The 288,358-nt window shown below is 31.8% G+C and overlaps 3 protein-coding genes across 10 annotated transcripts in view; 1 reads left to right on the top strand and 2 right to left on the bottom strand.

The window, feature by feature from the left end:
- Positions 1 to 83,659: 83,659 nt before the first annotated feature.
- On the bottom strand, positions 83,660 to 228,258 carry LOC148279122 (uncharacterized). 4 transcript variants are annotated; one of them, XM_088230417.1, is made up of 8 exons: positions 227,965 to 227,983; positions 218,872 to 218,895; positions 218,065 to 218,721; positions 163,818 to 164,023; positions 145,108 to 145,243; positions 98,248 to 98,381; positions 85,640 to 86,114; positions 83,660 to 84,889 (listed from the first exon to the last, which is right to left on the bottom strand). In XM_088230417.1, exons 3-8 carry the CDS (start codon positions 218,105 to 218,107, stop codon positions 84,822 to 84,824), a joined length of 1,062 nt encoding a protein of 353 aa, XP_088086543.1. In that variant the 5' UTR covers positions 218,108 to 218,721; positions 218,872 to 218,895; positions 227,965 to 227,983; the 3' UTR covers positions 83,660 to 84,821. The 4 variants fall into 4 exon arrangements, with proteins under 4 accessions (XP_088086543.1, XP_088086546.1, XP_088086544.1 ...); XM_088230420.1 differs by lacking the exons at positions 218,872 to 218,895; positions 227,965 to 227,983 and adding an exon at positions 228,121 to 228,258 and having other exon boundaries at positions 218,065 to 218,540; XM_088230418.1 differs by lacking the exon at positions 218,872 to 218,895 and having other exon boundaries at positions 218,065 to 218,710; positions 227,965 to 228,217.
- A 40,053-nt stretch (positions 228,259 to 268,311) lies between these two features.
- LOC148279121 (uncharacterized) lies at positions 268,312 to 275,241 on the top strand. 2 transcript variants are annotated; one of them, XM_088230427.1, is made up of 7 exons: positions 268,312 to 269,905; positions 270,730 to 270,942; positions 271,811 to 272,016; positions 273,020 to 273,512; positions 273,648 to 274,539; positions 274,628 to 274,768; positions 274,954 to 275,241. In XM_088230427.1, exons 1-7 carry the CDS (start codon positions 269,321 to 269,323, stop codon positions 275,043 to 275,045), a joined length of 2,622 nt encoding a protein of 873 aa, XP_088086553.1. In that variant the 5' UTR covers positions 268,312 to 269,320; the 3' UTR covers positions 275,046 to 275,241. The 2 variants fall into 2 exon arrangements, with proteins under 2 accessions (XP_088086553.1, XP_088086552.1); XM_088230426.1 differs by having other exon boundaries at positions 268,313 to 269,905; positions 273,648 to 274,551.
- A 2,704-nt stretch (positions 275,242 to 277,945) lies between these two features.
- The window catches only part of Ir40a (Ionotropic receptor 40a), a 10,908-nt gene continuing 495 nt past the window's right edge, over positions 277,946 to 288,358 (bottom strand). Inside the window, exons 2-9 of one of the 4 annotated variants that reach the window (XM_088230422.1) lie at positions 287,767 to 287,860; positions 285,836 to 285,994; positions 285,250 to 285,400; positions 284,625 to 284,854; positions 281,895 to 282,060; positions 281,132 to 281,228; positions 278,296 to 278,531; positions 277,946 to 278,208 (exon numbers count right to left, since the gene is read on the bottom strand). In XM_088230422.1, the coding sequence (XP_088086548.1) occupies positions 278,051 to 278,208; positions 278,296 to 278,531; positions 281,132 to 281,228; positions 281,895 to 282,060; positions 284,625 to 284,854; positions 285,250 to 285,400; positions 285,836 to 285,994; positions 287,767 to 287,781 (1,212 nt within the window). In that variant the 5' untranslated portion in view covers positions 287,782 to 287,860 and the 3' untranslated portion in view covers positions 277,946 to 278,050. Of the gene's footprint in view, positions 278,209 to 278,295; positions 278,532 to 281,131; positions 281,229 to 281,894; positions 282,061 to 284,624; positions 284,855 to 285,249; positions 285,401 to 285,835; positions 285,995 to 287,766; positions 287,861 to 288,358 lie in introns of those variants that run through there. The other 3 variants (XM_088230423.1, XM_088230424.1, XM_088230425.1) reach the window with 3 other exon arrangements.

Here is a 288,358-nt window from a genome sequence, read left to right as displayed (position 1 = left end):
ATAAAAAAAGTTAAAGTTAATGTTAGTTCAAAAATGTTTGATTATGTCCAAATACTAGCAGACTGGCTGGATTTCCTCCCTAGGGAGTTGTTCGTATTCAAATTTATTTCAACAGAGAGGGAAAAAGAATCTCACCCACATGATAAAGGTTTCAGCTCTTTTACTTCACAAAAGTCAACGGATGGAAGAGTTGAGGAAATGTGGATGTTCAAACATGGGCAGAATGGTGAATGTTACACAGTGTGTAAAGTGGCCACTTAAACCAGCCAATGACAGGTCATAAGCCCTGTTAATGCCTAGACTTCCATGTTCCCTTCTCAAAAACTTTTTCCCTCTCTGTTGAAATAAATTTAAAGTTAGTTCTTTATTTGATTACTTTGCAAAGCACTTTTAAGGTATTTTATAACGAAAATGTTGCCATATAAGTTATCTAAAATAATAATAAAAACAATCAGCTCGCCGAAATAGACCATTCAAGAACTCGGCCCTTTGGGCCTCATGTAATCGGCCCTACGGGCCTCAATTGATCGGTCTTAGGCCTTAGTTAGTTGGAATCTTGAGCATCTTAAAATATCGTCCACTTTGGTTTCAGAATTGTTTTTTTTCAGAACAATCTACATGCGATAAAGAACAATTTGTCACTCAAAATAATGCTACCGAAAACGCACAAAATTAATAGATATGATATATTCAATATCTCCACAAAAAAATTGGTAAGTAAGCGATTAACATTGAACAGCGAAGAATCTGTTATTTACATGTTAGTTAGTTTGGCCCGTCGGGCCTAGTATAAAGATGCTGATCAGGGTCAGGACAGAATTTGTTGTACATAATCTGAGTATTTTTGGTATTGACAGTATTAAGACCTGGACGAGTAGAGTTTTTTTCCTGAAAGTCACTAACAGACCTTTCAAGTAAAACCACATCGTCTGCATATTCCAAGTCACACAACTTTTTGACTAAGTATTTGTTTTTTATATTGTTGATTCCTCGTCGTACTGCTGCGGATACTCTAAACAATATTTTAAACACATCCTGTGATCTTGTCCTTTTCTCCCTTTCTATGATTACCAAATGGAGCTTCTTGCTACTATTCGCGGCCCTGTTATAAGTCCCGTCTACGAGAATATACAGATCTGTTTGTTTTCAGAAAGAATTTCAAGACTTTTAAAAAGTATTGTAATCATTTCGGCGAATTGAATCGATCCAATTAATTGTATCCCAGTGAGTTAAAAATTTAGTTCCCTCTTTTCTCAGTCCAATGAAGTGCATATTATTTACTTTTGAATAACTTTCTTTCAGCACAAAGATTCTAAGGCTACCAGATTTCATAAAACTCCTTTGGCCAGCTTTTCTCGTTCATCAACGAGTGGTGGGTACCGCCAAGGAGACTTACATCCTCAGATGCGGTATGTAGGGGGCAAGCTGTACTTTGTGAATTTGGACGACTATTATTATTTAATGCGTCCGTATCAAGAAGTCTTCCAAAAGACACCCGTTTCATTTACGGCTTAAACCTTGAGCTTTGCTTTACCAAAGCGACCCATGTTAACAATAAGTGTAATATATTGGCTATAATCACATCAGACCACGTCCTGTTTGCTGTCACCCCCACCCAATTTTAAGGAATGGAAACAACACACAGATGTTTTTAAATGTCGATGCATCATTAAACATTAATATCAGTTAAAACAATAGTGTCTTAATTATGTTCAAATCAAAATCTAAATAATAAAAAATGGGTTTCATAATGAAGTTTTTGAATTTCAATTCTAAAATTTTAGAGACTTGTTGAAATAGCAGAATTACAGTTTTTTATACAATATTTTAAACCTCCCGCCCCCTGGGAGCCTCAAAAAAAAAATTCCATACATATTATTTGAAATGCTTTTTTCATTCTAAAATAATATGTTTTCGTTAATGTTTATTTCACAATTAGCTGATAAATTTCATTAACTTTATAAAAACACAAATATTTATCTACGGGTTTTATGGTTTACTTAAACCCTCTGTTTTAACATTTTTTTAACACAATAATCGTAACTTTGCGCCCTTTAGCGCCTTCACACACAAATCTGTTCACGACAACTATATTAAACATATCCATACACGCATTGAGACTAGAAATAACTCTATGCTTCGTTATTATTGATAACTCAAATTACGGAAAGAATGCAATGCTTTTTTGAGTTTCATATGTAACTCTCGTCATAAATGAGTTGTTGTTGATATGACTGAAATTCATTTTGCATCAATATTTTTCACAAATTTATTTGAACACTATGACGGAGAAGTAGATGTTACGAAGTGTATTAATTATTGATCACCAAAATTAGACATGACATTCGCACTGCAAATGCGGAGACTTCCATGTTCACTCCTCAATATTGAAGAAAATTGAAATAAATTGATATTTATCTCGGAAGTGTGTCATAAGGGAGATCGGGGCTAGTAGTCGAAAGAACAAGTTGGCAAACGGCCATTTAACTGTAATTTATGAAGTCTCCGCTGGGCAACCAAGTTGTGATCGTCACCGTCGGTAACACATGTCCCTAATTGTAATCTTACCAGCTATCAGATCAGTCATGTGTGTGTCTTTCTGTATCCAAAAGAGGTTTTTTTACTATCGTTAGTTCATAATTGGTATTTTACTTTATTATCAGTATCTCAGTATGTATTTTTTGAATATCATTGTTGAAATGTGCATAGTATTACCTTTAAAAGTTCTCAGTTGTGTTTATGACCATCCAACTAACATTGGTCGATGAAATGAATAGAGATTTTAGTTCAAGGCTGGTTGGCGCTTACTAACCCCAAGAGTAGTTTTATATGTATTAAATCTCATGTTATTTTTAAGTTTTACTGTATAAAATTACATGAGAAAGGCGGACAAGGGGAAAACCAGGCAATATGACCTTATGAGAGGAGAGCTATTTAAGAATTTAAAGAGAACAAAAGATCGGTTGCTATGGAGTTCGGAAACTCTTAACGCATACACAATCAATATTGCACAGATGCCGTTGAACGTAATAAAAATGAGCTATTTAGTCTGGAGCTAGACATTCCTGCAGCACAAATACAAAATATTGTGAATGAGTCAAGCGACAACTGAAACTTATTTATCTAAATATTTTTTTTTATATTTGGTATCCAGCTCGTTATATACTGACATATTATTAAGACATGCTATTTGTTTTAATAAAAACTATTTTCTTACAATAAATTGTGCTCTCGCCTACCTGCCCCATGATGTTTTCCAACTGACCGCGGATGTGGGGTAAGCAAGCGAACTAGAAATACTTTACGAAAAAAAATCTACGCTATCACTTCTAATTGATTGGTCATGTGAAATGATACCATATTTTGCATCTCTATTAGTTTGTTAAGTTTTTTTTTGCAAAAACACTAAAAGTTTGCCAGCCAGCTCCAATCTCCCCAACTTCCTAGGCGATTACATAATTCTTTACAGCTATTTACCATATTTTCAAACTGATATTTTCATTTAGACATATTTACTTGATTTAAATATTAATATTTATTGTTTAATACTTATATCGTTTGATATTTGTGACGACGAAAGTAGTAACAATATCGAAAATAAATCTTATACGAGTAGGTGTATTCAGGGTGAATTTAGAAAATCTAACAAATTGTGGTTCAGATGCAAGGATGTGGCAATTAAAAACATGTTTAATACTTAGGATATTCACCCCAAGATGATGTTTGTGATTTTTTTGATCCAATTTAAATTCTTACATTTAATTTTTATATTGCATATTTCTAAAAATTACATTTTACTATTTAATTTTTTTTTAGTATGAGCCGAAACTTTGATTAATCCACCCTTTGGCATTCACAAATAGGTTCTTTCTCTCTTCAAATATATATTTATTTTGAATATAATGCAATACATTGTCATGACAATGTGATATATATTTAAGGGATAATACTGCCATTGTTTTACCGAACTAAACACATGTAAAAAATATTCATACGTTGCCAAAAAAAAGGTATGTCGCCAAAAAACGAGCAATTTAATTTTATGTCACTGAGCATTTTTAAGGCATATTGTTATATATGGATTCATCGCATACCTGTATACGTATGATAATATATGTATTTGTACATATCTCTGTGGTGCGGAATTATCAATGTAAAAGGTTTTAATTTTTGTCCCCACAATAGCGATTTAATTGTGCGGGGGAAGCAATGCGCGGTAAACCGGCAAATTAATTATTCACATATTCTTACTTTGCTTTAAAAGCGTTCTAACTTTTCTAGTCCAAAGTTGTTACATATTTGGGAAATTTCGGTTTCTGTTGAAAATCATAATACAACCTACATTCTACAACATACTTCAAATCTGCAAGCATTCTCCTTTAATCTAACAAAAATGTGTAAATCGATCAAAAATGTTTTTCTGGAATTAAATAATATTTCATTAATCTTCATTTTAACCATAATTATAGTCAGTCTGTGAACTGTTAAATCTTTGATGCGATAGAATTACCTTTTTTCACAAATGCTTGTAAAATTTAAACAGATTTATATTGAAATACTAATCACAAAAAAATATGGAAACAAAACTCAAAATAAATTCCATTAAAAGGCTTCTGTTTTTAAAACTGTTTTTTTAATGTAATATATATTCAAATATATGCCTACTGTACCCGTATTTACATAAATACGCGATTACCAGTGAGAAAATACTCATTTTAGAAGGATTTAAAATTATGCAATGAGTTACCTGAAGAAATAAATGAAAAACATAGAAAACCTTCGAATATTTCAAATATTTTTTTAAAAATAAATGTTATGTTCTTGATAATTAATGTGACCAAATTTAAAAAAAAACCCCAAATGGAACATTTTCATAGTAAGGTAACAATGTCTAGTTTTGCAGTATCCTCTACCGTCGACCTGTACCTAAAGTTCAATTTACTAATCAACGTCAAACGCACAAAGGGAAATCGCTTTTCAGCGCCCGAGCTTAAATTTACTCAAAGGATATATTGTTATCTCTTTGACAAAGTGGCCGTGACAATTTGACGCGTCCGGTTCCGCCTATTTGGTGAAGGGAGGAGGAAGGAATTTATTGTTTTTCTCGTGCGAAAAAGGTGTAAGTTGCGTAAATTTGAAAGGGGGAAATTTATGCTTTTTTCTTCCCACTCTACACAATTAGGGCGTTATTTGTTTCAATTTGCTGCGTTGCGTTAGCCAGAAAAAAAAATCCCGGGTCTATGTATTTTACACCGGTACCAGTATCATAAAAGAACGCGTAAAATGTTTATCTAAAAATTTAAGTAATTAGCTCAAAAAGCTTTTACTTTTGTTCAAAACAAAAATGGAAATATTTTTAAAACTATTGTTGTTATGTGATTGAAATACTGTATTTGTAGAAGTTATGCATTTATAACCCGTCTATGGCACCATCAGATATTTTTTTTCAAGTCGTTGATTCGCATAATGTCATAAAAAGCTGCTCCTTATCAACAAATATTGTAACGAGTGGGATTTAAATCTGCGCTAATCAAGTATTAATTTTTGTCGGGAATATCGAATAATGTTTCAATCACCCTAGCATAGATTATTTAAACCGACCAAGTCGGTATAACAGGGAATGATAATGGTGGAACAATCCAGTGAGTGGAAACGTGGAGAGGATCAATTTAAAAAGGAACAAATACGTAAACGCTGTAATAAACGTGAGACAACCGTTCTGATTGTTTACATTATGGCGAGTTACCAGGTTAGTTCATCTTGTAATTATTTGTGTTTTTATGTCGACTGGCTCCTATCCTTTGATTATTGGACCAGAATACCATATACACATATTTATATTATACTGAACGTGATTATCGAAAGGAAATCTATCACTTGAGATTATTCCATTTAAAATGTTTGATAATCATGGCGTACTACGCATAAATCTTTATTCATCGGCTCGATCTCATCTGACATAAGTGATTTATTGATGAAAATTCATTCTAAAACACCTGTTGGAGCATTCGGACGGAGGATTTGACTTATTTTTGCACTACGAAAAATGTTACATTAATTGTCGTCCATGGTTATAATATCTTGCGAGCTGCAATACCTTGATTTATTCGAATAGTTGCTTTATTTAGGATGTAGCATCAAAAAAATAAATAGCACAAAATTTACAAATTTTAATTTTGCTTTATTTACTATGAACAACCTCATAATTATGGAAAAAACACATTTAATTAACTGCATACAAAAAAATAGAGAAAATTTGAAAATAATGTGCTTGGTGAGAAAATGGAATTCATTTCGATTATTTGTTCAAGCTCTATTGAATGTCATCACATATCAGTACAAAATTTCTTTTTTTTTTTTTGCCATGTGTAAATTATTTTTAATATTCAGCGAATGTTAAATTCAATCCATTTATTATTTTAGTAATCTTAAACATAAATTGATGTATTAATTTGTCAAAGGATGACCATCTGTCTCGCTTGACTACTAATATCTGTACCTAAAAGGATAAACCACGGGATATTATTAACGAGATGATCAGGGAACAAGATTTTGTGATTGTGCGATTTTCAAAACATCATTACTTTTGAGCTAAATGAGATAATTTGAATCTTCAAAGAACTTTCAATAAAATAATGATTATTTATATTACAAGTTTTTTTTTGAAAACTTATTTATCAACGCTTACGGAAAAGTTAATAAAATAAGTTTGTTTCAAAGCAACACACTTATTTTATTAATTTTTTCATGATCAGAGAAAAAAACATGATTTAATATACATACAAGTAAATGGAGTCAAGTTCTAATTAAAATATAGAAATTAAGAATAAATTAATTCTTTCAGTACTAAAAATGTGAAAAGGGTTGATAGCGTAACAAAAATATTTATATAATATGGAAGTCTAGGCATTAACATGACTTGTCATTGGCTGGTTTAAGTGGCCACTTTACACACTGTAACATTTACCATTTCGCTTATGTGTGAACATCCATATTTCTTCTATTCTTCCATTTATTGATTTTAGTGAAGTTTAAGAGCTAAAACCTTTATTGTTGTGAAGAGATTCATCTGATCGAATTATTTCACACACTAGACAACGCCTAAAAACTTATTGTGTAAGAAAATGATATCGATGAATAAAACAACATATTGGTGCTGACAAGGCATAAAAACTAATTTATATGTTTTATGGACTTAATAAAACTGTTTTTTTATACTGTTTTTTATGAAAAACACATTCATGGTGGCCTCCGTGATGTGGTCAAGACACTTAAGTCACAAACGGGAGGTTTCGGGTTTGATTTCCGGCAAAAAAACACAAAAAAAAAAAATTAAAAATCATATAACACAAGTATTTTACAATTATAAGACGTTGAATTACATTACCAGGAGTTACAACAACTCAATTTGGGACATAAATAAATTAACAAATATTAACATTTAAAAAATAACTCATATTGAGAACAGCAAAGAAACGATGCAAGTTTAGCACCTTTATAACTAAATATAGCGCAACAATATATACGCCAAAAACCTTTTCTTACACAAGCAGAATAAATATATTAAAAAAACGCTTTTAAGAATTAAAAAAGTAGTGAATCTACTAAGGGAGATAAGGTCATTAACATCACATGCCATGCAGATGATGCAGCCATAGTGATGATGAGAACATATTCATCTCAGTTAGTAAACATCTGGATGCCTGATGCGATTTCTCAAGCCTGGGTGTTCTGTGCTGTAATTCACCACTGTAATTGGACCTCCGGGCTTGAAGTGGTGCAAAAAATGAATAAATCTAATAAATTGATTAAAATAAGTTTTATAGTAAAACTGATTATTAAATGCATTTTTATACTCGGTCTATTCCAAACAACCCGAACCGTAAGAACTCCCTCGCATATTCCGCGTATGCGTCCTTTTGTGGCTTCGTCGGTGAAGATAATATATCGTATCGAAAATTGTGGCACATCTTGTGAGCGGTAGCGGTACGGGAAACTCCCGAGACTGGATCGAGGGACTACGTACGTCACACGTGTGACGTAATTGATTGATGGCAAACCTCTATCTGCGTGACACTCGTGTTCCGGGGAATATCAAGATAGATATGACACCAAATCGACGAAAAACTCCATATTCTAAATATATCGAGAAGATCGTTACTTTAGTTCCCTGTTTTATTTTTTTTGTGTTATTTTGTTATTTTCATTTTAATTATTTATACATTTTATCATACATACAATTTTATGTACATTTCGCCCAGCTAACAAGGGTACATACTCCGTTACAAGCTAGGCAATTACATTTTAATACATGATAATAGTTTACAAGTTAATCGAAAGCACAGACTAATTAAATATAAACTTACTCGTATTCACATTTTGATACATATACATAGACACATACACATACACACATACACATGTATACACATATATATATATATATATATGTACACATATACATCAACATCTTTCCTCTTTCCACACTCAGTGGTGCATAGGCACTGTACACCTTTGGTAAAAAGCAATATAATGTAATTGCTCCAAAAATATTTAATGATTTATTGCCAAATATAAAAGACTCAAAATTTAAAACTAATTAAAAAATAAATATAACTGCACATATAAATAGTGTAGTAAGAGTTTTTTTTTTTGAAAAATATACGTAGATCAAAAAACGTAGAACCATATATAATTGCAACACATAATATTTATATTATTATGTATTTCATTACTTTATATTTGTTTTTTATTAAACATTATACTTAATTATTTATATGTAAGTAACATGTATTCTTGGCACATATATATACTTTATATTTGCATAAAAACGATTTTTAATTTCTTACATTTGATTAGCTAGGCATATATAATTCAGTAGTTTTAGTTTTTTTCATTTATTTTTGTTACATTAGTATAGAACTATGCTCTAAAAGATAAAAATCTCCATCTCTAAACAGGCTGAGCCATGTTAAATGAATACTCTCATAAACAGAGAACACTTCGTTTTCTATTTATTAGTTTTATATAGATTATCTGTTGCTAATTTTATGCAATAAATTTATAAAATAAAAAAAATAAAATTTGGTATCCAAATGTGGCGTATTTCAATAATCTGTTACAAGAAGGTAAGATAATCAGTCTTACGCTTCAGGAACCAGTCCATGAACAATTAAATATCGCAATTCGAACAATCTTTAAAATCAATATTTCAAGTCCATCCTGATAAGAATCGAAGCGAGAACCTCAATAATGGTAGAAGAACTTGACAATCACTACCTTCTCAACGAAGTGGACTTATCACAGCTCGATTTCCTTATTCGGCATATTTTCCTGACTTCAGCCGTTGAGTCGAAAATACTCTTCCAGGGTTCTGGTTTTGTTTCTCGCGCAGAATGTAAAATATGTCTTTAAGTCAACAAAAATAATATTTTCTCCAGTACCCAAATGGGCAATTATCATGGATTTTTTTAAGCCAATAAATTTTTCTAAAAAATCGCAAGCCGATTGGTATTATTCTCATTAAAATCTGTTAAGAAATAACAGAGATATAAAATATTAAATTCTAGTAATTTGAATGGTGTCACAAACAAACAATTCATGACGTCATCAAGTATGACGTCTTCGGATGTTTTATGATGACATCGGATTTTTTTTCATCAATGTCTAAGTATTTTATAGACAATTGTAGATTGCTTCCTTTTTCTATGTATCGTTTGTTTACACGTACGGCGTCCTATTACTTATCAAACGCTACGAGTTGTGATTTATAATTTTCATGATAAATTGATCATTCAATTTATCATTATCATAATAAATTAATATTTAGGAGAGGTTTAAAACCATAAAGTAATAAAATGAATTTGAGATGCAAGATGTAATACGTTTTCACTTTCATCTGTCAGTGCCTGGAACTGGAGTGAGTACGGGCTTAAGATAATATGCATAGGCAACTCTCCTTATATTTCTATCTGAGGACTGCGGTATTACCAACATTAAAACGAATGCATTACTCGTGAACTTCTGTGACAAAATTAATTACCTACTTACGAAACAATCGTTTTCGAAGGACCTTATTTTTGAAACGAAAATAATGAATAAAAATATTCATTATAAGGGTTTATATAAACACTAGGAGAATTTTTAAAAAACCTTTTATTTGTAGAGTAGGTTAAATCCGATATTCCTCCCAAGTAATAATACCCTATTGAAACAAAATACGTTTTGACCTAGCAAACAAATCACAACGCGGGATTCGCCATTTTCGATTAGAGCAGCGGTTTTCAACTTTTATGCTACTTCGCGTTTCCGAAAAAAAAAATCCGCGCCTCCCGATCTTTTATTTTTTTAATGGTTACAATTATAAATACACGTTTTTTTATTAAATATACATCATTATTACAAAAAAACTGTTAATTACAATCAACAAAATAATAACAAAGTTATGCTACAACATATGCGTTCATGTAAATAGAACCTGCAATAAGTGTAATCAGAAATTAAATTGTATTAATATTGAAACCATATCTTTAACTTCTTTAAAAATGAAATTTCTAAAAATAAAATCAAGTTATGATGTTGCGTCTTGAATCCGCAGCCTATATTTTGCAAGTGATGTGCAGTTCTGTATGTAAGCACATAATAAATATACACTGTATGGTCAACTATAAATGTATTTTATAATGAGCAACTATGTGACCAACATTCAAAAGTAGATTTATTATGTAAAAATGTATGTAGTATTTTGTGAAAGCCTCTAATTGGACTTTATGATATGTATTTATAGTATAATTGTATCTTATAAATTTATAAATGTCTGTTGGCTTTCCAATGAAGTAAAATAAAAATAAATGTAAATTTATGTTGGATGATGGTACACAATCTAAAAATTAAATGAGAGGATTGTTGTTGTTAACTGGCACAAAGTTGACCAAATCTTGGGAGCAATGTTGGGAGTGCCACTCTTATCTCCTATTTGACTACTAACCTGGATTGATATTTGATTTTTATTGCAACCAGTGCCGAATAGCCCGTTTCGCATAAATAAGACGTTACAAACATTAGAAGTGCCTGCATTTCTTTGCAATACAAACATTTATTCTCTCCGCTAAGTTTTATGCCGAATTGATTTAAGGTGTCATTTTGAAACGTTTGTTTTTGTGAGCTATCGCAGGATAATTCTATCATTTTTTTTAATTTTTGGCGCCTCCCTTGGCAAAAGTCCGCGCCTCTCCTAGATTGTGACTCTCTAATCGTAAATTAATAAAAGTCGTTTTTTTGCATACATCGGTCGATTTCGATCCAAGATGGTATTTTACTATGTTTTTTTTTAACTCAACGTTCTGTAAAACTGAGGAATACCTGGGCCGCAATAACAATGAGAAGTTAAGGACGTCATACTTTCACAATTACGTAATTAAAGATAAATTCTCCGGAGCTATGACGAAGATACACTACCAACCATCCTCCCACCCCCCCCCCCCCTTCAAGTTTTGGATAGGCACATCGATATGTAACAAGAGGACGCATACACTACGGACACTACGGTACACATATCTACGCACTAAAGTGACATATTTTCATTCTAAGGTCATAGTTGAAAACCAATTCTCCCTAACGAAGATACAGTACTGACCCCCCGCCCCTCCTAATTTTGAGGAAGTTACATCGGGTCAAGCAGCCAACGATACACCTACTCATTAAAAATGAAAATAATTTTGTTTTACGGAACAGTTTTCGCTTTTAATACAATTTGTTTAATTTTTTAAATCGTAATGAGGTGGCCAGTTTTTTCCTTAAAAGCCTTCTTAAAACATGAAAGCGAAATAAGTCAATATTGAAGTCGAATCGAATTCTAACATAACTGACAGTTTGGAATTCAAACGGCTTATTGCAGTGGCTAGACTGTCTAGATTCTGCCCTGTTAACTATATGAGAATCTAGCAGTAAAAACGGTGCCACCATAAAAAAAAAAAAATAGTTTCATATTTTTTCCATCTGTTTTACTAATTTCCCGAGAATACGTATCAAGATGTCGAAAAGCCGGCTTTGTAATGCCTGGGTAGATAAATAGAGACGAAAGTTAAGCATGCCGTCTTAGTTATTGTTAAAAGTCATATAGAAGTTCAAGCGGGATTTTTTTGCATAAATTGGGGTATATTGGAGTTTATAATCGCTTTGATTTCATCACTTTTTATCACAAAAGCCTATTTAAAATATAAATTAGAACTGTTTAAAATTGTAATTATGTAACGAACGCGAACTAAATTTTCAGCATCATTCATTGAATTCGATCATATGACGTCGAGATGACAAGTCAGTAAAACATATTGAGGTAGATAGAGATAGAACAGAAGTTAAAAATACCATCTTGGTATGTACGAATGAAGATAGCCTTTATAATCGCAACTCGAGAGCGGTGTGTATAAATATCAAACGGCTGATGAATTACGATCGATTTTCATTTGGCTCGGGTCTGTTTTGACCCATGTATATCCGTTAAGGGTTAAATGAAAATTATTTTTCTTATAGTGGTCACCATATCAAGAGAGCTAAAAGCTTTTTAGAAAAATCAAATTATATAGGTATGAGGACTTGCATAGTATAAAAACTTACTTGTCTTGGAATAATTTTTCGGTGACATTTATTTTTTATTGATTTATTAAATTCCGTTTGTAAATATTAATTCGAGCAAAACTCTACCTTTCAGGGGATTTATGTAAAAGTCGGAGTTGGTAGTCTGAAAAGATTTTTTTTTAATGATTGGAAAAATTCAAAGTTCTCAAAGTTTTATAATAAAATAAAACCGTTATTAAATTCACAAAGTCATCGCTTATACACAGATTAATAGTTTTGTTTTAAGAAACCTTAATATTGAATTGATATGTTATTTATAATCAGAATAATGTTTATAAAACGTCGAGAATCTGGATGATTTAAAACTGAGATTCCACCATCTGATAAATAATTAATTCGTTTTTTGTCTATAAACGACATATCGTCACCCTAAACAGTAAACCTCGTAACTCCGTAAACAGCAACTTTTCAAGAGAGAACCTCTTTTAGAACCAATAAAGGGAGTTCAGAGGTTTACACTTTAAGAAAACAAACATGACTTAAGAGCAAGGTTTTTGCTTTATTTAATTAAACAACATAAAATTCAGAAGAATCAATAAACACAATAAAAAAGTACGTACACAATACTAAATATAAAGAAAAATTATAATTTTAACATAAATTTAATATATTTGTTTATTAATTAGTATTCATACAAAATATTGGCAAAATAACATTCCTAAGTGTTCAGTGCTAGAGAGTGGATGTTTCGAGTGCTAAGGAATCATACAACAATATAATTCAGCTAAGATCTTTTCAATAATATTATTTTTTCTGTTTACTTAACTACTTACTTTTTCCTGACAAGGTTGCCACAAATATCTCTTCGTTTCCTTTCTGTTTATTTTCAAATATTTTTCTGATTATTTTATTAATAACTTAGGTATAGAGATTCGTTCTTTACAATTATTTGAATATAAAGGAGGATGTTAATTCTTCTTGTCCTCCGGAACCGATAGTTACGTTTATAATAAAAAGGAAATCGACCACGCCAAGGTTACTGATATTCGGCTTTTGTCTGAAAATAAGTCAAATCAAACTAGTTCTTCGCCAGGGCAATCTTCTAAGCCTCTGTCTTCCGGTCTTAAAGAATATTTTTATCCCCTTTGATCTTGCGGTCCTTTCAATGTGATTATACAACGTTGCTAACAGAGAAAATCTTTCTTCCCCATGGAGTTTGGAATTTTTTTATTTTCAAGAAAGGTTTGCAATATAATTAACGGGTTTATTAAGACCAAGTACAGAATAACGATGAAATTTAATTATGCATCTGCAGCAAACACTTTCATCAGAAATATTTTTGTAATGTTTTGTAGCCTATAAAGAGCCTCTATCCCATCACATAATGTTTCTCAAATGGGGCTAGTCATAAGAATTTTTTTTTCTGCGACATTTTTGACGAAGATCCTGTTTCTGCCATCAATGATGCCAACCTTCATTTTGGTCCTAACTATAAAGACAAAACCAGAGAAAACGTAGTGTGGGAGCCTTTAAAATCAGTGGTAGTAACATTTGAAAGTCAGGAACTTCCATTGAACGTTTACTTGTATTATAATTCTTTTAATGTTGAAACATATTTCTACCCAACTGTACAGTGCATTCGATGCTGTAAGTTCAGTCTCACAAAAAATGCTTGCCGGTCTTCCGAAAAATATTTTAACTGTGAGGGGAGTCATCCTTCTCAGGATTGTTCTTCTGAAATCTCTAAGTGCTTTAATTGCAACGGACCTCATAAGGCCATTAGCCTCAGTTATCCAGAATATAGAAGACAAAAATCGATAAAATTTACTATGGCATCTCAAATCACGTCCTACCTTAAAGCCCCCAAGCAGCATCAATCAAGTAGCATTTTTTTTTGCTTAAATTGCTTCCATGCAAAACTTCTCCAGCTTCCTGGTTACAACCAAGCCGAGCAAATTCCTTTCTTTTTCACCGCAACGGGTCTTCAAGTTCTCAAACTTCTAATAAACGTGCTCTTAATTCAATTCTTTTTCAAGCCAATTATTTAAAATCATCTGAAAACTAATGGTTTTTTTTCTTATGAATCTTTCATAAAATCCGTTGTCTATTTTACTTAACCTCTTACTTTCCCGAAAATCTTTATCGTCCAACGTTGCTTTGATTATTTCTGTCCTCTTATTTTTCATTAAAAATGGCTCGAATAACACATATTCATTATCTTTCGATCCTCCTATTGAACTGTCGAAGTGCAATATCCAACAAAGATGGCATTAGTCTTTTAATTTGTTCTCACAACATTGATATTGGTATTTTTTTAAAACCAGGCTCAGATATCTCATTCAATGGTTTTGTTTGTTTAAAAGACGATCACCCTGATGGAAAGGAAGATACCGCTATTTTAATGAATTAATAACTAATTAATATAGGAATCAATGGTAACGAGTTGGTGGACTAAATGGACAATGAGGCCCGTAATTGTTATGTCCTTGTTTATTCTCTTTGCCTATATCCAAGTATGTACATAAATGTAATAAAGGTAGGTGTGGGTGACGAATGGGCTCATACTACAAATCTATACAACCAGCAGTCCTAAAAATAGAAAAATATCCTGGTTCAGTAACCTCAAAGTATCCAAACTAAGTCCCTTATATGTAGTTTCGGAATTGGCCATACGGTGTTGGCATCACACCTCAAAAGATTTCAAGTAGTGACTTCTGCTTTATGTGAATGTTAAGTGGAAGATGAGATTGCAGATCATATTTTATTCAACTGCAGATTGTAACCTAATGACGAATTTTTTATAGACATTTGCTTATTGTGTCTATCTTTTCCGTTAAGTGTTCAGCGTCTTCTTTCCCCGGGTTGTCCTATAGTCAATAGTGTGATAGTCAAACATTTGAAAAAATATAGAAAAAATATTTAATACACGAAGGATATATTTTAACAAATTTATGACGAAATTCAATCTTTGTGTATTAAAAATTAATATATATTTCATTATTATTTTATTTTTCAGCCATTTTTTATAAGTTGTTTACTCATGATGTGCTTGTTGAATATTTTCAACCCTTTTGTTAATAATTACTACGTATTGCAACACTAATTTTAGTAAATTAAGGCATGTATCACTTAAAAATGGGTGCTTTTTAAAGTTCTCGCAGATCGTCGAAATTTCTTTTTTTTATATTAAGACGATATTTGTAAAGGCGTTGTAAATTTTCGAAAGATTGAGGCTCTACGGAAATATTTCTTCGTTGGGGTAAGGTAGTCCAGTTATCCAAAAACCTGCATTTATAATTGATATTGCCATCAGGGGGATACTGAAGAGCACAAATATTGGTAAACCCAAATTCACATTTTTCTCCTAGTGCGAATCGTTTTATAAAACTGTTTGTCTCAAAAGATTTTTAAAATTCATGTTTTAAATAGTGAACATCATAAAGTTGTGCATTTTTCCGATCTATCTTGTAGAAACCATAATAATCTGCTGGAACATTTTTGTAATTATTTTTTAAGCATATTTCTATCTCGTAGTATAAACTCGAGACATTCGATTAAGGACTCAACAATACCGCCCACAGGTATTCTGAAAACAATTTTCTCTTTACTTTCATCACATTGTTTTTCACTTTGAGTTCAAATTTTTTGTTGGTGTGTATTAAATTCCACATCAGATAAATTTCCCGTTTTATGTGCAACACTAATATAGTAACAATATTTTTTGAGGCGAAAAGAAAAATATAATTTTTTAAAGAGCATTTAAGCATTTTGATGAAGATAGTTGATTTGCACCAATCATTTACAATACATAAAAGTTATACAAAACTGCTTTAGACGCTCATTCTTGCGTAAGATATTTTTATTTGTAAAAATAAAAAATCGAATCTAAAATAGTAGCAATGAATAAGATGCGCGAAAATCGACAGATTTCAATACAAAAGGGCCGGAAACAAAGGAGTTACGAGTATTGCATTTTGACTTGTGAACGTGATGGAGTTAGGAGGTTTGTATTTTTTTGTTTTATCATCTCAACCTATTTTATGCATTTTCAAGGTTTTCACCGAAGACATAAAATAGTTAAAACTTTCAAATGGCATTCAAATCTCATTTCGTCGAGACTTACAGTCCAGGTTGACGATATATTGTAATGTACCAAGATGTTTTTCCCAATGTTTAGTATAATAACAAGCTTAATAACATTACTGATAGTATTAAGTGAACGAATGTCAAAAAAGAGTTTTCCCTTATACATTAAAAATCTTGTATTTTGATTTGCCCTTTTGACTAATAAACCTTTTATTTGTGAAAACATTACTTATTAAAGGTTTTCGATAAAACCTTTTTTATTTCCCAAATAATCTACACTTTCTTCTCTTTCTCAAACTATCAGACATCTCAACCCCATGACGCAAAGTCGAGCGTAGTACACATGTTCGCCAATCTTTTATCTAATGGTCTATTTTTTCAGTCAAATGGAATATGTGATCCTAAGCTGGAGATTTTCTATTGTTAGTTTATATTTCCTCCTCCAGCTCGTCCGCGTGTCTTTAGTGATGTGTTGTCATTCCATCGATCTTATATAAAGCCTCTTCTGCTATGCGACCCGATGCTGGCGGGATTCTAAGTTGATTTTGTCGTTTTAGGATTTTCATAGATGACGGCGTTTTGATTTTATGCTCGGTTATAAAATATTGAATGTGATCCTTCGAAGAGCCTCTCAGAAGTGCTCACACCATTAGGGGGACTCAATATCTCCTTCCCCTAACTCCATACCGATTACACAGCCCGAAAACATATTCATGTATATTTATTTTTCCTTACGGATAAGAAATGTAGGAGTCGTTTAACTTGAGACCTCGAAATGGGGAACTCGCATACACAAATATTATGCCATTCTCATACTTCAAAAATCAAAAGGAAAAAAAATATAAGAAAGTACCCTATGGTTTCACGTGCATTACATTTTGGATTTTTTAATTATACCTACTACGTGTTTTAACTTATTATTTTTTTCAAATAATATATTCAATCCAAAAAAAGGGCGCAACAAACTATTTTAAACAATCTTCAATACCTAGAATATGCAACCAATATAACAATATATTCACCGAGGCTGATATTTTTTGTGACAATGTATGTAAATTTAGGTCAGAAATTTTGAGAGAAGCATATATTAAACTTTATTATTATTATTTCACATACATATTTTTTCATTTCGTTTCTTTTACATTTATTATATTGAACATAATTTTAATTATTGTATTAACAATTTTTTTGGTGTGTGCATGAGTTTCTTGCGCTAATATACAAAGAAATTGCCAATATATGTGTACATATTGTTTGTTTACCTAATAAAATAAATAAGACAAAGTGGAAAAAAAATATCAAGATATCTTATTTTCTTCACTATAGATTTTTTCCGTAATAATAATGTTACCTTTTGATAGATAAATCGATTATTGCACTGTCAAGATTCTTTTAAAATGCGTTCTACTCTTAGAGTAATAATGCGCATTATTACATACTCTGAGGTTCTATTTTACTTGTGAGTTACTCGGTGAGCGGTGAGCTTATATGTGATTATTATTTTTCCTCCAATTAAGGTATTGCACGGTGCATTCGAATGTTTAAAAACTGTGTGAGTGACAACGTTTTAAAAAAATATATTCTAGTGATCTTACTGAAACGAACAAAATTTTTATGTTTACGTAGTTTACCGACAGGTTAACATAGGGATGACACATTAACATAGAGTTATTACTCATTCAAACGCACTATAGAAGATAACTCCTTCATGGTAATATAAGTAACACACGCCAAGACAAATATAATAGAGAAGATGCATTTAACATGAAAGCATTTGAATTCTATAGCAAATAGTAAACAGTGGGTTGGTATGTTTGCATTTTTCAATGTTAGTTTTGTGCAATTTGCTGTCAGTAAAATACGAATTACCAGCGTACTTTTCGTAAAAACGTTTTGGCATACTTCCAGCAGAGTCAGCCACTAAACCAACAGGTGTGGTCAGGAATCTGTTTAGAATGGGGTATTGCATTTGTTTAACAAGAGTCCGAAAATTGTTTGCTCTTGTATAATAGTACCGACCCATTAACAATCTCGTTCCGTGAAACAATGCGAGTCTAATTTGGAAATGACGTCATAATTTGACCTACTCGACAAAGGCAAAACGATTCTTGTCTTTAAAAATGATTAGATCAAATCCTCTTCTTTCCATCTTATATAACATTGTTCACAGCATTGTCTTACTTAGACTCCTTTCTGATTTTAGTCTTGAAATTACGATTTTATTTAGAGGGCCCATATTGAAATTATATCAATACAATTTCGAAACACAATCAACTTAAAATCCACGATAAAACCAATAAAATACGATATTTGAATGTAAAATAAAAAAAACCTTACGAGTTCTATTACATAAAACAATTCTGTAATATTAACAAATTACAACAGGGATGAAGAATACCTTAAATAAGGGAATATGGAGGTCAAGGCATTTACAAAGCTTATGACCTGTCATTGGCTGGTTAAAATGGCCACTTTACACACTGTGTAACATTCACCATTTTGCCTATGTTTGAACATCCATATTTCTTCAATTCTTCCATTTGTTGATTTGAAAAGAGATGAAATTTTTATTGTTGTGATGAAATTCATCTGATATCAATCAAACTTTTTCTTGGACCAGTTGATTTCACTAAAGTGGCCACTTAAACCAGTCAATGACAGGTCATATGTCCTATAAATGCCTAGACTTCTATATTTCCTAATTTAAGGTATTCTCTATCCCTGTTGTAATTTTTTAATCTTAATGACTCCCGAGTGGGTGAAATCAAGTCTACGAACATTTGGACAAACTCAAATATTGTAATAAACTAAATTACAATATTTAAAGATAAGATATGAAGATAATAAGCATTTAAGATCGATTAAATCTTATCTTAAATGCTTCAAACAACTTTATTAATTACATAATATAAAAACGTATGTATATTTACTTGCGTGGCTGTGATGTCACACTAGTCGACATACGATACAAGACTTGGTATATATCTCTTAATTTTTGAAAAATGAACACGTATTTTTTTAATTCTTTAAATGAACATTTTCACACCGGATTTGGAAAGATAAATTTGTGTTACTATGCTGGATCAAAAAATATTTATCTTTGCTACGCGAAGAATGAATGTCCTCTAATTCAGCAACACATATGTATAAGAGAGAGCACGAAGATAAAATTCACAACAAGGAAAACAGAGACGCAGTTCTATGGCGGGTGTTGTGTAAAACAAATCCAGTCTTCAGTCAGTTGATGACAGTAATGGGGGACGAATGTGCGTAGCACAAGGGGCATGTTTATGATTTTTAATTTATTTTGCTATAACTGAGCTAAATTTTATGTTTATTTGCATAAATGATGAAAAAGGAATTATTCAACAGTATGTCTCTATTATTTTTTTCAAAAGTCTGAACTTTGGAATATTCCGTCTTTTACTAGTGGTAACACGATGTTACATAACCACGCGTAAAGGAATTATTTACCACATTCTTTTGAGAGTTTAGAAAGGAAATCTTCAATTTTAATTTATTCTGGAAATTCTTCTATTTGACCTATTAACTTGTAAGATGAGATATTATACGTACCAAGTTTTTCAATAAAAACACAATCATTTCCCTTTATTTCAAAAATGCGAAGAAAAACATAGATTAATTATGTAAAATACTGTGGTTTTAATTTTATAAAAATTGAATTTATTAAATCGGGCAAAACAATTAAAAATTGTGTTTTTATGCCAGAGTGTATTATAAAATTCGACATATTCTTGATAAGGATTGGCATTGACGTGGGTAAGATCTGTTTAGAATTCCTAAAGGCTCCAGAATGATAAATAGGAAAATTTAGAAATATTTAATGATGTACTTTTATTTAATTTCAAGAACCGACCTTCCAAAAATTTTCTTCTCTACAAGAAATTATGTTTGCTTTTACGTCACAATGTATTATTTTATTCGATTACAAGCCTTCAAAATGGAATGTCAAGTAGACTTAAGTGAGCAATTTCGATACCCTTTGTTCGCATTCAATCGAGGGAATAAAAGAGACAACATGTAAAGACAATAAATTATTGAGTTATTTGTTTTAAAAATACTTTATTAATTAATTTTTTATTGTGTCCTCTTGTTCTCTTCATTTAAAAAAAAAGTATAAAAATTATGCCAACATCATAGAATTAAGAATAGTCCAGAAGGAGCGTAGAATCATATATGAATACATCGGACTGTGTCCAAAAATACCCCTACTATGCCCCATTTTTGCCACGCGCATTCACGATGTCGCCGCGTAATGTTGCACGATGGGAAAAAATATAATCATAACACAATTAGAAGGTAAAAAAAGCAATCGGTCAATTTCTCTCAAAATTTATTGTTCACGCGGAAATATTGATTGACTCAAGAGAGTAGATAAGTAAAGGGTCATTTAATAAGAGTAATTCAATTAATGAACTTTGACCTTAAAATACAAAAATAAAAAATATTTCACTTAAGACGGATAATTTTATAGCATGTAAAATACTCTTTGATATTTTATAGATAATGTCGGTCAAATGTCCACCACAGAGTTGTTTAATCCGAGGTCCAATTTTCATTAGTTCATCTTATGAGATGAGCAAAGTAGGGTAAAAAAATATACGACACTGGCAACACTAACGAAATGTCCATTTTCTTTTTTTACACAATCTGACAGATGGAAAAATAATTAAATTTTTATGTAATGTATTTGCTACTTACACATTCATTTGCTAATTACAATGAAATGTGATCCCATCATTTTTCTTTAAGGTTCCAGCAGTATTTCTAAACTTTAAAAGGACACAACACGGTATAGTTAAATTCAAATCAGGAGTTGCGTACTGAGCGACGTCTACAAAGAAACTAATGGGTCCAAACGTAAAATACTCATTTATGAGTAGTTTAGTCGCCTTCTGTTTGATGCTCGTATGCGGTTTCTGGACTCTTCTTAATTCTATGTCTAACACTTAATCTCTAAATCTATTTATAAAAGGCAAAAATAACTACTGGACCAATTTACCTGTTTTGTCGCAAAATGATGAGCTTTGCCAAAGAAAATTTTATAGCTCTTTTCTACGATAAAAAAAAGTTTGTATTTGAATGTATACTAACAATATAAGTTTTTGGATCCCAATCAAATTTTTCACTTAAATTCTGTTTAGTTTGACATTTACTTTAAGTTATTTTAAGTTTGAATATTTTATTATTTCAATTTATGGTATTTAATCATAAACAAGTACCTAGGTACATATTTACAAATGAAAAGTTACATAATCTTTTTTTAGTTTTTACACGCTTTCAGGACGCTTTCAGGACGCAATTAGGTTTTTTGGTTTCGAATTAAATGTCTAAAGGCTTTAAATATTAGGTAGTTCGTTTTTAAATCAACTAGATATTTATAATTTAATTTGATTTATTACTATGTGCACTCAATTACGAATATAGTTCTCGATTAGTCGTGATCGTTTCTAGTTTCAAAGCTGTTTGATTAGAGAACGTACGTTTAATGTAGCTAATGCATATTTGTCGAGTTGCAATATTTTAAAAATCAATTGGAATTTTTGAAAGTAATCTCTTTGGTAATCACCATAATTATTTTGTGACATAGAACATAACATACAGCTATAAATAATAAACAATTCGAATCAGTCCATATTGTGGCCCAAGTCCGTAAAATTTATGCGTTTTTTGGATTAATTAATTTTATTTTTCCGTATAATGGTCATGATTATATAACTTCTTGATGATTTTCCAAATGTTTGAGTTTATTTTTTACAATATTGATGTGTCATGTATATGTTTGAAAAAAATTTTTTTTCGTGTTTCTGATCCAATATTTGTGGTGATACACTCATGTGTCTGTGTTAACTAATTGCTCGTCCCGTTTCAACACAGAACTTTAAGTCCCATGGGGTTGGGACTAATGTCTCATATAATGTGTAATTAACTACATGTATGAAAATAAATAAATAAAATCTATTTCGCCAAAAATAAAGAAATTAGTCATTCAAAGAACCCTTAAACATTTTATAAACCAATATTTTGTTTTTTGCATTACAATTAACCAAAAATTGTATTAATCCGGCAAATATTTAGTGTTAGTGTACTAAGGTTTGAGAAAAAACCTATGTAATTATTTTGCTCTCATTGAGAATCAAACCTGAATGGACACCTGCATGAGGCAAGTATCTTAGTTATTACACAGAAGGGAGCTCTTAACAAATCGTTATTTAATTTAGTTTAAGTACTGTAATTATACACAACTATGGTCCAAAAGTACGTTACCTTTTAGAGATTTTCTTACAGCATTTAAAATAAAGCTTTTGATGCTTATTTTTGCTAAGCAAGAAGACCGGTAATTGGAATCAAAGAGTTTTGTTAATCTGTATGTACATAACTTACATATATATTAAAACTTTTGACCATAGTTGTGTTATGAAGCATGCAACTATAGTCCAAAGTATGTTTTTCTTAGTAAATCGATAAAAAAACAACAATTGGTGGACTGTTTTACAACTATATTATTGGGTAATCAATAATCTTTAAAGTAATCATCAGATATGATGAAATCTATAATAAAAAAAGTATTATCTTAAATGTTTACACTTATTTACAGCGCACAAAATTAATACTATTTAAATTATATGAAAGCTACATAAAAATTAAATTAAAATCAAGACAAACGTATTTTTTTAAAATCAAACACCTAAAATCTATTAAATAAATCACCAATTCTTATTAGGTTATATGCCCTCGAGCTTAGGCGCATGGCAAAGATCTCTTTTGGTGCTTTTCTGCTTTGGCTTACTTATGGATAGTTTAATATCCTCTTTAGAATATTAAATCAAATCCTTTTATCTGGACGATTCGATAAGTTACCAGATCTTACCATACATTTTATATAAGCCCTATTGTCCTCCACTTTTGTCACTTGTCCGGGTCAATATACTCCCTCGTATTTAATAAAATACATTATACGTATTATAAATAGACTACGAACATATCAAAGCAAATAGCGGAGGATTTACAAAGTATTGTGTTAAATATCCACTGAATAAAAAAATATTTAATCTTATGATAGTAATCGAAAAAAAATAGGAAAGGAAAGAAGGAGTGTGAATTTACTTGATACACGATAATTATTTCAATAAAACATCGTATAGCGGGCGATATTTGGCATTTAAAAAAATGTAATATATATATATATATATATATATAGTTGGATAATTTATGTAGCGCCATTTTTGTGAAAGTCACTTCAAGGGCGCTGTACAATTAATAAATATCCCAGTACGTCTTGCAGCTACAGAGCGCATGGACGGTAGGGATTCTAGTTCTTCGTTTTCAATTAAGATCAATCAAAAATTATAACAGATAGGAGCTAGATTACAGGACGTTTTGCAGTTACAGAGCGCATAGACAGTAAATTTAGTGTATTAATAATACTATTTTTTTTTAAATAATATGAATAATAAAAAGGAGTAAGATTACAACACGTCTTGCAGCTACTAAGCGCATAGACAATTGGAATTCTAGACCCCATTTACAAAATTAAGGTATTTTAAAGTTGATATATGAAAGCTAGATTACCAATCATCGTGCAGTTACAAAGCGAATGGACGAGTGGAATTCTAGCAAAGTTAGAATAATATCAATAAATTAACAAAAAATAGAGCATAGTAGTAAGTTTGTCAAGTGTTCATGCCAAGAAGTAAGAAATAAAAAACTAAATAAATAAAACACTGTATCAATGCACGTTGGTGTTAGCGTCTAGTATCATGTGTCCTATCAGCTCATTAGTTTTATATTTTTGGGCAACTACTATATGGTGAAGGCTTTTTTTGGATTTTTAAGTTTTTTTCATTTATTTATTTTTTATTAACATTGATAACATTACGGTTTTTTTTTCATAGAGTCTTTATTCAATAAAATACTCATATTATGACAATATTATTACGTAATCAAAAGAAAACAAAGTATTAAAACATATTTTGTCCCGATAAACTATTAAATAATAGTTTGTCATCGGGTGCTCAGACATAAGTTTTATTTAATTATCAAATAAAAGAGTACAGACATAATACAATATACATATAAAATAATGAATATATATTATTTTGTTTTTGATGCTTTTAAAATTATTTTTTTTAAAAACTCGACAAAACCAGATGAAACGATTTAATAAATTTATTTTTTTTAAGTTGGAAAATAGAGAAAAATAATACAATTAAAAGTAAAGAACAGGCATTTACTTGAATGTATTTTAAACATTGAAAAAAATATATATACATACACAAACAGTGTGTGCGCATAAATGTAATCAAAACAAGATTTAAAAAAAACTAATTATTGCCTTGACTACGAGACGGGTATGTCTCTAAACCAGAAGACATAAAAAAGTCGGTAACTGGTTATATACAAATATTTACCAAAGTTAATTATAAAAGTCAGTTTTTTTTTTACTAATACTTCATTGAATTATTTAGAAAGGAAACTTTTTTGCTTTTTGTAAAGTCGGTTTGGACTGAATTTCGTCTTAAATATTTTGTGTACAACTAAGCAGGAGTTGAAAAGCTCGGAGACGGCTAGAAATTGGCACTACCAATCGATCTTCCCGCGCTGTCTTGAATGGCGCGTTACTTTCTTCTCTAGAAGAGGATCAATCACCCGAGTGATGTGTAGGCTTTTCAGACCAAGGGCGGATAATCCTCGCCAGCCTCTTAAGAAGAGATGCGAAGTCGCCTAAGGAAACATCGATTCATCGATACGTCGATGTTTAATGTATCAACATCGAAAATAAAAAAAACATCTTGTGAACGTATAAATGCATTTTCATCAAGAAATTATAGGCAATTAAAAGTATAGAAATAATAAGTATTGTGTGTATTTATCAGAATGGATTCCAGTAAAAAAAGATTACTACGCTACTACTTTCTATATTTTCAAATAACCTAAACGATAAAAACATGTTTTATAGACTTTTCAAAAGCGTAAGATACGCTAAATCATGTAAATTCGTAAAATCTCTTGGCGTTTCAGGAACAAGGATAAGGTACGGAAAATTATTGACAATTACCTAAAAAATCAGAAAATGATTGTAAAATTTGAATAGTGAGGGTGTTGTGTCCATGGGAACGGTTCAAGGATCAATCTAAGAACCGATTCATAACTTAATATTGTAGCTTTCATTGTTGCATCAGTACACTCACATGTTTCATTACAGCACTGGATCCTGTTCAGGGTAGCTGCCAACAAAGTGAAAACTGCTGCGATGATTTTCAACCTCCATCGGGGAGAGGAAAGATAAAAAGAGAATTAAACTGTAATTCAATAAAATACTGCGAAAATTTTTCGAAATATTTCCAATTAGCAGATGATTCTCCCTTGGCTATTAAAATTTTAAAATTTGCCAAAAAATGCTTCAAAAAGATTTTTTAAATCTCGTTTACTGGGCGCATGAAAAAAGCTTAGTAATAAATTATAAAGAAACAAAAAAAAACATCAATCCTCACCATATATGAATAAATGCGTATTTGAAAATGATATATAAGCCCATATAAGTTATTGCCTTTATTCAAATCCAAGAATAGAATTAAAAAATGTAATTATTGTCGTATTGTAGATATTATAAATAATTATACACGTAAATATGTTAATTGTAAATATAGTTTGAGTATTCATATTGATGGAATCTGCAACAGATTAAGGTACTGGTTTGAAGTCATTAACGGTATTATATTTCAAAACATTCAGACATAGGTACATGTATAATGTATATATCTCACTCGAACAGATTATAATATTTTACGCAGTGCGTGTTTGGGGTCTCACCTTCCAGTAATTTGGGCCAAATGTAATATTCAGGTGAGACTGTTAAGGGGGATTGTACCGGATAGCGTAATTTATGAGGCAAAATATATGAGCAAAGGTGTTCATTTGAAATTCTATATCCTGCCGGTAAAACAGCTTTGTGACTATAAATTGATTGTAGTTTTCTTTGTTGATCTGATTGATATAAAAAAAAAAACAGTTTTCCTCACTCACATCTACAGATCAATAACTATTACAATATCAATAACAAATTACAAATTACTTCAGGAACGAATATTAAATTGCGTTATTTCAAGGTGTGTTAACATGAAAGATCTTCAAACGAAACAAAAAAAACTGAAAAAATACTTATAAATATAATAATAAATGTTTAAAGGTAATTAATAAATGTATTATTATGCTTGTGTATGTGTGTAAAATAAATATGTCTTGTCCCACCGATCTAGACTTAGTGGGTAATTAATTTGAACATGTAACTAAAAATACAGATCTGCAGCATTAAAGATGAATGCAAGAATTCAATGACTTACCTACAAAATAGTATATACGTGACATATATGTACATACACACTTCATCTACATAAAATGATAACATTTGTTCAGTCGATTGAAACATTTTTTTATGCGGGCGAGTGTGCATAGCAGACAGTTGTTAAGAAATAAATAAAAATGGTATGTTAACTTGGTTTCCGACAGGGACTTCTATATTAATATAGGCTATTAAACTTCGAACGCACCGTAGATGCATTTTTTTTGCACCACAATAAGTCAGGAGGCCTAATTTCTACTGCATTGAATGACCAAGCTTGAGTTAAATCACATTTAAATATTTGTGATCTCACCGGGAATCGATCCCGGAACCCTCCATGCGTAAATAAAGCGTCCAAGCCATTACACCACTATGGAGAGTAAATAAAAGTTCAGTACATAAACCTAAATTTTATCTAAACAAACATTAAATTAAAAAAACGGCGCTATATTTAGAGAATGATTTAGTCTTCGTGAATTTTATTCTCTGGGGATTTAAGCATAAGTGATTGATATCTCAACAGAAATTTCAAACGTAAACAAGTCCAGATATTTATTATGTCAACATATCATTAATATGTTTACTTTTCACAGTACTCACTGAATATTCATCACTACCTTTTTTAAATGAATATGATAATGTATTTAATTTGTTCGTCAGATTATGATATACTATTTTTTTTGTATGGCATCAACCGGGTTTGTTTAAGAAGTTTTGTGATGCCCATTGTTGAACTGTGAGTTATTTACAATTCGATGAAAATTCACCCCAAAATGAAATATTTAGTTGAATCATATAAACGTAAATATTTATATTTTTTTTTACAAGCGTTTTAAAAGCGTCGATGTATCTCATAACATCCCTAGTCGTAAGTCTCAGTTTCCTTTGAAGTCCCAAGTAACGGCTGCCCTTTCTGTTTGTCAATGTGTTTGTCCGACATTGAAATGAGCATCGTTCATTTCATTCCATTTAGGCGGATACGGTCGGAAACGTTTCTTCTCGGTGAATTAGCAAACACCGTTTTATTGACTTCTATTTTACCTGAGAAACGCCTCAGTCGATTTTGAGAAAAAAATAATCGAACGGTACGCGAGCTCTTCAGCGTAAAATTAACATCAATTAAAAATCTAAATAACAACTTTATCATTATTTAGCTATCCACAATTAGTGTTGCATAGATCACTCATATTCAACCAGGTAATGACATTTCATAAACCCTTTAATTGCCTAGACTTCCATGTTTTCTTCTCTAAACTCTCTCGCTGACTGTTTCATGCTAGAAAATTCCCCATGCAATCGGTGGTTCGGGCTTCGTTTTATCAGCTCTACATGCCACAGTCGGTCGGCTATATGGGCCTTGGCTAATTAAAATTTCGTATGCGCTACATGCGTTTTACAAAAAAAAAACAAAAAACAATATTAATGAATCAGTTTGTAAAGCATCCTTGAGGGATTATATTACTAAAATAAAGCTTTAATTGTTAAGCATAATAACCTAACAATGCATAATTATATTCATAAAAAACATGTACTACTAAATAGTACTACTCTACGCTTATACCGTGGTATGGCGATGGAACAAGCCCGCGATTTATCATCCATCACATTTTTCTCTTGTTTAATAGATTATTTAATATTTATCTCAAATTTAAACAGTTTAGAAAACATGTTATCTTTTCGGAGATTTTAAAGTGAAATGTCGTTGATTGGTCGAAAAATGATCGTCAAATTTTCATTACATCCGAACGTTGACGTTTTATAATATTTCAATGCATCCGGATAAATTTCTCATCATCCGGATCATTGTCATATTTTGCCCTATTTATACATAAAAGATTTATTGTTATACAAATAAAAATTTATGTTTGTCCAAACATTTTTATCATTAGCATATTTTGATTTGTAATTATTGTTTTTATGACCAATGCCAATTTGTGTGTGGTGAAATATCCATGACTTCTCTTTTTTTATTTACATGAAATATTCAAAAGTCTCATAACGCTCATAAAATATTGTTTATTTACAGTTTGTTATTTTATGACAAACTCCGAGCTTTAAATACCACAGTAATCAAATAATATATATGCCCAGAATTCAAATGATAAAATGATGTCAGGACGCCTATATGCGAGGGCTCTCAGGGCTTATATTAATACCCACTTATATAGATTTGGCTATTTTCATTTTTGAGTCGATTGAGTTTCTAGAAGATGATCGCAAACCGATGAAAGACATTCTCTTTTGTATCAATAGGTCGTCAGTTTTTCAGGAATAAAAGGAGGCGAAAGAATTTAAATTGTTGCATGGGGAATTGTAACTTTCAATCTTAATCTCCAATAAAGACAGAATGTTAGCTCTTAGCCCCGTCAACATGAGCATTTCAATTGAGGAATTTGTTACAGTCCCAACTGATTTACTCTTGCTTTTTCGAAGAATGAGTATCACCAAACAATGCAACGATAAACTTGAAGAAAATTTTCAATTTGGACATGCTCTATTCCCTTTATCATTATTTTCTGATGAGGCATGTGCAAAGGAACGAAGTCATCTTTGTACAAAGCCTTTACACCAATAACAAATGACATTCAATTTGGAGATAAATCTATTTATATAATAGATAGGGGTTATTTATTAAATAAAGTTGTCTGGCCTCGCAGAGAATCGTTTGATTATAATTGTACTAATAATATTCATTTTGTAAAAAACCAATACTGTCCAAATGTTATCATTGTGTTCGATGGGCACCCAGAAGACGCATAAAGCAGGGAAACCACATCTAACAAGCGGGTACTAAGAATAAAGAAATATACTCCAGCTGATTTGATTTTCGGCAATCACATGAAGCCTACCGTTTTGCAAGACTATTTTTGTCTAATGAATCAAACAAGAAGCAGTTTATCTTGATGCTGAAGAAAAAACTATAAAGTTTGAATATTGATGTGAAGCGGTCTATGGAGGATGCCAATAGATTAATTGTCACCCCAGTGTTTCAACATTCGTATTTTTTTTAGTCTGTGATTATTGTGTGGGAAGATGTTTACCTATTGGTATTTTTTACAGCATTAAGTACACCATTTTCAAATGTTTATTTTCTTAAGCCAGAAAAAAGAGGAATCGCCCTAAACATGTATTTCACTTAATGTCTGAATCGAGACAAAACCTTTAGAGAAAATATACTTTACACAACACTATTTTTTTACCATGGCGTATTGACAGTTTGTGAAATACTTGTTCAATAATTACCATATAAGCATTATATTATAAGAAAATTTATTTCAACTGAGAGGGAAAACATTTCTGAGAAGGGAATATGGAAGTCTAGGTATTTACAGGGCTTATGACCTGTCTTTGGCTGGTTTAAGTGGCCACTTTACACACTGTGTAACATTCACCATTCTGCCCATGCTCTTACTTCACAAAAGTCAACAGATGGAAGAGTTGAGGAAATGTGGATGTTCAAACATGAGCAGAATGGTGAATGTTACACAGTGTGTAAAGTGGCCACTTAAACCAGCCAATGACAGGTCAAAGGCCCTGTAAATGTCTAAACTTCCATATTCTTTTCTCAGAAATGTTTTCCTTCTCTGTTAAAATAAATTTGAATATGAACAACTCCCTAGGGAGGAAATCCAGCCAGTCTGCAAGCATTTGGACACAATCGAACATTGTTATCTTATAAGAGCTATTATAACACGCATTCAGTGGCTGGAACACCCTTTTTTGCAATAATTTTTAATTAAGGTAAACTTAAGTTTCTCCACGTACTTCAAAAATCGAAAAAAAACTAGCATTTGCAACAAATTGAATCGACAGCGTTGAATGATTAAAATACCAATCATGATGCTGTTGCCAAAGCTAGAAATAGCTTTTAACAATCATCGTTTGAAGCTTAATCAGCTAAAACTTTATACAATAAGCCAAAAACAAAGCCAGTGTTGCTTCATTCCCACCAAGTGAAGCAGCAGCACGGCAGCATTCATCGCGGGTATACCACCAAGTTCAACTCTGGCGTGGTAATAAAGAAGCGGCTACCGAATGGGGATGCAAAAAAACGAGTGTGAACTACTTGTACCAATTACCACAACGAAGGATTCCGCTGCCAAAAAATATGTTACAGTGAATTTCGTGTAAATGTTTACATTTTTTAAAAAGCTGTGGACCCGCTTGTGGGTACATGAAAGCAGGATACAAATGTTCTAACATATGCGGTTGTATTGATGGTGTATCTAGCAGTAACGAACCAGTGCTCTGGTATGAGAGTGACGAAGAAGATGTAGACGAAGACATCGAATTTTCTTCGCCTGAGAACGGTGAAACTTGTGTTTTAGAATGAAAAATCAACCATCACTCACCCCTATTATGTTAACGCTCCTCAATTGTATTATATTTTATACAAAAGTTGGGTAAAAATAAATGGCTTCAAATTCAATCTTTTTTTATTTACAATCTAATTTTATTTTTCTAAAATAATCTTAAATTGAGATATTTTGAAAAAAAATTCTCCGTCGCATTTTTTGTGTTATCCAAAAACTCAACTCTCATTGACATATTTTTTAAATTTTCACTTAGTTTTCAAGGTTGCAAATTTAATGCATGACTTACGACACATATAACTACCTAATGCATTAGGATTCAAAACTTCTCGAAATATTTCTAGCTAGAGTGTAATTCACCGACCTGGCGTCTGGGCTTGTGTGGATTGACACGGTATATGTAAATCGTGCCTGTATAGCACAGACGCAATTACTCAATTTAAGAGTATAACATTAAAGATTTCAATTTTATACAAAGCATGTCAGCTCATCACAAATTATTACGTAAAGAGCTGAAATTTATTCAACCTAATGTAAACGTTTTTTTTTTTGTTGAATAAATTAACAAATACCTACATTTTAATTTAATTTCAGCTATTTAAAAAATGGAATGATTGTAAGTAAAATAATTATTTTTTTGCGTGATGAAAAACAGCTCAGTTGAAAGTATAAACAGAAAAACAATAGCACGAATATTGCTTGTTCGTGATCTCCGTAAATTAATTTTGTACATAATAACGTTGTCTAAAATGACGTTAAAACGATCGAAGCCAGGAAGGCTTCATGGTTTAATTATTATCATTATTCAGAGTCCTTGGGTGCTAAACGTGGAAATTTCCCCGGGCCCGGGAAAGTAATCTCTTGTACATGTTAACGTTATGTCACTGAATACAAGAGTAAGTGAGGAAAACCTCAGTTGTCTTCTGAAATTTCCCGTAGTCAGGTGTTTGTTATAAATGAGCAAAGAATTGAATCAAAGCGCCCCGTTTCGCGAAATGATTTATGATGTAAATTAATTTATCACGCCTTCGGGTAGGATATTCAAATTATTTCAAAAGATAAGATGACATAATTTTGTATTAAGTAAACTGGTTAACACTAAGCCATTAATGTTAAGTATTATATCATTGAGTAATGCGCCAACCTCAAATCATCCGTAATTATCATAATCGCCAATAAACCTCGTTTTCTAAAACCACACAAGAACGAATATATTTTTTTAAAGTTCGAATTATGTATGCCGTGTACCCAAAACGTATTGTGATTTAAAAAACTCTAATGTATGGTCTCATGAAATAATATTTTAATTATGAACCATTTACACACAAACAAAAAATTTTTTTTAGACAAGGACTGGATTCAACTCCCTAGAAAGCTGTTATTTACATATTACAACACACATGAAGAACATTTTACAAAAGGGAATATAGAGGTCTAGTCGTCCACAGGACTTATGACCTGTCACTGGCTAGTTTATGTGGCCACATTGACATTCAGCATTCTGCCTATATTTAAACATCTATATTCCTTCGACTCTTCCATATATTGACGTTTGTGATGTTAAAGAGCTGAAACTTTTATTGTTGCAGTTACGGGTGTAAAATGGCCACTTAAACCAGCCAATGGCAGGTGGATGTCGAGACTTCTATATTCTTTTTTGAAAAATGTTTTTCATGTATGTTGTAATATATTAATATTAACCATTAATTTAACGACGTTAATCCATGAAGTAAACAGCGAAACTAAAGTAGGCAAATACCGTTGATGACTTTTAAGTCGGTAAAGTTATCTCCAGATAAGAATGCCTACATTAACACATCTTTTACACTGCGGTCACTACGTAAGCGTAGGAATTCTTATCTGGCGGGGTGCTTACCTTACCAATTATTGTTCTCTCAAACTCTTAAGTGCAATCGATAGTAAAGGAAAACATTGAAAAAAAAAAATTTTTTTAAAGCGTTCAAAACAAAATTACTTTAATTCAGTTTACTTCAATTATTTTTAAATATCTGCCAACCTTGAGAAAACTAATTGAAGTTTAAAGTCCACACTTCTGTTTACTTATTTCCACAAACAAAATATTTGTACAAAACTTTATATTCGCACAAACCGACTACAACTGAATATGGAAAATAGAATTATTTCACTAGTTAATTCATTAATTTCATTAGTATCTTTGTGGAATTTTCATCTATTAAACCTCTTTCTGACACGATTCGGACAGTAATCCCGTCTGTCCAGAGGTTTATTAATCACACAAATTTGCTTTTCAATTAAAATTTACATTAAATATTCCATATTTAATCTTACCTCGTCAAATATTTTATGAACCTACGTCAAACTTAAAAACTACTGTTTTGAGAAAGTTCTTTATTATTTTTTAATAAAAGTAATTAATACGCCAGCGCCCGCGCCCTCGATAGAAATAAACGCCTTTAGTGAGGGGAGGATAGAAGCCATTATGTGGCAGTTGTATAACGAGCGCCTGGGCTAATAAATTAGATATTTGATACGAGTATTATACGCCAGAACTGCTTTGAGAAAACCTCTTGATCAATGTGTAAATAAGGATCAACGGGGATTTTAACACATGTACTAGTATACTATTTTGCGTGCAAGAAGAGATTTATTATGATGAAAACAATATGACTTACGCTTGCTTGTAAGCAGAAAAACTATATTATTTTCATTCATTAATTAATAGTTTTTTAAGGATCATTACCATCTTTTTATTGTTTATCCGCCCCTAATGATTACAAAAATTGCAATTTACCCATGTGTCTTGATTGTTTTTTACAACATGACAACGAGAAAATAATTCTACTATTTAGATGCTGTCAAACCAAAGCGGTGATCGGGTTAAACACAATTACACAGAGAGTCAAACAATATGTAGTAGGGAAGAAGTTTTAATTTGTTTTATCAGGTTTTAGCTAGGGGTGTTTTGGTAAGATGATTTAAGATACTTAATTACTGTTTTTCTTCTTTTTCAATATACATTAATTATTATCCTTAATTCAATAATATACGAGTATTACGATAGCTTTTTAAAAATATTATTTCCCTACACCCTCTCAAATCAGTTCATAATGCATCAAACTGAGCGGGTGGCCGTCAGAATAGCATGCGCTGCTATTCTGACGGCCACTCTTAACGGCTGTTCCTGCTAAATAAATTACTATTATTTTGTTTGAATTGTGTGAGTCTATGTACTTGAACGAGTTTTGCAATATAGCGATATTAATAAAAGACATGGTTTGCCCCATATTCAGGTAAGGTTGTAAAATGTCACCTCATATGCTTTCTACGTGTAAAAGCGTAATCTGATACATATGTTGGCATTTAAACCAACCTACAACTTAAGGAAGATATTGCAGCAACGTGCAAAGAAATTGTTAAGAAGTTAGAAGATATGTAAAAACAAGCATTAATCTCAATAATTAAGCACAAATTCTTACTTAAAGACCTCACACCTGAAGTGACTAAATTTTCAGCTATAGCTAGAACATTAGTTAGGTTTTGAAATTTAACATACTTTTAAAAAATATAATTCATAACATTTCTTGATATAAATTTTAACAAAAAGGTTTCAAACTTTTTACCAAGCTCTTACTTGTGCCATTTTTAATATATTTACAAATTTTATACAATTATTTTTTTATACTTACGCATATATATTATGTGTCATTAGATTAACAGTGGATTTTTCTAATTGGCTTTGGTATTGTTAATATTTTTCTACTTATTTTGTTTATGTAATACCTGTAAAATTCCAAATAAAAAATAAAATAATAAAATAAAATAAAATAAAATGAAATAAAATGAAATAAAATGAAATAAAATGAAATAAAATGAAATAAAATGAAATAAAATGAAATAAAATGAAATAAAATGAAATAAAATGAAATAAGATGAAATAAGATGAAATAAGATGAAATAAGATGAAATAAGATGAAGTAAGATGAAATAAGATGAAATAAATTAAAATAAAATAAAATAAAATAAAATAAAATAAAATAAAATAAAATAAAATAAAATAAAATAAAATAAAATAAAATAAAATAAAATAAAATAAAATAAAATAAAATAAAATAAAATAAAATAAAATAAAATAAAATAAAATAAAATAAAATAAAATAAAATAAAATAAAATAAAATAAAATAAAATAAAATAAAATAAAATAAAATAAAATAAAATAAAATAAAATAAAATAAAATAAAATAAAATAAAATAAAATAAAATAAAATAAAATAAAATAAAATAAAATAAAATAAAATAAAATAAAATAAAATAAAATAAAATAAAATAAAATAAAATAAAATAAAATAAAATTAGATCAGTGTGGCTTTTTTGGTCATGCAGGAGCAGCTATTGTGTCAGCTACACTTCAAGATGTTGCCTTTATATCACGAAGCATTGATTGAATTTTATACTCGGCGTGAGAGAACAAAAACAAGAATCAATTAATCATCTCAGCCAGTTGTAGTAAATTCTGACCAGATTTTATATTTATATAGAATTACATTTTGACCAAAGACAAGAGAAGAATATTTTTGAAAAAAGCGCAAGAAAAATCAAAATAAAAAACCCACAGGTCTGGTAAAAAAATTCAGTGTAAGTATATTTGCCGCGTATCTGAAAATGTCAGAATTGTTAGAAAAATTAGAAAACGCATAATAAGATTGGATATTGATTTTACAAAGCTAGTTGTGATTGGATTCGACGGAACAGTGGTTTGTGTGCCAGTTACATCCCAATAAGCTTTCACATTGTCATATTGTTGCAAATTTAGATTGAATTACACTTGGGCTCAGAAGCTTCACGGTAAAAAAAGGAAAATGGTTATATAGCAAGAAAATGCCTATGGTTTTATTCACCTCAAAATAATACAAGCTACCTAACGTCACCATACGATCATCTATACTTAATGGACATTGTGAAGGTATCAACTTAGTTCATTGCAATTAAAGTCGAAGAGAACCCCTAGAAAAATTTTGCACTTAAGGTAGCCTTCAAACAGGATTCATAAACTGTTTGCATCTCATGTCAATAACTTTCATTAGAAAAATTCATACAGCTTTGTGGTTTGAATTAAAAACAAAAATTTATGATGAGCAGCATTTGTAAACCAATCACTCTATCTCGTTATTTGTCCAGTAAAATTAAATGTTTAATTATTATCACTCAGTTATTGAGAAAAAAACTGTCTTCATATTTTGGGAATCTTCATTTATCAGTGCTAGTTGACGAGAGAAGACGCATAAGAAAAAAACGGTTTTCAAGAAAATTGCAACACGTATCCGAATATTCTAATTACCAGAATGTGATATCTTTGCAATAGATTGTGTGGATTTGATTAAGAAAGACAATCTGACAGAGCCTCGAATTACTGAACAATTTACATAAAAGATGATTTCTAAAGCAATAGAAAAAACATCAATTATTCAGAAAGTCATACTACCTTCTATCATGGAGTTTTCCTGTCACTGTCGAGCCGCACGAGAACACTAGTCATTACCTTTAACTCTAATGTTGATGTTTGGTGAAATTAAAAAATAATACTGTGAAATTTCTCAATACATATAACTTAATTAAATTTTATCCATTTTGCTTGTGTTTTATCTTTGTAATAAATACTAAAACAAATTAAAAAATATTTGTTTACCTATAAAATAAATATTTCAATACTACCAGAAAAATGCTAAAATGCTTAAATACCTAAACTTCAAATTATCGTAAAAATATTTCTTTTCTTAAGTTTATTTTTTTCTTCATATGTAAGCGAAAGAATATCTTTTCCACATGGGGCCGTTTTGATTTTCCGAAAAATAAGAAATCAAACCGCCTAAGTGTGCATAAATGGCGATAACAATATGTGCACATAATATGTACCCATACCAAATTATTGGGTTACCTGCTTGAAACTCTGATAGTTAATTTTGTAAATCAAAATAAATAACATGTTTATCTCTCTTAATCTGAATTCAGACTTAACCGGTCCGTTAGCGGTGGCTCGTTTTTCATGGTCTCTTTCCGCTAGCAGGAACAAGTGTCCGGTGGATGGAGCAGGGAGGGGGGTGTAAGGTCGGGGGCTACATCCGCCGGCGGGGAATGGCGGCAGTCTCACTTCCGCAAGGTAATATAGGAAGCCTTAATGTGCCATTACAGCCATCTCACGACTAATCATCGTACCCCACGCATGAGGCTACATTGTCGTCTTGGTAGGGTAATTGTTATGAGGATCGTGAGGACGTGTCTCAACGCTCAAATCCTTAAAACGCACGATTCCTAGGGACGCGTATCCTCAAAGGTCTCGCAATTTAACGTCCGTTTACTTATACACCAATTCCGGTTGTTATTATGTCGAAAACAAATTATCAATATTAATATTTGATTAAGGATAACATCAAAATTAATTAGATGTATAAACCCTATAATTTCTTGATTTTACATCATATCCGAAGATTGAGAATATATATAAATTTTTTTACTATTGATTCTCAATCTTCGGAAATTTTTTAACTTTTAAAACTGTAAATACTTAATAAATTTAACTGGAGTTTTTTTGTATTTTATAAATACGTAAAGTTCTTTCAAAATGCTTGTGAAATTCACAATAAAATGACGATTCTCAGAAGAAATACCATATTATTTTTTTAGATAAGTAGTTAATTTATCAAAATATTTTATATACGACGAATATCAAAACATTTAGTTTTTTATGAATGTGTCGTCCAAATTTGCCCGTGTACATATATGTTTTTTTGAATTTTAATAAAGAAAAGAACAAATTTTATAATTTGATAAAGCAAATTGTAACTTATTTAAAAAAATTCAAACAGCTATGAAAAACTAGTGACTTGTAGAAAGCTTATTTTGCGTAATGCACCCATTTATTACGAGAGTTCCATATGGTACTCAAAAAAACATTGACGTTGTATCTGTCATTTTAAGTTGTTTTGTAATAATCAGGCCGTTAATAATTATTTCTAGTCCTCAATGTATGCATACGGTAAAATTGCCGAGAATTCATTTGTGTGTAACACGAGCAGAGTTATACGAAGTATTTTTTTTTTAGTAATGTATTTTATAAATTTCATGAAATCTACCAACGTTTTATGAAAAAAATAGTTACAGCAACATAAAAAAAACATTTCACTGACGCAAAAAATGTCTAGGGACCACCAGGGGGTGAAAAATTTTTTTTTTTTAATTCGGTAAAAAACGATAATTTTGTAACTTTAATGACAACTATTCACTAAAACTTGTAATTCGAAAAAAATAATCTTTGTCATGATTGGGTTACTGAGTGAAGCAGTATTTTCATCCATTCAAAGAAAACGGAAAACCACCCCTCGATGCCTTACGATCACGTGCAATACTTAAATTTACAGGGATGCGGTTTATGGCCTCCAAACTGTTTACTACCTTAAAAAGTTATTGGTCAAACGTTCAATATAAACTCCGTAGTTTTATGTTTATTATCTTTCAATATTCCTCCAGACACTCCTAGTATTTTTTCGATCCTGTTTATTTACTGACCACTCCTTTAACCGCCATAATTTAAAAATGCGACGTAGAGCCTAAAAAAAATAGCCTATTGTATTTATGAATTTAAGTTGTACTTTATTAAAAAATAATAATAACTGTCAATAGTATTTGTATTTGCTTTGTGCTTTGTTAACTCGAATAAAAATGTAAGTAGGAACTTGACACCTGACGCTGAGACAGTAACCTCCCTGGCCAACTGGAGCTTAGGATGTCACCGTTGTTCCTCCACTGCCATTCTCAACAAAACGTTCTGCCTGACGTCACTGTCTCCTAACAGCCCATAGCTGGAAGAATATCCGGGTAGACTGAGAGAAGGTGTGTGCCCCTTCCGTCTATTCCACCATACTGATGCACTTGATCTCTACCATCTCAGCCTTTGGGGTCTTCACCCGTAGTCCTGGGCAATAGGTAGCGTTATACCCCACAATACTGGGTTCTTATCCCAAACATAGCCTCCTAAACACTCCGGTCTACTTAAATGAAAGGTGCCCACCCCCCTGACGTGGACGCGCTGAATGAGAATTACTCCAAGAAGGTGACTCGGTCCCCTCATGAGTCATGTTAATGGTCTGGTTTTGCTATGACAGGCTATGACAGTTATATAATAAACAAAAGTTTAGAGAAAGGATCGTTTCCCACAATTTATAAAAAATCTATAGTTATACCAATATACAAATCTGGTGACTCAACAAACGTTACTAATTATCGACCAATATCCCTTACCTCTAATATAGCAAAAAAAATTGAAAAATCTGTTAAAAAACAACTTACAAATTTCCTTCAGAAAAACAATTTACTTAATTCACATCAGTATGGTTTTAAAGAAAATACAAGCACACAAGATGCTTTAGCTAAATTAACTTCGATCATTTATAAAGGTCTCGACGATGGTAAAAAGTGTTCAGGTATTTTTATTGACTTAAGAAAAGCTTTTGACAGTATATCTCATGATAAACTAATTAGTAAATTAATTTAAATTGGTATTTGCGGAAATATTTTATCTTGGTTTCAAAGTTACTTAAGAGAACGTCAACAGAATGTGAAACTTAATGACACTTTTAGTAATAAAATAATTTGTTCAGATTTTGGGATACCGCAAGAAACAGTAATTGAACCTATTTTATTTATTATATATGTTAATAATATTTTTAATATACAAAATATGAATGGTGATATTATTTCATATGCTGATGATACCGTACTCATTATAAGTGGATCTTCATGGGACGAAGTAAATTTAAAATCAAATATAGATATAAATAAATTAAAAGAATGGTTTGATGACAATATTTTGTCTCTGAATACTGAAACAACATAAAACATCACTTTTACATTGAAAAAACAAATTATACCTCCTTTAAATATTTGTATACACACAACAAAATGCAATGAAGGATATCAGTTTCATAATGATAATTGCCTTCAAATTACTGAAAAAAATAATATTAAATATTAAGGCATTATAATTGATAAAAATATAAAATGGAAGGAGCAAATAAATAATATTGTTAATAGAATGAGAAAACTTATATATGTATTTATTAGATTAAGGAATATATTAACCATCGAAAAATTAAAATCAATTTACTTTGCATTCGCCCAATCCATATTACAGTTCGGAATAATCAGATAGGGTGGTGCTTTTAAAACAAATATTTTACCCGTTGAAAAAATACAAAAATTAATTATAAAAGTTATTTTGAAAAAACCGTCTACTTTTCTCACTGTTCAATTATTTTTAAAAAACTAAGGTTTTAGATATAAAATTGCTATATAAAAAGAATTGTTTGCTTCAGAAACATAAAGATAAAATAAATAGTAGTATTTCTAGGTCTCAAAACATAAGTACGCGACCTAGAACAGGTGGTAATATCTTAATTTCTAAATTAAAAACAACTACTGCACAACATCATTATACTTACAGAGGAATATTTTTCTTTAATGGAATGAACAAAGATAATAAAAAGTACAGTCAGGAATACAATATATTTAAGAAAGAAGTAAAAAAATACATTTTTATTTCTTTTTTATGTAACACTGTTTGAAAACATCGTTAATATCTTTTTTTGTAATTTATATATTTTATTTAAAAAATATTATTAATTAAAATAAAATAAACTATTGTAAGACGTCACTCCCCATTATGTACACAAGAATTGTTTATTTCTTTTACGTAATGGGAAACGTTAATGTAAATATATATATTTGGTTATTGTAAAAATTGTATTTAGTTGTAATATTGTATTTTAATTTGTTATTAATAATAAAAAAAAAAAATACAAAAAACTTTTTTGAGCCATTGAAATGAGTATTGACGTAAAAAAAAAATATTTTTACTCGAGCAAATGGTATTTATATCGTGTTTGACGAGATAATTATTATTCCATACAATTTTCAATTATTTTGAAATTTTAAAAGTATTTTCAAATATTTATTGGATAACACTCACTAAGGTACAATGCGTAATAACGCATTGATTGACGTGTAATAAACAATAGCACGGTCAAAAACACAAAAGTTTTTTTTTCTTTTAATTAAATAAAATTATTTGCTTTCTTATTATGATTTACCAAAATATTTCATTTTGAAGGCCATTTTCAACGATTTGTAAATAACTCACTATTAGAAAATGGGAATCACGTTGCGGTAGAGTAGAATTTGAACCACGGACCTTTGGTCCGTGATTCCGAGACACTAGCTAAGGGAACGGTTATAAAGATATTTATTTACTGTTCAAATCAACCGTGTTCGGGTACCGCACAATGATGAAAAAAGTATATTAGAAAAAAGTTTACATAATTGTATACGTGCGACGTTTGTACTCATGTAGGTGTATGTGCGTGTGTGAATGAATGAGGGTGAGTGCATGTGTGTTGGTGCGTAAGTAAAAAAATATAATATAATAAGGTGATTCTATAACGAAGAGGAGAAAGAGATTTATTTGTATATTTTTAAAAAATTGCTTATACCTACATCCGAAAATTCACATTTTTATAAATATTTTAAGTGTAATGTAAAGGTGCTTTGATTGTTTTTTGAAGGAATAGTGAATTTAAAAAGTGTATTGTTAATAAAGCATTTCATTCCAAATTAAATTGGTACATATCGAATGAATAATTAATAATGTGCAACGAGTCCCATACGAGTCACTGACACTCACCGGCTCGGGATATATGGTACACTTTGCTTAAACCATTATTTGTATTACCAATACACAATTCAAATAAAAGAATTTGTTTTTCAACGCTTTTCGGAATTAATATATTTAAGAAGATTTACATAGTAAACACCAATTCAAAAATAGACATGTCAATCCGTACTTTCATAGTTTGTAATACAATTAGAGTGCAATTTTGATTTTAAACTGGTACAATCAATTTTTATTTGTAGGTTAAGATTTTAAAACGTGACACGTCTCCTCTATGAAAACAATAATAGAAAATAAATGAATTTTATTTAAATTGCGTGCTAACTTTTTAAATAAAAGCATTTGATAAGGTCTGTCGTCCACAACGTTTGCTTAAGTTGAACAAGATGGGTGTCAAGGGCTCTCTCAATGACTGGATAAAATATTATTTGACTAATCAGTCACTCTGCGTTAAAGCTAAATCAATTTCTTCCTACAAATTCATTGCAACAAGTGGTGTTCCTCGGGGATCACAATTGGGTCCGATTTCGTTTATTTTTTTCATTAAAGATATGGTCGATATTTTGAAAATGTCGAGATTTTTTTGTTTGCCGATGACGTAAAAATATTTTAAATAATCCATTTTGTAGTAGATAACGTTGTTTTAGCAAAAAATCTAGATATTTTCTCTTTTTGGTGTACAGAAAACATTTTCTTAAATGTTAGTAGGTGTCAAATAATTCGATTCGATCGTTCAAAAAAGACTAACACTTTTCCTTGTTCACTCGACAGTGGTATTCTAGCTTATGTCAAATAAATTTAAGCCCTCCTAATTATATTTGATGAAACACTTTTTTTAGTAGTCATATTGATTATACATCAAAGAGCAAACGCTTGGATTTGTATTGAGGTCAGCAAAAGATTTTAAACCAATATTATTAATCAAAAAATTATATTGTTTATTGGTTAGGAGTCATTTCAAGTCAGTCACCTCTCTAGAACCATCGTACCAAAATGGAAAAAATCCATCATAAATTTCTCCGGTTCATAAATTTTAAATTGCATTTGCCGCGAGAAAATGTAAACTATAATTTTCTCTTTTCTACATTGAATTTATTTAAAATTAGTGATAGAAGAATAATATCTAATCTGTATTTTTTTGTAAGGTTATAAATAATCCTTTAAATATTCCTGATTTGGTCAAACGTTTATATTTCAATGTGCCTAATTGGTCAATAAGGCATCATATATATTTTAGATATATTAATATATGTAAGTTAAATTCGCACATTAGGTAATTCTTTGTTTCCAAGAATGCACTCTCTCGAGAACAAACACACTGATGATCAAAACATTTGCTAAAACTTTATAAAGCTTCAAGAATCAATTATTCTTATTTTAAAAAAATAATAATCGAGTTTCTAATATTTTCATTTGTTTTTTTTATATGTAGATGTTTTTTATTTTAAATTGTATTTTTTATATGTAGATGTTTTTTATTTTAAATTGTATTTTTATATTTGTAAATTGTTTATAACCTCCATATATATGTAAAGGGCCCTTTGAGCGATAATAAATAAACTTTCATAAACTAGACTGCAATATATGTGTTCTTTATGTATAGTATACCCATATAGTTTATACTAATATGTGAAGATGATTTTTACCATATTTTTATTTTTATTTTTCTTCTTAAAATATTTTTTTTACTACTTTTGTGTAAAATACATGTCTGTCTTTATATGTATATATGTATGTAAAAGCCTAAAAGGTGTTTAAATAAATAAATGAACTATACTAATAATACGTTTTTTTTATGGTCATTTTAAGAATGATTCATCGCTCTACAAAATTTACCTTGAGATACGCGTACGTTAATTATTTCAAATTCAAAATTAAATGATCCGTAGATATTCAACCAGCCCAAAAAAAGAACGTTTAATGGTATCTGAATCTTATTATATTGTAACTGTTGTAAATCCCTCGTCAGCTTTATATTTTTACCAAGTTACAATCACGAGTTTATTTAATGACATCATTTCAGATCGAAAGCTTTCAAAGTCACTTTGACGCGATTTATTACTTAGTATTCAACCCAACGGAAAAAGATTACCTCTCCAATTCGGAATCTGAACTCGAATTATTATTCAGCAATCATTATTTTCAGCTTTGGGTTTCGGCTTTTGTACAATGTTATCAAGAGGTTGATAAGAGGTTCCACTAAGTGTACACAAAAGTAAGGGTTGTATAGGATTGCTTGCCATTTTGGTTTCATTGTGTCCTGAATCCTTACTGAGGTATTGGGCTTTCCTTATACTGCAATCCTTTCCATATTGTATACCCTACCAAGCATACATTTATCGCAGAGTGTAGTAATTTACTTACTCCATTTATGGTTTTTATGACAATTTTCTTTTATTGTGTTATAATATTACGAGATGAACCCGGCAATGCTTTACAATTGCTAGATTTGAGTATATACTCATATATAGATCAAACGAACACAATAAAAAAATTGAAATCAATTATTGAATCTACCTAGTTCAAATTAGATATCCAGAAATACGTGATTGTTTTTGTGTTTCGGATTACATAAATTGTGAGGATATAAAAACAGAATCAGTTTTATTAAATAAAACCAATGACCTATTAATACACATAGATGCACCCTGAGCCCTCTAAAATATTTTTTCTCAACTCATGCTTAAACACCCAGTCATGCCCAACACGTATTTAGTTATTGTTCAACCGCCAGCTGGATTTTGACGTGAACTTGACATTCAATTAGAAAATAAAATTCCTGATTGTGTCATAAAAGCATGTAAAAACGTTTCGGATAAACGTAAAAAGCATTGTGAAACTTTTCATCGGTAAGTACATACCTAGGTACTTGTTTGTGGTTAAATTCCAAAACTTTAAATAATATATTTTCAATTATAGAATTATTTTTGCAAAAGTCAAACTCTGCTCTGCTCACCAACAGGGGTGCATTTTATGTAAGAATACGATTTGAAAAATTTATTAAATGTCACTTATTTTTATTTTATCACTACCAAAAATACACTGTAAAAATTATACAGAAGTTTAGGAAAGAATCTGATTGGTATCCACAAAAAACAAATTTTGTTTGTAAACATTTTTTTGGATACTAAAAAATTACATCTTTACATTTTTTTTAAAAATATTTATTCGCATCAAATGCAACCCTGGTGACGGGTGAATTAAAAACTATAAAAATACGCAATGCAAAGCTCGTTATTTTGCAAAAAACCCGAATATAAATCGGTCCAGTAGTTTTTTTAGGCCCGTATTATATTGGTCAGTAAAAATTACAAGATTTTGTGCATAATTTGGTCCAAAATTGATTTTGTCGTAAATACACAAACTGTATATAATGTGTGGTCAAATTCAAAAAACATAAAATGCGTCCTATTTTTCAACTAGTATTGGAACCAAGGTCTGCGCGCACATCCCACTGTTATATTATTAACTGTCATCCGTCAACATAAATTTTCAGGGCGTATTAAATTATGAGTTGTCGCTTGTGTAATTTTATTTATTTGATTTGAGTGAAAACTTACAAAGATCATTATAAAATCAACGATGTAATAATTGAAAAAAGAAAATAAATACGTTGATATCTACAAGAACCTATATAAAGCTTTTTTATGTTTTCTTGAATTTAATTATTTTCTATTATTATTATTATTATTATGAATAACTTATGTAGCGCCATTTTCGTAATAAAATACCTCAAAGGCGCTTTACATAGTGATTCTATTATTAAATTAATTTAATTGAAGCTTTTAAATTTGTAATTAAATTAAAACAATTTATTTTGTTGTCACATGCTACGGATTTATTGAAATGATTTAGAGAACAAGTGGGATTTAAGTTTTTTCCTAAACATCACTTCATTTTCACAGCCTCGCACCTCTGCTGGGAGAGCATTCCATGTCATAGGGCCTGCGACCGCAAATGCGCGTTCACTGAATTTAGTGCGCTGTTTGCGTAGAGGTATAATAACTTTTCCTCTCGCCGTAGACGTAGCTGATCTAAGCGTGAGACGCCTGTCAGCTAGTTCATCTGGAATGTATAGTTCCCTTAGATATTCCGGAGCAGAGTTGTGCAGTGACTTATACATAAGCCAACAGAGTTTGTATTCGACCCTCTGTGGAAACTGCAGCCAGTGTAGTTCCCGAAGTAGTGGAGTGATATGACTGAACTTAGAGATTCCGAAAATAAGTCTCGCTGCGGCATTCAATACAGATTGTAGGCGAGTCATTTTGTTCATTGGTAGACCTGCATAGATACCATTACAATAATCGACTCTAGACACTACAAACGCATTTATTAATTGACGGGCGGCATCAACCGGCAAATTTTTGCGTATGCATTTAATTTGTCTCAGCTGGTAGAAGCATGAACTTATCGTTCTACTTATTCGAGCGTCAAGGGAAAGGTCAGAATTGAGTAAAATTCCCAGTAGTTTAACGGTGGGTCTAAAGCGGTACTCCCTACATTGGGTAGAGCCGTATCCTGGATCACATTCTGTCGTCTGTCTGAAGCCACCCACAGTTGTTTAGTTTTCGATGGGTTTAATGTTAGTCTGTTTTCAGCAATCCAGTTTCCTATTTTCTTGATGCATCCATCAATTAAATTGACAAGCACACTTCTCTCGCCTGGTTCGCAATAAAAATAAATCTGCGTATCATCTGCATAGCAGTGAGACCACAATCCACATCGTAACTGGTACCTGAAGCGTAAGACTGATCACCTTACCTTCATGTAACAGAATTAATCCAATGCTGTGCCCTATGCACCATTAGGTGCGGAAAGGGAATGATAATAATGATTTTTAAATTAATCGACTTCTATTAAAGAGACTGTCATAACAATTTTAATATGTGTGCCATTTTGGTTTTAAAAAAAATATAATACAAAATCAATCTGATAAACTCAAATATAAGAAAACTTAGTTGAAAAACTTCAAACGCTCCTATAAAATGTAATGTGTCAATTTATCTATTCCTCTTGCTCTACTTTTTAATAAAATAATAAGATTCCACCTCAGCAATAAAGTTATTTTAACATGTAAAATATTTCAATTTATTACGAATCGCCAAATATAAACATATTTCTCTTAAATGGTAACTAAATTTATTTATAATATTCCGAAGTTGCGTTTCTGAAATGCATTGTATTTATTAAACTTTTTTTTACAAATGTAGTGCACATCCTTTTTAAATATAAGAAAATGTATTTCGCAATGAGGCGTCGCGTCGTTTTCATAAAAAACCATTGATGTTTTTTTTAATTTAGATCATTTTAAATTAAACATTTATCAAAAATACATTTTAAAAAACATGTTTTTTTAAGATTCAAACAACTGAACTCCTTTAATCGAGGTGAATATTTATGTATTTTCTAAAATACGTACATAAATGTATCATAAAATTTAAAAGTTTTTTCTCACAAGACTGTATTACTATTTATTTTATATTTTGAACTTGTTTTTACAGGGAATATTAAATTACGTAATACTAACAAAAATACATATGCTAAAACAGGGAGCTTCAGATGTTATTTTTTTTATCACCTTTATCAAAAATCCGATTGTACGAAACTCTTCAGTAAATGACATTTAGTATCTACTCCTAACAAACATATTGTTTAAGGCAACATTGTTTAGTAAATAATTTTATACAATTCTACCTGGAAATGCCACTAGTCGATTAGTTCTTTATTTGGAAAGCATTAGAATATGAAACAGTTCTCCAATTCTCTGTTTCCGATAGGTTTTAGAAACCACATTGGTTCGAGCATTTTGATAATACAGCCGATCAATCGAAGGGAATCGATTACAAGTTAGACTAAATATTATCTTGAATTAATAGTTTTTACATGCTTTATTTGTACACTAAAGGATCTTGCTAAAAGAAACCCAAATTAATTAAGTATTTGTTCTGACCACGATAAATTTTACTCTGTATTTATTTCCTGTCATTAAAAAATAATATATAAAAATACTTACACCGCTGGCGCTAGACCAAAAAAACTACGAGTCGACCTGCTACCGCAAGCCGGGCACTACTGAGATATTACTGAGCCTTTTTTCTGAAAAATTCTTTTTCCATAAATGTATTTTTTGTATGTCATAATAGGGACACTATGTGTCAGCTTTTTTCAACATGTATTTGTTTAATTTATAAATTTAAAACTTAGTATACTACATTTCCAATACTCGTACATATACAATTTATTTACATATAAGGGCGGGCATATTGCTCTTAGGCTATTTCTTCCTCCCTACCCAAACCGTTCAGTTTTTACAAAATTCAAAACAAATATCAACAAAAAATTTACACTATTCTATGAGAAGAGGAGAAGAGATGAGAAATAAAGAAGAAAGGGAATGGAACAAATCAATTATTTTTATAGTGCCATTTCAATCTTCATTTAAATGTAAATAGAGAATGGGTAAGCGTCTCTAAAATTAGTGGGTAGATTATTCCATAATCGAGCAGCTACTACTGTGAAAGAGAAGGCAAGAAAATTAGAGCAGTAAAGGGGTATTAAAAGGATTTTATCGTCATTAGAACGAAGGAATAGTCCGTGCTGTGATAGTGGTTAGAAGAACTCTCTCAGATAAAGTCGGATTATTCGAAATATTGTGAAGAATTTGTAGAATGTGAATGTTTCTTCTATGCCTGATACTGAGCCAGTGTAGTTGCATGTGATATTCGGTCATGTGGTCAAATTTGCGAATATTAAAGATATACCGTATAAAAACATTCTTCAATCTTTCAATCAACTTATCTAGCAGTACAGAATTAGCATCTGGGTAACATACATCTACATAATCAAATAGTGGAATAAGTAAGCTGGACAAATGTACATTGAAAATATCACAACAGTCCTGCTTTACCGGCCTTACGAAGAAAATAGCATAAAAATAATGGAAAACGCGAAGCAAATAACGATTGCGATTTGATAAAAAAATCCGTTCCTAGAGTAAAGTGTTTTTTAGCGTTTATGTCCCATATTTAGGAATGATTATCTGTGTTCATGAAATCTATACTAAAGAAACCATTTGTTTAAAGTAAATTTTATTTTTCTTTCTTATAGTACTTAAAATTATATTGATACTTAACAATACATCAGTAGCTACGCTTATAGCATACTCATATTTCTATTAAGATAATTTTCTAGATTACATGATTACAAAGATCAGAAATCAGATATCTCTAAATTACAAGTTAAGGGATGATGAGAAAATGGCCCTCAAAATTATGTATTTGGGTAAATCATATAAACAAAGATATTTATTTTTTTAAAAAAATATTTTAATTATCAGGAAAATCTTATATTGCGGATTGAAATAGATATATTTAATACAACACATTTGAATTTTAAAAGGCAGTGTATTAATTTATTATTTCAAATTTTAAATACTCAAATAATACTATGTTTTATAATATTGTTTACCTTTTATTAACTTATATCTGTATTATTAATTATTATTTTTCTTCATTCTTCTAATTTTAAGATTATTCTAATATTACCGATGGGAAAAAATGAACTTCTGTTCTCTCTACTGGAATATATGTTTGTATGTACCATATGTAAGATTAGTTTTAATATATTTTTATTTTCTTATTCTTATTACTTCATTTTCAATTTTTGCTACTTTTGTGTAAAATATATGTCTGTTCTTTATACATAAATGTATGTAAAACATGTTAAAGCCTACAAGGCATTAAAATAAATAAAAGGTTTTAGCTATTTTACTTCGCAAAAGTCAACAGATGGAGGAGTTGAGGAAATGCAAATGTTTAGACTTAGGCAGAATGGTGAATGTTACACAGTGTGTAAATTGGCCACTTAAACCAGCCAAAGACAAGTCATTGGCTTTGTAAATGCCTAGACTTCTTTATTTCCTTCTCAAAAAGGTTTTCCATTTATTGCAACAAATTTAAATAAACTTCATACTAGTAATGGTCACTTGTGGCGTGCTCTTCATAATGATGATCAATTTACCCGCTGAAATAAATTCCTTTAACCCACACACAAATTAATTAGAGGGGAGTAATGGTGCATACTTTAGCCGCTAATGATGCTAACTTGGACAATTTTCTAATTATTTTTGTGCTAAATTGGTAGAGGTGAACCAGAAATATTTTCAAAATTTGCTTTAAAATAAAATACAGAAAAAAGTTTTAACCATTATTAAAGATAATTTTTAAAAAGCGCTTTACGTATTTTTAATATCAATAAAACAAGATAATACCTTCAAGTTTTGCGTTTAGTATTACAAAATGGGTTTTTTTCATTTTTAATAAAAATATCTACCTTAATTCCTTCAAAATAGCATTAAGTCAAATATGAGAGGATTTTTTTTTTTTTTAGATTTTTTTGTAAAAGTGAAAGTAAGATACTAAAGTTCTCATTATTTACACAAACTTTTCTTAAAAAAAAAAACCTGTGCTGGAAAAATGGAAATCGAGTTGTGGTAGAGGGGGATTTGAACCTCGAACCTTTGACCCGTGCGTCCACAATACTACCACGGGACCACAACCCGGTTCAATTCAATCGGTAGAAAATCGTTTAAAATGCATAGCGTAATAATTATGTAGAAAGATAACTTAGAAAGTTACAAGAAACAAATCAAAACAAATGCGTATATTAGAATATGTGAACAAAAAAAAAGAATTGTACAGTTGTAAAACACTACAGTCTTGCTTAAAAAAGGGTAAGCGGGACTTTTCACCGATTGGGGAGATTTTTTTTTAGTCCATGATCATCATCATTCCCTTTCCATATCTAATGGTGCATAGGGCACTACATTGGTACACCAATTGCAACGTATCTTGATCATTTTTGTTACATGAAGGTAAGATGATCAATATTACGCTTCAGGTACCAGTCCAGGGACTATGAAATATTCTAGTATACACATTAACATTTTCTTGTATAACCACGAACAGGCCATGCCTTTGCGGGATTTTTTGTTTATTATTTTTACTTTAAATATGTATTTCATTGCTATGTAATTATGCTTTATTTTTTTAATAATCTGTTTTACCTCTTAATAAAAAAACCACCCTTAAATAAATATTTCATGTCAACCATGTCGGGAATCGAACCCGAGACCTCTTGTATGGTAGGCAAACGCGCTGACCATTACACCACGACGTCAATAACATTCTTCAGTTACTTAGTTGATATTATTTTTTTTGCGTTTTAACCTTTTACATACTGTGTGAAAAAACTTCCTCGAGTAGGTAAGATAACCTTAGATAACCTGAGGTTAGGAAATGATTGCCAGATATTCACTTTCTCTTTTCATCTTATTAAAATTATATGTGTGCCTTGCATAGTTATCTAATTAGATTACAAGATACTCGATACTCGATATTTCTTCATTTACGGAGATCCTAATGGTCAAAATATTTCATTTTATATTATCTAATATATGTAACTATCGAATACATGTAAATATCTAATAAATAGGTTTTTTGTGTAGATTTCGTGGTAATATTCAAAGTAGTTGCCGAGATATTAATTAATTAAGGGCAATTTGCAACACCGCGCCAGTTACAACACAGGAACAGGCGGTAAACAATTATATAAATTACTATATACTAAAAATTTATTTTCACCTACATACTAGGCGTTACCTAGTATGTAGGTGAAATAATTCAATCACACGAATCTCATCCGCATAAATAAAGGTTTCAGCTCTTTAACTTCACAAACATCAACAGATGAAAGATGAAGGAATATAAATGTTCAAATAAGGGCAGAATGGTGAATGTTACACAGTGTGTAAAGTGGCCACTTAAACCAGCCATTGACAGGTCATAAGCCCTGTATATGCCTAGATTTATATATTACCTTTTCTTAAATGTTCTTCATCTCTGTTGTAATATGTTAATAATAATTTATACATTATTACAATAAACAAAATTTCTCTTTTGAAATCATTGATTTTTTTTTTCATTTTTCATCGTCTTATGTTTTATATAATTTTGTTGCAATAAAGTAAAGTAAAAAATAAAATAAACTTAGTACTACAAACCTAATTATTTAACTAAATGCTAGTCGCACAGAAAACAATTAAGCCAAACAAAATTTGTTAGCTTTACCAGGTTTCAGTCCAGTTAGATAAAGCTTCACGTTTTGTCCATGTTGACGACAGCATAACAACTATTTAATTTTACATTTTTTTAAAAACGTAAAATAGATAAAAACTTACTTCTTTGTTAAATATGTTGGTAATATAATGCGTCACAGAAAAAAAGAAAAGTGACATTTATTTCCAAATTATTTTATAAAAAAGCAGATGCTCCAAAGGCGATGAAACCGATCAATGATTAATATAAAAATATTAATATAATTATCAATAGTCTTTTATTTCTATAATAAACTAACGTAAAGAGTTTTTAGTGCGAAACTAGGTTCCTATGGCCACTTCTTAATTAACCAGCAATTAGTTGTAGGTAACAATGATTTCATTATCATTATGCCCTAGCTGCACCAAATAATGCAAAGGACTCTGCATTGTTACACAAATCGCAGCGAATCTACATCATTTTGGTTACATGGAGGTAAGATGATCCATCTTGCGTTTCAGGTACCAGATCGGGGACTTTGAAATATTTTACTGGAAAAACTCCTTTTTAAGTAAATAGTTTATGTCAACCATGTCGCGATTCAAATCTGAGACCTCTTGCGAGGTAGGTAAATGCGCCGACCACTACACCATGAGGCCGACAACAATGATTTACCGTAGAACTCGTCAATCTGTACTCTTCGGCATTCCTAACTCATTGACTAATTCTTTAAAAAATAGCACTCTACGAAGAATACAGATTACCTATAATGACAGTTTTAGTGACATCGACATACTACATTGTAAATACCATATTTATATCAGATCAGTTCAAGACATTTTAAATTTATCTCCTGCTTGACTTTTAACTTTAAATTTGATTCTTAATTTTGTCTTTCAATTTTAACTTTTTAATTTTAATTCTTAATTTTAACTTTTAATTTAAACTTTTAACTTAATTTCAATTTAAACTTTTCATTTTAATTTTAACTTTTACTTTTTAATCATTTGATTTCAACTCTTAATTTATACTTACCTACATCTACTACCTGCATCAAATAATTTATCGTTAGTTGTGATTTTTTTACAATTAAATTTACAATTCTTCTCAATGTCTTTACAATGTCTTCTCCTTTTTACGAACTTTTTATGTAATATTTTTATTTTTACTTTTTTAGAATTAAATTATTTTTCCCCTCTCCTCCTGCATTCATTAGTGTGAAATCTGAAATTGGTCTTACTTTTTAAAATTGTTCTTTTGTACCTTGTTTTATATAAAGACTGTATGATTTCATTAATAAATAAATAAATAAATACTTCCTAACTATTTGTTTAAAACATAAATAATTTCCTCCTACTAGATTCATGAGAATTTGCCGATACCCAGGACAAATTCAAGAAAGAATGATTTTTTCTATAGAGCATGTCATTATTACAATACCGTTCTCTCCGGTCACGCAGACATTTTCATCTTTCCTATACCAAATATAAAAGATTACTTATGGGCGTTGATAATACGCCTCTCATACGGACTGTATATTCATATTTATGTTTCGTACCTTCTTCAATATTTTTTTAAGTTTTTTTTTTAAGCAAATCTATAAATGCACTTATTTATCATATATATGTATTTTATTTATATATTTCATTATTTTTATTTTCACTTTTTCGTTATTATTTATTATATTTACATATTTAATTTGCAGTTTCTGAATTACATTTCTTAACTTTTGTTGGGTTATTTTAATGTGTATACTTATTAATAACTTTCATAGCCGCGGAAAATAATTCTTCTTTCAATTTCAGTTACAATGTACCTTTATTTTCACGAGAATTATATGTTCTAACTGTTGTTTTTTTCCAAAATAAATATCGATTACAATAAAACCTGGTCACTGAATAAAAAAGTGATTGAAGTACCAATAATATTAAATTCTTCCAAAAAAATATGTCAGTAGAATTTATTTTTATATTTATATGTGAAAAATTTGCTTTAGGTGAACCAAACGATTAAACAACTATTTTGATCAGTAAAGATGGCTTCTTTTACCCATTTAAACTAGAAATTACAAATATACTCATAAATATATTGATTAAATAATAATTATTAATAAATATTAAACTTGTAGTATATTAAATGCAAATGTAAATCCTTATGCCCCTTCTCAAAAATGTTTTCCTTACATATAAAATTCATGGTCCCTGGTCTGGCACCTAAAGCGTAAGACTGATCATTTTACCGTCATGTTACAGAAATGATCAAGATACGTTGCGGTTAGTGTACCAATGCAGTACCCTGTGCACCATCAGTTCCAAAAATGTAATAATGAATCGCTGAATATTTTACTAGCCAAAAATCATCAAATAGGAAAGTGGGCACTTGTAAAAAATAGGATGTGGCATTTCAAATTGGGGTAAATAAATCCCTTCAATACCAGAAGACAGAAATCCGACAAAGCAACCTTTCTGTATGAAAACGAGGAGAGTTTACAAGTCAATTAGGTACGTCAAAACTGTTTGCTCTTTATATTTGATGACTGATTTTCAGAAAAAGTTTGCCTACTTATCGAGGTCATATGTCACAGGTTAAAAAAGTCAAAATGTAAAAAAAAACATTTCGGTGCAGAAATGTAGTAAAAAGAAAGTTTAGTTTATTATCATCATCGTCGAACTCTAATCCGAACCTTATGGTGCATAGGGCACTGCATTGGAAAACAACATGCAGTGTTACTTGATCATGTGTTACAGGAAGATAAGATGATCAGTCTTACGCTTCAGATCCTAACCCAAGGACAGTGAAATTTTGCAGGGTAAAACCACATAAAAACAAATACTTATTCTTGATCCTCCCGGAAATCCAACCCAGGACCTCGAGCACGGTAGGCAAATACGCTAACCACTACACTACGATGCCGACTTATCTCCATTCGATTTCACGCTCACCCGAGATTCTGGTTTTATTTCATACACAAAACTGTATTCTTCATCCGTCCGGACACAAACGTGTTTAGGTATTATGAAGGATTCAATTTTTTTAAATGAATTTTACGTTGGTTGTTGGCATAACCACAGGACGCGAACTTGACTTGGAAGACAGGCAGCAGTTGGCAGCCGACAGAGAGCCGGTAGCTATTGTTCATAGACGCCATAAGCTTTAACTACGGAGCGGACACAGAATAATTATTATTACAGTGGGTAACTTTAATTTTTTTTCCGAAATAAAATACCTTTAATAAAAACGACGCTTTATGGAAGCTATTCTTTTCTATTTAAATTTAAGTTAGTAAAACTACAGTTTTGTTATCAGATGCTAAAGATTTGTTCAAATTATTTATAAAACGAACGTAGGTACGAGTATGTAAAGTTTTTTGGTAAAGCAAGACAAACTTTTTTCACTTGTGTTGGGAGAAGATTACATGCCAAAGAACCTGTGATCGCAAATGCTCGTTCACCGAATTAAGTGCGCCGGTGGCATAACAGCTCTATGTAATTAACTATTTCTGTTGCTGATGATAGAATCACTGTAGAAGATTTCATACAATATCTTTTTATGAATATTTTTTAATCTTTTAACTGATTTTAATATTAAAAATAAAATTTCTCTAAAATATTTTATTCCTCATAGGTTTTACATCAGATTTTTTAATTCATGGCACTTTGCGTCCGTTTTGAAAAAGGTAAGCTGAGATTAAAATTCCCTAATTTTATTTCGAATCCATTTTGCAGGTAATATGACGTACCCAATGACCTGCGTGACTGATCTTCAGAATTTTCTTACAACTGTTTATTTCTGAATTTCATTCTGAAAATAAAATTTCGGCTGAAAATTATTCAGTTTTCATATTATGAAATTAAAGAAAGCAGAATTTATAAATAGCCAGCAGTCATTCAGCTGTGGATAATTTTACTGTCATATGCTAAAAAAAGTCGGCCTTTCAGGCCCCGCAATGTATTTTTGTTGCATTAGACCCATTATTTCATTTTAAAGACCAGAAAACGTCGTGTTATGTTTTTTATTGTTATTAATAGTGTTTTTATTTCATTTGCGTAACAAGCCCTCTATTCGAATAACCATAATTATAATACAGATTGCCTCAAAATGAATACATTACAATTAATCCATAATCCTTTTTCGTAAATAAAATAATTTAAAGTTTTGTCTAATTATGTATTTACGATAAAACCTATGTATCATTTGAGTTACTTTTACTAAGCAATTTGAAACATTTTGTTAAAAAAAAAATATTATCGATTAAATTCCAAAATATTTTAATACTTTTTCGACCTAAATGTATTTATTTACTTCGACTTTATTTCGGGAGGTTCTGCGGCAGAGTCTCTAAATAACAAATCAAAGGTCTGAGATTTGAACCCTGATATAACTCGATTACCATTTTTAATTTAAATTACCGAAATTGAAATATTCTTGTTGATTATAAAAAATACATATTTTTTTGATTAACCAAAGTATTTGAAAAAACAATAAAAAAATTCGCTCTCATGATAATTATTCATATAAGTCAAAATTAGAAATCTAGACAGCAATATTAGATGTCACAACACAACAGAAAATTTAATTCAGTGTAACAATTCCAATCAATACCAACGAATAAAGTTACAAATCATATGTGTTCATTACAATGAAAGTTTACTGTGAAGTGGCGCCATATTATATAAGAGCTATTCGAAAGGTATTTGGGAATTTGTACATACCTAGGCGTTTATTAATAAGCCTTTGAAAAAGACTGCCAAAGTGGCATATTTTACATTTTTCACTTACAGGCTGATCAAACTTAATACAAAAATAAATCGTGGCGTAAGTATAGCCTGTGAGCTCGCCAATACATGACAGATGACATTAACATAACCATAGAAAAACATAGCAGTTGAGCTCTCAGAAGTAAAGCAACGTGAATGCAGCAATGCTTGAACTACATGTCAATAATATTCTAATAATAAATAATATTATTTGGCCATACGGAACTTTAAAGCACACCTTGGTTTAATTACTAATAGTATTTTATCGGTTAGGTAGGTGTATTTAAAAAAAATGTTGCGTACCTGAAAAAAGCACAAATAATTATGTTTTTGTAAATGATGTCAGTAGCGACACTCAGAGAGTGGCTTTGTGACGTTTTGACATTTTTTATAAGAAATTCATGGCGTAGCCGAAATACTGTTATAAAAACGAGGATGTTTTTGTTGATTGACGTTAGCAGGCGCTACCCAGGGGCGACTTTGTGACGTGAGAAATTATTTAAAAAAAGAGATTCATGGCGTAGCCGAAATATTGTAATTAAAACGAGGATGTTTTTGTTGATTGACGTTAGCAGGCACTACCCAGGGACGACTTTGTGACGTGAGAAATTATTTAAAAAAAGAGATTTATGGCGTAGCCGAAATATTGTAATTAAAACGAGGATGTTTTTGTTGATTGACGTTAGCAGGCGCTACCCAGGGGCGACTTCATGACGTGATGAAATTATTAATTTAAATATTTTTTTTCATTTTACATAGCGTAGCCGAGTTAAGAAATTGCGTGGTGTTTCGAAATTTAACCGTGTAGGTAGCCGCCTAGTTACAATATTATTTTTGTATTTGTATAACTCCTGTTTTATAATGTTTATGTATTTATCGCTATAAGAATTAAACTAAAGATAGTTTTTACTTTTAATCGCTATCCGTTTTTTTAATTATGTTTGTAACACTCAGTAATATTTATTTTTCAAGTATTCAATGTTATTTTTGCATTTTAATTAATATTGTTAATATAAAGCGTATTTTTATTTATTCGAATTTACTAGACTGTTTTTATTACAAAAAATAAAAATGCGCATTTCTCTATGTATTTTTCTGTTATAAACAATCTATTAAAATAATACACATCAAATTTCCATTGTCTGTTGATATTATTTGCAATCTTCTTTTTTTCGATGGTTAAAACTCTAGGAAATTCAAAGACAATAAAATTTTAACTGTCATATATTGGCGAGCTCACACGCTATACATAGCCCTAAATCGTAGAAAAAAAATGCTAAATTTTTTAAGTAAAACAATCTGTGAAGAGACAATTTAAATTAAGTCTGAGCCTACCCATATAGTTATCCGGAAGCACAGATCCAGGTGTAATAATTATTGAAGATGAAATAATTATTCAGTAAATTTAATCATTTGTTCCACAATGTTAAGACTTAATACCAATTGGCCAAATGGTATGATAATAGTTTTGTTTTTTTAATACAGTGGCTGCCAAAATAAACGTTGCAAATAAGAGAAATTTATACAAAAAAATACGTTATTCAATGTTTGCGTATTTATCAAATTGCGTTGTTTGAATAAGCTCTTGTTATAATATATAAAATAAATAATTACACTCGGAAAAAGTAAACATTTTTTTTATTATTTTAATCACCTTATTTTTATAACATTATTTTAAAATTTATAATCAATGTAAATATCCACGAAAATGTAAATAACGCTTGTAAAATCTTGCTCTCGTCTTTAAAAATTGTTCATTTATTTTCTCTATCGTAGACAAAGAAACATCATTACAGGAAAATGTGGATATTTTATAGAACAAGCGGACCCGACGTACGTTGTCCTGCCCAAACGTTGGCTTGCCTGCTATTAGCTGGTTGAACAAACGTTTTTTTTTCGTAAATTAAGACTCATGTTATTTATTTTGGACTTTTTTGAGGTATTTATATATTCGTAACAAGGGTTGGTTTTTCGTTTTATCTCCTCATGTGATTGGCTTAGAGTCCTTGTTGTGCTTAAGTCAAAATTGTGCAATAATCACTGCTCTAGTGCTATAATCCATGGAGAAAATACTGAGCATTCTAAAATTGTGACACTCAACTCATGTTCGGTGTTTTGACGTAACCTTGGCATTTCATTTGAAACCAAAAGAAAAGAAAAACACTTTTGTCGTAAAAGCGTGAAAAAAAGGCCCGGATAAAAGGAAAAACACTTTTTATTAATGAATAAGTACTTGGATACTTGTTTATTATTAAATGCCAAAACTAAAAATTATTATTATTCAAATATTTCATGTAATTAGGTACCCAGGTACTTGTTTATGATTGAATTTAATAATATAAAATGATACATTTTCAAATATATATTTTTTTTGCACATATATATAATTTTTTTGCACATATCGCTACTTACCAACAGTGGTGCATTTTCTGTAAGTAACTGATTTTCAAAAATATATGTAATGTCAGTTAGAATTATTTAAGCATTACTAAAAACCCATTGAAAATACGTTAATGTGTAGAAATTAAGATAAAGTAAGAAAAGTAAACAATTCAGTATCCATTAAAATAATTTATGTTTGTAAACGTTCAAATAATGTTTTTTTTTAATATACAAAAAAAACATGATCCGAATTTTTCGATATTTATGCATTGTAGTCGAAAAACATATACTCGCTCCTAACATTTTTTCTGATAAATATGTGGAAGATATTATTGTTAACAAACCTAATAACAAAAAAATGCATGTAAATTGGTCCAGTCTATTAAGGACAAACATACATACATTCATTTTTACATACATAGATAGATGATCAAACCGCATCAGAATTAAAAATTGTTTTTTTAACAACGTCTTTTTATTAAGTTAAATAAAAATATTTTTGTCACACACTGAAGAAATAAATATCAATCCCTTTATTATTATTGTGTCTTAAGGTGCTTATATACCCATATAAAATCTTATTTATCTAGGGAAGTGTCTCACAAATGACATATAAAAAGTAATATATTGTTTACGTTGTTTACAAAATTGATTTATCATTCGACCATTGCATATTATATCGTACTGTACAGCAAACTGCACAGTCCATCCATATTCGGGGATTGCGAATCGTCCTAATTGTAAACCTATTGTCTACACAGAATGTCATCTGATTTACGAGACTTGAATCGAATGCCGTGCTAGGCAAATACGAATTACGGCTTAACCATTTCACGAGCAGATTTAAGGCTTTAGTACTGAAACACTCTTAAGTTTTATCATCAGTAGCTAAATCACAAATAATTATCGACGTGCTTAAAAACCTGCTCAGCATTTGAGCGATCACAATGAACAATCATGAACACGCTTAAATTAACGCAGTCATAGATAAACGCGTGTATAATCTCTAAGTCAACGCTCGTGTCGGTTTGTTTTTTGATTTCCTCGTAAATTATTACAGTTCAATGGCGAAAAATCGGCGTTTAGTATCAAAAATAATACAATATATTGCATTTGCAAAATAGTAAGCAGTATTTTATACAAAAAAGTTAAAATTTAATTACAATTAAATTACAATATTTTCCATATTTACACCGATGAAATTCAAATATGTGATTGCGCAGCAGGATTGTACGTCGCAAAACTTTTTTGACATTTAATATTAGGTGTTATCGGATGTTCCATTGTGATCGCGAATACGATAAACAACCATGGTGAAAAAATGTTATCTCGTCGCTAATTAGCACGTCGATAGTTATTTGTGATTGAGCTACTGATATAACTATGTTCTAGTTCTACCATGTTCAATTTTACATATTACTATGTAATTGCGGTTTTGAAAAACACTTTCGAAATGAATATTTCTTTTCAGCTCTGTCAGAAATCAGACTCAAAACCTCGTACATAGAAGCCAAACACATACATTTCTTTGATATGTCTCATCATTATGAATATTTGAATGCAAAATTTAAAGGTATTTTCTTTTTTTTTACCTGAAGTAAATTACTTTACCTACATATAATTTCTATGGAAAGAAATCACATCAAGAGAAATTTTGAGAATTCATCATAATCGGGTTGTGGTCCTGTGGCCAGTGTCTCGGATTCACGGACCAAAGGTCTGTGGTTCGAATCCCACTCTTCCCCAACTCGACTCCATTTTCTAATAGTGAGCTATTTACAACTCGTTAAAAATGTCGCTCAAAATTAAATATTTGGGTAAATCATAAGAACGCAAATATTTCTTTAAAAAAAAAAATGACTATCATCATCATCACTATTCAATTTCCACACTTAATGGTGCATAGGGCACTTCATTAGTACACAAATCGCAGCATATTTTGATCGTTTTTGTTACAGTCTTACGTTTCAGGTTCCAGTCTAGGGACTTTTTTTGTGTTAAAACACTTTGAGCACCGGCCGAATACACATAGAATTTACCCTGTGCCCGGCTCATTTTTGTGAAATTTCATGCTTTGTGAAGGGCTTCTAAAAGTGTCATAATTATTAATATACTAGGTTAAATCAATTGAAACTTCTCATATTTATTTGAAATAATTAAATAAGTAATTTTTGTTCGATAATTTTGCCAACATTGGCTTTTATGGAGAGCCACATTGCGCATTGCAATGTTCGCACATATACAGGGCCTCACTCTTTTTTTTGTGCATTATATATCGGAACCCGTGTAAACACGTGATTATAATAACCATGCGCTGTGTCCCGGTCCCGTGTTTTCACGTGGTTTACCAGCAGCGAAAAAGTACTAATAAAAGTTACTAGATATCAATAAAATGGACTTTTTTAGACAGTTGGTAAACCACGTGAAAACACGGGACCGGGACACAACGCATGGTTACATAATAACGTGTTTACACGGCTCCGGGATTCAAAAAGTTAAATAAATATTTCGTGTCAACCATTTCGGGAATCGAACCCATGACCTCGTGTATGGTAGGCAAATGCGCTAACCACTACACCTCGAGACTGACTTTGAGAACTGGTATTACATATTTTAACCACTGGGCCGTTATCATTGAACTTTTTACTAGCTAATTGATTAAATTCATTTAAAAATCACAAGACAATCGGCACTATTCTAATTAAAATCTGTTTAGAAATAAGGGAGACATAAAATATTAAAATCTTGTAATTTTAATAAAGATAAAAACAAAAGATTCGTAACGTAACCAAGTATGACGTCAACGAATGCGTCGACAGTTTTTATGTATAAGTGTATGATTTAAGTAGAGTAAGTGGAATGGGGTGACTTAGATAAGTTTCGAACTTCAAACCTTCATAAAAGGGAAATTGAACTTGTTATTTTTTAAATGAGAAAATATTGTGTTGAGTGAGCGAGAAAAAAATAAAAACTTGGAGAGGGTCGCTTTGATACACCATGATTTTATGAATTTGTTCTGAAGATTTCCCAATTATAAATTACTAAAAAAAAAGGACACTCAAGAATTAGCAAATTATAAAAAGGCGTGTCTTAGATGGACGTTTAAGTCCATACACAATTCCTCTTTCTTCTCTAACTCGTATAGTGTCCATGCGGCTCGACTGTGGAATCATCTCCCATCCACCATCAAAGATGCTACTACATTATCTCTGTTTAAATCACGTCTGAAGAAACATCTCCTTTCTCTACCTTAATCTCTCCTCCTTTCCTTTTTCCTCTTTCCTCTTTCCTCTTTTTTCCTTTTTCCCATTGAGTAATAGTTTCGATTTAAGGTAATTTATAAACATATACGTTTATTTCTATTTTTATATATCTTTAAATTTTTAATCTTTTTTTTCTATTGAATATGTTCTGTAACTTGAATAATAAAAATAAAACTTTTATTTTATTGGTTGGTTGGAAGAAATTGCCATTTGGCAATAAGCCCGCCAATGTACAAATAACATTATGTACAAAAAGTTAAATAAATAAATTAAGTCGCATCTCATGAAATAATTAATTCAAAAGTAAGTAATATAAATAATGTACTTTAATTGCACATAAAGTAAAATTAATTTTTAAATTATTGTGAGCCAAAAAAGGGAATTTTATTATAAACAGAAAAATTTTAATTGAAATATAAATTAAGTTTAAAATTTATGGTGATTTAAAAAAATGTGTTTGTTAAATATTCCTTAAATTATTAACAAGGATAATGCTTTCTGATCAAATCAATCAATCAATATATTGTGTAAAAGAATTTGTTCATTAGCTGACATTATTATCGGATCAGAATGCGACGTTATTGTGTCCTTTTTATTTATGGTGGAAACTAATCTTTCACGGCTTTGAAAATTCTTATATCTAAATGATACCAATGTCGATATTCGCTAATAAGCGGAATGGGGAATGTTGTTAAAAACGTAAAGTGGCCACTCAACCCAGCCAATGACAGGTCATAAGCCCTGTAAACGCTCGAATATCGATAATCCTGAATTTGAAAAAATTCTACCTCATCTCTGTAGGAATATTGATAAAAAATATATTCTTATATCTGTTAATCTGTATCTTACGATGACGTCAAACGTACTTAGAAAATTAATATTGGCCGTATTTAACAGTGTCCGACAAGATTTCACAAGAAGTGCAATTGAAGTGTATCAGGATCTTCTGCAAGCATTTCGTTACAATATTATCTGATTTACTAAATTAAATACTTCACCGTTACCGTTCGAAGACGAGGCTTGACATTTACTTCGCTCATTTTCAAAAGAAAATATTTTAGTAGAAAATGTTTTTTAATGTATTTAAATATACTTGTCCATACGAGTCATAATATTTCTTATTTATATTCTGAAATTCTGTATGTTGAGGGGAAATCCCCAGTTCTCATATTTTAATGTCGCTTGTTAAAAAAATATTTCCATCTGTTCTAGAAATACTGGCTAAAATGCTTTTAAGTATTAATATATTATAAAAGAGATGAATAACATTTTAGAGAAGGTAATATGGAAGTCTAGGCATCTACAGGGCTTATAACCTGTCATTGGCTGATTTAAGTGGCCACTTTGACCCATATTTTTTAACAATTATGTTTGAAAATATTTCTCCACAATATCCATATTGATTTTGAAAATACAATTTATCTTTCTATATGCATTTTAGATGTGTTGTCGAAAGTTGAATTTTTCTATTACCTTTCTATTTATTGTAGTCAGTGCTTCGAATTTTTTAGATGTCAAATTATATATCTTCTTCTTCTTATTTATAAAAAAAATAAAAATATTAATAATTTCGTAATTTTCAATTAATTTCAAATGTTTGTTTTTATTGTTTAGATAAACAGAATACATCCAAATTCATTCTTTTGATTTTTGCCATCTTTTTGGTAGAGACCATAGCATTTCTGTGGTTTGTGGGATAAAACTAAGACTAGTGATTTTTACAGTCGATTCTCGAATTCAATTTTTTCTCCAGTAGAAAGTTTTGAAGAGACCAGAACAAATAAAAATCTGAAGGCGCAAGGTCAGAACTATACGGTGGGTGGGTCAAAACTTCCCAGCCAAGCTTCTCCAGTTTTTGTCGGGTAACCAAAGACGTATGTAGTCTCGCGTTGTCCTGCTAGAAGAAGGCGCAATGGAATTTTTCAAATTCTGGTGGCTCTTTCTTAATAGTTTTGCTTAGTCTCGTTAATTGTTGACAGGAGGGATCTAAATCAATAGAGCAGCTCATAGTGGATGATATCCTTGCAGTCCCACCACACGCATAGCATCACCTTCTTGATCGTCAATCCTGGCTTTGCGACTGTTTCTTGAGCTTCTGATTGCTTCTTCCAAGACCGTTTGCACTGCATATTGTTGTACGTGATTTATTTTTTTATTTTTAATGACCACTCGTTTCAACAGTTGTTTGTTTTTGAAATTTTTCAGCGTCTCATTACATGCGGAAATTTGGTCCATTACATTTTTTGAACTCAGTTCATGCGGCACCCACTTATTGAGCTTCTTGAATAATTAATTAACGTAATTCAAATGATTTCAAACAATAACATAACCAATGTTTAAATTTTGAGCAATCTCACAAGTGGTTGAATGTGGATTTTCATGGATTTTTTCCACTATTTCCTCGACTTTTTCCATGATGAGCCGCCCAGAGCGAGCCGCGTCATTGGAATTTCCCAAACGAAAGCGTTTGAATCATTGTTGTGCTACACGTGTTGTAAGAGCATTGTCATCATAAACTGCACATTTTTTTTCACGGTTGCCTGTCATGAAGCAAAACTTCAATATACCACAAACTTCCTAGCTCGACACATTAATTTTCATAATGGAATAACTTTCACATGATTGATTAAAACAAAACTTCATAAAATAAAAAATATTTTTTGAAATGTCACTTTTCCAACGCAAGCCTATTAGTCAAAATGGGTACAGTGTTGCTAGAGCAAATTAAGTTCAACCACAACTTGCAACAAAATACGAAACTACTTTTTGAACAACCTAATACATCTGTGTGTTTGTTTGTCTGTTAGTCTGTCTATTTGTTTGTTCATCACAGCATCTTCTCCAAAACGGTGAGTCGTAACAACGTAAAATTTGGCTTCGTCATTTAAGAGTAAAGAGAAAATTCTAGTTCAATTTGAATATTTTTCAGTCAAATTTTGACCTCTACTCGATGCGAACTTAGAATTATTTTCCGTTTTCAAGACGATTTTTCTCGGCCTTCCTCAGTATAAAACCAAACACACTAACAGTAAGTTATAGCATCGACGGCGTTAAATTTCAAAATAGACCTCCATTTTATTTGGGTTCTTATGATCAACACGAATATATTTTAATTTTTGCGGGCAATTTCAACGTGTTGAAAATAACTCACTATTCGAAAACGGAAATCACGTTTTAATAGAGCGGGTTGCGAACCTCGGACTTTTGATCCGTGAGTTCACGAAACTAGCTACGGGACCACAACCCGATTTAGTATGATGAAATTTTGACTCATGTAATGTAAGTAACAGCAAATGCGATCATTTTTTTTAACCAATGAAAATAGATTTAAACTCGATCTTGGCAAATATTCGAGTTTATTTATAAACATTTAGAAGTACCGACATATAGACAGGAATAACACTTAAAAGCTTAGAATAAATACCACAAACTCTAATGTTTTATTAGTAAATTAGAATTAATTCAAACGAGAAAACAATACGTTTAGTTGCCTTTGTAAATGTCTTGTTTCACACAATTCATTAGCTTGTACAACAAGTAATCAAGTTATTTCGCTTATGAGAAGTGGTCTCACGAGATATATCCAAATTCGCACCCACACGCGGGTGCCTCTCTATACTTTATCGACGCTTGCCAGACTCCGTTTCGAATATCGTATTTTACTTTTGACATTTACGCAGAAACTAAGTTTGGGTTTCATGCCATAGGAAGCGTTACGGTTTGCAAGGGCGGTAGAGTATTACACGTGACATTGAAATATTTCACAGCCACCTTGCTAATAAAATTCAAACTACAAAACGATGTATTAACATTACATCGACATGTGCAAAATACGAGTATACGCTTTAACTACAGTTAACTACGCCTTACAGGGCGTTCCGGATAATTTTAATTATTAAAGGAATTAAAAGAGAAGTTGGGAAAATTATAAGTACGTTCTATTGTAAAATATGTCTGAAAAACATTTTTCATATTCAAATAATATATTAGATTTATTAACGTGACTTAAAATAGTACAAACATTCAATCAATAAATCACAAAGTGAGTGTAAAGGTTAATAAAAAATAACTCCATCATTATAATTTCCCTATCCGCACCCAGTGGTGCATAGGGCAGTGCATTTGAGCTCAAATTGCAGCGTATGTAGATAACTACTGTTGGATAGAAGGTAAAGTGACCCAGTCTTTCGATTCAGGTTACTGTAGAGGTGCAATTAGATACTGTAGTATAGAACCACCTTTAAAACCAACATTTTACTTCCACTCTGCCAGGACTCAAACCCTAGACCTTAAGAAAGTAACCACTACACAACGAGGCAGACTTATTTCTAGTATATGTTCTTTTACAGATTTTTTATTTTACAAAGAGTAGTTATCGAGTCAAAACTATCGACCAGTATTCTCTTTACTCACAGAATTGTGTTCTTGATGTACCTGGACACTGACGTTTAATTAATACATTGATAAAAACAAAAATGGAAAGTTTACCAATGTGTCGCATGTTACGTTCGTAGAAAAAGAGTAATCCCAATATGTAATTGTCTTACACACTCTTTACGTCTCTTTCTCGATAATACCAAGTATATTCGGGAACGAGGGAGACAATTTCACGCGTTATGACGCGAACACCGCGAACACCAAAGTTTCTTGTACTTCTCCCGAACGCCCGTCGGTAGCTTTCCGACTATGGCGACTATGGTGACGCCCGCGCTGCGCGCACGAGCTTATGATTTTTTTCATGTTTTTAGCAATTAAATTTAAAGTCTTATCACTTTTTTTTATTATTTTTTTTATTATTATTAATAAAACATATAATACAAAAATTACATATTATACTCCCAGGAGTTATTAGAAACTCATTTGGGACCGTACTTAAAAAAAAACATTTTTTCGACAATACATAATATCATACAAATTAATACATCCAATATTAATACATACAATTAATCAACTGTAAATAAATTGCTTGAAAGCAATTGTAGGCAATTGCTCGAATGTTAAATTTTTCCGAATTAAAATCTCTCAATTGTTTACATGTGTAATGACTGCACGGCACTGTAACGCGCGAAATTTATGGAACAGTAAGGAAAAGGTGAAAAAAAAATGTCTTATGAAAGAGCAAATTTTTATTTTTTATTTTATAGGAATAACCCGCTAAACCTATATTTTTAAGACTTGTACTATAAAATATGAATGAAAAACAACACTCAGATCAATTAGAAAATAAACTTTTGTTGGATATTTTTCTTGCAACTTGCGGGAATCGAACCCGCGACGCCAGATTCATGGTTGGCAGTTAAGCGCCACGACGCCACAGTGTTTCGTTTATCGAAGCAAGATAAGTTTGTGGGAGTGGATAAAAGTGTATTGAATACATTTGAACTAAAAAATCTAAAATTTTATTCTTTAAACGCATGTTTATACGATGATTTCAATTTCTTGAGAATTCAATATATTTATTTCAATAAACCATCATAAAATGTTCAAATAAATAAATTTTGTACAATTACTTTATCTTGGCAGGATGAAATTGCACAAGTGGGTTTTCTGACCTTTTAGAGTTTTTAGCGTCTGGCTTGTAAGAAACAAAACACTTAGCGGTGCCTGACATAAAATTCAAACATTTTTTTTCTAACATGAATAAAATAAGTAGGTAAGTATCGATGTGACATAAATTTAAAACGTTTGCTTATTAATTTCAATGTTTCATTGTAAATTTATGTAAAATTAATAATTTTGTGATAATGATTTTGAAAATTTCATTTAAACTCTTCCTTGTCAACGAACGTGATTAATACGTCTCTTCACGATTAATCGATGTGAGCAGCGGAGGTGTAATAATATTTGGAAGGAAACATATTGGGAAAAAATACATTAAAAATTTCTTGAGACATGGTTTTCGTCATTTTGATCGATTATTACCACGGGAATACGAAATGCGCATCAGGTGATAAATTCACAGAAGGTTTAAAAGAGTGTGAAAATATGGACTTGAAAAACCTGGGACTGAAATCTTCATCAATTCGAATTGAACGAACATTTTTTTTTCCGTTGTACTATTTTGAATAAAATTTGTGCGCTTTATCAAGCCAACAAAATGAAATTTCGATGTTTTTTTTTCATTTGTCCATCAGTTTCTAAATATACTGTTTTTTTTCTTCTTGCGGTGCCTTGTCAGGTCCCCGCGTCGTTGGCGATTACTACAGCGAAAGCATTTTGGTCCTGCGCTACTCTTATATTCCGCAGCCAGGACAACTTCTTATTGTATGTACTCGCTATAGTGATTCCTGGGAAAAGATGACCAGAGTCGTTTCCTTTTGCCTTCTCTGGTGGATTTTTATGTCGGGGTTACCTTCCCTTAGCTAGATGGTTCTGGTTTGGAGGCGCCAGGAACTCGCTTTTCATCCTTTTGTTATCTGCTGTGATCACCCCATTATGCCTGTGATCCCATTGCCCGGGGTTCGCGACGTGGACGCTCACGAGTAGGACTAGTTAGTAAGACACACCCCTCAGTAAGATGTGACTCACTGTGACTCTACTGACAGTTTGAAGGACCCCTGATATATAATGTATTAAGTTGAAAATGTCGACTATCTATTAAAAACTTAGGACGGACGCAAACATTACTCTACAATAAAATTGATGTAACGATTGATTTAAATTCCGAACCTTGTAAAAAAGAAGTGAATCATTGAATTATTTTTAGTCACATCAAACATCAAACCATCATCGAATATTAGTAAAAAAAATATGTTTATTTAAAATTGTTAAATTTTACAATACTATCGAAAAGGAGAACGCAAAAAAACATTTAATTCCATTTTAAATTAATAAATAATTTGCGGGTCCCATACAGAAATCATTCATTTTTCCCTTTCTGCATCTAACGCTGCATAGGACATTAAATTACTACATCAACGCAGTGTATCTTTATCATTCTTTATTATATAAAAGTAAGACGATCAGTCTAACGCGTCAGATGCTAGTTCCAGGACTATGAAAATTCTTGTGTAAAAACACCTTTTTTATTCATGTCTTCCTTGTCACCTCTTCCAAAATAAACAAACGTGCTGACCATTACCTAAAACAGAAGCGGACAATAGACTTTCATGTTCTTACTTGTGCGTTAAACTGCAGGGATGATTTATATGTATTTAAAACCTCAACGTTGATAATCTCGCTAAGGAGTGAGCAAACATGAGTTATAAATAAATAAATTAAATTGATTCCTCACAACAATGACAGAGTCGGGGAATTTTACGCAACGAGGCACGAAGTAGCCAAGAAACTATGTAGTTTTTTTTCCCCTGAAGGATACAGCGTACATTGTGGATAAGATCCGAACATGACCTACCAGGTAGCAAACCTGCCTGGTTTTTCCTCAATAGTCGCATAATGTTTCCTCTTACTCTTCGCAGTATTATATATGCAAGTACTTTTCCCGTTTTATTACGTAGCGTGATGCCACGCCAGTTATCACAGCTTAATGGGTGATCACCCTTTTTGTGCGATGTGGTTATCTCCCCATTTACCCAGTCTATCGGACATATCTCTCGCTCCCGTACCTTTATCATTACTTGGTGTAAAAGGCCAACAGCGCCAGTGATGGTGCTTTTGAGAAATTTCGAGTGTATATCGTCAACTCCTGGTGCCGTTGCGTGTTTTAAGCTTGACACGGCCATTTCCCGACAGGAAATTGTTTCTTGAAAATGTAAGTAAAAAATAATCAAAAGTATTTTCATAAAAACGCACGACTTTGAACGACGTCACTGGTTCATATTTACCAACCAATGATATGAAAGCTGTGAAAAATATCCGGTTTGCTTACCGTTAATAAGCTAATTGGGAAAACTGACAGAGAAGAACCTCTGACGTCACACGCGGAGTTATTTTAGAAAAACAAAAATTTAAAAAATCACAGCGCTGATAATACGATGTATCAAAATAAAACATTTTTTGGGTTTAGTTTAATAGTCTATTAACAAATAAATTTCAAAAAAAAACTAAACTTCCTCGTTATAAAGTCTAAATGACGGCATTTATTCAGTTTTGCAGAACGTTTAACCAAACGATCCTGACGCCTATAATCATTCCTATGGGTGTCCACTTAGTTAGGGTCATCTTTACCATCTCTCAGTACTTTAAGTTTGGCGCGTTCACTATTTTATCCCATTCACTATCTGAAATCAAGAAAGTTCTTGTCCCTTGTTTTGGGCCGAGTATATCACTCGTCGAAGTATCAATATTACAGTCTTGACAAAATAAATTCAAGAAAGGAACATGCCGAATAGGTTCATGGAAATTCTCACATTTGGAGGTGCATAATTATAATCTAGAGAGCATAAATGCGAGTGGTCTTTATTCTCGCTGCCTATTACAACAAGAAAACGACGGGATTTTATGGACTGTTTGTTGTTGCTGTTTTACTTTATTTTATTTTTATTTTATTTTATTTTTCTTATAAAAACAAAACACATTACAGAATTCATACCATGGTTTCAATATGTCAATAGAAAAACATATATAAAATGTGTCTCATAGTCATTATGAGGATAACTTTTATGATAACATGATAATATTTATGCTAAATACTTGTTCTAGTGTATTAGTGTTCTTCTTGTACATGTTCGTGAGGGTGAATGTAAATATATTATGTGAGGATGTGTGTTATATGTGTATGGGTGTGTGAGTATTGTATGTATGTGACAATGTGAATATGTTACATTGATTTTCAACGTCATTACATTTGTGTCTTGGATCTAAAAGAGCCAATGACGGATTTAATTTTTTTCATGAAAATATTTTGTAGAGGGTTTATAAAAGTTTTTTAAAAGAATTTGAAAAAATTCTACCTCATCTCTGTAGGAATATTGATAAAAAAAAATATATACCTACTCCCCCTCGGGAGAAATCCAGATTTGTGTATGTACAAAAATACACATACCAAAAAGTAATGTTGTGTAATAAGATCTGGTCAAAATATAAGTATAAATAAATTGCAGAATCATCTGCAGGCGATTACTAGTACTTAATTTAACTCGGAAGAGTCGTAAATACATAAAATAAAGTAATATGCTAATTAAAAATACTTAACTTCAATATCAATACGTAGATGGTGCTCCAACACGCTAGTGAATGGTTTCTCATTTAATAAGATATATACAAGAATCAAAAATGGTACCTGTGTCGATATTCGCTAATAAGCGGAATGGGGAATGTTGTAAAAACGTAAAGTGGCCACTCAACCCAGCCAATGACAGGTCATAAGCCCTGTAAACGCTCAAATATCGATAATCCTGAATTTGAAAAAATTCTACCTCATCTCTGTAGGAATATTGATAAAAATTTTTTTTTATAAAAGTTGTAAAAATACACATATTTGAAAATATATATACACGATACATACATGGTAGTGTTTTATTATTAAAAATAATTTTAATCAACTCAAACAATTTATTATAATTTCAGAAAATAGCTGTCATATTGTGATTAACAGCACTGGCTCTTTTAGACTCAAGCCACAGATATCATTATTATGTGGCGTCCGTAGTGTAGTAATAAAGATACTTGACTAACTTTGTTCCGAGTTCTATTCTCAGTAAAAATGCGAAAATTTAATTGTGATATTTCTCAATCCTGGATGTGCTGTGCGGTAATTCACCATTGTTATTGGGCCTACTGGCCAGTTATTGTGCAAAAAAATATTGGTTAAATATATATTTTTTAACGACGCAGAAAGGCACATAGAGGATAAACGTAGAAATTTACAGGAAATAATCTATAAAATTGCATTTTGGATTAAAATAATAGTACCTCCTAAAAAATAAAACAAAATTAATAAATTTCTGAATTTAACAAACATTATGTACTTTCATATTATATTTATTTTATATTGATAAAAAAAATCCTTGGGTTACTTTGAGTGAATCCGTTGGCGAAAAGATTTTTAAGACCTATTTCTAAGGACTTTTTTCTTCTTGGGTTTTATTTTAATTTTATTCTTATTATAATATTTTTAAGGAGTGTTTAAGTGCAGTGGCCCTAGACAAGTATGCTTTTTTGGCATTGTGTTTGGCAATACATATTTAGAAAACTAAAATTTTGTTTTATGATAATTATTGTATTTTTTTGTTGTTTTCTTTGATTTTTGGAAAAAAAACACTTCACTGTGTGAAAAAACTCCCACGAGCCACGGTGTGGTAACCTGAGGTAAGGAAACGATCGCCTGATAATCACTGTCTCTTTTATTTAATTGAAATAATGTGGGAGTCTTTCTCAGTAATCTAATTATATAACATTGAGTTTTTCTACTGACATTTCTTGGTGGAACTGCATTTTAATTATAATGAAAAAAATATTTTATAGTTGCTTACTTTATAGTATGCTGCTTGCACTTGTATATAACATAGAAATTTGTTTAGTCTCCCACCAGTCTGACGATGTCGGTCACGATGAAACCCGGTAACTGGTAAAAAATTTATAAAATAATTATCAATAAAAGTGGAATAAGACTATAAAGTATTTTTATTATTATATTTATATAACATTTTTATCTCTCAAATGAATGTTTTAAAAATTTGTCTCAGGGTACTCGATATTTTGTCATTTTTGGAGATCATGATGGACAAAATATTTCATTTTAAGTTATCTTATACACTTAAGTATTATTGAGAAAAAAAATTGTGACAATATTCATAGTAGTTGGCGAGATAATAATGAATTAAATTCAATTTACAACGGTGGTTATATCACAGGAACGGGTGGGTTACATAAATAAATAAAATATTCATACCAGCGATTTTTTTCCAACTCGCTTTAAAGTCCATTTGAGTAGCACAAATCACGTTTTATTATTTAAAAGATCTCATTTCTCGTCTTCTAGCTTTCTTAATATCCTGATAAAATATGACAATCTGAGAATAGGCACCTGCATAAATTTGTTTCACATGTGTGGGAGGATTTTTTTATTGCGATCTCATTTCATCCCTGCGCATAAAATCACACGTCTTATAGGCGACATATACTTGTATTGTTATCTTCTCTTCTCTCTCCTTTCATAGTTTTTCCCAATCCCCTTGTTGTTGGCGGTGATTCCATCTATCCAAAAAGGGAAATGAGAAACGTAAAACTGGAATGGAAAATCTCACACATAAATGTTTTTTAATTAAAGGTGAAGATGGCATTCATCGTGTAATGTAAATAATAATATTTTCGATTGATATTTATTTATTTACGGCATTTCTGTCATTAGCGTTACATATCATTAAAGAGTTTTAATCAAATATTATTGATAGGAGAAAAAAATATTTGCATGTCATGATTACCAGTCCAAAATCGAATTATTTGCCAAATTTTCAGTGCCAAAACTGGCGCTTATCGGCAATAAATAGTTGATGTAATTTACTTGCCATACAAAAAAAAAGTTTGATCTGAAAGTTAGAGTATAAAACCGCAAAAAAATTCTAGCCGTTGTGATGTTTCGCTGGGTACAAAAATACTAGGATTTCATTTTTTAATGTTAGAACGTCCATAGTCTTACCAGCAGCTGGAAAGTGCGACCTACCAGTAGGACCCACATTTTTTCGTTCACTGGATTTCTAGACGGATGCATTTTTTTCATATGCAGTGTGCCTTTTTCTCAATGAATTTCTGCATTACGATTGTAGAATCAGTCTAGCCAAAATGACTGTGAATATAAAACTTGGCGTCCGCGTACCGCAAAAGCTACCCTTTTAATGAACAAAATGACGATAACACGTCCTGCTCGCAGTACCTATATGGAGGAATATAACATAAGTACTACGAGCAAGACAACCTTCATTTAGTCTTATAAATTGTATTATAAAATGAGTCTTGGACTTGTTTCCCCCGGGCTGTCCTTCCGGAAGCGCCTTCCAGAAGGACAATTAAACTTTATAACTTTATAAATGTCTCTTCACTTGAACTTAAAATGAAGAATGTAGATGTAATAAATTCCAATACAGTTTTTAAATATCTGTTAATCGCTCTATGATACTATTATCGTTTCTATAAACCGCAGAGTTAGTGCTTGAAATAATCGAAATGAAAATACTCCCATTGAGAAAATCCCTTGATTGATAATCACTAAACAATGTGTAATGAATACGTTCGCAAATGTTGTATCGCTGTTGGTATTTGGTTCTAGCAATTTCAGAGGCCACGTTGCTCTGCCTGGAGTAGAAAATGTATAATTTACAATGTAGAGATGCGAATATTACAAACAGCTAATAAATTTAATCATTCGGTTTAAAAAAATACTTAACACGCCGATGAGAAGTATTAATTTAATATGCAGCGCCAATTTATTTCAAAAATTTAATTTTCTTCTGAATAAAGTTGTTTTTTAATTTTATTAAACCTGTTTTTTTTAACCGAATAATTTTAATCAATCAATAATTTTACGCATGATCACTTTAATTTCATGTTTTTCCACTATAACAGGACAGGAGGCCCAATTACAGTACATAACACCCAGACCGCAAAAAAAATCGCAAACCTATGTAATGTTTACGATCTCACCGGGAACCCTTTGTATGTGAAGTAAGCATCCTAGCCATCACACTACAGAGGCAGCCTTAACAATTACTTCATTTTCAATTTTACATACGGTTTCCTAGAAACTTAACAAAATATATTGTTTACACACCTTAATGAAATTTATTAAAATTGTGAACACGTAACTTCTGATATGATTAACTCAAGAAGATGAAAATGTTATAGTTCGTTTGTTTTTAGTAAGATCGTCGCTTAATGATGGATGAATGATACAGAGCAAAATAATATTTCGGTTTTTTTCATTTATTTTTTATATACGCCTCCACTCGTTTGCGGGTGATTTTGGCTCTTAGAAACAAGAATAAGAATTTAAAAGAATATACGCTTCAGTGAACGACAAAAAAAAACCCATACCCACGAAATAATATAATATAATGTGAGGTAGTTAAAATCAATATGAAAGAGTTATGTGACAATAAAATATTATTACCGTCTAAATTAAACGTAAACATAACATAAAATTTTGGGCCAAAAGTAAAGAGGGACATTTAATTAAACTTAAATTAAATTTGGCAAATAATATTAAACAAATTCAAACATTTCGCAATATTTCACTTTGGTTTTATTTATTTGTTTATTATATTTACGGCCTACGCCAATTACAACAGTTACATGAAGAAATATATATACAAGAAACCGAACAAAAATAATATCAAATTATGTAGCACAGACAAATAAGGGCAATAAAATAATGGTATACAGTATATTCATAAACACGATAAACATATAAAACTTCGAACTAACCATGCCAATCCACCTTCATCCCACACCGTTTTAGCTAGCGGCGAAGAGATATATGAAAAACCGAATGATCCATATAATATATGTGACGAATTGACTAATCTACATATTCTGGACATTGGGGTATAAAAACGAATTTAGCTCTTAAAAGATTTAATAAATAGCAGATGTTGACTTTTGGTGACATTGTTGGGAACGTGAAAAAAATTGATTGCAACAGAGATGGGACATCACTTATAGCATAAAGTATTTTGAAAATGCATTAAAGTCCATCTCAGTTCTACGTTTCTCCAATGAAGACTGATTAAGACATTAAAAGATTACTCAATTTCAAAATTGAAATAATTACCCCTTGGAATTCCGAGCAACCATGCCACTTTTCTTAGATAACGGTGTTAGATAGTTTCAATAGAATAGAGACCAAATTGGAGAAGCATATTCCAGATAGGGTCGAATTAGTGAGCAATAAATTGATAATTTAATGAAATTATCAATCTACGGCGCCGTAAACTAATAAAACTTTATTGAATATCTATTTTCGTTCACGAGATAAACTAATTACTTGATCTCATAAACTTTTCTTTTTATTTTTCTGAATAATTAAAAATTTAATTGTTTTAAAACGTGGGATAGAAATAATGTAATACAATCCAAAACGACGCGCCGTCAAGGAATGCAAACGACACATGGCAAAATTACATATTAAACCTTATGTGCAATATCGTGTTTAAAATATAAACAAAAAATATTTTAACAAAATTCACACGCTTATTAAGGTTTTTCAATAATTGGATGTGCACATCACTAGTGTAGTGTGCAGAGAGCGGATTTGAGTAGTATAAAAGCGCTTCTCTCTACGGCCTTAATTCTAACCGCGATTCGTGGTGAACCTGCGGTGAATCTTCCACAATCTTCAGACAAGCTACATACGAACTTTAGTATTGAATTTGACAATAATTCTACCACAAGAATACTTGTAAATGCATTAAGTCGCAGACTGAATACAAGATTCACTTAGAAATGTATAATAAGGTGATTTATTTTATTTTATTATATTGATGTGACAGCATGCATACATGGCATTTTATAAATAAAAATTAACCCAATAACAGTATTCTATTATACTACAACATAGAAACATAAATCAATACTTTTTGAATAAAAAAATAGGTAGAAACAGGTACCTATAGTTATGTTTATAAATAATTATACATTTTTATTATAGTATACTTATTTTACCGTATATTTTACTTTTAATATTAAAAAAAAAATATAGGGTGAAAGTAAGTTACATTTTTCAAAAATCTTTTTTTTATGAATTGACTTATCTGATTTAAACAGAAGTCGAATTCATAAACGATTGATTTATTTGCAAGTTTATATTTAATTTGGCTCCTACAAAAAATGCAAATGCAACTTATACAATTCCCTAGACTATACAATAATGGAAAATTTAAATTGATATCATATTTTACTGCAGCAATATTTTTATACTAAACGACGCCTTTTCTCTAGTAGTCCTAACAAAAATTCAGACTTGTATCATCATTATCAGCCCATGTTGGTCAACTGCAGGACATGGGCCTCTCCGTCTCCTCCACTCCTCCCGGTTCTGTGCCGTTCTCATCCATTGCCTATCGGTAAACCTCTGATTGGTGGGCGTCTATAGGATCTCGTATTGCTCGATGTCCACTCGAAAACACGCTTTTCCTATTTATCCTCAGACATTCGAACGACTTAGCCTGCCCATTTCCGCGTCAACCAACCATCTTTTCCACCACATCACATACTTTGATTTGACGTTCAATCGTTTTTCTTTCTACCTCTAAATGTTATTCTAAATGTGACGCGTTCTATACTTCTCTGTGCAACTATCAATTTAAGAGAAGACTGCATGCTCAGAGTCGTAGTCTTTGCCCCGTATGTACGGACGAGTAGGGCACATTAGTTAAATTGCATAAATATGAAAGCAAAACATATACTTCTTCCTATTTCATTGGTTTGATCGTCCATACCGACAGTGATTTTGTAACCCAAGTATATATGTGGTCAACTTTGTCTACTGGTATTATTCTGCTATTTAAAATACTTGAAAAGATCCGGATTAATCAAATCAACTGGCATTTTCATCGGAAAGGCAAGTTAAGTCTGAAACAATGCAGATTTACACCCTAGAAATTGACAGAGGATGTTTTGAACGCATCAGTTAAGGTAATCAGGACTGCACTGAAAGATGATCATAGTTAATTCGCTCTACATAAGAGGAGTCATTGTTAATGTTTGGTGGCCATTTTCAATGTGCCAACTAAATACTAAAAAGGCCTCTCACAACCTGTTTATGCCAGTGAAAAGTTATCATACATAAAGAATAGTCATAAGGTCATATGCCACCCTCAAGAAGGTCACGACTAAAGGATGCGTTCGGGGATTCTCCTGTAGACCGAGCTTCTACATCTTAGAGGGAGTACTTCAGGGGAACTTGGGCGTAGGAGTCAAACTGAAAGCATTCGCGGATAACCTTCTCTTGACAGCCGTAGCCGTCAACACAACAGAATTTGGGGTAATGACGGATAATGCGCTGAAGATTATTACAACATCGGGTTTTAGAGCAGCCTAACTTTGTTTCGTAGAAAACAAAGCAATTTTCACCACCAGAAAAAAGAACCGCTAGCTAGCCGTTCACATAAATGAAGTCCATTTGAAATACGTAGATCATTTGAAGGTTTTGGGTCTAACCTAGATCGCGACCTTAACTGGTCCAAACACATTGACAGTGTTTGTAAAAAAGCTCCCCCTATTTCAAACAAACTCAAGACAGCCGCCAAACCTACAATTTGAGAACATTGCCGGAGGTTATGCATTGAATATACGTAGGTGCTTTAGAGACTTTAATCACATACGCTTCAAGTTTGTTGGTGGACGTGGTTAGGAAGAAATTCAACCGTAAGAAACTGGACTTACTATCAAGTTTTACAAAAGATACATAACAATCTCCCTACTGTGAGCTCAGGCTTTAAGTGGATTCATGTCACTCGACCTTAGGGTCAGAGAGCTTGCAGGGGTATTCAAGGTGAAAAAAGTCTCACCCTGCAGGATTTGCCGCAGGAAAGACTTTACCAGGGAGTCGGAGACTATTTCTTACCTTCCTCATTCAGCAAAACGCTACCCGATAGATCACGGCTACAATGATTATACTCTGCCTGCGTAGTGCAGGAGGAGTTGAAGGTCTTTACTGATGGCAGTCTCTTGAACTGCAAAGTAGGTGCAGTATTTGTACATTTATATGGCGTGAGAGAGTTGCCGCCGAAGAAGTTGAAACTCGACAATATCAAGTGAAACTCTTTGTGATCAGAAAAGTTCTGATTTACGTTTTGAAGAAACTACCAAACAGGTGGAAGCAAATGACAATCTTGACCGACTAAAAATCTGGCGTTTATGCAATAATGGATCTGAATCCGGCAAACCCAATTGTAATAGGCATAAAGACAGATATCTAAAAGCTACGATTTAGACATCAGAACGTGTACATCGGTTGGATAAGTGGACACTGCGGAATCCTTGGTGGTATCCGAGGTGGATAAAAAGGCTCGGGAGACTACTCTCAAGAAGACAGCCTTTGATTTTGCAAATTTTCCGCTCAGCTATGCCAAGAGTAAAATAAAAAGCAGGACTCTTCAAATTTGGAATGAGCGTTTTTTTAATGAAACCACCGAACATAATACTTAATTTTTTTTCCTTACGATTGACTATGCCTTTGATTTCAGGAGAATGCAGAAAACCGTTTTTTACATAACCCAAATCTTCTTGGGTCATGGTAGGTTTATGAGCTACCTACATTGCTTCAAGATCTCCGAGATAGACAGTTGTCTATGTGATGATGAAAGACTTCAAGATTTCCTCCACCTATTGATGCATTGCCCCTTTTTTAGCTTTCAGAAACAACAGCTGGAGGCACGATGCAGAAGTCTGGGCGAGGACCTATACGACATCGGATCGGTGATACTTCATAAAGAACTCACAAACCAAATACCTTTCTAATGGAACGGAAAACTTGTCGATAACTGTCAACATGCCGGCAACTTTTGATGAGTTTTAAGTGGCTTCCTCTTCATTAGAGTAAATGTTAGAGAAGTTCTTGATTGGTCCACTACAGAATATCTTTTGTGATTTCAACACTCAAAGATAAAATAGAAGCTTAATAAAAGCAGCAAAAAAACCGTTTTTAATTATAAACCTTGTACATAATAAGCATGGTAAATTTTAAATAAATCTCCCACTTTTAAAAAAGTAGTATCTCTCTATGGGATATTTGTAATTATTTTCGTTTTTCTGAAATCATTTTAAGTCAAATTTTAGCAGATTTCACTTTCAAATCATTGATCATCCCAGTCATCATCCACGCTCTCGGAAATCGAGACAATCTCATCTGCAAATCTGAGGTGGTGAAGTCTCTCACCGTCAATATTAAGGCCTCTATCTTCCCAGTTTAGCAACTTAAAGATATATTCCTTGCTTCATCAATTGTATTATACTTAAGACCAACTTGTAATTTATTATCAAGTAGCACACGAATAATGCAAAGGGTCAATTATTCGTTTGATTTCTTCCAGTATCAACCTGAATTAGCTGTTCATTCGGGGCACATTGCTATTTTTATAAATTATCCCCGTCACGTAAGAAAGTTTGTAATTCGACACAATTAGAGAAAAAAAATATAAACTCTTAAAATTTTGTGGGTATATGACCCTTTTTACTATTTCTCGCTTACGCATCTATTTCAACCCAATCTTTTAGCAAGACAAGATATTTATTTTTAGACTAGACTAGAATTTCAGAAACAAAATTTAAATGAGTCATATATAATTCTTAATATTAATACCAAACAAACACAGCTTTTGCGCAAAAAATCTTGTCCTGACCCTGATCAGCCTCTCTATAATAATGGGCAAAGGATCGAGAAAATTGACAGTTTAAAATACTTCGGAGTTTACATAATTGAGGATGGAAGCATGCACAAAGAGTTCACAACCGCTTAGGAATTGCTGGAGCAACTTTTAACATGATGCATGCTGTCTAAAACTCTAGTTTATATATGTGGGTCATGAAGTGCTGATTATTCAACACTTTTATAATGCTAATACCCCTATATGACTGCGAATCTTGGCACCTTACCAAAGTTCAAAACACTAAACCTCTGAGTTTTTGCTTGAAAATAATAATATAAAACTAAAGTCCGATAACAGACGCAGCAGTCTTCTATATCGAGTGCCTTAAAGTTGCGGCGGTAAACCTGGCTTAAACACATGCTGCGCATGCCGCAGGAGGGCATTAACCCATGTTGCATCTTTTTAACTCCTGTCGGCTACCGCCGTCTTGTAAGGCCGCTTAGGTCTCTTGAAAGCGCTGGTGATGTCCACATGCTCCGCTTAGGAGCATATGTAGAAAGAATAATATATGAAATCTCTTAAAATGTCATATTTATGTTTTTGATCATTGTATATTATAAACATTGTTATATATCCTCCTCTGCACTTTTTTACCTTGTTGAGGTGAAGAGGCTCGAGTATTTTTATGTTTCATCTAGCTATGCTGGCGGGAGTAACAACCAAAAGCGGCCCCTTTGCTAGACAAGCTGGTGTTGAGATATTAGACAAAAGCAAATCAAAATGTGGCTCATGCCTACGTGAGTGGGTTAAGCCGATTTTGGGGAAAACAAGGTATTTGCCCGCAGACCTCAGCTTTCAGAAGCGTAGGGCTCATCAGTTTACCTTCCAAAAATGATGTGATTACTAAACCTTCGCAAAATGCCTTTCGAGGTGTTCGCACCGGCAGCATAAAAAAAACAATAAATTTGAAAAAAGCACTCCTATCCAATAAATATTCTCTTCGCATCGGTAAATACAACGTGCGCACAATGTTGGTCCTCGAAATAATATCCACGCAACTCGTTTTACGGACAAATATAAATAAGATATTCTTGGTATGAACGAGGCGCGTTAGAAAGAATCTGGGAAGAGGTTTTTGGAAAAACACACTCTGGTCAACAGCAGTATCACCGCCAAGGTGTAGCAATTTTGTTTTCAAAGAGAGCGGCTAAATGCTTTATCAGATGGGAGTCTATCTCTGAGCGCCTTATCCGTGCCACCCTCAAAGCCGCTAACAGTTCGATCATTATCATTTAGTTCTATGCGCCCACAGAAGCTACCGATGCTAGTAAAGGATGCCTTCTATGACTCTCTTTGCGTGATTATCGCATTTCTACTACAAAGATACTGCGTGATAGTAATGGGATGACTTAAATGCAAGAGTCGGAAAAGACCCTTCACTTGGCACATTAACGATGGAAAGGCATAGCCTCGGGCAAGTCCATGGCAATGGTAGAAATCTGATACAGTGTGCCACCGTCGGCGATCTTGTCATTGGCGGAACCCTATTTCCCCATAAATATACCAGGACTTCTCCCGACGCCACTAACGAGTATTTCCGGTAAATAACTGGCCAAAATTCAAAAACACCAACATTATATAAATTTTATTACACTTTATTTTTCTAACCGCTTATGAACCATCCAATCATGAAGCACCCCTTTCGAAGTGCTCCCACAAATTTAGTCGGGGCCTAGAAGTTATTCACATCGCATTTTACTGGGCGATGGTTTGTTGGCATATATTCAGTCAGGAGGAAAAAGAAAAATAAGTATTTGTCTGATGATGAATGTTTTTACTTATGAAACAATGTTTTATCCGAAAAGGTATATAATTAGAATTTTAACTTGTTAAATTATTTTACACGGAAAGTGAATAAAATGTATGTTTTTTGTTCACATATGACTCCGTCTTTTGTTTTTACTGGACTGGTCTGGTCGGTTGATGAGAACTTGGGTAGGTGCTGCCCCCCGAATCTATAAATAAAAAGATTTATTTATTCACGGAAATCTGAAGCGTCACATAAAAATAACGTACTTTATTTTTCATTCTCATTTCAAGAAGAAAACGTAAAAATATAATGAATAAACCACTGCCATGTAAAACGAACTTGCCTTTATTCAAAAATAATGCAGATTATTACTGTTTCGACTTTCTCTATTGTTTTAATTATCAAATTACTCGAGCCGGCGTCAAGTTTGCAACATCATCCACGTGTTTTGTGTGAGCTAAAAAGATTGATAAATAATAATCGTTCTTTTTTATCACTTTCGCCACAATGCCAAGTTCGTGTTAATAATTATCATAGATTTTATAGTAGTCAGTCAAAACTTTAATTATGAAATAAATATACATAACAGACAAACGCTTTGATTATTAACTAAATATTCAAATTAAAATACATACAAATTTTATAAAAAGAATTAAAAAAAACATTTTTCTTATAAATGGATCAGAAAAGATCAATTTTAATAAGTACTAAGAAGATAAACCGTTTTTTTTAGTATAAATTTTTCTTCAGATATCAAATTTAGCTAAATCAATTTATTTTTCAATGCCTACATTCTTCGTTATTCTACTTTTAAATAGGTTGCTTTTTTAAATACGTAAATCTTGAAATCATCTGAAAATGGAATTGATTAACAGCGAGTACATTTTCCGGAGCGTTTCCTAGGAGTTTGGCAAAAGCGATATTTCAGATTTTCCGCATCATTCTGTTGATAAATGTTAACTGCCATATTGTGAAGGAAATATGAGACGTTTAATACAAGGAAATCTCGTAAAACGGCAAACAGATACTTTTTCATTTCCAAGCAAAATCATGTTTTGCCTTGTAATATTTCCATAAAATAATAAGGGACATCTAAAAATCAAAGACAGCACTTTTTGTATGAAATTTCTTTTATTGTGTTTTCGTAATAATGTCGCATGTCAACATTATTTTATCCTAACATTACACAAATTATTACAAATAATTTCATTATTTTATTTACATTTTGAGACAGTATTTACAGATGTTTTGGTATATTTTGATATTATTTATTAAGACTACAATAATTTATTTTATTTGCTAAAACTACTTGTTATTTCCTAAACACATAAGTATTTTTTTTTAAATGTAAAGGAATGTTAAGAAATAAATCTTTGTACATAATTAGTCGAAATAATGAATTAAAATTAAAAAATAGTAAACAACACCGAGATTAGACATAACAAAATATTTACATAATATAATATAACAACTTTGGAAAAAATGTTACTTAACAAACATCCACTTATAAGTTTTTAATGATTTACTTTGCAAACAGGGAGACTTTTAGCTTAAAAATACTTATGTACGTTGGTAAGCAAATTTAATTTATCAGAAAAACAAATACTTTTCAGATAATGTAAAGTAACTCAAAATCAGAACCCAAATGTTTTCTTTAAGCAAAAATTTTAAAAAAAACCTTATTCGTGAAGGTTTTATATATTTTGTTTGTGATAAAAATATAAATCTAACTACAGTACGTATATAAATGACAATTTCAAATTAAAAACGCTACATAAAACATTCATATTTATATAAAAAACCAATTCTTTTTACAATTAAATCGTATTTATAAATTATACAACCTTTTTAAATATTTTTAATCAACAATAATACTTGATAGAATTTGGCAACGGAAGTATTTAAAACACACTATGGATATCACATAGTAAATAAAAAGAAATCTTGAAATCTATACAAACGTTTTAACCGTAAACTTATTGATTCGTCGTTATTTGTTTTCATATAAAAATAGTAATAAATAAAAAGAAATCGATATTTCTTAAATATTTATAGAGATTTGATTAGTAATTTAAAACAAAATATACATTTTTCAATGCCCACGTTAGTATAGATTTTGTTCACCGAATTATTGTCAAGAATGTACTCGCAGCACATCGAATTAAGAATCATACATAAGGGACATCAACACACTGATTAACATCCGATTTCCTGTCCTGTAACGACGCGATGTAGCTTCCGGTCAGAAGGGTGAAAGGAATGTCTCTGGGTGGTTTACTGATTAAGGAAATGAAGAAGAAGAGGTAAAAACAGTAACTTTGTTACATTAACAGCAACGCATCCTGAAACAATAAAACGTGTATTTTAACATGTCATTCCATATATGAACGTGCAGGCGTATTTATAATAAAAACACTATTTCCTTATATAAATTGAGTAAAGAAAACAATCCATTGATATTTCGAAAATATGATTGATTACAATAGTTTCGTATATTTTTTCAATAATAATAACACTTAATGTAACTTTTTTGGATAATACAAATGTCATTCTTTTATCGTTCTTTTTTTATGATTTACCCAAATATTTAATTTTGAGGGCCATTTTCAACGAGTTGTAAATAACTCACTATTAGAAAATGGAATCAAGTTGGGGTAAAGTGGGATTTGAACCAAGGAACTTTGGTCCGTGAGTTTGGGACCACAACCCGATGATAAATATTTTTCTTACTGTTTTCATAAATAAAAATAAAAAACATAAATCAAATTTACAATTGCGAATTCATTATTATTAATAAAATCACTTGTTGAGAAATCCTTATGAAAAAAACTATGAATTAAAAAGTATAATAAATTATAAAATATTTAAAAAATAATCATAATTAAATCAATTGTATGTTATGCGTGGTTCGAGATTACTTAAAAAAAATATCAGTACAACCAAGGGTTCATTTGGAGGTTAATTGACACATGTAATAACTAATAACTAATAACAATGCAGAGTCCAAACAAAACATTGTAAAATAACATCAGTATTTATGTATATATATATATGTATATGTGTGTGTGTGAAATGTTGTTATATTGACTTACCATTAGAGCTCTCCCACGTGGAGAGAACAGAGGCAATCTGTGGTCTTTCTTCCTCCAAAACTTGAACCGCCTGCGCCTTGTAGAGCGAGAACACCGTGGCTCTGCAGGTAAGCGATATCTTCCCTTGTTCGAAGCTTTGCTGTTGGATGGACAACACCAGAGAAGACCCGCTGCTCTTTTTGACTGCTGGTTCCACCACCTTAACTGTCCCCTTCTTCATACTTGGTAATTCTGAAGAAGGCCCAGTGTTGAATTCGTCCTTCTTTGAGTTTTTGATCAAAGGTCCATCTACGTTCCTCTGCCCTCTGAGCGGATATCCAATAACCTCTTTATCTGGGCCGTTACCTCCAGCTGCGTTGGATTGGCCAAACAGCCTGGTAGCATTCCTACTCGAAGGAAACAAGTATTCCGTCGGGGGCCACTTGGTAGGTTTCTGGTTGGCAGTTGCATCTACATCCACGGGCATTCCAGTAATCTGAATGAAAACAATATAAAAATATATTAATATAACGTTTTATTTCCCATAAAGTTGCGAGACATGGTTATGGTTGCTTATTGTTTCGAATCGAAACTAAATTTACGCTCGGAAAATTACAACAAACTCGAAATATTGTCGGTAAAATTAGTTAACGACAATTTCAGCCCAGCAACAGTTCGCAAAATATTACAATTTGTATGTTACCATCAAAATGCATGTGACGATTGTGTACTCATACCAAACTACGTGATTTATTATATGGGAACAAAATATTAAATGCGCATGGCTGAATTTAAAACAATAGGCATTTTATGACATTAAAAAACTATTTCAAATATAGAAAATGGACAATAAGCAATACTTTAGATAATGAGGATTTTACAATTTATCTTTAAGATATGTATTGTTTCGGAGTGATAGCATAACAATTAAAAATTATATTTCACTGTAGCGTGGTTTGTAAAAAAAGGCTTCTTTTTTAAAATTAAATATTTCTATGTTTATGATTTACGTTCCTGGGACGAATGAATATGGAAGAAGCCATGAATGTATCTGAGGCAGGGCATGTATGGAGGCCCATCTTCTGCCTGCGGAAAAATGGCGTTGTAGTAGTAGTAGTGATGGGGCCATTTTCTTTTAGTCTTAAAAAATGGGTCGGAAAACAGAAACAAGCTACGGTAATTTGAGGAAGACCCTAAACTTTGCAACTCCTGATCTGGAGTTCACTGTCACTGAATCACAACCTGCTTCTTAAGTTATTTATATTTTATTTACATGCGCAGAGAATATGTTTTTTTAAATTTTGATAAAACTTATAAATAAACCTTTTAAGAAAGGTGATTAAATTATCTAGACGTTTACAGAGGATCACTAAAAGCAAATTTAGTTGTGGTTCCCGTGGGGATTCTTTCATATCTCAGGCTGTTTACCGAATGCAGCAGTTGTTTCTAAGTGCAGTGGAGTGTTCCCAGTAGATATCTACGTACACATATCGCAATCGTCGATTTTGTGCAAAAAGCTTCCCCGACGCCCGAGGGAACTTTTTAAAGTGTCATTGTGTGCAGGAAGTGCACTCGCTCAAGCTGTCCGCACCGTCGCGCGTCGCGACACGCCGTGCCGACATGCCGCGTGGCGACGTGGCGCGCTATATCCTTGTATGGGCACTTAAATTAACATATTATACTATTGTTATTCGAGGAATATCGATCAAGTTTTATTATTATTATATAAGTCACACTTGTTTGGTGACGACGGTTACGATGACTCATTGGTAAATTTAAGACCCGATCGAAACTAAACATAAATACCAAAATGTTTATTTTTATTAAAATTCATTCGAATCTGCTATTTACAAAAACTTCCAAGAGCAACTTTGGTTTTTATGCCCCAATGTCCAGAATGTGTAGATTAGTCAATTCATCACACGACTTGGAATTCTTTGGGATAGATCTTCCGGCTTTTGGTAGATCTCTTCACGACTAAACAGTGTGGGATGAAGTTGGATTGGCATGGTTTAGCTCGAAGTCTTAGGTCTTTCGTTTTTATGAATATATTATATACAATTATTGTTTTGCTCTTGTTTGTCTTTGCTAAATAGTTGTATGTTCTTTTTGTTCAGTTTCTTGAATTCATGTTTCTTTATGTAACTGTAGTAATTGGTTTAGGCCATATATATAATAAATAAATGAAAATTCAATTCTACCGAACATTTTAGTAAATAAACTGAGTTCTAATGAAAGAAAATCAAATCACGATTCGAACTAAAATTTAGTTAAATTAAAACCCAGATTTTAGTAGAATTGTCATAAATAATTAGGGTATCTCTAAGAATGATAGTTCTCGGTTCATTCATTGGCAGAGCAAACGAATGCTCTTAGAAACTATTAATTCATAACAGTCATCAGTCATCACGCGTCAATGGTTTATCACTGTGGAAAAATAATTTGTTTTCTTGTAAATACAGGTTTTATGAATGTAAAATACGCAGTTACCTCTGGCAAAAACAATAAATTGTTTTGCTAAGACATCTACAACAAAAAATTGCGTAGATTTTTGCATAATTTAGAGTCATATTTTTTTAAAAGCAAAAAACGTTGTATGGTAAATGAGAAATCCAAATCAAAATGTATATAGTGATAAAATCCACAGCTTGATTTTCCTATTTTTCCATTAGTGTTATTGAATGGATCAGTGTGCGCTAGTAGTGTGAATCACAGATACTTCAGGGCAGTTCGGGCCCGCGGCCAATGGAAATGGATATTTTATTAACACTATAAAAGCAGCCTAAGTGCCGATGTTACTGGCCGGTTATGCGCGGCGCCTCGGGGGAGGGAAAATGAAAAATAAACATTCATTAGGGAGGAAAAGGGACGTCTGCCAAGCGAGGAAAGAGAGAAAGAGCAGTAAGAAAAATGCTCCCATAACGGAGAAAACTGGCTGAGATTTCTGTTCAAAGGACAGTACTTCTGCGATGCTGCGACCATTCTAGGAAATGGTTCGTTTAAATGTAAGGCTTTAGTAGATTTAATGTGCCTTCTTAAGTACGACTCTTATTTCTAAGTAAATGTATTAACTATAAGCTATTTCGAATGTTTTAAATACTTTTTGTCCGCTAATGGGAGATGTAAAAATACAAAATATTCTCGGTGTAATACTTTTCTGAAACATATTTAACCGTGGATTGAATCAATATTGAATATTGTTTTTATTACTAAGGTGTTTATAATTGTAGACGAACCATATAATACAATAAAGTATTGGTTTGCTAGTAATCGTGTTATTTAATTAATCACGGCACTCAATCTGGAAAATTGTAGAATTAAAATTAACTATAATAATATTCGGAACATGAAGTTAATACTATAAAAACCCTTTTATGATATTTATTTTTAATACGCTTTCTTTGTCGTTATTCATTAAAATTAAAATTATAGTAAAAAAACTTTGTTTTTACTCACCTTAATTTTTAACTAACCGATTTCGAAGCTACATAAGCTTCCTTATCAAGGTTTAATTTATTATGTTTAAGATCATTATTAAAAATGTTATTATTATAATTATATTTATTTTAATTTTAAGCGAGCAACTTAAGCTGATATGCTTAAATCTATTTTAACAAAAGTTAGTTGAACCTGGTTTTCTCCAGCCTGAGACTGTGGCCTCAAAAACGAGCATCTCGTTTGAGATTGAACATGGGATCAGAATTTGGGCAGCTGTAGTGACTGTTTAGTATATTGTATGTGATTATGTTGTATGCGTTGTGAGACTGGGAGTTTCTAGTCTCTCCTCATATGGAAGACGTTTTAGACTTGGTGATTACTTTGTAGCTCGTCGAACTTTCGAACTCTTTCCAACAAGTTAGTATCGTAAACAAAATAGGGATCTAATGTCTAAAATCCGTATTCGAGGGTTGGTTTGATCTATGATTTGTATATTTTTAGTAGCTCATTCGGTGATATATATGAGAAGCTTTTTTTTAATTAGATAATTCATTTGGATTTTTTGTTATTTCGTTTGCAACAACTTTCTTCTTCCTCAATTGGATGAATTGGGATTGGAGAACATGTGGTTTTTACCTGTTTGAACCACATGTTCTCAGTATGCAACGCATACTGCACGAGCCACAACCAACATTCTGAGGGGCTTCATTTCCGGGTAGCCTAATCTCTCATTTTGGTGATTTGCACTGGCGGGCAAGATCGCCCAATTTAACCGTTCCACTTGTTTCTTTTAGTATCTTGAAGTCATAAGTCTATGTCAACAAGCTTCAAACTATTGAAGCTCTTAAAAAGAACATCCGTCAATAATGCGAGAACCTATCACCGGAAATTCTGGAAAGAGTGATGGAAAATGCTATAAATTGGGCCCGCATGGTCATTAATTCTAGTGGCGACCACTTGGTTGATATTATTTTTTCGACGGTAATAAAATTAAGACATCAAGTAAACACAATTCAAAAGCAAAACCAATTTTTTTCATTTATAAATTAAGCCAAAGAACATCGAGTGACTACTTTTGCGCCACCTTGTATGAAAGGTTTGTTTTCACTATTAATTAGGTTTTTTCAGAAACAAATTCGGAACTCTCTTATTTTTGCTGTTACTAAATTATTTATGTGCCGGTTAGATAGTAATCTGCGTATATTCCGCTTTTTTGTATTTATCCCAAAATGTTCTTATGTCGTGTATCGATTTTAAAATATCCGCACATATCCGTTTATTGATTCTACCTGAACCACTTCTTAAAATGGAAGTGTTGGCATTAAAAACTGAGTGAATGCTATTTTTAAACAATTTCCAGTTTTCATCAATGCCAGTGTCATGAAGATTAATAGATCTTTGTGTCAACAGTTTATTTATAGTTTTGTATTTGGATTTATAGTCATTTTTTTCTTTTACCTTTACATACTTTATTTTCGGCGCAGATGAATGCCTGTTGTTACAACTATATAAAATTAGAGTTATAATAATTGAAGTTATATGATCACTTTTGCCTATGGTAGGTATTCTATGTTTTTAGGCAGATGTTCTTCATTACATAAGATTATATCTAGTAAAGACGGGGTATCGTTGTTCCTGCAACGGGATGATTTATTTGCCAATGCCACGTTGCTATAACGACAAGTTGCCTCAAGTTGCTATAAGCAAACATATCCATGAATATGTTTTCTGCAATTCACATATAACCAAGAAAATGAAGGGGCCGTTTTAAGCAAGGAAAGTGAAAAACTCAAAATATAAGCCAATACAAAAACAATTGTTGTTCGTAAACAACATTTTGTCCCCTTCGAGCTGATTGGGTGGTTTCGGTCTATATACACCGGTAATTAATAAGTTAAGGTTGCCGAGCTGAACGTCTAACCACAATGTTTCTGCTGGGATATTGTACGTTCTGGTTCAGCTATGATTATGTTATGATAATAATTCCATGAAATCAAATTTAGTTATAAGTGAAGCGAGGTTCGTATACATGATGGGCAGGTTGATGAGTATTTATGTTATATTTTAAGTTTTTTTGAGGTAGTACAATTCTTAAACAGCCATGGATAATAGTAAGGTTATCAAAATTACTGTTTCGTTTATTTCATTCTTCTCTCAATTTGTTTTGGTTGGATTGGTGTCAAATCGTATTTCATAGAAATATGAGATCAATTTTATTTTTGTTTTTTAGCATTAGGAATACGATTTTGATTGAGCGGGGTCGGCAATTTTCCCAGACGTATGACAGCTCAGTTTTCTTTGTTTATTTGTCTGAGTAAGATAGTTTTCATAACCTTACTCACTTTTTCTTCGTCGTGGTTTTTGTTATTTGGACTCAGCTGCACAAATAATAAAAATGTTTTTTTTTTCTTTTCTGTCGCTGCTCCCCTTCTGCAATAGTACTCTCAAATTGAATAAGATTTTGTGTCAGTTTTAGAACTTCATTTTGCAAATCATGAGTTTCTTGCTTTAAAATGGGTATTTGAATTTTAATACCTTCCTGACATTTTGCTAAAAAGAGGTACTTTAGAGTGCGATTTTTTAATAAGAAACATATAAATTTGGTAGCCTCCAATTAAGAGCACACATTCTACAGCTCATTGTTGCAGACATCACATTTAATTTTAAAATTGCATTCGTCAGATGTTTTTTTTAGATTGAATACACTCCATTTTTACAGGCAGCTTTTTTTTGAACAACAACACACATTTCAGACAAAAACATTTCATTTATTATTGTTTTAATCTTACTATTATCTTTATTTTTAATAAAAATCAACTGTCAACAATATTTTTACTCATTTTCAATCTAAACATATGGATTTAATACTAAGTATACACTGTTAAAATAAAATCGGATAATACTCGTTAGTAAATTATACCTAGATAAGGAAGTTGGTGTTGATTTGAAACCGGTGGGGAAAAAAAATTAAAAATAAGTTTAATTAAATTTTTATTTGAAGCACTTAGTTTGGGGTTATTCATTATAATAAAATTAGTGGTTGAATCGAAGTTGCTTTATTTTAATTGAACAAATTTATTTTTTCATCAATTGAATAAGGGTGCAAAGTCATTACTATCCATCTTTTAATTTTCCTTTTTTAAAATAGCTTAATAAATAAGTGTTATAACTTTTTTTAATGGTATATCGCTTTTTAGTATCAATTTTTTACCCCTTTGGGGTGTTCTAGTTTATTGCAACAGTTAAAAAAATGAAAACGGGTTTATTCAATTACCTACCGATAAATATTAAATTGTTACCATTCTATTTAACAATGTGTATTTTAAATGTCTGTTTTAAATGTGTGTTTCAAGATTTGCCAAAATAAATAAACCGTTTTGTATCACATTTCTGCACGATATAACCAGCGAGACCCGCTCATTCCCTTTAAATTCTTTGTTACTTGACGGTAATATATGTATCGTATCCCGGAAAGTTTTCACGCGATTGGACCGAGCATCTAACTCGCGCTATCCTGACGAGTTCAGCAGTTTCCCATTTGTCTTGCCACACTTCCAATTTGTTTCCTGTCAGTGCTATGAATCCCTTCTTCCGAGCAGCTATGCACCATCTCCGCGACCATTCCCAATAAATAAGAATTTATGTCTCGTATTACACATTAAATGCATCTCGCTTACCGAATCATGCATATTTGGTGTTGCTTCGATTTGGAGAATCTGCGGCTGGTAAAATGTAAACACTCCACGAAAGCCAAAGTGCAAATATGTCCATATTTCAATGAGTGTTTGCGCGCAACATTTTGACAAAATAAATATTTAAAATTAATTTGGCAGGTTAATTCCCTGTAGCGTAATTAACATTCAAACACCTTATACCAGCCGATGACAGATCATAAGCTCTGTAAATGCCTAGACTTCTTTATTCTCTTCTATAAAATGCTCTCCACTCAGTTTAATGTTAATGCGGCACAATATATAACAGGCAACTTGAGTGCCAATAAATACTTTTTACTCCTCAGATTCTGATCCTTTTTTCTAAAAGCAAAAATGTTTCTAATTGTTTTTAGGTACACGAAAGTAAATTACAATGAGATTTACACAAATCCAGGAAATACTCTTAGAGAAAAAAAGGTTTATCTAATTAAGAGTTCCGGAAAAAAAGATTACGAAAGGGCTATTTGGCTTAGACGAAATGAGAAATTGTTCATATTTACTAAATATATACAGGTACTTAAAATGTAATGCTAGTATTTCGAAAGTCTTTTATTTTGTTTTGCAGAATGTTGAAAACATGATATTTTTTATGTTCTAATGTTTATAATATGGAATAATAGTCACTAAACAAGTCAATATCGATAAAATGATGCGCGGTATGTCGCCGGTGACGAAAAGACAATTTCCAAATTTGAAAAATTAAGATGCCACGTGCCGCGTTGCTGGCTTTATAATATATTAACGCCTTTTTACGTTTTTAAGTTTATGTTTTTCAAAATAAACTTTCAAATGTCGTAAAACATTAAGACCATCTTTTGTTTTAAGAAATCATCATTAGAGTTCCTTATTTTTTTATTTTTTTTTTTATTTATATCCCTACAGAGATGAGGTAGAATTTTTTCAAATTCAAGATTCAGGATTATGGATATTCGAGCGTTTACAGGGCTTATGACCTGTCATTGGCTGGGTTAAGTGGCCACTTTATGTAGGTACTACAACATTCCCCATTACGCTTATTTAGCGAATATCCACACCAGGTAACATTTTTGGTTTTTGTTTATATGCTACGAATCAAGAACCCATCCACAAGCGAGTTGGAAGCGCCATCTATGCATCGATATTGAAGTTAAGTATTTAATTAGCAGATTACTTTATTTTATGTAGTTAAGACTCATCAGCCGAGTTAAATTAAGTACAAGTAAACGCCTGCAGATGACTCTGCAATTTATTTTTACTTATATTTTTATAGAGTTCCTTAATTTTAGTACCTTAAAAATGATTACCATTTACAGTGTTAACTATGCGATTTTGCATTTTGTAGAATCCACCAATTTATTAAATTCTGTTAGTTGTATCACTAAATTAAAATTTATAGCTCTTAGAAGATTTGGGCATTATCGTAGGTACATAAGTCTACTATCTGAGAAATTTCCTACCCCTACGTCTGGGAATGTATGTTTAGGTTGAAAAACATGATGTTTTCTCAGCTTCAACATGAACTAGCAGACGGGCACAACGGTTTAGATTTTGGTCACCCTTCCGTGAGGTGAGTGGGAACAATCACTTAAGGTTTCAAATTTTAGATTTGAAACAATATTTTTGAATTTGAATTTTTCAATCAACGAATCATTTCTTCGTTTGTAGATAAAGAAAAACACTCTTTAAAACCGAAGTGAAATATTTAATTGACTTCTTGTGGTGGAAATTTGTATTTATAAGGAAAGGAAGATACGGAATTAAATATTTAAACGGCAGTTTTAAATTTGTTTACATGTACATAATTTAATTAATAGTTATTGATTATTTACTAACAAGATATTTATTGTGTGGCGCCTCCGTCATAAACAAGCCTCAAGGACCTACCGAGGAGCGAAACCACGCAAGCGAACGCAGCTCGTTAAGTTACCAGCCTGCGGTTCGATACCCAGCCGGAAGTAGAGGGCGACCAGAACAAAGGCTATAAAAGGCGCGAAGTTCAAGGCCCGTCCTTCTCTCCTTGTCCGAAACTCAACTGCAGTACTTCCTCACATAAAATTAGTCTTCTATAAAACACGTGTTAGATATAAATTCGAAGTAAGTTAGATTTTATTGAACGTGTAATAAAATATCTTTGTATTACACGCCAGTTTTCTTATAAAATAAATAGTGTTATCCATGTAAGTAAGCCGTTCTTATTTCTTGTGTGATAATAAATATGTGAATCCTTTTCCCCGCCACTTTCTGAAAAGAACATAGTAGGGTGTTGAGCGAGAGGCCATAAGGCACCGACGGGACCGATTTAACGAGCTTTAAAGGTCAGATCACAGAAACATTACTTCGCTTAACCCCAACAAAATCAATATTTTTGATGATTGAATTCTTAATTTTTTACAGATAATTTAGTAAATATCTAAGGTATACGAGCACGAGAAAGTAATGTTATTATGGTTTTTAAATTTGAATGAACTGCAACGCTGTCAACTTCAATCACAACATTCTCCTGAAAATTCATTGCGAACCTTATTGTGAATCCTTTTATGTGCGCTGCGCGTTCCTACGCGATGCACAACAGGGCCTAAAGGATGGAGAATAGCATGAATGCAGGCGAGTACAAATAATTGAACACATTGTTTGAGAATGTTCAATATAACAGTTCCCCGAGGTACACATGTGATCAATTAATTTACTCGATGGAACGAGTAATCTTTCTCAGGTTTTGTCAGATTTGTGTATTGAAAACCAGCACATAAAATTTTCTTGTTTTTTTTTAAATGCGGAAAAAAATTAGAAGTTACCCTCTAGCATACACACCTACATCGAAAACCAACATCTCAGTTACATCCTTTATCTTGGATCTTTAGACAAAAGCAACAATTTAAATCCTTGACTGAAAAACCATGAAAATGACACTCATCAAAAAATTACATGTAAGTAAAATCCGCTCTATTGAATTTTTTAACAGAAGTTGTCAAATCAAAATCCTTAACAACAAAAACCATGAAAATTAAATCCATATCATGAAACAGCTTCCGAGTAAAATCCGGCTTGGATATTTGGACAAAATATGTCAAAATTGGAATCATTGATTGCAAAAACCATGAAAATAACACCCATATCTTAATATTGAAAATCAAATTCGCCATTTTGGAAATATCGAAGTTGGAATTCTCGACTGCAAAAACATAAAAATGTCATCCATGTTTTCATGTTTTGTAAAATTAAATAAATAAATATGGAAAAACAACGTCTATGTCAAATCCACCATCTCGGATCGACCAAATCTCAAAATTTCTTATGAAAAAATATATATTCTTTCATTTGAGAAAACAGTGTGTTCCGTGAACTACCCTTTACACGCATCTGTCTAATATTTTTTTTTAAATAGCGTAACTCTACGTTTAATAAAAGTATATGTTGTAGTAATTTATTTCATTTTAGTTTTCCTGGACTGGCACCTGTTGCGTATGACGGATCACCTTATTTTCATGTAACAGATGATCAAACTACGATGAATTTGGTTTACCCGGGCATTGCCATATGCGCCACTTGGTGTCGAAAGGGGATAAATGAGATGTAGTGAGTGATTTTATTACTTTGTTGCCATTTTTTTTATTTCGCCTTTTTTTATTTTATACAATCTGTATTATTTGATTGTTATTTTACAAATGCAAAAAACATTTATCTTTGTCAGTCCAATAAATCAAATTTACATAAAACAGTTCGACCCCGGTTTGCCCAAGCGTCCCCTAAGCACATCGTTAGAATATGCTCTCCACAGCGCCGCGCCGCCGCCGGCTGCGGCCGCCTCGCTGCGAGATGTATTTAAGTACAGTAGAACTCCAACTATCCGAATCAATTGGGACCGGACCCCATTCGGATAATCGAAAATTCGGATAATTTGATTTTTTTCGAAAAAGGGTACATTTTAATTAATTACTGTACCTATGTATATTGGAAATTAAATGAATTATTGAAAATAAAAAAGAGTTTTTTTCTTATTTTTTTTTTTAATAAATTTCTTAAAAAGTACATGTCTTTTAAAAATTCTATACATGTCTTCTTTTACACATCTAGTAAATGTTATCACTATAACTCTCCAATTAATTTATTTAATTAAATGAAAAGGCAGCACTTTTACATGTTAAGCGTAGTTACAAGTGCTGTACATTAGTACAGTATAAACGTACTGTACTGTAAATGAGTCATTGGTTGCTGAACCGTTTTCATTATCCATTTTCGGGCAGCCAAGTCGTTATTTTGCGAATGCCAGTACGTTTCCGTCTTAATTTTTTTTTCTGAAATACGGAAAGCGATTCGAATAATCATCGATTCAGATAGTCGGAGTTCGGGTGATTGGAGTTCTACTCTACATAAAATACGTAGTGCCTTTGAACGGCGCGGCGTGTATCTGGACTTTAAATTCAAATAACAAAAAATCAGGCGATTCTGCTAGTAAACTCTTTTTCAAAAAAACTTTTAAATTTTGTTTCACTCACAAATTTCGTTTCTTATTAATCAAGTTTTTCCTTAAAATTTTAGTAAAAAAATATTAAAAGAATTGTAAAACACCATATTTCAAACTAGTTGAGAAAATTATAACTTCATTAAAAGAATCGGGTTGTGGGTCCTGTGGCTAGTATCTCGGACTCACGGACCGTGGACCGAAGGTCCATGGTTCGAATCCCACTCTACTCCAACTTGATTCCCATTTTCTAATAGTGATTTATTTACGACTCGTTGAAAATGACCGTCAAAATCAAATATTTGAGTAAATCATAAGAAAGCAAATATTTATTTAAAAAAAAAAAAAGTGAACTTATAAATCACAACGTAAATAAACAACGCAACAAAGAATTCTGTTCCTTCTTACCCATTTTTTTTTCCATTTTTACCCGTATGAATAATGTGAATTATTATTTACTTTTATAGGCATTAAAAAATACAATAAAAACAAAAAAATATGAGAGTTATTATTTTAACCAATTATGGTTTAAAAATTAAATACGTTTTTTTAAATGACTTGTTTCTCAAACGCGACGCATAAAATGAATCTAAATCATCACTGTATGGGCCTTACTTATAAACCTGGTATCAAGATATGCCTAGGCATAGTGAGAGTAGAAGAAGACATAACTTTACATTAGGTTTATAAGTAAGGCCCTATTTATTCGCTCCCCGGTGCATGAAGGTAATCGGAAAAATTAAATAATATTTTTAATTATGATACTGATAGGATTCCATTCACTTCAGATGCCTTACAAGAGTAAACTTCGTATTTCTCTATTTTTGTTAGTAGGAGACCCTAACAAATTTTATGGGATAAAATGTACCTTTATATTTGATTTTATCGACTAAGACGTAACTACTTGTAGATACTACGCTCGCGCCATTTGCAGCCAGCTTGAATCTTATGATGCACATAAAAGTAGATTGAAATCTTTATTTTAAAACGGCTGAGAAAATTTAAATTGCCTGGATCAATGATGCAGTTATACTTACTGGATTATTGTTGAGCAGCCAGGTGAGGTTGGCGGGAGGGTGCGCGGGGGGCGCAGTGCAGATCACCCGGATAGTGTCTCCCACAGAGACGCGAGTCTTCTCCGTGCTGATCTCGGGCGCCGAGTCGGGCAACTCTGGAACAAATGAAGTACACTTTTCACAACATCATCATCATTCCCTTTCCGTGATTAATAGTGCATAGGGCACTGCATTGGTAAACTAATCGCAGCGTATCTTGATCGTTTTTGTTACGCGAAGGTAGGATGGGATGATCAGTCTTACACTATAGGTACTATGAAATATTATTGTATCAAAACAATTTTTTTTTAATAAATATTTCGTGTCAACCATGCCAAAAATTGAACCCAAAACCTCTAGCATGGTAGGCAAAGCGCTGATCTCTACGCGAGGCTGACATATAACATAAATATAAAAATAGAGGAACACAATAATTTGTATATGGAGCGCTACGTATCAAATTTTAGAAAGCAAAAGATTGAACAATATCGGCTTCTTAATGAAGAATTAAGAGTATGTATAAACGGCCGTTTACATGTCCGCGATACAATAGATATGACAATATTGTCTTGCGGGATAGAACATTGGGACAATACAAAAATTCGGCCGCAGTTCAAATGCTGACGCTGCGAAAATAAATACACGACGGCGTTTATTACGAGCAAGTTCACGAATACTATTTATTGTATACCAAGGTGTATTGGAATTTTTGAACGAGCTAAATAATAAAAGTAATTTATTTCTGCCTCCATTTTAAATAGAAAAAATGTGGGAGAGCGGCGCGTTCACGTCGGCGTCGAGCAAACCGCTATTGTCACAAGATCTTATCCGTGCGTGTTCGCACGAAGGCAATGCGGCCGTGGAGGTAATCATTGTTTTGCGGAGATAGCCTGCCCGTCTATCTCGGTGGCGATGTCTAGAAACAATTTTTCGTCCTACAAATTGCTGTTTACATGTGAACAATGTTCGAATCTTGGGACAAACAATATTGTATTATTCACATGTTAACTAATTTGCATCATAATTATAATGTATGCACGGGTGTCGTATCTTTTATAAAATGTTCGCGTATTTTTCCCAAACGATTTAAAATCATTATATTTCTCCCATTATATGTTAAGTTCAATTATGTATTTAAAATATCGTCACCGGCAATACAACGTGTATCGAAACATAAGTCTTATATTGTCTTTTAAAATATGTTCATCACAAAGCCGTTCGAACTTATCAAACAGTTTTGTGTAACTTATTATGAGCGTACATGTAATTAGATTTTACTTGTTTTTGTTGTTTATGAAAAGAGTTCGCTTACTTGATATTTTATTTATGTGTCAATATATATTTTTTGGGTGTTTTTTATAATAATGCATAATATTATTGCGATTTTTGTTTTATTTCCAATTGTTGTCATTTGAATTTTTAAATTAATTATGTTCCATGTATTTTTTAAATGTATAAGGTTTATCAGTTTTTTTCTCTCTTGTCTGTAATATTGTTTTTCTCCCATTTAACATATGTAAAAACTGTTTGCTTCTGGCTAGTATTACCGAGAATGGTAAAAGCCATAATAAAAGGAAAATATATACATATATATACTTTCAATAACCTTAACTAATATTTGAAACATTTAAATATGTTTTGGAACTAACTTTTCTCTCTTGATTTCTTTAAATGGTGTCAAATGTCTAGTAGTGTTCCCCTCTTAATTATTTTTAGATGAATCAATTACAATTCAACAATTGTATGTTGGAATAATAAATATAATGAGCCTACTTCATGATATTTTTTATATTGATCTTTATAAAACCGAAGGGGTAAGGTTGACAAATAGATGAGCATTTAGAGGCAATTTATGGATAAACTAAAATTAGTTTAAAAGTAGGATATCTGCCACAAACACTTTCGTGAAAATATCCCTATTAAGCAACCAAAACCCTTGGGACCTTGGCTAAAAGGGATCAGCGCGGACCTGGAGAGACTGTTCAGTGGCAGAGGCGTGCCGTTCCCACATTTAGGTGTAGGCGTATGAAGGTATTGTACGAGAAGATATTTCAACAGAAACAAGAAAGTAAGGTATGGAAGCTGACATATTACGCATTAAGGGGGCTAGTGTCATTGACAGTTGAAGTTATCGCCTTACGCATTTTCTCATTTAATTATCTTCATTACTTTGCTTAAGTTTATATTATATTTTAGTCGTTTATATTTTATTTTACAGAGAACCAAATGTTTAGTATATAACATAATTTATCGATATTATTCCTGGCCGACTACCTTTCTTTCCTATCCTTTCCTTGACCCATCCTTATAGTAGCTACCTAATATCAAGTTTTTATTCCTTTATTAGGGCTTTCAACCAAAACTTGATAACATTGGCCAAAAACAAGAAACATTAATTTACAATAAATATAAGAACAACATAAACAGAAAGGAATAACAATGTAGATACAAACAATAGACAACAAAAATATAAGTACAAGAATAACATCAAAATATTAATTGTAATAAACATATAACTAAACTTACCAAAAATTTAACATAAATTGAAATAAGCACTAACAAAAAAACCCACTAAAACCTGATTGCGCCCGCATATTTAACAGAAAAGAAAAACTTACAGTAAAATATTAGAACAAAGATAGAATTTAATAACTAGAAAAATTACAACAAAATAATCAAAATATAAACAAACGTAATCTTATACGTTTAATTATCACTATTAAAATCAAAATTAAAAAATAAACGCCAGGAAGTAATAATGACGTTAAAATAGTTTCCATAAACCTAAAAATGTAAGATAAATTTACTGTAAAAAAATGCAGAATTAATTTAAACATAATTATTTTAATGAAAAAAATATTACAAATCATAAAAGGGAACAGTTTAAACGTAAAAAAGTGAAAACAGAATTGATCAATAAACAATTCGTACAAAAAAATTTTTGAAATAAATAAATTGGAAAAGTTATAAAAATACTCGTAAGTAAAATTTCAAATATTTTTTTCTCCCAGTCATTAAAAGACATGTAAAAAATGTGATTCAGATCTCCAAAGCCTCCACCACATTCGCAGGCATTGGAGTCTAAAATTTTAATTTCAAACAGATAGGACGGAGTGCAACAGTGGCCAGACCTGATACCGCAAAAAGTTACAATCCTAGACTTATTAACATCAAGTTAGAAGAAATACAAAAAAAAACATTTGAATTTGGAATAAAACAAATTACATTCTTGACATTACATTAGATTGCATAAAAATTCTTGGATTCGTCGCGCCTCGATGTAAAAGTTATCATAAATCGTTACGTAATTCATAGTTACTTTCATCATCCAGTGCCTAAAATTAAAAAACATCTTCATCGTATCAAAGGTAGGTCCATTTCTATGTTTTTTTCCTTTCTCCAATTATTTACAACCTTTTACAAAACTGAATGAAATTAGTTTTTTGCTACAGTCCGCTTATCGTTAATACCAAATGCATGCGGAGTTTTACCACTATCTGTTGAAAATTTCATGTAGTAATAAAGCCTACACCCTTACAACACATTGTGTAAAATAACAAACGAGCATTTTAGTGGGACTAAAGCACATTTTTTTCAAAGAAAAAAGTATACTTACGTAATAAACTGATGTAAACAAAGCGATTTTTTTAATGAAAATTAAAACTGAAACTTTACGTTTTAAATCTTTTAGTTGAATTCAGAGTGTAATTTGATCGATCATTACTCGACTCCAACATGTTTGGAAATTTACGATCCCTTTCGTTCGTACCTACATAATTTTGAATTGTTTATCTATCTACGAAATCATCGCACGCCCCTGACTTGCGGTAATTTTAGCAGACGTTGGGGGTAGTGCAGCTAGCGGGGAGGGGGAGGGTCCGAGAAACGAAATACTTCACGATCCATTATTGGAAAATAAATAAGCATCAGGAGGCTGTGTTTTGGCGCGGTATGCCCGGGAATTTGGAAGGGGAACAGATTTTGATATGAAAAAGGGTCGACGTCTATAATTTATGCGAGAGCTTCCTCCCTTTTATCCCAACGTGGGTTTGCTCATTTCTCCATTTTATTTTGTCTCCCCACGCCGATGATCGTATCGGAAGTTCGATAATAATATAATCGCCGCAGGATAAACACAAATTTATTCACGGAAACGTGCGTTCTCACAGAAATAAACATTTCCAACGTCTAGTCGACTGATCAACGAATAACACAAAATATTGTTCTCGGAAAAACGTTTGTATACCATTACAATTAGAGTTTATTCTTGCGCAAATACGATTAAAATATTTACCATTATGGACACTTTGTGTTTCGGGTATTTGGAGCATTTTCTCCAATATAACTAAATGTTAGTATAATTTGTAACTATTATTATATATTATTCTACGTAGAATACTTATCATTGTTATTAGATTGTTAAGAAATAAATAGGATCTTTATTTTTATGGAGGATTTCAATTTTATTTTCTATCCACAAATGTTTTTTTTTTTTTGTCAAAACAGGGCAGGAAGCCGCCATGAACAGTGGTGAATCACGCGAATGAATGAATGTAGAATGTGAACAATAACTTTTTTAATTCAAATTAAATTTCAGTGCCGACTAAATCGCCGTTTGTTATCATTTTGTACTACTACATTCTAACAATAATATGTAATAAGTACTATGGTAAACTAGGTATATTTTATACATTTTAAGTATGATTGCTAGCTACCTCACCTGTTCTGAGATGGTTAACAATAATTTATTAACTAAAAAAAATGGGAAATTAATAAATAATATCTTAATTCGAATTGCAGACTTAAACACATAATAAAAATGTTTCGTTTGCGTAAAAATTAATAAATTAATTTATTTTCATAATTTTAGTTTCATTTAGCTCAGTGCCGATAATTGGTGTTCATTTTAAGCATAGTATTATTATATTCTGTTTGCAAAACAATGTAGAAGATAAAACAAGATCCAAATAAACTAAATTAAAATATAAGCAAACATATTAAGCACTGTTTATTTTCCCTGGCTATAAAAAATACCTGTTTTGAGCTAGACATAATTTTTTTTTAAATATGGAAAACAGCCGATTTTTTATTAGTGACGTCTAAAGAAAATTAATACAAAATTAAATGATATATAAAAATTCGATAATCTTTAAAAAAAATATGGAACTAAAAAATTGTAATTTGATGAGCTATCGACTATTTTGGGTATGAACTTTGGTTTTAATATTAACTGCAGTGGTGTAATGATCAGTTATAGAGGTGCGAAGTACAGCAGATACAGTGGGGTCAATTGTTATAGCAAAATGTGGTCGATACAAGTCGATAAAGGTCATTGTCACGTGACTGCGTATATTTTTTTAATCTTATGACAAAACTATACCTACACTTGATTCCACTAATCGCGCGTTTTTAGAGGATGTCTAGTTATTCGCTTCTTATCTAATTTATCGGGTTTTGCATTGTTCAAATTCGGTAACTAATTATTTGCGTCACTATTTTAAAGTATTTCTTTATTGCTACTAGAAAATCTTTTATGATTTAATTGTCCATTAACGTACATCTTACCTACGAGATATTTACTACTGTTTATTATTAGATATTAATTAGTTCTTTTAATATCACTTACATATACAAATATAAAAGTGAGCCCCCAAATACTTTGTATGTTTAAAACTTAAAAGCACTTACATTTTTGGTGCGTATGAAAGAAAGTCCGTACAATATAAATATGTAAGGTAAGTCCATTAGATTTCTCATTCAAATGACTTCACTCACTGCCACAGGGGGTAAACGGACCTTATTTTTTACTGCGTACGGTCCGTATTTTTTCCACTTCTTCGATTTCTCAATATTACCCGGAAACACCATTAGTCACATAACTCTAACTTTTGTACGAGTTCTCTCTCCTGTTTCCCAAATGGCGAGATCGGCCATTGGTCGGCCTTTAAGAGCTTTCCATTCGCCATTCGATAGACTGCGGTTCACAAGTAAAAATAAATTCTCAAGTTCTTAACCTACAATTTACAACTCCGATATTTTTTCACCGTAAGAAAATAAACCGGGAAAATGTTTTCAATGAACACGCGGAATTTCCACACTCAACCTGGGGTCATTCCGGGCGATTTCAGGGTAGACGCCTCGTCAGGACAGACGCGGCACTTATTAAAACTTGTTCCTATTGAGTGATAGAGACACAACGTCAGTAGGTACAGTCAACTCTTCTATAACGGGATCAGTTCGTACCGGGTTATACGCAAACCGCGTTATAAGAAACCCTTAATTAAAACATATCAGATTATTCATAACCACGTTATATAGAATCCACGCTTAGCACTAAGCGAACTTCAGAAACAATGAAATTGTACATAAATTAGGCCAAATTGTTTTGCAATTACACACATACATAAAAGTTTGATTCTCAAAGTCCAAGACTTGAAGCATACGTTAAATAAATCATATAAAATACAAACATGATACAGATGGCAATTAATATTTGTAATTGTACATATTTTATTTTTTTTCTTATTCTTTAAATTGAAATTTATCTTGTTTCTATTTACTTTATTTTTATTACCATGTATAAATTTATGTAATTTTATTTTATTCGCAACTTCTAAGTGCCTAACATTTCTTAATTACTTTTATTTTGATACCGATAATGTACTTAATCAATAGCTTACACCACTGTGGAAAATTTATATTGACTGTTTTCACAATGTTCACAATTTTCGTTTATATATATTCTTATTGTGTGAATACAATATATCTAAAAACTGTTGTTTTTTTCCCAAATAAAAAAAAAATTGAGTGAAGGTTTATTAAACTTTATCCATAGTTCATTTTATAATAAAACTACAAACCAAAAAAAATGTTTCTAACAAAAAACATAATTAAATACATATTAGATGCTTTTCATTTATCATCACTGGCATTTGTTATTGGCCTAACCCGTATTTTCTAATGGGCCGAAAATCATATTCACTTTCCAAATTTTCAGCTTGGTTTTCGAAAATAGTTTTATTTGTTATTCTGCCAAAACCTCTTTATATTTATTTATTTATTTATTTATATACGGCATTTCTGCCATTTACATATATGTGGTATAAAGAGTGCTTAGAAATAAACATATTTAAAAAAATCGAGTATGAAATATTAATATACTCGTACTGTACACATTATTAATTATTTGAAATACATACATATTTCAAAGAAATTATACAATAACAAAATACATCAATCAAATTATGACTATTCCAACCCAATCTTCTGAAGATGATGTGCTCTTTTTGATAAGGCAGAGATAAACTAAATATATCAAAATGTGATGCATATTCATTCCCGGTATTCTGTAATCTAACAATAGGTGAGTTATATTGAGCTACCGTTCGAGAACTTTGACAATAAAATATTGTAGATGTTCTGCTTAATCTAGGTGGTACATAGAATGAAATCAATTTCAGTAGATCAGGGGTATCAAACATTGGTTTTATTATTTTATATAAAGTCATAAGATCGGTCAATGTTCTTCGTTCTTGCAATTTAGTTAATTTAAGAGAGTTTAAAATTTTGTTATAATTTAATTGATTAGTAGAAAAACCCATCTTAAAATTAATATATCTAAGAAATTTATTCTGAATTCTCTCAATAGAATCTGAGAAAGTGACCATATTGGAGAATTATAATCTAGTTGGCTTCTAACAAGAGATGTGTAAAGATATTTTAATGTGTTTATATTATTAATATAGAACAATATAGAATATAAACGTTTCAAGCCATTTACGTTGTTGGAATGTTGTCTTGCACAAAAAATGCGCAATGGGGGATGTTCGCAATTTTCGTTTTGCATTTTATGGAAGCCGCGCTATAAGAATACCATATTATAGGAAGGTTTTTTTGTATTACATTCTTATGACCGCACCTATCTCTATAGATCTATCGGCTATACGTCCGCGTCAGTGCCGCTGCAACTGTCATTGAGAGTGGATTTATTACATTTTTTAAGAAAATTCTAGGCGTAAAATCACGACAAAATTTGTGGTATACTTGCTTGTTTAAAAAAAATAAAAAAACAATTTTCAATTAATTTTTTTTTGTTACTTTATGGCAAAGAAAAAAGACTGCCCCTTTTTAAAAATATTTTCACCAATTAAAGTTACACATCAAAAAGAAAATATATCATTATTTTAACAAAGTTAACAAATAAACCGACGGTCTCTAAGTACGAGGTGTGTTTAGAAAATAACGGGATTTTTTTAATTTCACGGGTTCGGGGAGTCCGATTGTCAATTTTTATCAAAAAATTATGTTGGTATACATACCTTTAAAGTATGCTAAATTTTTCATCTGTATTCATTGTTTACTTTGTCTGTGGCAGCCGCTAAGGTTAGACGTGTTCGGCGTGCTCGGTGATTTTCATCATGGCGATCCAGAAGCCTCCACTGGGATGATTGAGCCTTAGTTTCGACGTCATATCCGTAAATTCATGTTTTTTCACCTGTTATAACACGTTTCATTAATTCTGCATCGTCGTTGACTTCATTTAGTGACACCTGAGCATCTTCCATTCGCTGCTGTTTTCGTTCGAAATTCAAAAATTTTGAAACGACTACGCGAATAGACGAGTACGCAAAGACCGTGGAAACATTTGCGGAAATTGCTCGGGTATTTTATTTATTTTATGATAACTTTACATTTGGTCTTGTCAATAATCGTCGCAATACTTCAGCCGTCTCTGTGAACGAACTTGCGCTGCGATTATGAACGCTTTCTTAATCGGTACATATCGAGACGGTATAAACTAACATCTATATTTCTACTTCGTTGCTTACGTGTATTTGAGCATGTTTAAAAAACAAAAATGTAAACATATTCTATTTTTCATACAGAAAACAGAATTCAACTTTGTAGATAAAATTTAAGATAAATTTTTAATTTCAATGGTACGAGTATATAGTAGACTTTATGGGAGTGAAAGCGGGAGAGAGGTGTTTATAATTGAATTCGATTCAGTGATTGTTTGAAAGAAGACAACTTGTTATAAATTAAATCAAGACTGGTATGTTTGTTGGCAGACCTAAGAATTCTGGGCATAGGGGAATGAAAACCATCGTTAGTTCTATGGTTATCGGTATGAAAGAGTAAGTTTTGTCTGAAGTTTTTTTCTTAGGATATTTAATTTTATTGAGCTCATTAGTTCAGGCGCATCTAAGAGTGAGTTGGAAATTTCAAATAAGACTTATTTCGGATTTGTTTTGACGGTCTTGAAGAGAAGATATATTTAAGCTAGTTTCTAACTCATTATACGCGTATTGGTCTCTGGATAAGCCCAACCTCCAGCCTATCTTTCTCAAAAATCGATGTTAAACTGATTCAATATTATTGATGTGAACATTATAATCTGGAGACCTGATAACAGAGAAATACTTTAGGTGCGGGTGAACTAGGGAACAGAAGAAAATTTTAAGGGTATTGATATTTTTGAAGTTGTGCTTCTGTTAACTGTTCTGTTGTCTGTTCTATATTTTATCCTTTTATGTTTATAAATTGAATTTTCTTTTACATTCTGTCTTAACGTTACTAATTTTATGTGTATTTTTCAAAAGTATTATTTACCTAAGGTATTAATGACCTCGATTGTAGAATAAATGTAAATATGTATTCCGAGAGCGGTGTTTATTTAATAATTGCGAATAGGTGCATAAAGCCAAAATTAACTAAGCAACATGTAGCCAATATTACAAATAAGCCATTTTCGTTTCTTTTTTTATTTTAATTTTTTCAAATAATCTCATCATAATTAAAATAGAAATGTAAAACATGAGATTTTTTATTAATTAAAAAAATCATAAAAAACTTTAATTAACTCATCTGTAAAGTTAGTTTCATGTCGCTTAATAATTTTTGCCTTTCCACCATCGATATTTTCATGTGCTATTCAGAATCTTTTAAATTAACAGAGATAATTAGAAAGCCCATAAAAATTCATTTAATTTATTCAAGAGAAGTTGAGTTGCGAAATGTTTTTGATTTTCATAGAACTATATATGTGTACCTATCTTCTTTAGCTTTCAGGGCGGGAATTTTAAAGGTCGAATAATTCATATCAGCCGTTTTTTTGTGTTTTAGTTAACTGATTAGACAGATCATTCCAGTTAAAACGGCGCGGTGGGTGGTCGGGACGGTAAGCACGCTGAGGGAAACGAAGTGAACTAAGAGCCTCGAGCGCTTGGCGTGTTTTCTGTTTCCGACACTGTCGCGCTCTTTGCCAGTTTTCTAGCTAAAAATAAACCAATTTGATACTCCTCTGACATTTCTCATATCTGAAAAATATTCACTTTTACTTGAAAAATGCTTTCAGGTATTTGAAATAGGAGGGAGACAATCACCCACGATAAAATATAAAAAATAATTTATCTTTTTACTTAATTATTTAACAAGAGATCGCTACTGTCAAGCACTATCGAAATAATATTAAAATGTGTTAATTCAGTGAAAATCTAAATAACTGTATTCTTAAAAATAATTAATTTGTGCTTTTACTCAATTCTACTCCTTTTTTAATAAAAAAATTGAGAATCAACAATATTGCATGTACCTACTAGGTTGAACTATGGACCTATTTGGAATGCGTAAAAATAAAAAAGGACCACTTGATTGAACATATATAAAGGTCAAATTTATAACATTATTTTTGGTACGTGTACTTAAACACACAAATCTGGATTTTCTCCCAAGGGGGAGTAGGTATATATTTTTATTTATATCCCTACAGAGATAAAGTAGAATTTTTTTTCAAATTCAGGATTATGGATATTCGAGCGTTTACAGGGCTTATGACCTGTCATTGGCTGGGTTAAGTGGCCACTTTAAGTAGGTACTACAACATTCCCCATTCCACTTATTAGCAAATATCCACACCAGGTAACATTTTTGATTTTTGTATTTATGTTACGAATCGAGAAACCATCCACAAGCGAGTTGGAGCGCCATCTATGTAATGATATTGAAGTTCAGTATGTCAAATTTATATGTATGCGTATTATACGTATTCTATAGATATTTATGTATGTGCTTAAAGAACACATACAAACCTACTCATTTATAATATGGTAATTTTACTGTACAAAAATCATCATGAATAGCAAAGATACATAGGGTCAACCACAAAATAAGATTTCAACATTTATGTTGGATCAAAAAATGCTTGTATTTGATTGAAATTCACAATATTAACCTATTTTCCAACGTTATCATCGTCGAGATCGAGAAATTTCTATAGTAGTAGCACCAGTTTTTGTATGCCAGTGTCATAGAAATCAGCCGTCCACTGTTTCAGGTGCTTCTTCATTGATTCTTCGACCCCCTGGTCGTTGAGAAAACGTTTTCCACCTAAAAACTATTTAAGTTTAGTAAGACAATATCCCATCCAAACGATGTCAACAGCTCTTTTGTAACTCGCGCGGTGTGGGGCCTGGCGTTGTCATGCAGGAGGCTTACTTCCCCGGTCAGCATTCCCCTTCTGCGATTCTAAATGGCTCTTTTGAGTTTTATAGAATATTGCAGTAAGATTTTGCATTAATAGTAGTCCTTGCAGGCATAAAATCAACCAAAAGGACTACTTTACGGTCCCAGAAAACTGATGCCACAATTTTTCTGGCTGAATGAGTCGTTTTGAATTTTTTGGTGGATGGGGACAATAAACGACGCCACTTAAATGATTGTCTTTTAGATTCTGAGGTAAAATGACATACCCACGTCTCATTCCGTCACAATAGAGTTTAGAAAAGCTTCTTCTTCCTGAGCAAAACGATCCAAAAATTCACGCACGGTGGTCACACGATTTTGAGCATTCTGGGCACCCACCTCGCACACAATTTCTTGTAACGAAGCTTTTCCGACACAATTTCAACAAAGAGACTTTGAAAATTTCCAAGAAAGTTTTCGTAAAGGTCGTCAAGCGTCACACAGCGGTCCTTTTGCAGTTGTTCTGAAATTTTTTGAACTAGTTCGTCAGAGATCACCGATGGTCTCCCACTCCTTGCCTCGTCGTGAGTATTAGAACGGCCTTCTCTGAACAACCTAACGCACTTCGTGACATTTTGTAGGCTCATAACATCACTACTTTAAGCACTTCCACGAGCTTCCGATGGGTATTTGCGGCGGCATTGTTCTGCAAAGTAAAATAACGGATGACCGCGCGGATCTCGCACGTATGGGAGGTGGCGGGAGCGCGCAATATGCTCTCCATTGGAAAAATTTACTGCTACTAAAAAAAATGTCCGACAAACACCCGTGACCAAATAAACTGACCGTTAGGATTCCTTCTACAAGTTGGGTGTGCCAACTTTGAAACGAAAAAATCGCGTAACGATACATAAAATATTCTCGGAGTTTTTAAAATATGGTATCTCGATATTATTTGCACAAAAATACAAAAAAGATTTCAATAAGAATGCACCTACTTTCTGGGGGAATAATAATTGCATGTCGTTAAAATTATCCCTGTGATAAAATATTGATATCTGATGTATAATATATTTTTTGAGAATATTGATATAAATTGTGAGAGAAAACATTTATTATTTGCACGATATTCGAGTTACCGGTTCGCTTGGCGATAAGGGTGTATTTTTTCTTTTTTTTCCAACCAACCGATAAAATAATAGTTTTGTTTTTGTAATTCAAGTTACAGAACATATTCAATAGAAAATAAAGATTAAAAAGCTAAAGATATATAAAAATAGAAATAAACATATTTGTTTATAAATTACCTTAAATCATTGTATTCACTCGCAGTAAGGAAATATCACTATTTTTTTTGACATTTAAAAAAAAATAAGAGTCATTGAAATACAGTTTAGTAAAAAAAAAAAAAATGCTACTTATTAGTAGCATATAAGTCTTTTTTAATTTGTAATTTTGAATTCCCGCAAAAACGGTCATTGCATTGGCCACACATCCCTAATACTCCACGATTCGTGTTCATTTTCAACTTTACTTTTCCAAACCATTTTTTTGGAACATCATCACAATTATCAATACCAAACATGTCGCGTTTTTCTTGTGAAACATTTTTTTATATTTTATTTTTTAAAGTTAGATATTTAAACACACAATATCTATTCTGATTTTGAAAATACATTTAATGATATTAATTATGTGTAGTATGTGATATTTCCCTATTGCGAGATAAGAGATGATAACCATTTGGGTGATATTAGCAGACAGCTAGATAATAGAGTAACGGGGCTAAATTATAAAAATAGCGATGCACCACAAGAGACTAGAAAAAAATATTTTAAAAAATGAATTTTTGCTGTACTCGCATGCTGAAAATAGATAAACATGGTCTCTGACTGAAATAATAATTATAAAAATACTAACAATTACTGTTTGTTTAAAAATTACATTTTTATTTTGTTAATCAGCAGATTTGTATTATTTACCAATTATGAACAATAGATACTTTTTGCAAAATCCTCTGTAATTTGATATGTATGTTTAAAATACACGTATAGGCGAAATAATAAAGCAAAGGCTTTTCTTAAACTAATTTGGAAAATTAATTAAAATTCCAGCCTCGAGACAAGGATTACCTACTGAGACAGGTAATTAATATAGCTGAATGTAAGTAGGTAGTATTCAAAATTAAAAGTATTTAATAAATTATAAATAGTGATTCTTCAAGCTTGTTTTTATTGAATAAAATATTTGTTTTTACGCTGGCACTGTTTGTTCTACAGCTTACCCCTTAAATCATTAAGCTAATAAATTATTGCGGTATTTACACCTTTACACAAAAAGAAATTTGGTTCACTATTGATAATCCAATTCTTGATTTATATGTTTAAACACTGATCACTAAACGAACAAGAAGTTTAAAAATCAGAACAGCACAGAAACAACATTTTCATAATTTATATTTTTTATAAACCGAGAAATACTCATTATTTACTTAAATATTTAAATTTTACAGATCATTTCCTGAAATTCGTAAATTACTTGTGCTAGAAAAATGAAAATCGAGTTGTGGTAGAGTAGGATTTGAACCTCGGACCTTTGGTCCGTGAGTCCACAATATTGTCACTTGTCCACAACCCGGTTTTTAAATATTTTTATATTTGTTTTCTTTTGATTTTCCCAAATGTTTGAATTTTGAGGGCCATTTTCAACGAGCTGTTAATAACTATATTATTTTTGGCCTCAACTTTACTTTAAAATAACGTTTTGAATATATTTAAAATGAAACACTTTGTATATTTATCGTGGCCTTGTGGTGTAATGGTCAGCGCTTTTGCCTACCATTCAAGAGGTCTTAGGTTCGATTACCGACATTGTTGATATGAAATATTTATTTTAAAGGGTACACTAGAATACTTCATAGTCCGACTGGTACCTGAAGCGTAAGACTGATCATCTTACCTTCATGTAACAAAGAAAATAATCAAGATACGCTGCCATTGGTGTACCATTGCAGTGCCCTATGCACCATATTGAATAGTATTTGAGTTAAAAACATGTGCAAAGTATTTACTAAAAATTTCGGCTATATCGTTTCCATTACTCGCGCATTCATTATTAAAATTCATTAACTCAGGTTAACTGTTCGTGTCTCGTTATGTTTAAGAGTATGGTCAAAGTACTTTTATATTGTAATCCTGAGCAATTCTTAAAGAAACTTATTTTAAATTGGTGTACAGAGCCTTTTTAACTGGAATACACTCGCTGTTAGACATCTTAGGTTCATTGGTTTCCCGAATTCTTCGTTTTGCATTTTTTTATAATATCGTCGGAATTACATTACCTGTCAGATATGAATAAGCAGCATAAAATCGAAATTAACTGACTGATTTACGATTTATACAAATATTGTAGGTATGTGACCTCAAAAAAGAACGAACTGAAGCGTGCTGTCAACTTGACATTTAGATGTTCGTTCGAAAACTTAAGAACGATCAAAGTCACACTTATCGTTTTTAACTATTACTCATAATAACACACCAACATATTACAACAGAAAGAAGAACATTTTAGAGAAGGTTAAATAGAAGTCTAGGCATCTATAGGGCTAATGACCAGTCATCGGCTGGTTTAAGTGGCCACTTTACACACTGTGTAACATTCACTATTCTGCTCATATTAGAACATCTATATTCCTTAAATGTTTTAATCTGATTATCACCTATTATTATCTTCTTTTCATCTTATTATTATTACCTATTACCATCTTGTTATACCTATATTATCTTCTCTAAAATGTTCTTCGTCTGTGTTGTAGTATATTAATATTAACAGCTCTCCAGGGAGTTGAATCCAGCCCTTGTCTATAAAAATGTGGACAAACTCAAAATATTGTTAATAATACACTTATAATTTATGTGACAAAAAATAAAAGCTCATTCTCCGGTATTATGTACGTTATTAGCCGTTTTTGTTTTTTTCATGAACTAGATGGTATTAATTCAAAACATGTTTTGGGGTGACTCTGATCGTTCTTTCCCTGGACTCTTCAGCTATGTTCAAATATTATGAAATTCTTGTGTGGTATATGTATCTGCAAATAACTATTAGAAAATAAAATGGAATCAAGATGGGGAAGAGTGGGGTTCGAACCTTGTACCTCTGATCCGGGAGTCCGTAACACTAGCCACGGGACTGCAACACGATTCTAAATTCTAATAATCTTGTGCAACGACAAAAACGGCCAATGACGTACAAAATCCCGGAGAATGAGCTTTAATTTTTTGTCATAAAAATTTAAGTGTATTATTAACAATATTTTGAGTTTATCCAAATTTTTGTTGACAAGTACTGAATTTAACTCCCTGGAGAGCTGTAAATATTAACATATTACAACAGAGATGAAGAATCTGTTTTTTTTTAATCCATTGTTTTGAGATGAAAAATTAAATTTATTTTTTTTATTTTTCTGAAAATCGAACCCAAAATCCTGTGTTGTGTTTGTACGACTTAAGCATCTTACTTTCAATCTTATTGTAAAATAGGTAAACTGTCACGAATCCATACTATTTATATATAGGCGCCCGGGTTTTTAACAATTCCTTGAATAAATAATCACTCTGATATCAGTTAAGCTTTTTATGGATGGACTGTTGTGATGTACAAAAACATTAATATTAATAAATTGATATTAAAAATATCCCTCGGCAAGTTAAAGAAAATGTAACGAGTTTTATTATAACCTTATTTTCGTAAATATTTTTCCTTTGAATATCCGATTTGTTTACCTGTATAGCATAACTAGGAATAGGAACACAATTACCAACATGCCCGAAACAATCTTCTTTGAGACTAAAAACGAACCTTGTTATCCGACCCAATGAGGAAACATCCCATCAGGGATCTCAAAGAAAACTTTTTGTTCGAGCAAGTGTCTTTGTTCTTTGTTATTATAATTTGGTGGGTTTACGACTACCGCCCGTGATAATATTAACTAGAAAGAAAGTTTGTAAAATGCGACAACATCGTTGGAAAATGACTTTCCCAGGTGTCGGGTTTCCTCATCCAATATTTACTTATTGAATTTAAGGATACCTGTGCCGTTTAAAGTTTGCGCGTAAGTAAATACATTCATAGTACATACATGTTAATTTTAATTTGTTTGTATTTTTTCTTGCTACATAATTTCTTTTTTATTGCTCGTTATGTTGGTTCAAGGCAATTAACCGCATTAGTCAAAGATGTTTATTTCGAGGTATATTTCCACTCATTGCCAATCCAACTATAAAGTATCTATGAGCTTCGAACGTATTTTGTCATGGAAACGGGCTAATTTTAATGCGCTTTCTGAACGTATTTTTGATATTTATAATTTGTAATATTAGACAAAATCAGAAAATTGTACAAAAAATCTTTTCTGAAACTACTGCCATACGTATGGGTACTTATAAACTTAAATTCAACTTATTTGCATTGTTTGTATCATATCTTTGTTGTATGGCATTAGACAATATTCTTTATAACCGTTATAGGTAAGTATTGTGCAAAGATTTAATTATATAGTTGGCTTTGGCTTTTTCTAGAAATATATTTTCATCGTGCAATGCATTGTTTTCCATATTTATTTGAAAAAAATAATTTATCAACTAATTATTTAAAAACGTTTTTCCGTGTTATTAAACCGGGCATCGTTTGCACTTCTATCTGACGTTTCGGATCGCATTACAGCGTCTATCATCGGGACTGATGTGACATCGACCCTGATGATTAACGGTGTCAACATCAACGCCATTAATGTTATCAACATTTTCACCGATTATCAATGCTGTAATGCAATTCGAAACGTCGAAAAGAGTGCGAAGTAACTTTTTTTTTTTATTAATTTATTTATATATTTTATCACATACGCAATTTTTTTTTAACGTTGCCTAACTTATAAGAGTCCATACCCCGTTCCAAACTGGGTACATTTAATACATAATAATAATTTACAAGTTAGTAAAAAGAACTGACAAATTAAATATAAACTTACTAGTATACACATATTGATACATACATACATACATACATACATACATACATACATACATATACAAATACACACCCTCATACACATACCCTTACACACATAAATATACCTATGGGCAAACAAATTTATAATAAAAACACAATTTAATTATTATTCGTATATATATTATTAATTATTATTTGTAATATATTTTCATTTCAATATTCAGTTACAATCTCCTATCCGCGGCATGCATCAACCTCTCTGATCCCTAAGACCAATGTCATCAAAGAACACGGTCAACGCTTTCTTCAACTTGACTACACTTCCGCTTTTCCACAATTTCAATGTTGAAAGTGACATTAGAGCTATTGGCCTGACGAACTGGAGAAGAGTCGCAGGATGCAGGGACAAACGGAGATAAATTCTGGAAGAGGCCAGGGCCCATAACAGGCTGCAGCGCCACTGATGATGATGATGTTGTTGTAATTTCTTTAATTTTATGTGCTGAAGTAAGAGACTGTATATTAGTAAGGGTTCCTTTGTCATATTTTAATTCACTTAGAATGTTTTGGGCTAGTGTGAATCCAACAAGTATAGTAATTATTGGCGTGGTTTGCTTTTCATTTATTTATTTATTTTAAGGAAACAAACAGTCGACAATGATTTAACAACATTTTTTTAAAATACGGTTTAAAGACAGACCAGCGAAGTTTCTTAATAAAAATCATACGTATTTAATCATCATACTTTTGTTTTAGTGTTGGATGTTGAAGTTGTGCTATTTATGTCAATACTGTCTCTTTAGGTTGTTTTTTAATTTCGAAGTTCTTGTGATTTCCCTAACTATTTTCCACATCTGTGCAGGGTCTCAGTTATTATTTTCGTAAATCAGCTTTTTATAATAGTTATGTTTTGCTTACCTTATGCTCTTTTTACACAAATTTCTATATTTCTTTTACCCATATTGAATAATTATTTCGTTGGTTTTTTTTTTGCTTTTACATGAATTTTTTTACACGAAACAGCTCCCCAGGGAGTTGAATCCAGTCCTTGTCTACAAAAATTTGGACAAACTCAAAATATTGTTGATAAATTACTTGGTCCATGAAGAAGTATAGAAATTGAAAAAATAATATTTTCAGGCGTTGCCTAGTATATCGGTGAAATAATTCAACCCGATGAATCTCACCCGCATAAATAAAGGTTTCAGCTCTTTAACTTCACAAACATCAACAGATGAAAGAATTGAAGGAATATTGATGTTCAAATTTAGGCAGAATGGTGAATGTTACACAGTGTGTAAAGTGGCCACTTAAACCAGCCATTGACAGGCCATAAGCCCTGTAGATGCCCGGACTTCTATATCACCTTCTCTTAAATGTTCATCATCTCTATTGTAATATGTTAATCTTATAATGAATGCGTTCATTGCTTTATCTACGTCATTCTCCATAAAATCTTTATCCCACATTTCATTTTCTAGATCATTCGTTAATTCAAAGAATATTATTTTTATTATAAAAGATATCTTTTCCTTCGTAATGTGATCTTCAGATTTATGTACATAGGGCAATGGTGTGATGGTCTGTTATATTAGAAAAAAAATTAAAAGTATCGAAACTATACTCGTATATTCCTTTTGTTATAATATGCTTAATATTCGTATTACTTTGCTCTCTTGTAGTCGTATTTGAGATTAAATTTAGAACTCGTTTGCCGAGAAAACTGAATTTGCTTTATGGTGTTTATTGTTAATCGTGTTTATGTTGATATCTCCAAAAGCGATCGGTCTCCTGTGATTTCTCATGTCACTGAGAATAATTTGAAGGGAGTCGAGAAATGGTCGAATGATAAGAAAATATGGCAATCTATAAATAGCCAGGATTATCAGTTCATTACATGTTATTTTTAGAGAATTAACTTAAGAAAGTAACGTTTCTTCCATATTGACAAGAAGTCCTTCCTTAACATGTGCAATAAGGAATTCCACTGTTTTCTAATTTATTTATTTTCTATTAGCGTACTATTTAACTAAGCAAAAATATGTGTATATTTTTTGTGCGTTATTTACGAAGATATGATTTTTTAAAGTTACATTTATCAAATACCGCGCTAAATGACTGTAATCAGTGTGTCACTTTTCAGTAGTGACGTCATGAAACGGTTGGCGTTTTTACTTTCACTGACCGCGGTAAGTTGTATTTCTTCAGCCAATAACAAAACTGACAAGAACCTATGGAATATTGCTTTGATTACTTCATTTAGTTGATCGTAATTTGCTCATTTCTATGTTATGGTTGTTTTTACGAACGTTTCAATTTAGAAAAACCTAGAAAGTTGACATAATCTCTGGTTGAAAAAAGAGTATAATGAAAATTATACTCTTTTTTTTCTATGGTCAAAACGTTCCTTACAAGGTGCGGGGGCTTTAAAGCGGAAACCGGAAACCGGAAATACTGCACGTAGGTATAAGGAGTGACCTCATTATTTACGATTTTAAAATGAATACTATTTTTAACATTTTTTGTTTTTTAGCGTGCGTTTTTGAGATATGATAGCCTACTCCAAAATTTTTAAATATTCACGTGTACACGAAAACATTTTTAAAATTTATTCCGGGTTGGGCTGGAATTCCTCATTATACCACTGGTTCTATTCATATATTTAATTAATCGAATGATGCTTAATCTAATGATGCTATTAATCGTTTTAGATTGATGGCACTCATTTATCCAACACTTGGTGAGGATAATTATATAAAATTTATCATTTAAATTATTCAAGGAAATTAAAAAGTTATTTAAGTTTACCGAACGCCTTATATTTAAGTGAATTATTTCTAAATTGTACGCATACCAATTATTTTTTTAGGTTATCCATCAAACATTTTCTATAAAAAAAAAAAATATTTTTGTCTCCCATAATTAAATATTTTTAAAAGCATCACATTTCTGTAATATTCCCTTATTGGAGAAAATAAATTTAAAGTTTTAAAAATGTATACAAATATTAATGATCATTTGATGAATGTGCATGTGATATGATCGATAATAATATATATGAGTATTTATTATCGTTGCAAAACAAAACTGGTAGAAGTTTTCATTTCCAGATACTCATTGCATGTACATATTAATTCTAATTAATTAATTCTCATTAATTCTCACGACAAGAACATTTTTTTATCGCAATTTAACTATTCAAATGAAATACAGACAATAATTCGTTTAATATAATAATACGTTTGATAAAAACACTACATTGTTAACAAAATGGTCATTATAATGTTATCGCTAGCATGTCAATGTTGTACTTTTTATAATTAAGCTGACAGTATTAAAAAAAATCCGTTGTAGCCATTTTGAAGGGCCTTTGTTCCAATATTTTTGCTTTGGCAGCATATTTTCAGTTGTCACGTTATTTAACCCATATTATTTTTGCTCAGCTTTTTTCGCCCGACATATATTAGTATCAGTTGTCATCACGTGTCATTGTATATTGCGTAGTTTTAATTAGTTCTCTTCTGTTTATTCGTAAACATTATTTTTGGTTGATATGTATCTGTTTTAATATTTTATTTACGATATCAATTAATCCGTCAAGTGCAGACCTATTATGTGAGATGATTAATATTCAGCGACGAGGATGAGGAATTCATTTTTAAAATGGTCTCAATTTTAGTGAACATTAATTTTATAAATTCATTTACATAATCACTGTACCTGTATAAGTTTATATAATAATACAATAAAATAATTAAGTATCACAACATAATTAGTATCACAACATCACCAACCATTTTACATACCTATCGTTGCTAGGTGGTGAAAAGTGATAATTAGTGGTAAGTGATAATCAGATGTTACATCAGCACGCGCAAAGGGATTATTTGCCGCAGTCTTTTAAGAATTAAGTCTAAAGGATATTTTTAACCTACACTCTTCCGTTTGCGTCTCATGAAAAAAGATAATTTGAATAAAATCACAGATATCAAAAATACGATTAACAATTTGAATAAACACTTATTGTACCAAAATTCGTATGTTATGCACTCTTAATTTTACTCAGCATTTAAATGTTTGGATAATATTTTAAATTTACATTAGCAGTTTTGTATTGAGTTGTTTTTAAACGGGTTTTGGTCCAGTGGCTAATGTCACGTACTCATAGATCAAAGGTCAGAAGTTCAAACCTCGCTCTAGCACAAACTCATTACCTATTTCAAATAGTGAGTTATTTAAAACTCATTGAAAACCACCCTAAAATTGAAAAGGCAATTTTAATCATTTTTTTCCTTTATATTATACCTAGGTACTATTCTTTTTTTTTACTGTTGCATCTTTTTGAACATAGCAAAAATGTGTTTTTTTTATTTTCCTGTTTTTTTTTACTATAAGTTTTGATTTTTATTTTTGGATTGGAGCATACTTTTTTGTTTCTTACGTGTATTAAAAAAAGATTACCAACTTTATTTGTACTTACCTGTGTCATAAATAAAGCATCAAGGCGGAAACATCTAATTTTATTTTTAGAAAAACGCATATAATTTATAGACACGAGAGTTTTACGTCGACATTTTTTTTAAAGAACAAACGCAATCATTTTAAACTTGTGATAAAGAAATCAAACACTTATTTGAGTCTACTGAATACTTTTTTTTATTTAAACAAATATTAAAACAAAAAATTGGTGACTTTGAATTGGAGAAATTGTTTCAAATTTTAATACCTTAATTCCCTATTACCTAATAAACACGTAGCCTTGTCCTTAACTATTGGATTTTCCCCGCAATTATAAATAATGTTGATGCTATAGTTCATGAGATTATTTTCATTTTTTACTTAAATACCTTGAATTCTATAAAGATATGCAATCCATATAATCTTCACATTCGTTTAAAAATGCCTTAACAAGGCGAAACAATTGTCACGAAATTGTTGTTTTAATATTTGTAAAAATAAAATAAAGTGTTCAGTAGACTCAAATCAGTGTTTAATTTCATAAATTATTTCAAATTTAAATATGGAGTTCTACAAAATAAACACCAAATCAATCGAGCATTTTTTTATATTAAGGTATGACTAAAAACTAAAACAATTCAAAGAGTCATTGGACACAATTTCAAAAATATTGAATGGTTGATATAAAAACATGTTTGGGCAAACAATAAAAAAAAGATAAATTACAAATGAATTCGTTTAAAATTTACAAAATGTATTTTATTTACATGTATTAAAAAAAAAAATACAATTGGAGTTTTTTTTTTTTTTTAATTTATTTATTGAAATCTACAGTCAGATACGGTTTTAATATAATAGATACTTAAAACTAGACTAAAAATTATCTCAAACTTATATTTTTTAATATACCTAATGTGTCATAAATAAAGTTGTATTATACAAGAAAAGAATTTGGAAAACCATAAATAAAATGTTTGTACATATTCACCATTGTAAATTTAAAATAAAATGAATAAATAATATCATATTTACTCATCACTACTCACCAACGGTGACAATGCCTGCATACTGTCGCTGATTTCCCCTTTGAATTTATTATTATTCAAGTTGAAGATATCACTCGCATTGGCTCCAATAATATTATTGTATAGGTTGCATATTCTATAAATGCACGAATTTTTTGCTGCATTAGTGTTTACATTGGTGCAGTTTATTAATTTGGTGTGACGGGTACGTTTAAAAGGTACATGGAAATTAATTAAACTTAGTAAATTGGCGCAGTTAAATAACTTAACAAACATAAAGTACGATGTAAAGAACTATTATGACGGGTCCCCGTAAATAGTTCTGGCCTTCCAAGCCCAATTCTTTAACCAGGGCTACTGCGCAAAAGGCAAAGGCTCTCATTATGCTCAATCTTCCCCGCCAAACCCTGATCCGTAAGGTATCGGGCTATTAAGAAGGGGGTGAGCTCATCGACATTTTCAGGGTTAACTAGTGATCCCACGAGGATGCGGCTTCTTTTATGATGTAAAGCATCACATTCACATATAGGTTTATAGGTGTTTCCTCAGATGTACTGCAGAACCTACAACTGGAAGTTTCAGAAGGGTTCATTCTAGCGATGTGTTTGTTTAATCTGCAGTACCCAGAAGGGCTCTAGTGATAACCCTCACTTGATTTCGGATATGCTTTATCAACAAACCTTTGCGAGTACCTCTTTATCATTTCCTTCGCATGGTGCTGATTAGGTACTTTTTGCCAGAGCATTATGCTCTGCTTTGTAGCCCATTATGTAAGATCATGACGAAGAGCACATTTAGACAACCCACAGTTGGATTCAGGGCTTATTGCGGCTTCTTAAGCTCCCAGACTTGCCAGTTTATCAGCTGCCTTGTAACTGTCGATAATTGAGTACCCGGGTATCCAAATCAATGTTATACTGTTTCACTCACCGGCACAAGTAAGCGTCAATAGGCATTTTAATGTTAATGTAGAATTCATCCCCATTATGTAAGATCATGACGAAGAGCACATTTAGACAACCCACAGTTGGATTCAGGGCTTATTGCGGCTTCTTAAGCTCCCAGACTTGCCAGTTTATCAGCTGCCTTGTAACTGTCGATAATTGAGTACCCGGGTATCCAAATCAATGTTATACTGTTTCACTCACCGGCACAAGTAAGCGTCAATAGGCATTTTAATGTTAATGTAGAATTCATCCCCATTATGTAAGATCATGACGAAGAGCACATTTAGACAACCCACAGTTGGATTCAGGGCTTATTGCGGCTTCTTAAGCTCCCAGACTTGCCAGTTTATCAGCTGCCTTGTAACTGTCGATAATTGAGTACCCGGGTATCCAAATCAATGTTATACTGTTTCACTCACCGGCACAAGTAAGCGTCAATAGGCATTTTAATGTTAATGTAGAATTCATCCCCATTATGTAAAATCATGACGAAGAGCACATTTAGACAACCCACAGTTGGATTCAGGGCTTATTGCGGCTTCTTAAGCTCCCAGACTTGCCAGTTTATCAGCTGCCTTGTAACTGTCGATAATTGAGTACCCGGGTATCCAAATCAATGTTATACTGTTTCACTCACCGGCACAAGTAAGCGTCAATAGGCATTTTAATGTTAATGTAGAATTCATCCCCATTATGTAAGATCATGACGAAGAGCACATTTAGACAACCCACAGTTGGATTCAGGGCTTATTGCGGCTTCTTAAGCTCCCAGAATTTATCAGCTGCCTTGTAACTGTCGATAATTGAGTACCCGGGTATCCAAATCAATGTTATACTGTTTCACTCACCGGCACAAGTAAGCGTCAATAGGCATTTTAATGTTAATGTAGAATTCATCCCCATTATGTAAGATCATGACGAAGAGCACATTTAGACAACCCACAGTTGGATTCAGGGCTTATTGCGGCTTCTTAAGCTCCCAGAATTTATCAGCTGCCTTGTAACTGTCGATAATTGAGTACCCGGGTATACAAATCAATGTTATACTGTTTCACTCACCGGCACAAGTAAGCGTCAATAGGCATTTTAATGTTAATGTAGAATTCATCCCCATTATGTAAGATCATGACGAAGAGCACATTTAGACAACCCACAGTTGGATTCAGGGCTTATTGCGGCTTCTTAAGCTCCCAGAATTTATCAGCTGTCTTGTAACTGTCGATAATTGAGTACCCGGGTATCCAAATCAATGTTATACTGTTTCACTCACCGGCACAAGTAAGCGTCAATAGGCATTTTAATGTTAATGTAGAATTCATCCCCATTATGTAAGATCATGACGAAGAGCACATTTAGACAACCCACAGTTGGATTCAGGGCTTATTGCGGCTTCTTAAGCTCCCAGAATTTATCAGCTGCCTTGTAACTGTCGATAATTGAGTACCCGGGTATCCAAATCAATGTTATACTGTTTCACTCACCGGCACAAGTAAGCGTCAATAGGCATTTTAATGTTAATGTAGAATTCATCCCCATTATGTAAGATCATGACGAAGAGCACATTTAGACAACCCACAGTTGGATTCAGGGCTTATTGCGGCTTCTTAAGCTCCCAGAATTTATCAGTTGCCTTGTAACTGTCGATAATTGAGTACCCGGGTATCCAAATCAATGTTATACTGTTTCACTCACCGGCACAAGTAAGCGTCAATAGGCATTTTAATGTTAATGTAGAATTCATCCCCATTATGTAAGATCATGACGAAGAGCACATTTAGACAACCCACAGTTGGATTCAGGGCTTATTGCGGCTTCTTAAGCTCCCAGAATTTATCAGCTGCCTTGTAACTGTCGATAATTGAGTACCCGGGTATCCAAATCAATGTTATACTGTTTCACTCACCGGCACAAGTAAGCGTCAATAGGCATTTTAATGTTAATGTAGAATTCATCCCCATTATGTAAGATCATGACGAAGAGCACATTTAGACAACCCACAGTTGGATTCAGGGCTTATTGCGGCTTCTTAAGCTCCCAGAATTTATCAGCTGCCTTGTAACTGTCGATAATTGAGTACCCGGGTATCCAAATCAATGTTATACTGTTTCACTCACCGGCACAAGTAAGCGTCAATAGGCATTTTAATGTTAATGTAGAATTCATCCCCATTATGTAAGATCATGACGAAGAGCACATTTAGACAACCCACAGTTGGATTCAGGGCTTATTGCGGCTTCTTAAGCTCCCAGACTTGCCAGTTTATCAGCTGCCTTGTAACTGTCGATAATTGAGTACCCGGGTATCCAAATCAATGTTATACTGTTTCACTCACCGGCACAAGTAAGCGTCAATAGGCATTTTAATGTTAATGTAGAATTCATCCCCATTATGTAAGATCATGACGAAGAGCACATTTAGACAACCCACAGTTGGATTCAGGGCTTATTGCGGCTTCTTAAGCTCCCAGAATTTATCAGCTGCCTTGTAACTGTCGATAATTGAGTACCCGGGTATCCAAATCAATGTTATACTGTTTCACTCACCGGCACAAGTAAGCGTCAATAAGCATTTTAATTTTAATGTAGAATTCATCTCGACTGAGCTAAAAAAATAAAAAAATATTTTGCCTTTGTATTGTTTGCGCAAATTTTCATGTGCGCAGGCATAGATGGTGTAGAGTTCTGTTTGAAAAACAATGAGTAATTGTACTCATCATAAAGTTACTCATTTGTTTTGGGAGTTTAAAAATACTTACCACAGAGATAAAGAACATTTCATATAAGAGAATAGAGAAGTCTGGGCATTTACAGGGCTTATGACCTGTCATTGGCTGGTTTAAGTGTCCACTTTACAAACTTTGTAACATTTACCTTTCTGCCTATGTTTGAACATATATGTTCCTTCAATTCTTCCATCTATTGATCTTTGTGAGTTTAAAGAGCTGAAACCTTTTTTATTAATTTTTATAATATTTTAAGAATTGGGTTAAAATAAGAATATAAATTGTAGGTATATTTTTTTTGTACTGAATAAACTTTAATTTTAATATTTATCATGCTAAACTTAAGTGAAAATAATTACGAGTAATACAATAATAATTAGGAATTAATTGCCTAAAACATGAAGCTTTCTCTTTTCACGGTGGTTGTTTAAATCATTCAATTTGCTTTGCAGTTAAATGAAGTATTTTTTTTTATCTCAAAACAAAACCTTATATACTTATAAAAACGATTGTTTGTGTATTCCTTTGAATATAAATATACTTAAATCTAACAATATGGAGTCAGCCTCTTAAAGAATTGAGTTTTATCTGAGTATTTTTTCATTCGTTTTTATTAGTAGTATTTTAAAAGAAATTCATGTTTAAATGGACATTTTGTTGGGCAAACAAAGAATAAACGAATATATTACCGAGTTTATCTTAACTACATTATGTCCTTCATTTTGCAAAACTCAAGTTAAAAAGAGAGGCATTCCATTGAATGTATAATTCCGCCATAAAATAAACATATTGTAATGGAAATCTTGTGTGGCGGTAAACCATTTTCCAACACAAATCGTGTTTATGCTAATTTAGAGAGAAAAAACAACTTAACTATCGCGCAAGAGAAAAGTTGGCATTTATCTGGGGATTCCCCCCTTCCGAGCACACTTATCGTATGAATACGTAATGGCTGAATCTCCGTCCTGAACTTTACTTAGACGACCGACTAGGTCTGACTGTCCGGGGACGGAATAAACCATCCGTTTACACGGGGAAAGTTACTCGCGATGTTTACACGCGATTACATCTGTCAAAATGGAAACAAACATTAGTTGGAAAAATTTAAAAGTTTTGGCATAAAAACACCGAATCGTAAATTTTACTTCGTGTGATGTAGTCAATAAAACCGGAGTCGGGTCATAGGCTTTGTCAACGTCTTATACGAATGACATATCGCTGGCCAAAAATTCTGATTTTTAGATGAACACCCAGTTATATTATTAAATTTAATTAATTAATTGTGACCAACCGATGATTCGGTTTCAATATCGACCAGTTTCGGTCGAAATTGAAATTGGTTGAAACCTCGACTCAGCTGGACCTGCGGTCGGGATGTGTCAGATTACGTTCGGCTGTACTCGGGTGCATCTTACGGCTCTTGTCTCGACCGCGTGGCCTGAGACCTGTGACCTTTGGTTTTTAATTCTTGCATTTTTGTAATTTCTTTACCGTTTAGTTTATTTATTGAGTTATATATTCGATGTGTTCTGCCCATTTAAAATATTTATCAAAAATTATTCCCATTTTTTTTTATATAGTGTACTGATTCAAGTATTTCAGAGCATATTTTTAATAAAATGTATATTTGATTATGCATCATTGCTTGACATACTTTTTTCCAAAAATAATTTATTCTTTGTCAGTCATTCCCAAACTGGTCAATATCGACCCCCAGGGTTAGACTCCGACCTGCAAGGGGTCGATGTCAATAAAAAAAATCGGGGCGCATAAGATGTAAATGGGGGTCCATCAAAGTGCATTTTATTTATTCAAGCCGTCACCAAAATGTTGGCTTCCCGAAAATATTCACCTAACACAGATAGCACTTTTCATGGCATGCATTGCGTTTTTTGTGAATTTATTTTATCTTAAAATATCCGCATTTTGTGTGCTTTTAGTTTTTTCATTCTAAAAAAAATCCATTTTAAGTGAGTAGCTCTGTGTAGCTTCAAAAATCCATTTAAAATTCATGAATTTGAAACAAAAAAGTATTATGACGGCAAAGGGTCTACCCAAAACAGAAAAAATCAGCAGGATAAAAAGAATACCCCATGTTCACCAGATTCCTGACTATAAAAGAAATTGAACAACGTTGCAGCATTTACTTAAATTTAATCAATTTAAAAATAATATGTTTACTCCACTAAATATATATTTTTTTATCTTTCGGGATACGAGTTCAATATGAGCTATTAAGTAAAAAAAACACTCGTTTCAGATTCTGGTTATATTTCACAAACAGAACTATATTCCTCATTCCACTCGAATACTGGCACAGGTCGAGCCGATCGATCCACTAAACAAATAAATTATTCAATAAAAATCAATAAACCCTAGGTAGGTGTCTATTTAAAATAGGTCTTCGTCTGTTGGCTTTCCTGTAAATACAAAAAAATAAACGGTATAACATTAACTGCAAAGTGCAAACATCCATATTTATTTAAATGTACATTTAGTACTATGTGTACATGAGTAGATTCGGTTTTTTTAATCGAGGACGTGGGGGCTGCTAGTTCCACAAATCGACACCTTAATAGCCAGTCCGAGTTGGCAAAGATTTATAACTGCTCTGCCCGTTCAGCGAGGAATTCATTGTCCCGCCCATAAATTGTGCAATTCCAGCGGGCAGCCGTTTATATCACTTACTTTTATGCGGCCGGCTTCAGTAAACACGACGCGGAAAAAATCGACTGCCCTAAATAAAGGCTTTCGCTTCTAAGGTTACAATTTATTCCTCCTGCCTCTTTTGCGAGATACGAATTTCTTTTAAGAGAACATAATTTTTATTTACTTTATTTATTACAAATCATACATGCGTGTCTACTGACGTTAGATCGCTTAGAAAACTTAATGATGTTAATTTACCTTTTCGTAATAGTTAAAATAATTACAATTTCATTTATTTTAATTTCAATGTTAGTTATTTATTACATTAAGAAATATTAAATATTAATGCGTATATATAAAAATAATAAATAAAACTCAATTAAATTAGGTGTTTATATATAAATAATATATAGTTATACATAAAGTAACTAGTAAAGTCTAATAAGTCTAAGTAATAAAGTCTTATTTTATCTTATTTTATTTTATTTTATTATATTTTATCTCTAATTTTTAATATTTTTAATATATTTATATTTTCGACACTTGACACTTGTGCAATATTTACACACATGTCCACCCTCATTCCAATATAACACCCACCCTCTCACTCACTTACACTCACACAAACACACTAGTATGTATTGTACGTGTATTTAATGTATTTCTGTGGATATCTGTCATTGGTTTTATTCTCTGTATATTTTATTTGTGGTATTTTTGTTAAATGTATTACTGTTGATATCCCCAATAAATAAAATAAAATAAAAAATAAAATAGTATCTTAAAAAAAATAAGATAATCTTTTAACGAAAAGCTCCCTCAGAGACGTGAAAAATATAAATATCGAAAGGAATATTGTTCAACATAGAGTTAGCGTTTTCAACATGCATAACAATTTGAAAGTTGGTCGTGTATATTGGGATGTGGAATAGTTTATGTTCACGCTGTTTCGGGTTAGTCCGGAACATAAAAGCTAACGCACCGCATAATTTCAGGGTTGTCGGCGGTACCGCGCAATAATCGAAAGAAACGCATCGTCAGATACACGTTACTTCGGGTCTTTAAATGCTGTTACCAAGCATTTGCTAGAAACACTCAGTAAAATAAAGCCATGGATAATATCCGCACTCTCTCACGTAGAGAAATCAAAGAAATTTCTTCTGAACCCTCTCCACCATAAGAGACCTTTAACTCACATGGTCCCCAAATCATCGAGCCACTCTCAAATCTACTTCGCACCCACGAGTTTTAAAGAATTTTCAGTACTCGTGTATCACTAAAAGCCCTGGCAGTGAGCATCGCGAATCCTAACATCTTAAACGAACGACTACAAACTGTTTCGACCTGATCATGAAATGTCGGGGAACTCACGAAAGAAATGCCTAAATCTTTAACTTCGAATTTCGCATAAGATTCTGGACATTCATTCCATGGCGGAAAATAAGCGTTTTATGGACCCTGCTGAAAGACATAACTAAGTATTTTGAAATATTCAAAAAAAATATTTCGTCTACCCTATTCAGATACGTTTATTTTATCTGCCTAGAGAGTACGAAAATCATCCAAAGTTTTTATCATCAAAAATTATTTCAAGTCATCCGCAAATAAAAAAAACACGAAACGACTACAACACGTTTAATATCAGTTATAAAAATAGAGAGCAGTAATGGACCTATTTTGGATACTTGGGGGACACCTGAGTAAGTAGTAATTTTTTTTTATGCAAACAAGAAATGAAAAACGTATTGATTTTGGTTTTAGAGGTAACTAGACATTAATTTTAGCACTCCATCCGAGAAACCGATCTCACTCTGCTTGTTTAACATAACATGATTGACTGTATCCAAAGTCTTTGGCAAAGTCTTTGTATGAACAGTCAACCTGATATCCTGCATCTAATGCAGCTGTAAAATAGTATTTAATATGATTAAATTTGTTCTAACCGAGCATGTTTTCCTGAACCCATGCTGTTCATCGATTATAAATGACTCGACTCGAGAAACGATGATTTTACTTATTAAAATTTCAAATACTTTGACTGATGCTGAAAGTACAGCTATAGGTCGAAAGTTTTCTACGGGTGACTTAGAGCTTGTGCACAGGAGTAACTTTAGTTATTTTCCAAATTTCTGGAAAGACTACAGTATTAAATTACAAATTAAAGAAAAAACAAAGAGGCCCCTTTTAAAAATCTACACATCCTATAAAAAAGAACGTGGGTAAAAAATCTAGGCCAAGAGAATTGATATCATTATATTTGTTTATGATCTCTGCTTCGCCTTTCTCATTAATATTAGTACACTGCTTAGCAGCCTTAACGTCAAGTAGCAGAAGTTCACTACTATATATAGTTTTGAAGTGACCTGCAAATGCTTCCACAATATCTGCGCCCCGAACAATTCAATCACCCCATGTCATGGTTTTAATATTTCCAGCGTTTGCTTTTTGAGATTTAATGAAATCCCGAAAATAATCCACATTCTCGAAAATATTGTTTTCCGTTTTGGAAATAAACACGACATTATGATGATGTAAGGTGTTAAAACAATACGTAATTGTCTGCAAATATTTAGATCCACTTAAAATATTGTTGATTAATCAAACTGGTTCAAGAAGCATAAAAATTGTAAAGTATTTTTAGACAAAGTATTTTTTAAAAATTACTTTACAAAAATCAACCTGTGGAAGAATAAAAAAAATCGAAATCAAGACGACTTATAATATATTATGTCATCTTGATCTCAATTTTTGATAACAGCCAATGATAAATAAACAAATTCTGTAAATGCCAAGACTTATAAATATAGTTATATTTGTTTACCATGCACCCGAAAACAGCAGATAAAACTGTGCTTTTTGCTGGATGTTTGTAGTTCCCATAATAAACAATGTAAAAAAATGACTGCTCTATTGCCATAATTCAGAAAAAAAATACGGGAAAACGTTATTATGAAGAAAAGTCAGACCGCGTTTCCCCTCAAGATAAAACAGTACTTGATATACTTTCAAAGTTTGCTTCATAATGCTTACACATAAAAGAAGAAATAGATTCGGTTTTCTTCAATAAAAGTATTCATCTAATAGTACACATAAACTCATGCTGAACCCCCTAAAATTATGACAGATAACTCATGCCCAACGCGTATTTAGTCATTCTTCAAGCGACAGCTGGTTTTGACGTGAGCTTGATATTTTATTTGAAGTCTGATTGTGCGTGAAATCGTGTAACAACTGTTCGAATAAAAGGAAAAGATGGTCTCACTTTTCGTTGATAAGTACAAACCATGTTTATGATTAAATTTCAAATCTAAAAATAATAAATATTCAAATACTGAACTTATGTAGTTATTCGAATACTGAACTTATGTAGTTAAGTAAATGTTTACATTTCAATTCCAAAACATAAGACAATTTGTTTTTAAATGTAGAATTCTTTTTGCAAATGTCAAACTCTGCTCTTTTTACCTACGGGGGTTCTTTTTATTCAGGAATGCGATTTTCAAAAATGTTTTGACTGTCAGTAAATATTTTTTTAGTTTTATCAAAAATCCAGTAAAAAGAAATAAATGGGTAGAAACTATGAGGAATTAAAAAATATATTCTGATTGAGATCTATAAAAAACCAATAAAATTTGTGAAAATTCAAAAACATTTTTTTTTTTTTTTAATTACATCATTTTAATTATTTTGTATATGCATTCTCTTTAAATGCAACCCTGGTGATGGTTGAAAAAAACACTTACGCTCCTTACTTTCTACTTAACAAATTGAAGATTTTCAAAGCTTACATGTGCTCGTGGCAAACGTCTACATTTTGCTGGAAACCGCATGTAAATCGGTCAGTCTATCGAGGACACACATACAAACATTGCACTTAATATTTATAGATTTTATTTATTTTCTCCTGTTTGAAAGAAAAAAGAAAGGAAGGCTGATCTGGGGTTATTATGTGTGCATCCGCGACGTAGGGATTTTTTTAAAACAAGAATCAACGATAAAAAAACAAAAAATATTTTTATTTTATTATGTTACTTTTCATTATTGTTTTAATATTTTAATTTTTACAAGTGAAATTATACGGAACGGCTTTTAACGGGTACGGATTTTTTCTTATCTTTTTTTCCATTGTATTTACTTATATGTCGAAAACTATAATTGGCTTACAATTTTGGTTTATTTGTAAATATTGTATTTTTTGTCACAATGGCTGTTGTTTTCTTTTAGTAAATAAAATTAGAATTATTTTTTTTTAAATACATATTGTATCCAATACGCAACTTGAGCCCTATGAAATTGAGACTTAACTCACGCCCAAACGCTCAGCCGTTCCCGGTACGTATTAAGTCGTTCTAACCATCGCGCGTCGGCGTCGGCGTCGTATCTTGAAAGCATGTAAAAACTGTTCGGATAAAAGTTAAAAAAATGGTGTAACTTATCATTCGTTTAAAGGTACCTAGGTATGATTGAATTCAAAATAAAAAATAATTTATTTTTAAATAGCAATTCAAAAAATCTAATATGGGTAGAAATCATAAGGAACTAATCTAATTGGGATTCATAAAAAAACGAATGTTCTTTGTGAACATTCAAATCCAATGCGAAAAAATAACATCCTTACAATTACTATAATTTTGAATTTTTGTTTATTCAGAAAAACAACAGCAATACAAAAGAATATATACAACATTATAAAAAAAAAAACATAAAATAAAGCCAAATCAGTTTTCCACTTAAATACAATTATAAAAATCCAGTTCAGTTAGTTTTTGTGTATAAGGATGCGTGGGTAAGTGAGTGAAGTGTGGTTTTGGTAGATATGTGAATATGTGTGTGAGTGTATATGAGTGTGAAGGTGGGTTTATGGACAGGGTAAGAGTGTGTTCGATATAAGTGAATAGAAACAACTTAAATTATTAATATAAAAATATTATTTTTTTATAAAGAAACCATTTTTTTTCACATAATTGTTTTTTAATTCTTGTTTTAAAGTGAGTTTACTGCAGTTAAATATATCTCTGTTATTAAAAATTCAATACAATTACGCGCCAAGCGAATCAGAGGAGAGTTCTGTGCATGGTTGGTGCGAACTGTAGGTACATGGAAAAGAGATAGATTCGTGTGACGGGTGCGGTAGCCAGGTACATTAAGGGCCAACTCAAGACGTTCATTGAGAATGTCATGTAAAATCCCTATATCTTATACCAAACGACGATTCTCAAGACTAAGTATATTATGTTTATGACAAGAAGTTTTATAGTTAAGGTCCGTAAATCTGGATCTCCAATTGAGATGTCTCAAAAATGTTTGTCGAATATTTTCAAGTCTTATCTTGTGTGGAATACTGAGGAGACCACATATTTAGTGTAATATGCAATCTCGTCGAATGCAGCTCAGATCGGATAATGAATAAAGCATTTACGTTCCTAACTTGTTTTCTATAGATCAGGTTGAAGATTTTAAGAGTTATAAATATGCCTAGACTAAAGCTCATCATTTTTCAAAAAAACCGTGCGTAAAAAGGTCTAGTAATTATTCAGCCTATCGAGGACACACATACAAACATTGCCCATATTAATTTACTAGGTATATTAAGCACTATCTTTGTTTCGATTAAATACCCGTTTGTACTTTTCAATCAATATTATAAATTCATTTAAAGACTAACTTTTCAACTTCAATTTATCTTTTTTTACCTGCACGTGCTCACAAATTAATGTTGAACTGAAATTTAACTTATATTAGTTGTAAGGATCGTTTAAACCTATTATTTGAGTCTAAGATCAAGGCAAATAGGTATAGTTAGGGTTGGATTAACTCAATTAGGAAATTACGCTCTTGAGACTGAAAAGGGGACACCACAACAACCCTGTATGGCAGGGGTCGTTAAACTTTTTACAAAAGGCTAAATCAACACTTGTACTCTGAACCGGCCATCAACCAAATAACGTTTGTTAGTTACATAGATTAATATATCAATATTTAAACAGAGATAAAATCATTATTTTGTGGTCAAAGATATATTTCATTGAGATGATGGAAATATTGATACACATGGATATTCAAGGGGATTACTATCTATCATAAGCTGATTTAATTGATCATTTTACACATAGTTTAAAAATAAATTATAGGAATTCTTGCGTGCTTGTGATTTACCAAAATACTTTTACTTTTGGTTCATTTTCAGTGTCGCGATAAGGCAGCGTTAGAACTTCGAACCTCTTATCCGCGAGTCCGTGGCACTTCCAGGACCATAACCCGTTTCTGTCTAACATTCACTCTTTTTTGAGATTGAGACAAATCTACAAAGATTTGGACAAATTCAAAATATTGATGTAGATTACACACACCTGTCTTATAAAGGCAGGCAAAAAATTGTAACGAGTGTTGCTGCGAGCTTGTTTTTGACAGTTTAAAAAAAATATAAAGCAAACATTTCTGTTTGTTCTTTTCAATGATTGTGTGTAAAAATATAAATTTTATTTATTAAAAACCTATCATGAAATTCTAAAAACATTCTTGATTTTGTGCTGCACAAGCCTTATGCACGTTTAAATAAAAAAAAAATCTTGTTTTTCGGAAAGTTTTGAAATACATTTTCTCTTTAAAAACATGTATAATTTATTAATTTCTAATAAAGTTTTTATATAGAATTCTTTGATTAATAAATTTAATTATTATGTTCTGATTTTTTTAATGTTAAAAACTTAATAGAGGTTTTTGAGAATTTAATCGAGGGTACCGTGTCGGACACTATTTAATATTTATATATATTTATTAATTTATTTTTTTACGCCCATAAGGCTTTAATAAACATAGAAGTTAAATGAAACATGAGTGTATAAACAACTTTATTTTTTTAAATTCTATATAAAATAATATCTCATCTAGTAATAATAATATTCTAATAAATTAATTATTATGTAATCCAGTTAGAATCTAGTTGCGATTAAAATGTATAATTTTACGATATTGTACGAAAGTATATTTTTTATTTAATATCTGAATTTTATCTTGATGTTTGAAAGTCTGACACACTCCGCTCCTATTGGTTAATTTGGTTCGGTAAGTGTCATTATCTGTTGCACGTGTAATTTATTTCACAATTTTCCGACTGACTTTCAATTTTCACCGACTAACTTTTTTCATATTGAAACCTATTTTCCTACTTTTTTTATGTTTTTTGTGTAAAATCTATTTGTGTTTATAATTTGTGTAAAAGGTTGGCGGCTTCCGCGGCGAAGTCGAGCTCTCGGGGCGTCCGCAGTCGTTCTAGGAAAAATCGGCCGGTCGGATCCAAACGCGCGAATGTTTGAATCTGACCGGCGCGGCGCGGCGAGAGATGCAAAAGACGATTCCGAACGCACCCGAAAGCCGATCTCACTGCCGTCTTCACCAACTTTCATGTTTTTTAAAATCTGACAATTTGGCATAAAAAATGTACACTTTCTGAATTTTTAATTTTCCATACGCTATGCGTCCAGGCCTGGCGAGCTCTATCTGAGGAAATCGAGAAGCTTTACATTTTAACCTACCTGGTTTTACCGAATTCATTTCGACATTTTTGTTGATTTTATTCTGGTTAACTCCATGTTTATCCGGTTCCCCAAGACAGCCCTTTAATAAAGGAAAGGTTTTTCTACTTCAATAGCTGGCCGGGGACTGGACTTTATAAATCTCATTCAAATATTCTTTATTTATGTAATTTTCGTTTTTTTATGTAGTGTCTTAGGTAGGTGTTACCAAAAATTTTAAAACTTTAAAACACACTTTTACAATTTTTGATTTGCCCCGTGAGCAACTGCAGCACGATGCAAATGTATTGTCAATTTTTTACATTATTTATTTAAAATTAAATCGTTACCTTCGGCCAGCTCCTCTCCATGTTCCGTAGATCGTCGAGCGCTCCGCCTTGCAGTTGTAGCTAACCACGTCTAGAGCCTGACCGAAGGTTCCTCCTGCTTGCAGACCGCTGTGTACGCCATGCTCCAGGCGGGGTTATCTTAGGGACAAAGCAGCGAGGTTCTCCACTGCAGGCCTCCGAGCTGAAGCAGGGTTTGGCGATCGACCTTCCTAGGGACTGCGCAACGGCCCCTGACTGCAATCTATATCTGATAACTCTATTACCCCTCTCGGAGAGAGAACGTAGGGAAGGTCGTAGCCCTCTGCACAGTCCCTGTATTCATCTCACGACGGATCACAGGGTCCTGCCGTTGCTAGCGACGCGCCGTCTCGGTTCCGGACTTACAACTCGAAACCAGGAATTGGAGCAGTAGTCGAACAGGTGATTTATTTCCATAGCCCGCCTACTGGCTGTCCGCGACCTTTCCTGCCGGGCGCGCACGCGCGTCGGCAACAGGTGTAAAACACCATATTATTATTCCTTTCGAAGAAAAAAAGTATTTTCCGAAATGAAAAGTACGTAAGTAAAATTAAAAGTATTCAAATCTTAACTAAAGAATCATGCAATACACTCTAATGCTTTATTCATTGTTTTTTTAGTATATTAATATTTAAAAATGAAAAATAAAAAAATCCCTTTTTTTTACCAAATAAAAAAAAAAAAAAAGTTTTTTACCAAATACGTTTTTTAAATGTTTTTAAAATTATGAATATTACTTAAAAAAACATTAATATGAATATATTATAACTGTGGTAAAACTTTTCGATTAGGAAAAAAAACGTATTTATTGTTTTATAATAAAGACTACTTTTGGTGAAAACGTAGTGATAATGTGCACGAGAAGAATTGCGTTATTTTAACTGTTGCAAAACGTAAATTAATAATTAGATCAATGAGAAAGGCATTACAAAACAATAATGTACAAGAAACAAGGAAGTAAGTACATAGTTCAAAATAACAAGTTATTGTAACGTGTAGTAATTTAGGTAGAATGTATATTTTGAAGTACTAGCGGTGAAACGAATTTTTTTTAAACTCACTCAAAATCAAATAACCGATTTTTTATGATATGCGAGTATAATATATAAAATATAACATCAGCGCTCAGGCCGTAGTTTGCCGAACCCTGTTGTCAGACTTAGTTACTATAAGATATCAAAGTGTGACATTAATGTCAGATAAATTATCCCCATTTGTTCTTTGATATCTTCAATATATTTTTTATGTTAATCTCTTTGTCTGATTTAAATGGAAAGCTTAAATTTTTTTATTTCACGACTTCTACTACTACTACTACTCTACCACCATGTCATTTCACCGTAGGGATAGGCTGAGAGGGTGGACTGCTACACACGTCTATCTTCATTTCTAGCTTTTTTCACAATCATACATCATACATGCACACATACATTTATACATTCATACAAATGCCCTCCAGTTGTGAGTGCTTTTGAGGTGATCAGATTTATTTCAGTGTTTGCAATGTACGAAGGTTATTTGTTTCAGGTTCCAACTACTTAGGTGACTGTAATTAGATACGATCTTCTTTATTACATATGTTCTTTTATTAAGCGATGCTAAAAAAAATAAAATCAATAACAATAAAAATTGAAACAGAAAAACAAAAAATAAATTACAAAATACAAAAAAAATCGAGATAATTAAAACAGACATTATCTCCATTTAACAATTTACAAGCTAAAAGGTCTACATTTTACGGACCAGCTCATCATCTTCTTATATGCATTGCAACTGACAAACATGTTACAAAAACACTTGGGGGCCAATACTGTAAAATGCCTCTGAAAATAGCAGTTCTATATTATTTAAAGGATATTTTGTTGAGTTATATGCTTTATTAAAAGCCAGAAGGAAATTAAACCGCCCTGACATAAAGCTGTCCGAGAGTTAGCTCAGTGACTCACATAGAGTATCTGAGGGGCACCGGGGTGGTTGTTTTAGCATTATTGTAAATTTTTTTTTTTGAGAATATCTAATGGCTTATCCAATTTATACATGACGCGATCGATTAAAACAGTGTAAAATTATTTAATCTTTTAACTTATTTACTTATTTAATCGCTCTGGAATCTAAATCTTAAACACCTCACAATGCGTAGAATACATGTATCAATCTCCTGAGTTTTTTTGGAAATAATTATACCAACAGTGGCAGTCAATTATTTATCCCAGATGTTTTAATTCGTGATTTTTTTAAAGAGAGAATATGTATACACTGGATCCTGTCCAGGAGTTGGGTTTATATCATATGTGCGAAGCAGTATGTTCAGAGATACATCCGGTTGGGTAGATCCACTGAGGCTAAATGCAATGCAATTACACAACATTATTTTTGGTACGTGTACTTATACACACACAAATCTGGATTTTCTCCCAAGGGGGAGTAGGTATATATTTTTATTTATATCCAAAAATCAAAAAAAATGTTACCTGTGTGGATATTCGCTAATAAGCGGAATGGGGAATGTTGTAGTACCTACTTAAAGTGGCCACTAACCCAGCCAATGAAAGGTCATAAGCCCTGTAAACGCTCGAATATCCATAATCCTGAATTTGAAAAAAATCTACCTCATCTCTGTAGGGATATAAATAAAAGCAATGCAATTAGTTTTTTCTAAATTTAGGGAAAGCGAATTTATACCCAACCACTTTCTCACTATTTCCATTCCTGCTGTGGCCTCACAGAATATATCATCTCACGAACATTCATAAAAAACAAAGGAAGTATCATATACAAAAAAAAAATTCCCGTGTTTCAGAGGTGAATATCATAGACAAAAAAAAGTAATGAACCCAGTAGTTTACAATAGGGAAGTATCACATACTACAATTACCGATAAAAATCAATGAAATTGATTAAGAATAATTAATTGTATTTTCAAAATCAATATGGATATTGTAGAGAAATGTTTTCATACATGAATGTAAAAAAAAAATTCAATAAAAATATGTTAGTAGAAAACCGCGACGTATTGGGCTTTGGTTGTTGTGACGTCAACATTTGTGAAATTGTTCTACACAAAGTTCAATGGCGAGACAAATAAACATTAATCGTGACGTATTAGGGGCAGGCCAATGGATGACCGTTTTTGCGGGAATTCAAAATTACAAATTTAAAAGTGTTTTTTATGCAAAAAAAAATGTTTTTACTGGACAGTATTTCATAGACATTCATTACTTTCAAAATGTAAATAAAAACGCGACATTTCCCTATTGGATGACTTTTGCTTTTAGTTTATTTTTCTGTGTCATCCAATATTCTTCTGGTTTCTGTACTTATACAGTTATAATAACCATTGTCAAAAGCTTTACTCATTTCGATGAATATTGCCATAGTTTTACTGTTTCCATCTCAACATCCAAACAGTGTTTTCGATAGGTTTGCTATTAATTAATAGTAAAATATATTTCACAAAATAACATAGCTGCTGTATTTTGACTCACATCATTTGGTTTTGCGAGCTGAAATGTATTGTTAATCAAACACATAATTTTCAGCAATATTTTGGTGTGCCCAAAGATTTGAAGAAAATCGCTGGAATCAATCATCCAAAGAGTTTATGAGAGATAAAAACTCCTTTCTGATAAACAATACGACTTAAAAGTTGTTTTCGTTACTCGCTTATCTGAGTCAATATGTAAAAAAAAATGTAAATATTTTTACTTAAAGATGAAGCGAGCACTAAAACTGACGCATTTATTAAAATAAACAATAAATAAAATATCTAGTGTAAAGTCTACGTTATTTATTTACATTGTGGTGAAATTAATGATTGATTTACAAATTATTTAGTTTACATTACAGCGTTATTTATTTTCAACTACGAATTTCATATTAAGAATATCTTACTCGCGTCTTCAGGATTTCCCAAATATTTGTCCGGGATTGCCCAATTTAAAACTAGCAGATAATTATTTTTTCGGGTGTAGTTAGTATGTTTTACTCCTGATATTTTTAGCGGACTATTTTGATTGGCGGACTATATTAGGACTACGTTATTTTGGTTAGTTAAAATGCAGGCAAATAATTTGCAGTTTTACACTAGTACGCGCTAACTAGCTAGCGCGTCCAACAACAAAGCGTTAAAATAGTTCAAGTGTTGAAACACATATTTTTTATTGTCACCACTTGCACTTTGTTGAAAATAAAATAAAACATGTCAATTAAATAATAAATGAATATGTCCTTCATTCGATTTGAAATGTTTACAAAGTGCGAATATTCGAAATTGAGAGTATAAAACAACGGAAAAAAAATTCCGCTGCACACGTACATATATTGATTTATAGTTTATATTATTAATACTAAAAATGTTAGAAGTCTTTATTAAAAAAATCGAGGTGTATTTTTATGAACTCATTTCTCAAACAAAATAAGCCAAAGTAGAATGTTTATATTCTATTTGATCCACTGCATTGTTCAATTTAATTCGGAATTACTCCAAACGTGAGTATTTCCCTAATAACATTACCCACACGGTTAACCTTGAGATTAAATGTACGATGTACGTGTCTTGTGCGACTTAAGGAAGTTCTTTACGAAACAAACCACGTAATAAACAAGCAGAGCCATCTGTGAATCTCAATAACAAATCCAGGAACAGAAAATCCAACCGAGAGATTATATAAACGGATATACATAAGTTTAAAAAATCCAATTTGTTTAAATATGATACTGATTTATTTATTTATTCATATTTTTTGCTGACAAACTATAATTAATTATAAAAATAATGTGACCTCACTTGTGTTTCCCGTGCCGAGAACACTTAACAATATATTTTTTTTAAATTACATTTGAAAATAAACAAAGAAGACTACCTTAAAAAAACGAAGATAATTAACAAATATTTAGACAGTTTTCAAAACAAGGTATTTATGTACATTTATATTATTTATATTACAAAATACACAATGAAAATAACAAAAACCTAACATAAGCTATACACTTGTGGAGCAGTTGATTCAATATTGCTATGGGCGAATGAGACAATCAATTTTACTTCTACCTAGCTCCACTATCCTTTTTTACAGCCTTTTTACATATTTTCTCGTTACTAATTGTTTTAATAGATAGTGGAAGTAGGTTATGGATTTTAATTGAATAATACTCAAAATCCCTTTGTCCGAAAGTGGTTTTAGTTTGTATTTGTTTAAGTTGTCTTTGTGTTGAGAATTTATTATTTGAATGTGATGTATTGTGGAGGTTATGTTATGATGATAGTAAAATAAATTATAAGGTAGGTGCCAACGTCTGAACAAGAAAAAAAATAAAACTTAGTCAATTAAACAATGATATCATCACATTTTTTCCATCAACTCTTGTGTCCGAATGTAAAATATGTCATTACGGTTGAAAAAGACGTAAACCGTATTTTTTGTAATAAAAAAAGATCAAATTTCAGTTTGACCAAAAAATTTTTAAAAAAGTTGATTAATTGTTTCCATCACTAATGACAAAAAAAAATGCTTTTTTAGGTTGAATAACTCAATCCGATAAATCTCACCCGTATTAAAAAAGGTTTAGTCTCTCTTACTTCACAATCATCAATAGATGCAAGAGTTTAAGAAATATAGATGTTTATGTTACACATATGTGTGTAAAGTGGCCACATAAACCAGCTAATGATAAATCACAAGTCCCGTAGATACCTAGACTTTAATATTCTCCTCTTTAAAATATTATTCATCTTTGTTGTAATATGTTAGGAAAAATAAGGTAAAACAACCCAATTTGTGCAATTTTTCAATTGCGACAGTTATTTCATTTTAAACTTTTTATGGGCCCTGATTACAATGAGAATTTATCTTCAATTTAATGTACAAAGTAAAATTTAGTTTTCTGTCTGAAAAGCAGAACAGACATACAAATTTTTCTTCTTTCCATGTTCAATTTCTGGTTACCGACGAAGATACTTTAATTTTCATACAAATATGCACACTTTCGTATATAAATATCGATATAAGTTTGTACTATCCTTTAAAGATAGCCGTACATAATCGCGGCCATGGTACAAATTTGAAGTTTACGGAAATTTGAAAAAACGTATGCTAATTTTCTCATATCAAAGATATGACGCAAACTTAGAATCATGTCACTACCGACGTAATTTACCCGTTTTGCTGAATAATCGATAGTTTATTTTTAAAAGATTTGAAAATGAGTAAATAAACCATAAATAAGTAAATTAAGACAAATATAAGAAGCTTTTTTTAGCAACTTTCATAAAACTAATGCTTATTTACATTAACGCGTGTATAAAACAGAATCCAAATCCCAAAATCCCTTGAAAAATATGAAGCGATTTATGTTATTGCGTAATGATACAATATTTTTTTTCAACAAAAAGCGACATTTGCGTATCTGGGTCGAGACATTTTTACCCGAAATCCTGTTTTTGATTGCATTTTGACGTTGATATTTCGACGCTTCTGCTCTCCATTTCATTGCCACAGCTGGGACCTGCTTCGCATCTCAATGTAGGAATATAGCGCTAATGATGTACATTACTTATAACTTTTCTGCGGCCATTTCCGCGCCATCCGACCTTTTAATGTTTAAATGCGTAATTCTTGACGCAGAGCACCGCCTCTCTTGTGAACAATGTGCGAACGAACAATAGGACGAGTTTATTTAAGAAAAACTCGTAATACAAAACGTTCCTGGCGTACCTTGTACGCGGATACTGTCGGTTTATTATTACCTTTATTCCGGATTAGAATCCCTTAAGCAAAAAAAGTACAATATTATTCGGGTTAACGCCACAAAAGTTACGTAAATGTAAAGCTTACAAATAAATGATATGATAAGCCACTTTGGCAACACAAGAATGGGGTTTATACCGTTTACATAAATATTTAAATAAACAAAATACTGTTTATTTCAGATAATTTATTTAAACCAAATGTATCATTAAATGCACAATTTAGCGTCAAATAGTGCATTTTAATAACTGTTAGTAAGACTAGCAATAATATATTTTTAAAAAAAACGAAAAATAAATATGGTTATAATGGGTGCTAATGCTCTTTACTTGTATTTATGTAAGATTTTATCTTTAATCCGCGTCTGTCTGAGAGTGGTGATCACGCCCGACTCTAGGCATGGCTCGTCTGTGGACATTCTTCCTCCATCTGGAACGGTCTTGTGCTGTTCTGTAGATATTGTTTATTATGATAATTTATTGACCATGTTCATCTTGTCGGTTGACGTCCACGCGACCTTGTCTCTTTGATAATTCCCAGCAACATAGTTTTTTTTTCCAAATTATTGGAGTTCCCACTGGAAATATATCCAAAGAACTGCAAGATTCTTTTCCCGAGCATGAATGTAAGTTTTTCTATTGTGTCTAGTTCCAAAAGTAAAGATATATTTGTACGTCTGGCTTTTCACGAAATTCGCCGCTAACACATTTAGAAAGTTTAGATTTTTTATTTTTAGATTATCGAAGTATCCAACACTTTACACCGTACATGTACACTGAGAAAACCAAGGCCTTTGCCAGTCTCTTTTTGGTTATACTGCGATTCTTCCAAATTTTTGTCATAGCACTTTGACAATATCAACACGTCGCCGTATTTCAACATCACACCCATCACCATCGCTGATAAGAACCTAGATAAATAAAGTTGTTAATTATTTCATTGTTTTTGTTTTCTCAAAGATAATGATGCTACTTTATTAGCTCGATCAATGGCCATAAGCTTAGTTTTGATCATATTCATTGAGAGTTACAGGTTTGAACTTACAGCATCTGTTCGGTCAATTAATCTTTTCAATTCAATTTCTGACGATGCAATAAATGTAGTGTCATCAGCATATCTCAGATTAGATGACTTCCTTCCTCCAATTGTAAAGCCTCTTATCCAGCCGTTAAGTACCTTTTGAGTGATGTGTTCACCATATGTATTAAACAAAACTAAAGACAAATGCAGCTCTGTCAAACACTTTTTTGAACGGGGAAGTTATCTGATAGTTAATTGTTAAAATTCACAATTGCTGAACTTTTATTGTTAAGGGATTTTATCAGGTGAATAAGGTGTTCTGGTGGATTTCATTGAAGACAATCCTTAATTTTCTCCAATTTACACAATCAAAGGCAATTTTATTATCAATGAAACCAAGAAACACTGGTTTGTTGAATTCTCAGCTATTTTCGATAATTTGCCCAACCTCAACTGCTAAATATGCAGAAAAATTTTACTTGAATGCGAGGTGAGTGCAATCATCTTATAGTTGTCGCATTTCACCGTTGCACACTTTTTGTGTAGTTGGCCTAAAACAGATGAGATAAATTGAGTTTACCCTGAAGATGGCTCCCGCAATGGTAGCCGAAACGTCGGAAAAAATCCAACACACACGGTATCACCCAAAAAAAAACTAATTCATAACAGTGACCGTTAAAACCTTCGTACCTAGATGATGTACAGTGTTTTGCCTATTTTGCCCAGTTTCCTATAAAATTACAAATTGAATGTATTGCCTGGTAACCTTTTGTCTCCTAAGTGTATAATAAATTCAGCTGGTATTCCATCTGGTCTGGCTGTTTTATTTAACTTGCGATATTTAACGAAATTCTTCACATTTTTTTTTTAAACATTGGGCTTTTATTCTTGATCAGAGTATAAAAAAGAGTTTGGATCTCTCATATATCATATAAAGGGTCATAGTAAAGGTCAGAAAAATAATCTTTCCATCTATTGAATACAAAGAAGATTTAATTTGGGTATAAACCATTTCAGTTTTTATGGTCCATTTTCGGCACTTGCGTCAAGATTCGGATTTCTTTAACAGGTCACTGGTTTCAAAGCAAACAAATGGTGTTAATTATTTCCGTCTTGTATTTTCTGCAAGATCTTTGTACGTGGTTATTTATTTCTGCGTAAGCTTGCTTTTCCTCTTCTGCGTTTTTAAAGAGATCCCATGTCTGTTCAGTTAACCAATGTTTACGCTGTCTTGTCTGCTCAGATACACCACGTTCACTACCGCAGCAGTATAGCAGATAATGGCTTTAAGTCTCAAACATTTTGTTCTAAGGTCTGGTTTGGTTGAAACTAATTTAGCCTCTTTTGTATCAAATATTTGTACTTTGTTTATTTTATACAAATAAATAAAACAGCCCAAAATAAATGTATAAACTTAAGTTTTTTTTTTAAATTCTATACAGATCTACTTTTATACACTGTAACCCTCTAAAAAAAGAGATTTACGCTTGTGCTTGGAGAGTGACTTACACTATTGTAGTTGTTTTTTTATAAGAGTTTATATAATTTTGAATATACGAGTATATGAGAAAAAAAAATAATAACAAAAAAAAAAGAAAGAAAAAAACATTAAATAATGATACATTCATACTAATTAACATTTAATGCAGTTTTTACACGTGATAAAAAAAAATCTTTAGATTTAGTTTAAATTTAATTATTGATATATTATATTTAACTGTTTTTAATTGTTTTTAGTTCACTGGGGAGATTATTATAATTTTTTACACCTTTGAAGACAAAGCTATTTTGACCATGACTTATGCTCCATGAATATTTTAAGAAACGCTTTTCACGTAAGCATTTAAAACTTTACAAAAATAAAATTACGGATGGGCTTTTAAAAAAAATGACAAAATTAGATATCGCACGATAAACTTACCGACGACGTGCATGTAGCTCGACTTCATAGCTGTGTGGAATGAAGGCGCATCCGCCGACACCTCACAGCGGTAGCGGCCAGAGATGGGCGGCGTCACGGAGCGGAGTACCACCACCGAGGGGCCGGACCTTCCCAACTGTGGAATATTCAGCCTGTAAGTGTTAATACTACATTAAACATTATATGCACGTGTATTAGCTGCGTGGAATAAAGGCGCATCCGCCGACACCTCATAGTGGTAGCAGCCAGAGATGCGCGGCGTCACAGAGCGGAGTACCACCATCGAGGGACCGGGCCTCCCCAACTGTGAACTATTCAGCCTATCTTTAAGTATCCAATATTGTTAAGTGAGATTGAATGACGACACGACTTGACTACTGTAGCTATATAAATTAATGTGTCCGCTCACAACTCAAATTTAATGTTTTTTTAAATTTTAATTCGAGGAGGTATGTAATTCACTATTTTCAAACAATTTCCGAAAAATTGTTGTAAAGGCGTGTAAATATCACTCAAATACTTACTTTACTTATGTTTAGAAATGTAATTTTTCATTAAAATTCTTTACTAAAGCAGTTCAAACATCACAAGCAAATGTTTTGGGCTTGCTCTAGATTACATTACACTAAAAGTAAAAGAAAATTTACACTTTAATACCTTCGGATAATGTTTTAAAAAAACCGTCGTATGTTGCAACATCTCTCTTAAGGTCTAAATTAGTAACAATATGCAGGATAAGATCACGGCTGTTTTCCATCACATTTATTTCAAGTTAAATGTAGGAACTATCCAATCAGTGATTCTGGTGAGAATATTGGTGATTTGAACCATTTAATTTTTTATTGTCCTGATGGAAACGTCTCCAACGGAAACCGGAAAAAGTATCCATTTACGTGGCTCTAGTATGAGAATGAAACAAATTATGTAATTGTTATTGAAATAGTAACAAAATTTATAGAAAAATCTGAAAACATTAAATGTAGAAAAAATACGGCGTTTTCATTCAAAAAATCATAATCTTTTTGATGCTGCGCCGAGTAAATGCACAAATGTTGTTGTTTATAAATGCAATAAGGATAAATCTATCCCACTTGTAGAAAAAAAAAATCTCGAAGACCATTCCGAAAAATGATAATTAATAGTATTGATAAACAATTCACCACCATTATCCGCTAGGGAAGAAAAAAAAAACAAAATCAGATAATTTATCAAACTCTTCAGTTTTTTTGCATCTTTCTGGTACTTCTTCAGATGGGGAAAAGTACTACTATTATTAGTATTGCATTTATATGAAGAAGACGTTTTGTCAACTTGCATATGGTAATAATCAAACCCAAAACCAAAACACAATCAATTTCGATAATATTTATCAGATAAGTGATAGTTACAAGGTTTGATACAGGGTAGCAGTTGCAAGCGCATCCACTACCCTAAAACCTGTTAACTCTGTTTTAAGAAATAATATTTCTTATTTATTTGACCACAACAAGCTGAGAAGAGAAAAAATGGGAGCCAGAAATATTTTAATAAAAAAAACCTAGTATTAAAACATTTTACTGCATCATAAAGAGCAAAATTAGTGCATTGACTTAAAGCTTTATTTTCATTTTAAAAATATAAAAATCATTAGGTTAATGAATTAGTTGCTGTTGTAATTTTGCCCATCCTGAGATCTTTTACTGTCAACGACTGTAAAATAAAAGAACTTTGTTGCAAAAGAATCATAAAATCTCATTTTTTAATTACTTCAGGATTAGGACTAATATGAGCATATTTCACTCATAAATAAACTTTAAAAGCGATAATTGACATGGTTTGCTTAACCGGCATGATACAGACCTTGTTTTGACAGAACTACCGCTTTTGCGAGCCATAACGTCAGAAGTATTAGTGTAACAAGTACACAAAGACAATATAAAGGTGTTGGACTTTTTGAAGATTCCTTGTCACACACAATCAGCGGAAAGATGTCTTGGGGGGAAAAATGCGAGAAGTTTTTATTTGCGCCTCACAAAATTCGAAAAAAGTGATGTCGACGTTCAATTCTAAGAAAGATTTTGAATTTAGTTAGTTTGCTTTTTTGCATGTACTTTTATAGTTATATGTGTAAAATCTGATTTTTTTATTTTATCACCCATTAACAACCTTTAGAAATTCTAATAACTACCTTAAAAACGCATTCAAAAATTCACATTTTTGTCTCCAATATGCTATTTTTGGTATTTTTATGTTCGTCTAGTTTGTAATTAATTTATTTTTATCTTGCGTTTTTATTTTGCAATGTATCAACCAATTAATATTATTCTGTTCTTTGAAAAAAAAAAAAAAAACTTTTAAATTTTTTTTTTGTAATTTTTCCTTTCGGAGCAATAATTTTCTTATTTTTTTATTGAAATCCTTTTTTCAAAGAAGATTTTTTAAAAAGCTTTTTGTTACTTTTCTTATTGCCTGATACAAATTTTGAGACCTATTACACCAAAAACAAGAATAGCGTAATTTTTTTGTATGGAACGTGACACACCCTAATACATAAGCATTAATGCTCGTGTATTTATTGCATCTAGTATTCGCCAAACATCAATCTAACTAGGCAGTATCTTACTGATTGATTGATAGATGAATTATGTTTTTAGTTGACGGGTTCCGAACTGGTGGTACTAATACGGTATTCATACATTCAGGGGGAGGCGGAACGTATTTCACAAGTCATGAAATAGACGTGGGCTTTCACTAAGGCTAGGTTAACGTTCGCTTTGTAGTGTTGGTAAAAATATTATTCTGATTAAAATAATAAATCTTATGTCAAACGTACATTTTTATCATAAAATTGCTTTTAAATTATTTTTTTAAATAGTTGTAGATAGGTTACGACGCTGGCTCTCTATGATGTTATTAATATTTTATTTATTTATTTATTTTAAAGAAACAAATAGTCGACAATGATATAGTAACTTTTTTTTTTAAATACAGTTTAAAGACAGACCAGCAAAGTTTCTAAATAAAAATCATGCATATTATTAAATTGTGTTACAACAAAAGGATATGTTTATGTGTATTTGTATGAGAATAAGTGTAGATGTGTGTTTATGTGTATTAGTGTGGGAGTAAGTGTTCAGGAGTGTGCATCATTAAATAGTAAGTGAGATCGTATCGCAGCCAGAAATAATAAGTCTTAATTTATTTTTAAATAAATTAAGTGGCATGTAAAATATATCAATAGATGAAATAAAAACATTATAGTTAGAGCAAAAACGATAGAGGAAAGAGTGTTGTGCATAGTTAGTGCTACAGACTGGCAAATGGAATAAATACTTATTTCTTGTCACGCGAAAGGGGACATTGGGAATAATTTTGGAGAGTAGGTTAAAAGAGTCTAATTTATTATTTAATAATTTATGTAAATGCATAATTCAGATACAGTGCGTCTATTTTCAGGTGTAAAAAGTCGAGTCATATTAACGAATCAAAAGATTTTTACGTATGTTCTAGTTTTCACAGTTCTAGTGAAATTAAAGCAATTATTTATTGCACACGGCGGCATATTTCTGCGTCATATTGAGTTATGGTGAAAGCCATTTAGAGAACGAAGGCACGGAAGGCAATTACCCACCAATTGAATTATCATTTTCTTCGCGCATGCGACGTGATTACATAAGTATACGTCATTAGTTACTCGTTTCAGCGATTGCGATCGAATGACAGTTAATTAAAATGTTCACGTAAACCAAAAAATTCAAAGAGTTTGAACAGCAGAAAAAGATTTAAAATCTTTTTTAGCTATATTCTGTGAATTTAAAGAACTCCCCTTGTGTTTATTATACTCGGAATACAATATACATTTTAATTATCATAAATGGAGTAAAGCATTATCACTTCATTATATGATTACATAGATAAAACCTTAAGCACTCATAATTATTTTTTTTATGGTGAGATTTAAAAAAAAAACTGTTGTTTAGTAATATTGGTTTATTTATAAAGTGTATTTAATACCATGTGCACAATTTCTTTGCTTATATATTTAAACAAAAACTCTTTTTTTCATCAATGTAATTAGTGGGCAATCCCACTAACTTTTGGCTAACGTCGGAATATATTTTGGCCTATTCTTTAGTACGTATTTTTTTCTTACTGTTTTGATGTTGACCATAAATCGATAGCTCGGTTCCATAGAGATACAACTAGAAAATTTGTGGCTTTGAGATTTATCCATTATTTTAAAAAAGCACTTCTTTTCAACTCTACAAAAGTACAACTCAAAAAAATATTGGTTTTCTCTTGCTAGACACGTGTTTTCATATGGAAATAGATAAACTAAGCTATTTTTTATTTCCACAAAGATACAACTCGGGTTATAGCCTTATGGAAATGCGAATTAGTTAATTATGGCGCTCCATAGAGAAACAACTCAAACGACAGTTGACAATAAATTCGCAGTTTTGCGCTCAAATTCCTTTGTGTTCGCTAAGTCCTATACATAATCCTTTACAGAACACAAATTTTATATTGATTTACGTCTTGCAAACCTAATGTAATATGTTATTTTAACAGGTAATAAACGTACTTATTTATTAATATACACGACACGTAGTAGTGCATTTTACTATACAAAAAATATATAGTGTGTAGAGATAAACACTTCAAAGTAGATAAACGAAAAAAAAAACATAAATATTTTACATGTACATATTATACCCACTGCTTCCATACAATTATCATGCTAACATATTGTGTACAAAAAATCTTTAAAGAGCATAAAGCAAAAATTAAAAATTGGTAAAATTGTTTTTTCAAATAAAAACAAAGACCTATAGTTATATTTTAATTGAACAAAAAAAATACAAAATACGATTTTACCAAGTTAAAGAGAATTTTTTTTATTTTTATTTATGTTAAAATAACAATCAAAAAAGCATGTGGTACATATTCATTAAAACAAACAAAAAGTAGAAAAAAAGTTAATAGAAAGAAAAATAAAATTCAAAACCTTTATTGTTAGTACATTAGCCTAACGAATGTAAGTTACCGTTCACCATTTTTTAAATAATTAAATAGAGTTGATTTATTTACTTATAAACTTTACTTTATGTTTAAAATATCAGCAACGTTCAAATAGTTATTGCCGAGTACATGGAGTCGATTCAGAATAGCACTATACGAGTATACGGTTCGCAAATTGTTGCAACTAAACGGAGGTACTTGACGAGCTATTCGTCCTGGCACCTTAAGGTTAATGAGTGCTAATAGTTTTGGACCGTCCCATGTTTTTTTTTTTTTTATTTGAAAATTTATTTATAAACCCTTACGGATTATTACATTCATTTTACATAAAATAATATATACATTTTTCATTTATACTCTGTTGTTCAAAATAATATTTTTTACATCTTTTGAAAAGTTTGTTTAAGTCTTTTGTTTAGTTTTGTCTGGTAGTTTATTGTATAATTTTAGTCCCTGGTTCATTAGTCTTGATTGTCCTTGTCTTGTTTAAGAAAGTTGTATATGGTATTTGTCTGATATTCTCGTATTATGTCCATGTTGACTACAATTTTTTACTAGTTTTAGTTCTTCGTCTACAATTACATTAGTGGCTAATTTATGGATAAATTTTAATGATTCTAGTTGAAAGAGTTCAGTTATATTTAATTGCTTAGTTTGTTTAAAAAGTTCTCTAGTTGCAGTTAAATAGGGAAGGTCATATACTAACTTTAATATTTTATTTTGTTGTCATTGTAGTCTGTTTATGTCATTTTGATATCCTGTAAAGTTAACTATCTCAAATAAATTCAATCAATCTTTAATTTTTATTTTCTCAGTTCGTTTCAACAAGTTTAAAGTATTGAATAGGAAGTCATACTATAATAAATTCATATCTGAATCCGAGTTTCAAGTTAACGTATCTTAAAATGTTATTTTAAACTCTTTCAAGAGTATATGGGTGTAAACTAGAAAAAGGGAGTCAATATACCTAGTTGAGTTGTATTCCATCTGGCTCCTTACTAAAGCGGCAAACATCAATTTCAAAGTATTAACATTTTTCGAAGCGTATTTGTCTACGGTGATAACTTTCAGGTCTGAAACTTAAAAGTAGAAAATACTATTCTATAATAATCGCGCAAATTAACTGCTGGCAGAGCTGACTATTATTTAAAATCATGTAAGGTGTTTTAAGTGAACGGGTTCACTAATCTTTTAAATAACTGATGAAAACTCAAATAAGTCTCATGTACACACCCGAGGATTAATGCGGAAAAGCAATAATTAATTTCATAGCCCTTTTAGTTTTTACAAAAAAAGTATCAGGCTTTCTTTCCATCAAAAAGTTTAATTGTCGATTAACATTCCGTGTTTCTGTTGTCCGCTTCGTAGTTAAATGATCAGTTTGCCTGTTATGCCGGAGCTTTTGGGTTTGATTCCCGATGTGGTTGACATGATTTTTTAATTTGAAAATATTTTTTTATACATTATAATAATATCTCATCAACCCTGGTCGAACGCTTGAAGCGTAAGACTTATAACATTACCTTTGTGTAACAAAAATTATCAAGATACCCTGCGGTTGGTAAACCAATGCAATCTTCCGTACATCATTAAGCTTCATAAGCTTGGACTTGCCCCTACCTCGAGCTGTGCTTGCGGACATGACCATCAATAGACCGAACACTTTTTGTGGCACTGTGTGCTTTTGGGTGATGCCAGGGATGAGAAGCTGAATTGTTTGACAGAAGTCATGCGACCAGCGTGGATCTGATGGCTAACAGAAATTTTAATTTTATTCAAGGCCGTTCTCTCATAGTAAATATTCGTGTTTTTAATTATATTTGCTGTGTTAGTTATTTTATGTGCTATTACTATGTTTTAAGTCAATTATTTTTGTTGACGTTAATTTGTGTAAATTGTTTGAAGAAATACACATTTTTTAATTGAAAAAACAGAAGCATTGAGATGATCCGAAAGGGTACGAACGACGTATTGGCCTCTGTTCATACATCCTCCTCCCCCCCTTCTTAATCTACATAGAGTTTGTATTCTTTAAGAATATTTACAATAACTTTCCTCTATGCGCAGCTGACAGAAAGTCCTCCGGGACTCTATAACAGCTGCGAGTGGTTGGTGGGCTTAAGGATTCCCCTCAATATGCATCGTTAAGGGCGGAAAGAAAATAATTATAGTTTTATTTTTTAATACACACAAATTTTAATTATTAAACCAAACAAGCTTATGATCAAATACTTGAATAAAAATATAGCATATTGTATAAAAAAAAAATACCTGTCGTTTGTAAAAGTATTAGTTTAATTCTCTTATATAACTTAAGCTGGTGCTCAAAAAAATGTATTTTATGGAGTCTAGCCGGTATACCAAAGCAGTGCCCTACTTAGGAAATATCAAAATACTAATTAAAATATCTTTATGTCTATCTGTGGTAAACTTATAAAAATATTTAATGCAGCGATCAAAGTTTTTTTTAAATATCTATTTGCTACTTGCTCCAATTTTAAAAATGATTCAAACTTTTCTCATAAATGTAGTATCTGCAGACTGAAAGCACATTTTTCTCATTGCGAAGGCTTAGAACGAAGAAAGGCTATTGAAGAAGTCAGATTGACAGAGTTAGCTACCCGAGTGAGTTTACTCGCAACTCAATGAGAATTTAGTATAGAACTTTAAACGATTGCGTGATCAGAGATCAGAGAGCAGAGATTCGAGGTCGATTTTCAAATGGTCAGTTATTTACAGAAAATGGCCCAAAAACGGTAAAAAAATTGTAAATTATAAGAACACTATATTCACAAACAGTAAAATTATTTTGAATGAAATGTTTGTGGACTAATATTAAGTTCATCAACTAGGACTTCATGTGTTCAAATGTTATATTTTAATATGTTTCTGTCATTTTATCGACATAATAACTCAAATTAACCGAATTTTATTTAAGTTATTTTTTACCTAACATTGATGGAATTCGATTGTAATGATGTAATAACTTTTATTTACATTTAAGTTATTAATTTAAAATTACAAGGTACACTTCAACTTATTTATTTGACCAATTAGCGTTTTCATCATCTAATGGGCATGTTCAGACTGGTGAATATTATACAGTGTAAGGATAATTTATATAAAACTAAATATTATCCTTAGTGTACGTACATTATTTTATAATATGTTGAAAAAGACACAATACGCAATATTTCAACGGAACAGAGTGAGACAAAATATCGAAACATGTGTTGACGGTGTAATTTAAGAGATGATTCTATTCTATGAAAAGCATTTATTGTTTTATTACAATGTACAGGATCTAAGTTTTCTCTTAAAGAGGTGAAGCTTCCACCTAAAAATGGTCCATAAAAATGACAACTAGAAGAAGAAAGCATCGTTAAACTACTATTTTAACTGGTACTCATGAAAAAACAGCCCTTGAACCAAAGCATTAGACAGAATAAGGGATTTTGAAAACCAAAAGATGAAAATTCCACTAGTGAAGAACAAAATTCTCTTAGAAATAATGATCTCAAGCGTAAAAGATGGAAAATACTTTTGCATATCATGATGTGAGTCTTCGTTTCCAGTGAAAATATTGCATTCCGTGTGGTTCATGTGCAGAATCAGCCCACGAGATATGCATTGCAAAAGCATCTTATACTTTTGTTTGTCAATATTGTGGTTTTGACGGCGATTAATACGTGTAATTTTATATTACCATTTGAATTATTTTTTATTATATAAATACTATGCTGCAATAATGCAACTAGAAGTTTGGTAAACTGAGAATTCCTCTGAACGCACATGCGCTCGAATTATTAAATCAGATCAAAAAAAAGGTACTTTTCTCCTCACCCAACCCTACCGAGTACACCGTAGCAAGTTAAATTTAATCAAACGCAAATTAAAGCAAATTTCTGATTTTCTATGTTTGTTTTCAAGTATTCCATGACTCTGCGGTATTGATTACTTTAATAGAAGTCGACGAAAATCGCGTCTACTTACATTAAATTTATTATTAAAATACTGGAATAACCCTACACGTATTCACTACACAAGTATAAATACAAGAAAAATAATGTAGCATCCTTAATTTTGTGGTTTTTTTTTTGTGTTTGATATTCGTAGCAGACCCTTTAAAAAATAAAAAAAAGTTTTTAATCAAACATTCTTAAATTCAAGTTTTTAAAACACATTTTCACAGAGTTGGGTTGGGTAGAGGTGAACCACCGTTAAAAGAAAAAAAATAACGGTGATAATAAAACGATTCGAAATGACGTAAAATTGATAGGTAGATAAAAGTGTTGTGGGTAAAATTATACTTGCTGTTTTTTCCATTTAGTTTTAAGTTGTATTATCAATAATAAGTTACTGTTTAGGTTTTATGAAGCTTTTTTAGCAGTATCAACACATTTTATCTGACATTAGTTTAATGTTTGGTAGACACGAGGATTTCCACAAATTCACATGTTATATAATATTATTTTTTGGTATGTGTATTTTTTGTACATACACAAATCTGGATTTCTCCCGAGGGGGAGTAGGTATATATTTTTTTATCAATATTCCTACAGAGATGAGGTAGAATTTTTTCAAATTCAGGATTATCGATATTCGAGCGTTTACAGGGCTTATGACCTGTCATTGGCTGGGTTGAGTGGCCACTTTACGTTTGCCACTTTACCCAGCCAATGACAGGTCATAAGCCCTGTAAACGCTCGAATATCGATAATCCTGAATTTGAAAAAATTCTACCTCATCTCTGTAGGAATATTGATAAAAAAAAAATTAAAAAAAATTACATAATATATTTAGATTATGAGCAAGAAAGTAATTCTAAAATATTTCGTTGTATCTTATATCACAAAAATCATCCGCAAAGCATCTTTTAACTTTGTTATCGATGATAAGGTTAACTTTATCTTATAAAATCGTAAAATATTTATATATTATACGTAAATGGCATAAAACAGGAGGGGATGGGGTCTTGTCTTTACATCGGACTATATTTTGGGAATATAATGAGATTTTATGGAACTAAGAATATGAAACTTGCGTTGCCGTCATATTGCCTACAGATTTAAAAGGAATATAAAAAACTTTTAAACTTTGACAATAGATTCCAAAATGTATTAAAACTTCGATCATTTTTCATTTAGAAAGTTTTTGATGAAGCAAGCTTAGATGGCGTTAAAATAACACTTTTAATTATAATAAATTAATAATTATCATAATTAATAAAATTTTACCGTATTCATAAAATAATGTTACAGTTTAACAAAAACAAATACGTTCGATAACATTTCACAAACTATATGACAACATTCTGTCATTGAGATTTTTTTTAAATACACATGAAAGGCATTTTTTTGATAATTCATGAGATACAAATTACGTTTTCTTGCGTATATACATACGTACAAGTTAATTTTGTAGCTTACAAAGACATGTTTCGTAGCATCGTAGGTATACTAAAAATTATAAGGTATATGGTTTTAAAAAAAATATATTTGTAAATATAATTCTTTGTCCCAACTGGTTAATGGAATTTCGCAAATAATAAAAAGTGGTGCGTAAAAACATAAATACAGAGGTATCAGAATATGAGAATATATAAATGGACTGCTTCCGAAACGCGTCACACGCCATGGCGTATCGCGCTAAAAATAATCCGCTTTACTTTCCGAGATGAAAAAAGATACTTCTATTCAACAGACACTTGTCAACTCAAAAAACGCGACAATATCGTGAACGGGAGGAAACAACAGGAATCAGAAAGTGATTTCAACTTTTCATTGTTATCGGAGCGCCTCCCTCGCCTGGCGCCTATTGATCAGGGTGCGGGCAGGGCGGGATTAGGCGGGGAGGGGGGCTTCCGGCGGTGATTGATAGCCATTGACAAACACATTAAAGACTCGACCGGGAGTTTTTTAAGGCACGCTGGCAATCTGGGCAGATGACGTTGCAAGATTTCCATACAGCCGACCCTTTAAGAAAACTCTAAAAACAAGAATTCTCACTCCCCGTCCTCGCTATAGCCGCCACACCATGCCGCATACCTCTAATATCTACACGCGCCTTACGAAGATTCCCCGTCAAAGCAAAATCAATTTTCTACGGTAGAAACGGAAATGAAATTACGAGAATCGCAATCTCTATATATTCCGAAGGCGCGCAATTCACTTTTACGACCGACTGCTTAACAAAATTGAATTAATGTACTTAAACTTGGAGTGCATCAATCTTTTAAATATGTGTGCGTGAATTTTAAGGAAACTAGAATATACATAGATGAAAACTAGTCACTTATAAAGATTAAAAGGGAAATAATTACCCAGTTGTCTTACGCCTTTCTGTTTTTAAAACGTAATTCGCAGATCTTCATATATCATTATTCTCCCATTCTGAACCTATTATACATAGACCATTGCATCGGAATATCAAATTACAGCTTGTCTTATTCATTTGTTGTTTTATGTAGGTATCATGATCAGTCAGAGACACTGAAATATAGTATGTAGTAAAAAACCACCTTTAAAACAAATATATATGGTGTGTCTATTTTACCGGGAATAGCATTCATGACCTCATAAACGGTACTATTTTTTACCGGAATTTATTTATCAAAATAATTTTAAAACTCAATGTCTTTATTACATTATTGAATATTATTCATACTAAAATAAGTAGCTTTTGAACAGGTATTTTTGTGCCAAGTGTAGTTTCTAGGAATATTTCCTTACAATTTTACATTGTCAAATGTTGTAAGTTAACAAGTTTATACTATTGGCGCATGTTTTCATTTTATTTATATTGTGGTGCCTCAGAAATCGGTATCGCTAACCGTCGAGCATAGACAACAAACATGGCAGGTTGGCAACACGGAGGATCAGTGATGTAGGTAAGCATATAAAATCACGGATTCACAGATAGCTCTCTCTTCTCTACCTCTGAAACTCGCCACTTACCTTCTTCCAAGATCCAAGATCTTCGTCTTTCTAAATTTTTGTCAACTGCGTAGTAAAAATATACTCATTCTATCTTCAGTGCTCATTTGGATAAGTAATATATTCAATCACGAATCTCGTTCATTTTTATTGTATTTTATTATTGCTTTAATAAATAATGTTCAAGACTCATGTAAATGCCAACCTTCTTTTATTTACGAAGTTTTAAGCAACCTTTTGAAGAGCAAAGTGAGGGCCACGCGTTAGATGTTGGATATAGGACTTCAGACGACTTTTTACACCACATTTTAGTCTGTAGTGCAAGAGTAAAAACATCTTCGCGTAGCGTACTCGTATACACGCTGGTCGGCCTACCTACAGAGACAATAGAAGAGTCGACAATTGGTGGCTTACACAACTGGTGACCCCGACAATGGCCCTTCCACAATATTTTTGTATCGCGAGCGAATTACATGTGCATACTATTTTTACAAATGAACTTCGTATTTTGGTACTGAAGCTTAACTGAAATTCTCGAATTGTAGACTAATTACTGAGAAATAAACCATTTTTATTTACGTAGACGTAAAAATCATCGTCTTTAATACTAGGAAAAAAATATTGTTTGAGTGACAACAGAATGTTTTTTTTCTAAACATGAAAGGTTTGATCAATTCAAAGCCTTTTAATAAAACATTCGTTTATATTCATAAAATTGTTTAATTAAAGAGATAAATATACTTTTAAAATTTAAAATTACTTTTTAATTTAGTTTACTCAAAATTATTTTTCATCAAAGGTTGAGAAAGATTATTGATCCTGGTATATTATACAGAGAGCGTATTTACATACCCAACATACATTTTATTGAAGTAAATGTAAAATTATCATAAAAGGAACCGAAATCTAATTTTACATCAGCTTCACAACATACTCAGAATTATTAAAAGCGTGTTCGCAAATTTAATAAAACCGAATCTGTCTGCTAAAAAATAAGGCCTGTCATTTTTGATTTTTTTCCTTTTTTTAAATGTTTTTATTGTTAATGTTTTGGTTATTGGAACACAAATTGGTTTGTACCCCATTATTAATTTTTTCACAAAAAAACACACTTTATAGACGAAAGAAATTTTAAAAGAGTAATTATTTACAGTGCCACAAGAGGGAACTTCACATTAAAAAAATTAAACGAGAAAGAATTTTAGTGTGAATTTTTATGTTTTTTATGCTGTTACATTAATAAGTCCTTGTTTGCTTTACATAATTCATTGCATTATTTTATCTTTTCATTTTTTGTTTAAATTCTTATTGTTTTTTGTGTTTACATTCATTCTATTTACTTTTCTTTCATACCTATTATAATTTCACATCTTTTTCTATACATTTACTTATTTGTGCTTTATTTTTAGCACATACGTTTTTTTTTTATAAATGCCCCATGGGCGTTAATGATTAAAAAAATTCAAAATAACTAAGAAAAGAAATAATAATAAACAAATAAAAAGTCGGTTGGTAGTCTCATGGTAATTTCGTGAAATCAAACATTGCTCTCGTACAGCTTGACAAGCATTTTTTGACGCAGTTATTTTATGAATATTATTTAAAAAATGAGTGTCAGAATTTAAATATTTGGGTATGTCATGAAGATGCTAATTTTTCAAAAATGAAATTAGAATTTCCCTAAGTATACTGATTTCAGATAACTTAGTCTGTTGTTTATAACTGAGAAAAGCTTAACTTCACAAACGTCTACAGATGGAAGAATCGAAGGAATATAGATGTTCAAATATAGGCAAAATGGTGAATGTTACACAGTTTGTAAAGTGGCCACTTAAACCAGCTAATTACAGGCCAAAAACCAAGTGGATGCCTAGACTTCTACATTCCCTTCTCGAAAGTTTTCTTCATCTCTGTTGTAATATATTAATATTAACACTTCCCAAGGGGGTTGAATCCAGTCCTTGTCTACAAAAATTTGGACAAACTGAAAACATTGTTGAGTTACTTTTGTATAAACAAACAAGTGTAATCGAAATAATTTTTTAAAATAAATTACTATTTCATTAAGATACGAGTATACAGTAAATAAGCAAAAGTTTTTTTTATAAATGTCCAATATTTAGTGAAAAATAATTATTTTTTGAATGAATGAAAGTTATTAATTTTTAACGAAAATATTCCAAAAAAGATAGATAACTCTTGTGGAAAACGTATATGGATTTGGGGGCATTTACAGAAGTTATGACCTATTATTTGATTTCACATTCAAAACTGTATTGTTCATCTGAGCTGACATGTCTAGACGTACATAAATCATGTGTCATTATATAGTTTTTAATGTGTTGTTCTTCAAATAACTGATTCACTGATGTACTTATAAACATAACTAGTTGATAAATACATTAATGAATGATGATTCGAAATGATTACAGGAAGGTACGAAATGTATATAAAGACTTAAAAAGAGTAAATTTTACTTTTCCTTAACAAACGGAAAGCAATATCACCACTACTGGGAAAACATCCAAAATCCTCAATTTTATTACTTTTTTTATAGTTTCAAACTCCCGAGAGACGAAAGCCGCCTTAATTTTTTTCAGCACTTTTTACATATAACGTTGTTATTTGATGTTCTTTAATGATTGCTAACAAAACTCGTTTGATCATAAATCATTGAATAAGTAATTAGTGAAAAATGTTATTTTCACGAATCTGTAGTAAAATGAAACAAAACTACTTAGAACCATTGCAGGTAAAAAGGACCGCAAGAAATATTTCTACATTTAATTTTTAGCATATAAATGTAACGTTCCTAACGGGAATCAAATTCGGAATTCAAATTAGTAGTGCGAGTCTAAAATATATCATTACACTATAATGTTCGACATGATAAATAAAAATGCATTCTCAAGCATTACAATAACTTTTTTTTTTATTTAAAAAGTTTCTTATTTCATCGTCTTCTAAAGTCAGAAAGAGAAATATTTTCAGTACATTTTTGGCCAAAGAAAGAATTTTATTTCCACCCAAAAAATAGATCCTTGTTTGTGATCCAAACCTAAAAATAAAGGCCTTGGTCATTTGGTCATTGGATATCTATATATATGTGTATTTGTGTACGTAAATGTAACAATCTTCAAAATATTAAAATTCAAAGGATTCAAAACATTGAGCTTCTTTTTAAGTATTGTAAATAAGATAAAAAACTTTTTTTTTTAATCTTATGACTGGAAAAAAATAGCCTCTTAATGTCTTAATTAAAATGTCCTTCCATTAGAGAAAAAAATGCAAGATTGTATGACGAATTTTGTTTATTTATTACCTACAAAAGATGCAGCGTAGGCAGCGGCCATTTTTCAAAAAATCTGTACTTCCTCCATCGATTTGACATTATTTAAAAAAAGAAACCATCATCATCATCGTTCCTGAATTTGCATCTAGTAGTGTACTCGTATTTTAGATTTCACTGCATGAAATCAAAGCACTGAGATATAGTGAAGATGACGCTAATCAAGGCTATAATTGACGATTCAGTCAGGAATCTTCTGCTCACTGTAGATGGTAGATAGGCCAATGTAGCCTCAATAGGTACTCCACATACATTGGTTTAAAAATCAATATTGCGAAAACCATTTACTGTGTTACACTTCTTGGATTGATGCCCAAAATCCCATGACTGTCAAACCAAGTTATCGAGAGGATCGAGAGTTTCAAATACCTGGAAGTATAATATACAGATAATCGCAGCTTTCTTTTTTTTCATTTCTTATAAAAGCTGTCTGGAGATCGAATATTTACTCAGTAAATTCCAAATGCCGCCCATATGACGTCTGCATAACACCTTTTATTTTCTATGGATGCGAATCATAGCACTTCCTGGGGCCCAAAACCCAGTTTTGAGAATAGATGTCTGAAAAGAATCTTAGGTGTTCGGTGGTTTGACCAATACTAATCTTTGTCTAATTGTATATATACTAATCCCATCGATAAGTTTAAAGACTTACCTAAAGTTTAAAAACTTATTGATGTGATTAGTATTATAGTAGTGCGTTGAGTACAGATGAGAGACTTTTGTTCAAATTGTGGCTGATGAAAAAAAATAAATTAACGACCTATTAAATAAAATATAATATTGAATGAAAATTACAAATGTTGGTTAAGCATCTGATTAAAAAATATATAAGAACCCGCTGACGAATGCATCCAATGCACTGGGTATTTAAATTTTAAGATTATTTTTTTGACAATTTTTAAAAAATAATTAATCAATTTTTTTCAAGGTATCTACTCTCTGTTTTATCGAGTGTTCTGAGTAGAGAAAATTATTATTTTTCTATTTTGGATTAAAAAAGTGATATATAATCTATTAGGAGTCACAAAGTTGTTTGACCGGCAGGACATTACAAAATTAAAAATTTACACTTAGTACATTTACAAATATACACCTTGTACCTTGTACTAGTATACATTTCAATTCATTTAAATACATAGGTTTATGCTTGACGAGGAGATTGCGAAGATGTTATGTACTGCAGATTTCAGCCAGACTTTAGCGGTGATATATAAAATAATACCGACTACATAAATATGTACATACCTACCAAAGTACTCTAGCCATGTAGTCTAAAACGTCACACAGAAAGCATGCTGAAAAGAAACCAGCCAACCGTAATGTGCCAAAGTCTCGCTTGTAAACACGGAATAGCCGGCAATTATTAAGTAAAGTTGTGTCAAAAGTGTTCCAATACTATAAATGAACATTAGGAAGATGCAAATGAATAAATTATGATAAAATAAATAAAACAACTTTGTTTTTAACCACTAATTTTTATTTTTCACCGACCGGTTTCAAAGCAAACAAGCTTCTTTGTCAAGGTTTACGTAACTAATCGGTGAAAACTAAAAAATAGTGGTTAAAAACAAAGTTGTTTTATTTATTTTATTATAATGAATAACCACAAAGTTAGTGCTTCAAATATAAACTTTATATTAGAATAAATTATGATTTATTAAATGTAAGCAAAATACACAATTATCTTTTATAATGTTTTAACGGTTTGGGTATTCTTAACTTTTTTTATTTATTTGTTGATTATTTTTTTAAAATTAAATTTTAAATGTCAATTAATTTTTGAATATATTTTTTATTTGTTTTTGGTCAGACTTTAAAAAATTTCTAGTGGCAATAAGTCCGCCATTTAACCATGTATACCTATGTTGTATTTTGTATTTATCACAATTTATATTATGGTTCATAAAGATCTATTATTTTTATTAAAGCTTTTTAACCCGGAATTCGTTATACGTATGAAAATTTAAATATTAAGAAACGTAATCATTACAATTTAACGAACATACTATTTAGTAACGTTACATTATCACAAATTTTAATTTGATGTTCCTAAAAAAAAGTAATCGTTGTTTTTTTCAAATACTAATATATTATTTTATTATAAATCCTTTGTCCACATTAAATTTAAGAATATAAAGTTGTAGTTCGAGTCTTCACTTTATTTGTTTATGGAAGATTACACAAAAACAAAGATTACATTTTTGCAAAAAAAATAACCTGTTAACAAATTAAATGTTAATCACTTGTCAAGAATTAAAGGAATTACTCGTTCTATTATATTTTTTTTAGCGTATGTTTATTTATATTTATTTTTTTAATATTATGAACAATATTTAACATTTTGAACAACAGAAACAATGTGTCCTCACTGGGTTAATGAGTGCCAAGGATACTAAACATTTGTTAATGCTTTATCGGAAAAGGAACCTTCAGTTTATTCAGTTCACATTTAGTAATAAATAAGGTGTTAAGAAGAAAAACATATTTGAAAACATAGTTAAACGATTCTATAAATACTAAATGTTATTATATATTTGTATAAAACCACTAACCGACTTTTCTATGTCTACTGGTTTCGAGACGTACCCGTCTCTTCGTCAGGACACCAATTAGACCAACATGTGGTCGGTATGTGGTTATATACAAATATTTCATCACATTTAGTAAAATGTTCGACCACAAATTTTATGCTTTAAATATTAATAAGATTCTATAAATCTTCAAACTAAAAATCGCATTGATAAAAACAATTAATAAGTTGCATTCCCTACACTCAATTTAAGGTTAAACATTTATAACTTTATGATAATAAATTTGGAGTTCGAAGTCTAGAAATTGGCAAAATTTTAGGTAAATCTAATAACAATAGAACCTCAAATGTGTTTTCAGATTCATAAATGTCTTTACAAATCGATTAAGTATTTGCGATTTTTGTATCGATTATCTGTTCAACTTTTTGTGAAAAATATCACCTTATTATTGTATTATTTTCTCTAAATCTTTGTACTATTAAATATGATATGAAATATAACAAATAGACACGTAAGTGTCAAATAAGTCAGAGTAAGTGTAAACACTTAAGTGTAAAACATAACGAATTGACACGTAAGTGTCTAATATTTTATTTGTATATTTTATTACCAAAAGAAAACAACAAAATCAATGCCGATTCAATTAGATAACTACCAACTGAATTAGACCTCCTGTAGGTTCTTGTAATAAGTTTTACCTTAAAGCTTTTATTAATGTTGTAATCACAGACAACATCTTATTATGACTTCTTTCATTAATAGTAAAATCATTATTTAATTTATTATTTTTTTTTATCTTAAACTGTCACACTTTTAGGTAGTATCGCTGGCTCGGTGTCACTCGGCGGTGCTGCCGGGAACTGCTACTCGGAGCGAGCGGAGATCACTTACGTCGACATCCACTCCGGGCAGAGGGAAGACCTTGGTGTGGGGCAGCTCCTTGGGGATGTACCGGAAGAACTCCTCGCGGCCCCGGTACCACTTGAGGCTGTACAGCGCGTCCTGCTCCAGGTCGTACCGGCAGCTCAGGGTCACCGTGTCTCCTGCTGCGGCGGCCTCGGGAACGGACACCAGAACGTCCTTCAACCCCACAACTCCTGGAAAAAACTTCAAATTAATAGAGTTTATTTGTACATGAATACTTTAGCAGTTTTGTAGTTTTCTTGATATCCAAAAATTACAAAGATTTTACAAAAAAAATGTTTTAAATACGTGATCGCGAGAATTGTTATTCGTATTTTGGATAAATCAAAATTTGATCAAAAAAAAACTTTGTTGATAAATGCAACGAGAACATAAGATTGAGATGACATAATATAACATACAATGAAGAAGGTGGTGACTTATATTTATTCTCAAATTAATTTTGTCGGCCTCGTGGTGTAATGGTCAGCGCGTTTGTCTACCATGCGAGAGGTCTCGGGTTCGATTCCCGATATGGTTGATATGAAACATTTATTTAAAAGGTGTTTTTTGCCCTAGAATATTTCATAGTCCTTGGACTGGTACCTGAAGCGTAAGACTGATCATCTTACCTTCATGAAAAAAAAAATCTATATTCGCTGCGATTGGTGACCCAATGCAGTGCCCTATGCACCTGTAGGTGCGGAAAGGGAATGATGATGACGATGATGAATTTTGTGTACAAGCAGAATGATGGAAGTACACATATTTTAAAGTTGTCAGGAAAGTTTTATGGAAATCTAGGCACATACGGGGCAGGACTTAATCACGCTTGCAATATATTTTTCCAGTTAGTTACAAGCATGATCAAGTGTTTTTTGTTAATTTTGAGTCACTGATTCGTAGATAAATGGGAAAATTGCGGGAACATTTTAAATGTATTCATAGATTTGTGAACATTTGTTCGGTACGGAACATTATGCGGTTGGGTTGCCCTGTTACGGAATATTTTCTCTCCGCCGAAGCGAAGCTCCGCACTCCGCACTCCGCACTCCGCACTCCGCACTCCGCACGCCGTCATGTGCCACCACTACTATTCACGTTCCTCAGTGAACCAATTGAAGCGAGCCTGTATCGCGACTAGAGCTCGACTGCACCCGACAAGTGGTGTACGATGGAATTCCCAAACCGAATAAGGTGAGTTTCGCCTTCTCACCGAAACGATATCCTTTGACGATATTTGTACACATTTGCGCTCTAGCGCAAGGTTGTTAATAAAATTCCGGAAATATGCCTATTTTAAGGCTTCTTCCTAAAAATATTTAACATTATATGCTTCCCCCGTAATTTTGTAGAAAATTCCTCAGCGTGTGGTTTCAGAGGGAACACTTTGAAACGTTAGGGTATAAGTTACGGAATTTTAAATAATGACCATTTATTTAATATCCAATATTTTTTATCAAGCCAGTACTAAAAATTAGAAAAATTTTATTTTAAAATCCGGGCAAAAACAGAGGTATTTTTGAGAAGACAATATGGAAATTGATGTAAATAAAATATAAATAACATGGCATATCTTGGTGTATCATTGGCCAGTTTGAATATCCATTTTAGAACTAATAATTTTGTACCTTTCTACAAAGATTAGGATATAATCAACATATTAATATTTTGTTGAATCAGTTTTATTTTTTAAATTATTTTACCACATACCTTTTAATTTGTAAGATATAACATTGTCCCTAATAACTGTTGTTTAGGTTATTTAATTTAGAATAGTCGTGCAAAAATCTATTCCCAATAACTGAATGTTATTAAATATTTTTTCAATATTTCACTTGCTGACTTTTTCATATCTACCGGTTTTATTCTGAAGTCGTTAATCTATTCACTAATGTTAATGTCCAGTCATCCACAGCAATTATTAAAGATATTCTAAAATCATCGAATTTACCAGAAAGCATGTCAAATGATTTAGGTCGTTTGGTTAACATTAGCTTAAATCAAAATTATTTCCAAATTAAAAATAAATTGAACAATTAAACTTCAGGACTCGCGAAGGGAGGTCCAATAAGTCATTTTGTTGCAGATGCATTTTTAGATAACATTAAACTCTAATAGTATTTTGATTAAAAACGTCTTCTTATGGAAACGATACGTCAATTATGTTTTTTTTTTATTTGGACTGGAACAGAGCGTCAATTCACTTCATTTCTTAATTTTATAAATACTTTTGATGACAAAATTAAATTCAGCTTAGAACAAAAAGACAATCAATAAAATTTACTAGATTTGACGTTTACATTTTCCGAAAACCAACGTACACGGATATCATCATTGACATTTCTTCCAACCACCCTACTTCCCAAAAACATTCCGCATTCCATTCAATGTTGAATCGTTTCATAAATGCTCCTTTTTTTAACTTAACTTCGAAAATGAATTTAATTTTTTTTTAAGTTGCGATTTACTATGGATACATGATTTATTCAATATTTTTTTTTTTTAGAAAACTAAAGAAAAAATCAATCAAGTATCCTGTTAACAGTTTTTATAATAATTTTCATTATGATAATAAATTGTGAAGAATTCTTTACGCAAGTACTATATCTACGAATGTACCCAAATTTTTACCAAATAATGTGAAACTTGCCTTTTACATTAATAAAAATATTTAAAGATTAGTGCTTAATAATTAAGAAAACATAAGTTTATGAAATAATTCAGGTGTTTACCAATTAAATGCAATTCTTGTCCTTCAGTTTTCGTTGGAAAAACATCAAGAAATTTTGATAGAATCTGTAATACACATGAGTTTTCTTCAATTGTGAATTTTTCCAAATTTGCAAATCATATAATTAATTTTAATCATGATTTAATAAATATATATCTTACATACAACCAATATGCTAACAACATCGATGTCTTTAACGTGAGTCTTGTAAATTTTAAATATCAATGTATGTTCCATGTCAAATAGAACTTAGTATTCTGTTCATATTGTATTTTATAACATTATGTACCTAGCTGATTTAAACCTTTAACTACATTTTTTTAGCTTATTTAAAAAAATACATTTTTTTAGCTTATTTAAAAAAATACATTTTTTTTTAAACCAACTAAACTTCAAAATACAGTTCCATATTTTATTTTAACAACATTAGTTTTTTATGGATCCCAATCAGATGTTTTCATTAAATTCCAAATAATTTATTCTCGTTTATTTATTTTTACTGGATTTTTGATCATTATAAAATAATATTAACTGACATATAATATATTAAAAAAATTGCATTCCTACATAAAGTGCACCCCTGTTGGTAGAAGAGCAGTGTTTGATATTTGCAAAGGTAAATTTGAATTGGATTATTTATCATTTTGAGTTTTGGAATTCAATCACAGTTTTAATCAGGAATTCGATCATTCCAGTACCTTGGCACAAATTACCAATGAAATAATTTTTTATATTTTTTACGTTTATCCGAATGGTTTTTACGCGCTTCAACGGCGTGATCAAGCATGTCGATTTCAAGTTAAATGTCAAGTTCACGTCGAAACCCAGCCGGCTGTTAAAAAAATACTAAATAGGCGTTGGGCATGTCTAGCGTTTGGGCATGAGATATGTGTCATAATTTTAGGGGGCTTGGGGTTAGTTTATGCGTCATAATAGGTCAATGGTTTAATTTAGGAAAGCTGCAATGTTTTGAGTATATCCAAATTCTTACAGACTGGCTGGATTTATTCCTTAGGGAGTTATTTATATTAAAATTTGTTGCAACAGAGAGAGAAAACATTTTTGAGAAGGGCATATGGAAGTCTGGGTATTTACAGGGCTTATGACCTGTCATTGGCTGGTTTATGTGGCCGCTTTGTACACTGTGTAACATTCACCATTCTGCTTGTTTGAACATTCACATTTCCTCAACTCTTCCGTCTATTGACTTTTGTAAAGTTAAAGAGCTGAAATCTTTATAATGTGGGTGAGATTCATCCGGCTGAACCAATTCACCTACTGGGTAACGCCTGAAAACAATTTTCCAATTTTTATACTTTTTTCTTTAATTGACAACTCGCTATCTGCACGGTGTACAATTAAATTTTAAACTAGACAAAATATGTATGTTCGTTATATATATGCTTGTAAACTAAGAGTCTAAGATTCGGGCATACATACATATATTATTTAATTTATTCCCTATACTCTATGGCATTTCGAATTTCTATCACCGATATTATACTTAATCTGCTTTCCGGATCCAAAGAGTTAAATTAAATAACAAAACGAAAATTAATGTTTGCCTCTCTAAACCCGACTTGGTTAAGAAGATTCTCGCAAATTACACATTTAATCTCACTGTACGTATAATTTCGAAACAGACGATTTATATATGAATTAAGAAGTTAAATATTTACATTCGTTTATCGTTGGTTAAAGTAAAGTGTGGTAACCTAATAATTAGTGAGAAGATTTTATTACAACCTCTTATAAACTGGCAATCCGATGCAAACGATAAAACATTATATAATATGCCATCAATAGCTAAAGTTTAAGTTAAAACCTTTAATTTAATTTAAACTTCGTAATGCGCAGTAATTTATTCAAATTGCCACGTTTATCTGGGTCCAAATTGTACACAATAAAACAAATTCCTCTCCTAGTAACACATGTCCTCCCACAGAATAAACTCGGACTAACAATGCCTTATGCTTTCCAACCCTTATTTACCGGAATATTGTGCCAAGATATAAGAATTGCGCCATTCTTACTGATTTCTTTATTCTGAACACATACATTAAATTCCGTTTTATGTTTATAGAAAACTTATGTGCATTGTATTAATTAAAAATTGGAGTCAGCGCAGTGCCAGCGACATAAAATTGTACTCCATTTGTTCCTAACCAATCTATTGTTGTTATAATTTACTAGGTGGAAATTGAATAAATCGACATTCTTGTTTATTCTTTATTGCATAATTTCCAGTTGTAAAAAAGTAGTTTTTATTCAGGTTTAAAGGATATCATTTTTTTATTTCTTAAACTAAATTATTCCACCAATCGACAAATCTGCCATTGATGGTTATGGTGATGGTGTGTCTCTTATAAGACCAATAAATATATATTTTTTATTTTGAAAACGCATACCCCTTTTATTTTTTAAAACTACCATGGCCTATTTAGATTCAAAATTTCATCCCTGCACGATGATTCTAACCCGTGCCAACGAGGTCCCTAAGTTGTTAAAAATAAGATAAATTCACCTCTTCTAGGTATGATGGTAGCTCGAAATGCTTTATTATTCTGAAGTGACAAAATATACCAAAACATCTGTGAATAATGGGGAAGTATATTGAAATCAAGAAAAAAAAAATAAGTAGGATATTTTCTATTAAGCATCTTCTTTTTACAGTCAGGATGCAGTTTTTTGTGTTCTTCAACACAGCGTAAAAGGTACTGCTTCTAATCTGTTCTTCTTTGGCCGTTATTTTGCGATGAAAATCTTGCATTAGTTTCACAGTTCTTTCTGCAGTATCGTTGGCTGCTTTAAGATAGCTAACTTTTCTTTTTGTTTCCATAAAAACAACATTTTCTTTCCATGGTGAGACGCTATTTTTAAGGAAGTTGTTTTCAATATTCAATCATGAAAATAAATTCTTGCCTAAGATAAACACAAACTGATCCAGAGTTTTATCTGAAACATTGAAAACAATAAAATACTCTCACATTCAAAACATAAATTGAATAGGAACTTAAAAGAAGAGATGACTTTACATGTACTGTATAAAGATCTCGATGTTTTATCTTGGGATGGATTATATCTCTTTAGTAATAGGCAAGAACTTTTCCTGTCTAAATTAGCCACAATTTTCTTTCTATTTCATCTTCCACCGAATCGCTAAAGATCGATAATATTTCTATTTCCTCTAAAAAATACCAGTTATGTTAGCAACACCTGTTCAACGCTACTTAATAAATAACTGTATCAAATTTCTCGTAACCCTTCAAAGTTTTCAAAAAGCACAAATCTTGATGAGGTGCTTTAACTGCCAAACTAGCGGAACGGAAGGCTTGTTGATTACTGTCAAAAGGCCGGTTTCTCCTGAAGAGCTTTGAGTGGTTTACTCTCCACACAAGCAAATGCTGAGAAGTTCCTGATTGACCCACATTATTATATCCTTCCTAATCTCAACAGTTTAGATAAATTGAAAGTAAGATAATTGCCGAAAAATCTTTTTTTTTTTAATATTAACAATTAATATTATATGCAAGGTAAAAAAATAGTATTATATGCAATAATGCAACCTCCCGTATAAAAATAAATAAATAACGAAAACTGCCAAACTGCCAAACGCACTCAAGCCAGGGTTTCACATAATCAGCTGAAATAAATAAACCATATCTCTCAGTGCTTGTTTTTCCTTGCCCTCATTTTAAATTGAGACTCCAACAAATGTATTTTCAAAGAGTAAATAGCTCTACCCATCTACCGCGCTGCGCTGGTGTATAGCACAGGGAGGTCGTTTTTTTAGGTTTTTATCCCTATCTCCAACCAAAAACATGATGGATAGCTCGATCAGTTCACAGTAGTCATCTCTCATTAGTAGAATCAATGTTATTCCAATTATATCTCAATTTTAGCGGACAACATATCGGGACTTTTAATAATTTGAGGTATTTTTGATTCATACATAGTTTTCAAGACGAGTTCATAAACATGATGGCGACAAGTGAACAATAATAGCTATCTTTCCATCTTTTGTTCTAACAGAGCGCATGCTTCATTAAAACGGCTAGTATTAGAGGTTGTAGTATCACATCACATTATTTGCACCTGGTCGCCGAGGTTTCAATCATGAAGTGCGTTCAAAACAGCCATGGCTTAATCTTTGCCAGAAGAACCATCCAGTTTTAAGACAGCAAGAAGTTGTTATCTATCATCGAAAAAAATCAACACCGGTCACCGCTCTTCTTTAGAACTCCTGAAGTCCAATCCAGGTAACAGTTTTCCGTCCCAACGAATAGTTACTTTATCGGGCACGTCATTTTGAAAATCCATCTTTATAGCTTCTACCCTTTTCTTCTTTATTTAAGATCGAACCCTTTGAATGGACAATTTACTAACGGAATATTCGTTTACGCTGAGACCAAATGCTTCTACGCCGGCCTCAAGAATAAAGACGGAGTATCTAATACTCAGCTGGCATTTGTCTAAAACAGTTTTGGTGAAATAAAATATTTTTTCCACTTTTTCCTGACGTTTCAGTCGTTACAGCAGCGATTGATGTCTCCGGCAAAGGTTCTTTGCCAAAACTATTTGTTGCGGTAGAAAATCATATGATGAAGTAGATGCAGTTAGTTTTCTTTTTTCTTCCTCCATTTTGCGTTGCCGTGACCTTTCTTCTTTCTTAGTTATTTTCTTATCTACGCTTACCAAGCAACCCAGACTACCTGGTGCCTTTGGTTTCCACAAAACACTTTATCTGCCTCTATATTCATTCTTTTGAGTGCATCTACGTGTGCGATATCAAATAAGTTTTCCAAATCCATTTGGAATTTGTTTGTGAATTTCATGAGGTTCCGTAATATTGTTTTTAAGTTCCCGCCAAATATAATAAAGATCTACAAGTTTCTGAACACAGCTTGTAAGTGATTTTGTGGGTATTCTTGCTTTTTTCCAGAAAAGAATGCACTCGCAAATAATTAGAATAGCGCTTTCACTGACAGTCAATGTAACTTCACAAATATTGACAAACAACACCCCAAGAACTTGTCGATTTGGTGGTAATTTTGCACCTCTTATTTGGTGGTTCGCCTCCCCGACTAAGAAGAAACTTTTTTTCGCACTTCGTAATTCAACCAAAATTTCACTTAAATTAAATAAACCGTATCAATATCGCGACTAATTGGATTTGAATGACGACAAAGTGGGTGCGTTCCGCCGTCGCGCTTGTACTTTAGCGTAACTTATATGAACATATTCCAATACAAGTCGTCATGGGTTGCTGTGTTCCAAATGAACTGAAATTTGCTGCTGCTCTTTGTGATTTAGTTTTTGGTTTTTTTAACGATTAAATTTATTTTTGTGGTTTTAGGTGTTTCGGGAGGGAAACTGCTTTAAAACAGCAGTTACATTTTTTTACCACCTCTTCTGTATACATGCTAATAGACCTACCTACTAAGCAAGTAATAAAGTCGATAATTAGCCGATCGCTAATGAGTATTCTTCACCACAACTGGTGATCTTCACCACGATTGGTGCCCCCCGCATAAGTAATGTTATTCAAAAAGCACGTTTTTTAAATATGATAACGGAATCTTATATGGTTTAAATTAAACTCGCGATGATTAGTAGATTAAACAAAAAATCACACATACGTAAAAATGTTTATAAAATAGATAATATTTTGATAAATTTCTAAGATTTCAAAATAATCTAGCATAAAAATTTACCTCAAAATTCTTCTATCTTTAAGTACGAAATTTTGTAATTTTTTTTTGTATATAAACACTCTGAGACAGAAAAACATTTTTGTTTGTAGTATAGCTAATCGTAGAAAGCGAGAATTCATCAAAGAATTTTTTTTTTAATATAACCACAACACTACTATTAATCTATGAAATCTAAATTTTAATAAATATTTACTGACAGATGTTTTAATAGTGGATTGAGAACATTTTTGGAGGACAAAAACTCATTTGAAACATTTTTCAACAATAAAAAGCACATAATGCTCCCGATAAATGCTCACAATATGAACATATCGCATCATTATTGTCACAGTCTTCATCATCAGTAGAAACAAGGGTTGCTGTATCCTCTTCTGAAGTTTTATCATCAGAAGAGGATTGCCTTTTGAAGGTTTTCTTCTTAAGAACGGGAGATTTTTTGTTTTTAATTTGGATTTTCCTTTTCGAAATTTCTTTCTATTTGTTAGTTATTTTACCCATTTTATTATTACGTACTGCACGCACCGCTTTTATCATTTCTTAACGATTTCACGTCTCTTTTGATATTAAAAGCCTTACACGGATCTGTTTTTAAGATCTTGTGGCCTCTTTTTAGATCCGCACATTGCAAAAACAGTTTTTCTTGTAGCTGTAATGCACGGTAATTTTTTTTTTTCAAAAACTCTTTTGTTTACAAAAGATTCGCTTCTTTTATTTATTTTTTCGGAATTTAAATTTATTGCTTTGAATAATTTCACCGTCAGAGCAACCTAAGTATATACAGTCAATTTGTCTGTCATCCTCAATCTCATTTTCCCAATTCTGACGGCGATAGGGTATGTTAGTTCATTAGCTTGTTAGTAAACCGAAGGAAACAAGACTGATCGAGAGAACCAGAACCGTCACCAAATACTAAATGTCTCCTTTGACATCTCTCAACCAAAAAAAAAATGTGAACATCTTCAATTACTTATTTATAAATACCAACTCTTAAAATATTTCATCCAAATACCGCACCGGGACAAAATGACGCACGAGAGTGGGGGTGGTATTAGGACCTTAGGTAGAGAGCAGCATATTGGCATTCATTAAAAAAACACGTGCACTAGAGTGGGCCGATGACGTATGAGGTTTTTTATGTTTTCAAACACTAAAAAGTTGCATTTTGGATCACATTGAACGTTAAAATTATTTAAAAAAATATTCCAAACTGCTTTTGGCCCTCAACCGAGGTTTGAAGTTTATCACTGTCTGAACATTTTGTTAATTATCTATATTGATAAAATTATTTTGTGTTAGTAAATAAATAACTTAATTACATTACAAATTCAAACGCGCTTTAAAACTACCGAAATGGAAAAAGTTTACACTCCGCGGAACTAATCCCGTCGAGCGCCTGGCTAATATTGACGAAAACAATGGCCTGTTAAAACAATGCTACCCATTTATTACAAAACAAAGTGCAACTCACGCCCTTCGACGCTTATTTAATAAGATTTAATGCGCATTTTAACATTTAATAAGACTGATTTTCTTACTTAAATACGAAATGACAGCCGGTTTACTACAAAAAATCGACTTTTTCGAAAGCTTCAAGCTCTGGTTGAGGGCCAAAAGTAGTATCGAATATTTTTTTGATATTTTTTGCATTCTGAGTAATCTAAAAGGCAACTTTTTGGACCCCTTTCATTTCAAAATTCGGAAAAAAAATATTTGCCCACCCTAACGTGCACCTATCAACTAATTAAACGAATCTATATTTTTAATGAAAAATATTTCATAAAACTAGAAACTAAGTATTAAGATACATCGATAAAACAGTGTTTTAGACATTAACATAAATATTAATAAAAAACTCACTTTTAATAGATTATTTCAGATTTGTTTTTCTCTTCTCTGACCGAACGCAACTCACTCAGTTGTTCAAAATGGCGGACTAACATGAAGTTGCAGTAGTACAAATTACGTCCGCTGGATTCTGCTGATATTACTATACGAGATATGCGAGGGGGTGGTATTGGGGCGGGGTGGGATATTTAATGACCTCACCTTAATTAATCACATTTCAAGTTTTTCCTTGAATCGGTGAATAATTTCTTGAACTACATAATACATTATTTAACAATTTATTTTTAAAATTAATTTTGGCTTCTTATGTAGGTACGTAAAATATTAAAACTTTTTGTATTGGTAGTGTCTCTTTAAATTATTTTATAACGTCGAATAGCTGCCACAATATTATGTTTTTCAATTTAAATGTACGTATAATATATTTAATTTTATGTTTACTTAATCAAAACATTTTATTCTCTTTGTATATAATATACGTATATTAATTTCTTCAGTTCGTTGACTAGCAAACAACTGATTTTAAAGATGTGAATCTTAAAATTGAGTGATATTCAAAAAAATGTTTTTTCAAAATACAGGTATAATATTTTTGATACGATGGCTATTCCAAAGTACAAATCCTGAACAAGAAAATCAAATAGAGACTACTGTGCCTCAACGTTGTAAGAGAGTTCGTTTATCTGATCTGGGCGCCCCACGAGTTGAAGTACTCTGTTATGCTAGAAATAGTTCATAAGAAATTTCTGAAGTATCTTTACAAGAGAGTGCGGATACTATCCGTGGTTGTACCCGTCACACTTCATAATGGGAATGCTTGGCTACAGTAGTTAGGAGAAAAGATGAGATGCATATTTGCTCGTGTATTTTTTCCGATTGATGAGAGTATTTTTCTTGACGTTCCTAATAACAACCTTAGACATAAGCAGCTTAACCTGTTTTATCTTCGTGCTTGCAGAACCAGACTGCCAATGGTTATACCAGTAGGAAGAGCAATGTCATTACTCCGTAACCGTGTGTCTTCGGATATCGACATCTTTAGTGTTACTGAAAGAAAGTTTGGATAGAGTAGTTTCTTTTTACGCTAATTACTAGGTATTTTCATTTGACCATAATATCCTATTTAATTTGTATGGTTTATTTTCTTTTTCTTATTAGGTATGCCTTAAATATATTTATGTAATGTACATAAACGACTTAAATGAATAAATTAAAATCATGCTAAATGCGGTTTATGTACCGTCTGATGTCTGTTTATTTCATTGTCTTCACACAGCACATCCTTTTGTGGGATGATCTAAAGACAAGCTTTAGAAAGTTTCTTTCATTCTAAGGAAATTTTATTGCCTTAACGCTAAGAAATCTTTTGACGGATAATCTGAAGTCAAGTTTTATTAATTCCAAGCAAAGTAATTTTGTCTAACTTACATTTTATTGTTTCCTGAAATTTAAACTCAAATACTATTGAATGAAATTATTTATATATTCATAAATATAATTTTTTTCATAAAATCTTATGAAGATATGGAAAAATTGGTCTATATGGCAAAGAACGAAAATCTATCTATTGAAATCTTTGGTGATCTCCATTGCATTACAATGCAAGAACATCTCATCAGAGCACGAATCTGCGATAAAAAATAAAGATACATGCTCGATATGGTGGTGCCGAAATGGGATGCTACGCATTTCGTGAACTTCTGGAAGAACGAACAGCTCCATCTCCAGAAAATATCAATAACCGAAAAACCCTTTACGTCATATGCATAAAAGGGTTTTTTCCCTTATTTCGGACAGATTGATCGAGAATGCACGAGAAGAGTCGCTGAAAACTGATAGTAAAAGGGACAGTTTAAGGAAAACAAGCAAAAAGATGGTCTTTTACGAGATGGATAGACCAAATATAGAAAGCAACAGGGTCTTCATTGAACGTTGCCCTTAAACTGTAGTCTGATAAAAGGTAAGAAAACCGTACGATTTTACCATTTTAAAACGCCGCATTTTCAAAATAGCGCTATCTTAAAAATAATCTCAATAAATAAAAAAATACTCTAAATAGAATATAACATCAATCTCTTACGAATATGTAGGTATATCTGGAAATATTATCTCTTCATAAATATATCTGTACCTCAGAGGCAGACGGATGCAAATCGAAACGTAAAATATTTCAAACATGCCTTAAGAATATACTATCTCAAAGTTATTTTCAATTATTTATAGCATTATTTTGTATTTTCAGTATCTTAATTTATTGTTTATTTTATTATAAGACCTACTTTTCTTCAAACTGAATGGATACGATCATAAACTGGATACGAAAATCGAAATGTCATTTCATTAAATTCTGGATTTGCATCCGTCTGCCTCTGAGGTACAGATATTATGGTTAACGAGATATTACGTCGTGAATCGAAGCCTACTTAATTATCGAATACTGACTAAACAATGTTATTTACACCATTCACTATGTTACCTATATTACTCCTGACACGGGAGATGTCATCATTGTGTTGTTCTGAAATATTCAAATCTATCTAAATTGGCGAATAACACATTCGATACAATTTATTAATTATTTTAATGTATCTGTATACTTTTGTTCGCTTCGTGGTATAATGGTCATCTCGGGCTCGATTCTCGACATAGTTGGCATGAAATATAAATTAAAGATGGTGTTTCTACACTAGAATATTTTATAATCCCTGGATCATCCCACCTCCATGTAACAAAAATTATTAAGATTCGCTGCGATTGGTGTACCAATGCAGTGTCCTTTGCACCATTAGGTGAGAAACGATAGTGATGAATATTCATATATTTTACATTAAAGAGGCACGTATCTCCAAATCCATGGTACTTAAAGTTGAGTTGAGATGGGACAAAATACAATAAAAAATAGAAGCATATTTGAATAGCACAAAAGTAAAAATTACAACATTATTGCAGAGTAGTCCGATAGAAAGTAAAAAAATCGTACAATGTTGCCATTTCAAAATACCGTTCATTAAAAATCGCGTAACTAAAAAATAAATTTTAAAAAAAATATCTAAAAACAATCGTTTTCAGAGTTATTTCTGATAAAATAAAAGATTTGTATAACTAAAATATAATAACTTTTCGACCGGCAGATAATGCTTCTTGAAATCTAGACTGAACTTATGTACATTGGTAGGAAGAGTGGCCATGAATAGGTCAATCGTCTTTCAGCCAAAACTGCTGTTAAAAAATATTTTTAAAATATGCTGCATCAGCACCACGATTAAAAATGGATTAACCTTCAAACCCCATTTCTTTGCCGAAAGTGAATCAAGGTAGACATGTTATTTCAAGTTTTTTAAATGAAAAACGTATTGTTATTGCGGGAGTCAGTTTAAATTTAAGTTGTGGCTGGTCTACCAATAATTAATTGTGCATTTAAGTTGTTGCAGGTGCACTAATAACTGTAACAATAGTTAATTTTATTTTTTAAATTTTATTTTTGACGAAATATATTTTAACAAATGTTCTGACTTCTCTCGATCCAAGTCCAGAAACCATTTTTTTGTAAATGTATGAAATTGGATCTGGGTCATGATTTAACGATAATCGGGCAATACATTGTATAGATTGTGACCCAAAAACCTTCCAATTTCTTTGCTCGAATTCAGAGTTTATGGTAGACCCCATCATCCTCTAGTCTGATTCCTGCAGTGTTATTCTGAAGCGCTCTCGCGACCGGAGAAAACACTTTTATCATATACATTGAAAAAACTGTACTATTGCATTTTTTAAATATTCTGTTCTTTGTGGTCTCAAGTTTGAATTTGTTTTAACTTTTCAATTAGTTAAACTTTTAATTTTAATTAATCGAGGAATTTGCGAAATATTTTTGGCTACATTTTAATAAACTTGTGCTTAACTCATTTTCATGTAGTATTTTTTTGCCTGATTTTAGTTTCAGATTCATCCTTATTATAATTAGGTTATCATTAAAAACCGACATAAAAAAAATATTTGATTCCGTTGAGTTTTGTTTCTTTAAAATGTGCTGTTTTCTGATTTTCCTGATGTACGTAAAAACAATTCAGCATTCTATTTTATTATTTTCACTTTGATTGTGTTTTCCGTAATCATCCTTCAGCGCGAAAAACATAATTAGAAATCCTCCCCTCTTTGAGCTCCTATGGGAGCCTACTGCTATTTTAATTACTCTTGTCACAATAAAAGTGATCTTTATTTGAAGGGTTGTAAATAAAACCTTATCTTCGCTGGTAAACGTGATGAGTTTTCTCTGCCTCCATTTTGCGTTAACCAACACGTAACCTTTTATTTGGCAAGAAAGTAATTTACTCTTTACAGCCGTAGTTTTATTCTCTAAGAAACATTTGTTAAAACAATTTATGTGGAAATATAAAACAGCGTTTTACAATAATACGTATATCTCGTGAAATGGTTCTGCGGAATTAGTTTTTGATATACTCTGAGAATATTACAAGATGTCTCGAAAAAATATTTCGATCCAAAATACCAAAACCTGTGATTTTATTTACTCCCGTTGTTTTGACATTCATAATTACATAGTTTAAAATACTCGGAAAAGTTTTACGTTTAAGTTTTATATGATTTTTTATAAACATAAAAAACGTTTTAAATTTGGTAAATTGTCAACAAATTATATTTTTCTGGGTTGTTATCTCAAATACATTAAGAGGCAAATACGATTCCTTGTCAACAATTGAAGTTAACAGGTTTTAATAGTTTTTAGATACTTTTACTTTTCTTTGGAGTTATTTTATCGTTTTTTATTCTTCTTTTTGTCAACGTTTCGGAAAACGTTATAATATCCATCATCTTGGTTTATTTAGTTTTAGGATCGTAGCCTGTTTGTAAGCGCATGAGGAATTTGTACTTTACCGCGGTCGGCAATTTTGCGTTAAATCAGTTAATTTTATTTTAAATGCTGGGTACCATGATGGTTTAAGACGCGTCCTATCACCTCTATTTATATTATATAGAAATGGATTACCACCCATATAATATAAATAGGCTATGTGGGTGAAATTCATTTGACTAAATTATTTCAACATCAACGAAGGTTTCAGCTCATTTGCTTAACAAAAGTCAGCAGATAAAAATGACAGTTAACGTGGATGTTCAAACATTGCTTGATTGCAGATTAATTGCTTGATAGTTCAAAATAAACTTTTTTTTACTGGATAATAATCGAGTAAATTTAGATTAATCCAATAACATTTTAGTAATTCAGAGTTTTCCAATTAACAGGTGCGAATGTCTGCAGAATACAATATGTACAAAATTAATTTTTCCCCTCCCTTAATGGGGGACTAGGGGTGATTTTAACTTGCGGGTATATGGGATATAATATTATGTTCTTCCGCAGGGTACACCTGCCTACAAAATATGTGCAAATAAAGATAAAAACATCCCTTCACACCCTTGTGAAGATACTCTTTCACCTCATGACAGAGGAAGATAAACTAAATTAATAATTCAGTTGCAAAACATCCGGGAGGATTTTGTTGACCCCTTCGGTGTCTACACGCAATATTTGGGTATTTAAAAAATATCATCATTAATTGATTTCGGCACCCAATGGTGCATTGGGCGTTGAAGCAGAACACTAATAGCAGCGTTTTTTAATCATTTATGATTATTTAAATGTAAAATGATGAATCTAACGCTTCAGGTGCCAGTCTTGGGACTAGGAAATATTCTGGTCTAAAAACACATTTTTAAATCAATATTTCATGTCAACCATGTCGGGAATCAAACCCGAGACCTCTTGATGGTGGCAAACGCGCTGGCATTACCCCATATATTTACAGTATACTTCGACTACTAGTATGCATATATATACTCGTCCCCTTGCTTAAGATAAAAAAGGTGGTGTAAAACTATCATATTTCACTGTCTCTTGACTTACACACTTACTTATCGGGTCCAGACCTCAGACCTTGCCACTCCAGAGTGCAGCGACAAATATCGCCTTGTCAGTGGCCATCCTCAAATCATTATCATCACAAGTTAACTGCATTTGTGGACGCCGCAGCAGATGAGGATCATTCTGCACCTCTTCACAATCGCAGTTCATGTCATCTACTTTCAGAAAACCCCACCTCCGTTGGTTGTATTTGCACCTAGAGATCCCTACCCTTTGTCTATTGAGAACTTTCCACGCAGGGATGTCTAGATTGTGGGTGGTGTTTGTGCTTTCAGGTGGCATTATCCAGAGCCAATCGCCTAGTTCCTCTCTCCACAGATTCTCTCTGCGTTTTTCTGCAGAGGTCTCCAAGTCAGTTGTGACTTTGTGTAAACTTCTGCCTCTAGACTGCTAATAAAGCGTTAGATTGGTAAGTTTTTTTTTTATTTTTAAATAGGAGTTTCTTATTTTTTACCTTGCTTATAATGTACAAGGCTTAAATACACTACAAAGGGTATGTTCCTTCTAACTGCTTTCTTCTTCTAACGTTGGCCTCGTAGAGTAGTGGTCAGCGCGTTTCTCTACCATGCAAGAGGTCTCGGGTTCGATTTCCGATACGGTTGACATAAAATATTTATTTAAAAATGTGTTTTTACACTAAAATATTTCATAGTCCCTGGACTGGCACTTGAAGCGTATGACTGATTATCTTAACTTCGTGTAACAAAAATGATCAAAATAGGCTGCGGTTTGTGTACCAATGCAGTGTCCTATGCACCAATATGTGATGATGAACTGCTTTAACTGTGGTGTGAGGATCTGGTCGGATAACCGGCTATGGTCTTGGGAACTTGCATTTACTTAAACAAGAGAGAACCACAGAAAACTCATTCAGGAGAAGCCGGACTATTGACAGGCATCAACAGACCTTTCGTTCCACTTTGAGAGTGTTCGGCATTTTGTGTCGAAATTTTTTTTTATTTCAGTAATTACTTTTTTTTACCATGTATGATATTACTTCACGTGATAAATGATGAGTCCTTATGACTTATTACCGTTACGATATCTTCCGGGGGTGGTATTCTGAATCTTCTCTGTCCCCAAAAAATCCTCATATGAATCACTCTCCCTAGAGTTTTTTTTTGTTTTTTTTTTTTATTTTTTGCATTCACCTAAACTTCGCTTTATTTATGGTCAGGCAGATGATTAAACGTCAAATAAATACGAACACGTGAACCCATAGTGAAGATTTTTATTTATAATATTATTGCGACCTTAAGCATTGCCCAAAACACTTGATTAGGTTAAATTGTCCAAACCTTCTTGGTTTTTTTTAAATTTTGAAAACAGTTGCATATATCATTTGACGTTTAATCATCAGTGTTTCCATTATATAAAGCAAAGTGTTGTCCTCCTACAGACTTCAGACTTCTACATCGCGCCTATAGCTGAATTCGCTCTAAGCTGAAAATGGGACAATGCATCAACAAATGAGGGAGATCTTGGGGTGTCTCATCATTAAATAGACAGCTATTGATTTCTGAGAGACTTAAACGGTGAAAATGGCTCATAAAACTATCATGGCCGGTGAAGATTTAAGTCAGTTCGTAGCCGACATGCGTTTTTCTGAAATCGCATTAAAAAATATTGGAAAAAAAACATATTTTACCTGTCAGTAGTTTAACGTAAATACCAGTCGTTCCATAGCCATATTTATTTTTTATTAGTATGGTAATTTTATTTGAAAAACACAAAAGTCGGGTTCTTTTTCTATGAAATAAGATCAGTCTTCGTAAACCGTTAAATGTCAAGATAAAGATATCAAACCGTATCTTAAAACGCGCAGGCAAATTCTTATTTTAGGGTGCAACTTTATGAGGGAATTTTAAGTACGAGTATATATATTGAGGTTTCTGTGATACTTTTTTGAAAACCTTCTGTTTTAATCAAATTGCGAGTGAACAAAAAATTAAACATCGTTTCTAATGAAGTAAAATACTGCATACTAACTGTGCAGATAAGGAAATGAAAAGTTTCCATTGAGATATGTTGCGCTAGCTCGAACGGTCAATAATACGATACTGAGCTGAGTTCCCATTTGTTGTATCGGTATCTACATGCATTCAACTTAATATTTACATTTGTGATACATTCTCTTTAAAACTGTCAACGTTTAACAGAAACATTGCATTGCAGCTGATATCGATAACCCAGTTTTCAAGTTTCCCATATACACTAAGTACGATGTATTGAATTTTACAGTAGAGGCTTGTTTTCATAGCTGAAGTACCCAGCTTAGCCTGTGTTATTTTACCAGTATTAGAAATTGTATGCTAAAAGCAATCCACGCAGATTTTTATATGAATTTCTCGATATTACCCGCAACGTTGAAATATTGTTTCGCTGTCGATCTTACATTTTTAAAAACACGATTAATTGGCTTTGCGAGTCTTTAGGATAGTCTTTCTAAGATACGACTTTGTGCAAATATGCATCGTAAGAATTGTATTGACACCATTTTAATAATCACATAAATTAAAAACTCCTCTGTATCTAGTCGGAAAAAATACACAGTTCAGTGTGTGAAATTTTTCGTCAAGTACGATGTGAAGTATCGATTTAGTAAGTGGCTACTGTCGACAACTCTCATGCTAAATATATCCTCTTCTAAGCCCAACGCTTTTAAGTAGCCGGCTATTAGGTTGAGGGCAAATGCTTTCACATCCTCGGTTTGACCGATGGCGATGGTCCAATGAATATGCAACTTCTTTTCATAAATTGACTGACCTCAATCACGGTTGGCAAACGCACCAACCACTACACCACGAGGCGGACTAAACTTTACTCGATTTCAGTATTTTAGGTGAGAGTAGCCATCGTGTCAAAAACGTTCGTCCAGAGTTCCGGTTATATTTTAAACAAAACAGTATTTTTCATTTTCAAAAATCTTTTTTCAAATATGACTTTTTTTTCTGAACGTTAATCAAAGTTACAATTGAGATCAAAAATAAAGACAAAAGGCTTTGTCAACGCCAGCGTCAGGTCAAATTGATTGAAACATCAATAGAACACCTCCATTTTTAAAATATAAAGATTTTTGTTGCTGTACAAAATATTATTTTTTAAATTTATTAAGAATATCTGAAAATACAAGAATTCATGCACATTCAGAAAATAATCATTTAATTATTAAATTGTTATCTCTTAAAACTCATCATCACCATAATTCCCTTTTCCCACCTAATGGTGCAAAGGGCACTGCATTGGTATCTTGATCATTTTTGACATATGACGGTAGGATGATCAGTCTTACGCTTCAGGTACCAGTCCAGGGACTATGAAATATTCTAGTGTGAAAACACCCTTTTATTAAGATTTCATATCAACCAAGTCAGGGATCGAACCCGAGGCCTCTTCGTGGTAAGCAAACGCGCTGACCATTACACCGCGAGGCCGATCATCTCTTAAAACTAACCACTTGAAAGTAGACAAGCTTCTAAATAAAAAAAATTGTATTAGACAATTATTTCGTTTTAATTAACTATATTATGTCGCATAGTAATAAAACAAGAAAGAAAGAGACTAGAGACAAAAGTTTTTGACAGTTTTTATATCCTTAAACACTTAAAACGTTGGAATTATTTCGCTTTGTTCTTGAAGTTTGCCTTCCACAAAGAAAAATATTGCTTGAAGTTTAAATATCAATTTTCTTCAAACAACAAGTTTCAGACTTAATTTTACTCACATGATAAATTGCGATACTTTATTTCAAACAGCCCGATAACGAGATAATATAATAGTTTTTCAATTGCATTAACCTACTTTAAAAAGTTCAAAGTGAGCTTAAACTTATGATTTTAACGTTACCCTAATCATTGTTCTAAACCAAAAATAATAATACATTTACTATTTTGAAAAAAAAACGAGTCTGCTATGAAATACTATTGTTTTTACGTTAAATTCTAACTTCAAATCATCATCACCATGTGCATATCCGCACCCTGCATTGGTTCATCAAATGTAGAGTATATTAAACAAGTTCAGGTTCAGTGCCAAAATACGGCGTTTGTAGGCAAAAAATAAAAGTAAATACATGCAATACAAAATAAAACAAAAAAAGTATTAGACCTTGAATTGAATTGTAAGAAAACAATCCTAGCAGCTTCATTAAATACAAAAATACCTGTTCTAAAATAAATAATAAATTCATATCGATACGGACGAGGTTGTTTTTTTTTTTTTTTAACGTTCGAGATTATCAAAAATCTACAAATCTACTTTCTTTCCATACTTTTACTTTTATTTGCTTTTTATATATCTTGATATTTTTTCATTGTGTATTTTTGTACTTTTTTATTTAGTACTCACCCTTATTTGGCAATAAGTAATAACTCCTATTTCTTATTATAGTACAAAGTCAGTTTCTAGAAACCATATCTCAATTATCATTCCAATTATGTTTTTATTCATTTATTGGTTTTTCGATTTCAATTATACTATTATCTTGTTTTTTTTCAATACTACTGTATTTTACTACTATACTGTTATTTTGTCTATTTGATTACGTGTGAATCTAAATTTATATTTTTTATATCTAATTATCTTTTTTATTTTATATTATTTGGAATTTTATTATTTACTTATCCCTTCTTTTTCTGGATTGTTATTCTATTGCATCACATGTCATTATAATAATTTAATCTAATTTATTTTACTTTGTATTGTTTTTATGTTAATTATTATGACACGGGTACAGCCTAAAACGCCTTAATAAGTTCATTAATATTTAAACGAGTGTAATTTTGAATGAATAAATAAATTTTAAAAATTTCACTTATCATTTACAGACTATAAAGGTATATATATATATACTATAAAAATATATTGTAATAACAATTATAGTACTGACTTGTAATAAAAATAAAGAAATAATAAAAATAAAATACTTAAAACATTTATGAAAAAGTAAAAAAAATTAAAAACAAAGATGAAAAATGAAATATAAAATATAGGACTTTTTTTTCCTTAATTGGCAACTAACTAATCATCGGTTACATGAAAGTAATGAGATTATTTTTCCTTTAGAATCATACCCGGAACCTCAAATATGGTAGGCGAATGCGCCAGCCTCTACACTACGCGGCGAACTTATCTCCAATCGATTTTGTTTTACAGATTTTTTACCTGAGAGTAGCCATCGATTCTAAAACGCTTGTCCAGAATCCTGATGTCATTTCACAAACAGAACTGTATTCTTCACCCGCCAGAACTTGAAATAAAATCATAAAAGTATTTTGTTTTACATGTATCTTTATTAACTTGGGAAAAATATCGTCTTACAGTTTTAGGGGGTTAAAGATTAACTAATAAAAAGTTAAAATTAGGGGGATTTTATACGTATTTAACTTTACTCTATTCAAAAATACAATGGATCTCAGATGGTAGCTTAGTTATTGATTTTATTTCTTTATGAAGAAAAAAAATCCAAACGCGCTCAACACTAAACGGTAACTTTAAAACCCAGAGCTTAGTATTTCTTAATATTTAAAACTCAAATAACTTAGGATTCGCTGGCGAGCTTTACAAAAGTTAGTATTACTTTTTTGAGACGATTTTAATTTTCCTACAATACACCCCTTTTGTCTTTACGATTTAAAAATCTGGCAACCCCCCGGGACCTTAATTTTATTATAGTCAATACTCGAATGTAATGGACTTCGACGAGAACGCATTACATTTTCTTACTATAGAGACCATATTTTGTATCAATTAAGTGTAAGGTAGGAGCGCGCACAGCAGGCAGTCAGCAGCAAGATCTGTGTATGTACATTGTACATATCGTATAGATGTGATTAAATTTCTTAGAATCTCGCGGCCGTTCAGATGCACAATAAGTTTTTTTGTTTAATTATGCCGTGTGTCGTTCGTACACTGAAACGTCGATACGTTTCAGATCGCATTACAGCGTCCATCATCAGGGTTGATGTTATTTATATAGATAGATGTGTAACAGATATGGCGTTTTTCGACATTGTGATGTAATGGTCAGTGCGTTTACCTACCATGCAAGAGGTCTCGGGTTCGATTCCCGACACGGTGTATATGAAAGATTTATAAAAGGTATTATTACTCTAGAATATTTCATAGCCCGTGTACTGGTACCTGAAGCATAGGACTGATCATCTTACCTTCATGTAATAAAAATGATCAAGATACGCTGCAATCGGTGTACTAATGCAGTTCCCAATGAACCATTAGGTGCGGAAAGTAATGATAATGATGATGTACAAAGTTAAATACTTAGAATTTGCACTGTGTCTCAATCGTCGCTATGTACAGCATGTCGATGTGAAATCTGTGGCGCTTAACAGTCTACACTTTTATGTGATTTTTTATAACTGGGTGCCAGGATGATTTTAGACGCATTCCATCATCACTGTTTATATTTAAAGGATGTTTGTAAATCTCGATCGCTGTTTTTACAGATCGAGTTTGGTGACTCTCGGTCTTCTTAAAATTATCGGCTCGAAGGAAAACTTACGCCCCGTTTCTATGTGGTGTTCGGCCAAAGCTGATTTTTCGGGGTAGCCGAGCCTGCACGCACTCATGTCTTCCCTTTTTCTCGTTGTATTTTTTCTGGCAGTCTGCCCGATGTATACCTTGGGACAGCCTTTACAATTACACTTGAATGCAGTCAGTGGCAGGGTCCCAGTTCTTAGCTAATTTTAGAAAATCTCTAATTTTTGTGGGTGCCGATAACGGTTTTGATGCCGTGTTTTGGAAATGATATCCATAACATTCTGTACATACGGCAAACAAGCTATCCCTTTATAATGTCTGCACTTAAGTAAGGAGTAGACTTGAATACAATTCTTCAGTTTAGTCACCTTATTATGAAATTCATTCTCATGCTATTTAAAGGGTACAAAATATTTTTTTGCGCTTATAAACTATAAATTAAAAATACCCGTTGAAGCTTTAATTATGATTTTCTTAGAAGTGAAATGAGATTACTTGAATTGTCAGACCGAAGAGTTATATCTGATTCGTTGTTCTTATTTAAAACAATGAAATCAATATTTGACAGCCCTGCTTTACTTAAACTAATTCAAATACGAATACCTGGTAGGTACACTAGAAGTACAGAATTATTGTATTGTAACAATTTTCGTACCAACTTCGAAATGCATTCACCTATATTCAGAATACATAGGTATGGAAATAATTTCGAAAAAATATTTGATATTTTCAATGCAAACTCTGTTAATGCATTAAAATGAAATCTCACTCGTTATTTTTTAGAAAAGAAATGTTTTTTTTTTTTAAATATATTATTAAATTTAACTTTGTTTTCTTGGATACGTGTTTTTATTTATTTCTTTATATATAAATAATACATTTGTGGATTTATTGCCAAATTCCAACTTCTTCCAACCAACTGATAAAATAAAGGTGTTATTAGGATTACTTAAGCTTTCAAATTGATCTAAAAAGCGTATTATTTATAAAGTATTATTGTAGCATCATTTTTCTTTTTCATTATTACCTAGCTAATAAATACTAGCCACTTAATGTTTTTTATTTAATTATTCTCAATTTTACTTTGTTATATTTATATTTAGAACATAAAAATTTCTCACTTTAATTATTATCATTTATTTGTCATCTTAGATATGTTATGTTTCTTTTTGACTTTTTTGCAGTTTTTTTTGTTTTTTTTTGTATATTTTACTTCAACTAATTTGTTTAGTTTTAAAAATTCAGTTAATTTATAAAGTTATATTTCATATCATATATAACATAATGAATTGTTCACTGCTGTGATTAATTCTGTAAAACTTTTTCTTGTAAAAGGTTCTTTGAACCCTTGATATATAAATAAATAAATCATTGTCGTTATTATCGACACGTGTTCTTTGTACCTGTAATGGAAGCTATTCTATTCAAAACATCCTTCCAAAATATTTTAAAAAGGATTAAAAAATAATTTAGTCACGTACGTCTTCATAAAACCACGATTTATTTTTGCTACAATAAATCAAATAATGTCGGGTTTTTGATTTCCAATCGCTGGAAATCTTGTCCGTGGCGTCTATCGTTTTTCTCCAGATTGCAATCTGTAATATGGTCTAAAATGGCATTCATGTTATGACTGGACTATCGTTAGTACACCTAATTGATTTTGTTAATATTTTCATTATTTAAGGTCAAATGCCAACTCTGTCATGCTAAACCTAAAAGTCGTAACTAAAGAAAAATCGTTTTACGCTTTCTTTTTGTAATAGATATTCGATAGCCTCACATATTTACTAAACCAGCAATCAACCGAGCATTTACTTACTATACTTAAAATGAGTAACGATTAGATCTCGATATATTTCACGACTCGGTATGGCAGTACAAAAAGAAGTTAAAGGTAGTTTTGTAAAGATTAATCATATTCCAATTTATTTTCATTTTTTTTATATTCAATTTATTTAATTTATAAGAACTTTATTATTGATGTTCTAAAATAATCATCCTAAATATTTACATATAATATAGGTACATGCATAATCGTAATTATGATATATGTGTGTGTATGTGAGTGCTTATTCTTATTGATTCTTATTCTCATTATTAGAGGTGGAGGTCAGTGCTTTTTAAGTTACCGACGTCATTGCGACCTGTTAATATCTATTGTGACTGATTCCTGTGAATAATGAGTATTTACATAAAAATAAATATATATAGATATATATTTCTTTTTTTTATTACTTTTTATTTTTTTTTACATATTTTTAAATCTGGATTTTAGACCGGAGCGTTCTTAACAATCTTAATAATTTTACATCGATCGATAAGATGGTTGATAGGTTTCCTCATTAAGGTTTAAAAAAAACAGATATTTTTTGATAATCATTGTTCAATAAGTCCACTGATATTCACTACACACTCTCGTATACATACAATACTCAGACACCCATACACATATTCACACACCCTAAATATATATACTCACCCTCACTAACACGCACAATAATAAAACGGATACACTATTTTTTGTGACTAAAACTAGTACTTGGAATAAATATTCTTATGTTCTAATAAAAATTATACTCATAATGTAATTGAGAAGCATTTAACGTATATATTTCTACCGACATATTGTAACCATTGTATAAATTCCATAATCAGTTTTGTTTTTATGAGAAAATAATACAATAAAGTCATTTCTGCTTCTCAAAAATGAGATATTTTCTCGTAAAGAAAAAATATGTATAAATAAAACAAATTAAGAAATCAGATCGCAAAGCATAGAACCACAAATATATTAAATACCCATAGAACAGTAAATATCATTTATTTATTTATTAGTGGATACACGGCACAAATACTTTTTATAAACATAATCATAAATGCAATTAACCTACAGTGTTCTATTACAAAATTATGAAATAATATAATTACAATATAACTTTACATATTAGACAGTTGTTTTATAAATGTTCCATATAATAACTTCGGGATTTTAATACTTAACATGCGTAGGTAGAAAAATAATAAAAAAAAGAAAAAAACAAATATCTAGAAATGAAATTAATAGAATGTTCAAAATATACATAGCAACGACGAGGTTGTAAATTTTTCAAAAAAAATTTCAAATTTTTCAAAAGTTCGAGATTAGCAATTGGTAAAAATTATATATTTTTATGTATTTTTGTATTATTTAATTTGGTACTCACTCTTATTTGGCATATTATTTATCACTACTTTTTCTTACTATAGTATAGAGTGAGTTTTTAGAAACCATATCTCAATTATCATTCCAATTATGTTTTTGTTTAAATATATTATTTTTCTATTGCTTTCAATGATACTATTATTTTGTATATTTGATTGTGTATGATTTTAAATGTGATAATTTATACTTTAATATTTATATCTGATAATCTTTTTTGCATTGTATTTTTTGGAACTTTATTATTTATTACTTATACGTTGTTTTTCTGGATTGTTATTCTATTGCATCACATATCATTATAATTTAATTTAATTAATTTTACCATGTATTTTTTATTGTGAATTATTGTGTCTCGACACGGCACAGCCTCAAAAGCCTTAAAAAGTTCATTAATATTTAAACAGGTATTATTTTAAAGAAATTAAAGAAATTAGAAAAAAAAAAAAAAATTCTTAACTATAAAGGAAAAAAACGAATATTTTAAAATAATTCTGTTAAATTGAATATTTTTTTACAACAACTGCCAGATTTTATTTAGGTTTCAGAGGGTTAAACATGCAAAGCCTTCTAACAGAACTTATTGTATTTTTTCTGTAGTGTAAGACCTAATACCCTTTCTTTTTACTTTTCCTTGCTTGGAACCGCGAGCCCCCAAGCAGGGCCTTTCTACTCCCCGGGACTCGTGATCTACGGGATAAACCACCGAACTACACAATCCCGATTTTTACTTCATGTTTACGCATCGTTAGATAGGTACAGTATTATCCTACAATACCTGCGCACAACGTAACGTGTCGCATGATGTCACACGTCCGCGACCAGGTGGCTGATATTATTGCAATATGGTCCGTTAATTAAACGTAAATGCCAATAGCCTCTGCATTGGACAGGTTGAGAGGAACTAGTGGTGCAAGCCTTCCGTTTGTCATCAAATTAACCAATCAGATATTAATTGAGGTTAACTGTAATTGCGCGTTTGATAAGTCTCCCTACTAGATTTTAGAAACCCTTTACGGTGACAAAATTTATACAATTCGTCGGGTAAGGTATTTGTAATTATTAAAAAATATTATTATACCAACAGTCAAAAATCATTACTATCGTAGTTTTATCTTTGTATGTACCTACTTGTGAATTTAAACTATATTCAGCCGTGAATATAAATGCTTTGCATGAATTGATGTATACATATTTTTTTTCAAAACGAATCAACCCTTGTAAATTAGCACAAAAGTCCAACAAATATAAAACATATACATTCTGCCTAAACAGTCTCAGAATTACAAGAACAAAATAATAAATAGCGTACTCCCGGCAGATATTACTTTGATAGTATGTTACGTCATAGAACCTTCTCGTATGTATTCGAAATAAGGACAGCTTGCTTCTTAAACAATTGTGTTTTTACTGTAGGAACACGTCCATACTACCTGAAAACAGTTTCATGTACCAACATTCTAACTATCCGTAAAAATAAAAAAAAACTGTTGGTAAATTTTCCTTCGTCGCTTAATATAATATTATGGTAGGGATATTTCTTTCACCGAAAAATTAAAAAACTTTCTAAAAGTTAAATAATATTCCAAATAATCACCTTGGGATGAATTGTTTGCGTTTATTCTTGGATGGGTACAGAAAAGATTAATGCGCGACGGTTTAGTAAATTTAGAAACTGAAAATTCAAGGCGAAATATTAGAAACCGAGTTGTTTACCTTAAAAATTATCAAATAAATGTGTATATTGTACGCAAAGATGACTTCATTCTTTAACAAAACTCAGGAACATAAGATTCGGGATTGTTTTTATTTTGTTTCTTAATATACCAAAGCCCCCTCGAGCTCTCAATTTGAAATTCCTCGAGGTAAACAAAGAAGTTGCCTTCTTAAAGAAAACCTTTCTTAAGTCTGTTTTCTTCTTTTCACAAAGGCTTACCGAAGTCTTTAAGTAAAATAACACTGTTAGATATTTCACAACCGCGATAAAAGTTCATGGCTTGTTTGTTTTCGGGGATTTCTTGCCTTGTGTTCACTGTTCATGGCATCCGCCAGTTCGGGAAACTCAACGACTATTTGTAATCCTCGTTTAACCAGCGACCCTTCCCCGGAGCCGATATTCCTCGAGCAGAAATATTCATTTTCTCCAGTCAAAGGCGATAGCCGAAAAGCCAGTTTAAAAATGTAACGGCAAAAGCAAACTGCTCTGCGGATAGGTCGTAAAATCTGACTGGTGTAATTAATAGGGAAAACTGGATAATTACAACACAACTGTTATACTTTTATTACCAGATTTATATCTTTGGAAAACCCGTTTTATAGCATATATATATCAGACGATCAATACCTGCAGTAGAATGAAACGGTTAGGACCACAAAAATGATTATTCTATGTAGAAACACCCGAGTAAATATTTATTAAACGATTATAAACATTATAATTTTTAATGTCTGCTTTTAAATAGATATCTGCCTCATGGTGTAGTGGTTTGCGCGTTTACCTACCGCACCTTAGGTCATGGGTTTGGTTTCCGACAAGGTCGATATGAAATACTGTAAAAGGTGATTTTTGCAATATTGAATATACCGTAAAGTCTGTAATATTTAGTTGAACCGTTGATTGATCAACTTGCCTTCACACCTTAAATTATTAAGGTGCACCTCAACTATTGTATCCATCCAGTGCCCTATGCATTACTAAGTGCGGATAGATAAACCTTTTTTAAATACATGATACAAAGCGGTGACAATTATTGTATACCGGTACTGTGCGACTACATTATATAAAACCTATATTTAAACTAAAAATGTCGGTGAAATCTGTAGTTTCTAATTTTAGTACATGTTTTTTAAAAAATCAGTTCTGAAAAAATAATTTCATTCGTATTGACCGAACCCTCAAGATACGGTAAAATAAGGGTGGAAAGATATTGTAAGACATTTTTTTTTATGTAAAAATTTTGCAAAATAAAATCGAATTAGTCTATTGTGTACTATAGAGTTATTTTGCCAGCCAAATTAATAATTTTCAAAATACTATATAATATTTTTAAAATCAATCCATCCTACGTAATATAATCGTGCCGTGTGGATTTTTATGATCGTATCAGCCAATTGATAGATTACAATTTAATATCTCACCGGATATTTTTAATATTGCAGCAGATTTTAAAAATCGAATAATGCCTTTAAAGTTATTTTTAACATTAAATACGGTGATTTTTAAGTTATGAATATAATATTATAGACATTTTATTAGCACAATACAAGATACTGGCTTATGGGCCGTTTACACGTGAGCTATACAACACTGTTCTGTCCCGGGATTTATCCATAGTCCACGTGTGAACAGCAATTTATAGGACAAAAATTGTTCCGAGACATAGCACCGAAATAGACGGGCAGGCTATCTCCGCGGAACAATGATAACACCCACCACCGTATTGTCCTCGTGTAAATACGCACAGACAAAATCTTGTGACAATAGCGATTTGTTTGACGTGAACGTGTCGCTCCCGCACATTTTTTCTGTTGAAAATCGAGGAAGAAAAAATTCAATTACATTATTCAGCTCGTTCTTTAACGATTCTAATACATCTCATAAAATAAATCGTAATTTTCGGGAACTTACGTGTAATAAACGCCATCGTGAACTTTACCGAACTGCAGCCGAATTTTCGTATTGTTCCAGCGTTCTGTCCCGCGCTGTCAAGGCTTTTTACGGAGCAAGGACAAGACAATGTGGTCATATCTTTTGTATTACACACATGTAAAAAACAACTTTTTAGAATGCATGAAAAAAATATTTAAACGTATTTAGAGGGAAAAAATGCAAACAAAAATATTCATCTAAATGTATTTCTCCATAAAAATATTTTGCGAAAACCTGATTCAATGAATCTGATTAAATCATAATCCAGTTATCCTTCACCAAACTTCAATTAAATCAACAGATGTAACAATTGGAGAAATATGGATGTTTCAACGTAGGCAAAATGGTGAATGTTACACGGTGTGTAAAATGGCCACGTAAATCAGCTAACGACAGTTCATAAGCCCTGTAAATACCTAGACTTTCATATAGCCTTCTCCAAAATGTTCTCCATCCCTGTTGAAATTTGTTAGTCTTTATGACTCTCCAGGGGGTAAAATCCAGTCTTTTGTCTACAAACATTTGGACAAACTCAAAATATCGTTATAAATCAAACTAGTGCAAGAAGAAGTTTAAAAATTAGAAAATTGTTTTCAGGCGTTGCCTAGTATGTGAAATAAGCCCCAATTAAATAAGATCTCCTCCTTACGCTTCCAATGAAGTAAAAATCTTTACAGATGGAAGCCTGCTCGACGGAAAAGTGGGAGTGGCATTCGTTCCTTTTGAGGTTGATAAGAATTACCAGGCAGAACATTTAAATTAGACAATTTCTGCTCAGTTTTTCAGGCTGAACTACTCGCAATACGAGAAGCTTTCGAATGGTTATTAAAAAATCACTAGAGAGGTGGGTTATTGTAAAAAATATTATCAGATTGTCGTTCGGGCGTTCAAGCTATAGCTGATACTCGGTCGGTTAATCCATTAATTGTAGATATTCAGAGTAAAATTAAGCATCTAAAAATCAGAGGGGTGATTATTCAAATATGCTGGATAAGAGGACATGCAGGTATCGTAGGAAATGAGAGAGCGGATGAACGAGCAAGAGCCGCAACTTGTAAAATAACGGCACTTTTCTTCTCAGAATTTCCCTTTAGCTTTGCTAAACGCTGTATAAAATAAAATACGCAGCAGCATTTGGAGGATCATTACCGCGCTTCTTCTACAGGTAAAATCACTAAACCCAATGCCGGCTGATGCAGAAAACTTCCGTCGTCATCGCCAAAGTACTTTCGAAACGACCCAAATTTTTACCGGACACGGAGCTATGAGAAGTTACCAATATAGGTTTAAATTAAGAAATGATGACTATTGTCCATGCGATGATATTTTTTCACTGAGTATCGAACTACCGTTATTTCAGTGCCTATTTTTCAGCTCACAACGCCATTGTCTTGAAGCAGAATGTAGGAAAAATGGAATATTCTTAACAGATATCCACATTGTCGTTAAAAGTAGTTATCACAAGCCATTGTTCTTGGACTATGCAACAATGGTGATTGGACTCATAAAGGTAATAAACCAAAATCAGTATTCGAACATCCCATTTCCAAGACAAACAAAAACGATTTTTTCCGAGTACCTAAATACAGGGGTCCAAATATATATAAAAAATATTCATGTAAGTATGTATATATATTTAATAAGTATGTTAAATAATTCGATCAGATGAATCTATTTACAACAATAAAGGTTTCAACTCTTTAACTTCACTAAAGTCAACAGATGGAAGAATTGAAGAAATATGAACGTTCAAGACCAGACTTTAATATTCCCTTCTCTAAAATGTTCTCCATCTCTGTTGTAATATTTTAATGAAAATAAAGTAGTTTGAATAACCAATCCGCAGTGAGATGAGCGCTATCTAAACCATTGATTAAACACAAAGTTGGCTATTGGTTGGCACACTGTAATGCCACTATAAAAATAATTTAATATCCGGTGAGGTTTTATTGAAGTTACTTGATAGGTTCTCTCGATGAACTAAAAGTGGAACTTAAATTTTGGTACAGAGAAATTTTATTGCTTGACTGGAAAAATGCCACTGGCCAAAAGCTGCCCTAACCCTTTGAGATGCCTCAGAAGTAGGTACCGGCATCCGTCGAAAATAGAACAATAGACAACAAACACGACAGGTTGGCAACTCAGAGAATCAGTGACGTAGGTAAGCAAATAAAAGCACGAACGCACTGATAGCTCTCTCTTCTCTACCTCTGCAACTCGCCACCTACTTACTACCAAGATCCAAGATCTTCGTCTTTCAATTTTTTTGTCAACTGCGTAGTAAAAATATACTATTCTAACTTCAGTGCTCATTTGTATTAGTAATATATTTAATCACGAATCTCGTTCATTTTTATTGTATTTTATTATTGCTTTAATAAATAGTGTTCAAAACTCATGTGAGTACCGACTTTCCTTTTATTATAAAATTTATAGCAACCTTTTGAAGAAAAAAATGGGGCCACTCATGAGATGTTGGATCAATCGACTTCCTACACTACAATTGGTGACCGCAACAACTGGCCCTCCACACCTTCAATGTATCATTTTTTTTTTTTTATTTAAAAATAACAATATACTATTCAGTCACTGAAAAGGGGAAAACACAAAAAAAATATCATAACGTAAATTGTACATGTGAAGCACTAACTTTTTGGTTATTCATCATAAAAAAAGAAAAATAAAAGGTTGTTGCTATTTTTATTTCAACCGACCGGTTTCAAAGTTACACCTTCTTTATCAAAGCATAATTAACTCATGGACCTTATCCTATTTTATTTTAAGAGTGATTACTAAATATTACATAAAAATATATGGAGTTAATCTTAGTTAGTCTTGTTGTCATGTTGTTCTTGTGTCAACATAAGTTTTGTCAGTTTGTTTCCTTATGAAGAGAACAAAAGGACAATATACTACAAATTTGTCACTCATATATTCTCCTCTTTTGTTTTCTCTTTGATTCCCTCGATTAAAGAAGGAGGTGTCGAAAATGCTCAATTTCGTCTACTTGACATTCCATTTTGAAGGCTCGTAATAAAATAATATAATATAATATATCAATTTTTTTTTAAGTACTATTTATCAATGTGTTTACATAAATGATTCATGTTTTTGCTTTATTCTAATACAAATCTACTGTTATAAATCTAGTGAATGTTACAACTGTAACTCTCTAAAAAAATATAGTAGCTCTTGTGCTTGGAGAGTGACTTGCGTCATAATTATTTATTTATTAGAATTTATGTCATTTCAAATATACGAGTACATGTGAAAAAAAGTAAAAACTTGTACAATATTAAAAAAAACAGAAAATAATAATAAAGTAATACTAATTAAAATAAAATGCTATTTTTACAAGGGTTCAAAAAATTTCATTTATTTTTTTTATTTTTTTTTATTGATATATTAGTTTTAATAGTTTTTCGTTCATTGGGGATATTATTGTAATTTTTGACACCTTTGAAGACAAATTTATTTTGACCATGACTTGTGTGCAGTTTAGGAATTTTAATATTATGTTAGTATCTGAGTGACTTATTCATCTCAAATTCTTTTTTTTTTCTTCTTTGTAAATTTGTATAACGGAATTAATTTTACAAATTGTGTCTACAGTATGAACTTTAAAAAAAATATGTAGAATTTCCGTATTAAATGTTAAGGGTTTCTTTAAAACTACTTTAATAATACATCTTTGTACTATTTTAAGAGGGTTTAATATTAACAAATTACAGCAGGGATGGAGAATACCTTAAATAAGGGAATATGGAAGTCTAGGCATTTACAGGGCTTATGACCTGTCATTTGCTGGTTTATTGACTGTATGTATCTTTTATTTTTACCATTTAAGGTCGTTGGAATAGATAACTTGTTAACCATTTAATGGCTTTGCCATCTATTACCACACTTTAATTTTGAAATAAGTTTATTGTGTGATATCAAACCAAATGCTTTTTTCAAGTTAATAAATATACCAATACACTTTAATGATTTGTCCAATGAATTATGAATATATGTTGATAAATTCGCAAAAGCATCCTGAGTGCTTCTATTTTCCATAAAAACAAATTGGTTATCGTGAATCAATTTATTACTTTTTATAAATTCAGTCAGCCTTTTTGAAATATTTTTTTCAAATATTTTGGCCATGTTTTTTTAATATTTTTTATTTTTTCTTAAAAAAGTACAAACATAATAAATGAAAGTCTCAATATTAACTTATATCTAATTATTATTAAAACATATACTAATTATTTAAATTTCTAAACAATAAACGGACACTTAAAAAGAAAACTTCTATAAAGCTACACGAATAAGATTACTTTTTAAAAACTACCTTATCTGCTAAACACATGTTTTTTTAACTGACATATAAATTAAACAATATTTTTGGCTCTCTTATGTCTAATGGCATTTCCTTATAATATAACTGTACAGCTCGGTGCATCAACTAGTTCTGTGTTTGAAATTACTGAAATAGGACGGTGGTTAGTTATTTCTACGGGATTCCTTGCTTAAAATATTGGAGTAATAATAGTTTTCTTTTAATTGGAAGGGAATATACCGCTTTCGAAACTTATATTTATTATATGTTTTAGCGGTGTCGAAATTTGTTTGGTAATGTGTTTTAATGTGTTAGCAGAAATTCCATTGAAACCCGGAGATGAATCTCCTTTCATACTATTGATAATTTATTATATTTCACTCCCTGTGGTGCTTTGAAATACATTAAGAGTGTTAGCGCGTTCTGTATTAGTGTACAAATTTGTATCTATTGTATATATATATATGTCAGTAGCGAGCGGTGAGTTTTTAAATTGGTAAGCTACGAAAATTCTGATATAATGTCCATAGCGGTAGTATGGCATATAAAAAACAAGTCTATTTTATATTTGATAAATAATTATTATATACTTGATAATTGGTAAATAATAAAAGAAAATAGTTTCAGTAAAATTATTTTCTTGATTTATTGATTGATTTGGTGTTTATTTTGTAGAACTCCATATTTAAACTTAAAATATTATAAATCAGTGTTTGATTTGTAATATTATAAGTTTAAAAATATTTTCTAATGTAGCACAAACATTTGATTTAAAGAATACAATTTAAAAAAACATAATTGCAAGAAAAAAATGGAATCGCCTCAGGATTCGAACTCCCGCTTTCGTCGTTAGAAAACAACGACCTATCCGCGCAGCTATCACGTGTTTTGGATCGGGTGCCGAAAAAGTCATTAATAAAACTGGATAATTCATTAGCGTACCGGTGCATATTTGGTTAAGTATGACTATTATAACTTGTCTTGAAATAAAACACTATTTCTTAATAAATGAGATAAAAACTAAATAATTTAAAAGTATTCCTTACCGAGTACGATAGTTCACCAAACAAAACATAAATTACGTTTTAAGAATCATTGTTTCATCGACTTTTATATCACATTATTATTTACAAAACGACATAATATATACATTTTATAATTCTTCAGATATATTTATTCTTAACACTATACACTAGTAACGTTTTTATCATTCTCTAACTGAATTTTCAAAGTTTAAATGGATACTGAAGAATAACCTACAATATTCAACTGTCATCGTATGCACAAAAACGAATTACAATTCAAAAACAATTAGCAAATCTTTGTTTTTTAAAACCCACCAAAGGATTTATACTATAATTTGGATTAAAATATCAATTCGTTTCGATTAAAATATCAAAATGTTAATTTATTGTAAAGCAAATTTACTTTCAAACCACCGAAACATAAGTATGATTAATTAGTTACTTATTATTGTAACTTCCGTGGTATATATTCGTTATCTCTTTCTCACACATAACGAGTGCGTATATTGTCACCTCCCTTAGACTGTCGTAAGTCAAATTGATGTATTTTAAAGAATACTAGCCTTTATGACAAAGTATTGAAAGACTAAATTGCATTAATGAAAGCTGCAAGATTTTACTGAAATCGCAAATGTAATTTTTCGAACAAGATGACTTAATTTTTTATTACTTTCTTTAGGTTTTCGTAAATGGCGTATATTATTGTGCGCACATTTGTTTGCAGTTTAACCTCTTGGCGTCAAACAAAGGACAATGCATCGCAAGGGCAGCAATCATTATCTTTTTTCTAATCAATGAAGATATTTTCGGAAAGCACCATGACCTGAAAGCATTTGTGTTAGCTCGTGAGTCCGCCCAAAAGTCTCCAATATCTCGGCATCCTTTAATTTTTTTAAAACAATTTTGTTATTTTCCTGCATCCCTTGATGAATATCTTTTGTTCCAAATATTATATGATTTTTCTTGCACTTTTTTTTATGTATGACATGGGAATATGGTAATAGGTAGGGACAGTTCTCATTTCGGAAGCTTTTTCTTCCTCCAGAATTTGTCTTCATTACTCACTGCGGCTCTTCTCCAGTTTGTCAGGCCAATTGTTGTCATGTCGCTTTCCACCATCATTCAGCCATCTTTATTTTTATCTGCCTCTGTTTCATCTGCTTTTTGGAGTGGTATAAATAATTTTATTGGGGGTACGATTATGATTTATCCGGGCCAACCATTGTAATCTTCTTATTTTTATGAATTTTGCATCGTTTTAGAAAAAATATTTTTACCCTAAGGTTTTTTTTACGTTACTGAATATTGATAAACATGTATCTTTATGAATAAATTTAAAACGCTTTTAATTAAAAAAATATTTTTGGCTACTATTTGTCCCCGGTTTAATTTTAGTCCTTATTTATTACCTTCTAAGATATTCAAAACGTAGCACCCTGTTTCCTCGACAGGCATTATGTTAGTATATTATTTATAAAAGAAAATAAACGCATTCTTTTGTCGACACACGCAATTCTCAATCAGAAAAGTAATATAAATTCCTTCTGGGTACGTAGAGTATCCGAGAGTCGTAGAAGGGGGTGCTACCCTCCTCCGCCAGCCGTGCGTGAGCGACGGCGCACAGTGTTTCGTTTCATACAAGCTAGAAACTAAAAATTCTGAATGTACTTTTAACTCACGTATGCGATTCATTTAATCCTAAAAAGAGTTTTTTTTTATTAAATATGTAATAATAATTCGTTTTAAAAAAAATATGTCACATTTTGTTAATATACGTTAATAAACGAAATAAATTTTCTGCATCCAATAATGTATTTAAGGATCATAAATAATTGAAATTATTACTTTAATTCTATTGACTGATAAATCGGTCAACCTATAAAATAAATCATTGAAAATTATATTAGATACTTAGGCATAAAATAAAGATTTCACCCGAGAGAACTAATCTGCCTTCACTTGTTTTGTCAGAATAACCATTTTACAGCTGATCTTATTATGTTAAACATGAAAACTCAAAGGGTTTAAATAAACTTAAAAGTTTGACATTGTAAGGAACAAGAAGAAGGGAGGCAACGGACAAAGCAACCCTTGGTATCTACTGTCATCCAAGGCGTTTTGGCTGGCAAGGCCATGTACTACGTATGCCTTCCGAGAGCCTTAACCATGCTTGCCTATGTTACAAGGCATCAGGTTCTCGGCGTCCTGGTCGTCCACTGTTGAAAATTTGTGGGCAGTTTGCGTCAGAGTTGCGGTATGTGGACTTGACTTGGGAGGATGTACGGGAGGTCGATCGCTTGGCCGGAGGCAGATTATGGAATCCATATGCCCCACATAGGGAGCGGATATGGTATGATGATGATAAAACTTAAAGGTTTTTAAATAAAACATTTGTTATAAGTGATTTTCAAATAGATGTATTTTGAGAAATATAAAAAGAGCATGTAATGTAGATAAGCCAAAGGAATAAAATTCTTGTCAAGAAACTCTATTAATACTAATAGAGTTCATTTCACTGGGTTTGGCGCCACAAATATAACAGGACATGGTTGACTTATTTTTAGCCAAAACGTTGCAAATTGTACCATCTACCATTGTTAAAAGCATTTTAAATTTTATGGACAATACTACACCTCCAATATTAACATTAAAATTTTCAAGTTTTTCAATTGCATCTTGAAGTTTTTCGATTTCAGACTTAGTAAGAATATCAGTTTCTTTGGCGAAAATCAATTTAATAGGACGACAATAAGAGGTTGAGGAAGGGCTTAAATTTTGCCAAATTACTATATTAGGGTCATCATTAAGCCTTAGTTGTATTGGAACGAATGACATAATAAATAAAAATTCATCTTTTGCATGCTCTGTGTAAAATTTCTGTTTATAATTACTATGTCCCGAGCTTCCATCTCCACCGCACTTGCATATAAGAGTCAGTACAGAACCTGAAGGAACTCTTTCTTTTAAGACTTCTGATTCTACATTTAGCAATCGTTACACCGTATGATTTAAAATCGCTTGTAGCTGGATTTCTGCACTAGTTTCCGTTATTTTGACAAATTCCTCGCTCAGGCAACATGCTTCTTTTGCTTTTCTTAAACTATAAAATGCCGGATATATGTTGTGGCCGGTTTTAATGGCATTTTTACGCATAACTTTATAGGAATGTGAAGATAATTTACAGTCAACGTATAAACTTAGCGCTTCCTCAATTGTCAATGCCCGCTGTTTGTTTACTTGTTGACGTTCCCTACGTATTTTTGCTACTTCATTGGGAGTAGCTTTCAAAATTTTCTTTAGGAGATCGGCAACTGTGCGTTTTCCTGATGCTCGAATAAATACCTGCGTGGCAAACGAAAGTTCTTCAGATGTCTTCGTACTCACTAAATCACGCACTTTTGTCCTTTTGCACAGATCACTGCATGCCCCAAAATCCTTTGCGGGCCTTCCAGTAGACGTAGATGGTTCATTCATGTCTACTGAAGGACTTTGTCGAAAGTTTTCACATATCAAAATATTTTCACTACCGTCGAGCCACTAATTTTTTTTTTTAACAAATCTATCTAGTTTACAGCCAAATTCGGTCCATTTTCTGCTTATATTTAAACAAATGAGCTTAATTTGATTTTTTAACAGTTTTTCACCACTTGCACCAAGTTCACCGACTTCGAATTTACTAATAATAATATTTAACACTTCTTGAAGCCTTTCTTTCTTCGTCAAACTCTTCCACATCACGTACAATTCTTGCCTAGAAATCTCGTATCTGGTACCTGTAAAATAACAAAATAAGATAGATGCAACTTTGTGCGGTAAAATATCGAAACTGTAATGAATTAACAATAAATTAGTCTATTGAAAAATAAAAATAATATTTTGCTACTTTGATATACTCTCCGAGATAAATTCTCGAGAAGTTAGAAATTGATATTTTTTTAACTACTGAAAAATACATAAGTTAAATTATTGTTTTTTTTAAAAACCTAAATGAAATACATTAAAATATTAGAAAAAAAACTCTACAACATACCTTCCTAAATAGCTTCCATTTTTTTAAAAATCGAAATAAAAAACTTTAAACTTGATAAACTACCTTTACACGTCGGACGCCAAAATGCAAATAAATGTAATTAGGCTTTCAAAAACCAATTATCCGATTTTCATATTCTGGTATGAATCACCCTAAGCATTAATCACCCCAATTAGGCTTACAATCGTCACACTAACTATCTGGTAATGCCCCCATGACGTCATCGTTTAAGAATTCAAAAGTGACTTTTTATCTTGTAGCTTGTATGGGTCAAAACACTGTGCGGCGCTAGTCACGTAAACAATTTTGTAGAAACCACTGTTTGAATACGAACGTCCCGTGGATACATCACCCCTCAAAAATAAAACCCTTGTCAGCTGGAATATATTTTACCGGGGAGATTTACATCCGAGGCAATCCTAGGCTACACGACCGAGCACTCTAGAAGTCTTATAAACCTATTTAGCCGCGAACCCAAATTCGAGAGACCTATCCGAGGAAATATTTATGGATTTTAGCGAAGTGCATAACCGAATGATCAATAATCAAGAAAAAAAAGTGACAGTTATTAAAATAACCGATTGATTGAGCTGACACGAACTATCGAATGTTTTTTTACATTTATTGCTGAATATTTCCGAATTATTTTAGATCCTCGACGATTTTTTTTCCTAATAATAATTTATTTTTTTAATTTTAAAGCACCTTATCTATTGAATATCCCTAAAACTAACACCAGTTTTATGCACATATATTTTTTTACGCTAGATAGACAATTGACATGGAAAATTTATATCAGCAAAGTGGCGACATTATCGAGTCTTTTTTTTTAAATCAAAAATTTTTTTCAAAAAACGAAAAAAATTCTAATGTTTGAAGCCTATGTAAAAACTTATATTTGCTATATGCTACTACTATGGGGAACATGATATCAAAATGACATAAACAGACTACAAAGACAATAAAATAAAATATTAAAGTTAGTATATGACCTTCCCCATCTAACAGCAACTAGATAACTTTTTAAACAAACCAAACAATTAAATATAACCGAACTCTAAATATTATTAAATATTTGTATATAACCACATACCGACTTTTCTATGTCTACCGATTTCGAGACGTACCCGTCTCTACGTCAGGACACCAATTAAACCAACATGCAAAACAACAAGCAAAACCCACTTTATACCTTCACCATAGTTGTTGCACAAATTATATAACAAATATTTAGTAAAATGTTTAACCACAAAGTTAATGCTTTAAATATTAATAATATAACTGAACCTTTTAACTAGAATCATTTAAATTTATCCATAAATTAGCCGCTAATGTAACTGTAGACGATGAATTAAAACTTGTAAAAAATTGTAGTAAACATGGACATAATACGATAATATCAGAAAAATATCATATAGACTTTCTAAAACGAGACAAGGACAGTCGAGATTAACAAATCAGGGACTGAAATTATACTATAAACTACCAGACAAAACTAAACAAAAGACTCAGACAAACTTTTCAAAAGATGTAAAAAGTAAGATTTTGAACAACAGAGTATGAATAAAAAATGTATGTATTATTTTTGCAAAATGAATGTAATAATCCGTAAGGGTTGATAAATAAATTTTTAATTAAAAAAAATAAATAGAAACTGTTTTTCATTATTTTCATAAAGCATATTTGATGAAAGCGTACTTACTAAATATCTTATATTCAAATAGGGAAAAAATGTTTTAAAAACCTTTAATGTGTATGCACCCTTTACATCTTTTCACCTTAACACGGAAAATTCTAAGATTCTTGAAACCGATTTGAAGGTGAGAACGGTTTGACGTTGATGAATTCAATAAAATTAATATAAGATACCAAAATTGTTTCCTTTCGGGAAACTGAAGAGACATAACATAAATCACTTTTCTGCCTTTATATTGAAAACGCTTCTTTGATATCTACTCCCAAAATGAGTTTACACGTTTCGAATTTTTACGAAAATTAAATAAATACAATGTGTTCCGGGCACAAGTGACCGGCCGTTGTTATACGAATATGTATATATACAAAAAAAAATTAAAAGAAGGATCTATCTTTTATAAATAAAAAGTTGTTAGTAAAAATATACAAAAATCTGTTTATTTGGAGCTTTTACACTCTTTTGAGAAATCTTTAGACTTAAGTAAATCATAGAAATGAAATGAAATGAAATGAAAAAACCTTTAGTTGTTATTGCATTGTTTTAATTATTAAAAATAAAAACGACTAAAAATATAATAGGGTTTTGGAAAAAAAAAGTTTCATGTTATTTTCAAAATAAAACTACGTAATTGCCGAGTTAATTGAAAAAACGTCCCATTAAGTTAATGTTATTATTTCTCAAGAGAGTGTATAAGCTAAGAATAAATTTTTTTTTTTTATTAACAACTTTTTACTTATGAGAAATAGACCTCCCTTTTAAAGTTTTTCGTCGATATTTTTATTTTTATTTTCATATGGCTCGGCCGGTCATTTGTGCCTAAAACGTAGTATATGGGTTGCTTTCACTAAATTAAAATTAAAATAAATCGGTGTAGGGTTAAAACTCTATTAAGCCATTCAAAATATAGTTTTATTAAAGTCTGAAGTCAATGTTAAACAATCTCAGAATATTTTTGGATGAGAAAATTTCAATAATTATGATCTATGAAACCGTTAATTGGTTATAGAAATATATTGTTCTGGTTTTAAATAAAAAATATGTTTATTTAAAAACACGGTTTTCCAGAGGTCAGCATCTAGTTTCTAATTCCACCCACCATTGCCCCGGTAGTCAGCCACTTTGCATTTATTAAGTGCTTCATTATGTACAGTACCCAGCAGGAAATAAAGTATATCGGGCTTAAGCCAGAGACTGACGATTTTATAAAGCGTCGTCTCTGTCACTCGAGTCTGATACCTGTTTGAATGTATGAATGACAAAGGCGACGTTCTACAAAGCCGATTAGGCCGGCAGTCTCTTTCTTAAGCCCGATTTCCTTTATTTAATGCCTGCTACTGTACTTGGCTATTGTACGTTAATTTAATTAGTGTTTAGGTACTACAGCAAAATCCAAGAAAAAAAACACAAATAAATCCATCACTTTCAGCTCCAGCACATTCAACGTGATACATTACATCCATCACAAATCATTCACTGAAATTGAACGTAGTTATGCAGAAAGCAGCCAGTCCACAATTTGGAAAAAATGGGATTATCGTGTTATCGGGTGCAGTAAGGTCAATTATTCTATGTTCTTCTAAAATCAGCTAGACCGCTTTCATACAAAAACTGTAATAATCAACTTCTAAAAATAGTCAATCACAAAAATGGCATTTCTCAATTTAAAAAAAACACCATTGTCCTAAAAAAATCTGACGATACTTTAAAAATGATTAAAACTGGTGAAATATGTAATTTAATTTTTTATTTTATTTATTTATACTTTTACATTGTTTGTATTCTTTTTTTATACATAATAATGTCCCGTGCCGAGGGAAATTTTTTACAAAATGTAAAACATGCCTTAAATAAATTGTTTGATAAAGTTAACGTAATAATAATAATTCAAAAAACGTTATTAATCTAATTAACCTAATCATCATTAACAATATAAACTGAAATAATCATAAAAAACATAACCAATAGACCAAGTTTCATAAACAGTACACACATTTAACCTATTAAAATTATTATAATATTATACATATAGGTATTCATTGTTTATCATTTGAAGACCTGTAATAAAATTGGGCCTAAGCACCAGAAAAGTGAAAAAAAGTTACAAGGGTTTAAAGATATACTCAGTTTTTTTGGTATACAGCATATATTTTTTAATTCTTTAAAATGTGTACAAATGTGTAAGAAATAAGTTTAGTGAAAAATATATAGTAAAATATTATTTTAAAAGGGTATAAAATAACAAAGTAATTGAGAAGGCCTTAAGACCAACTGCTATTTCATTAGTCAGGCCTAAGTGCCTAGCGTAAAAACATAAAATAGGGCCTATCACCAACATCCATTAAAATGTCTGATTTTTAATTCAAGGATGCGTAAAACTAATAATTTTGAACAAAAAAATACATCATTTATAATGTAGGTATGTAAATTAAAAATAATAATTATTAATCAATGGAAAAAGAAATCTATCATAACTCTCTACTGGAAAAGATTTTTGCCGAAATTTTTGTGTTCTTCAGAAGGCATATACTCGATCATGTTGAGTAAATCTTTTTTTTTTCGTCCGTGATCCGGCTTTGGTAATCTAATTGGCGTAGTTTATAGGTTTTTATATCGCCAATTAATTTATTTATTTTTAAATATAATTAATTTATTACTTATCTTAGCTCGTGAATAGTGGCTTTCTTGTCGTGGAAACAATTTAACATGCCCGATGACTTGGTTTTCGTCTTCAAGATCGAATTTTAGATATTTTTTCTTATTACCCCTTTTTCGGTGAGGGTAGTCTCTCCGCGTTTTTTTCTCTATTAGTAGGACTCGAATACCTTAATACTTACTCCAAATATATCAATAAAAGTAGCACGACAGACATTGACTACTTGACCATTGTCATTAGGGACAGTGTTATAAACAGTACACTGCCTTTTGCTTTCTGATGGGTTTTTGTATTTCCCATTTCTCCGTCTTTTAATGTTTGAAATATGGAATAATCCCATTAAATATGCACTTTGCTTCAACCAGTCACCTGCTTCGTAAAATTATTTATGCAACTGCAGTTTTTGATCATAAAGAAGACTTTTACAGTCATTCTGGCACTTGCAAGTGAACTGAAAAAAAAGTCAACTCTACGGAGGACTGTCAAAAATAACCCTAAATGCAATACTACAAATTATTTACCTGGGTGAATATGTATTTCACTTTTGACATTTCGAAAAGCCGTATTTTTATCGCTTTCTTGACAAAAAATAAATATTCACCCACCTATCTGATAATTTCGCAGGAGTAATTAGGAAAATGCCCAATGTTTCTTGTATATTCATCTATAAAGCTATTAATCTTCTAAATTATATATGAAATACATACTAAATTATACATGAATTTTAGTTAAAACGTTTGAATAAAATTTGTAAAATTTGGTATAACAGTGTCAATTTAGCACTTATTACAGCTATATATATAGAAAAATCCTTTTAAAATCTCAGAATAAATAAGGCAAAATATCATGCAAATGAACATAAAATACTCCGCTATTCTTAAAACTTTAGTAATTCACTCAAAGATTGTATTTTAAGCCGATATTTTTCCATACTAAAATAATTGAAATATCAGACGCCGTGCAATTCGAAAACGAAATTCGCCGACAATTATTTGGAATTCCCCATACAAACATAATTTTGACAGCCGGTTCTTCATTTAAAAAATGGCAGAAAATATCACTCACTATTTGGTGATCGTGTTCACTCGATTTCTCCTCCCAGGCTACGTGCTTTGACCCCTGTGCACCTCAGACATCGTTTGCACATCCCTAGATTCCGAACGCTAGTTAAAACTTATCAAAAATTTGTCAAAACAGATTTTTAAAAACAAATCGGCTTACCGAAGTATTCGGAGGACTTATTGCTGGTACAATCACATTTTTAGTAGAACAATATTGTTTCCCTTGGGCTTTTAACTTTTTATTTTCACTTAACTTATTAAAACCGCTTCTTTTCCGCTTTGTTGTAAAAGGCGTATCCGGATCACAAGTCTCGCGTCCAGCCATTTTGTATGAAATGCTTAGCGCTGCGATTAATCACGTAGGCCCTTATATGCGTTAATGGGTATTGTACTTAGGCTCCATCCCATATACATGACTTCAGATTGATATAAAATATTTTTTTCTGGTACATAAGTTCTAATTTGTGTTATTGGCGTAGGCATATAGAACATTTCCTCATACTCAACGTCATTTTTTATTTTTTGGTATTTAAGCCCTATTTTATTACAGGTCTTCATTTGTCAAAGCCAAAAACATTCTAACTGTTTTGTAGGTTTGATTATTCACTTATTTCATAAAGGTACTCAGTTTCACTTTTTTATGGCTGGCTGCTTTCTGCATAACGTTCAATTATTCTTATCTAAATTTACTTTAAGGTTCTTTTTACGGTACATGAATTATTTTTTTTGCGTCATTTTAACTGCTGCTGGATTTTGAAAATACCCCATCTCATTCTCCTTCTTCTTTTAATTCTCATTCAATAAGCATTTTGTGCATTTTAGTTGGCTCCTTTTTTAATTTTTGCATCTTCATTTTTCTTCTTCTCTTTTCTACTTTGATGGTCATAAAAGGCCTCTGTGCACTCGAAGATATAGCATAAGGTAATTTTCGTTTAAAGGTTGTAGGATTAGGTAGTGGAGAAACACAGAAAATATAATTAGTAAAAAGTGAAGTTACGTATTGACCAATTTCATATCTGGAATTACGGTTATTTTTTAAATAATTTGGAAGAGGTTTGATGATTATTGGAAAAGGTAAAAGTTATTCTAAGTAATTGGAAGAAGTTATGGTAATTTAAAGTTATTGGAAGCGGTTAGTAGTATTTTGAAGTTCTTGGAAGATTTTAAATGTTCAATCAACGTTTTGACCCTTATATTTGTCAGTTTTGGAATACATGCTAAACGATGATTCATCTTTCATTTTCATTTTATTTTTGCACCACAACAGGTCCGGAGGCCCAATTACAGTGGTGAATTGCATCACAGAACACCCAGGCTTGAGAAAAATCACATTTAATTTTTTTGTGTTCTCACCGGGAATCGAACCCGGAACCTTCCGTCTGTGAGTCAAGCGTCTTGACCACTACACCACGGAGGCCGCCTTATCTTATTGATATTGTAATTTGCTGTCTTCTTTCAAGTACTCTGGACCATTTTCTTCTGGTGTACGATGAACTAAGGACAGGTGGCTTTTCATGAAATTTTCAAACCATTTATTCCGGGTCAATCCTTTTTATATTAATATTTTTTTACATGATTTTTAATGATCTTTGAATTGTGTACAAAACTTCTTTTTTTCGAGGAATACCACATTTCGCCAGGTCAATAGACCATTCTTTCAGATTTTCCTCTTCTGTAGAGGTCAAAAAAGTATCAAGCCCAGTGAAAACGATCTTGCAGGGTTTCTTTTAGTACCTGCTACCTAGTTTTCGATTTGTCTCTCGAATGTCAACTTTGTCTTCTCGGGTGGCCTTTAAAGCAGTCGATACTGCATTCTCGTCGTTTCGACATAACAAATACATTTTTGATTTAATGTTGCTTAAAATTATACTAAAGATTAAAATAAAGATACGTAGGTATCTTAAAAATAGACATCTTCAGTCTAAATATTATTCTCTAAGTAGGGTGGATGACACGTGGAATTGAAGAATCCTGTCCTCAACCTCAAATAATATTTTACTTTTTAAAGTGGCCAACTTTAGGATCCGTGCAAATAAATTAATGCACTTTTGGTGATTATTCTGTATTCAGAATACTCTTAATAGAAAAATCCTGTTGTCAGCTAAGTGGCTGGCTGTTGGAAGTTTTGTTAGTTTTGAAGTTAACCTTTTACGATTTCTTAAGTCATCTACTTCAAGAAATGAGTAAAATTAACGAAATATCAATTAATTTTATTATTTAATTATCAAAAAGTGTCTTCTAAGATAGGGCAAAACTAATATGAATTTACAGAGAACATTTAAAAAAATATTTTAGAGCAGTCATCACACTAGTTTAAATAAACAAAATGGCCGTCTTTGCATCGAGAGCTTGACACTAACTGAATGAATGAAGATATTCTTTCGAATTTCAATATCTGATGTCACCCAAGTTTTCATTAAATGAGGCTTTTTTTTTAAACACAAGAAAATATATTATACACGTGCGTTCGGGGACAAATTAACTTCCAAATAGTATAATATATACCTACAGTATATTAATTTATATTGTCTTACCAAATAAGTATTTATAAGGTACCTTTATTTATTTAAAAATTCGTTTGTCAACATAACGCCGATAAAAAAAATACAGTTTGATAAGTGAACGCAAAACGTTTTCGTTTTGTCTGCTCTTAAAAATTAAAAATGGATTTATAATGAAATTTGACATTTTACGATAGTATTTTTAAATAAATTTAAATTATATATACGTTTGCCTACTGACCTAAGAACTGTATGGTTTGTTGATTATAAAGAAAGAAAGATGATCGATGTTTTCTTTCTGATACCAGGGGCTATAAAATAATAAATGGAAAAAACACCTTTAAATAAATATTTCGGGTTAACCTTATCAGGATTTGGAACCAAGACCACAGCGTGCATAGCCAAACGTCCTTCAACATTCATGGTAGTTTTTTAGGTGGCCTCCGTGGTAATAGCTAAGATGCATAACTTACACAAGGTTTAGCGTTCGATAACTGTTAAGACACAAAAATGTGATTTTTCTAAAGCCTGGGTGTTCTGTGCTGAAATTCACCATTCTAATCAAGCCTCCTGTCCTGGTGTGGTTTTAAAATTATTTTATTTTTTTAAAACCGCTAAAATTGCGTGGGTTTACTCCTCTAAAATTTTATAATGAAGTTAATGGGTGTACGAGTATAATATAAAAACTAGTTTGGTATTTTGCAAAATGACATGAAGTGTTTTCGTCGTAATAATAATGTTCTGGGACAGATTAGAGGAGTAAAAGAGTTTTCCTGTTAACGCCTTTCTTACGAATGAATGTGGGAAGATTTACAAGTACATTGTTACATGATTATTTGCAACTATAATATATTATCCTGAACCTCCTTATTTTTATATAAGTAACGTACTATCTGTAAGATTGCCAAAATCCTTTGAGACAACTACAAATGTTCCTTACAGAATTTTCCGATGTACATAAAATTAAAAGCATTTCAAATTTTAATTTTCCGTTATAGATTACTTTAATTGCATTTTGAAATGGCGTAAACAGTTTTCTCAAATTTATATCGCTAGTTGAGAAGTCCTTGATTACACGTGTCGAATGAATAGCGTATTTTTCTCACGTCTCTTTTTTAACTTGTTGAAAACAATTACTCTGTTCTTTTCGCACTAAAATGAATATTTTTTATAGCCTGACTTGATATCCCCCTACAGGAGTCAAGTCAGCCAAGGCGCCGGGAAATCTCCGGATACGTTCACACGATTGACGTTCCGAGTTTGTCCGACAAAATTGCTCCATAGACCTACTGGAGAAATTCATGTTTTCAAGTATTAAGGCTGTAGTCTGGTTAAACGCACGCAAAATGAGGAAATCATACGATTTTGGCATTTTCTTTCATTCTTCGCCGTTTCTGAAGTTCCGTATTGACGGAGTAATGAACTGGTGCCTAGGTGTTCCAGTGCATCCCCATTTGTAAAGTGACTAAATACCAACGCAAGGTAACATCTTTAGCCACATACTGTATTGTATATGTCTGTATTGAATGCCGCAGCGAGACTTATTTTTGGAATCTCTAAGTTCAGTCATATCACTCCACTACTTCGGAAATTACACTGACTACGTTTACCACAGAGGGTGGAATACAAACTCTGTTGGCTTATGTATAAGTCACTGCACAACTCTGCTCCAGAATATCTAAGGGAACTCTGCATTCCAGATGAACTAGCTGACAGACGTCTTACGCTTAGATCAACGTCAAAAGGGAAAGTTATTATACCTTTACGCAAACAGCACACTAAATTTGGCGAACGCGCATTTGCGGTCGCAGGCCCTACGGCATGGAATGCTCTCCCAGTAGAGGTCCAAAACTGTGAGAGTGGAGTGATGTTTCGGAGAAACTTAAAAACTACTTGTCCTCTAAATCATTTGAATAAATTCTTAGCATGTGGTGACAAAGTACATTATTTTTCTTAAATTAAAAAGTTAAAATTAAATTCATATCTTTATATAATCACTTTCGAAAGCGCCCTTGAGGTATTAAATTACGAAAATAGCGCTTTATAGGTTATCCATAATTATTATTATACTTCATTTGTCCACCTTCAAAGTAGTCTAGTAAAATGCCCTTTAGTAATTTTATACTTTTAGTTTTGCTTAGGATGTACTTTCCTAATCAAACAGCTTGTAACTACCAATTAATTTTGTTTTTTTGTTAATATTTTTTAAAAATATTTATCTACTTTGCCTTCTCGTATGCCTTTGTAAAACGATTTTGAATCGACAGCCCAAGAAAGATCCCGGCCATGATAGAATAGTTATCCTACCGGCAGTTCAAGGGAATTCAGTAGTGGGTAGGTAAGCGGCCACTACTCTCCAGACCTTCCCCACACCCTTATATTTTTTTACTTTTATATTTTTCTAACAATACTTACTTAAACTTTACCGCCGTTACTAAGAAGCGTGTCACTCTACTCGTCTTATTTTCTCAAAAGTCGTTTATTATCTCCTTACGTTAAAATTGTTTCGTGACAAAAAACATTGCTGGGGAAAATACATCTCGGATAAAAGAAGCTGCCTGACATGTGACCGTAAGTCGCACGGCGGTATTATCATCTCACATTCTGAAAGTGGCAACCGCAGGAAGGCTGGAGATGCTTTACTATCCCCATTTTTCCACGTTATTTGTGTACCGGGCTCCCAAAACAAGACTGACTTAAGTCAAAAGATCGAGTCTGTAATAAAATAAATAAATAATGTTTCACCATCCCGATTCTTCCCACATTGTCATTAGGCGAAATACTGGTATTTCTAATAATTAAATTAACTAGCCAAAGTAATAATAATGATAGTCTCGCTGCAGTAGTCGCCAATGTTGGGAGGACCTGAAAGGCACCGTAAGAAAAATAAGATGAATCATCCATAGTCTCTTCACAAAATATTTCTGTAATAATTTAGATACATATTTTTTCTTTTTTTTTGCTATAGCCGCTCAATTGCTACACCAATACAATACAACTTACTCAAAAAAATATGACAGTATTGTATAAACACCCTTTGATTTCAGCGCAAAATCTCTTACAGTACAGAAAACAGGAGTTATTTTTATTTATATTTATGACCTAATAATGTAATTAATTCTGTATTAGCATACCAATTGCTTTAAAATAAATATTTTTAAATAAAATTCTATGGGGATTTTTTTTTAAAATATATAATCCAGTCTTTGCTTAGTAAAACAAAGTGCTAGCCATAAAACTCTGCGTGGAGAACAAATAATAATAAAATGTTCCTAATACTATAATAACTTACATACTCAATTTAACTTATTTTGACTTGTGACAGTACACTGTGATGTATCCCTGTAATAGTTTTTCTACGTTATACCATCTTTATGGGTAGATATAAAAGTGTTTGAGAAAAATAACACGCACGGTTCCACCCGGCTGCGCCTCGATTTGTGTGGTAGTAGTCAATATTTACGGTGTATTGTATAGTAGATACACGCCTACCCAAAGGTTCCACACCGAATACTTCCAGTTATCTTATCGAAGCTTTCTGCGATATCACAATATTGGGGTAACGTAAAATAGTGTTAAATATTTACGCCTTGCGGAGAATACATCAGATGTGTAGAGCTTATTGTGCCGTTATGGGGACAAGGTTACAAATAAGTATCATTTACGGAAATTGTGGGGTGTAATATCTGATGTTTTTTCGTAAACGCAAAAAAAATATATTTGTGTAAGATTGTCATCATATATAGATACCTTTTTATTTAAATTTGCCTTCATACTGAAATTGTGAGAACAGAGTTTGACATTTGCAAAAGGAATTCAACATTTGAAAATTAATTAATTCAAGCTTTAGAGTTCAACCATAAACAAGTACCTAAGTACCTACTTACCAATGCAAACTTACGATATCTTTTTCACGTTTAAACGAACAGTTTTTACTGGCTTTCATAAAACAAACAAGCATTATGGTTTCCAATTAAATGTCTAGCTCGCGTCAAAATCCGGCTGGCGATTAAAGAATGACTTAATACGTATTGGGCATCACTGAGCGTTTGGGCATAAATTAAATGTAGTAATTTTAGAAGGCTCGGGATGCGTTTATGTGTATTCCTAGGTCAATGGTATTATTTAGGAAAACCGAACCTGTTTTTATGGTTACGTAAAAGCATTATTAAGCAATATTTTTATCTTTATAGGAAACGGGGTCTGACTTTTCTTTATACAAACGCATTCCCGCATTTTCTCTCTGAAATATGGCACTAGAGCAGTGATTTCACATTCTAGATCATAGGTTATTAACTTGGGCGATAACGCCCCCTTTGGGCATTTGAGACTTTCACGAGGACAGTAGAAAACCAAGAGAAAATTATGGGGCGTTGAGGTGGCACAGTGAGGGCGTGAGCGGGTAAAAAAAGTATAGGCCGAGAAAGACAAAAATAACACTTCGTACAATATCTCATTGTTGATTGCTAAAACAAGCAAATCACATACTATTGGGAAAGATTCAATTTCACCGGCTGTAAAAGGAGTAATAACCACTGTGCTCCATAAACCAGCTGCAGATTCCTTTAGGCAATAGTTATGTGCAAAGACGAATTACTGATATAGCTGAAAACATTGAAGAACCCTTATGCAATCATCTGCACACTTGTCAACCAATTCAGTTGGATGAGTCCATATTACGAACCAATGAAACATTGTTATTAAAGATGAAAAAACATGTCAAGAACTATGGTTCTCTACAATTTTGGAAACAAATACAAAAGTAGCAACCATATTTAATACGCTGGAAAAAATTTCCTTTCATTAATATTTTTTCAGTTTCTATAGATGGCGAACCGGGCTTGATACGCCGTCACAAAAGCTTCAGTGTGTGCGTAAAAAATAAAGTTCCTGTCGTGCTTGCTGTGCATTGCGCAATTCATCGCCAGCATTTGGTTGCGACAAATCTGAGTGAAAGATTTCATACATCACTGCAATACGTTATTAGAGCAGTCAATAAAACCAGAAGTAACTGGTTGAACAACAGATAATTTAGTCAGATTTACATTGCAGAGTATTAAAGGTTTCAACTGATTGCTGCTTCACACAGAAATGCGCTGGCTGTCAAAAGGTACTTGTATGACTCGATTTTACAATCCGTTTGGGTCTCTGATAGAGTTCCTAGGAAGCCAAGACACAGATTTGCGTGACAACCGCATCTCATCAAAGAACGATATTGATTACTTGACAGACCTGTATAAATTGTTTAATGATGTCAATCTCCAGCTTCAAGGCTACGACTTAAACTTGATTAAGACAAGAAATACTGTTGCTGCTTTTGTATCCAAACTGTTTTTATACAAAAGAAATATCGGCAGTCGGGAATTCATTAACTTCCCTAATACTACAGTGTTATTACAAGTTTAAATATATTCGTGGTAATAGCTGTTTCAGATTCGCGACAGATGATAAGCAAAAAAAATGGGGGGGAGGGGCACTAAAATAAAATATATTCTCAAAGTGGGCGGTGGGCAAAATAATATTGAGAATCTATGATTTAGATATTTACAATTGCCATTGGCGAATTCCTATTATATTTGTTTTTTGATCAATTGTTACTATGGAAGCTAGAACCATCCAAAAACCCGTAAAAATGCCCAGTTTTATCCGCTGTCTCAGACGCACGGTATACAAATATGATACTATTTTTGAAAAACGCAAGCCGTACCGATACATAAAATTTTGTTCTGTGTCTTTTTAAACTGAGAAACACAAAAATCATAATGTAAATGTGCATATCTAATTTGAATTACATACAATAATTGATATCAAACTTTCGATTGTGTTATTTAAATTACATACGAGTATATACTCAAATTCAGCAACAGAAAAGCTTTGCCAGGTTTAGTTCGTATTTTGTAAAATTAACTAAATGAGTAAAACTATTTGTACAGTACATTATGTAGATATCCTAAATACATTTTTTGAAATAACAAATCGGTTTGTATAATTTATAAAAAGATTAATAGAAATATATATAGTAAAATACGAAAAATTAACGTAACAGAGTCCTGGGTGGTTACTTTTACCAGCCAATAACAAATTATAATCCCTGAAAATTCCTAGACATACGAGATTTTTTTTACATATATACCAACGTCTAAAAGGTTTTTTTAAACATAATAAATTAAGGTGCAAAAAAAACGGAAAATAAATTATGAAAATAAAAAATTAAAAAATAACTGCAAAATAAAACAAAAACACTAAACAGTTTTTTTTTTTTTTCAATATTTGTATTATTTAGATCAAAGGCCGGCATAGCAAATAGCCGTTTCTTTGGTTGCGGTCCAGAAAGTATTATAAAACGCGTAATCGGCATTTACAAACTTAGGGCTAATTAATTCGTTCCTATTTCTGAAATGTGCCATTTTTTCTAAAAGGTTCTTAGTTTGTTTTGTATTTTTTTTGTTTATTTAAAAAAATATATAAGTATGTAATATTACAACAAAATACAAATTTTGGATAAAAATGTTGACGATTCACGTTGCGCAAAAAAAACAATTTCTATGCACATACTCATTTTATTATTACTAATTTTACCCTTTTTATTTCACTTTATTATTTTTATTGCTCATTTTATTATTTAATATGTTTTTTTACATTTATTCTTAATTGTTTAAACTTTCTACTGAATATGTTGTTTAATTTTTTATAAATCTTGGGTAAAAGGAAATTTATGTTTATATAAAAAAAAAATATTAAGCCAATATGTTAGTATTGTATAAATAAAACACTTTGTTTTAAGTCCACTGAGTTTATATATTTAACACCTTTTTATTATTATTATAATAAATAAAAGAGGTCCAATTACTGTTCCTTGAGGTATTAAAAAATCTTAACCGATTACTTTATAAACAATATTTTCATTATGTTCAAATGTTTGCAGATAGGCTGGATTTCCTTCCTAGGGAGTATCAAGTACTAGTGACGGGTCATAAGCCCTGTAAATCCTTAGACTTCCATATTGCCAACTCAAAAATGTTTTCTCTCTGTGTTACAACAAATTTAGATCTTTTGTTTTATTACTAAAAATATCATTCAGTTTTACTATCTCTTGGCATCTTTTTAATAACTTTGAAACCAAGATGTAACATTTCCGCAAATACCAATTTTAATTCATTTATGAATAAGTTTATATGGCCAGAACACCCGAGTTGAGAGGTGGAAAGACCATAAAAAACGAAGAAGAAGAAGAATAAGTGTATCATCGGATATACTGTCAAAAGTTTTTCTTAAGTCAATAAAAATACCTAAATATCTATAGAGAAAGTAAATTATGGAAATAGGGAAAATATTAAGGACCATAAACCACAAATATCTTACCTGCTACAGTCAGCACCAACGCGAGGAGTGCGGCACGAGACATTCTGTAGCTCACGTGGATGTTCTTTTATGTCTCCGACTGTATCAATTTATTTGTCCACCACTCCGTCACATTTGAAGGGCGCCATAAATCAGACTCGCCGGGACAGTTCAAGTCTCCCCGACCAAGAGAACAAGAGTGTAGAGGAGGTACAAAGCCAAGCGTCCGTGTCTCTTCTCCAATTCCTGACAAATGTTCGGCGCCCTTATTATGCCCATGGTATCACTTTCGTGAACATGTATCGATCTTTTCTGTTTTCCTGTTATTATTTTATCTACTCCGCACCCAGTTTGCTCAAGAGACAGGAGATAATTCTATTTTACTATATTCACAGAGAGAAATTTCGTCCCAATCCACTAACACAAAGCGTCGGAATGCCTTCACACCATTCTGTGAAACATGTTTTTAAAACTCACTACGGCACTTGGATTTTTTTCTGTAATCCGAAAATTTTCTTTACTATTTTTCAAGTTAATTATTAATCAAAAGATAACACTTCACGCGCTTTATTTTATCTGTAGCTATGTAACTTCAGTTTAATTAAAATTCCTCAGTGAAAGTAATAATCAAAAGATTACAATTCTTGCTTTTCTTTTTTATCTGCACCTATATAACTTCTGTTAAATTAAAATTCCTCAATAAAAGAAATAATCAAAAGATGACACTTCACGCGTTTTTATTTTATCTGTAGCCATGTAACTTAAGTGAAATTAAAATTTCTCAGTTAAAGTTCTCGGTGAGAAGTTCGTCATAAAAATGTTTATTACTTTTTGTTTCATGAATAAAGACACCTAAATGGTCGTGAGGTAAAAGACATATGTATGGTTTAATAAATACTAAGAATATATAGATATGAAAATATTTATAATGTATATTTAACTCTGTCCAAATGTTTGTAGACAAAATACACTCCCTATGGCGTTATTAAGACTAATAAATTACAACAGAGATGCATAACATTTCAGAGAAGGAAACATAGGAGTCTAGGTATTTACAAGGCTTATGATCTGTAATTTGCCACAATAAACATTTGGACAAATTCAACATTTTGAAATTTAACCAACTGTCCAAAAATTAAAGTAAAAAAATTGGAAAATTGTTTTCAGGCGTTACCTAGTATGAGAAATAATTCAATCAGATTAATCTCTTCACAACAATAAAGGTATTAGCTCTTTTGCTTTACTGAAATCAACAGATGGAAGAAATATGAATGTTCAAACATAAGCAAAATGGTGAACCTTACACAAGGTGTAAAGTGGTCACTTTAACCGGCAAGTCGTAAGCCTTTTAAACGCGTAGACATCCATATTTCCTTTTCTAAAAGGTTCTCCATCTCTGTTGTAATTTATGAATATATTACTGATGTAGTTGTGTTTTTAAGCCATACTTTTCCCTCTCAATTTGCTGCATCTCATTATAAAATCCTACTGAGAATGGCGCCTACGCACAGATTTCAATATTTTATACCGGATACTGAAAAAAACTATTATTATATGTGTGATTTTACGGTGGAAGCAAACGTCAGTTTGGTATTTAAACTTAAGTCACCGTATTATTTATTTGCATAGTGGGTAGATATAACTCACTTTGCCAATTTTTACGAAAATGCAATAATTATTTAACTTCAAACTTTTTGAAATTAATTTAATTTGGTCCAACTGGAATGTGGAATAGAAGAAACACTTTGTGTATTTTATTTAACGAACAAACTCATAGTTTCATAAAATCCACGTATAAACATACAAAATGACACATGTTTTGATCCTTATAACGTAATTGAAGAATTCTGGATTAACTCAGAAACTCATAAAGTGTCTGGCACTTATATTTTAGCATCGCAACACGTTTGACGTAGAAATCAAGTTTTTAGCGATATTATAATTATAAAGTATTTTGTTTTATTTTATTTTATTAGGGAAATCAACAGTTCTACATACATATTTTAGGTAAACAAACAGATATAGTGTATAAACTCAGAACTAATAACAGATTATCACATAGTATACAAAGTTAGTAAAGAAAATATATTACATTTTAAATAAATACATACAATTTATACATATAAAAATGTTATTTTCATGTACTCAATAATCAAAGATTTTTTAAATATTAATTTTAAGAAAATTAAGTTACTGTAAATTGGGCGAGATAAGGACAAAAATGCTTGAAGAGAGGATAAGGAGGGGAGGGGAGATGTACATATTTATTATTATAATGTCTACTAAGTTACATAATACATTTTTAGTGTAAATTTTAAATCTGACAGAGTGATGTTTATTTAATCTATATTTTTAAATTAGATGTAGAAGTATGTAGATGATACAGTATATTATTTTTTTATGTGTAATACAATCTTCATCGCACCTGAAATTGTTTTTACTAGTGCGGTATTGCGTTACATATAAATTATTTTTATTTTTGGACAAGTTTTAATACCAATATTCTTCTACCATTCTTTTAAATTGCATTGTCTACCGCAAAAATTCAACAGATGTTGCCTATAAGTAAATAATAATGTGAAGTACGCCTATTTAATCAAGATAAAAAAAATGTAGTATCGTCTTTATAAAACAATTTAAATATGCCGTCTTCGCATTTTTTTAATGTGTGTTCATGATTAATTGACACAGATATCTATTAAAATTATTAACGTCTTTTTTAACTGAAAACTACTAAAAAATGGGAATTTTCGAAACCCTAATCAGTGAGTCCACGTCCTTACCATGGGATCACAATGCGATGCATAACCATATTATTATTTTTATATAAAATATTTTGCTTACTTTTGTTGTAATTGTTAATTATTGGAGATATTCCGGTTAAATTGGGAATCTATTTTATTTCCTAGCTGATATATGCGAAAATATAATTTTATTATCATGATTACTATTATGTGTAAGTCTTTCTAAAAGAGTACACGATTTAATCATATTACGAGTCTATCTAAATCAATTAAACAATTATAACAGAATATCAATTTTATTAAAATATTTCTAAATGTTAGTTTTGTCCACATATACTTCTTCGTATTTAGAGATAGCGTAAGACAGGTCGATTACATATTGTAGTGGAGGACTACCTTTATAACTAATATTTCTCATCCACACAGCCAGAAATCAAACCTGGGACCTCAAGCGTGGTAGGCGAATGCGCTAACCACTACGAGGTGGGCCTATCTCCATTTCGAATTCCTTTTTTCAGGATTTTTACCTGACAGGTAAATCATCATCATCATCATTATTCCCTTTTCACTCCAAATGGTACATAGGGCACTGCACTGATACACCAATCGCAGCGTAGTTTGATCATTTTTGTTACAAGAAGGTGATAAAATCAGTCATACGCTGCAGATGCCAGTCCAAGGACTGTGAAATATTTAAGCGTAAAAACGCCGCTTCAAATCAATGTTTCGTGTCAACTATGTCAGAAATTGAACGCGATACTTCTTGCATTGTATGCAATCGAACTGACCACAACACCACGAGGCCGACACTACGACACGAGGCAGGTAAGTATAAATAAATTTTGCCTGGCAGTTATCGAATACAAAACATCCGTCCCGGGTTCTAGTTTTATTTCACAAACATAATTGTATTTTTCTTCCACCCCGAAATACGTAAATGACATTTTTAGGTATTTTATAAAATATGCATTTTTGCCCAATAGACCAGTAGGCCAGTGTTACAGTGATAGATTACAGCACATAACACCCTAACTTTAGAAAAATCACATTTCTATTTTTTTGTGTTCTCACCAGGAATCGAACCTGGAATCTTCATCACTGAGGCCGCTAAATTTTTCGTTTGTTCGTTATGTATAAAACCACAGTTGACAACTTAATATGAACAATTTAATAGTGAAATTATTCAAATGCAACATGAAGAGAATCTACAAACGTATTTTTATTAACAACTAAAGTTCGTTAATGCGTTAAAATGGCAGTTGTCTTTTCAGATTGGATTGATCTTACCGCCGGTGTGCCACAAGGGGGGGTACTTTCTCCACTTTTATTTTCCCTTTTTATCAATCCAATAACAAAAAACTTCCCCTGTTCGTACCATTTATACGCCGATGATTTGCAATTGTATATTCACTTAAAAGATTACATAATTTCTTGCCAATTAGCTATCCAGATGCTAACTCTAAATTACTTGATAAGTTAGAACGATTGCAGAATATTTGTATACATTATATCTTTGAACTTTGCAAATTTGACCACATAACCGAGTATCGCACGCAACTACACTGGCTCAGTATCAGGCATAGAAGAAACACTCACATTCTATCACTTCTTCACAATATTTTTAATGATCCCACTTCGCCTGTTTATCTGAGAGAGCTCTTCCAACCTCTTTCACAACACGGACTATCTCTTCGATCTAGCAACGAGAAAACCCTTTTAATACCCTGTCATCGCTCTAATTTTCTTGCCTCCTCTTTCACAGTAGTAGCCGCTTGATTGTGGAATAATCTACCTACTATTGTTAAGCCCCTTCTTTATTTACATTTAAGTCAAGATTTAAATGTCACTATCTAAATATCGAAATTGTTCCTTTATCCTTCTTCTTTCCTTCCCATCCTCTCTCCTCTCTTCATAGTATAGTGTTATTTTTTTTTTATAAATTTTTATTTTGTTAATCTTTCTTTTTAATTTTTGTATAAAATTGTAAGATTCAATACGTCCATGTATTTGTAATTTTCTCAAACTGAAGGTAGGAAGAAATTGCCTTAACGCGATTTGCCTGCCCTTATATGTATATATATTGTAAATGTATATAAAGTGTTAAATAAATAAATAAAGTTTACTAAGAAACTGGATATTGAATACGTACTTATTATTCTTATTTTTAGGGGGGGGGGTCAGTGCTATGCAAGCTCCTGACGTCACTGCGATCTGTGAAGATCTATTGTGACGGGTCCCGCGAATAGTTCTTGCCCTCCAAGTCCAGGTCTATAAAGAGCCTGGCTACTGTGTGGAAGGGGAGAGATTACGTTTTTCTTAATGAATGAATACGTACTTGGTATTATGAAGATATTAAAATTATAAGGAAACATAGCCATATAATAATTTTTCCCTTCAAGTCTTTATCAGACCTTTTTTAATTTAGTTGATTAAATTAGGTGTCTGAAGACGTTTCAAGCAGCTTATTATTATTACTCTGGCCTGGCATAACAAGATATTTGATGAGCGTGAATAAATGCGAAAATGTTCTAAAAATTCAATTTCTTAAAAAGTCGGTAAATTAGATTAAAACGTCCCTTCTTTCTAAATATACATATTTCTTCAATAATTAGGATCTTGCTTCCGTTTGTCAAATTTTTCATTCTGAAAATCTAATTTTTAACATAAGATAAAAAAAATATTTTTTATGTTCCTTACTTCCACCAAAACCATGTTTTTAATCGTAGAAAGTACAATAAACGGTTGGACAGTTCAATTTTCTTATAACATACTATAAGAGTTAAAAATGAAGATTGATTTATCTTGTGAGAAATTGAACAGCAAATATCTCAAGTCAGAATAATTGATATGATAAACATTGAGAGAAATTTATTCCTTAAATGAATTCTCATGTACGAGTAATAGTATTGGATAAACAATTCGGAAGTTCAGTGCTATGGATTTCAAAAAAATATTCTCATACCCGTTAATGTAAAAATCTATTTTTTTGCAATTTTAAAGTAATAAAGGTCTATGAAATAGTCATGTAAAAAAAAATGCTTATGATAATAAGCGTCATAAAAAATATTTTAAAATCTGTAATTTCGAATTCCCGCAAAAACAGTCATTCCATTGGCAACGCCCCTCATACGAAACGATTCATGTTTATTTGTTCCTTCCCATTCAAATTTGTTTAGATTATTGTCACGAATCTTAACATCTCAACTGCCAAGGCCAACATGTTGCGTTTTTCTAGCAACGTATTTTTATTAAATTTCTTTTTTACATATAATCAAGTTGTGGTCCCGTGGTAGTATTGTGGACTCACGGGCCAAAGGTCCGAGGTTCAAATCCCACTCTACCACAACTCGATTTCCATTTTTCCAGCACAAGTTATTTACGACTTTTAGAAAATAGTCTGAAAATTTATATATTTTTTATTAAGTAAATAAAAAAATCGAGTATTTCTCTTTTAAAATAAATAAATATGAGTGAAAACATTTCTCCACAATATCCATATTGATTTTGAAAATACAATTGCTTATTGTAAATCCGTTTCATTTATTTTTATCGGTATTCGTAGTATGTGATATTTCCCTACTGTTCGAGGAAGATTCTCGAAAATGTATTAAAAAAATAATAAAATAAACTGCTTTGAAATACCACAAGTTCTGGTAAATTAAAATAAATTTGTGTTGTTATGTGTTTTTCGAATTTCGACACTTATGAGGTTCTGTTTTTGAAAATCAGTAAACGTCACCGACTTGAACTTGTGACGTCGCGGGGGGGGGGGTAATTTCAAAATGACAAAACTTAAAAAAAACAGCGATGATGATACGAAAGATAAAAAAATCAATTCACTTAGTTTAATTGTCTACTAACAAACAAAAATATTAAAAATACACTGAACTTCCTAATTTTAATTTATTCTGCGGGTTTGCAGGATCATATCATATACCTACGCATAGTGAAATTTTGTTACGTTTTTATTTCTATTTTCTCCCAATAGGCCATATAGAACTATATAAAACACACAATGCATCATATTTTAAATATGATTTGAAATCTATATGCTCATTTCACCGTGAAATTCAGTTTTGAGTTGCGCATTTAATTTTATTGTTAATAAATATTCTATGTGTAAAACCAATAAAAAGGGCATTTGGGACCTTATGTTTAAAATTTAAAAACCTATAATTTATAAGAAAGGTGAGTAAAAAGTTAATTAATAAATTAATAATTACTGCACGTACATGTTTATAAATTTGTGTAAACCACTTTAATTTGGAGTTACACTTCGACCGGTTTCATTCGACAGGTAGTAACCTCGATACCGGTCGAAGTGTAACTCAAAATTCAAGTGTTTCATACAAATTTATAAACATATACGTGTAAAATGTCATACCACAAAGTGAAAAATATTTTTGAAAACAATAATATAATAAAAAATGATTTAAATAATATTTGGCACCAATGGATTAAAAAAAAAAAACAAGTAACCAAAGGTTAACGAATGCAGAAACTTTGTTTTTTAATTACTAAAATTCTTTTTTTTGCGTTTTTTTGAAAAAAATGTTGCATCTAAATAATATATCAAGCTTTGTTGGTTTTACATCCTTCCAATTTTGGGTAGGTAAATCGATATATGCCAAGGGGACGCTACGCCACGGTACACATATCTACGCACTTAAATGACATACCTTCATTATGACGTCATAGTCGAAAATAAATTCTCTAGAGCGATCACGGAGATACACTACCGAACCCTTTATTTTAATGTTTTGAGTTAGGTACATCGATATGTACCGAGGGCTCTAGTACCCCACGGTACACATATCTACGCATTAAAAATGTCAAAAATTTAGTTACACCAAGCAATTTTTGTTTGAATTACGATTTATTTAATTTTTTAATCGTTCTGAGATAGACATTTTTTTTGTAAAAACCCTATTTAAAATGCGAAAGAAAAATAAGTAAACTTTAAAGGCCAAATTAATTCTGACATAACTGTCGATTTTGAAACCAAACGGCTAGATACAAAGATAATTTGGCTAGAAGCTGACATATTAACATTCCTTTTAAAAAGATTGCCACTATCAAAAAGAAAAATAATAATTGTTTTTTTTACATTTTTTTTTATCTTTCTCAAAGCATCTATCTGCATATCGGTAAAGCCGGTTTTTTAAAGAAAAGGTGTACCAACCAACCAAACAACCGACCCCGAACTTAACCGAACTGCGCCAAAAAATTGCGGAAGCTGTTGAAGACATCAACCATAGAAGATACGCCCGTTTTTTTTTTCCTGATGCAAGAAATATTTTAGCAAGTGTCGTACCATTTTGGAATTCAGACTAAATACGCCATTTTTTAAAGTCACTTGCCAAACCTAGCGTGGTACATTTTTTTCAGGCAGTTAAATTTGGGATATTTGATAGTTTTGAGTACATGATTAGGCAAAAAAGTATAAATTTCTTTATAACTAGAGCAGTTGTATTTTAATTTTAGACTGTCATTTACAAAAGGGTTTTTTCAGGCTTACATGAATAAAAAAAAATAGTAAAGTAAAGATTTGTCGTCACAGTACTCGAAAAATCATTACAGGATGTCAATTATCTTGATATTTTATTTATATTTTTTATTTATTTAAATGTTCAAATGCAAAGAATGAGTACTTAGGCAGATTTATTGCTTAAAACAATGTCTTTCCGACAATTTTAATAATTTAATGCTTATTATTTTTAAGGTTCATGACTAAATTATTTTTTTGATAACTGTCACCACCCGTTTTCGGCTTGACGTTGATTTTTGGGACAACCTAAATGTATTTATTTTAAGCTAAGGCTTTCAACACATAAAATGGAGAGAATAATTACCTTTACATTTTTAATGATATGGTAATTAATAATATTAGGCAAATGTTTATATTCTTATAGATACCTACATCTTTGTTTGAAAACATGTTTGAAAAACGTTACTTTGTTACTTTGATAAATAAAAGAAGAAAAAAAATTGCTTCATTGTAATACATTTCTTGATTAATTTCGTATATTTGTGTAGTTTATCGGATATCTGCATGGTAGGCCCAAAGTTCCTAGTTAGATAAATATCTATTGAATTGAAAAAAATTAGCAAAGAATATAATCAGCTAATTAATTACTATTAACTGTTACTTGCCACGTGAGAATAACATATATTTGACTTTCATTAAATAAACGATGACAAAAAGCTGTAATTGATATTTGGATTCATAGAATCATTAGCATTCCTGTATGAAAATAGTAGAAAAAATATGTAGTAGATCATTTTGGGGTTATTTTATTATAGACAAAAATCAGATTTTTCCTTCAATTTTAAAATACAAATACTTTTGTTATTGTGTCTTTAAACGATGTCATTAAAGCGGATAAACTAGAAACTGTTTTTAAACATTTTAATAGTAAACAGATAAACTATGTTAACCGTTCCGAAAACAACTTTTAATAATTTTATAAAAACGCCTTAAATGTATAATCAAACGTTTAATCTATAGAATTTTTAAACATAAAAATATATTTTTCAAAAAGGTTATTAAGCACTGTAAAAAGGAAATCCAATAAAAATTTAAAAAGTGTGGATAAGATGCGTGCCTCACGCATCCAAGGGATTTGAGTTCACTTCCCGGCACAATCAATTAAAACTGTAGTTTGATGCAAAGTAAGGAAATATACGATTTAGCCATTTTAAAAAGCCGTTATTTAATAACGCCGTTTGAAAATATCGTAAATTATTCATTATTAAACGTATTTATGATGAAAAAAAAATTAAAGGTTTGATATAATAACTTAACGATTGACAGATTGGTCCTCTTTAAAATCAGATTATTCGCATTGATAAAAGTACATGGTTATTTTTTTAATAACGCGACTTTGAAAGAACGGCGTTTTAAAATGGCAAAGTCGTAATATAACTTTCTTAGTTTTTACTTTTTTTACTCCCTAGCCTTAAATGTATTTTCCTCAATAACGGATACTCTCAAGTTATTTTTTTTAGCCTGTGGTCGAACATTAAAAATAATTCTCCATGCATTTAACCTTAAAATAGTAACTGTTTTTTTATGAACCTTATAAAATTGAACTGTTTGCCTATATTACGTATCCGCAACAATAACATGAGCAATAAAAGTATTTGAAGGATATTAAATAAAAATGGTAATTGTTACCACATTTAAATAAAATCTTGTGAAATATCAATTTATAGTAAACAAATGATCACTCGAGAGAAACTTTGAAACTCGACTTTTTACGTCTTCTTTTAAACAACGATCCTGCGAAAGCGCACTAATTCACACGAGTACTTTTTAAATCGTGAAAAGTACCTTCTAATTGAATTCAATTGACTTTCTTTCGTAAACACTTTGTAACTGGTAAAGTCGCACAACGAAAACACTCGCCACCGGCGTCGCTCGGCGTCGCGGCGCGCACGAGTCGGAAGGCTGCGAGAGCGGGACTGGCAGATGAGCGTCCGTGTCCCGTCGAGCGCGTGCGCGCGTCTCGAGAGGCGTGTGCGCCGGGAGCTCGCGGCGGGGCGCGGGGCGCGGGCTGCGGGATGTGAGGCGGTTACACTTTTGACGATTGAGAACTTTACATTTTCACTTAAAATCATAATCATGCCACATTTTGTAATAAAAATCTACAAGTACTTTTTTCAGGAAGCAAAAATCGTTTTATTTAGATTAATATAGTCACCAACGATTATTTTCATACAAAAGTAATATTTGATAAAACGGGACAAACAAATGTAAATATTTTCAAAGTGTGAAAGTTAAAACCTCACAGATATAGACCGTTATGTGATTAATATTATGTAGATGGATTTTTTTATAAAGATAAAAGTGTATTAAAGTAAAATAAAAGTGTTAGAATATGAGTAGATTTAAGTTATGTTAAATATAATATTAGTCAATGTATTATACACTAACTGACCCGACAGACGTTGTCCTGCCCGAAACAAAACTAAAAATTGTTAATATTCAAATATTAAATTTATAGAGGTACTCATTTATAGTTGAATTCCGAATTTTTATTTTTATTTTTTTTATGTATTAATAAAACATATAAGACATGAATATCATGATATTATATTCCCAGGAGTTGTACGAGAAAACTCATTTGGGACGGTACATAAAAAAAATAGTACATTTCTTGTAACAATACATAGTATACATTTAAACAATAAAAATTTAAACAAATTTTAACAATCTATGAACTTAATATTAAAAAAGGAAAGAAAACATTTAAACAATCTGTGAACTTAATATTAAAGATGAAAATAAAATAAATATTTTTTTTTTTTTTTAATATGGCATTCTTTTTGCAAACGTCAAACTCCGGTCTTCTCGTCAAAATGGTATACAAAACAAAAAAAAAATTTTTTTTCAAAAATTTAAAAATTGTACAGTGATAAGTCATTAATATATCAAATATATAATAGTGGACCCAAAATAGATCCTTGTGGTACTCCAAAATTTACTGATTGTATTTGGCTTTTTTAAAATTCAATTGAAGAATCAATACTACGAAAATTTCATTATTCAGAGCATTTCTAATCGCATTAGTAATTATGATATGTGCAATTGATTTTCCATCGTGCAATAAAAGATAAAATTATACTATATTATATATTATGATCCAAGCTATTCTGACAGGTAAATTTAAAGTTTTAAAATTCTCAATAATAATGTAATTTATTAATGTTTACGCTGTCAATGCATGTAAATCTCAATATATTTTGTTGTGAATATCTCCTTTTACTAATCGATTCATTTAATTCAATAAAATATTTAAAGTCAATCGAATGATACAACTACAACAAATCATTTTCTCGTTTAGGTAGGTAGATATAATAAAACACCACATGCGTTTTGGCAAACAATGTGAATTTTTTTAACTTTCCTAGATATTTTCACTAGGTACATATGTATATATAGTACATGCTCTTCGATTATCTTTGACATTGTGGAGGTTCCGAGTGCGATCCAATGGTCTTATTCTGTAACTAAATTGTTTCGTAAATTCATTCGTATCGCATACGATATCATCATAAGAGGGAACGAGAGCAAAATACTATATTGATTGCGTTAGAGCGAGATACATGACGAACGAACAATCTTACGAAACGAAATTGTGACAGAATAAGCCTGCAGTGCTCGCTGCCAATTTGGCGATCCGAATCCCCCGATTACACGGCCTTCTCTCAGTGTTAATTTTTTAGATCTATTCTGATTATTTTGTTGTGCGATTAATATATTGTTATAAATACTTTGAAACGTAATCTGAATTTGCCTCTTCAATTCCGACTCAGTTTAACCATCTTAAAACACAGTCTTACATCATTACCAGATTTTAGACTTTCACTATCTGACAAAGTTGTTTGACGCCTTTGGTTTTCTATGCGTATATTTATTTAACCGTTTACTGTTTTTTTTTTTTTTTTAAATAATGTATTCAGTCAAGTTCATTTTAATGCGCCTTTTCGAATATTTTACATTATGTTGAACCATAATTCCGCGTGCTTATTCTATTTAACTTTCGGATATTTTTCCCAGAGCATCATAATTTCTTTAACTAAAAATACAAAACATGACAGAAATAACATATAAAGAATAATTTATATCATGAATTCAGATTACGCTTATAACTTGGATTTATTATCTTGTCCCGTCGTTTCTGGAGAACATTCTTTTGTGAAAGTGAGCTCGTATATTACCTAAAATAACCTCAATATTTTCTTAACAAATCCTGCCAAGAATTTAGATGTATTTTGTTCCACTTACATTTTTGTGTATTGCAGAATTATAGTTTTTTTATGATTTTTGTACACTGGATAAATACACAAAAAAGCATTAAAAAACACGAACTTACAAAAGTATCATGTAATAGCTATTTCTACAAAATTAAAGACCACCTGCTAAAAAATTTAAAAATCATGATTTACGAAGCTTACGTTAAAAGAAAACCGAGCTATATGATCACTTACTGGAGAACAGTGGAGAACAGGTAACAAAATAGACATAATAAGGATACAAAGACAACATAATAAAATTATTAAACTAATAAATAACTTCCCTTACTTGACCCCAACATCTGAACTGTACGTATGAAGACGCCAATTTGACATTAAATACCTAAAAAAAATGTATTCACATTTGCAATAGGAAACAAACAAAACGATGACATAACAGTAACCGAAAATTCTGCCGCATCCAAAAAAACCGCATCCACAAATATTATACCGCACAACAACACTACCACATTGAAAAAATAAAGTCTTATCTGCCCTACCTGACTTTACAAATACTCAAAATATTTTTGATTCAACTAACTAGTATAAAAATGAGTATAGATATTCAAGAAACGTTTTCACGGTGAATCTCACCCATATCAAAAAAGGTTTCATCTCATTTACTAGTCAACATTGAAAGCATCCACCACATACCCGAGTTCGTTTTAAAGACTTGCCGAATTTCATCGAATTCACTCATACAAACAAGCGAATTGTGAATTGATTATATTTCTTCCTTTACTAACCAAATTCAATAAGAAAAAGCGGGACCAAAATATTTACACGTAAAACTTATAGTGTGCTTTTGCTGCCGCTCCAAACCTCATCTCCTACATAGTAGGGACAAGAGGAAGTACAAACAAAATAAATAAATAAAGTAATCACCTCATTCAAACTTCTTCATGTCGACAGTGATAGAAAATGTTAGTTTTTACTTTCTGGACCTCCATTACGCCCTCGGGTGATCCCATGGCCGGTCACTGGCGGCGTGGCGCACTCAAAAACAGCAGATTTACCCAAAGACTACCGGTTGCAAATCAACGTTTGCTACCACGCATACCTACTCAAAGCAGAATTGTGGAAGTGTTTTTACTCATCGGGTGAAAGCGATAAAATAGACATATTCGGCGTTCAGAAAAGTCCTCAGCAAAAGATGTCCACTGACGATCGAAAACCTCGAATTCCGGACACGCCCGGTGATTCCTGTTTAGTAAAGGATTAATTTCCTCCACCATCCCTAAGATCGGGACAGAAACGGCACAGAGAGGAGTTCCATCATGATGTTCATTCATCAATGGAGCAAGCAAAACAGATATCCTTGCACTTCAACTCAATAACTGTTTTTTTTTCACTGCAGTTTTGTCCTGGCGAGTTTGTTTTTTGCTTTTAATTCTTAGTGTTCCCTGCGCAAACACTTAAATTGAGCTGAGACAACTGAAATTGAAAAGTTCTTCGTTCACTTTCATTTTTATATAATATAATATTAATCGTTACATTTTTTTATTAGTACGCATATAACGTGCAAACAAAGCGTTCTCTACCCCCTAGCGCGCGTGCAGAATCGTACTGCTAGTCTCGAGAGTCTCGATATTGAAAACGTCTCGAGACTCGAAATTTCGCGAGTCTCAAGTCTAAAATGGAAGCCCTAATTCTTACTGGTTATTTATGATCACAACTCATAATGTTCGTTGATTAATAATTAATCTGCCAGAATCTGTAAATTCCTGGTTCTATTTGATTACTGGCGAAACAACACCCTCTCGAGAACAAACGCCCAGCAAATTCCCCGCCCAAATCACAGCAAATTGAATTAAAAGTTTAAATGAATGTCAAGACAAGTTTAAGGGACGGGAAAGAGTGGAAGAATGGAGTTCGGGAGAGGGGGTGTGATGAGTTTAATTCTAATTCTCAATTCACCTCTGCCCTCTGCACCAACACTTCTTCCGCCATCTAAAGTTTGTCTTAGGGTTCTCACTAGAATATACAATAGGTAATTATGTTTATAACATGCTTTAGCTTGTTAAAACAGACGCACCCGGTACTATTCTGATAATGTTATGAGTATTTCACTAATGACAAATTAAATGGACATATTATTGTCGATACAGAAAAAAAGTTAACAGTTTAGAAATATGTTTTATTTTACCGTGCCGAAGTATTTTTTATCATTTTAAATAATTATATATAGAATCGACTTGTGTTTTATTCTAAATTCATACTATTAAATTAATGTTAGAATTTTTATAATGTCCAAGAAAACATTTTTAATGAACAATTTTGTTAGCACTAAAATTCCTTAGTGTGCTTGATCTGGGAGAAGTTAATATATAATGCCATGAATATTAGTCCACTTTGACTTCAAATTACTTAAATCCATCAGTAAGTCTATACTACTTTATTAATATAAAGAAAAAAGGTTGTAGTATTAACAAATAAAACTACATTGTGTTTAGTTCTTTGCAGTTCCCGGATATTCGAAATACTTTTTCCTTAAAACGGGGATATTTTTATGTCGTAGCACCACGACTGATCACAACGAAAGTTCAGGCAATCGTGTTTCTTTTTCCATTATGTATTTCACGCTTGTATGTACGTACAATCTTACTCATCAGCACATTCTTTTCCAGGTAGGTACTCATATCTACAGATTCGAATACCATTCAACACATTTTACTTATAGATTTTGATCAGATTTCTCTTACCAATCGACATAACGTAATATATCAATTTTATTTCACTCATATTGTGGCATGTAACTAACATACTACTTTATTAATATGAAGAAAAAGGGTTGTAGTATTAACAAATAAAACTACATTGTGTTTAGTCCTTTGCAGTTCCCGGATATTCAAAATACTTTTTCCTTAAAACGGGGATATTTTTATGTCGTAGCACCACGACTGATCACAACGAAAGTTCAGGCAATCGTGTTTCTTTTTCCATTATGTATTTCACGCTTGTATGTACGTACAATCTTACTCATCAGCACATTCTTTTCCAGGTAGGTACTCATATCTACAGATTCGAATACCATTCAACACATTTTACTTATAGATTTTGATCAGATTTCTCTTACCAATCGACATAACGTAATATATCAATTTTATTTCACTCATATTGTGGCATGACAAAATGTACTTCCGCCATTGATTTTTCGGTTTTCCTCAATAAAAATGTCAACGCGATTCAAAGCATACTTTAAATATCGTCGAATGGATGTAGAGTAGTTAAAGCGTGCTTAGATTTTATTTTGAAATTATAGTTTTAAAATACCATCTTCATCTATCTATATATATATAAATATAAAAGGCAATGTTTATATGTGTGTTCTCGATAGATAAAATTACTTTAAAACTGAACCTATTTACGTGCGGTTATTCGCAAAATAATGAGCTTTACTCTGGGTATTTTTATAGCTCTTAAAATATTCAATTCAATCAGTAGAAATAGTTGTGAGCGTAAATGTATTATTAATCGACGTACAGGGCAGCATTCGGCAAGAATGTATTTTCTAAAAATTGGTAGGATGTAATTTTTTTGTACATAAAAAAAAGTTGTGCTTGAATTTTTACGAACTACATTCGTTTTTTGTGAATCCAATCAGATTCTTTAATTAAATTTCTTATAATTTCTGCACATTTATTTTTTATTACTGGATTTTTGGTAATACTAAAATAATATTAACTGACATTTGATACTTTTTTGAAAATCGTATCCCTACGTTAACGTGCGCCCCTGTTGGCAAAGGGAGGAGAGTATGACGTTTAAAAAAATAATTCTAAGCTTAAATATATATTATTTTAAGTTATGAAATTCAATCAAAACCAAGTGCCTAGGTAATTACTTACAAATGAAAAGTAACATCATCTTTTTACGTTTATCCGAACGGTTTTTACACGCTCTCAAGCCAATCAGGCATTTTGGTGTCGAATTAAATGTCTAGCTCACGTCAAAACATGACTTAACGAATAAATACACGTTGGGCATGAGTTAAGTGTTATAAGTTTAGAGGGCTCTGGGGGCGTCTATGTGTATTAATAGGTCGATGGTTTTATTTAAGAAAACCAAACCTGTTTCTATGGTAACGTAAAAGCGTTATGAAGCAAATTTTTGCTACCATACTTAATAATGTTTTATCTAAAAAAGTAACGCTGACTGACTTTTCTTCGTGCAAACGTATTTTCTCCTAGAATTTTAGCATTAGAACAGTGATTTTTTTGGCGTGATTGACGTGTCACTATTGTTTAATTTTTTGATTAATTGTTTATTACTTGCAGGCAACAGTCGGCTGTCGCTGACTGTTCCATGATGGGGAATTCAGCCCTTTGGGCCTGATTTGATAAGCCCTCTAGGGCTTCGTTTTACGGCCCTACGGGCCGTACTTGATTGGTATCGGGCCTCGGTTAGTTAGGATCTTGAGCACATTAAAATATCGCCCATTTGGGCCTCAAATTTTTTTTCTTTCATTTCAATCTAAATGCGATTACGAAGAATTTTTCACTCAGAATAATACTACCGAAACCGCACAAAGTTTACAGATATATGTAATACTCGTATATTCAATATATACATAAAAAGTTCGGTTAGTATGCGTTATGGTTAGTAAAAATGAAGATTATTGTTTTAATTTTTGAGGAATTTTTTTTTTCCAAATAAAAATAAAAAATAGAACTATTTAAATATACAATTATGTAGATGCATAAAGTTGAATCGAGTTGCGGTCCCGCGGCTAATGTCGCGGATTCACATATCAAAGGTCCGAGGGATCCCCAAAAATAAAAATATTTATGTAAATAAAAAAAGAATAATTGATTGAATGTACAAAATGTAAATTTTACATTTAGGAGAATTTATAAATGTAAATATACAAACAGAAAAGAGGAAGTACTCGGGGGAGACTGAGGAGGGTTGAAACAGTTTTTACAAAACCAAGTATATCTCAGCCAAAAATAAGTCTACCTTTATGAATTTTATACTTCGACATAGAAAATTTTACACGCTATGTTATCCTAATAAAAATAGTAAAAAATAATCAGGGTCAATGAGAAAATCGGCTAAACCTAAAACATCTCTTCGCGTTACAACTTTCCTAGTACCGAGGTAAGTTGAAACAGAAGTCAAGGTGAGTTGTAACAGTTTGGTATTTGGGGATTATAAATAAAGAAAATTAATAAAAACATACCATTGTTGATTAAAATAATCTTTATTAAGAAAAATACACATAAAATAAATTTAACTGCTGTAATCAACCCTTGATAGTATATTATGTTTATCAGTAAAAAAATAAATTGCAACAATATTTTGAGTTTGTCCAAATTTTTGTAGACAAGGACTGGATTCAACTCCCTGGGGAGTTGTTTATATTAAAATAGTAATATTTTGTATAGTTGTAGTAATAGTTGTAATATTTTAATATAAACAACTCCCCAGGGAGTTGAATCCAGTCCTTGTCTACAAAAATTTGGACTTAAAAATAAATTGGTTAAGTTTTATCTTGTAGTAAAAATAAATTATAGCAATAGAGTTATAAATCACGTTTCGTCCAAAATCTCGTCTGACAAGCAATTATGACAAATATATTGGAGCTCTCCTCCAGTGCATTCTTCATGTGACCATCATTTGCATCCATGCACTGAACCCACTGCTCGTTTGCTTTGCTGTGTGCAAAAGACTCGAGGCAACACAGGCAAAAATAGCAATTTTTGGCGTCGTCGTCAGTTAATTTTTTCGTTATGGTTCCTTTCTTTTATCCTTCTTATTTTTTTTTCCAACGAGTTGTAAATAACTCACTCAACTATTTGAAAATGGGAATCAAGTTGGGGTAGAGTGGGATTCGAACAACGGACCTTTGATCCGTGAGTCCGAGACACTAGCCACGGGACCACAACCCGATTCGTTTCGTAATACATATCAAATATCAATCGAAAAACAGGCCATCAAAGTATTAGTCAAAAACTTACCTTTGTTTTTTTTTTCGTCCAGATGTTGTCTATACCCAACCACTCCCTATAGACTGCTGTTACCAACTCCATCATGTGGCGCATCAAAAACACAATAAATGCGCGATGTTGCAAGTTTTCTTTCGATCACAGATTTTTTGAAATCGCTATTGTTTCAACTCTCCTTTGTTACGACCCTCTTCGGTCTTCCCTACGCCTAAAATCAATTTTCCAATTTTTAAACTTCTTCTTGGGCCAGTTGGTTTTATTACATATTTATTAATATTTGAGTTTGTTCAAATGTTTATAGACAAAAGACTGGATTTCACCCCCCTCAGGCTTTGCTTATTATGTGAAATAAATCAGTCAAATGAATCTCTTCACAACATTAAAAGTTTCAGCTTTTTAACTTTGCTAAAATCGACAGATGCAATTGAAGAAATACGGATGTTCAAACATAGGCAAAATGATGAATGTTACACAGTGTGTAAAGTGGCCACTTAAACTAGCCATTGGCGGGTCATAAGCCCTGTAAATGCCTAGATTTCCACATTCCTTTCTTTAAAATATCTAATTTGAACTAAATAGTAAAATTGATATCATTCGATTGTGTCCGTTTAATCTATATTAGTATATTGTAAACTTGCCAAACACAAGAGCCAGACTCTTTTTTGGCAAGTTCAACCTTAAGTGTTCAATTTTTTTAATGTATGTATTGTTTTTATATGCTAGTAAAGGTTTTAAAAAAAATATATTTATATATTCCTATACTAATAATACTAGTGTTTATATTCCAATGTATACAAAGCTATAGCAAAGCATTGCCGGGTTCAACTCGTTATTGATAAATGCAATGCTTTCCCAATCCATCGACATTTTTAGGAAACATGAACCACCGAGAAGGTATTTTTTGCAAAACAGAAGTTTTTTTCTACTAATGACTTGAACTCGCGTGGAGATTTTACAACAACGCACCTGGACTGGTATTCCAAACGAAATTATAGCGCGGTATAGCGCGTTTTTACCTACTAAATACGCATTATAGTGCGCTGTAAACGCGTTTGGAATACCAGCCCTGTTGGGGATATGGAAGTTTTGTTTCTACATATATGGATGTGGATTCTCGGTGCTTAGAATGTGTTGATTTCTCTTGGTCTCCGTCGTGCACGCTTAGAGATAAGAAGTAAGTTATTTTATCAGGATAACTCAATATTATGTCGTATGTTGAAAACATTGAATTTTCAGGAAACGTGAAAATTTACCGTTGTTATAATTTATTTTTTTTATCGTTTATCGCTAAAATATATTTCCAAGCAAAAAATAACAAACCTGTGTATATTGGCCATGGTTTGTACTTTTTATGTATATTATTTATATTGCAGCTGTTTTTAGTGAGCAAATAGAGCTTGTACAATAAAAGACGTTATTACTTACCAACAGTTCTGCAACGAAACGATCGTGGGATTGGATAAGTTTGGAAGAAACTTTTTGTTCAGCTTCTTGTATATATGTTTCTTCATGTCTGTTGTGATTGGCTTAGGCCGTATTTGTAATAAATAAAACGGGAAGACGATCCAGGAAAAAGAGGAATGAAATAATGGGAAATATCGATTTCAAGGATGTTTATTAATGCTTCATTATGTGTACTTAGTTAACTTCATATAAACTTTTGAACCATGTATATGACAAAATGTAGTTAATAATTTTTAATATTTTTAAACTTTTTAAATCAACTGTTCTGAAAATATGGTGTTTTTAACATGCGAGTCATTGATCTGTGTACCTATTATTTGCTTGAGGTGGTATTTGAAACGCCATTAATTTTCTAAACTTAATGTTGCCAATTTAACTTACGTTTAAAAGATTTAAAAATTGTATTCTTAAAAGTATTTTTCAATAGAATAAGGTTAATAGATTTTCAAGGTCCTTTGAATTCGGTTATATTTCTGGTGTGTTTTTTGTTCTTTATTGCTAACATTTTAGACAACGGTGCAGTGCCTATCATAAGGGCTGATAAAAAAATAACAAATAATGTTTTTGCTTACTATTTTGTTACGATGCATGTATTCAATACCTACTTCTAACCTTCGTTTCTGACAGCATTGCATTGAAAATTGTGTGGACCATATTCTGTAATACGATCTATTCAATAAAATACGGGTTTCAAACATTCTCGATTGATTCAAAATTTTATTTTAACAATTTCCATAGAAATCATTGAGTGGGTCTACATAGGTTAAAAAACTCTGTTCTTTGTGCCAGTCTCTCTGTCGCGCCAGTCGCGTCAAATTTGATTACTTGTACAAGCGGTGGATAAGTGGATAATATAAATGGTATTCGTCGTAATAATAGCAAGAGTGAGTAGTACATGTAGTGATGTAAAGTTCCTGATTTATCAGTAGATCTAAAGATTTCTGTGTCTTTCGATAAACCGATTTTAGGTCGCGATTTCCTGAATTCAAACTGACCAGCTTTATCGAATGTGAGTAGAAATGGCCTATATAAACAAAAAATTAGAAAAAATCAGTAATTTTTTTTAAACTACTGTCACCACTTTAGCAAGGTGATATTTACCTTTTTCCGCTTTAGTTCTGTTCACTGTGTATTATTGTAGTGTAACCTATTTACTAAAAATCTGCATTAAAAACTGCAACGTGAATGTGGAGGAATTTGAGATTTACTGGCCTATAATGACCGAGAGAAAAAAACCTTACGAAATATTACTTCAGTTTTTTAGTATTTTTTCTTATATTTTTAGCAATGGATTCTATATGTCAAATAATAACAAGATTCATTAACGCATATTTTTACTATCATCTACAATCAATCATTAAAATTTAATAAACTACAACAGATATGGAAAATATTAACGAACATTGGAGACAAAAATGTTTTATCTACAAACATTTAGACAAACTAAAAATATCGTAATTAAACTATCATAAAGAAGTATGAAAATTGTAAAATTGTTTTCAGGCGTTGCAGCACCTAGTAAATTATTCAATCAGATGAATCTCTTCACAGCAGTAAAGTTTTCAGCTCTTTAAGTTAAGTAAAATTTACAGATGGAAGAATTAAAGAAATATGGATGCTAAAACATAAGCAAAATGTTGTAAAATGGCCACTTAAAACAGCCAATTACACATATAGATGCCTAAACCTTCATATTATCTTTTCCAAAATGTTCTCCGTCTCGTTGTCATTTGTTCATTTGAAATCCAGTTTTTTATCTTCAAACATTTTCACACACTCAAAATATTGTAATTATTGAAGTAATTATGTCTGATTGAATCGGCATTCACTTCGTAACACTTCATTATAAATTATTATACAAAGTTTTATTTTCATAATAATTTAATTGTTTCTGGTTCAACTGCACCGCACCTACCAGGGTTTTAAAGGTTTTTTTTATGTATATTTAAAATGTTTTTGCCGATCTATTTTTATGTTTGCTTTATAAAAAGGTTCTTATGTTTTTTTTTTCATTTCGCTTAAAAATACGAATGATTGTGTATTGTTTCCATAAGACTCTACAGTGTAAATATTTATATCCAAAAGTAGTCATTATTATTACTTTTTAATATTCATTACATTTTTTAAATGAAAATTTTGTTTATTTTACGTTATTGTTTATTATTTTTTATTTGTCACTAAACATTCTATGTTGTGAAAGACGTAAAAAAATTAGAGAAATTGCATTTTCGCTACTTTTTTAATAAATACATATAACTCTAATTTAAAACCTAGGATGCTATTCTGAATCTTCACGCGGGGGTAGAGAAGAAATAAATTTGAGAATTTTTGTTTTTTCCGTACGACTACACTTTCTTTCATATATAGCTACATTCATGATTAAACGTACGTAAATAATAAATACGAAAACGTGAAACTAAACATGATGATTTTCATTAAAAACATTAGTGCAATAATCATTACCCAAAACATGTATTAGGTCGAACTGACCAAACCATATTCATTTTTTTTTAAATCAACAATTTTAATATGCCGAATTATGAAATGTCAATTATTAACCTGTTTATTTTACGTCATATGACGTTTAATTACCAGTATATATGAAGCAAAAATGAGTCGCATGCAAAAAATAAAAATCCACAAATTAACCACTCTCTACCCTCGTGAGAAGATTCAGAAAAGCACTATAAGTGTTTTATCTCACTCCTGCGCCGCAATTATGAACGCAATCTTCATAGGTACATATCGAGACGGTATAAACTAACATCGATATTTATATACGAAAATGTGTAATTTTGTACGGAAATTCAAAGTGTCTTCGCCAGTTACCTGTATTTGAACATGTTTACAAACAAACATTGTAAACACATTCTATTTTTTATACAGAACACTGAAAGTTGCTTTAAAAGATAGATAAAATTAAAGATAAATTTTAACTTCCCATCAGGATACGGACCCTGCTTGTACTCCGTCTTTTCCATTGCATTTATTATACCGATCTACTGATTCTATCGATTTTTAGCAGGCAATTCAACCGATTTTGAAAATCTTACTATCGCAACACTACTGGAGTGTGTTGCCTTGTCCCAGACACCGAACCTAATCGACGGCTAAGTATTCCCAATTACCGGGCTACTTAACGCATAACGAAACATACTGTTGAATGTTGAAGATAAAAGCTGGAGGGAAATGTTTCTGAATCGTAATTACTCGGAAAGACAGTGACATTTATATATTCTATTAAAATTTTTATCTCGTATCGGCTAAAAACGAAGTGCCCTCGTAAGAAGTTAATGCGTCATTGGTTCGGACTAAAAAATCTTCACAAGAATTGAAGAAATATAGATGTTGAACATAAAATAATGGTAAATGTTATAAAGTGTATAAAGCGATCCCTGAAACCAGTCAATGATAGGTCATAGGCTGATAAAGAAATCGAGTGGGGATGATTCGGCCTTTACCTCGGAATAAGATTTACCCAAATATTTCAATTTTCGGAGCCATTTTAACGAGTTTTAAATAATTCACTATAAAAAAATGGGAACCAAGTTGTGGTAGAGCGGGGTGCGAACCACGATGCTCTGATCCGTGAGTCCGCGTCACTAGTTTCGGGGCAACAACCCGGTTCATTGCTCAAATTGCTTTCTCATTATATTTTTCTCCCAAGGAGGGTACTGTATGTTTCATGAATTTACTGCCGGTCTCTTGTGGGAGTTATTTTTTGACGTTCACTTACGTTTTTTTAGCTCATTTGTAGATGACGCTTCTACTTCTCAATATTGATCCAGCCAGAATGTGTGAACCCGGGCGAAGGGTCGCGATACATGAATGCGAGAAGTGGAAAGGTTGGATTAGGTAGGAAATTTTATGTTCCAATATTGTCATAATTCTGGTATCCTTTCATAATTCAATTTGCAGGTTGGGGTAGGTCAAAGGCCACCCTTCAGAGAGATTCGGCGGACGAATTCCCAATTCTGGGGATCTCATTCCCAACAATGGCTTTTATTACTCGTTTGGGTGTGCCATCACGGAATCCGAAATTCATACATTATTCGGAAATCTCTTAAACAAACACTATATCAATTAAAACCGTAATTGTTCTCAATGCTCAAAGGATCAAACTATCATTAAACCATTCCCCGACACTAGAAATTACCTAAAAACACAATAATGGTTAGCTGTTTTGGTTTCATTATACGTCTAAATAATATTATAATTTCCTTTTCGCACATGGCGCGGGGGCACCACATTGGTAAACTAACCGCAGCGTGTTTTGAACATTTTTGTTAGAAGAAGGTAAGATGATCAGATTAAAACTCATTGGATATCAGGATTACCCTAATTTTATTAATTTACTCGTTAAATCTTATAATGCCATTATGTCCGTCTCCAGGCGGAAGAAGAATACAGTTCCATAAGTAAAATATTCCTGGTCCAGTGTTTTCGACTCGACGGCTTCTCTCAGGAAAAAAACCCAAAAAATAAAATTTAGTTTTGATCACTCCGCCCCATAGTGAAGTGGTTGTCACGTTCACCTGCCATGTATATGTTCCGGATCCGATTTCTGCTAAAGTCAACCTAAAATATTCGTTTTAAAGATGGTTTAACGGTCTACACTGCAATATTTAACAGTCCCTGAACTAGCACCTAAATTTTAAAACAAATCACACCTTCTTAATGTTAGTAACTTGTAACTTAAAGTACTTAAGTTTTTTGTTGTTGTTATTGTTATATAAGTACAAAACTACTTAGACTTTAAAGTGCTTTAAACAGACTGAGCCATGTTAGGTGGAGATGGAGACTAACCTAACCAAAGGACGCTTCGTATTAATTTTCTAATTCACTTGTTATATAGATTCCCTTGTATTAAACATATGTTTACTTATTTATGCAATAAGTTTATAAAATAAAAATAATAATTAATAAATATAACAGATGATCGAGAGACGCGGCATTTGGTGTACAAATGCAGTGCCCTATATTTGTATACACCATCGTGTGATTACGATGATAATGCTTTTACTAGATTTTATTAATTTAGGTACATCATAGATAATGTAAGATGTTATCATTTTATATTCGTGGCTGCACCAGACTCGAAGTATTTTTATTTTATTTTTATTTTATTTTTATTTTATTAGGGAAATCAACAGTTCTACATACATATTTTTAGTAAACAAACAGATATAGTGTATAAACTCAGAACCAATAACAGATTTCCACATAGTATACAAAGTTAGTAAAGAATATATATATTATATATTGCTTTAGTTATAACTTATGACAATAATTCTCGCCAAAAATAAATATTCTTCATACGGAACAAGTAAGTGCTTACTTTTTTTATTTATTTATTTTATTTAATAGTATAATTATACATTTTTACAGTTTAAAAAAAATTTCACATGTTATATTTTTACTAAAACTAAAATCCCACCAAGCCACTTTTTGTTGCTTGTTGGTGAAGATTATATTTAAACTAACTTAATAATATTATTTACATTTATAAAAACAATGAATAACAGATAAAAATTAACAGCCGGAAAGATCAGAATAAACATGTTTATTCAAAAAATAATATATAAATTTATTTTTTAAAAACAAGAAAATATATGAAAAATTAAAATATTTACACCTAAGCTACTATTAATATATAAACTCTTGATCGAGTAGCTTCTCTCTTATTTTGCTCTTGTTACAATGTGAGTTTAATTTAAGTTCTTTTGGTAATAAATTGTACTTGTACCGTATGAAGAATATTTAAGTATACGTAAGTGTAAGTGTTCAAATCTAACGGCCTTTGTTTATGTATGTGTGACAATTTTTTTTTAATATAAAATATTATACTCGTGTACTCACACAAACAAAAATAATTGTAAGTTTACTCGGTTCACCGACAGGCCCTGGGGCGACAGGCACATGCGTAACATTAATATAGGAGATTCAACATTTGTACGCCCTGTACCCATTTTATTCGGTGCAAAATGTTATCACTACATTAATGAATAAGTAACATTGCATTGTTCAAACAACTTCCCACTTATCGGTTCGAAGTTTGAAGCACGATGATAATACAATGGACGAGACAGGATTGTTGCGTTAATATAACAGAAGTGACGTCATTATTCGAGTTTTATTACTTCACGGAAACTATAGTTCAACGAAGAATCGTTAAAATCTTTCGATTGAAAGTTTTTCACAGAGAATAGAGAGGGAAATAAAGTCGGAAACAATTATTGTGATATTTAATTTGAATAAGTTTTGTTATATTTTATCTTCAGAGTTGAAATTGTGATGTTCTGTATAAACGTAGTCCCGTATTTTTTTTTCTCAGTAATGGCGCCAGAGTAATTTTTTTTACCCGCTATAGATATTTATCATCGGCGTGTCTCTGTGGTTTTGCTTTTTTTATGAATTGTTTCTTATGGGAGCTAGAACCATCCTAAAACCGAAAAAGCGCCCAGTTTTATCTCCCATCATCGGACGCACGAATAAGATAAATAATTTTAATTAACGATATTGATACATACACAGAAAATTTGATTTTTAAACTCTTTCTGAAAAAAAACATTAAAATCGGTTCAGTTTTGAGTTGGGCAAAAAAGGACTGCGAAACGTCGATTTTATCGATTTTGTCGATTTCGTCGATTTTATTTCTGATCAATAAGTTTGTTGTGGAGTTGTTTTTTTCGCTCTGTATCGAGAAGGCGTTTGCGAGAGAATAACAAAGACAATTTTCAAATACCTATTCAAAATTCTTACCTACCGCATATCGTCCCCAGCGAATCTTCGTTTTGTACGTCCATTATTTACAATGTTTAGTACAGTGATGCATTTTACGGTAATATTCCCGGCTGATCACATTTAATTCCCTTTCTTCTCTTTTATCCACCTTTATTGCGCCTGCCCTAAAATCAATTGAAAAAATATTTCAATATTTACATTCTGGATATCATCGTCAATGCAAGAAAAACATTTACAAAACATCATAATCTAATGTTCGCAAATTTGAAAAATAGCAATCCGTAAATCGTGTTGTACAAACAACAAATGCATCATCTATCGAGTGTACCGTCGCAATTCTGTGCCGCCATACTATTTCCTCACATATTTTAGACAAACGAAACTTAATTCATTTTTTAAATTGCAGTCCACATTCATCAAACAGCCATTTTGTGACTTTAGTTCCAATTTATTTTTATTTATCAAGTTTTTCATTAATAAAAGTATACATTATTAACTTTGTGTTTTATTTTATTTAATAAATAAATTAATTAATAAATCCCAATACAAACCCCTAAATTAAACCAAATAACACTAATTACCCCTGGACCAGTATTACAAAGGAATTATCTTAAATTTTATCTGACCAGCCAACGACAGGTGGATCCTAGACTTCTATATTCCCTTCTGAAATATGTTTTTAATGTCTATTGTAATATGTTTATTTTATCTGTAAAGTAAAATGAAGTTTTCCGTATGAAAAATAGAATTTGCATACATTTTTTTGAAAACATGTTAATTTACGGCTTTCCGACAAAGATACTTTAAATTTTTTTACAAATCTGCACACTTTTGTAGTTAAATTTCGATTTTATTTTAAGCAGTCGATGATAACTCTGTTAACTTCCCATTGTAATCGGGGCGCTGACCACGTAAGTGCTGAATTCAGAATATTTAATGCCGTCACTGAGCCGGCACAGTAGGCAGAATGATGATTACGCACAATGTTCAAAGTGATCATTTAAACAAAGTGATTAACCTCGTAAACGCTTAGACTTTCATACTCCAGAACCATTTTATCTTTTCTGTTGAGAAATCGATCCAAGAAACTGTATTTTCAAGGGAATATTTTTTGAAGTTTATCAAAATGTATGGCGTGCGAATTTGAAAAACAATAATGTTTGGCATAAAAAGCCTGAAGTGTTTTGACATCTTCAATATTCGGGACACGCAAAGTAAGCCCCTCGTTACCAGGGCCTTTAGGGGGTTGTAGTTGATGAATGGTATACCAACCCCTCTCATATTTGGGGGCTTACTCTGCACTCACTCTTCTTAAAGTGAAGAGAGAAAATAATCTTAAATCTCGCTTGTGACAAAAGTAGAATGGAAACCAAACAGATCTCCGCTATTTGTATTTATTTTTATTTTCTTGCTTTTTACAATATTTTGGATTGCCGAAAACGACGTTTCTGATCCTCGCTAATAGAAATTTCTTGGGTACAAAACGTCAAAAATACGTTAAACGAATTAAGGTGAATATTATGACAATGATGATTTTGGCATATTATGAGAGTACACTAGATGGAAATTTGTAATTAAATAACGAATTTTCTACGTCTTCCGGTTTCAAGACGTACCCGTCTCCTCATCAGGACAATGGTATATACATATATGCGAACTAATTGCACCGACATGCAACACCCAAACCGGTAGACATAGAAAAGTCGGTAAGTGGTTATGTACAATTATGTACTTCCACTTAATAAAATGATTAACCACTTAATGCCTTAAATATTATATGTATTAAATAAATACCAGCATCGCTTCAAGCTCTCCGAGATCGACAGCTGCCCATGCGACGATGAAACTCCTCAAGATGTCCCTCACCTGTTGATGCATTGCTCCTTTTTCAGCTTTCAAAGACAACAGCTGGAGGCGCGATGCAGAAGCCTGGGTGAAGATCTTTGCGACATCCCATCGGTGATAGGTAATAAAGAACTCACACGCGAGGTAGTATCATTCATAATCAATATAGTGCAGGCAATTGGTAAAATAAACCAAAATAGGGAACAAATAGCGAACACTCTTCTAGTGGAACAGCAGTTTTTATTTGTTAAGACCAGTGCATGAGAGACCTCTCTCGTCCACTTCTTCCCTCTAGGCTGCCAACCACAACAAGCTTCTCAAGGCACTCTTCTTGTGAGGTGACCATAATATCGGAGAACTCTTCCGAGGCATATGGTCGAGAGTCTGTCAGTCAGCTTCAGTTCCTGTAGAATGGAAACGTTGGTGCGTCTGGCTGTCCAGGGTATTCTTGGCAAATCCCTCCTGTACTACATCTCAAAGGCATATATTATGTTGTGTCTTTTGTCCATGTTTCCACTCCATATAAAACATACTTGATTTCTGTCCAATCTCATTTTTGTCCCTTTCGATATGCCTCTGTTCTTTCATATATTTTTTAAACTTGCATGCATTTTGTATTTCTCATTCTTACGTACCTTCAAGATTGATTAAAGCATTTGTACTGGTGACTTGGTGATTACGATCTAAAATAAGTATTTTGGTTTTCGCCTTGTTAATTTCCAGACCCATTTTCTTGTTTTCTTCCTCAACTCTTGATTCATTATTTTTTCCTCATTTTTTTTCTGTTGTAGCAATCAGTGTTGAATCACCTTTCCAGTTTGTAATTGCATTTCTCATAGCATATTCTCTATAAAGGTTAAACAAATTAGGCGATAAAATACACTCTTGTCTTACTCTATTTCGCACTGACAACTTTCCTGATGAGATAAAGTTGACCTTTACTGTTGCTGAACTGTTACGATACGGATTTTTGATAAGATATACAAAATGTGTTGGTACTCCTATTTCTAAAAAAATTCCCACATACACTGTCAATTCACACAATCAAAGGCCTTTTTGGAATTTATGAAACATAGAAGGATTGGAATCTGAAACTCTATACTTGTTTCTATTGGTTGTCTAATGTTAAGAGTTTGTTCCCTTATTCCTTTACAGTTTACGAATCCCTCTTGTTCTTGGGGGATTTGCCAGTTTGTGTTGTACTTTAGGCGTTGTTTGATGATTCTAATGCAGCTTAGCACAGACGACAACTTAATACATCACAGGCGGAGTAATTTCAAAATTGCAATACATTAAAAATCAGAGCGCTGATAATACTAGCTCATCGACATTTTAACAATGACAGAAGTCATAGATGTGAGTTGAATAGTGATTTCTCTTTTTTTGACAAATTATTTGAGATGGCTACTCGACAATATGCGAATGGGTGAAAATAAAGCGTCTTTCCAGCATAAGGCCCCTTTTATAGATTGATGCAAGCCCCGTGGACTTATATCAACCCCGTGGATTAATACTAAGAGATAAAAATGACTACCATCTTCAAGTTATCATATTAATCCCTCGATTTACCTAAGCATGATAATTAAAACTTTTGAAAAATAAACGATGGAAATCATAATTAAACTCGTAAACATTATTAACATTTACAGCTACTTTACCAAGGGCGACAAATAAATCTGCTTTACTATAAGAAAGTCTAACCAAAAAATTATGGTTTTAAATTTGTCCACATTTGAAACATTTAAAGTTGTTTTAATACCTTTATTTTAATAAAGCTGTAAGTGGAAACAAATTATAAAATAAAATAAGTATTCTTAATTTCAACATTGCTTTTGCTAGAACGAGCGAATTCCTGGGCACAAAGATTGTATATGCTTACCGTATAACAAATCGTCTAATTACCCTGCACTTGGTTAACAAATATAGTGTTTTATGAATCATAGTTTGAAGATTATGATATTCTTATTTATTTGTATGTATCATTGTATGGCGGCCTCGGCCGGGTTACAAATAAGACAAGCGTCTTATTTGTAACAAGCGTCTTACGCACGGAGGATTCTGGATTCGATTCCTGGTAAGATTACAAAAACTAAACGTGATTATCTCAAATCTCAGGGCTCTGTGCTGGCACCTATTTATTTATCACGTGCTGTACTTGTTTTAATATTTTTCAAAATATTATTTGCTCATACTGCAAATGAAGTTATGTTGTTAAGCATCTGTTCTTTTAGAGGTGTAATGTAGTCTTTTTCATAAAATCACAACAATTACCAATATATAATCGCAGTCTCGAAATTGCTCAAACGAATATTTTGAAAGAAATGAGGATTTCAATTCCCACGAACCAAATTACCAAAAACAGTTTTGTCTGTTCGAGTATTCCAAATGATGCGATCGTGCGATTGGTACAAATACAGAAGAAAAAATATTTAAAGCCGTTTCAATGAAACATTTTTCCACTACCGACTGCATCAAATCCACCTTCCTCTGAAATACGTTCACAAAAGGAAAATATTGGTCTTTTTTCTACCCCGAATAAAAGACTTTGCCAGTATTTTAGATAAAACCAATTTTAGCCAATCGGAACGTCGAAATATATTTTAGAAAAAACACATTTCGTATTTTTTAAATGATTTCACGTCAAATGGGATTTTTTTGGTATTACCCTGATAATTTCAATAAATATTTATTAAAAAAAACATACATGTATCAGATATCCGATGATATTAAAGGGTATATTTAATGTTGAAAACACCGAAACTCACTTTGTGAAATATATTTTTAATAATTTCCGATTACTTCAGCAAAAAAAAAACATTAAAATTTAAGACAGCACATTTTAGTTTATTAAATCATTGTTACGCTTCGTTCTAAATGAAGAAAACAGTTTGCATGAAAAAGGTAGAGTAAACATGTCATTTTGCTTATTTGACGAAAACGAAATACTTTTTTTTAGCGAAATATTTGTTTCAAAAGTATGTCAATAGTAAAGTTTGTCTGAATATTGTTGATTAAGGAGTTGGAACACCTAAATCAGGCCAAACGGGGTTCGGCATTCCCACTCTTAAAGATAGTAAATATTTTTATTTCCATATAAAATAAATATTGCTCGCTACTTCATAAAATAAAATACTTGTTTATGAAAATCAATTGCCGTTTAATTATATAACTACGCGAGAAAAAATTCGTGAACTTTATGAAAAACACTGGAATAGCATTTCCGCGTATCGAATATTGTGCCTTAATTAAAGGCATAACAATGACTAAAAATATTTCAGAACAGCAACAAAACTTAAGAAAACAAGATAAAGTCAACGGTTTTCCAAAATCTTTTATTTTTTTTGCTATAAATTATCAATATTTTTTTTTTCTTTTACACGATTTTCTCATACAAATTGCTATGGCAGAAAATTTGTTTTTCTGTTACCCGAGGTTACCCCGGCGTATCCAGTGTTCAGTTTTGGTTAAGTTGTGAGTTAGTTGTCATAGAGAGAGGTGAATGGTGAATGTTAAACAGTGTGTAAAATGGCCACTTAAACCAGCGATTGACATGTCATAAGCCCCCGTAAATGCCTAGAAATCCGCATTTTCTTATTTAAAATGTTCTCCACCTCTGTTGTAATATATGTATTCTTATGATTTAACCAAATATTTCAATTTCGGGACCATTTTTATAACCGTAAATAACCTTATCATAACATGAGAAACAGGTAATGGTAGAGCGTGGCTCTTACCTCAAAACCTCCTAATTCGTGAGTCCGCCACGCTTCAACGGGACCACAACTAGAGTAGCCAGCTCAATCAACAGAAAATCCGGGAGGTAGGAAAAAAAATTACCCAATATAAAAAAATTATTGATAAAATAATAAAGATGGTAAAGATTCAATTATACCAAGAGCAAAGTCAAAACTAGGTATCTTTTCATAAAATTTTACTTTTAAATTCGATTGGCCACAATGACGTAAAAAAATATTTTTCTATATCCATATTTTCCTATAATTTTAATCAGCGCATCTCTTTTTCTGATTTTGCTTGTTTTTTTTAATGCCAAAAACAAATTTTTGGCATTTGTGTATTTACTACGTTAAAAACACACTAAGCTGGGGCATTAGCGACTGGTTTTGATTAATAAGTGCAATATTCTTATTCATTTATATCCCAATTGTTTTTATAAACATATTTTTTTAATTTACCCAACATCTACACAATTTATTTCACTCGCCACAACTTTACGAAACAAACAGTAATCGATCCGGGATATTTAAGCTACATTCCGGGAGTCAAGAGATTTAAAAAAGAAGAGAATATTTCCGGAAGAATCCCGGGATTCCGGGACGACTGGCAACCCCACTGCAACCCGTCAATTACTTAAATTTTGAGGTGCACCTAGTACTTAATCTACCGGTTGAAATTTTGGAGATTGCTAATCTAGTCTAAACTATCATGTCTCAACTGTACCGAGTTAGCAAGTTTACCACTCACGACGCCGATGGCCATCAAGAACACGACAAATTGTCAAAACACTGTTGTCTTTCTACGCCGCCGCCACTATATAAATACTATTTTTTTATACCAAGATGTATTGAAATTGTTAAAGAACGAACTAGATAGTAAAAATGATTTTTTCTACCTCCGTTTTCGGCAAAGAAAATACGCGGGAGCAATGCGCACGCGTCGAGCAAATCGCTATTGTCACAAGGTCCTGTCCGCGCGCGTTCACACGAAGAGAATGCGACCGTGCGCAGTGGTGGAGGTAATTATAGTTCCGCGGAGACAGCCTGGCCGTCTATCTCGGTGACAATGTTTCGCCCTAGAAATTCCTGTTTTCACGTGGAATCCTGGGACAGAACAATTTCGTATCGTTCAGTTGTAAACGATATTTTAATATAGTACACACCCAGATGTCGACTTCTGTCAACAATCAATTCAAGCGGGAGGAACTTTCGTCAGGCTCTAGACGTGGTTAACTACGGCTGCAAGGCGGAGCGCTCGACGATCTTCAGAGCCTGAAGAGGAGCAGGGTGAAGGTGACGATTTCGACGTTTTATTTATTAAAAACGCGTTTTAAGAAAACTGAATATTTATTATTTCAAGTTGCACATATATTATAAAATAATTTGTACCGTGCCGCAGTCGGTCACTTTGAACATAAAATAAACGCTTTTTACGTTCCATCCCCTCGGTCTTCTATACGGTAAAATAGCGTTATAGTTGCAATAGTAGCGGATACATATTAAATTATTAACGACTCGTGAAAAATTGCTTGATAATTAATATTTGAAATTTCGTTTCACAAATTTCACCTAACTTTATTTTTCTTTACTTTATAAATCATGTATAAAATAATATACGTTTTTAGCTGTGAAGGAATTTGTACCTCACAACACTTGTCACGACCCAAAATGATATCTCCCGAGAGAAAGACAAGAAAATGTATCTGTGCCAACAAATACTGCCATGGACTATAAACACAATTCAAGTCAAGACTTCTACCAAGAAAAAATATACAAAAGGGTTCCGAATGTTCGGGCTAGAAGAGTTCAAAGGCGCATTCTCTTAACCATAAATTATTCATATTTGAATTATAAGTATAAAGGCATACTGGTATATAGATTCCATTTCAAAAATAAATATGTAGAACATCTAAATTTGGTAATGTATCCAAAATAAAACATGTATTTTGGATTTTAATTCTACCTTATTTTTTCAATATGCAAGAACGTATATTGTGACGTGTTCTGTCTTGTTAGGACATTTTCAAATATTTGAATTTCAAAACACTTTGGATACATTACCAAATTTATTATGAAATTTTTCCGAATGTCTGCATACACAATAAACTGTAAAACATCATTCACATCACTATTCTTGTATTTGTAAAGACTTAACTTACGCATTCCGAATAAATCTAATAAATGATTAGGTACGCTCACCGACTGCATTTGTATATTTAGTGTATATCTGATATTATTGTAATTTATTGCAGCAGAGAGGGTAATAAAAACCTTTTCAGGAAGGGAATATAGAATTAGGCATTTTGTCAGCAACATACGATCACTAAAATTATATTTAAAATACCTAGAACTTCCTCAACGAGCCTTAAAATTTGTTTTGAAAGAACTAGATGCACCATGTATTAATGACATTTTTAAATAAGCATAATATATAATATACCTCACAAACTTTTAAAGAAATAAAAACCACTAATTTACGTGATTCTCGGAACCCTAGATTTCAATTTAGCATAGATGCAATACAACCGCAGCTTTAAATTATTATACATGCGTGCGGCAAACAATTAATAATCTTCCAGAATTTTTACATAAGAACAATACCAAATATTAAAACATTTGAATCTTAATTGAAAAAACACATGAGACTCACTTTATCCTGATCTCCATACAGTTGAAGATTATGTTTTTTTTAGAGTATAATATCTTATTTTGGGGAACTTGTTCAGAAAATAAGAATCAATGTTAAACGAACTCTCTTTCTAAACACGATTTGTTGCTCTATTTGAGAGATAGAAACGTTATTTATGTATTTACATACCATGTGTAATTTTATTTTTCATCTTATAAACCAATTTCGATCAATAAATAAAAAATAAACGAAATAAAAATGTAAACCAAACGATGAAAAGTATTTTCCTAGAGCTGCTGTTGCTGCCTTTTATTTTCCTGCTCCGGGTGAATCTCCATTCCGGTTCACTACGCGCAACAAACGCGACTTCATGCCCGGGGAATCTCAGTGAACTCAGAGAAACGCGGGAAAGTCTCGTAAAAACAAAGACACCTACTAAATTATAGACATAATTTACATATATAAGCTGGTAGTCTTGTATTATATTATGTTGATCGTGTTTTCAAATATATTGTGAACCAATATTTTATTTCCTTGTTTGTTTTTGCTGTGTAGTTTTATGTTATTTATTTAGTTTCTTTCGCATATCTTTCTTCATATAACTGTTGTAATTGACTTATGCGGTTTATATAATAAATACGTAAATATGAATCAGTGTGGGGATCAAAGAGTGAGAGACGAGAATGTGTTAAGTATTGTCTGTGCGCGCAGTGCCCAATGAACCTATATAAGGGCGCGCAACACTCGCCCTTCTCTGCCTCCATCGGCATTCAGATCTACTACATGCTGTTTGTGAATCCACTGCATTTTCGTGTGTTCAATAAACTCAAATTGTAAATAACTTCAAATCTTTTATTTGAGGTTAAATTCGTGTAATCCTATTTTTGCATAAACCACATACTAAAATCGTGTATCTCTACAAACTGGTGGATTATTTATACAAACCTCTACATCAGCAATAAATATCATTGATATCAGTGATACATATCCTTTGAACCTTAATATAAAGTGATCACAACTCATGAGTCATGGCAGATCGTAAGTCAAGTGAAAATCTAGATTTCTTTTTTTAAATTATTTAATTACTAACTTCAAAAAAGTATAATACTTCTTTATTTTTTTACATTTATTGCTTTATGTGTTACAATAATCCATTATGCCGTATAACAATGGATCGTAGATAAATCTTAAAAAGTACTTAATATTGTATAACGGAGTGCTGAAAATAAAATAAGGATCTGTATAATGCAGTGCCAGATCTCATTGTACTCCGTACTTTATGATCCCATTGAAATGATTACGTTCTTCTGTGGGTTGTAATAATGTAAAATAATATTTCAAGTAGGTACTCGTATACCTAATCCCATGAAACAATATGTTGCTTGGTATTTTTGCATTAAAAATGATATTTTTTTACACATTGGGTAATTATTTTGAGACATCGTTTATAAATTCTGTTCGAATCTAATATTTTTGGATCCTTCCATTGCATTATTATGAATACGAAAGACATTCTTACAATTATTTAAGAAATATTTTTTGCCAAGTAATATTTTTTAAACACTAAAACTTGATTTGGTGATATCTCCGTCAAAAACGTCGCTTTATACTATGCATGTTACACACATTAAATGTTCTTAAGGTTAGTGTGGGTGAAGAATGGGATGAAATTTTCTGAGTCGCTGACCGGCTCATACTACAAATCCATCTAGCCAGTAGTCCCAAAAATATCCTGGTTCCGTAACCTCAAAGTATCTAAATTAAGTGTGTCCCTTATATGTAGATTGAGAATTGGCTATACGGTGTTGGCATCACACCTCAAAAGAATTCAAGTAGTGACCTCTGCTTTATGTGAATGTGAAGAGGAAGAGGAAACCGCAGATCACGTTCTATTTAACTGCAGGTTGTTACCTAATGACGAATTTTTGATAGACATTTGCTTTCTGGGTACTTTTCCACTTAATATTCAACATCTTCTTTTCTTGAACCGCCCTATGATCAATAGTGTGATAGTCAAACATTAAAGGAAATACAAAAAAAATATCTAAGACACGAAGTATGTATTCTGACAAACTAAATAATTTACGAAATTAAAATTATGTGAATTAAAATTAAATAAATGACTTATTATTATTTTATTGTTCAGCCCTGTTCTATAAGTTGTTTACATGTGATCCGCTCGTTAAATGTTGTCAAATTTTTCGTTAATTTGCAACAATTTTGCAACCTTGCAACAAAAACATTGGTAAATTAAAGCATGTATCACTCAAGTTTGGGTGCATTGCCGAGAAAAAAAAACACACATTAAATATTTATATATATTCATATAAGGAGGGTTGGTATTCTTCGAAGTGTTTGTTAAGATAAACAATTCAACTCGTTTCTTGTAAATCTTTTATAGAGAAGTCGCAAACGACAAACGCGCCTTAATGTTGTATATTATTTATGGCCGACATTATTTTATCTGAACTGGTTCGCTCGATGCATATTCGTGGCTTTTACGAATTATAAGAAAAGTTATGTCCGCACCTCAAAATAGCGACGATAATGTCTACATTTCTTGCCTAGTTTATTAATGTTTGTATTCAACTCTCTTTTAAAACTACTGCTTATTTTTAACAATAATACTCTGATTTACACAAATGTCGAGATCCGTACATTGTGTGAGGCTGAGATAAGCATAAACGACAAAATCATGAACGGAGCTCAGCGTTGATTCGGACATGTAAAGCGAATGGACAGCGAAAGAACGCCTTAAAAGATTTACGATGCGAATGTTGATGGATACAGAAATAGACGAAGACCGAAAAAGACATGGCATGACCAAATCCGACAAATACTTGAAGATGGACATGTCAAATGTCGAAATGATCGGCGGGCGTCAATGAGTCCGTGATATTCAATCAAAAAAAAATTAGTTTAGATAAATGGTGGATACATGAAATCAGACAAAATAACAAAAGGTCACCGAAAGTGAATTATGATTGAAAACAGCCGAAGTTTAGGATCCGCACTAAGCAATATTGCCATGAAAACGCAAAATGTTATGTTTGGGACTCCCGGTCGAAACGCTGAATTATTTTATTTAATAAAAAAAATGTTTATTATCTCTGAAGTATCCCAACTGGACACCAAATCACGCATAAATACGCACTTGCTATCCAGTGAGTGGCATAGAGCGGGGCAAAAGGTAAGACGGTAGTCCGAAAGGCAAAATTAAACGGATAGTACGTATTTATTGGCTCTTTGCTTCGCTTTAATATTTTACATTATAATTAGAAAAAATGTGAGAAATCTCACAGAAAACTTATGACATGTCATCTCATTGCTCTTAAGTACATCATCATCAGTGGCGCTACAGCCCGTTGGGGGCCCTGTCCTCCTTCAGAATTTGTCTCCATTCCTCCCTGCACCCTGCGGCTCTTCTCCAGTTCGTCAGGCCAATTGCTCTAATGTCACTTAAGTACATATGAATAGTTTTTTAAATAATAAAAAAACACCACAAAACGGGCCCTAAAACGCGTTATTTTTTTAACCATCGGGTTTTACGAGTCAATAACCTGAAATAATTCATAACAAACGAATAAATCACCTTCCGCATTTTCCATTAACCAAATATATTTCTTAGAGCAAAACTTGCGTAGAATTTAAATCAGAATAGTTGTAAGTTTCTCAAAGTCACTTTAGAATATAAATTGGTACCTAGGCCTTCGTGGACCCGACGGGGCCAGCGTTCAAGAAAGTGTAAATCGTGAAGTCGGCGGGGCGGCGAATTTGGGTAAGTGAAAATTCGAGTAGGAGTTATCAGCAAATTGTCGCCAGATAGACTTAATTGGTTTACCTTAGAGCCGGCAAACACCATCGCCCGCTTACCCCGTGGCCATTCCACTGGAAAATGTGAACTGATTGGAAGTTAAAAAACAAACAACAGCTGACTGGAATGTTGCCACGTCTACGAAAAGTCGTTGCACTCGACTAGAGCACGTACAGAAAGGATGCTACATCGGTACTGGGGATTTGGTATTTGTGATATTATAAATCGAGCGGAGAAAATAGAAGTACGAGCGTACTCCGCGCGCCGCGGAATTCGCGGAAAGGCTTGATATTTAATATACTAGAATCTGTAGGAGTTAAATAAAATTCCTGTTCTTATTTTTATATATTCTACTAGCTTTTACACGCAGCTTCGCTCGCAAGATATTAGAGCGAAAGCTTATTAATTCGTTTTGCCGTTAAAAAATAAGAATTTCTTCTAATTATCGCTATGCCAAAAAAGGACTATCCTGAAGTCTATGGCGATGTAGAATCAAGTAAAAGTAGGAAAACTTTCTCATTAGAACAGCATATTTCAATATGAGATGGAAAGTTTATATGGTCCCCGCAGTTTCTGTAATAAGATTTTAGGATTGTTTGATTTTTTTTCATATTTTAATACAGTCAGATTATTTCCTGAAATTCCTTATAATTTCAATCAAGTTATTTCTTTTTACTGGATTTTCGGTTATACTAAAATAGAGTGCACCCCTGTTGGTGAGAAGAGTAAAATTTGACACTTGCAAAAAGAATTCTAGATTGAAAATTAATTATTTATTGTTTTTGAATCCAACCATAAACAAGTACCTAGGTACCTATATACCAATGAAAAGTTGCACCATCTTTTTTACGTTTATCCGAACGGTTTTTACACGCTTTTAGGACACAACCAAGCATTTCTGTTTCGAATTAAATGTCTAGCTCACGTCAAAACTCGGCTGGCTGTTAAAGAACGACTAAATACGCCTAGGGAAAGACTGGACGTTTGGGCATGACTTAAGATGTCATAATTCTAGGGGGCTTTGGGTGCTTCTATGTATATAAATGGGTAGATGGTTTGATTTAAGAACACGTAACCTGTTCCTATGGTTACATAAAAATATTAGAAAGTATATTTTGTAAGTATACTCAATAATGTTTAATCTTTAGAGGAAACGCTGTCCAATTTTTAATCAAACAAAAGTATTCCCTTATTTTCTCTCCGGAATATGGCACTAGAGCAAGGACTTTTTATGCACTATAGATATTTATTATTAACGTGTCCATATTGTTTCGTTTTAAAAAAAAATATTTTTATTTTGGAAACAAGAACCATAAAAAAACCTGTAAAAAAGAACAGTTTTGACTGCTGTCTTTGAGCGCACGGTATACAAATATAACAGAAAATTTTATTCTGATTCTCAGAAAAAAATAAAAAATTGGTTCGGTTTTGGGGTGCAGAAAACGGGACAGCAAAACGTCGACTTTGTTTATTCTAACAAAATGTCTGACTTGCAGATGTCTTTTTCGCACAGTATCGGAAAGATATCTGCAAGACAGCTACAGGAAAACAATGTTTTAATACCTATTTATCATAATGTTCTCTGTCCTCACACAGTGTTTAAACCGAAACACAATAATAATGTATACGAACTATGGATGTAAAATTACGTAATTTTACCAAAAGTCACTGCAATAACCAGGTTTAGATCCATCGGGTGGTTGTCGAGATTTATTAGAAGCATGGAACGTTCAAGGTCATTCGGTATGTACTTTTTCACTTTTTTTTTACAAAAAGGGTTATTATGTTTTGAAACTTAAAAGGATCGGTGGACATAGGGTCCTTGGTAAAACCTTAAGTTTGTGACCTTGAACGACCACCGCTCATGCCCCGATTTTGAAAAAATGGTGCATGAAATCAGTTTTTTGTGTATAATTACGTCCCTGAAGGTTTTATAGAAAATAATATACGAAATTCTGAGAAAATAAAATTTACTCAAAAATCTTCATATTTTTTTTTTTTCGTTGGATCAATATTTTCCAAGATACACGTTTGAACATCAAATACATTTTATCAAAATAGCGGAAAAGCGCTATTAGCACTAACTTTTTACTGATTATTTGATAGTTGACCTACCAAAAGTCATCATCATCATCATCAACATCATCATTATTCCATGTCCACTACCTAGTTGGAGCATATGGTGTTTACAAAGATCCTCCAGGCATCTCGGTCGGATGCCAGCACCTGTGCATCCTCACAAGTCAGGTTCGCACCTCGTAGTTGTGACATGAACTATCAACTAAATTAGCAGCGGAGGTCTAGAACTTGATGCCTTGTTAAGCAGGCTAACCTGAAGTAGCATTATTTTTTTTATTTTTTTTATTTATTTACTTAAGTTAGTTAATATTACATTGTATATTAACTAATATATTTACAATTATAACAAATACTTATTAAATATTTCTTACATAACTACATTATTACAATAAACATAACATTTTTTTTTTAAATCCGTAAGTTTTCTTTCATTCTTCATACTTTCAGGCATCTCATCATACAGTTTTAACCCTTTATACATTAAGCTATTTTGTGATTTTGTTTTTTTCTTAAGTGGTAGTCTTATCCTATTTCTATTTCTTGTCCTATATTTATGTACATTTCTATTTAATATAATTTCACTTATAAAATACTTTGGCATGAGATTATTAAACACTTTATATATAAATACAAATACATTATACAATAGTCTTTTCTTTATTCCTATCCAGTTCAATTGTTTTCTCATTTTTTCAACACTATTATATTTGCTTTTTTTCAGTATAATTCTCATTGCTCTATTTTGTAGTATTTCAAACTTGTTTATGTCTCCCTCGTTAGCTAAATATAATATAGTAGAGCAATAGTTCCAATGAGGGGCAATTATTGTTTTGTATATAAGTTCTGCACTCTTTTTGTTTATTTTTTTTCGAATTCTTCCTAGGAAGAAAATCTTTTTTGAAATTTTCTTATGTATATATTCAAAGTGTGATGTTAAATTTAATCTGGAGTCAAGAATAATTCCTAAGTATTTCATTTCATCAACCCTTTCAATAATTTTACCATCAATATTTCCATTCATTGTTATGCCATGTGCTTTATTACCTATTTCCATATATTTTGTTTTACTAACATTTAATTTCAATTTATTTATCTTTAGCCATGACGATATGTTCTGTAGATCTTCATTCAATTTATTAATTGAGTCTTCATAGTTTTCTCCCGCTATATATATAAGGGTATCATCTGCGAATAGTCGTACTTTGCAGTGTTTTATTATCTGTGTGATGTCATTTATATATATAATGAACAATTATGTAATATTAAATTATTTTTATATTATAATGCACACGTTTTAAAGTATTTGTAATACCTACCGACTATAAATTTGTAAATTTCGGTTCTTTTATTAGAATACGCGACTGCGAGAAAAAAACTCTTTTTAAAAACCACCGGCGGAACTTTTTTTTAGACGCACTCGAAGTATTAAAAAAGTCACGATGACATAGATCATGGATTAAAAATTTGAGCTCGCCATTCGCTACATTATACCCTCTATCACTTTTATTCGATAAGGATGGCATGTGAAAGAGAACAAATTGACACTATTCAAGACTAATTAATATAACCAGCACCCATATGCACATGGTAATAAAGGAAACAAATATAATATAAATGTATTTCTTTGAAACTAGTCGGTTGAGAAGAGACTCAAAAGTAACGGGAATCGCACTGTGGTGGGGAGGGAGAGTAGGAATACCCATTTTTAATTCCGGTGTCCGTTAGGGACACGTCTTCTGAGTAAGTGTGCTAAGTTCTGTCACTGTGAATTTATCAGTTCGTCTGTGGAAAACAATTTTTCCTTTTCGCCGAAAACGTGATGGCCGATTGTCGAAAGCAACGCGCGGCTATGAAATATTGTTTCCTGTTGGAGAAATCGGCCGCGGAAACTATTGTAATGCTTAAGAATGCTCATGGGGATGCTGTCCTAAGTAAAACCAGAGTCTACGAGTGGTTTTTACCTATAAAAAATGGAGAAATGTCAATTGAAGACTATCCCTGTTCAGGACGCTCCTCAACGTCAAGAACTGATAAAAACATCGACAAAATCAATGCTCTCGTTCGTGAAGACCGTTGCCGAACCATCGATCATTTCCGTGAGATGTCTGGATATCATTGATTTCAATTCAGAGGTTTTGAAAAGATTGAGGGAGAGTATCCAAAAGAAAAGGCCAGATCTTTGGCGCACAAGCCACTGGTTCTTCCATTATGACAACGCGCCGGCCCATACCGCTCTCTCCGAAAAGTTGTTTTTGACTAAAAACGGCATGACACTAGTTGTTTACCCCCCTACTCACCGAATCTAGTCCCCTGCAATTTCTTTTTGTTACCCAGACTCAAAAGGGACATGAGAGGAAAGTGGTTTGCCACTGTGGAGGAGGTAAAGCAAAAATCGCTGGAAGGGCTAAAGAACATCCCGATAAGGGAATAAAAAAAATGTTTTGAACAATGGAAGGGTCGTTTGCAGAAATGCGTTGTAATAAAAAGAGAATACTTAGAAGGTGATCAAAATTTGGTGTAAAAATTTTAGAAATAAACAACTTATGACGAAATTCCCGTTTCTTTTGGGTCCTTCTCGTATTCTAGTAAAAAAGATAACAACCTTTAAAAAAAGTAGATAAAACTTATATAAAAAAAAGTGTTTGCGATTTATAAAAATGATACCATCTTAATGTCAATAAACAGTTTTTACAAAATTATCTAACACATTTGTACGAATAAAGCTAATTATGTGCGTCCAGGTAAGATAAACTAAGTAAAAACAATTAATAAAAGGTCCCCATGTTCCACGGTAAAATTACCGTCATTACGTCATACGGGTGCGAACCTGACTTGTGAGGATGCACAGGAGCTGGCATTCGACCGAGATGCCTAGAGGATCTTTGTGAACACCATATGCTCCAACTAGGTAGTGGACATGGAATGATGATGATGACTTTTGGTAGGTCAACTATCAAATAATTAGTAAAAAGTTAGTGCTAATAGCGCTTTTCCACTATTTCGATCAAATGTATTTCATGTTCAAACGTGTATCTTGGAAAATATTGATCCTATGAAAAAAAAAATGAAGATTTTTAAGTAAATTTTATTTTCTCTGACTTTCGTATATTTTTTTCTATAAAACCTTCAGGCACGTAATTATACACAAAAAACTGATTTTAAGCACCATTTTTTCAAAATCGTGGAATGAGCGGTGGTCGTTCAAGGCACAAACTTAAGGTTTAACTAAGGACCCTATGTCCATCGATCCTGTTAAGTTTTTTTCTTTTTTTTGTACAGCAGTGCAATTATTTGCTTATACTTTGAAATTGTATTTTATGCACAAATTCATAATACTTTATATGCTTTATTTTCTTCTTTAGACTGTTAAAAATATTTATACAAAAAACATTTAAAATAAAAAAAATAAGTTTTCATGGCTGGCAAATTTGATAAATAAAACTTTCTAAAATGTGGTCGGATATTCTTACATTTTTTAAAATGGTTTAAATTGTTTTTGAACAGTAAAAATGAAAATTGGTTTTTGTACAACCATTTTTAATTTACTCACAGAAAATGACTCAATCTTGCATTTTTTAAAGATTTACATTGAATTTATGAAAACCTTGACGCAAGATAACAGGTTCGGGTAAAGATTTCACTATGTTCCAATTAAATACATCAGCGATATCCTCAACTTGAGATCACACAAAGCTTCATTACGTTTGCGTCTTACAAATGACATAACAATATTAAAATTGTGGTTTTTGATGAGCTGATAACTTAACCGACATAATATTCGTCATTTTGCGTATCAACAGTGTTAAACTTTACTAAAACTAAAGCGACTTCTTCACCGTTATTAATTTCAAGCGGATCTGACACTGATTTGCGTTTTCCTCGGCCGAAGATTCGGAGGCACGATGAATGTCTCGAAATCTGCTGATTCATCAACTGAGTGGGCATTAAAGTCTGTTGTTTCCGTGTCGCTATGACATATTTTTCAATGTTCTCCTCTATGAGGTGTATGTATCTTTTGATCCTGGTGGCAGAGAAAAATCGGATGGATTGTTATCCAATTGCTGTGTGGTATAAAAAGTTTTGATGAACAGAATAACTGGCTTGTCATTTTCAAAGTATATTTTAATTGAAACCCTCATCAGATTTTTAAATCTTATTTGTTAAATCTTTGGCAAAAAAAATATTTATTGGCCAGTTTGAACAAAACATCCGGTTACCTCGTTTAAAATCATGTTTTTGTTGCTTACTTCATTTCCTTTTATACTTTCTATTTTGTGGTACTTGCATTTTCTTCGTATCGGCTGAAGTATTTTTTTCTGTAATCTGGTTTTTGTCTTGGTTAATGTTTTTTCAAAGTAGTATGAAACGATAACCCTAGACGTGGGCAAAATTGTCAAAACACTAGCTAAGAAATCTGAGGCAATTTCGCCCACTTAAATATCTACTGTGTTTGTTCAAATAGATATACAGAAATACTTTATATAGCGTTGTTATTATTTATGCAATGAAATATATAAAACTTACTTGCCTCGTTTCAACACAAACTCCGCAACAACAAAAGTATTGACACTATTTATAGATATACAAAAACAGACCTTCAAGTTTAACTTCAAATTTCAAGTAATCAACTGAAACTGGCGGTAAACTGAATATTTAGTTTTGCCATGGAACTATCAAGATATACTTACCAAATGTAATTCTAATGATACCAGTAACTTTTTTTACTTTAATACATGATTTTGTTAAGGATTTCGGCAGTGGGCAAAATTGTCATGGCTGGGCAAAATTGTCATGTTTGAAGGTATGTAGGTACCATTTTTTATCGAATTTTCTAAAGCCTTTGATACCGTTGATCGTGGCACTCTATTATGCTCTCTGTTAGGATTAGAATTCAGGAGAAACTGCTGGAAGAAAGGCAATGACAAAGAATTTTAATTATATGAATGATAAGATAAGTCCGCGCCAGAAGGGCACGGACGGCCACTTGATGAAAATGAAAATTTGCTAATGAAAATTTCGCCGATCCCGACTATGCTGTTTGTTCCTGGATCCGGGTTGTAAATCCGGACTCAAGATGATGCGTCGCTAGCAGCGCCTGGACCCTGGATTTGCTCGTGACGAATACAGGGACCGTGCTCCTAGCCGCGGCCTCGCTTCGAAGTCACTGCGCAACGCCACCGTCCCTTTCAAACCGTCAAGCGCCCTCACCCTGCTTCAGCTCGGAGGCCTGCGGCGCAGGACCTCGTTGCTTAGTCCGTCGAATAAACCCCGTCCAGAGCCTTGCTTACGCGGTGCATGCAAACAAGAGGTATCTTTGACAAGGCTCTTAGACGTGGATTATCCAGAACTGCGGGGCGGAGGCGCTCAACGAGAATCTTTATTTTGCCAAAGTTGCACAGGTTTTATTAAATAAATTGTACCGTGTCACAGTCAGTCGCCAAAATAAGTAACTTTACAATTTATTTATTTCATTGTTGCACAGTACAACATAGTGAAAAAATTGTACCAATATAAATAAATATAAAAATGTTTATTCGTTTAGTCGATCAACAATGTCTAGCTCCTGTCCAATTGATCATGTGGAAAAAACTTTCCTTCATTATCACGTTGGCCCAGGAGACTATATTACGTGGGTTTTTACCAGCAGAAAAATTATAAAAATTGCGGAATTAATTCGTGTAAAATCAGGTAAATAAAACATGTTTAATGTTTTCATTTCCTCAAGTAATGCTTCCAAGCTTCCAGGATACCTTGAAAGCAGAATTTGATACGGCCTTTCAACGCGGCGGTATCAGAGTCAGGTGTCCTTTCAACAGACCGTTCCAAAAATGTATGAAAACTTAAATCACCGGTGAAGACCGCAGCTCGATCGGGCTTCGGGGGCGCCAGCCACCGCCCTCTCCGCGTTGAACCGACCTAATTTGAAATTTCGCGATTTCAGCCAGATCAGCTGAATCTTTGCAAGGCAACGGCGGACGCCCTCGCCGCCCGATTTTGCCGCGGATATCACCAATGATCATGGATTCGAGTTCTTTACCTAATTCTACACAAAAAACCAAAAAAGTCATAAAACAATTTACCATACGAATCACGTAAATATAACCCGGTATTTCGACAAGTCGAAAATGGCGGGAAAATTCAAATTTGAAGATAAAAATTGAAAGTGGCTTTTAAAAATCTGAAATAAATAACCTGTGCAACCCGGAATGCATAGAATTAAGAATAGTCCAGAAACCGTATACTAGCATCAAACAGAAGGTGACTAAACTACACATAAATTAGTCGTTTTACGTTTTGACCCGTTAGTTCATCAGATGAAAGAGCAACAAAGCAGCAAGGTACTCTGAAAGCCATAATATCTAAGTAAAAAGTTGACCCATTAGTTTATTTGTAGACGTCGCTCAGTACGCAACTCCTGATTTGAATTCACTTATGCCGTGTTGTGTCCTTTTAAAGTGTAAAAATACTGCTAGGATCTTAAAAAAACAGGATGGGATCACATTTCATTGTAGGAGCAAATGAATATGTAAGTAGCAAATACATTATTTAAAAATTAAATTATTATTTCATCTGTCAGATTATCGTAGAAAAGAAAATGGACATTTCGTTAGTGTTGCCAGGGTAGTATTTTTTTTTACCCTACTTTGCTCATCTAAGGAGAGAACTAATGAAAATTGGACCTCGGATTAAACAACTCTGTGGTGGACATTTCACCGATATTATCTCTAAAACATCAAATTTTATTTAACATGATATAAACATATCCGTTTTATATTTTAAAAAAATGTTTTATTTTTTAAGTTCAAAGTTCATTAATTCAATTACTCTTATTAAATGACCCTTTACTTATCTACTCTATTGTGTCAATCAATATTTTCGCGTGCACAATAAAATTTGAGAGAAGTCAACAGATTGATTTTTTTTACCTTACATTTGAGTTATGATTATATTTTTTCCCATTGTGCAACATTACGAGGCGACATCACGAATGTGCGCGGTGAAAGTAGGGCATATTGGGGGAATTTTTCGACACAGTCCGATGTATTCAAATATGATTCTACGCTATTTCTGGACTATTTTTTACTCTATGCCGGAATGATTCTAAATTAATAACATAAACAAAATAAAAAACCTGAGTGCGTCGGACCTTCTAAAATCAATACAAAGTTCAAATATAAAATATTTTATTTATGGAATAGTTTTTTGAAAAAGTATGAATGTAAATTACTTTAAAATTTTAGTGTAATTCAAATTCCTGAATAATATCACTTGATTTGTACACAAAATAGTCTTTGAAAATAGATAAATAAATTTTAAAATATAAACAATTGGTGTCCGATACATTTATCATTATCATTTTTGTCATAATACATTGTTCTCTTTTCGTGATATTCGATTCCTTCAGAGCGGGCTCAGCGCATAACTGCCAGCAAGGAATACGATCAATTTCATTTAGGGGGAAGAGAGGGGACATAATTTATCATAAAATATGTCTTCGAACTAGCAAAATAGAATCGGTGAATTCTTTGAAACTTTTTTTATAACTCAAGCAAAAGTAAGCATTTAAAAATTTTAAAAAATGAAAACCGGTGTTTTATAAAACAAATATATTATATCCATTCGATGTACCAATTTAATATAAACAATTCTTTCAGATGAAAGTATATATCTGACGCCTCAATATATTTTTTTTAGACTTTGCTCTTTCAAATTCAGGAAAACAGGACGAGCATAGTTATTTCGTCAACACTCCAAGTGCAAAAAACCGCTGTTGGCCGTGTGCAAGATAATTTTACTTTGAGAGCGTGTATAGAGTAATATGTTGCGTGTTACGTCAGTAAAAAAACTCTTATGGTGAATTGTGCACTAGTTTATCATAAATGTTTCAAGAGTATTTATGATTCGTTCGAAGACAACATCTTAGTCTATTTTTGTGGTCGTAATTCACTTATTCGGCCTTATGTGCGCTTTCAAGGTGATTAAATATACCTTAAATACCTACAATTCTTTGAACTTTTTATCTCGTAATATTATTTCATATACCTAAGTACTTGCCTTAATATTTTAAGATATTATATCTTACCAAAAAATTATTTATGTGTGCGCTTCTTTACAATAATATTATTATATTTTATTCTAGCATCGCGTTTGGTTACGCTTCTTACAACTGTCAACACTGAAAATAAAGAACACATTATACTTGTACTATATAATCTGTGCCTATTAGAGATGGAAATAATCGGCTAAATTTACTAATCGAATGATTAGTAATCGAATGAAGGAAATAATCGAGTTAATCATTCGAATGAATCATTTATTTCCGGTATACCATGGACAACAGACACAGAAATTTATTCAAAGACAAACTCCGTTTTTTGGGAGAAATATCCATACTTTGGGAATGTTAAGTACTTTTTTTTCCTTTATAAGAAAAAGAGCCTTCTACCAAAATGTGATAACATCGGCCAAAAACAAGTGACATAGATTTACAAATTAAAATTAAAAACAACACAAATATAAAGGAATAACAATATGAACACAAGCAAAAAACGATACCTACATTGTATGAAAACTTATAGTTGGTTACATTCTAGAATATTTTCAAATGTTTTGAATTTTTATTTTACTTAAACTAATAATATTATATGAAAAACAGAAGTCACTTTCTAATACGGATTTTATTTCTAGAAAGCCGGGACGTGAATATAAAAAAAGTCATGTGTTTATTGTATGTAACCCTAATAAAAAAGTAATTTAAAAAAATAATTTTAAAAAAAAACAAATTAATACTGATTTTCAAACAAACAAATGGGAAAATGGAGACATGGTTTGAAAATTAAAAAATACCACCCGTAGAGCAATAAATTATAAACCTACATAGGAGGTGATTTTCACAAAAATGTCGCTATATAAATTATCCAAACATTACGTACGTCAGTTTGTTTTTTTTTTTTGACTATGGCAATAATAATAATGTAAGCCATGGTCCTTACTTTATGGTATTTAGAATATTTACATGGGTATAATTATAGTCTGTGGTTATCATTACTTGACCTAACCTAATATTTATCTGCCAAAAAAAGGATGAAAATTAAAATATTCTTATTTCATATTTATTGTTCAGGTCCTTAGAGTATATACTTTAGGTCACGCATGTAAAACTACAATCAGCTGTTATTGTGTTGATATTTCAGATCGGATGGATTTGATATAAATTTTATTATTATTAAGTACACAAATAGGCTAGCAGCAGACCTATAAACAAACGTCACTTCATTTTATTGTTAAATGATGCACTTTATTTATTAATTATATTAATATACTTTTTTATTTTATCTGTGCTGACATAACTACAAAAAACAAAAGCATTTTATTTCAACTGTCACGTCCGCCAGATCCCAGCGCCCATTACAAGTTATCTGTAGTCTGTGCCCATTACGTAATAACGAATTAGTTGGCGATGAAAGTAGTCGATGAAAGTAGTCGGCGTAAAGCTCGCCCATTGGTCCATTTGTAGTCGAGTGGATTCATTCTTCTTCTTCGTATTTTCATGGCCTTTTCTCATCTCAACTTGGGTGTTCTGGCCAGTGTCGAGTATTTTTGTTTTTTACATATACACACATGTGTTAGTAATATAATATGTACAAGTTAGTATGTTAGTATTTAATATAATATAAACATAAAATAATAAAACATATTTACAGCTTTACACCATTTACAACTAGGTATTTACATTGGATTTTAAATACACGTTTATTGGGTAGGGACAGGAGAGTTAGAATATGAATAGGGAATGGGATATTAATATCAGAGAGGTCGGATAGGAAATCAGGATAACAATCATTTATGGGGCATCCAAAAAAAATGGTTTAAATCTTCCTCATCTAGCTGACATTCGCAAATGGCAGAGTCCCGGACATGGATTCTGAACAGGTGAGAACCATTTCAGCTGTGCCCAATGTGCATTCTGCATATGGAGGATGTCTCAAACTTGTTCAGAATCACTTTGGAAAACCAAGGCTTTTCTGTTACATTTAGTTTCAGTTGGAAAAGATGTTTACCCTTGGCTTGGGATGGGGCTACCCAGTATTCTGAGTGAATTCATTCGACTACATTACTGCATTCGGGCTTTCAGTCGACTACATTTACCCATCGAATGTAGTCGATTACATTTACCCATCGAATGTAGTCGACTACTTTCATTCGACTACTTTCATCGGTAGTGCCTATTATAAAATAGCGCCACAGGGTAAATAACGGCAAAGTAAGAAAGTACAATTTGAATTTAAAACAAACTCAACGGACTCATTTGAAAGCGGTTACTTGTTTTGATTTTTGATTTGATATCTCCGTCTGCGATTTGCATTATTTTCTCGGATAATATTATTAAAACCTTGTTTACACCTTTTTAATTTGAGTGACAGTGCTTCGATGTATTTTGTATGCCTATTCTAACGTTTTGACACAATTTGTTCAAAATGATTTCGGGAAAACGGGACTACAAGGCAGCGTATTCTCCTCAGCGCAAAAAAGTCAGAAGAAATTCTAAAGTAGGGACTCCAGTATTGAAACCATCACTATCCGGAACAACAGAATCTACTGCAGCCAATATCAAGGTAGCCATTCGAGTCCGGCCGCCAAATGACAGAGAAAATGATAACAAATGCAGACTGGTTGTCAAAACTCTCGATTCAAGAATGCTTATTTTCGACCCCAAGGAGGATGAAAAACCTTTCTTCTTTCACGGCGTCCAACACGCCACCCACAACTATACCAAGAAGGCAAATAAGGAAATGCAGCTTATGTTTGATAACGTCTTTGACATGAACGCCACGAATGAAGATGTGTTCAACGAAAGCACCAAGGATATAATTAACTCCCTCATGGATGGATATAATTGTTCAGTATTTGTTTATGGAGCAACTGGAGCTGGAAAGACACACACAATGTTGGGTTACCCAGCTTGTCCAGGAATTACCTATCTAACGATGCAGGAACTTTTCACGTGTATGGAAAATCATAAGGTGGACAGAGATTTTGAAATATGTGTGTCATATTTGGAGGTTTGTTTTATGAACTGTTTAAATTTTCAATCATTACTACAATAATAATAATGGTTTATTAACATGACAATTCATATCATTCACTGCCATTCGTTTCTCATTATGAAACAATCTATTCTAATACTACAAAAAATTGCACTACTAGTATTTCTTGATTTACACTTTGTATAACAATTTGTATATTGTATAATGAAGATAGTGTCAACTCTACAAAGGAAGACAAAATTTCTGTACCTCAGGGGATAAAACATTGGGGTCCACGTTTTTGCTGTTTTGTCGCAATAAGCTATTTTATATGTGAATAAAACATTGAAATCCACATTCATTATATGATTTTTTTTAAAGTTGAAATAAATATCTGGGGTCCACTTTGTTTTAATGCAAAAAACATCATTACTATGTACTTTTATTATTAAAATAATAATTATTTTTACATTGAAAGTTCATCATACTTTGTCATTATATCATTTGCTTAAAAAATTATGATGTTTTGAAAACTGCATAACCACAAAATCTTGATTCCTGATCATTTCATTCTATCTAACTCCCGTGGTTTAACCTTTAAGGTACAGATATATGCTCTTGATTCCTCTCTCTCTGCTAACACACAAATCCTACTAATTTCTCCTAAACTTTCTTTCAAACTCCTATTAGAATTTCTCAATATAATTTCATTTTAATTTTCCAATTTAAGCCTTATTAATGTATGTGATGTCAACTATCCAAAACATGACATGGCAAAACACCAACATCGTACACTCTATTCACTTTTTAAAATGTAGATACTTAGTCTTAAAAGATAAATATTGTTATATTCTTCCTAGGTATACAATGAAAATGTTCACGACTTGCTGAATCCATCCGGACCCCTCAACTTGCGCGATGGGACATATGGAGTAATAGTGTCGGGTCTGCATAGTCAGGGTATCAACACTGCCCAGGAACTCCTGAATATGCTAGACAAAGGGAATAAGAACCGCACACAACACCCAACAGATGCCAATGCCGAGAGCTCCCGAAGCCACGCTGTATTTCAGGTACAATATTAATTAATAAAATTAGATATTTAAATCACATAAAAATAATCCATCAACGATGCATCACCATACACAAAAATGTAATGAGGAAGTTGCTACAGAGAATTGTATGTGAAAAATGTATTCTTACACTCATTAAAAATTAGAACATTTAATTCATCATGATCGTAGAACGACGCATGTGAGTTTCTTCAATTTTAAATGAGAGCGGTTTAAAATCCCCTTTGACACTTTATGTCACAACTTAATAAGTACGAAAGTATATCATTTAATAGTTTTACATATTTTATTTTTTCAAACCGGGAATATAAAGCCTATACAACATTTTCGAGATCAAATGCAAAAGAAAGTCAGTAGCGCGTTTTTCACACATCCGTCATTGTTCCACGATCTCGGCAAATTGCATTGCAAATTTTCTCGAAAATGTATGAAAAAATTACTAAAAATGAAATACATTGAACTATGTCATAAGTTCTTTGGAAGTAACCGATGATAGTAGTGATAGTTTTACGGTTTCCGGGAAGCCAACTCACCAATTTGTGACATCACAAACGGAGTAATTTCAAAATTACGAAACTTAAAAAATCATAGCACTGATAACACAATATATAAAATATTTTTTTGAAAACCACTGAACTTCCTCATTCTGGTGATTTTTATGCATTAGTGCATTTATATAGACGATGTGCTTACTACACAACTGATTGCTTTTTTACAAATTTGTAACGATTTTTTAACAGGTTTACATTTTCCTTTCACTACGATGAGAAGGTCCAGAATAGGTTAAATAAATAATAAATACATGACTTAATATTGTGTTCTGGTATTAAAATAAGTACTACATATATGTTTTGAACAAATCTTTTAGGTTTATGTCAAGATGAGAAATAAAACCTCGGGGCAAGTGAAGATTGTAAAGCTGTCCATGATAGACTTGGCGGGGAGTGAAAGAGCCTCGGCTACTGGCTGTAAAGGAGAGAGATTCAAGGAGGGAGCCAACATCAACCGAAGTTTACTGGCTCTTGGGAACTGCATCAATCAACTTGCTGATGGATCCAAGTTCATACCTTACCGGTAAATTAAATTGTACAATATTGTTTTGATTAAAATATTTGTCTAAGATTTAAACTTAGTTAAAAAATAGTTCAATTTATTTGTGTAAGTTATTTGTCAATTATATTTAATTGATACACACTCACTGTTACTTTACTTGTGTTCATTATTTATCTATTACATTTCCTTGTTTATAAAATTCATTTAAAATTCAACCAAATTATGTTTTAATTATATGTAATCATATTTCACCAGGAATTAACATTCATTAAAAATAATTTATAGCTTATTTATTAATTTACCTATTTCATATTGTGTACTATATATCATAATTGTAATATATCATCATTGGAGACGAGGAACTAGAATCCTAACCGTCCATGCGCTCTATAGCTGCAAGACGTGCTGGGATATTTATTTATTTATACTGTTACAATTTTGTATTATTTTTTTTTGTACAGAATATATACTAAATAAACGTAGGGGTTTCCACATTTTGGTTGGTATTTAGGGTATCCCCGAACTTGTTGGTACCTATTCAGGGTGTTCTTTAAACCCTGTCACATCCGAAACCACGATGATCAGTATGAGCAAGAAGACATATTGGCACATTAAAATACATTTTTAGAACGACTAAAATCATAAAAAATAAAATATAGAAAAAAACAAATGGTTGCTTACTTCTGCGGGGGAGAAACGAGGAGGGGGAAGTCTTATACACCGTCAACCGTATGCCCCCCCCCCCGCTTCTTCCCTGCAGAAGTAAGCAACCATTTGTTTGTTTTATATATTTTCTTTTAAAAAAATTTCTTTATTTTAAATATTTTTTTAATATGCTAATATGTCTTGCCTATACTGATCATTGTGGTTTCGGATGTGACAGGGTTTAAACAGTATAAAAAATCAGGATATGCTATAATTGGTAGACCAGTGTAGTCATATACATTATTCAATTTGGATATGTGTAAAATAATATATTTTTATGTTTAATATCATTTTTATGTTAATATTTAAAAAATTATAGTGATTCCAAGCTCACACGACTATTGAAAGACAGCTTGGGAGGCAACTGTAGAACAGTGATGATTGCAAATATTGCTCCTACTCATCTCTCTTACGAAGACACTTACAACACCCTAAAATATGCAACACGCGCCAACAAAATACAACTAAGAATGAAGAAGAATATTGTCACCTGCGATAGCCATGTATCACAATACATCAAACGAGTAGAAGAACTAACTCTGAAGGTGAAACAACTGGAAGCAGAATTGGCGAGAGCCTCGCACTCTAAAACACCTGCCGTGGAAGAAATCCAATTGGTCAATAATAAACTTGCGGAAGATTGGCGCTGTCAGTTGGAAGCCGGTGTGAAGCCATACTGGCTCGCCCTAGAGACATTCTTCCACCGTCAGAGCAAACAACGCTGCCTTCTCGGAAGAGCTATGAGGAAGAGACGCGCCACTACTATAGTCGCCACCATGTGCAGCCATTTCACCGATAGCGATCTCTTGGAGGTTAGAATTTTGTTTTATTGAAACCTGGCCTGCACCAATTAAATAAATAAATTTGCATATTACAAACAATACATAATACATTCAGCTTTCTATTATTTCAAAATTATGTACATATCGTTTATCTTTTCTCTCCAGGCATGTCGAGATCAAACTATGATTCTTCAAAATTCTGCAGAGTCTCTGATTCACCAAGCTATGGATATGAACAAAGATTTGATAGAATCGTGGGACAAAATTAATTATTTATCCGATACCTACAAAACTTTAGTTCAAAGAGCTCTTAAAGCAGTTCCTACATTGGTCAACACTGTCAAATCCCTCGAAAATCAAAACGAATTAATTATTCTTCAAGCTCAAGATGAACATGCAAAGAATATATCCACTATGCAGTTTGAAGAAATTAACAGTTTCCATGACTTTATCCAAGATTCATTGAAGATGCTTAATAGATATTACCTCTATCTCAAAGGATATGATAAGGTCACTAAATCGATGACTGCTGAATACAATGATCTCATTCGTAAGGGGAAAACATCGAAATCAATTACATGGGAAGATGAACGAGAAAATGACCTGAATGCTAAATGCGAAGATGCGCATATGAATTTCATATTAAGATTAGATCCTTCTAATACCAAAAGCATTCCCGACTTACCGAAAATGAATATCACATGTCCCGATGATGAACCTCGGTACTCCCAAGAGACATTTGATTGCAACGTAACATTCAAAACCGAAAGTAAACCTCAAATACTCGATCAAATACTCGATCAAAGCATCGATATTATTGAATCAGAAAATGACTTGAATGCAACTCACACCCTCAACAATGATACAAAATCATTTGTTGTGTTCCCAGATTACAGCGCAACCAACACTTCTGCAAAACCTATCAATGCGGATATTCTCAATTCAACATTTGTATTGTCCCAAAAACTCAAAAAAGGTGAACCGCCTATCAAAAAACACACAAAACTCGGTGGTGTACACAAGCGAGTCTTGTCAGAAAAAACAAACTTCTTAATAGGTGATAATAAAAGTTAGTAATTTTTTCAAAATTATTGCTGTTCACTAAAACATTTTAATTATATATCTAAAATATGTTTTTCTTTTAGCTTTGAAGAGTAAGTCAGCAAAGTCTGCATCATACAGTAAACTGGTGATTGGAAACAATATATCCAATGAGAATAAATCAGGGTTTGGTTCATCTGTAAATCGTTTTCGCTACAATGAAACTGCCAAAAATAACATTCAGGGTTAGTTTTTTATTTTTTATTTAAAACAAAATGTTATTCAAATATTTTATATGCTTTAAAGATAAGTAAACTCTTCTGACCATTGTAGTTAATGCATCTGTTTCTGTATCTGTGGAATAAAATTGTTTGTTTTTTTTTTTTTAACATTTATAATGCTTCATTAATGAATAACTGTTATTTTACAGTCGGATGCAAATCTGTGCGTAAAGAACGAGGAGCCTTAGCAACTACGGGTCCTTACAACAGACCCCCAATAACACAACCACCTTGCAGATGAATATTACAATTACATTGCTTGTGAATTTAGGTTAAAAGACTTGAAGCACTTTTACAAAGAGTTTCTTTCATAATAATTTTATATTAAATGATACTACAATGATTTAAGTCTTCCAATAGACAGAAATAATTATTTCAGAAGTGCAAACTAAGTGATTTAAAAAATATTATATTCTCTGTATTATATTATGAGAGAGATACCTACTGAAGTAAATCAGGAGCTCAATCACAGATGGCTATCGACATGCTAAAAAACGTGCTAAGTATTTGAGCAATCACCACGAACAATCATGAACACGCTGAAGTTAAAGCGGTCGCGTTGCAAAACGCCATAGATAAGTTCCTGTGCGAGATTCAACCAATCCTCTTGAACTGACCGAAGTTGAATTTCGTTTTGCAACGCGACCGCTTTAACTTCAGCGTGTTCATGATTGTTCGTGGTGATTGCTCAAATACTTAGCACGTTTTTTAGCATGTCGATAGCCATCTGTGATTGAGCTCCAGTTGTGTTAAATTTTATTTCTAAATCAGGGCAGTGTTTGTCTTCCTATATCTTGTATGTTCTTACTTCCTCTAATTTAACATGTTAACTTGCAATATTAGCTTCTAACTTGTATTTCAATATGCTTAAATTTCTTTCGAGTCTATAACTTATTGGTCCAAACAATTTTTCAAAAATTCCACCTAACTGGGCTGGTATTCTGAAGGCTATCGCGGGCATAAAGAACGCTTTATGAACGTGAAAATTACGTGCTAACAAAGTGTTCTCTACGCCCATGATAGTGTTCAAAATACCAGCCTGAATATTAAAATGAGTATTTTTAATTACTATTTAAAATATCCATATTATTGATTTTGATGCTTAGTTCATTTTATAAAGGCTGTGGCCATTTCCTGGCTGCATATTTATGTTGTCTGTTTTTAAGTGTTTTTAAGTGTTTTTTTTATTTTTTATCCATAAATAGTTTGTACATTTTTTGTATGGTAACATATGTTATGCTTATTTAGATTTTTTTTAATAATAATTTCATGAACTTGATTTATATCATTTAACAATTAAAAGCCAATAAAATGAAACTTGTGGCAGGTTGGAAAAATGTAAATGTAAATGATATGTTTATATATACATAGCTAGTTAGATTTCAACTTTAATCATAAAAATAATAATGTCAACCTTTCTTTGGGCGCAAGTCTCGATATTAAAAAAAAAAACACTGCATTTAGTGATAATTGTATACCTATATGTAAGTTTGACCCTTAGAACTCCCGTTTTTATTGTGGTGCGATTTAGGATCAAGAAAAAAGTTAGTTTAATTAACAGTTATGTTAACAACACTGTTTATTTACTATAGTGATTTTTTTCTAGAAATATATTATGCGCTTGTTTCTATAGAAATATTTTTTCAAATAAGGTATTTAACAAAATAAACTGTCTTTTTCTCTTACTTATGAAGGGTACAGGGGAAAACAGGGTTTACCACAAGAACACGATTCTTTAGAAATTCATCTTTTATACTTTGATATATTTTTCAAATATGATGTCCATATTAAAGTTTAATCAACATCAATCTAACCTGCGAATATTGCTTGTTTTTAACCAGGCTGCATATTTTCAAATGACTATGGTTATGTGATTAATAATAATGATATATGTCATTCAATTTCAAGAAAATTAAGATAAACCTTATTTTTCCCTTGTACTTGCTACCATATTTTGGTTTTAAACCTGACCGTACATATATTTACATGTATACATTAAGTAAACCTATATAAACTAGCATCGGTTACTACATTTATTATACATTTTATAGACTACAGTAGTTTGGTCCTTTGCATAGCACAATGGCATGTTTGGCTACTCTGTGTGAGGTTCTGGGTTCAAATCCCACAAGGTTAATGTGAAAAAAATATTTTAAAGTATCTCTCTAGTTGGCCTGAAGCATAAAACTAATTTTGCTTTCTAGTAATAAATCATCGAGATACATTGATTGTGTAATATGTACTGTGCACAGTGCCCTAATCAATATATGTATGTTCTCGTACATAATAACTTTCAAATATATATTTCTATTACTACAGTATTCACCTCTCTTTATAAGGGCACTCATTACACTTTAATGCAAATATGTACATGCTATATATTAAACACCTATAACATACCATAGTGCTATGTATTTACTGTTTTATTTGTAGATATAAAACAGTATTCATAAATTAAATAATTTATCATAAAAACATTCATTCATTGGCGTTTCTTTAATCTCTTCTATAAATTTGACTTAAGGCTGTAGTTAGGTAAAACAAATGCAAAATTAGGAAATCATACGATTTTGCCATTTTAAAACTCATGTTTTTTATTGGGCAATAATACCTTCGTGACCTTCAGACCAGCCCTTTCGAAAGCGATTAGGGCTGGTCTAAAGGTTAGTCTAAAAGTCAATAAGATATTGTTTTAAATTGAATATTACAACCAGAATTATCTTCTTCTTTCAAAAAAAGATAATAAAATCCTATAAAAAAAGGTTTCGCTAAAGTATTTCAATATTTTTTTTTTTTATTATTACCGAAGGCATAATTTTAAGTAGAAATAAAGGAAAATGTATGTGATTTAAAATGCTTGTATTTTTTTTTTTCAAAAAATTATAATTTGTTTTATCTTCAAATTATTACGACAAATTTTTGTTCAATACTTAGTCTTTATTGAGATCCCAGATACTTAAGTTTAGTCTAAATTTGAAATGGAGTAATCTGCCGGTCTAAAAGTAATTATATTTTAGTTACATAAAAACTTTTAAGTATATTTTTTAACAGAAATACCTTTAAAAAATATTGTTTATATCTAATTTATGTTTTTTTATTATTGCGCGATTGAAAAAAAACATTAGTTTTAAAATGGCAAAATCATATGATTTCCTAATTTTGCGTTTGTTTTACCAGACTACAGCCTTAAAGTTAATTGTTCTTACAGTACTGCTTTCTACGTAATGTAATGAAGTAACATTTAGCTTATTCTATATAATCAAATTGAGTTTTGATATCTTTCACATTTCTCTCAGAGTATATCCAATTCCAAGCTCTCAACTGATTGAATATTCTGTTAATTGATATATTATATTTTTCTTTGATTGGTTTGTGCATTTTCAATTCATAAACAAGAGTAACCCCTAAAATATGAAGAATAATATTTTGATTAACATTTTATTTTTATACATAATAATATTATGATTGTTTGCATAAAATTTTACTATTACCTGATAACACATATCCAAACAAAAGTATATAGAAAGCCCCCTGCAACATTCTCATGCTGATGGCTCCTAATTGGGTTGGGGAGTTAATTCCATTACCAGAATTGCTTTTTGAACTACTTTCTTCTCCTAATATAGGGTTATTGTCTTCATTTGTAGGTTTATTCTCTATTCCCAACTTTTCATACTCTTCAAAAGTCATCTTTGTGAGAATTCCTGCCTCAAAAAGTTGTAATAGCCTACAAGAATTTCATACAATTTTAACATTCAAAATTATATTGACGGTAAAAAGGCTAAGTTGCTGATGCGCCACTTTGGGCGATATTGAGTTATATATTTCATTTTACTCAGAATTTTCAGCTGCATCGTATGACTGCCATGGAGATCGGATGTCAATTTTGGCACTTACGTTAAAAACCCTCTCATATGACGTTCACAAAATGTATAGATTTATATCACACAAAACTGCACTTTTTTTTAAGAATTGTCATTTGGGTTTACTTTAAAAAGTATTCTTGGACTCCAGCAAATTTTACTTATTGGTAAACAAATAATGTTATCACATCAAACATTTTACTTCATATAGAAATGAAACTTGTATATGAACTAATTAACTTTTAAACATATGAAATATGAAGAAAACAGCAGTCATTTTACCCATTTTTTTGTTGCATATTTGGCGTTTCAGGCAAAAATTTTCTTGAGTCAAATAGGGATTTTGTCATTTAAGCAAAATAAAAGCCCTTTATTTTTTTAACAAGGCTGGCGCTTCAGTCACACTCAGATCAGTTCAATATGGCGGACTTCAAATGCCGACTGGCATTTAAATCCTAGATTTCAACGCATGTGAATGGTCATAATGATTCATGTCCCGGTCAAAATAAAAATCGGATAGTATTTGCCACCACACATTATATTTTATAGGCTAAACATCAAAATATTGCCACCATTCAACTAAATTATATTTTACTAAGGCATACAAATATGCCTGTGGATTTATGCATTCGGTTATAGAAGACAGTACATAAAAAAAACATAATCTGGGCTCCATCACAGTGGTCTACAGTTTTTGAACTTGCCAGAAAGTCTCCCAAGCCTTATGAGTTAGAAATCCTTCTTCACAAAGATTTTGGTCGATGGAGTGCTGTATCTGAGAAATTCTTCAAAGAAAATTTGACTGGAAAAATTAATTGTATCCCTATTGCTACGTTTAAAAAATCTGCAGCAAATAAAACAAATGTTAAGTATTCAATGTATCAAAGACACAAATAAAATCACACTAAAAATTATATAAATCCCGCGTACCAAAGGCAAAGTACAATGATTTAGTCAAATTATGTTCCAACCATGTTACACCTCAAAGGTATAGGGTTAAATTTAAAAATCTTACATACTCTTATAATAATGAAAAAGACACTTATGGAATCAAAGTTTGTGGTGTTTCTGAATATTAAGTTTTTATTATATATATATATATATTAACAACACACAGGTGGCTCTTAGGTTTCCCGGGGCCTATGTTATCTGTGGGAATGCTGTGTGGGGTATGTTATGGTTTTTTTTGTTAGCGAGTTTTAAAAACCAATACATATTTTGTTTATTACTGATACATTCCATCCAAGTTTTTTTCAGTTTTTAGATTATTCCTTGATTTCTTAAAATCTTATCTTTCATTTTTATTTTACCTCCATCCACATCCAGATGGTGCATAAGCCACCGCATCGAACTGATGCGGTGTGAACATGATTACATAAAGGCTAGGTGATCAATTCTGCCTTCCGGATTCTTAAATCTAGTATTGGAATATATTTGATAGGATACAGATGACGCAAGATAAGGAGCTCAGGGTGAAGGAGATTAACGCTTTATGGGAATGTAAATGGAGGAGCTTAGGTGTAGAGAAAAAGGAAATTAGCACCGTTGGCTAAAGCACTCAGGGTTGTATACATGAGTAGGTAGTAGTAGTAAGAGTTCTTTGAGGTAATCTTATTAATAAAAGTAACTGGTAAAAAATATTATTTATTCGTATTTGACAATAAAGCTTATAAATCACATAAATAATAATTATTCTTTTTATAATATGAATACAATTTTTTAAAAATTGTTCCAAAACATCTATCTTTAATATATTAAATAAATTTCCTAAGAATACCAACTGGATTTTGAAGCAATTATCCTTAAAAATATTGGATACAGCGATGTTAGGAATTAAACCTTTTTGCTTCACATGTCGTTACAATAACCATGGTGCTTCAGAAGTTTTCATCACATTGAGAATAAATTGTCAGTTGAGTATCAGCAAATTAGTCCATATAATATTTTTAAGTCAATTTGCTGAATCACTAACATTGGAACCTAAGTATTCACAAGGTATCTATATATATAAAAATAAGTTTTATGATATTCTTACCTACATAGTTAAAGAATCGTTTTAAAATGAAAAAACTTGTGCTCACTTTTACTAAAAAAAACTTTGATTGGCTCTCCTGTAAAACTTAATTTATGGCACATCAGTCATTTAGCCTTTTTACCATCGATATATAAAATATACATAATATCACTCGGAGTAATAATTCGCTAAAGAAGCCCTTTAGCTCTATTGCATAGAATAAAAGTGTTCTGAATTTTTGGTTTGGTTTTTAGTTTAACAAATGTTCAACGGATGGTTTCGGTTTGCGCTTGCAATTCTCGACCTGAGTACCTACGGCCTATTGTATTGCTTTAAACTGTAGCTAATTTTGTGGTTGATATTCATTTTTTGTCCATATAGGCGACTATTAGTTAGTGACATATTACTCTAAGTAATATCATATTGTAATGTAACATTTGCTTTACTTACACTTTGTTAATGTTTTGAATGTAAGGACACCCCACCTGAAGTGCAATAGCAGAATATCGGGTGTATAATTTCTCACTCAGTTGGAAATTCGAGGCCCCTGTGTTCAAAATATATTTTTTTAAATATCCATTATTTTGTCAAATTAATTCATTTATGTAATACAAAAAATATAACTGTCAAATGAGATTATTCTGCTTGATTTTAGTGCCATTTATTGTTTGATGTTTTTTGTTGCTCACAATCTGCCTAGGAATTGCTAGAGAAACTTTTTAACATGATGCATGCTGTCTGGAACTTTAGTCTATACTCGTTCAAAGTGAAATGATGATAATTCAACTCTAGTAGAATACCAGTACTCCTATATGAATGCAAATCCTGAGTACACCAAACTCATGAGTTTTAAGAATAAGTGCATAGGAAGAATATTAGGTATAAGGTGGTTCAATTTCATAACTAACATCGAAGTCCAAAAAAGGATGCAGCAGCCTCCTATAATAAGCGTTTTGAGGGTATGGCGGTGAATGTGGTAACCTTAGGAAAACCTTAATCGATGTTTCCTCTTCTTCACACATGCGGGATCCCGCCATCCTGGAAGGCCGTCGATGACGATCTTTCAGCTTTATTCGGCGGAACTAAAAGATTGCGGGATTGACGTGGGAGGAGGATAGTGTTGTTGTGCTAGGGTCTCCGGGGGCATCTGGTAATATCCACATGCTACACTTAGGAGTGTGTGATAACCACCATAAATAATCTGAAAATTTACCAAATCTCCTTGTATTGAAGTAAAGTGTTTCTCTGCCAGCAAGAAACGCTGTGGGAGCTCTATTATGGTAAAGAACTCGACGTACTCCTTGCTCTACAGAATGTACAGTTATAGTTTCCTGAAGTTGCATCAGTTTCCATAGTCTTCCATACACCCCGGTTCCATTCTTAAAATAATACATGTAAATCATGTTTAGTTCATTAAGGTGTTTTTAGTATTACTATTTATAAAAAAATTGTCCTATAGATCTTATGTCTTCTTTTCCCTTACTGTCCCAAAAACATCCGCGTGTTATGGTGCTGTGTAGTCATTATACATGCAAAAAATTAGAGTTTTAAATCGGAAAAATGTAATATTCGTAGGCAATTGCTTAAATTATTTATAGTTGATAAGTGATGATACTTTTAATCTAATTTCTAAAAACATAAAAAAACCATTAGCTTATGCTCGCGGCACGGGCATTAGAACCGCCCCTGACGAAAGTCGGGGAGCTACTAACTAGCATCTGGGAGAAGTACATGTGATGCGTGAAATTATCTCTCGCTCCCAAATATACCTGTATTATTAGAATTATATATTAGGATTTAGGATTATTCTTTTACTACATACTTCGAAACATGCAACGCATTGGTAAACTTTCTATTGTATTGGTGATTTATCTTGGATTTTCGTTAAATGCCTTTTCTGTTTCAAGCATGAATTATTTGATAAAAAAATATTATAACCGTTATGTAAATGTATAATGGAGGAATACTGAACATCTTTACCCATAATTTATTATATTTATGGAGATATTAAAGTTATTAGATGCATGTACTAGTTTCACATCACTGGAAAGGGAGAGTTAACAAAAAAACATACAACATTTGTAGTGGCATTCAACATTATACTTGATTGATATAGATATTGAACTCTTATGGAATAAGAAATCTCTTATATTATCATTACTTTTGGAAAAATACCTATTCACTTCTTCATTTTAACCAATAAGAAATGAGGCCCTAAGTATCAAAGATGGCCAAACGACCCCATACCTATTTTTCAGAAATCATTAAAATCTATAATAGATATTTTAATTTAAATGTTAACAAGAAATATTTTACATTTTATACAATTTGGTGGCATTAACACTTTTAACAATTGACCTAAAGGTTAACATTACAAGAAATGCTAATTTTTGCGTTTGGCCGTTCTTGATAATAATAACACTTTGGCTACTTCTGAAAGTATTAATCAAATTTGTCATGCTTGATCCCAAAAAATATTATATAATAGGGTTAGAGGTTGACATAGTTAAAACATTTTAAACGAGTATAATCAAACATTTATTTAGGGTATGAAACCAAAAAAAACATGTTCTTTATTAAAAGAAACAAAAACTTTTTCATGGGTAAAATCATACATTTGTTAAGATTAATATGAATTATAAACAAACAAAACAAACTAAATTTTCTGGTAACATACATTCACACTCTTTATTACCGGCTAACAAGCATATTATTTGGATTTCTTTCATCAATTATGTTTCTATACCAAAACAGATTGTTACTTTTTTTCCATTCGTCACCAAAGTGCTTTTTTAACAGGTTTAAAACGTCTTTCGTCCTTCATGGCTATTCCTAAATTCGAGAAATTTAGGAATTATGTCAGTAACACATTTGTTTTTCTATTGATGCTTCTGCTTCTATACTAATATTATAAGTTAAATCTCCTTTCACTAAAATTATTTTAGAGTTTTTCAGAGCAAGATGAAGCGTATCAACTCCTTGGAAATTTAGATTACTCAACTTGTTATATATTGCGGAAAGTATTTAATTCGAGGATTTTAAGCGTTCATGTTCGCACCAAGTATATATTGACACGTTATCAGTTGTTCTTGATTTTGATGATCTTCTAACAATCATTAAGTTATGGCAATAGAATTGTCTGCTATAGTAGGCTTAATAGTAGATCTAATGATCAGAAACTTTGGGGAGGACCTAATTTTTCTGGCAGTCGGCGGATAGAATCAGAAGGCCTGGCATCTCTTCTTTGAGAGCCTCATAAAAACCTTGAGAATGTTTTAGGTGAACATTTTTTTGAGTAATCAGATTTTTTTAAATTATTGTGTTTTTCATTTTTTATTGGTTCTGTTAGTTCCAAACACTTGGAGCAAGCATTGTTTTTTAATACCCAAAATATTGAGAAAGGTACCTCCGTAAACTGTTGGTGTGTTTCCAGCTTGATTGAGAACATAATATGAAAATATTCTTAGGAGGTCTTTCTCCTGTGAAATTTAATATTTTAGGCGTATGTGTTAGACAATACTTTAGTATGTTGAGTCTTGGCTTCATTTTTTTGGAAGAGAGAAAAATAAATCGTGAAATGTTTGTTCGTCAATCATCTTCAACAATTTACATCTCCACTTTTTATTTCTATGCTCACATAAAGGATACCGGGAGATGAATTTTGAAGAATATTTAAAACAAAATACATAGTAAATATGGCTCTAAAAGGTGATATATATGTGACATGTTTTTAAAAAAAAATTGTTATTGGCAATTCATCCTACAAAAGATGATTTCTATGTGACATGTTCCTAACAATATTTGGACTGGGCCACAGGGGGCCTCAAATATATATGTAGGTAGGTACTTAAGTGAAAGCCACTATAATCCAAAATTGTTTCATTTCTATATAATTGATTTATAATTTTTTTAATGAAAATTACAAGCAAAGAAAAAAGGTTACCTCTAATTTGGCCAAGGAAGAGCTGTGACTTTCCACCAGAAGTTGATACTTGCCTGTTCTCATAGCATTCTCGAGAGCAGATAGAGAAGCCAGAGGCGACTCCAAAGTAGGCCGTGCTAGGAGAGAAGTTAGTGTAGCGGAATACAAATCACTCAGGACATATGTAGCTGCCAGTGACAATAGCAACACAATGGCCCGAGCACGGGTGTTCTTTGCAGGAAATCTGCCACCTTCACAATTTAAAGGAAATAAACTTAGGATATCTAACACATTATATATACTAAGAATTATACGAATACACAATATGTATTTTAGCTACTTTACTTGCAACCAATAAAACTAACGCATTCTTGTTTGCCATTAACATTTTAAACTATGCATTACCATCCAATTTAAATCAGTGAGGAATGAGGACTATAACAGATGGGCATTATTTATCGAATTTCCTAGAGATTTTAATTTTGTTATTGTTTTACGTAAACGCCATTTTTAAAAAACCTATTCTTGCAGTTACTTTTTTATGGATGATGTACATCCTGCATATAAAATTATGTAACTAGGTTAAGTTTTCTACCTCTAAATATCCTGCTTTTAAATATGTAATACATAAAAACAATATAATTACATTGCTTCAAAAAAATAGACATGGTGAACCAAGCGCACTTGCTAAGTGAAGGCTTAGGAGTATTGTGAGGGTCCCAAAGAGAGCGACCTGCAGCTGCCACCCACAATGCTGGCCCACTACCCACTACTGTCAACAGGATAATAGGCCATACCTGTCAAATATAATTTATTTATTTATATTAATAAAACTATTGTTATGCATCATCATGCTTTTTCCCATGTGGCAATTTCTTCCATCCATTCTTTAACATAAAGTATAAGTACATTTCATAAATAGAATTAACTTTAGCAAAAATCCTAAATTTCAGGTTAACCCCTTTTTTATTAATATATGAGTTTTCATTATTTACCCAAATATTTAAATTTTTAGACCATTTTCTAAAAGTCTTAAATAACTTGTGTTGGAAAAATAGGAATGAAGTAACGATAGAGTGGGATTCGAACCCTGGACATTCGATCCTAAAGCCCACAATATTGCCACGGGACCACAACCCGGTTATATCTTCCATAGGTTTATCAAATAAAATTTTCTGAATTGGATTATGTTATGTTATCAAAGTAATTAACATGAATAGTTATTGCATAACCTGCCAACGAAAAGGCCTTAGAAGCGCCAAAGCTTCACTGAGGTGACGCCGGGCGTGGGTAACAAACGCTCCACCATCCGCAAGTGTAAGGAAAGAAAATTCAACTCCACGTTGTCGTTCCCATGACATTGTTACGTCCCCCAAAAACAAGTCTGCCTCCTAAAATGAATTTTTATTTCAATTGTTGGCAGTAAAACGTTTAAATTGTTTTATTATTAAGTAAATCATCATCATTCTCTTTCCGCACCCAATGGTCCATCGGGCATGCATTAATACACCAATCACAGTGTATCTTGGTCATTTTTGATGCATGAAGGTAAGATAACCAGTCTTATGCTTCAGGTGCCAGATCAGGGACTATGAAATATTATTTTTTTAAAAAACCTTTTTAAATGAACATTTATGTCAGAATTGAACCTGAGACCTCTGGCATGGTAGATAAACGTGCTGACCATTTGACCACCAGGCGATTAAGTGGATGGCTTATCTCTAATTTGGTGTTTTGTCAATGTCAAGTTAATGATATATCATCAAGATCATAGAACAACGACGCATGTGATTTTCTTAAACTTGACATGACATGGTTTAAAAAAAAATTTAGATTACGTCACAACTTAATAAGTACAAAAGTATATGATTCCATACTTTGGCTGGTTATATATATTTCTTTTTTTTCAAACCTAGAATATAAAGCATTTAGATAACCTCTTCAAAATCTGATGTAGTAGAAAGTCAATGTCGCATTTTTCACACATCCGTCATTGTTCTACGATCACAACTATATAGATATAAATAATGTGTATTTTGAAGAATTCTTATACGAGTTTGAAGATATAATATATAGTTTAGGAGAATTTGTATGTTTGTATGAAGGGGGGAGTGTAAAGATAGTGCGGGAGAAAGGGCATTGAAACATTGTATCAATCTATGAAGAAACTGTACATTAGACAATTTTTTTCAAAATAGTCATTCACACATTTCTGGTCATGCGGTTACAAGAGGAGATCCCAGCAGAATGTTTGTACAAGGTTTTCCTGTAATTTAAATTATTTAATACCAAAATCACATCCGACTTTTGCTAAAAGAAATTTCTCTTTTGTGGCCCCAAGAGTGTTCAATGTCCTAGATGAACATATTAAGTTCTACAAAACGAAAGCCATTTTCAGGAGAGGTGCACAAGTTTGATTTTTTTCTAAAAGAAGAGACTATTGCAGGAGACTGCTGCGAGATTTGACATAGATTTATACACTATTAGACGTGTTGTCCAGATGTTCATTGAAATATATGTTTATGTTATCATTTTGAATTATTATTTTTGCTATTTTTAATCATGTACATGCTTCCACTTTCCATTAAGTTGTATCCCTACTCAACACAGGGCTCTTGGCCTCATAGAGTTAGAAATATGTTTTTTTTTTTTTAATATATATTTATGTGTATGAATAAAAAAATAAAATAAATAAATGAAAGGAAGGTAATCTATCATTTATAAAGCAGTAGAATTGTGGTTGAGATTCTCCATACCTAGAAGGCACTCACACATTGGAGAGTCAAATAAATATATTTTATCCTTACTAGGTGGAATCTAATTAGTTTAGTAATAGTTTGTCAGTGTGACAAATGATTGACGTTTCTTGTTCACTGAAGACATCCCTTTTAAACTTAGAGTATATACATCTATACTCTAAGCTTTTAAACCAATGACTCTTTGGTATATCTGATTGAATCAGATAATGTATTTCCTGTTGTAGAGTTTCTTACTATTCCACTGTTCTGTCCATTTCATTTTTACTGAATATTACAGACGGAAAAAAAACCATTCAATAGGGTTAGGGATACATTATTATTTTTTTGTTATATAATGTATTTTTAAATTAATAAATAAAATAAAAATATTTTGCATCTCCTCTTTATAATTGAAATTTGCTTACCCTACGGTAGATCATTCCTAAAACACCTCTAAATGATCCATTGGCTGAAATTCCTGATCCTTGGCTGTGGTGGGGTGGATCAAAATATTGTATTCTAAAAATACATGGCATTATAATATTATCATGTTGTAATAATTCCACTATAATATTCAATGTATATCAAGCGGAAAAAACTTTTGGAAACTATATTTTGAAAGGAGAGCACATCAAATAAATAATGATTTATTTACATTTTTAAATGTTTAAAAATATTGATTAAACTTCTTAGATTTTCACGGCCGTTAAGATTCACAATAAGTTTTTCTGGGTTATTATGCCGTGTGTCGTTTGACTTTTCCCTGATGTTTCGGATCGCGTTACAGCATCCATCCTCAGGGTTGATGTTCAACATCAATTGTTTATTGGTGTTCAACATGTTATTGGTGTTCAACATCAACCCTGATGATGGAAGCTGTAACGCAATCCGAAACGTCGGTAAAAAGTACGAACGACACACGGCATAATAACCCAGAAAAACTTATTCTGCACTTTTAAAATATTATTTTTACATATCATATCTCTTAAGTGATTTATTTTTTAAAAAGTATTTTTT

The sequence above is a fragment of the Micrasema longulum genome, unplaced genomic scaffold (assembly GCF_059751315.1).
Source record: "Micrasema longulum isolate JH-2025_06_02 unplaced genomic scaffold, ASM5975131v1 h1tg000759l, whole genome shotgun sequence".
Classification (NCBI taxonomy): Eukaryota; Metazoa; Arthropoda; class Insecta; order Trichoptera; family Brachycentridae; genus Micrasema; species Micrasema longulum.
The sequence above is the reverse complement of the archived record's forward strand: the minus strand, read 5'-3'. Positions and strand labels throughout refer to the sequence as shown.

Excerpts from the sequence above, each read along its gene's own strand:
- LOC148279122 (XM_088230420.1), bottom strand. The coding sequence starts at position 218,107 with ATGTCTCGTGCCGCACTCCTCGCGTTGGTGCTGACTGTAGCAG. Across the intron at positions 164,024-218,064 it reads GTTGGTGCTGACTGTAGCAG|GAGTTGTGGGGTTGAAGGAC; the intron begins GTAAGATATTTG and ends AGTTTTTTCCAG. Across the intron at positions 145,244-163,817 it reads TGCCCGGAGTGGATGTCGAC|TTGGGAAGGTCCGGCCCCTC; the intron begins GTAAGTGATCTC and ends AATATTCCACAG.
- LOC148279121 (XM_088230426.1), top strand. The coding sequence starts at position 269,321 with ATGATTTCGGGAAAACGGGACTACAAGGCAGCGTATTCTCCTCAGCGC. Across the intron at positions 273,513-273,647 it reads CCGATAGCGATCTCTTGGAG|GCATGTCGAGATCAAACTAT; the intron begins GTTAGAATTTTG and ends TTTTCTCTCCAG. Across the intron at positions 274,769-274,953 it reads TGCCAAAAATAACATTCAGG|TCGGATGCAAATCTGTGCGT; the intron begins GTTAGTTTTTTA and ends GTTATTTTACAG.